Source organism: Meleagris gallopavo, chromosome 14 (genome assembly GCF_905368555.1).
Source record: "Meleagris gallopavo chromosome 14, MGAL_WU_HG_1.1, whole genome shotgun sequence".
NCBI classification, from domain to species: domain Eukaryota; kingdom Metazoa; phylum Chordata; class Aves; order Galliformes; family Phasianidae; genus Meleagris; species Meleagris gallopavo.
The window spans coordinates 15132907-15336370 of NC_139417.1; the positions used below are offsets into that span (position 1 = coordinate 15132907).

General features: G+C 44.2%; 6 protein-coding genes across 19 annotated transcripts; 1 reads left to right on the top strand and 5 right to left on the bottom strand.

Annotated features, from left to right (window-relative positions):
• Nucleotides 1-4453: 4453 nt before the first annotated feature.
• Nucleotides 4454-20799, bottom strand: EOGT (EGF domain specific O-linked N-acetylglucosamine transferase). Of its 2 annotated transcripts, none has more exons than XM_085236196.1 (16): nt 20372-20799; nt 19291-19515; nt 18347-18447; nt 17660-17768; nt 17476-17570; nt 16851-16955; nt 15607-15713; nt 14654-14757; nt 12895-12987; nt 12234-12305; nt 11650-11736; nt 10464-10532; nt 9121-9182; nt 7703-7822; nt 6665-6767; nt 4454-6274 (listed from the first exon to the last, which is right to left on the bottom strand). In XM_085236196.1, the coding sequence occupies exons 2-16, from the start codon at nt 19498-19500 to the stop codon at nt 6128-6130; spliced, it is 1584 nt and encodes a 527-aa protein (XP_085092322.1). In that variant the 5' UTR covers nt 19501-19515; nt 20372-20799; the 3' UTR covers nt 4454-6127. The 2 variants fall into 2 exon arrangements, with proteins under 2 accessions (XP_085092322.1, XP_085092321.1); XM_085236195.1 differs by lacking the exon at nt 20372-20799 and adding an exon at nt 20187-20343.
• A 125-nt stretch (nt 20800-20924) lies between these two features.
• Nucleotides 20925-36311, bottom strand: TMF1 (TATA element modulatory factor 1). Its single transcript, XM_010718708.3, has 17 exons — nt 35995-36311; nt 34250-35496; nt 32173-32276; nt 31218-31344; nt 30849-30954; nt 30545-30687; nt 29815-29981; nt 29515-29671; nt 29031-29123; nt 28049-28205; nt 27406-27598; nt 26755-26824; nt 26573-26665; nt 25452-25562; nt 24721-24867; nt 24172-24297; nt 20925-23401 (listed from the first exon to the last, which is right to left on the bottom strand). Exons 1-17 carry the CDS (start codon nt 36134-36136, stop codon nt 23258-23260), a joined length of 3327 nt encoding a protein of 1108 aa, XP_010717010.2. The 5' UTR covers nt 36137-36311; the 3' UTR covers nt 20925-23257.
• Nucleotides 36312-36841: 530 nt separating this feature from the next.
• On the bottom strand, nt 36842-51266 carry UBA3 (ubiquitin like modifier activating enzyme 3). Of its 6 annotated transcripts, none has more exons than XM_085236198.1 (18): nt 51248-51266; nt 50371-50412; nt 47599-47719; nt 46594-46674; nt 44390-44472; nt 43814-43894; nt 43131-43174; nt 42750-42814; nt 41811-41966; nt 41576-41678; nt 40975-41088; nt 39853-39906; nt 39343-39379; nt 39181-39262; nt 38369-38469; nt 38184-38247; nt 38044-38098; nt 36842-37633 (listed from the first exon to the last, which is right to left on the bottom strand). In XM_085236198.1, exons 3-18 carry the CDS (start codon nt 47716-47718, stop codon nt 37545-37547), a joined length of 1329 nt encoding a protein of 442 aa, XP_085092324.1. In that variant the 5' UTR covers nt 47719; nt 50371-50412; nt 51248-51266; the 3' UTR covers nt 36842-37544. The 6 variants fall into 6 exon arrangements, with proteins under 6 accessions (XP_085092324.1, XP_085092323.1, XP_003210225.1 ...); XM_085236197.1 differs by lacking the exon at nt 51248-51266 and adding an exon at nt 50550-50655 and having other exon boundaries at nt 40975-41085; XM_003210177.5 differs by lacking the exon at nt 51248-51266 and adding an exon at nt 50550-50655.
• A 136-nt stretch (nt 51267-51402) lies between these two features.
• ARL6IP5 (ARF like GTPase 6 interacting protein 5) lies at nt 51403-60927 on the top strand. The gene is made up of 3 exons (XM_003210178.5): nt 51403-51578; nt 58689-58906; nt 59185-60927. Exons 1-3 carry the CDS (start codon nt 51403-51405, stop codon nt 59355-59357), a joined length of 567 nt encoding a protein of 188 aa, XP_003210226.1. The 3' UTR covers nt 59358-60927.
• Nucleotides 60928-62008: 1081 nt separating this feature from the next.
• On the bottom strand, nt 62009-67260 carry LMOD3 (leiomodin 3). The gene is made up of 3 exons (XM_010718712.4): nt 66816-67260; nt 64531-65856; nt 62009-62530 (listed from the first exon to the last, which is right to left on the bottom strand). Exons 1-3 carry the CDS (start codon nt 67104-67106, stop codon nt 62504-62506), a joined length of 1644 nt encoding a protein of 547 aa, XP_010717014.1. The 5' UTR covers nt 67107-67260; the 3' UTR covers nt 62009-62503.
• A 5899-nt stretch (nt 67261-73159) lies between these two features.
• On the bottom strand, nt 73160-147788 carry FRMD4B (FERM domain containing 4B). Of its 8 annotated transcripts, none has more exons than XM_085235668.1 (24): nt 147628-147788; nt 125193-125258; nt 124592-124686; nt 123936-124028; nt 120207-120291; nt 110810-110866; nt 109834-109856; nt 98685-98768; nt 97466-97531; nt 96478-96535; nt 95460-95546; nt 86256-86332; nt 85803-85941; nt 85196-85337; nt 84251-84384; nt 84047-84166; nt 82632-82860; nt 80704-80760; nt 79266-79413; nt 78332-78457; nt 76794-77599; nt 76117-76249; nt 75474-75742; nt 73160-74829 (listed from the first exon to the last, which is right to left on the bottom strand). In XM_085235668.1, exons 2-23 carry the CDS (start codon nt 125256-125258, stop codon nt 75475-75477), a joined length of 3093 nt encoding a protein of 1030 aa, XP_085091794.1. In that variant the 5' UTR covers nt 147628-147788; the 3' UTR covers nt 73160-74829; nt 75474. The 8 variants fall into 8 exon arrangements, with proteins under 8 accessions (XP_085091794.1, XP_010717015.1, XP_085091793.1 ...); XM_010718713.3 differs by lacking the exon at nt 147628-147788 and adding an exon at nt 138175-138435; XM_085235667.1 differs by lacking the exon at nt 147628-147788 and adding an exon at nt 138175-138434 and having other exon boundaries at nt 75474-75567.
• Between the last annotated feature and the right edge of the window lie 55676 nt (nt 147789-203464).

Sequence of the window (203464 nt, forward strand, 5' to 3'; positions counted from 1 at the left end):
AATTACTCAGCTGAGGAGGGTGAGGTCATGGTGAGAGCAGAGACAGAGTCCCTGGAAGCCATCTCCAAAGGAAGAACAGTCAAACAGACAAACAGACAGCACCTGATGGATGTGGATGCATGTGGAGCATTGTGCTGTTGGCTTGGGCTATAGAGAGGAAGGTATTAAATTTAATATATACTTTTAAAATCAACAAAGGGTTAATAATGAAGCAGTTGTGGCTTTAATTACCTGCATGCAGCTGATTGCTGCCCTGCACAGTGACGAGCTGTCTCTTAGCAACTCGCAGCAGCTGTAGGCAGAGCTCGGCCCAGGGACAGAGGCTCTGCTCCCAAGGGACCAAAGTTCAGTGGTGAACTCTACCCAGACTGATGGGCTGAATGCATGGCAGTCAGGCAATTTACCTCCCTTAGGAAGGGACCACACCAAAAAAATATTGGCAATCACTGAATCATTAAGGTTGGAAAAGACAACTATGATCACCCGGGTCCAAACCCAGCCCATGCCCACCAACCACGTTCCTCAGTGCCACATCTCCACAGTTCTTGAACACCTCCAGGGGCAGTGACTCCCTCACCTTGCTGGGCAGGGTAAGGAATGAGGATAGGAATAACGAGATTTCTCAAAGTGGAAGCTTGAAAGCTTGGATTCAGCACTGGTGATGTACAGTTCTGGCAGAAGCCATGACTTCTTTCAGTGCAGAAGAAATTGATTACTACTAGGCATCACTGAAAGTTAATCATGCCGAGGTGAGCAATATGTTTCTGTAGAGGAAAGCTGCACTTCTCTGCAAGTTGCTCTGCAAAATAATAAGGAAAAGTCACCCATAAATTGTATCATCTTTGAACAGGTCTTTGAGAAGGTCTGAACCAACAGCACTGGCAAAGGTCTATGGATGACCTGAAGAACCTGTAGACATGAATAATTTAATTTACCAGAACTGCTTCACATAAGAGCTAATTGTGAAAAAGGATAACAGGAAATGGAGCTGCCTACAGGAGCCCTGCTAAAACTTTCCTCTGTGATGGGCTGGCTGGAAGAGCGGTGGGAAGAAACATCATTGCATAAAATGGTGCCATCCTTATCTGATGCTATCTGAGGTGAGTTGCAACCAGCACAGCCACGGCCAGCCCCATGTATCACCTCCATCCCCGGCCAAAGCCAAAGGGTAGCAGGAAAAATTTGCCCAGGTATGGTCAGCTCCAAGTGGAGATGAGTAACAGAACAGAGCAGAGATGCATAAACACCTGTCCTGAGCAGGAGAGAGCCAAGTCCTGCTGCTGAGATCGAGCTTCTGCTACGGGCACGGTTTGCATTTCCAGCTATTGCTCCCAAAGTGACAGCAGCATCCTCAATTGATGTCATTGCACGAAACTAATATTAAATGCTTTCAAATCTGATCAATAAAACAGTTTAACATTAAATGATCTGAAAGCTGTCAATTATTTTTCTTAAATCCTCATCTTACTCATGAGGTCCCGACTGGAAAGGCAAACATTATGGTTATTAAGCAATGATTGATTTATTACATACCATACAAAGTGTTTTCTTTGAAGCACGCATTAAGAGATCCAATACCCAAATTTTCCTTTAGGTTGAACGTTAAAAACACTGAACAGCTAATGTCTGGGAGAGCCTCGCAAGCAAGGGCATTAGAAGGAGGTCTGTGCTCCTCTTAATTTAATTAACTTTTTTTTTTTTTTTAATGAAATGTTTTAATAGTCTGCACTGAACTAACCACACAGCTCTCCTTCACTAGGGAAGGCAGCGCTGAGAACAAACAGCAAGTAGATTGCTTGTGAGAACTCAAACCCAAACACTGCCCAGCCTTCAAAGGCACAAACATTTTTCAGCTGCAATTCTCCCTGTTGACAGTTATCCAGATTTGGAATTAGTGGCAACGTAGAGAATTCTTGGTGCTCCACATACACCTCCACCAGAGCAGTCCTCTGCATTTCAGCCGGAGGGACTCGGGGTGCTGGGAGGAGGTTTTGTAAAGGAAAACCCAGGCTGCTTAAATTATGAATTAAGAGGCATCAAAGAATGCACAGGTAAGAGGACAGAAGCAGGAGGACTGATAGTTTAGACCACGTCAGACCACAATAAATAAATGATAAGAGATGCTGAATACTTTACTAAGTATAAAAGTGTCCAGCAAAATAAAATTTCCTATGCTTCTCATCCTCTGCTGGGTCCCCAAGGAAGAACTGAGGCCTCAGCTGCTCCATGAGGGCTTTTCCCCCTGCACATGTTCCCATCCAAACTGAGGTGCCCTTATCTAACAGCACCCATGCTGTCTCTGAGGCTCGCATCCATGGGAGACAAGCTTGCTTATTTTTCTGACACTGTTAAAGTTCGTGCAGTCATAACACACTAAGAGCAGTCAGTCAGTTTGACAAAGATGAAGTGATAGGTAGGAGGCATATTTCATTACACTATCAAGGCTTTGGCGTGGTAATTGGTGAAGAAACAATTGGGAGCTGTCAGCTCAGTGCACACGCCTGTTCACTGAGTGACGCACCGAGTCCTTGATGGGGTAATGAATGATGTCCAACCGCCCTCACCGCCGCGCTCACGCCCTCCTACCTGGCATCCTACAAAGCCAGAGCTGCACAGTGAGGGCAGGGCAGCTCCTGCACAAAGCCCTCAAACTAATTGTTTTTTAATAAATTAAAGCCCATTGGCATTTTATTTTACAGGTTTCTGAGTGTCACCCGTCTGCATTTCCACTGGTGCCAGGTGCGCGCACGCACACACACACACAGTGAGTGGGTGATGCCACTGCATACATGAAACCCAAGGCTGCATCAGAGCAGGAATTGTGTCAACTGCTAAAAAGCACTGTTTTGGGCACAAAACCTACTTTTAAGAGAAAATGAGATACATTACTTTGCCACAAAAGATCAACTGAAAATTATTCTTCTGACACCAAGTTGGCTTCTAGAAAATTTGAAGGAAAAACATTCTGCTACTATAGCATCTGAATAAACCAATGCTAAAAGCTAAAATCTCCCTGGATTATTTTCTCCAGGCATTCACTTCCACAAACAGGAGGGAAAAACAAAATCATCACCTGCAGGAGCAATTGCTTTATTGTGTTCCTCTGCGAGCTGACTGCATCTGAAATTCCATTCCCTTTGCAGAGCCAGAACTTTGAAAGGGCTCTGGTGCCACCTACTGCTGAAGTAGCTGGAAACACCTGGAAATCACACCCACAGCCTAAAAGTACAGAGTATAAGAACACAAACCATTAGATGTGCTCACAGGAATGGAAGTGAGAGCACAACTTCAATGCAAACATTGGAAATTGAAACAATTCTTCAGTATTGAAACCAAAGAAAAATGTCCCCTTGTATTTCACTGTTTTGCATAGATAAAAAGCTCTCAAGAACATTTCCTTTAATTTGCCTCTTTTTTTAAGCAGGAGAGATTTTAAACCCTGAGTGATCCCATTAATAGTAGAACCAGTTAGATTAACAGCAAAAACGAAACCATATTTATAAATGCATTCCTACCAGCCCTGATTTACCACCTCCCCATCACAAATCGCTCCTCACACTCAACTTCTGTAGAACTTAAAAAAATATATAACTAAATAAGCATATCTTGAAGACTTCTGAGGTAATACAAAGACACCAAACCACTTTCAGATTACACTGCAATGCTGGAAGTATTCAGGATTGGCAGCATTTACTGAGTGCCAAATCTGAATTCATCACACCGATGCAATTGTTGAGCACAATTTTAATTCTTCAGTAATCCTGAGACAAAAATCAAGAGTAGCAAAGAGCAAAACTCCTATAATCTGTTAGGAACATACAGCCCTAAACTGCACCCTGCCTAAAGAACAAATAGCCCAGAAAGTCCCAAAGATTCCCTCTGATTCCAATTTCTGGCAGACTGAGATGGCCCAGACCCTCTTTCAGACCCTCAATCCTCACAAATCTGAGGATTTATTGGCAGAATCCCATCAACCCACCAGAACTCCTTTCGACTGCCAAGATAATTTTAGGACTATTCATAAAGCTCATCAACCAGATTACTATTTTCATCCCCATAATATTAAACCATAAAGACTAAAGAATATGTTGGCTACTGTCAGTATCAACTATTGACACTGCACTCAAATGTGCAGAAGCCAGTGAATGCTGGCAGGACATTTTACCCTTGGATGAAGTCCCCGCAGCCTCTCACCACGCATTCAAGCATATGGTTGACCTCTTGATTTAGTGAGTCCTAACACAGCATGAAAGAGAAGCTCCTCATTAGCTGCTTCTGTAAAGATTCAAGAACATTTGCCCTCGCACAATTACTTGAACAGCTAAAGAAACAAGTACCAGCTTGGATCTCCAGACATCAGGTTATCACGGCAGGAGAAACCAAGAGACAACACTATGCAACGACTGGTAGCTCCAACGCTGGCTTCTAAGACCTGACAAACCATGACCAAAAGTTTGTTTTAATTTTTTATTAAAAGTCTCTTTATAAAAGTTATCAAATACATCTGTGCACAGCTCATAGTTAAATGTCTTTTATATTCTCAGTTATTTTGTCGGGTTGTTTTCCCCTCTTCACACTCACACATTTTACTGACTTAAGTTTGTACATTACTTTAAAAATCCTACAAGGTTTAAAAACAAACAAAACCAAACCCAACCCAAAACATAAACACAGGACATCATATTCTCAAAGTTTTTTTCCTTCTCCCTATATAAATAAGTGCAATTTTGCTTCCATGGTTCTTTAAAGTAAAACAGTTTTATCCATCAACACAACACGCCACACCAAAAATTGCACCAAATACCTTAATATACCTGATGGATCAGCTTTTTCTATGCACTGCTTAAGGTCACGAGAGATCTGTATGAAAATTATGCTTACTGTAAGTCATTTTTACCAGGATAGGCAGGTCAGTGAGTGTAGCTACTCTCTGTGAAATTGCCTACGACTGCTGGTGAATGGAAGTCAATAATATCTACAATTATACCAGTGGAGTGTTTACATTTACTGTAACCGCCTTGCTTCTGCATACAAATGTATGCTTTGCTTCAAGCCACTGAAACTGTTTGATTATACTGCAAATGTATTGTGGGAAGGGAATACATTCTCAGAAAATCCATAGTGTAAAAGGGAACTCTTCTTTTTTTTGCCTTTGAAATCTCACTGAGCTTGGTTCTTCCACACATCCTTCTGGATCCCCTTAAGACAATGCAACTACTCTGTCTGTTTGTTTCCTTCTTTCCCTCCTCTCCTCCTTAGCACCAAACTGTATCAGCCCATAAATCAGGGGGGATTTTATAAACTCAGTTTTGGCTTCAGTGAGAAGAGTCAGCGATGCTATTGGCTTTGGAAGGACTTTTGTAAGTTTCTGAAGTTGACTCTTCAACATTTCAAGAAAACAAAAACAGAAATAGATGAGGCTTTTAATGACTCCATGAACAAAGTTCCTCATGATTTCATTTCCTTCCAGCTGCAGCTGAAAGACACCCTTTATTCCTTATCATTTGTCATTAAAAAAAACAACCCTGAAGTCCAATCCCTTCAGCATCCTCAAAAAGATGAAGGTTTCTGTGTGTGCTTTTCTTCCAATTTGCATAGGTTTTCCTGCAGAAAACTTCTTTAACTGCAGAAGTGCAGTTAAGTGACAAAGTAGGAAACACCCAGATGACCTGAAGTTTGTAAGTATTCATTTAGGAAAAGATTTACTTGCATTGAGAAGGAGACTGACAAAACTTACTGAGCAGATCTGTTACATTTTAGCACCTAAAACTAGAGGGAGAAGAGTCAAAGTTAAATTTAAATGCAAAAACGTAAAGAATCTCTAATGTGAATGAAATGGATGGACATATCTTTTTACAAAGACAAGTATTTCAGAATCTGGAATGCAGAAACACAGGGGGAAAGGGAGGGAAAATTTCTATAAATATTTCTTATTTAAGGAAAACACCCAGAATTAAAGAGATGGATGACACAGATAAGGTGTGGTGCCCTGAAGTGTTCTGACAAACTAATTAAGAGTTATTTCCCTCGTAGAGGTTTACTTCTTTCACACCAGCATTTTGCTTCACGTTGTTGCAGTATTTTATGGAGTATTATTCAAAAATAATATTTCAGTCAGAAGTCTGATTTAGAATTCATCGTGCTTTACCCTAAATGGCCACTTGGAATGCTGTGAAACATGATTTGCAGCCAAAAGCACCAAGTACATAAATTCTTCCACATCAAAAGAGTAGTTTGTGAATTTTGGATGCTCTCCCAGCGTTGGGTGGTGTCCCTAAAAAAATGAAATAAGGTCTTTTAGACAGAAGAAGTTCCCATACGTCTTCCATTCAAAAGCAAGAAAAAAAATGGAGCATGTGCTATTAATACATTATTTCTGATCCACTGATCTGCTCTGAGGCAAAAGATTCAGCAAAGTAACCACATAACAGCAATGCAATGGATGGCTTAATGGATTAATTTCTCTTCTTCCCTCATCCATTAATACCAAACGATTTCTTAATCACAACGTGGAATTTAATTTATTTGGTCTCAAGAATGAAAATCGTATTTCAAATATGTGAACACAGACAAGTAAAACAAACTAGCCTTTAAATCCATTCGGTAGAGTATGAATACAGCAAAAAAAAAACATCCCCACCCTTCCACCAGTGGCCATCATTACCTGATCTTGAGGGAATACTTTATTTCTTTTTCGCCAAGTGATGTAGTGAATGCCTCTCAGCCGTGCCAAATCCAGGTAACAACGTTCATCCTCACAGTTGTACCTAGGAAAAGGCAGAAGGATCCACTCACCTACAGTTCGTGCTCAAATTAATCAGGATAGAACAGGAAAAAAGGGTCTAAGCCTACACCTTTGTTGTCCAATTCCAAGGTAACAAAACCACAGACAAATTCTGCTCCACTGCAGAGAAGAACGAGGGCTGCCCACCTGTTCTTAACATGTGCTCAAGGAGACAGATTGAGACACATCAGACACCTCCCAGCCCAACTGCAGCAGTTCTTGGGCATGTAAGAAAGACCCTAGGTGTCTGAATTCATTTCCTAATGTTCTTAAGCCAAGATTACACCACATCAGCAGCTCTACAGCCTTCCCTGCTGCAGAGGATTAGGTGGGGATTTCCCAAGATAGGAAATTCAGTGCTCTTCGGACAAGCATGCTGCATTTTTCTTTAGTTCCACAGAACTGGAATATCTATTAACAGCCAGCTTCATGACAAAACATATTTCAAATGGAACTAGTGGAGAACTTTGGATAAGATAGAACGACACTCAGCTGAGCTTGGCCAGCAAGCTGGTGCTTGTTTCCCAGGTATGGAAAGGAGAGCAGCAATATCCTCCAGAGGGACCTGTAACAGGCTGAACGTGCATTGTTATATAATCAGATCACCAAAACACCACTGTACCTCAGACCCATGGACAGAATCTGATCTGTGAAATCTGTTGTATAAAATGCTGCATCGTATTGATAACATAACATCTTAAGAAATCACTTGCTAAGTTTTTATGATAGCTACACCATCACTTGTTAATGAAAGCTTGCTCACTTTATGAGAGACTGTCAAAAATGAAGACTAGAAGACAACACAAGTGAAACATGTGTAGTCAAATACTAGAAGGGGAAAGTGCTTAATTAACATATATGAACAGATTTTAGCAGTTGTGTGCATAATAGAAAAGGAAAGAGAAGAGAAACACTTACAGTTCAAAAACAACAGCCCAGTCTGGTAGAAAGAGCAAATGGGTAAGTCCAGCTCCATGCATCCCAATGAATATATCAGAGTTATGTGTAATTCTCAATTGCTCTGAAAATTCAAGTTCCCTGCAGAAAACACAACAAAAATAGTGATGTGGCATGCCTACCCATCTCAGTAAGAATCAGTTACGTGTAGAAAGCACAAAATTAACTTAAGGGAATACTGAAGGAGAATTGATTTTTCAAGGAACAGTACTAAGAATCAGAAATGTGGCAGCAAGCAATAACTCAGCATGGAATTAGAAGAAATGCAGACAGGTTTCAAAGCTTCACATTAACAAGAGCCTATTCCAAAGGTGCAATTTCACTGGTAAGTTTAAACTTGTCACAGTTTGGAGACAAATTTTTCCTTTATTTTTCAGTTCCTGCTTCAAATTCTCACCTCTTTCCCATCCTTTGAATGTAACCTCCAAATACACTATTTTAAATAGCCAGGTGCTCCCTGAGCACACAAGCAAATAATGGGCTAAAGATTGTGAGAATTGTGAGAGAAGACTGACAAGTGGAAATCACAGCAGGCTTCATTCACGTGTTATCAGTACATACATTAAAAAGGAAGAAAGTTCTTTGATAATTTTGAAGAGAATAGAAAGAAGCTGGCTTAAACTGCAACGGAAAAATGCCAACTGCTTAAACTACTGTAAGTGCAGACATCAGGGAAGCCCCTTAATTGTGATGGGGATGATGCAGCAGGATAGCTGTAGAAATCTCTAATAGTGCATGGTACTACAGTATCAACAAGTACAGGAATTCTGGAAGCATCACTCAGTTATGCTTTCAAACAGAGGGACTGCCTAGAAGCCTACCCTCTTCTGTATTATTCACTCCTTCAAATGCTGTCATTGACAAAGGAAAAGGAATCAAATTTTGACTTCCTTGCTTTGCTTTTGCTTAGGCGAAGCTTCAGTTCCTCACTATTCCTGTGTGGTCCGTGAGAGCACCACTGATCACAAAGGAGCTGCTGCCATCTGGTGCAGAAATGCACCACTTGGGATCTTCTTTTTCAGGCCATTTCTTACTGGCCCAGTGCCTAGCATATCTAGGCACCACAAAATGATCTCAGTGGTGTCTTTGGGGGCCAACAGAGCAGCAAATAAGTCGAGTTATCATTCATTACTAAATTAAGAGTCATATAAAATAAGACACCAGCATACTGCAGGATAGTTTCATTCCTAGGCACTCCATCATAGGATGGGAATGCTTAACTAGCTCACCCACCACTCCCTCAGAAACATTCATCTCTTCCTACCAGTTCCTGGATTTTGCACAGCTTAGAAACTGGGACATGGATACTTTTGCCTGACAACAGCTTGCACCAGCCACAGAAAGCATGTAGCCATAGTTTCCTCTAGCAACATACATACTTGTATTTGTAGTCTACCACTTTGACCTCCAACGTTGACACTGTTTTCAAAGCATTCACCAGCTAAGAGGGGAGAGAAAAAAAAAACAGTGATTTGGTGTTCTGCTTGAATTAATTCCTCCCCTCCACTCCTCACCAGGGAATTATAACAAGGAAGACACAACATACTGTCACTGCCATAGAAAGGAGATGTTCTCCTACTTTTCTACATTCTCATCTAGGATACATATATCATTCCTAGTAAATGAGCCATTACAGAGGGGACTTGAATCAGAGACTACTGCTGACTTTTAGGTTACAGGGCCAAACGCCAAGCCACTCAAACTAGTATCAGTTTTGCTGAGGGTGGGAATTGATGAAGATGTGACAATTTAGATTGGATTTTCAAAAGATATTCCAATAACTAAAGAAGCAAATTGGCAACTAGAAGGGTTTTCAAAAATATATGACCACGTCAGACTCCTACTCACACAAGAAATAAAGCCAACAGATCCCAGGTTTCTAACTTAAGAGGGCTTTTTCCAAGTCTTCATTCAAAAGCTAGCAGGACAGGGAGAGAGATACAAGTATTTTTCTTAACAAAAGATCAGTAAAGAAAACATTAATTTCTCATTTTCCATTATATGCTCATTATTAGACATGACACAGCACAGCTGGTATAAGCAGGCACTGTGGTCAGTGCAGCAGACAGTGCACAAGTCTGGCAATCTGAGTCCTGCCTGCTCTGACACCAAGCTATTGCATGAAATAAGACTCAGTTTCTCCCTTACATTGGGAATAATAATGCCCATCCATTTTTGTCAGGCTCTAGTAGCTAAGAATGAAGAGAGCTATATAAAAAAGCGATGCTATCATTTTATCACAAGAAAAGCTTCACCATAAAGCCACTAAGCTGCATGATTCAAAACAGCAATTCAGTGTGAAAACTCAGAGTTTTAAATGCATGCACTCAGATACAACTGCTTACATATTTTGATCTGCAAGTGTAGCAGAGCTTTTGTTAGAGCCCTTACCACTGGGAACGTTAGAAACTAAAAAGAATTATCTGAAAACAAAATAATTTAATGTCATCAGAAGCTCTGCAGCATCTGTTTGTTAAGAGGAAATACTTTTAGTATTACATCTGTAGTCTTCCACTGGAATTTTAAAAAGGGCAATAAGGTTCAGCATCTGGTGTACAGAAGCAGAGACAGGATAAATGGCGTATTAGAAGAAATTAATATTAGCACTATGTGCATTTGCCCAAGATTTGTCAGCAGATGCCTTGGCTGTGCCTGAAAAATCAATCCAACGAGCAACATTTAACTTCCAATAAATTTGTTTTAAGAATAAAAAGGGCCACACCTCATTCTGGTTTAATATTTTCCGATAATCTGTACTGCGTGCGAGTATTGTGACTCGGATTTTCCCATCCTAAAAATAAAGGAGAAGCAGAGGATCAGCAGCGAGGCAGATCTCACAAACACAACCACAACTTCCATATTTAATTTTGGCAATTATTTGAGCAGTATGTTCCCTCCTCATGTAATAGATGAGGGAACCACCTTAAAGTTCACACTGTATTTTCCAACAGATTCAAAGTGTCAAAAACTTTGTGAAAGTCTGACTATTAACAAATAATAAAGTGTCTTCTGAGAGATTTATTTTATTCCGTACAAGAGAGTCTTTGTGTTATGCATTATACAGCAGTTTTTGAAAGCAGCTTTCAGGACAGTTTGTGCACAAGATTCATGGAAGAAAAAAAAAAAAGTATTTTTCTTCTGTAACAGTTCTCCATTTTACCTCTTTATAAATTAATTGGTCTCACGGGGGTGAACGTTCCAAGTGAAATAAAGAGATTTAACTGCATGACTCCCATCAGTGTCAGCAAGAGAAGCATAACTAAATGTCTGCACTGTGCTTTGAATGCGTGCCCCTCAATGATAATACATAGGCTATTCCCTAGCAAACACTTCAAGAAGCTCAGGACTGCTGTACCCACCAATGCAGCAACAATTTGCAACAACTACCAGCACGTACAACAGAGAAGCCCATGGCCAGACAGGCGGTACTGGGCAGGAATAGAAGGACCAGACTCAGTCATCTTCTCCTCTGATCTGAGCTCAGCAGTACCTATGAGGACGGATAAAGAGCATGCCTGCAGAGAACAAGCTGGCTGTATTGCTTTATGGGATCCTCCCTATTGGGCCCAAGGGCAAGTTCTTGTCAGCATGCTCCAGAAGAGATCATGTACCACATACTGCTTGGCAGGGAAGAACACAAAGACCTCAGGAACAGAGAACAGAAGTAGGGAGGAGACCATAGGGTTGAAAGGAAGATGTTCTAAAGACCTGGCCTATGGAAATACTGGGCAACTGTCCTTATATTTGCTGAAAGCCTTTACAGAACAAACTGACTGACTGGAAGCACCAGAAAGTGCACTGTGTGCTCCCATTCCACACTGAAATCACTCCACACCAGCTAGATGATGTTGTTTCTCTGCTAAGATCTGTCAGCTCAGTATTACAGTTTCAGCATTCAGTTATCATACCTTGGGTCCTTCTTGTGTGATATTTAATCTGTGTAACACATGCTGAGAAAATGCTCTGAACAGCCCTGTACCGTGGCAGCCAGATATCTGAAAGTAGAAAAGCAATCGTTACTATGAGAGGTTATTCCACACAGAAAAAAAATCTCTCTCTTGTATCAGTCCTGTGCCATTCATATGGAACAAGAGCCAAGTATCACACACTGCACTAAGCACGTCACTATTTGCTGCAATGCAAGCAGCACTTTCATTTAGAAGCAATGTGGCTCTCTCTGTAGTGTTATAGCCTAAAGACATGAGTTAATAACCCCAGGAAAGTCTGTCAGAGTAGAAGCTCTTGTGCTCTGCCAAAAGTTCATGGTGTCCCCTCAGTAAAGAGGTACAGCAAGAACAGTGGGATAGAAGATTGCATATAACCTGTTACTGTCGACTAGCTGAAGTAACTTGAAAATCATTTGAAGTTAAACAGAGCTTCAGTGCAGTATGCTTCATGACAACTCAGCTGGATACCTGAGAAATTCCTTAGCTCAGACTCCACAGTGTCATATATACACACGCAGTTACCACGAGGATGGAGGAGGACTCACCAATGGTGTGTTATAAAACAAGCCATAGCGCATTCGAGGCAGTAATGAGAAGACTGCTTCTTTAAAGCACACCTGCAAAAGGAGATCACAAAAAGTTACACGGTGCTGTTACCTTCCACTGGTTTGTCCCATGCTCATTCAGTGGGATCACTGCTTGCAGTGAGCCAGCAATTACACACTCCTGTCAGAACATCCTCACTTCCCTGACTGTGCAAAACAGAAGAACAAAGAGCATCCTGATGCTACAGATTCACATGTGGAAGACATCTAAAAAACAAACAAATGGGGAAAAACACCCCAAAAAACAAAACAAACCTGAATTAAATAGAAGAAAACCAGGTGAAGCGTAGAGTTTAGACTGAGTTTAAGGGATTGAAGAGACTGATAAGAGCTCTGAATGTGTTGCACAAGTGAAACGAGTACACAAATATCACTTCTCAGAGGCAGAAAAATTTGGTCCATCTGTGTAAATGCAGACATGCCACAGAATTGGGTTACAACTATATCTCCTGTTTGCAACACACTCCTATTACACTAATTAAACATGCATGTAAAGCATCAGTGCTCCCCTCTGAAAAATATATATCCAGAAGCAGCTTTAGAAGCAGTCATTCCTGCTACACAGTCGCTATGAATTAAGACAAAATATGAAATTCCATACCCTTTTAGAGTCAAAAGTTTTCAAGTGTATTATGTCATAGTCAGTAAATGCCTTCCACGTCTCGCTGAACAGGTCGCCATAGCCATAGGAGCTCTGTGTCAGAAAGGAAGGACAGAAAGGCACAATGATGACATAAATGCATATAAAAACTCCCTTTATGATTTAGAAGTTCTATACACAAGCTTAAACACAATCTTAACATGCACATCACCACCACAGAACTTAAGACATTCTAGCACAGAAGGCACACATTACTGAATACCTAGAACTGCATCTACAAAGGCACTTGAATTACCTGGCAGGTAGTTAATTTTTTATTAAAACAGTTCTGTAACTTAGCAATCTAGACAAGTTCTTCAGCAGCAGATTAGAATCTGAGTTAGGAGCAAAGTGTAAGGTGTTTCCCCAGAGACAACAGAACACAAGTGGAACAGAAGCAACAGAAATCGAAGGAGAGAAGAAGATATAAACTTGGACTCCTGAGACTAAAAACCACACAGGAACCCAAGTGCAGCAGTAGCATTTGAAGTAAAATGTCATAGCAAGTTTGTTCCATATTTGCCTCTGTTCTGGGACGCTCACTTGTGTGCTGCACATCTCAAACTTGTGTGCACGCATCTCAAACTGAAAGCAATGATCTGATTTGGTGGAAGGGGGAACTGGGAAACATGCTGAAAGGACTTCACTCTAACTCTATCTGCTCACCTTAAGAGGGCTTTAGAAACATTGCTTTCTTGCAGTTGCAAAGACAGTCTGCAGATCAACACCCAGTGGATTTCCTACTCATTTTCTGCTCTGTTTAACCTACATCAGAGGGCATTACTGTTTAATAAGAGTAGTGCACCAACTCTACAGTAGCTAGAAAGTATGCCCAGATCTAATTACATCAAGAAAAGAAAAAAAAAAGAGAATGAATAATAAGATCAAGTCCATCATTTGATAGGTATAAACAGCTCATCAGCAGTTAGTTGGTGCCATCATCTGGCTGTCCATGGCAATGAACTGAAGCAGACCAAGCAGTTAAGACTCATTTAAAATGGTGGTGCTGTTACAGTACATACTTTGAATGGTACTTTGAAAGACTTATTTGATTCAGCAATGCAATATAAGAAAAAAGAGTTTCTTTCCAAAGTAATTTACAGTTCTGACACAGCTGAACTTTTCAGAAAGCCACTGGAGCTGGATTAACAACGGCTTTCTCTATAAAGCAAGCTTGCTTATCTGGCAGGCACATTTATTTTAGCTTTCAAAATGTAAGAGAACTAAAAAAAGGAAAAAAAGAGCCAAGAAAGAGACTTGTCATTAAACAGCAAGCATGAAATATTTGCAGTTTTTTACTGAATATTTGTCATAGCAGTCAATGCAAAGGACGAAAACACAGTAGTACAGGAGAACAAGGTAACAGATGTGGGACAATGTTATATCATCAAAAGCTTTGTTCTTCTGAACCTGACATACATATTGTCTGGCATATTACAAGTTGTTTACTAGTAACACACTCCTGTACAAATTAAATACAGGTCAGTAAAACTACTGTTACACTTTAAAAGTCATGGCTTCCATCCAGCAGTACAAGCAGAAATATTTCCGCTTAAAAACATTTATTCTAAGGGGTGATGCATCTGTATTAAGATGATCCAAAAACTTACCAGTTCCATGTGACTCAGGAAAGCTAAACTGTAGCTATTAACAGTTGCAGAGTCTCTATTAGACAGAAATATAATGCACTACAAGTATATTAAAAGCACCGTGGACTTACAGTGTCCCACATGACTATGTTGACATCAGTACTGAAGGAATTATTAATATGCTGTGTAATATAAAGATTGACGAAGTCACAGAAGTGATGGTACATATTAACACCTGAGGAAAAGAAATAAATGTTAGCAAATGCTTCGCTACTCCACTTCTCGGTGGTTTATGCATTTCTCTCTACTAGTACCTCACATTTTATACTGGTTTTCTCTTAATTCTGACTGAATGCTTCTTATACACCCTAGAGAAGCAAACCTTTAAAGGGAAGGAATAGAGGCAAGAGATCTGAAGCAAAACACGTGCTAAGAAAGGCTCAACTGAATCAGAACAGCAGCAAAAAGATTGTGAAAGAAAAAGATAAGTTCCATGTACTACTTCTCTCTCTCTATAAACTGCAAATGCTTTCTGAAATACATGAAAGTAACTGCTGTTCTAATAAGAACTATTTAGATATACAGGAAACATGAGAAAACAGGCCTTTGGCACTGCTCTTAGTTCTTCTTTATTAAGGTTAACTGAAGCTCTGTCTGGAGGAATACAAGATAGAACTTGTACTTGCACAGGAGCCAAAGCCCAAGAAATTCCTCAGGTTCTTTCCCAGAGCATTCTTGTTCCCTTTTGGCTTCTTAAGCTAATACCTTAAGACCACAATGCATAAAAAGCTACCATGAAACAAAGAGTTAACGTAGACCAGACATCAGCTTTGGGACCATATACACACAGCTCCTGTTACAAAGCTTCTGCCCAAGAAGAGCTGCCATCAGAAGTCAAAAAGCAGTTCTCCTCTGCCCCCCATAAAACAGAGAAGCTAGACAGCATCAGTTTTTTAACGCAGATAGACAACCCTGCTCAAAGGTAAAGGCTGAAAGCACTGCAGTTCTTCCAGTTACAGTTCAGAGGAATACAATAACTTTGCTTAAAAGATAAGATACTTGTGTCCAGGGATTAGAGGCTCACCTGCATCCAATTTCATGAAGTATGTTGGCTTTTCAACAACAATATCACACTTGCCATCATCCAGGGGCCTGAAGTTTAATGAAGTAAACGTCTGGAGTTCTGCAAACCTACAAGATTCAATCACAGAGAACATGCTTTGTCATTAACATATTAGAACATGTGTATTTCATACACCTAAGATTCAGTAACTGTCCTTTCAGTCCATTTGATTTAACAGGGCAGCTGAAATCTGATAGAGTCTGACAATTAAAATTATTTTAAATCCTAATGGAAGGTTCTTCAGGTTATGATCTCCAAGAGGTTAAACACTGCCTTTGATCTCAGGAGCAAACAGCATCTTTGATGTACAAATCAAGGCAGGAGAGATGTAACAAAGAGCCTCAGAGCAAACATCTGTGGGTCTATCCAACTTGATCTGCATTGCCAGAGACATTTCAGCAAGATTTCATGCTTTGCTCAGAATAATGAATACAGATGCAATATTTATTACCCCTGGATCTAAACAAGGATGAGCAGCTGAAATGACAACAGCAGGTACAGAAGAAAAGCCTTTTCTTCCTCTACAGCTCTTCTTAACTGAAATTGACCATCAGTCCAAAAAGTGGAAAAAAATAATTGAAAACATGAAAAAAAAGCATAAAAACTTAATTCCTAAAGGCATTTTAGTAGTTCCCTTCCTTCATACTTTATCAGTTAGCTGTCAGCTCAGCTTTGAAGTGCTAACATGTAACCCATGGTAGCCACCTACTACCAAAGCATCCTTGCACTTCCTACTCAGCCTCTAGAGTGCTGTCCATTTCACATTCCAAATACAGGCTCCCTGGGAACAGTGTATGAATATATATCCAGACCAGGCCCAACGTCACCAGGACTTCCAGAACTAAAGCACAAATGCCAACTTTAAGGTATTTCTCAACAAGAGAATTGGCTCCTTCCATAGGCAAACCAGGCACAGGGCTAATATTGTTAGGAAACACTTAAGCATTAGAAATCTCATTACAAAATGCTTCCATGTCTGTTTCTGCTGTAAATTAGGCAGAAAAGGTATGACTGTAGAGTAACATAGCTCAGAACAGCACTCTGCATAGATGTAGTTATAGAGATATCTGATACGAACAACACAAACTGACCCTAGAAAGGAACGACCAATTCCAGAATGAAACACCTCACACACAGCTGCTAATGCCAAGGAAAAGATAAATTGAGAAGTGAACTTGGAATCAGCCCCAACAAGTGAATCTTACCAAGATTGCAGAGGGCTCTTGCGTTGACCTTCAGCTAAGAATGCTTTAACGTCAAGGGTGCAGTGACCTCCAATTTCTCCCTTCTGGAAAAAGTCTTCTTTGAATCTAATGCAAACGAATAAAAGTCTGTCAGCCTTTGTGCAACAGTGCCACAAGTGCTCTGCAATCAAGATTATATACTCAAGGCAATGTTGTTGAGTCTCAGGTCAGCAAAGCTTCGTACACATTTAAAACCTGAGTATTTTCTTCTCAGTGCCTCATACAGAAACAACTCTGCCTTGCACACCACCTGAACAAGAAAGGATGTGTCTGAATATGCAGAAAGAATGTCTCAAGATACAGAAACACTATCCTCTGCTCAGTCAGGAGGAGGAAGTGTCTTAATCACCCATCATCACTCAAAAAACACAACAAGTTTTATAATAATCCCTTCTGCCAGCAGCAGCAGCAGACAGCAGTCGAGCATTAGCAACACAGATCTCATGGCTTCAGCAATATGCCTTTGAGCACGGGCTCTGCAAAGCTCAACAAGCACACCAGCTACACGCACAGCTCCATTCAACAAACTCTTTGAGCCCCTCTCCCTGCCTCCTCTTAGTTTTACTCCAGCAGCACAGAATCAGACCTCTCGTGGTTTCTCTTTGCAGTTCTTAAATCGATGTACAAGTTTGTTGCTCTGCAATGCTGAAGGAACTGAGAACAGGTCAGAGATGAATCTCCCTGTTAAAAAAAAAATAATACATTTTATCGATAATAACGATTCTGTTTAAAACAAAGTGAAAAGCAAAACACCTATTGAAAACACCTACTGTTACTGCAGGCTTACAATGGGTTTTCATTTCATTCAGCCTCTCTCGAATGTAACCAAAGTCAGCTTGTTTCCAGAATATCTGCTGGGCCGTCTCGATGTCATTCGCCCTGATGAGAGGAAAATAAAATGCCATGGCTCAATTCTACTAATGTCTTTAACAGATAACTTCTTTTTTTTTATCCCCAGTGAAAGGGAACAAAAAAGCCAGCCAGGTACTATATGGACAGTCAAGATGCAAAGCAGGAAGCAACCTATCAGCTACACCTCAGTGAAAACATCCATGCCAATTTAAAGCAATTCTGCTGTTAAAGGCTCTAATTCTTTTAAACATTTTTTCATCTGTTTTTAAAGCTAAGGAAAGGAACTGCGGAGTTATTTTAGGAATCTGAATGCAAGGCTAAATCAGGATAATGAAAACATTGTGGCAGGAATTATTTCAAACAGGATTTTCTTCCTTAAAAAGCTGAAAATCACACTGAGAGATGTACATTACGTATACATACATGTGTATATGTGCATCTGTACAAAGATGGACAGCTCTCCATCTAATGGCTCTAACGACCACAGCATGACATGACTCTAATGACCACAGTAATGTTAACTTCACAGCTGATACAAAAGTGAGCAGTACATTTTTTTGTTCTTTTTCTTTTTGAACATACTGCACTTTTAAGGTGAAGCTTACCATCCAGATTCTACGTAATCACACACCGGGTAACTGAACCTGTGATCTGATTTGCAAGATTTCTCATAGCCCCAGCAGGATTTTAATTTCTTCAAGTATTTCTGTAACACAAAATAAATGAATACAGCAAACAATCAGAGCTGTCAGCTTATACACCATCTCTCATTAACAGATCTTGTTTTTCAAATCTTGCATAAAGAACTTTGCCTGAAAACAGACCTCTGTTTCAGAGGGAACACTTTGGTTCCTTACACGCAGCAGAGGGCCCACAGGAGACACATGCACAGCAGCGTTATTTGTGCCATTAACATCTCTTTTCAGGACAACCAATTTTCCTAAACCAGTGAGTAGGATCCCAAAGTTCTCAGGTTGCCAACAGCTATCAACAACAAAGCTGAGCTCACGTAAAGCACAGTGCTCCGGGCTGAGAGTACCACCAGGCAAACCCAGCAGAGCTGGTTCTGCAGTGCTGCAGAAAAGCAGAGAAGAAAGAGCACAGCTCCATCACAGGAGATGCTGGAATTGGCCTGAGCCACACACAGCCCCGATCCCCAGGTTCACCACTTCTGCAGTTCCTATTCATAGAATCATAGGATGCCCTGAGTTGAAAAGGCTCACAATGCTCATCCAGTTCCAACCCCCTGCTATGTGCAGGGTCGCCAACCAGCAGACCAGGCTGCCCAGAGCCACATCCAGCCTGGCCTTGAATGCCTCCAGGGATGGGGCATCCACAGCCTCCTTGGGCAACCTGTTCCAGTGCCTCACCACCCTCTGAGTGAAAAACTTCCGCCTAATATCCAACCTAAACCTCCCTTGTCTCAATTTAAAACCATTCCCCCTCATCCTATCGCTATTCCCAACGAAACCAACTCACCGGCAAGGAAACCACGATAACTCCACCAACAAACTGCTTCAAAACCACAACGACAACGAATCAAACCTACTTTATACGGGCAGTGAGAGTCCTGCTTGCAGATGCCAGCAATGTGCCGATTGTTGTGCAGGAAGTACGGAATGTGCTCATCTGGGAGGTTGACAGTCCTGTAGCTGTACATGGGCTCTTCCAGAACGCTTCTGAGCTCAGTGAGATTTTCATCTCGGGAATTAGCCAGGATTTCTCGCAGTAGCAATCCAAACATCAGCAAGATGAACATGGCAACTTACAGCTTCTGCATGAGGAAAAAAGACAACGTGACTGCAGCAGAGCACATTTCAAGCATACCGGGTAGCAGTGCCGCGTACTCCAAGTGTTTTCATTTGTGTGGTTGGGGCGGCCTTTTTGTCTGACAGAAAGTAAACTCTCACGGAGACGGCAGATTGTGCAGCCTCGGGATTATCTGGGGATCATTAATCACCGGCTAATTACGCACTGCCACAGACTAAAACGGGCGTGTTTACTTTAGCTGGAGCCCGAGGGATCCTCCGAGCGCGGCCGTGGGAGCCGAGAACAGAGCGGGCAGTGTGAAGGGAGGTGGGAGAACAGCGCCAGAGGAGAAAAGGAGGAACTAAAGTTTAAAAGTTAAAATTAGCACAGAATACAGTCTCCGGCTTGGAAGAAATTAAGCACGAGAGGAAGGGAAGCTGCGCAGCCACCACTAAGCGGTCCGACTTCAACAGAGCCCAGCAGCAGCAGCAGCTGCCGTCGTGTTACGAGGTGGGACGCGGAGGCTGCAGGGACCACGCGGGTCTGCGCTGCGTTACGGCACGTCACCTTGTGCCGACACATCCCCGAACCGAGCCGCTCGGAAAAAAAAAACGCCGCACCCACCCGTGTCTAAAAACCCTTTTCTGCCCTGTAATTTGCCGAAGAGCCAAAGCCCGGCAGCGCGGGCAGCGTTACCTGTCGGCTTTGGGGAGAAGCGCTCCAGACGCACGGACGTACGGGGACGGCGGGGGAGCGGAGCGCGGCCGCACATCCCGCGACCGACGCCGGTTGGGAGAGGAGGGACGGGGATCGCCCGCCCCGCAGCCCTCAGGACGCGCCCCGCCCCGCCCCGCACGGCCCATCCCCCGCCTCGCGCTCACCGCTCAGCGCCCCGCGGCCCATCAGAGCCGCCGCAGCTCCGTCCTCAGCCGCCGCAGCGCCGCCCCGGCGCCCCTCCTTCACACCCGCGGGCAGCGCCGCGGCTTCGGCCCGGCCCACCTGGAGGCGGCGGGCGGGGAGAAGGAGGAGGAGGAGGAGGGGGAGCGGGAGCGTGCGGAGGGAGCGGGCCTTTTCCTGCCGCCGCGCAGCAGGAAGCGCGGCCTCTTAGCGCCGCATTGTTCCATTTCCTCCCCGGGGAGATGCGGGGCACGGGAGGCGCTGCCCCTTCCTGCCGCCGGCAGAGGAAATTCGCCCCTATTTTCGCTGTCGTCCCTAATCCCATTACCGCCGTGCGGTTATAAATACACCAGGCCCTTGTAACCCAAATAGCCATGACTCGTTCACGTGGAGCTGAAGTGAAATTCCGAATACACGGAGCCATCGGGCAGCCCTATGCTCGGCATCTTCCCTTCAGAGCTGCCGGTCCATACCTACCGAAAAGAAAAACCCACAGCCCTGCTTTAAGTCTTTGACAGACAGAACCGGAGCCCGTGCTTAGCATAAAGTTTTATTTCACCCCGACCCATGCTCTGTACAGTCTGTACACATTTTACAATTAGAAACCAAAGTCCCGTTTTCACCGCGGGGTAACCCATGTTGTTCCTTATTTAGGATCTTCGTAGCCCTTAACAAAACGTGCATTGTAACAAACATGTTAACGGGACAAAAATGAACAGAACCAACCCTTTTTCCAATGGATGGATACGTGTGGTTTTTAAAGTTTGCTTCGTTGTTGTTGGAGGAGGCAACACCAACCCAACACCATGCCAGCCCCTTCTGTACTCATCCATACCCACCTCCCTTAGCAGAGGCCTTGTTTGCCAAAGGCATGAAATAAGACCCCTCTGAACAGCATACTTTGAGCCAGCCCTTAAATAACCTTCCTCCACACTTGCCTATACAGTGAGAATGAGCTGTAAATTAGTTGCTTCCAGGAGGGTTACTTAAAAATAACAAATTTAAATGGAAGAGGATGGCAGTATTGTGACCTAAATGCTTGCTTTTTGCATATGGTTTTTTTTCTCTTTCCGTAGCAACAAGCATCAAATGTCCTGGTATACATTAATGTTTCCTCAAAACAAGCCCACAGGTATGATATCAAAGTGAATCAAAACAGGTAGAAGTCTATATTACCTTCCAGCAGCTACTCTGGTTTCTAAGGCTTTGATGCTTAAGACACAGTAGGCCCCTGGATTGCCGTGTGATAATAAATGTTGCACTGAATGAGAATGAAAGAATCCAAAAAGAGTCAGTACAGCTATTTACATCTGCTTTTGTAAAATTTAAAAACCTAACACGCTCTCAAATGTTTTTACTAAAAACATCTAAAAAATGTTAATGCTGAGTGTGCGTGTCAATTTCTCATTTACCTCCTAGAAGCACAAGACAGTTTGAGGTGCTCAAACCTGCATGTGAAGGAGCATCCATGCACATGTTAGAAAGAAAATGTTACCTTCAAAAACACTGGCAGTACTAAGTCCAAATAAAAGCCATAAAGTGGTCTCTATATATCTTCAAAGTTCTCCATTTGTCTTCCAAGATTGTAAAAAGAGCAAACTACTCTGCAAAGAATAACAGCTGTTTCTCAACATTAATCTTCATGAAATAGGGTGTATGGGATTGTTTTGGGGTTGACTGGTTCTTTGTTTTGCTTTTCAAGAAATGGATGAGCTGATGGTTACACATCATAATTCTGGCTGACTTAACATGCTGCAAATCAGTAAGTTCTGACAAGTGCCTTCATTTTGGGTTGGTTGTTTTGTTGTGGGCTTTTTCCTTTTAACTTAAAGCCACTGAGAACATTTCACTATGATGGCAAAGTGATAAATTCTGAGAGGCTTTTCACCAAAAGCAGCTTCTCATCATTTGTACCCTTTGCCTCCTTCTTTCCACTGAATATAGAAGCAGAAACAGAGTTCTCCAACACAAATGCAAAAGAAACCCCTCACAGTGGAGATAACAGTATGACAGGCCAAGAATTTCAACTGTGGAGTATTTCACACGAGTGTCTATCACAGCTACAGCTCTGAGATAGAGAGAAATATTTGCTGGCTGGAATGCAAAGAGGAGGAGGCAAGCTTCTTCCCCTGATTCTCAGCATTCCCAAGGGTCCAGTTCCGAAGTTTCCTCTGACATGACCCAAAACATGGCTAAGGATCAAGCCACGTGGATGCTGTTCGACCAATACCTCACTCAAGGAATGGCATGAGAAATACTTTGCAGCCACTGGAGACTTGCTTGAAAACTATATTAAGCAGCAATCCAGTTCTGTAGAAGTCTAAACCTTGCTATTTATATACCAGGAATGACTACATGAGAGCAGCAGCAATTCTTTTATTTAAAAAAAAATATATATATATATATCCAATTATCCTTCAGACAGCAAACCACTGCTATTTCATTAGTAAAACTGAAAAAAACTCTTCTAAAGAACATTTTAAAAAGACTTCTGATTTGTCACTGCTATATGGGTATATGAAGGGCCACTTGTAAATCTCATGCCTTTCAGTGCTGTCTCATGAGGTAACAACCATCTTTCCTGCTAGTGTTTTTGTAAGTAAAATGGTCCTTTTTTAGTAAAAACAGAAATACAGAGATGACTTATCTTTTTTTTAAATATTGCACAAATAATTTAACTGCAGACAGTAGAAGACATTTAAAGCATTGATTTTTGTCAACATATGAACTCTATTGTATAGACACACTTTCTATCATACACTTAATTCTCTCTCTCTTTTTTTTTAAAACAAGACATTTTAATCCAGCATTTACATAAACAAATATCTATACAATCTGTTACCATATCACGTTAGGAGTTCCAGCAGGAGTTAGTTTTGTCTTTGTTTTAGAAGTTCATCTATCTGAGTCTTATACATGTTTTTCACATCCTCAAGATCTAAGCGGAGTTCTTCAGCTTCCTCTGCTTTTTCCCCATACATCTGAAGAATGGTATTGTACCTTTGATCCAAGTCCTGCAATAACATGTAGTTTGCTATCAGACTGTCACTCAACTTAAAGATTTGCTGCTAGAACAGGTTTGTGGTTTTTTTTGGTTTTTTTTTTACACTACTAGGGAAAATGAGCAGAGTGTCATTTTATCAAAGTGTAACTATTTTGCAGTGGTGCACAAAGCAAGCTCTTTATGCTTTGATTCTCTGAATACAAATGGATTTATCTAAATATGAGAAGAAGAAACTCCCAAGTTAAAAGTTCTTGACTACAAAGAGTTGGTGCTGATACAGAGCATCCTGAAGTTTAACTGCCACATGCAGTTAGCAGTTAGCAAATTACATTGAAATTTTACTATGGAAATGTTTTGACGTTCTGCATTTATAAAACAGTAATTTGCAAAATTCTTCCAAAATGATTTCTAATATTAAAGTTTTGAGGCGTTTAGAGGACTAAAATATTTGTCCTCTTAACTATATCACTGTCACACACAAATTCAGCCTCTAAATCAAAGGCTCATAAATCCATGATAAAACATCTCCCCTACTAAAAAGATTGCCTTTATGTGGCAGAAATGACCTCTCACTGAGGTCCTATGTACCTCCATACCATCCTATGTAAAGCACATGTTTTTAACAAGGACATTTTGAAAGTGACTATCAGCCATGAAGTAGGGATTATCAGACTTTCTAATAAGCAAAGAAATCATTTATGATTAGAGACATAGTTTAATATAAATTATAGAGATTTTAAAAAGCCTGCTGTATCAGATTTACAACACAAATACACTTACCTTTAACTGCGCACGCAATTTTGGTATTTCCTTCACTTTTTCTTCAAGTTCATCATTTTGATTTGTTAATTTAACCAGTTCTTCTGCCATTATCGATCTAGTCTTTTCAAGGTTTCCAATTTCCAGCTAAAGGAAATGTTTCACAATTAGGAGGAAGAGATAATTACCTTTTTCATATTAAACAGGATCTAAGTGTTTTGAAACACTAAAGATTTTTCATGAACTGGACTAAAAAATAGCATCTCAAGGAAGCACTCACTTTTTTCTCAGATCTGATCAGTGCTTTTTGCTTCATTTTGTTTTAGACAGGCAAGTTTTCTTGATAAGTCCTTGCCAAAGCGAAAAAAGGAAGCAACAGATATTTCTCTTACTCATCCCTATCTACTTGGCCACTCATGCAGTGGCTTTCTGAATTAACAGAACTGACAATCTGCAGTGAGGAGAGGAATCAAACTTTTTTGAGTATAAAACCAGTAAAACATAGCAGACTGCATTAACATTTAATCTTAAAAGTGCTGCATTTCATCTATGTAAGAGTAACTACAGTACCTGTAGATGTGAGATCTCTCCTTCTCTTAGTTTTAACTGTGATTGAAGGCTCTCAATTATACTTGAACCTGCTCCCATCCTTATAGCATCATAAAGATTGCTCCCACTGGTAGCTGTTGGTCCAAATGAGTGATCATGAGGATCATCCTACAAACAGAAAAGTTAGACAACCTTAAAATCTCACAAGTAACCGCTTTTAAATCCCCTTTCTCCTAAAGTATTACTTCATTTAAAAACTACAATTACACTGTTACTAAGCAAGCACTTCAATACTTAACCTTTTTTTTTTTTTTTAAACAAAAACTTAAGGTGAATATTCACAGTTTGAGCTCCTTACTGGCAAGTATTTATGTCATACATCTACCACTTAACTCGGATATTGACAACTGTATCCATATGGAAACAGCAGGCTTCACAAAGACCACAACAGTCATTGATGAAGCCTACGGAGTGGGCATGCACCCTACACCAAGATTACTTGTGTAAATAAGTAATAAATCAGTGGTTTGACTTCTACCAAACCTTCTAGCTGAAATTGGTCATGTGAACTCAGCACCAATACACGTGTCCATCTGCCTGCAGTAAAAACTATGGTCCTGCTGTCCTCCACAGATGTTATATAGTCATAGACATCTTATAAGCAAGTTCTCAAGAGTCATTTTCAACATTAATAAAGCTTCCTGAAGAGAAAAAAGTACATCAAGAAAGCCAATATTACAGCTATACAATACCTGTGACAGAAAAGAGGTCTGAAGACCTGCCATATCAACTCCACTTATAGAACTGGAGCGTGACATAGTTGGAGTGCTTGAAACGGTTTCAACTGTGAATGACTTCCGATCCTTAAATAAAAAAGAAAAAACCAACAAGGCAAACATCACCACTTAGTACAGAAAAAAGTTCACAAGATGGTGAAAGACAGATTCTGTAAAAACAGATTGCCCTTTCCTCCTCACCTCGTAAAAAACATATGCAAGTTCAGTGATGAAGAACTGTTGTGCTACTAACACTACTAGTCTTTGCTTAACTCTTTAGACTTTTCAAGCAAAATAGACACAAGTTGCAAACTACAACAAAATAATTTCTCTTTCAGTAGCCAAGGGGGATGCAGAAGCAGTTTTAGATGCCCAAATACTTCACAGGAAGAATAACATAACTCTAAAGTATGTCACTTTTTGGAGTGCACGTTAATTCTCTTTTTTTTTTTCTTTTTCTTTCCTTTTTTTTCTTTTTTTACGTTTCAAAAATTAACTGTGAGATTTCTTATATTACTGACATACCTTCCAAACAGACTGATCTCATTTACAGTCAGCATCTGAAAGTTTAGGACCCTCTCTGAGGGAAAAAGCTGTTACATTTTGGAACTAGAGGGAGGAAGTAACCAGCAACAGAAACAGTTTCACTTGAATATCAACTGCTAATCAGAAGTTACTGACACTACAAGACTATTTTGTGACTTAAAGTGGAAGGTATGCAGTACATTACATACAACTACGTGAAACTCAGAACAGGAACTCAGTGGAAGCAACGCTAGCAGCCTAAGCAAAGGAAACAAGTAGCTTCAGAAGAAGATTCAGAAGATTAGAATAACCAATATCTGGTTTTTATCTTTTTTCAGGTTAAATGAATTATTACTCAAGACTTCCTTCAGCAAGTTTTACAAAAGCACATACTTCAGTCGAAATAAAAGGCAAGCACAATAAAGAAAAAGCCAAATTTCTAATGTGTACACTCAGAATATACTGTACTGCCTTAAGGCTGCTTTGCTGCTTGCCACAGTTTTAGTTTCTAGATATCTAGGGGAATAATGATAGCCTCAATAAAACTGAACAGAAATGTTAGGCTTTGGTACCTTTTCCTTTGCTGCTTCTTGTGCAAAAATTGCCTTCTTTCTTTCCTGTTCAATCTTCATTTTCTCCATTTCTAACTGAGTAGTCAGCAGTGCCTACAAAAGTAAATGCAGGTTGTTAATCCCCTGTTGGCACAGGTGTCAATAACAGCTTAAAGCTGAAGTAGACTTGAGGTAGACAATACCTTTTCTTTCTTTGCATCTTCCAAAGTTTTTGCATACTCATCTTTGAGTTCTTCTAGTTCAACTTCATACCTACCATTGAAGAGGAACAAAAAGTCAAGAAATAAGTATTCTGTATTTACTTTTGTTCTGACATTGGCTAGGATAGAGTTAATTTCTTTCATACAGGCTTGCATGATACTGTGGTTTGGATTTTTGATTAAAATAGACATGATAACACAAGAATGTTTTTGTTAATGCTGAGCAGTGCTTGCACAATCAAAGACTTTTCAGCTTCTCATGCTTCCCTGCCAACAGGGAGGCTGGAGGAGCATAAAAAGCTGGGAAGGAACACAGCTAGGACAGCTGATTCAAACTGGCCAAAGTGATATTCCGTACCATCTGATGTCATGCTCAGCAATGTCTTTATCAGCACAGTTGCTTAATAAAAGCATGGCTTCAAGATGTTAAAACATTCTGAAGTGCCATATTTCAGACAATCTTTAGCCTCAAGAAGTTGGCTGCTTTCTTAAGAACTGGGTTTTTTGTTTATTTGTTTTTAAACAGTACTATCAACACTCCAGGGATCGAAATCAATACTCCAGGATCGAACCTGAAGTCAAAGAGCTGCAGCAGATGTTTCTACAATAGATGGTTTACTCCACTCTACTCACCTACTGTTTTCAACTTCCATTTTCTTCAATTTGTTTCTCTCCATTTCCACCTGAGCCTGGAGACGACTATTCTCCTGCCTTAAGCGACTGTTCTGAGACTCAGTAGAAGACAGCTGAACTTTATTAGACATAAGCTCTTCTGTAGCGGCCCGTTCTCTCTCAGCAGCTGCTGCTAGAAGAGTTTGAGACTCACCTAATGTTAAACAAAAACAAACAAACCAACACAGAATTTACCTTTTCTCCTCACACAGTTATAACACAGGTCAATTATTTATGCATCAAAGTGGAAGTTGAGGCACTTTTGTCAGTATTTTTGAACAACTATTTTTTTTTTCCCCTAAATGCCAGTCTACCTTCAGTGTCTCAGTGTTCATGCTTCTTTTAGATGCTGTAAGTACACGCATATTGTAACACCTCTATCTTACAGTCCCATTATCCTCTGTTTTAAAGAAAATCAGTGAGTTACGTACCTTGGCAATACAACCCATACATCCTTCCTCACAGGAATGCATTTTGTGCTCACCAATTCCAATTCACTCACTTGACCCTTTGGCAAACATGAAGCCCTTTTAAATTTACCTTCAGTTACTTTACATCTTCCAACAAGAGTCGTACAGTTCAGTATAAGCTACAAACTTCTTACCAAGTCTGTCAGAAAGATTCTTTTCCAATTTTTCCCACGCAGAGGTTTGTGCTCCCAGTGTGGCTTGCAAATTCTCTATCTGCCGGAGAAGAGGGCGTGTAGCAGAAGTAACACTTTGACTTAGTTCTTGGTTCCGGCTCTCTGCTTCCTGGAGTCTCTGAAATCACAAGTTCAATGTATTAAAGCATTAAAACCATACAGGGAATTTAAATGATATCACACAACTCATCTAAACACATCATGTTCTAAAATTCCTTTGATTAAACTAACAGTGAAGTCTGAAATCCCAGCAGAGAGGTGCACCATTTTTAGATGCATCACAAAGCAACAGCCCACACATTTCCATTTCAAGAGCAGAAAGCAATTTATCCACAATACCAGCATTCAGTTCTGATACCTGAAGCTTCCTGAATTAATCAACTTTGCAAATTATCAGTTCATACCTGGCAGCACACTAAACACTGCAGCAAAATACAAATAATGCCTGTAATTTAGGTCACCTCTCTCCTTCTTATCCTCCACTTACATAACATTTATGCATGATTCTGCTCAGTTTCAGCCCATACAAACAAATCCCTTTGTGCTCCAATATCATCTGTTATTAAGTTTACTTCCCTTTGGGACACCACTTGAAGAACTTCGACAATAAACTATCTGAACTTTAAGACCAAGAAAAACACTCTTAAGAAGCAGATAAGAGTCGTTCAAAACTTATTAGCTAGCAATCTTAGAAGATACTAAAATAATAGAATTACATTTAAAATGCTTTAAAATGCTTTAAAATCATGTATTTGTTTTCAATATTAAAGGCAACATCTTTTGATCACACATTTTTATTGTTCTACATGGGAAAAAAAACACCACAGGAAACAGGGAATACAAAACCCTCTTTCAGGATATTTATGACACGGAAACATTTTGTTTTGAATTTTTAGAAGCCTCCTTACAGATATGCATTGGCATTGCTTATTTGCTAGAATACCTGCTGTAGTTCACTGATTTCCTGACGTAAATAGTCTTCTTTTCTCGCTGCCTGCTGTTCTGCACGTTGCAGAGCTAGTCTCAGGTCTGCCACCTAGGTAAACAAGGTGTGGTCATTAACCTCTTACCAACATTGCCATCTACTAATTGCTACAGTCCTCCGCTGCTCTTAAACACAGTCAAAGAGGGTGTGTCTGCTTACAAGTTTAACGCTTAAGTTCTACATATGCACAAATAGACAAATTTTTTTATCCCCAAAAGTTGTGTCCAGTTAAATTTCTCGACCGTTGTATCGTGATATGAATACTACACACTTAGCAAATAGACTGTCAAAGTCACTTTATTTAGACAACTAGAATTAAAAGTCTTAGAAATTAGTTCCATCTTCTTTTGTGCCTGGTACCTTATGGAAGATGTACTTGGCACCATCCATACACACTTGTTTGTTCAATTAGGAAGTTTTACTCATCATGTTTAAGACACACCTGAATTGCCAAAGCTTCTTGCTGCTGCCGTGCCTCATCCTTGGCCTTCTCCAGTGCTAACCCAAGCTCTTCTTTGGCCTTCATTTCCCGACTCAGGGCAGCTTCTTGTGCCTCGCTGTCCTTGGTAGCATTAGCTTTATGAAGATCTGCAAGTTCTCTGTGGGAGAGAGAAAAGAAGTGAACAGTGACTTCACAAATAACTTCATTATATATCACTGCAGCATCTTGGAAACACTGCATAAGAAGTAGACACTGAAACAGATTGTACAGTGGAGTACAGACATACAAATATCTGCCTACTTGTATGCACTGTCAAGAGCTGCCTGGACACTTCTGTTTCGTTCTTCAAGGTCTTCCACTTCTGCCTGAAGCTTTGCAAGATCCTTTTCTTGTCGCTCCACAACAACATTCAGTTGTTTAATGCTCTCTCGATGCTGCTTCTCAAGGTCTTCCTTGCCATCAAGTACCTATTAGGGTGCCAACAAGAAGCATCAGACTAATTCCAGTACACAGCACTGGGTAGATCGTGTCATCTGAGTGAGGACAATGACAAATGTGGTAACAGATACAGAATTATTTACACAAAATGACTGAAGTGATCTAATATCTTGCCAAAATAGAAAGGGAAGAGAAAAGATCACCTCCCCAGAACACACTCCAACACCACAGTTTCACACACTTCCTCACGTTACATCTTCAGCTTTTAAGATCTTGATTTGAGTAACAAATCAAAGTTTAAAAAAAAAAAAAAAAAACAACAAACCAACAAAAACCAAAAACTGGCCATGTTTTTTCAACTCAAAATTTAATAAACTGAATTTGGTCAGCCTGAAAATCAGCAGTGCAAGTGCAAACAAACAGCAGGAAAGAGATGTGACTGCAATTTGAAAGGACTGAAATTGCATCTCAATGTTCCACTAATAAGAATAGAGAAAAGTTCATCAGCAAAACAAAACAAAAAAATAAGTCCACCTACAGCTTCCCCAAAAGGCTGAACTAAAAAGCTTTTGAGAAAAAAAGCAAATCTCACCTGTTTTAAATGCTGCAACTCTTCTTCCAGTTCCTTAATCTTTTTGTTCTGTTTTGTATTAATGTTTTCTCTTTCTTTCTCCTTTGCTCTTAATTTCTTAATAGTGTTGGAATTGTGAAGTTGTTGTTTGGAAAGTTTTTCTCCTGTGAAGAAAACACAAAATTTAGCATCTATTGCCTGCTATACTATGAATAGTCTTCAAATGATGCATTCTCTTTGCCAAGCAACAAAGGCTTTAATGTAAATACAGTACATTTCAAATTATTCTACAGATTTTACTTTTTTTTTTTTTTTTAATTCATACCTTCCTCCATCAATCCTTTGATTTGCTCTTCTTTCTCTTTCAGTAATTCTGCAGTTTCATTGGTATTAAGTCTAGTAGCCAACTCTTCTTTAACAGTCTTTACTTCCTAAATAACAGAACAAAACACTTGGGTCTTTTAGGAAGATGTATTTATGGATAAATTCATGGTTATGCTCATCACCTATTTTCCCCTTCCATCTCAAAATGCTCCTCAAGAACAACAAAGGCTGGAAGGGATCTCCAGAGGTTACCTGATCCAAAGTTGTATCTAAAGTAAAGCTAAACTCAAAGTAAAATGGGATTGCTCAGAGCTGTATTCCATCAATTTTCAACACCACCAAGGATTTGTTTCATTAAGAAGCTGATTACCTTTTTAGCTGCATCTCTTTCTTTGCATGCTAGCTGGAGCTTCTTTTCAGCATCTGCTATTCGCTGTGCAAACTCCTCCTTAAGAGATGAAATGCTGCTGGTCTCTTCTTTCATTCTAAACATTTCACTGCATTTAAAATTAACATTTCAGAACAGTTTCACAGATATGTGACATTGGAAACATTTTGCAGCAGTTTAAATGCTTTTATACAATATGTTTATGATTTTTACACGCATCCATAAGAAATACCAATCAAAGACCTTTATTAATCCACTAAGTTACCAGTGAAAGCAACAAGATGCTAAATAGACCTTACAACTTTTGCCCCTTAATCAAGTTATTCCCAAATAACCTCTTAATCTGTAACACATACAGGGGAAACGAATACATACATCTTTAAATTAAGATCAATTTAGTCATTAGATAATACCTTCACATTATCTGTAAATGTCTAGAATTCATATTTGATGAGTAAACTGGCAAATTCAACTTTCCATTTTGCATTTTAACCTGAGTTAAATAATGAATTCATATTTTAATTACAACCAGCCCTCCTACTATGCTTTCACTGCCTGTTTTAGTCAGCAAATGCCACAGTAAATCAAGTTTATCTCTTTGTACCAGAGCAGTCAGTTTCCCTTAATAGCAGATCCCAGTCTTATTACAAAGACCTTTATTAATATCAAAATCTGACCACACATCTGATTCCCATTCCTCACTGAAGCCTCTTTCATTAGCCCTCCCAAAAGAAGTTGCAGCCACAAGAAATAACAACTAGAAGAAATACCATCACAGCACATGCAAGCATTATTTCCACCTGCCCCAAATACTGCATATCCCTTGCAGCCTTTGTTCTAGTGATAGTGTTCTAGTTATGTTTTACCATTTCATCTACTGTGTGTATAACAATAAAGTTACAGCTAGACCAATGACCGTGTAAACTTCCATACTTACTCCTTTAAGTTATCATAAGCTTCTTCCAGCCGTGCCTTCTCTTTACTTGTACTCAGTAACTGTGTTTCCCTCTTCTCCAGTTTCTCAGTTAACGAATCAATCATCTGGACAATGTTTTTACAGATCAAGATTGGATTAATGGGACAATGAAAACACAAAAGTAGCAGGTTTCCCCTTTCCCCTCTCACCATTCCCTCCCCATTTTATTCACAGAATGGCCAGGGTTGGAAGGGACCTCAAGGATCATGAATCTCCAACCTCTCTGCTACATGCAGGGCCACCAACCTCCACATTTAATACTAGACCAGGCTGCCCAGGGCCCCATCCAATCTGGCCTTGAACACCTCTAGGGATGGGGCATCCACAGCCTCTCTGGGCAGCTGTTCCAGCACCTCACCACTTTCACAGTAAAAAACTTCCCCCTGACATCCAACCTAAATCTTCCCTCCCTCAGCTTAAAACCATTTCCCCTTGTCCTCCTGTTATCTACCCTTTCAAACTTCTCAAGGTTTTCAGGAACATGAAGTTACAAGATCACCATGTGTCTGCTATGTTTACTCAGAACTGAGTCATTTCTAAACACAAGATTTCTATCCTAGAGTTAAAACAAAAACCCATCTAAGCAAGCACATATGGCTCAGCTGAGCTCCATGACAAAATGAACAGCAGTTATATTTAATTACAAAGCTTTTAAACAGAGCTGATGACCTATAGAACTACAGCTGATGTTAAACACTCAGACTGACACTGTGCTCCTCATCCCACTCTTTACAAAGTCAAGGAATGATTCACATTTGAAGAGGTCTCTTCTGTGAAATGTCAGTATTGGATGAGGAAAACAAACTTTCAGACGGGGTGTGGAGCTGATAAAATATCATCTAATATCAGATTTTTGAAAGCTAAATAGAGGGAAATAACACAAACATATATAAAAATATAAAGAAATCAAACTGATTCTATTAATGAATGGCATTACATGGTCAGTGAAAGACAACATTTGCTGTGCTCCATTAACAACTATTCAGTACATTAGGAAAACTTATACAGACTTATGTAAACTTAAGGAGATTCCATGACTGTGAAGTCTGTAAGGAATTTACACTGATATTCTCTACAATTTAAAGAAACATAAAAAGCTTTCCTTAAAATGCAAATCACATTGTGGCTTTATGAGCCCCATATGCAATTGTTTCTCCCTTATTAGAGACAGCGTTGGTATGGCAAACATGCCAACAGGACACAGCCAAGAGCATGGCCTACCTATGTCACATACTGTGCAAAAACACTGAAACAAAACACAGAAAGAAAAATAGAGTAAAATGTGCCAAGGCATATCGGAATTTAAAGACAAGAACAGAAGGGCAGGAAGGTGACAAAGGAAATGGGACAAATAAAACAATACAGAAAGCTCAGGTTTAGCCTTCCACACAGGAACTAGTAAATATGAAGTAGGACACTCCATCCATTTAAACTAGTCATTGAAATTTCTCCTCTTCACTATCAATATGTATTCCTTTCTTCTCCATTTAATGCCTAGTATACCTTTGTTTTAAAGTAAAGATTATGTCTAACACATGAATTTATCTAGAACAAAGCACTTTTACACTGTTACTGCACTCGAAGATCACAAGTAATGCTACTGCAATGTAATCAGACTTTGACAGTTTGCAAACCTGGGGAAAAAATGCTTGCAAAAAATGACCCAGTTTACTGATGAAATACTAAAGACTTGCAGTTTCACACATCAAATTAAAATACCTCAAGAAATCTCTTCCACCTTCCACAGAAAAAAGGATTTGTATTAATTTAATTGGTTGATACATTTGACTTATCAGTACTCCCTGTTTGCCTGCACCAGCCACAACTCTCAACAGTGGTAATTGAACACAAGTGAAACCCAAAATGATCTGACCAGAAATTTCAGCAATATTTTTCCACTGCAGAATATTAAATAATTCTCTACAATTAAGTCAATTCAGTATTAATCAGTTCAGCTGAGGTAAGGCTAGTATCTCTAACATGAGATGATGGGAGTTCAGCTTGGAATCAGGTGTGTTTGCAAAACTTCTGTGCTTACCTTTTTAAGCTTTTCTATTTCAGAGTCCCCTTCCAGCACCTTTCCATCAACATCGGGCTGAGGCTCAGTCTCCTCTTTCCCAACCTGTTCCTCAGTTTGCACAGCAGACACCAAAACATCTGGCTGCTCAGAATTAACAGGTGTTGCACTTCTCCCACTCTCTTCCATCTCAGCTTCCTCAGTGTGTACCACAGGACTGTCACTCACATCTTCAGATTTACTTTTCAGGGTGTCAACCGTTTCTGTCTTTGGTGCAGAAGGACTGATAGCAACAGATGCTGAAGCACAAGCCTTGCCAGACAATTCATCATCTGAATTTATTTCACTTACACTTCTACTATCTAAAGACTGTACACTAAATGAATCTATTCTTTCAAAAGCATCAGAGGAGCAGCCGCTTTCGGTCATTTTTTGAAAGTCATCCAAACGATTATAGTCTGCACAAGCAGATGTAGATAAAAGCTGAAATGACGTTTGCATTAGATGAAGGCTGGATTTTGAATCTGCAGTTTCTTGTCTTGAACTTACTGAGCTCTCACTTATTACACTTTCATGGTCCAAAACTTCAATATCACTAGTTGTGGATGTTCCCGAGGAGAAAGTGCTTATTGGGGGTGATGGTGTATTGCTCTGCCTGTCCTCAGTTTTTTGTTCCTTAGTTTCCAAGCCCACATCCTTTGTACCTGTATTAAGAGGCTGGGAGTTGCTACCTAGTGCACCTCCAGTTCTATCTGTCCCCACACTGGACTTTTCATTAAGAGCATCCTCAGGTTCTTTCAAATTTAGAGCAGACGCCTTTTTGTCAGCAACTTCATTTGTGCTTTCTTCATGCTCAGCATTCGATTTAAGCACAGAATTCTCTTCCGGTTTCTCCTTTGAACTATGGAGGTTTTTCAAGTCCACTAGGCCATCTACAGAGGAATCTTTTACTTCTGCCTCTGTAGTCACCAGTACTTCCAGCTGACTGAAGTGCTGAGGCTCCTTTAAAGTGTTTTTCACCTCCTCCTTGGGTCGCTGTGATTTGGCCGGAGGTTTGGACACCACTGGATTTTTCTGTATATTCTGAACATCCGTTGGAGAGAGAAAGGCACTGAAGAAGTTTTCAGATTCATCTACTACTGTTCTCCTCACTGGTTTGGTGATTGCTGTTGGTGATACTGGCTGATTCTGTGGTTCTGTATTTGAACTTAAACCCCACGAAGAAGTATCCCATCCTCCACTTATAAGAGAATTGGTTCCTGAAACAACTGAAAAGCACAAAGATATAGACCAAGAAAAGTTTGAAATTATTAATTTTTCAATCTCTCTCTTATATGACTATGTAACAGCTGTAGTAGAAGTGAAAACAGAAGTTTTCAATATCACATAAAGCAAATATTAACATGATCACAAACAGCATCATTTTCGTTAACACTTCTTACCAAAGCTTGGAACTGACTTTTAGGCAAAATAAAAGAGGGAAGACAAAGTAATTCAAGGACTTAAGGTGGACTGAGACACCTCCAGCAAGTAAGAGCATCCGAGCAAAGCAAACACACTCTCTCTCCATCTTAAACAGTAACTCGAGCAAGGCCTGAAAGAAGCCATACAAAATTACAGCAATAACGCCGAGACAGGATTTCTGAGAGGAGAAGAGGAAGGGGAAAAGAGCCCATGAAGGGTTCAGAGGGTCCGGGAACAGGGGAGGCCCTGAGGGGAGCCGCCCCACGCACTGTAAGCCCAGGCCTCGCCGCCGCCCCGCTCACCGTCGCCGTAGTCGGGGATGACGGCGTCGGGCCAGGGGCTCTCCTCGGCCTGGATGTCCAGCACCCGGTCGATAGATTTCTGGGCCTGGGACAGCGCCTGCTTGGCGAAGCTGGACAGCTGTGAGGCGTTGAACCAGCTCATCCTCGGCGCCGCCCGCTCCCGCTCGGAGGCGGCAGCCCCGGGCCACAGGCGAGGCCGCGGCCGCGACCCCCGGCCCGCAGGGCCCTCTCCCTGGCAGCGGCGAAGCCGGCGACCCCGGGCTCGGCTCCGCGCCTGCGCGCCAGCACGCTCCACGTCGCAAACAGCCCTCGCGCAGCCGCCAGCCGGCCTTCTGACACGTCGCGCGAGGCGGAGCGAGGCCTTCCGCCTCGGTACCTGTCATGGCGGAGAGGGCACCACATCCACTTCCGCCTCGGTAACTGTCATGGCAGAAGGAACACCACGTTCACTTCCGCCTCGGTACCTGTCATGGCGGAGAGGGACCGCTTCCGCTTCAGCTCTCGTCACCAGGAGGGCTGTCCGTGATTCCCAGTAGTGTCGCGGCCTGTCCGGGCCATCGCTGCCTCCTCTCCCGTCCCCTCCATCTTCCAGACGATACAACGAACGCTCATATGCGCTTACCCCTCCTTAATGCCTCCTTCGGCTGCTGGTTGCAGCAGGAAGCATACCACAGAATAGTTTTATAAAGCTCGGTACCTGAACTGACTGCTCCCACCTACAATGCTCCTTTTAACATTCCTCAACACTGAACAACTGTGAAATAAGAAAGATGCGACTAAAGCTGACAAGAGATGCAGTTTTTCTAACTGTGGCTATACACACTATTAAATAAGTCACAAACTACAGTACCTTTATGGGTTTTTATTAATAAATATGTTAACAGCACTGATGATACTTGAACATAATTCTGCAGTACTGCATGCAGCAGCTGATGGGTGACTGCAAACAGACATGTCCCTAAATTCACGTAGTTTTCATTGCACCCTTCTATGTTTTACCTGCAAACAAAGTAATCTCTTCAATACTTCACACATTTCATACAATTGAGCAAATCTCAGTATCAAATAAAAGGAAATTGATCATTTTAGTTCTACTGCCCTCTCTTGGATTTACAGTGGCAGCAAGCATTCAGGAGTGCTGTGATTTGAATCCAGGCGCAGTGGTTCTTTCTTAAAGGTCTCACTCTGCATATACATGTATGCATACATGTTAAAAATTAAAAAAACAAGAAGACTTTTGGCCACTCTACAATTTCCACGTGTCTGAAAGCGTATCAGCATTAACATTTTGACACAAAAACTTGGGAAAAAGTGTATTCCTATACATCCGAGTTCTGTACATTAATAAGTATTTATACAAATATAATCCACCAAATATTGGCTTCTACTTAAAATTCTGAAATATGGTGATTCATTTGTATTACCTAACCTTCAGCAGTGCCAGTACTAACATGAACTTTTCAGGTTAATTTAAGATCCACAGAGTACATTTGTTTTACGAAGTGGGTACAGATTTCCCTCGCTGTATAACCAGTTTACTTATGCATAAATTAAGTGGTAAAGTGAAGTTTGAACAGCATCGTCTGTGGCGTAGTAACGTCAGCAACTGCAAGTTCCTGGCCATCAACAAGTCCCAGCTCTAAAACAGAAAGAGAAGTTTAAATATAGCAAATCCACATTTAAAAATAGATAAATATGAATGTCCTTCACACAAACCATACATATGATGAAATAAAGCTGCAAATTACTCACTAGCTAAACCAGTATTCATCCAATTCAACTAACAACTTATCAAAAACTAAACAAGCAACTACTAAAGCACCTTTAGTTTACATCAGTTATCAGCTTGCTTTGTTATAGTTTTTTGTGATACCCTTTGACAGGTGTCACCTGGTGAAGCAATTGAAAGTTCATCTCAAAACAGTCTAAAAAGAGCAGGCTGCACTTGATAATGAAGCAACACATGCCATACAGAGGGGCAAAGCCAAATGACTATCTTTCTATTTAGAAGTGTATCTTGGAAACCTACATGTGACAACTGTATGTTACCTTTTAGTGTTTTGGAAAGATTTGGCCTTGTTCGTTCTTCAATTGAAGCTACTGTCTGAAAAGTCAAAATATTTCATGTCAAATTCAGGCAAGTAAATTTAAATAAAATTATGTAACAAAATTAAGCAGGTTCTGTTTACCTGTAAATAAAGAGTTTTATTTCCCCCATACATGGTTGCTGTGATTGCAGGAGATTTCATTTGCCTATGTAAAAAACATTAAAAACAAAATAAAACAAAAAAAGAACAGACACAGACAACCAGGTAAAAATATAAGTAAAAATTACCTAAAATTATCAAATAAGTCAGAATAGTTGCATACTTACAATGAAGCATTATTTGTCAAGTAATCTAAGATCTCCTGCAATTTAGCTGATGGAGAAATTTCAATGTTCTGGGGAAGCTGGCTGCAAGCTGGACAGTTCTCCTACAACAAAGCACCATAGGAGCACAGGTTGTGTCTTTCAAAACAACTGCCATCATAACCTTTTGTGAGAAGATTTGCTTCTGACTGTTCTTAAGTTGTATTTTATTCCATAAGCTGTGCTTCGCATTGAACAGGTGAAATCTTCAAGGATTCGCTTTCAAAAAAGTCAAGGACTATTTTCCTCCACAGGTCACATCACAAACCTTTTAGACACCAACGTAGTACCAGCACTAACCACAGGGTAGCTGTCTGAAGAATATCCCTATACCAGAAACTACTTTTCAAAATATTAGGAAACTTTGGCTAAGCAGGCAAAAATTAAATATGTCATTACATATACTGTGCAACAGTTTTTGGTAAATTGATGAGTAGAAGAAAATCTTCTGTTATAAGGACATCAAACAGGGTATCTGTTGATCTGGGGATTAACACACTCCAACTTCCTTATGCTACACGGACAAAACACCACCCCAAAAGCATACAAGGTTTAGAACAATAAAAAATTCCACATCCTACATGCTGAAAACAATATCCTAGAAAAGAACTAGAGTAATAACATTATAATTTCTGCTTTTAAAATTTTGGAAATACTTGAGTATAGTGCCAGGGGCCAGAGAATTTCAATAGAGAGTGAGTTTCAAACACAAACAAACTGGAATAAGTTCAATAAAAATCAAAGAAATAATCCTGCAAGCCTTTAGTGGCACTGACCTTTCTTTCAGCTTCGAATGTGTACGTGTATAATCCATCCACGTCATTGAACACCAAGTAGTTGTTGAGAGGAATGTATGCACTGCAATGACAAATACATTTAATGTTAATACATGTCCTTACATTAGAAGCCATGTATGTAATTAGTAAGAAATGAAGTACCTTGTGGCTATTTTAAAAACTTCAGTGGCACAAACAGCTGGAATCAGGAAGAAAAAAAAAACAAAAAAACAATTTGTTTGTTTTCTACACCCATCTTAGAACATGCAGACATTAGTGCACAAACTTGTAACAAAGAACCGACCAAAAAAAAACTTCAGAAAGGGAAAAACAAGCACCTGAAAGCAGCTCCATGCACTACTTCCACAGAATTGGCACTAATCTGAGATTATGTTAAACATATATATTGTATTTCCAATTTTTATTTTTCTCATGTCTGAAATGCTTTTGCTCACTCCCCGTCATACATGAGCTTAAAATTCATACACAATAATTCAGTTTCTCCAAGTGGAAAACAACAGTAAGACTGTAAGTATAAATTACACCCATTTGAAAACTAGAGTTATTCCTCCCCAGGTTTCCTATTCCAAACTTTTACCTTACAAAAACTAAAAAGTTGATAAAGGATAGGTGAAATGAGTAAGAAATGACATTCTGGTTCTTCCAGCCTACCTGCAATTACTGCATTTGTAGAAGCTACTGCTGGAATAATTCGTTTTACAACCCCTGTAAAAACAAAACATATATAGCTTTGTCTTTTTCCAGAACTATATAGAAAGACTATTTTTAGCTAGAATAATTACAGAAGGGTGTATCCAAAGGCACTTTAAGCACTTTCCAGGAATTTCCATACTGATAAATTATAATGGCAGGCTGCTCAAGTACTTTGGCATATTATTTATTTTAGTGAATAAACTCTAAATGCAAGTATGCTGTATTTATTTAGCACCAGAAATTAATGTAAAACACAGTTCTATTGCTGGTTAACTGGAAAAATGCAAGAAGGAGAAAAACTTGTATTTGATATTCCCTGTGCAAGAACAAGCACAAGCTGTATCAACACTTTCATCCAATTCTGAGTCAGTCCACCCAGTCAAACAGCACAGTATGTAGACCAATATCAAGCAAGCTTTCCTATACATACAGGTTTGTACTAAAAAAGAAAAAGGTTCCCTTTTCATTTTTCAGGCCTTCCAAAAAAGACAGCAAATTCCTAAGAAGTCTGGCTTGCTGCTACTGACTAACTGAATTGCCTTCATACCCAAGAAAATATCCATAAAACTTGAAGCTTCAGCTCCTTTCTGCTGTGTATCTGAAAATGAAGCTATTTTCAAGTGCTTCAAAACTGTGCAGCCATTTGCACATATATAACTATATCTCAGAATTGGAGTTCACATTTATATGCCAAAAATCTACCCTGCTACAGTCTTACGCAGCATAAACTGGCATAAACTGCTGCTGTTGCTAAAAGAGCCAAATCACATTCTTTTGCTCTTGCTTTTTGATCCAGCAAAGGTGGTAGCAGTTGCTACAGGTTAAAAATAAAATGGCAAATAGAATGTTCAGTTTTGTCCCAGATGAAGTTCCTATAAATCATCACAAATATCTAAACGTCTGATTCATCATAAAATATTTGTGCTGGCACAGGAGATGAGTTGCTTGTTTCTGTTTTAAGATGTTAAGTGGAAAAGAGCACTATTTCTTTCCCAGCACAGCTGCCAGCTTAGCTTCAATAAATGCAAAGAATGCCAATCCAGGATAACTGCATTAACTAGCAAAGTGTCATACCCTTACCTTGGGTGAGTCTGTATGTAACACCTTTAATATTAAATTGTGATGCTCTTTCCAAAGACTTCTGGTAAATCCACTGTATATGTTCAGGATCATCTCCATCCAAAGCAACACCTTCTGCAGCCAAGTTAAACAGACAAGTTACGGTTATAAGACCTCTTCAGAAATACAGCATTATTTTTTGCCTAAAAACATCCTTTAATTTGTGTAAAAAATAGTAATTCATTTAAATACAAAAGCTTGACACTTTGACACTTCAAATCAGAACATAATTTCTACAAACATACTATGTTGTAACACATTTCATGTACAATCTGTCTTAATTTCACAGGTTTATAAAGAGGTTACGTGCTACATTGTGAGTCAGGAAAGATACTGTTCAGTAGGAGAAACAGATACCTATCAATACCTATGAACAAATAATGGACTGGAGAGTGAGTCTGAGAAGAGAAAGATTTATCACCAGCTCAGCGAAGGCCCAGTTTCCAAAGTACAGTGGATCACGTTGGTTAGAAGGATAGATTGTAGGTGTGTACACTGAACTCAAAACAAAACTGTTGACATTAGAAACATTACCTTAGTGTCAATGCAACATAATAATTACCTCCAAAAGGCTGCTCCTTTGGCCACAGCAATATCCTGACATACTCAATACAATGCTCTGGTAGTCTGGGCATAGATGCAATAGTACACATGGGAAAATTGACCTGAGTGGTCGGGGGTGGGGAGAAAAACAGGAAAAAAAAGGATTTAATCTACCGCATACAGTAGTTGGAAAAGAAACAACCAAACCAGAAAATGGAATACATATAAAAAAAGGAAACATCCATGTTAATTACCTGTGGTGGATAAAGTTCAAGTGTGCATTCAACACACGCTGTCATACCAGGAATAATCACACGAGCATTTCCTTTGAAACCTTCTGTCCCTCCATCTATTAAAGGTATGATGGAACTTGGATCCAGTACACCATCTTCATAACGTAAAAATGACATCTAACGAACAAAAGTGGACTTTGCTGTGCTTTTGTTTGTTTGATTTTACAACTTGCAGAAAAAAATCGGTAACAATTTTATTCTTAATGGTATGAAATAAGACTGAAGATGTAGTATATGGGCTATTTTGAGTCCATAAAACACCGCATATTTGTTGGTGCACAAGACTTTTATCTACCATGTTCACCCAACTCCACACACACACAGCAAGAGCTATTATTTTCTTATAGTAAACCAGAAGAATTGGTTGGTTTGTTTGAAGGATATGTTTTCCTTTTTTTTAATTCTTGTTAGGTTTAATATTGGTAAATAGTGACTCCTTTTTAAACAGATTTGCAGTGATGAAACTACTCAGTTTAATGCCTAGCATTCTATGGTGTAGCAGCGGGGCAACAGAAGACAACTTTTACAAGTTGGAGAAATGCAAGTACTTGGCTAATGAAAAACAAAAAATCACAATGGTAGCATCCAGAGAGGCTGTGGAACTTTCACACTTACAATTTTCAAAACCCAACTGAACAGTGTCCCAGTTAGGTATCCTAATTTTGAAACAACCCTTTCAAGGCACTGCACAAATGCTGACTAACACTTCTCAAGAAGAAAGCAGGTTAGAGCATGGACTTTATCCTTTTCACAACAATAGTAAGGTAGAAGAGGATATACACAGCTGTGAGTTTGAATAGCCCTTATTTCATTTTAATGATATAGTCTATGCAAAGCTCATCAATTTTAGTTGCATATACTCAAGCAGTAACCAGACTTTAAGAAAATTTAATACTTTACCAGCATGCCATTTATCCATCTTCTTGCAATTATAGAGTCCAGCCCACAAACAATAATATGAAACTCTAGGGGGGAAAAAGTGACATTCAAAGTCTATACTGGTGCATTCTTCTTAAAACAACCAATGTATTCTGCCTATAACTTTTCCAGAGAAACTGGCTGTAGTTTAACCACTTTTCCTCGGTCACCAAGACCTAGATAGATACATTTAAATTTTATCAGTGTAAATTTAAGTTTTATCTGTAACAGTCAGTCTACACTCAGCACACTGTAGAAGTCTAAAATAATTAACAATTTAGCAAGCATGAAAACAGCAAAAAACAACTGCAGTGTTCCCCTGAAGCACCAGTGGTGTTTGGCATGCAAACAAATGCCACTTACGTCGATAAAAGCTTTCATCCATGTCTTGAATCTTTTTAAAATATCTGAATGTAAGCACAATAAAGGAATATATTTATAATGCTTTTGATTTTATTGTTTTCTATTTGCCAGTCTAAAGCCAAAGCATGATATAATCTATCACTACGATTTTATATGAGGCTTCTTTTAAAACTAAGCGATCAGAATATTCGAAGTTCTTACAGCTGATGCTGTAGCACGTGGTAAAAGAAGTAAGGTACACAATGTCACATTCACACACAGGAGAAAGCTCGGAAGAGAACACTATTCAGGAAGCTCAAAACATGCTCTTACAAAGTCCTACATCAGCAGTGCTGCTCTATGTTTATAACTGAACGAGTCTTACCACCACACACTCAAAACCCTCTGGTGAATAAGCCTGTAATTCTAACATCCCAGTGAAAATAAGAATATCTAATCTGAATAAAAAGACTCCGTGGAAACATGCAAAACAGTTTCTTAAAGCTCAGGCTTGTTTCCCCTTGCATATTTACCGCATGTCAAAGCCACTCTGGGAAAGAATTCTCAACCATCAGCTGAATGAATCTGTTCTTTATTGTATAGAAAAAACAGGACTGCAGCAAAATACTTCAGATACTCTTACCACCTACAGAGTTTTCTAGGCTTTTTGAAGTCTTTAGGGCTACTTCACTCTAAAAGGATACGCTACAACAGCACAGTTGGGGATGCGACTGTTCAGGAATTCTGCTGCAACTTCTGCTTTCGGTCGCCCAACGTCTTTCGGTCTGGAAAAAAAAGGAATTACAAATGGATTAATTTGTAATATTCAGTCTTTTGAGAGTTTATTTATGAATACTGAATTAAGTGATTCGTTATTACTACAGGACAACATTGATATGGGTAATATTAAGACACTCCTGTAAAGTATTACATGTGAAAGCCCCAGAGTTATCAAAGTCTACCCCTGAAACAATTGTTATCAGCACACTCACACACACAAACACAAAATCTGACTAAAAAAAGGCACCAGAAAAAGTACAATCTCTATTTGGATGCTTTATACTTTGGTTTCTCTATCTTCATCAGTCATTAACAACACAGATTTCAGAAAAAAAGAAAAAAAAAAGAAAACACCTAACACTTAGTTAACTGCAAGTACTATTTTTCTATTGTGATGTGGAAGTTGAGAAACCTTTAGTGACATTTTGTCCATCAAAATAGTGATTGCATTCATACGTGTTGTTTAGATACAAAGAACTAATCATGAAAATAACACTTACCGAAACAGAAACTGTCGGTTAAGGTTAGACACATCTATGGTATCCATATCTATAACATGGATCTGCCTAAAACCGGACAGTGCCTGTGAAAAGAGATAGGCAACCTCATTCAATGGGCAATGAAAAGCTTACAGTGCTGCAAGATTCATTCTGAATGCCAAAAAGGCAACCTTTGGAGGAACAAATGTAGGTGTTCTTTGTTCCCTGTGCAGATCAGCATGTCAGCTCTCTTTGTTAAAATGCTGGGTTGCTAATGCTGGTATTTGGACAGATGGAATTAGCAACAATTCAGTTGTCAAAGCACTGGCTTTAGAGAAGGGAAATGCTTTGTGGTGTTCTGAAGTGACACAAAAAATTGAGTCCCATGCTCAATTTTTTTTTTTCTTTTCCATAAAGACTCAATCTTGTCACACATAAAAAAATTAAAACTTCTTATTTTATGCTTTTTCTACATCCCATGTGGAATAACTGCATTAAATGCTGCACTGTGAAACTGATTAAATGAAATGAACAAGTGGACTAAAGATTTTCAGAACAGAAATTAACCTCTGGAAGAAAAGCAGTAAGAATTTCTGTATGTCATATTGGGTACCTTTAGTGCTGAACACTCATTTTGTTTCACAGATCAGAGTTCAGCTTTTGCCCAGTATTATCAAAGCAGATCAGAAGAGCCTAATAAAGAGAAGAGTGGGCCTGAGACATGAGGAACATACATGTTGGAGCCCTTAAGATATTTTTACTGATGTGTCAAAGACACTGAATACATATGAACATCATCTAGATTTACTTATGAGCATTTCTTTCTGAAAATTATAAAAATAAATCATGGTAACTTAAAATCCCTTTGAAAGGTGGGGACTGAGCACACACGGCAGATTTATGAAAGCGCTTAACAAAAGTCTTTCCTCAAAATAAGTTAGCAACAGAGTGAATTTGTTATGCTCCAATAAGCCCACAATACAGTAGCTCTAGTCAGAAGTTAAATTCATCAGCACTACATTTTTGAAGAAAGAAAACTGCTGTGTAGTTTTCAGTCTCTTCAAGCAAAATCCTGCTTAAGTAGAACAGTAACAAAGCAGTACCAGAACAATATTGCTCACAAGAGACGGAACTCAAAACCCTAAGTTAACTGATCTGGGATGACTTCACATGAGGTGAATGATTTATCAAGCACCTCAAGCTTGGAGGTAATCTGTAGTGTAATGAAATAGCAGTAAATAAAAACCATACTAAACTGAATCAACTCGTAAGTGCTGATATAGAAACTGTATTTCGTAATAATTTACTATATCAATCCACACATTTTCCATGTAAACTGTAAGGACAGAAGTTTCTGCTGTTGAAGGAAGCATGTAAACTACAGTCACTACTACAGTGTTAGTCCAAGCTAAGTGCTGGTAAGTGATACATTACAACAAATAAAAAAGGCCATGAGGAAGAAAAACAGAGTAATTGAAAAATTAAACTCATACATATTTATTGGGTAAATGTCAGACAGCACACTGTCCCATGGCTGCATTTTTAAACACTTAAAAATTGCTTCTCAGAGCACACAGAGAATCCATTACAAGCTAATGCTGCTGTCAAGAAAACTACAGTAACTCCGTAGTGTATTTCCTTTGGTTTTAGACCTATTCCTCCTTAGCCACTTCCATACAGGATAGCACATGTTGGTCTGATGGAATAAAGAAGCTTTTTACACAGACTGGATTCAGCAATACAGATGCAATCCTGAAAGAGTGTTGAGTCTCTGGAGATAAGCTCATGTTTACTGAGAGTCACTACTCAGGAGAGCCAAATGGATTCCAGCAACGAGGAGGTCACCATAGGCACTGTAAGACTGGCTCTCCTACTTTCACTTTTAAATAACGTGGCTCCAGCATTTCCAGAATCTCTTTGCATTAATCCAAATGCATAAAAAACTAAGTTCAGCTTTGGCTGCTAATAATAAACTCTCCATTTTCTACTCATAGTATAGTTCATTTCCCAGGATCTCATAATTGGGGAAAATTCCCAACATTACGCCCTACCTGAGGCTGTAAATGAACATTTTCCTATACTTCATAAGCAGCAGCATGTTGCTCCTCAGGACAAGCTTTGAAAGAGTTACAAGTAAATAAGTACAACATCTTGCACTACTACCTTCAAGCTCATTTCAAGGAATAACTAAGATTATAAGAAAAAGATGAAAACTGAGTAATTACCAAGTTTTTTAGGAGTTCACATCCTAATCCTCCTGCTCCAATAACTAGTACTTTACATGTGCTTAGCAGAAATTCAAGCGCCTGTGGAAAATATAAAAGAAACAAACAAAAAATTAATACACTATATAGGAAAATGGATGATTTGTCCTTTGTTTCATACACCTAATTATTGCGTCATCATAAATTTTCAGTGCCCAATAAACTTCATATAAAACAAGTTAGATCAGTAAAACAGTTTAAGCTTGTAGGAGCAATTATACTTGGACTTTAATCACCTGTTGAGCTCATGTAATTCCTATATCTCTACTTAAAGGAAAGCAAGACTTTGTTTGGTATCAGTATTCTCTTTGTATTAATTTGTCTGTGAAAAAAAAGAAAAGCTCTTTTATTTTGTTTTTCCCCCAAGGTGCTTTTTTACATATAATACAAAATACACATAGATTGCTGGCCAGGTAATTTTTTTTTTCTGTTAACTATTTTACTAGAGTCTAAAGTCAAAATAGCAAATAATGGAAAGGTACATTCAACTATAAGCTTTGAAAAAAAAGATACCAAAGCAAGGAAAGTAGAAAAAAATTAAGAGAGCTCAAATTTTGCTTTTCCTTATGGAATATCTTTCCCAATTCTGTAAGTACCCCTATTAATTTCTTCAAGTACAAAAAATTCTTTACTGTGCCTAATTATTTAAAAATCAAAAGACAAACACTGCTATTTTTCATGTGAAACTCCAAGATGGAGAATAATTATTATTGTGTACCATAAAATACATTTCTATATGATGGCAAGCTTGCAGTTGACAGTTTACAATTTAGAAATACAAGCATATAAAAAGAATACAACACATTCTTCTAAAATAATAACATTCGCCAACTGAAATACAGTGTCTTCATGCAGGTTTACTATTCATATATTGCTGATGGTCAATTAATGAAACCACTTACATTACTTTCCAACACACACTACAGTTGTTTGTTTTTTTTTTAATTTAAAGTAAGTGTTTCTCACTTGAGTGCCTGGCTCGAAATCAGGATGTGTGAACGGTCCAGATCGCTCGAGGAACTTCTTTACATGGTTCCAGCGACCTTCCCAGTCTCCAGAGTCCCCATACCCACCATCAACAGCCATTCTGCACAGAACACAGTAAATTCAGCTGCAAAACCATAGAGAAATAGCCACATTTCTAAAACGTGCTTTTTTTTTCTTGTATAGGTTAGAAGTAAATTACTGATCAGCCATGCAAAAGTATCCACATATTTATGTTGATCATCTACGCGTGTAAGTAATGTGCATGAACATTTCCAGGAGTGGGCTTCATCAGTGGACCCAGTAAGCAGTAATACAAACATGCAGAAGATAAAAACTGGCATTTCAATAAATCCCGCTGATTTTGCTGTTACTAGTAAAAGTTGACCTGAAAAGAAAAAAAAGGGTCTACTCTTTTTGCTTTGATTTCCCTCACAATTTAAGAGAACACGTAAAAAAGAGGCTGCCCTTTAGATTTTGAAGGTCCTTTTTCCTCAACAAAGTTGAGCATTTATCTTTTTTTTAATAGACTTTTCAAGAAAGTTCACAAAACATACTTAGAATTATCACTGTGTAACTGCAATTGTGAGACACTAGAAGAGCAACACTATTGTGCCCCAACATTATCACATCTGAATCTCTATAGCAGCTTAAACAACTATGAAAAGGTATGAATTTTGAACGATCTTCACCTGCCATGAGTACTATGGTATTTATGACATCCTCATTTTCCAGCTGTCTCCTGAGCCTGTTGGTAGTTACTAACTGACTTGAAAAATAAACTTGCAGTTCTCTTCTTCTAAACTACAGAGGCAGAATTTTATATGAAATACTCCCACTACCCTTTCTCCCCTTTTGCAGGTCACTTTTAGTAGTACACAACTATAAAATTAAACTGTTAAGAGACTTACTGGAATAGCTCAAAATCAGCTCACTTAAATAATTTCCTAATGTAAGATCACCTACAAGGAACAAGCCTTTCCTTAACACAGCACACCTCCCTTTTTAAGTATGAGCTCCGCACATAAATACAAATGATTGTTTGCTCTATGTTAATACAAAACTAAGCTGGTTATAAATGAGCTTTGAAAGGCTGGATCATCATTGATAAGAAGCATCATTGATAAGAAGCATCATTTGCTTCCTCCTATGAAGAAATACGAAGAGAATTTACATGAGTAACTGTTGGTCGGTGTTTAGAATTTATTACTTCCTTGGGTCACATCTAGACTGTGAATCTCTCGATCCTCATTCAGAATTCAGAAGATGGACAAAACAGTAGGATGGCTTTAACTTCTAGGTCATAGTTTTGCAAAAGGTTTTCAGTAATGGGAGAAAAACCTAACTGAAAAACAACTATAAACATATTGGATTCTGCCTGTATTTTGATTGCTGACTCCTTCCTGGTCGACTGTTGGCTTTAGGTATGTTAACCTAGCAGTTGAATAAATTCTTTAAAAAGAGTTTAAGTTCATAGAGGATCTTCTGACCTCTGACTTGCTTTTCCCAGTTTGCATCAAAATAAGATTTCAGGAAGACAGGAAGACAATAAAACTCTTCCTCCACTGAATCCCAGTCTCAGCTGTTTTAAACCAGTTTTCAGGATGTGTAGGAAACAACTTCTGCAAACATAATATGGGTGAATATAAAACATAATAATTGCTTTTATGGATTTTATCTTGTTCTGGAAACAAGTACAGAAGTTAAGCCTGGTGACTGATTTATTACTCCTTCTTTACAGGCCATAAAAGCAGCCACTAAGCAGATGTACTTCTCTGTTTAGATGTGAATTTTTCTTTTTAGTGCTAAGATGGCAAGACCTAGTCTCACTTTTGCAAATATATTAGCTCGGTTTTTACAGAGCATTGTGGAGATCTGAAAAACACTAGCAACTCAACATGAGGTGTTATGTTTAGCTTCAGAGACAGGTTTATTCTTGTGTTGTTACAGCACAACCAAGCATTCACTTCATTAGACTTTAACTAAACTTGTGTGCGTTCCATTGCATTTTAGATTTTATTCAAAACATCAGAGCACCACAGTCCTTTCAGGCCCACACTTTTTCCTGCCACCTTCGCACACCCAACGCTCCATGCTTGTGCAGGACGTGGCATGCACCCCACAGCCCACATGCCTCGGGGTTTCTGTGACCCTCACCCCAGTACGGCTCTGGGAGCTTTGGGAAGAGAGCCACAAGGAGATGGAGGGGAACAGTCAAGGGATGGAAGCAGATGAGGTCAGAGACTTCTGCATGTTAGTTTTCAAGGCTGCGCAGAATTTAGAGCTTTAAGAAGCAGAAGCAGCTGTTCTGTAGACTGAAATATTCACTTTCGGCTAGTTTTGAGTCACCCACTCCTAGTCTAGCAGCCCTGCCAGGTCCCGGCCAGCAGCAGCTCTCCCACTCCTGCCACAAAGCTCTCAGCACACCAGCCTCCATCATGCCAAGCTTCAAGCCCACAACCTGCCCCGCGCTGCGGGTGAGCCCCTCGGTCCTCTCCCCAGGAGATTCCTCTTCCCCAGTCCTTGCTGCTCAAGCGCCCTTCCACCTTCCCCTTGCTCCTTCTCACCCCCTCAATCTTCTTGCTCCCACAGCCCCTCTCTGCGGCCCTCACAGCAGAGCCGCCCGCTGGCCCAACCTCTCTGCGGGGCTGCGACTCCCCTCGCTGCCAGCCGCCCTTCGACAAGCGCTGCCTGCCCCTGCCGCTCTCCCTGTCCCTGACCCTGCCCCGGGCCGGCCCGCAGCCCCGCACTAACCCATCCGCCAGCAGCTCCTCTAGCCTCCTTCTTTTCTTCTCCCTAAAAGAGAGAGAATAAAAGAAGGGTCAGTATCGCGCTACAGAGACCGGGGAGGAAGGAGAGGGGACCCCAGGGCCCACCCGTCCCCGGGAAGCGTGGGGAAGGGGCGGCCGAGCACGCACATACAGGGCACTTACGGTTCCTCACCATCCGCCATATTTTTTCCCTCTGCTTCCCACAATTCCCCGCGCGCCGCCGGGCTCCCGCCATGCGCGGCGCCATCATGGGCGGTGCGTCGCCACAGCGGGCGACTATGGCCGCCGAGGCGGGGTGGGGAAAGGGGGTTGGTTCATGAGGGTCCTTGAGAGTGCAGTACAGCTTACACTAAAAGCACTGTGGAGATGGAGCTCGCCTCCAGCAGTCAGCTCTATCATACCAGCTACGCTATGAAGTATTTTCTGTGCACAGAAACACGCTGCTCTCAGTCTATGCGCAGAGCTGGGAAGCAGCCGCGCAGCGCTCACGCAGACCGCGGTTATGGCCTCAGGCTCCTGAACGCACTTTGAGGAATGCAAATGCTTTGTAGATTTGAGAAGCTGCCACAAACCCCAGGCATCACAGCCACACCCGGCGTGCCGGGACACACCCGTGCCAGGCGTGTGCGTTCAAGCCGTGCGAAACAAAGCGTAAAGACCCTGAAAATGTTTTAATGTGAGCAGTTAGAATCACCGCAGCTGCTGTCCGGATTCAGAGTCCTCACCGCCAGCCCTCAGCGTGACCCCGGGCTGCAAAAGCCCCAGCAGCCTGCGTGCCACTCCGCTTTCAGGGCACAGCTACCCGGCTTCACACACACCAAACGCGTGACATTTGTGCAGAACAAACAAACAGGACGTACAGCCGGCCAGTGACGAAAGCATCTCTACGCCGTGCCGGCTGCGCGGATTGCTGCGTGCCCGGCTCTCTTTTCCCATTTCCCCGCGGCCCGGAGCCGCCCCGGGGCGGTACCACGAAGCCCGAGGCCTGCGCGGCGACTGGGCGGGGGCAGCAGCCATGGAGGTGCAGGTGGCTCCGCTGCGCTCCTGGGAGGACTTCTTCCCCGGTTCCGATCGTTTCGCCCGGCCCGACTTCAAGGACATCTCGAAATGGAACAACCGAGTGGTCAACAACCTGCTCTACTACCAGACCAACTATCTGATGGTGGCCGCCGTCGTCGTCGCCATCGTGGGGTCAGTGGGCTGGAGGCGGTGGGGCTGCGGGATGAGGGGCAGCACGGCAGCGATATTCCCAAGCGTACGGCCGCCCTTACTGTGTGTTGGGTGGGGGTTGGCTTGCTTAGGACGTGCTTTTTAATTCCTGGTTGGCAAATCTGGGAGCTGCCTTTTGTTTCTCACGGGCTGCCCGAGCTGAAGGAGCCCGGCTCTTTTCGGGGTGCCTGGCAGAAAGCAGCGGTGGGTGCAGGACGTCACTGGCTGCTCTGAGGCGATCACTGCTTCCTGCCTCGGTCTGCGCGGCGTGGCTGTCAAGCTGAGATTAACTTCACTCTGAATTCCAACAAATAAGGAGATAAATTCTGCTCTCTGTTACAGCTTTAAGCCTATGCCGAGGGGACAGAACAAGCCTTTCTTATTCCTGACCTAGCACAGATTGAAAAGCCTTTCATATAAAATAAGCACAGCACCCATCCATTTTTGTGAGACTGAGACCTTCATGTCTCGTGTCAGCTGTAGCTTCCCTAGGGAGAACTGGGAAATAACCTAATCATCATTAGAATTAAAGCCTGTGCGACTCCTTTTAGTATTGCTTTAAGATCTAGAAGCTCTTTGTCAGGAGTTGCAGCAGAGGCTGTGATGATTGAGCTTTTAAAATGGAAACTTGAAATACATTTCCTACACTCCTCAGCAAACAATGTGCAAATGCTTAAATTGGAGGATTGCCTGGCCACTAGACTAGATTGGTTTTGGCAGGATTTTATTTTATCATATACGTTGCAGAGGCTTACATTTTTTCTCCTATCCATTTTTTTTTTTTCCATGAAGCAATCTGTAACTTTTTAGGGCTGCTGATGCTATTGACCCAGCATCTGAGTCAGTGAAGAATCTCTGGGCTCGGGGAGTTTTGTCCCGTGCTTTGTGAAAGGAAAGGCTGAGAACCCCGCTTTTCTCTTCGTTTTGCTGCGTATCAGCTAAGGGTTTGGCAGGGGAGATTTTGTTCTTAATTTTGGTGGAGATCAGTACACTGTACTCAACTCAGTAGCAGATCATTAGACTAGTAAAGAGACTTCCAGACTTTTAGTCACTTTAGAGAGAATCTAGTCTTCTCTGTTTATCTACCTTTATTTAGCAGTGCAAAACCAGTTCTAAATAAGCAGATAAATTAAAGCAACTCTGGAAGGCAGGAGTATAGCTCGTCTGCCCCAAAAAGCTGGGGGGGAAAAAAAGTGAATAATTTTGTTATCCTCAACTGGAAAACTGGAATGGCAACAGCTTTTACTTCTAAATTCCTTCCCCTTTTATTCTCTGATCTCACATCAGATCAAGGATGGTGATACATCTCCGTTTATTTCCCACCATTTTGCTGAGGTGATGATAGGGAGCAGAGCCACACAAGACAGAGATTAATACCAGAATTGTAATTCTAGTATCTTTATAATAAACAATAACCTGCTACATTGAAAATTTACAAATGAGAAGAACCTGGAGTGAATTTGTTTTATTGCACATCTTAGAGCCTTTGATATGTGGCAGACCTGCTTCTTCCAACATTGAAGTAGACGAATGGGAGAAGAACTCTAAAGGAAACAGGATAGCACTTCAATAAATAAAAGCTATCCATTTCTTTTTAATAAAAGATTTTTCTGTTGAGTGGACTGTAGCTTTGGGAGAAAGGCCAAGAAAGCGTCCCAATTAAATTTACATTGATGACTAAGATGCAATCTTGCACTTCACCCTCTAGTGGGCTTGGTGATAAGTGATGAATCATGGATTTTTAGGAACTCCAGGACTGCGTGTAGGCCTATAGGCAGGATTACTGAAACCATTAGTGCGGTGGTCTCTGTGATCAAAACTAAACTTTGCCCATGACCCACTGTACCTGTTCTTAGGCCATCTTAATTATGCAGACAGGCATTCAATGCAGAGATGATATTTCGGCTACTGTAATAGAGTGGGTAGCTGTGGTAAATGCTGGGCTGAGATGGAAACTGTACTTGTGGTATCAAGAAATCTCTGGGCAGCGGTGCTTATTGCCATGGCATAATGTACTGCCTCCTGGACAACAAAGTTGACCTCTTCAACATATCACCATCTCCACATCTCTGTATGGTATGGAATACCTTACTGTGAGCACAGCATTCTTATAGTTGGGTCGTGGTTGGTCTCAATGATCTTTGAGGTCTTTTCCAACCTGAGTGATTCTATGACTGTGGGAGGCACTAAGTTTAAGAAATATCTGCACAGCACTCCCAACAGCCTGCAACTCTCTCCCAACCAATCAGTCTGCCTGGTAAGCAGAGTTTGTCTGTGCTTTCTCCTAGTCTGATAAGGCTCCTCTGTCTTGCAGTTCAAACTAACTACTTAAACTGATGTTTCTTTTAGGCTTGTGGTGCCTCGCATTTGCTAAAAATAGTATGTGCAGAAGTGATAGTATGAAAAAGTGTAATGGGTTTCAGAGTGCTGCATCCTTTGGCACAGTGTCTTCTCTGCAGCCTGAAGTTCAATGTTGCTTTCGTTTTGCACTCTTGTCATTTAAACATCAACTGGCCATCTGCACAACCCCTGCAATGAACAGTTGTGTGGGTGTCTTTTTCTTTCGTTTTTCTTTTAATTCTTTATTTTCTTTCCTCCCCAGACCACTGCCATAGCTGACTTGCTTGTAGTTAATTCCCTTAAGAGAACAAGGATTGCAGAGCAGCAAAATGCCCATTTATAGTTTCTGTATTACCTGATGAAATACTCAGAAGTGTGCAACACACTGCTCCAAAACCTCCTGCTGCAACGTAATGCTACGTAGCTTCATGAAGTGAATAAAAACTTCATTTTAAAGACAAACATACAAAAACCTTCATAAAGGTCCAGCAATTGTGCAGAAAGAACTCCAACTCCTGTTCTGAAAGCAGCCTAAGTGAGAAACAGTATGTAAAGGAGCCTTGCTAAACCTGTGGCTGCTGTGGTCTGTTGCCTGGCTGTGTCCAGATTTGTTAGTGACAAATCAGAGGACAACATACCCTTCATAGGTTTACATGCGAACTTCAGATGAGCTGTTTAACCTCACTGAAACCAGAAGTATGGGGAGTGGAGAAGCAGAACTTGGTCTCCACTGTAATGTTGTTTAAATTAAAACAGAGGAGGAAGGAAGCAGGAAACTGCTCTCGCCTGCCCACCGCTTCCAATGTGTGCTGACTTCTGGGCTTGTGCTGCTGGAGGTTTTCTGCCTTGAGCAAAAGATGAGTCTTGCCTAGCTCTTTTTCCCTACGCTGTAGCTGTGAATTCTCCGAGTTAGTGGTTATCTCTGCTGCTAGGAGGCTGAAGCTGGGAAACTAAAAATAAATAAGTAAATAAATCTGGTTTTGCTGTCAGAGTAGCTACATAGTTACCAGTACTCCTCCCACACCAGTAAGTAGCCCCTCTGCTATCTTCTGGTACAGCTTACAACTGATACAGTGTCCCAAAGCCCTGGTAGACACAGCACAGTGTTTGTGTCCCTGGAGCCTACAGACAGAAAGAATGTTTCTTCTATTTATTCTTTTTTTTCACCCCTCTTTTTACTCTATATCAAAGAAATTACAGTAGCAGAGGAGTAACTGCAGGTACTTACTGTTGCCCTGAGACACCAGTAGCACTAAATCCAGGTGAAGGTTTTCCTTGCCAGTTTGTTCCCGCTGTTTTGGAGGCTGTAGCATCCTACCAGGGGTGCATCTTGTCTGCCTGAGGGAGCAATAAAGTAGAGCATCTCGTTAGGAGGCTCTGAGCTCAAGGTTGTTTGCACACCAAATGTCGCTCAGTCCTGCCATACTGACTAGTTTCAGTGTAGTGAGAAAGACCACTTTTCTTCCTTAGCTCCCAAAGAGTATTTCTTCCCTTTAGATATTTGAGCAGCCCAAAATCAAGTTACCACAACACTGTCATGCTAATGGTTCCATGCATTACATTTTTAAGTATTTGGGAGTCTTACAAATCCCTCCTAAAGAGAATTATTTTTAGAAAGTATCTTATAACATGCTTAATGGCTGGCCACTTACCTTGTCTCAGCAGCTTTGAAAGACTCCCAGCCTATTTGCCTGACCATGAATGTTTTAGACTGTGTCTCGCTCTGCATATAAATGTGGTCAATATCAGTGCTGATGGTTCGACTGTAAGAGGACTTCTAGGGTTGCTATACAGCTCTCATTTCCCCTCAGATATGTGTTCTAAAAAAATGTGCCTGTGTTTTTTTTGTCTTTATCTGTTGTGCTAGTGAGAGGTGTGCCAGCAGATCTGAACGAAACTGCATAATGGAGATCTGACCTCCCGAAAAAATGCCACTGCTGGAGAAGAGATATCTATATATAAATATCTAGGAGAATTTTAGGTAGCGCTGTGAATTTTGCCCTTTTGGTGATTCAAACAGTGGAGGGGAGCTTGGCATGTGACACCCTATCCAGTACTATAATCAACAATATTGAAGCCTGTGGACACATGGCTGATAATTTGAATACCAGTTTTTAGTGGCAACTGCTATCCCCCATCTGTTTTTGTGTGCCCCTGAATGACTTCATTTGATACTTAAGTTCACTGTTTCCTTGTAAGCATTGGAATGCAGCCCACTTGAGAAAACATGTAATTCAATTAACTCTCCCCAAGAAAATGGGATCTTTTGAATGTATTTTTTTTTTCTTTACATCCCTGACAGCAAGTCAGTAACACAGAACCCATGTAGTACCAGAAAGAGCATAGAGCAGAAGAGTCTTTGGTCTTTTCCGTATAAACACAGGGGGATTGCTTTTCACCAGCAGTTTCTGAAGCTGTAATGAGAATGAGAGGAAGGATGGGGAAGATAAAGCCTTGAGAGTATTTACCCGACACCTGGAGAATGTAGCACGGAGCTCTGCCTGGCCCTTTGTTCCTTCCAGAATTATTTTTTCAGTAACTTTTTAGGAACAATCCAAGTAAGCTTGGCCATTTCTACTCCAAGCTAGCAGTGATGCCCAGATGATTTCTGCTTTAAGAATCCCATATGTCCAGTTGCATGTATATAAACAGGACACTAGTGTGGTGCAGTCACGAGTCACCCTCCTTTTGCTACAATGGAATACAGATGAAGCTAATTTCTTTCCAGAGCAGTACTGTTCACTTTTTCCAGCCTGGAAATTTAGGATTGACAATTCAGAGCTAAATATAATCTGGCTGGCTGCAGGGAGTGACTCAGACGCAACAAGCGAGTCTGCCCTATCGCCATTTCCAAATAGCCATGCTGGCTCTTCAGCATGAGTAGCAGAAGCAGGTGGGGAGCTAGTTTGGATTCTAATCTCTTTCTATCCAGTTCTCCTGTCTCCTGTTGGCACAAATGACTTACAGAGTCTGAGCCAGGCTCTGAAATCATTCTGGGGGTTCTTTGTTCTCTAGGGAAATGCTCTCTGGCACTGCAGGTACAGTGTTGACATGCCAGTCCAGAAAGAGATTTCTTTAGCTTGTGCCGGATATGAAGCACAGACCACAAACCATAGCATCCTCCTCAGCATTGGGGTAGAGTGGTGAGTCATTGTGCCTATGACTTTAGAACAGTAAGTCTGACTGCAAGGTCTATGGCAGAAAATCTTTACTGCTTTACAGGAATAGTGTTATGCTTGCTGTCATTGTGGTAGCTGCTCAGAGCGCTCAGCTGCTGTGTAATTAGGGCTGTGCAAATACAAGCAAGTAAATCAGAATGCACAGGATATCACACAGCTTATTTCAGTAGAAGTAAAATATAGTTGAGCCTGGCTTTTGTACAAGTACAGAAACAAGCTAAGCAGAGTCATCAGTGAAAACTGAGGACAAAGCAACCTCTTAAATACTTGGGAGCAGGTGATGTTCTCATCCTGGTCCCAAAAAGGGACTTGCTGTTTATAGTCCAGAGCTGATCCACTCGGTGGCTTGGTTTGCTTGGTAACTCCAATAACAATAATAGAACACAAACCTCAGCAGTCGCCCCTTTGCCAGGCCTGGCTCTTCTTCCTGCAAGACCTTTACCCCACGTGTCCAGTTCCATCTGACTCTCAGACACATTTGCTTGGGACTGGGCTTTCGTGTGTCGTGCTGATGGTGGTAAGTTCCTGCAGGTTCATAAAATAACCTTAGTCAGGTATAAACTGTTAAAAGGGATAATTCAGAGATAAAGCACTCCACAGAACAGCAAAATAGAAATACATTTAAAAGAAGAAATCATGGGCTGAAAGTCTAGGCCCTAGCAGTTGTTTCAATTCTGTATTCTCAGGAGTAATACCTGCTGGGGAAAAACCTTCCTCTCCTGTCACCTACCCACACAATGTATCTTCAGTTTAAGTTAAAGTTACCTCAGAAACTAATGTTTGTTTGGCAGGGAAATTAGTGAAACAGTTTGTATCAGTATTATGCTATTTTCTAAGATCCGCTGCAGTTTTTCTATAACTGTAAGCAACTTGGTAGCTAGGCATAATGAACATTGCCTTCTTACCATAGCAAATTGCCAGTAAGTTACTTCCATGTGCTTGTTTTGACATAAACACCATATGCCAAATTTGGTAAGTATTGAAGGCATAAACAATAACAGTAAAGTAACTTTCTATACTCAACATTTCCCATACATTTTGCCCTTTGTAAATCCAGACAAGATGATAAAAGCTAGTTGACCTGAACATGTAGGCTGATCCTGGTTTTGTAATGTGCAGGGGGAAGATCAGCCCGTTGGGTAACTGATCACTGGACCTGTGAGCTGTTGGGATTCGCTGACTTGGAGTGTGATGTCAAGCAAAAGCATTGATAGCCTGGGTGGGAGGCAGGCTGGTGCTAACTGCATCTATTAATGTGATGCAGAAATTCTCATTATCCTCAGCTATGTTCAAGAAGGGAATATGAAGAAGATTATCTAAATATGCTAATTCATGGCTAAAGGTTGCTTGTTCAGTTGCTTTGGGGTAAAGATCAGAAGTCAGTAAAGACTTTTGCAACAGCAACTGACTTCTTAATGACTTAGATAGCTATTTACCTACCTAGCAGCAAAGATACCATAAAACTGGATGTTTGCTGCATGAACACAATTCACAAAAGCTCTGAAACAAACTTCCTGGTCTCTATTGTTGGATTGTTTTTTTTTTTTTCTTTTCTCTCACCTCTTTTCTCCAGATTTCTGAGTCCCCTGAATATGCTCATTGGTGGTACCGTGGTGGTCCTGGTGTTCCTGGGGTTCGTGTGGGTGTCACACAACAAGGATATACTCCGCAGGATGAAGAAGCAGTACCCAACCACGTTTGTGATAGTCATCATGCTGTCTAGCTACTTCTTGATTTCCTACTTGGGGGATGTCATGGTGTTCATGTTCGGGATCACTCTTCCTCTCCTCTGTAAGTATTTTTGCTATTCTCTGAGGACTGAACTGAGCTTTCTCAAATAAGTCTTGAGAGACTAAATCAGCTAATGGCTGTACTTTCTCTTTATTTAAATTCTCCCAAAGCAAAATCAAGACTGGGGGAAGAGGACACGTAAAACACCACAAGTCATCTTGAGTGTTATTATTATTAAATAGTTACTTGCAGTTACTGAAGCAGTCATTCAGAGATCTTCTTCCAGCTGATGCATTCATTGGGCATTACTGATTAATAAATGTGTTTTTGTTGTGCAGTGATGTTTATCCACGCTTCTCTGAGGCTCCGGAACATAAAGAACAAGCTGGAGAACAAAAAGGAAGAAATAGGTTTGAAGAAGACCCCAATGGGTATCATACTGGATGCTCTAGAACAGCAGGAAGATAATATCAACAAACTGGCTGACTACATATCTAAAGTAAAGGAGTAAGCAACTGCAGTGTGGTGTTTTTACCTGTTGCAAGAGTGTAATTGCTATTTACTATTGTTCAAGCTTGCTTTCAGTTTGTGTACAAAACAAGAAATGCACGTGTGGTACAGATTAATAATTGCAGGATACAGTATTCCAAGGAATTCAGGGCTCCTCTAAGAATATTAAAAGAGTAACTTTTTTTGTTGTATAATTAAATGTTCTGGTGTTTACACAAGTACCAACTTAAACATATTTGCTCGTCTCTTCTTCTTGGGGGGTAAAGGGAGAAGAGATGGAAACCTATGGAATGCAGTCTCTTAAATGTCTTGCAACAAATTTGTCTGTTAGTAAGAGTAACACTCCTTTCATCTCAGTTCTCCAGAATGGCAGTTTAGCCAGTTTGTTATGCTGTGTAGCACCCTCATGCTGGCAGTGTTCAAGGTGAGCTGGAATGTATTGAAAGTATGTATCTCTTGCATCCTCTAAACCCCTAACTCCAGAGGTCTTGTATTGAGACCACATTGCTAGCTTAACTGGCAAGTGGTAAAACTGTGCAATACCTGTAACCAACTTGGGTTCTGTCCTCACCTCACATTCCTCCTTTGGTAGCTGGGGAACAGTCTAAATAGATCTAAGCATGAAGAGTATATATGGCACCGTGCCTCTCAGTTCCAATCAAACATACCTTTGCGTCCCCTGAAATCTTCATTCTGTTGATCTCTAGAAGTTGCTCTTCTCTTCAAGAGAGGCAGAACTTCCTCATGTAACTAAACCCAAGCATGGGAGGAAAAAAAGTGTTTGGATAAGCTAGATGAGTTACGTTTCTACCCTGTTGATGTTTTTAAACACTGTTACTTTAGGACTTACCTTGTTCTGCTTTATTCTGTATCAGCTGTTTTGTAGATGAAGGTGTATGTGTGTTTTCATGTTTGCTTTGTTTGGGTTTTTTTCTTAAGCAGAATGCAAACATAGAAGTAAAACTCGCACTTCCCTGACTTTAGTGCTGACAGTCTTCAAAAGAATAAACTGGGTTTCAGGTTTATGAGTAAAAGCAATAAATGTCAAGATACAGTTATTGAACACCCATTCCAAATTCATATAGACACTTGCCTGTAACAACTCCTGTCAGTGATGTGTGGGATTCTTTTATATATATTTTAACTTAATTACCAGCTCTGATGGAATTGTCTTGCTAATAGCAGCTTGCAAAATATAATGGGAAAAATGTTGTCCAGGTGACACTCCATTGAAATATTCTTGCATTTCTCTTTTTCTAACAAAGTGATTAATATAACAATAAAGCAAACATCCTTACGGTTGAAGCTTTTATGTAATTTACCATGCTGTTTTCATAGTGAGTTGTGTAGAAATCTGAACACGTCATTCCATTTAAGTGTTAAAGTGATCAGTATTTATTGAAAATAATTCCAGCTGGAGAGTCAATGGCCTGTTCCTCACATGTAGCGCATGGTCTTTGTTTCTGAAAACTGTTTCCACACTTAAAAGTAGTAGCCTACGACTTCATCATTACTGTAGAATTTTAAAAAACTGCACAGTTATGAAGAAAAATAAACTCTAATGGTGATTACTGAGTGTATTTCTTTCAGGTTGGGAAATGTGACTCCAACCTCAGCTCATGGATGAGGTCACAGCTGGTGACCTCAGCAGAGTGGTGGTGGGACAGCTGTGGTCACCCTACCACTCCTGCCATGAGGCAGTGCTTGTGATGAATTCTGGTTTTGATTGCTGTCTCTATTCATGCTGCTGAATCATGAGAGAGCTGCTTGTGAGCTGCAGGAATGGTGCAGCCTCTCTCTTGCATCCTTGCAAAAGCCTGTCTGCAGAAGTGCAATATATAATCACTTGTTCACGTTGTTACAGTCTCTTACATAACTCTGCTTAACCGCGATTTTACATTTCTTCTAATTACCTGGGAGGGATTTTTGTCTGCTTCTAAGGTTACTGGGAGCCATGCCCTGGGCAGCACTAGGATTTAGCTGCCAGAGAACCATTGCAAACAGTCGTAGGCAGCAAGGAGAGACTGACCTGCAGGAAGGCCTGCCACAAGCTGCAAAGTAGGCGTACTGAGTGAGTGGATGAGCCACAGGAAGGCAGAGGAGGTGAATGTTAGCAAAGGGGAAGGCTTGGCTGAGAGGAGAAGAGTGGATCAAAGGTGATCTTACAGGAATAAGCTTTGTAACTTCCAGCAACTCAGGGGGGAAAAAAAAAGAAAAAGCTGATCTCATATGGCTGTATTCCACAGAAAAGTGACTTGTAATTGCTGTAGAAAAGTCTTGCAGCAAAACCATCTGATGCGATTAAAAAAGGGGAGGAGAAAAAAATGTTACAACAATATTAAAGTAAAAATAAGCTTTTCGAGTTACAGAGAGAGGGTTAGGGCTCATCCTCCAGATGCTTGAGAGCAGTGTGAGAGAGGTTGGCAGCGGTGTTTTGGTGCATCCCAAGATGGGGGTGGTGTGGAGCCTGATCCAGGGGTGAATTACGTGGAATTAAGATTACAGCTCTCTAAACAGCATGGCATCATCTTTTACATGCTGGTCAGGTATGAGACCAACTGGACTGTTAGGAAATACACTGGCTTGAAATATGGATGCACCAGAGTGCATTCTGTTCTGCAAACTTCTTACAAGCCATGGATGTGCTGCACATTTCTTATGGAGAGAGCTTTTATTTCATTCATTTCCTTAGCCTAAAAAATAAAGCTGTTTACATAGAAACCAAATGCTTTTCCTATGGACAAGAGAATAATCAAGGAGCATGTGTGTGAAAAGAAAGATAAGCTAAAGCACAGTGTGTTCCTGCAGAATTGGACAGCAGAAGGACAACATGGAAGCAAAATAGTTTACTGACAAACTAGAAAGACTTAAGGTTATTGATGTCTCTGAGGAAATCCTCCCACAACAAACTGGAGCCTTGAATCCATTTGGCAGACAGATGGCACTGGGATTTTGATACCTGATGGAAACTCTTAGTGCTGATTTTTCCCATGCCAGCCTTTTTCATCACACTGAGAGAAGTGCATATTGCAAGCTTTGTTCCCAAAGAGTCACATACACCACCTGGATTCTGCAGAAAACTTCTGCTGAAACAACTGTAAGCAAAACTTGAACAGTCTTTGCTCCGAGTTGTTTTCTTTGGGTCTCTCACTCCAACTGCTTTGGTAATGGCACCTGGACAAGGATAAAGAAACACTGTAAGGAAAGGCAATTTCTTAAAGCAGTTTAGTTCAATACAAACATACAAACCTTCAGAAACTGTGAAAGGATCAGAAACATAATGGCAAGGAGCATCAAGGAGTTCAATCAGGAATTTGGGTCTGTCTGCAGTTCCCCACTTGCAGTCTGTGATGCTTAATGCCCAGTAGATCACTTTGCAAGCAATGAGCCACCCCCCCAAAGAGAGCAAGGACACCCAGGTTGGCTCAGGCAGTAAAACATAGCAGAGCTGAGGATATCAAGGCAGAAAAGCAGTTACCAAAATCACATGAACAGATAAGAATAAAACCCTAATGCTCTAAATCCAAGCCATTTGGCCTGATACTAGGTGGATCAACAAAAATCAGCACAAGTGTCCTTTGTTTCATCTTTCCAGGTCACCCAAGCATCCGGACATGGCTCCCAAGCTCAGCCAACGAGCAGCTCTGGGAGAGCAAACAGCAACAAATCCCACAGCCCTTGGCTGTTAAGATCTGCCTGGGATTTTGGGTGGGGGGAGGTTGTGGATTAGGGCTGTGCCAGTGGAAAGCCACAGGGTTCAAGGTCACTGCAGTGCTGATCCCTTCTGATATTTCAGGACAAGATACTGCCTGAAATTACTGAGGGAATAGTTACTTCTGTGCAGACAAATGAAAGCAAAGTGTCACTGTACAAAAGGGTCAATATTAAGCGACATATTAATTACAAAATACTATTAACTATTCCTATTTGCAAAGGATTTTCTGTCCTCTTCCTCAGACCTTAGCAACACAAACAGAGGCATCAACATCAATAGCTACACACATTTTGAATTGCTTTCAATTTTCCTTGAATAAAGGTATAATGCAAAGTAATGTAATGTTACAGGGAAGCAAAGAATGAGTATCAGAAGCTTCCTGGGGCAATGGTTCCCGTCATCAGGTCACCAGGCTCTGGTGCACCAGCACAGACTCCTCCAGGTGCCTTGGGTGAATTTGGCCCCTGACTCTCCTTCTAGCTCCTTAGCAACTTCTTAAAACAGAATAAGAATGAGCAACAAAACCCAAATCCATAATTTGTACATTTTTTTAGAAAATCAGTAGAGCACAGGACCAATTTTAACTGAGATGCTTTTATGTAGCTCTAAAATTGTATGTAGGCAACCAAGAAAAGTCATCTTTTACCCATCCTGTTGTTATAATTCAAAACATAAGGTGCAGGCTCAGACCCATGGAAAATAGATTTTAAGGGGGGTCTTTGCACCATCACTGCTATAGAAAGTAATAACAGGGCTACAGCATGTTTATTTAATGGGGATCTAAGGACAGATTAAATGAATTCTGTGGAAAAAAACCTGTTGTATCCTCGATCTTAAAAGAGCATTTGCATATTATAATAACTATAATAATAGTTATATTATTACCAGCACATTAGCATTGAGTTCCTCTGAGTCTGTTTGCCCCCAGCAGAATTTCCTTTTATTTACCTTTATTACTGTGGAACAAGAGGTTAAAATCCCACACCTATCATTGGGATTTCACTAATTACTTTTGCCCTACGATGGTGCAAAATAAAAGCCAAGAAGGCAGTGGGGCTCTGGAGATGCTGGGGCATCCCCCCAGTGGATGCCATAGAATAACTGCACACAGCTTGGGATGTGCTTGGAAGTCTCACTGTTGTGCTGATGGGTAAAGCCTAGGATGAGAGGTAATGGCTTTAAGATGGAGCAAGGGAGGTTCAGGTTTGATATTAGCAAAAATCTCTTCTCAGAATGAGCAGTGATGCAGTGGCACAGGTTGCCCAGGGAGGTGGGGGTGGGTCACCATCTCTGGAGTTGTTCAAGAACAGTGAAGATTTGGCACTGAGGGATGTGATCAGTGGGCACAGTGGGGGTGGGTTGGGGTTGGACTTGGTGATCTTAGAGGTCTTTTTCAACCTTAATATTCTATGAAAATAGCAGCTCTAGAGCACGATCCCCTCCACTGCTAAACACTCACCGGTTTGAGGTACGCGACGTTGCTCTGACGAATGTCATTCAGCAGCTGATCTCGTGGTGTTATCTCGACGAGAGGAGGGGGCCTTCTCCTGGGGATCGGCTTCAGGGTCTTGATCACATCCTTGAGGTTGGTTTTCTCAGTGGGTTCCACATACTTGGGCACGGCGGGTTTGCGTTGGATCTTCTTCAGCTTGATCACCCTGAAGCTGGGCTCAGCCCCACGCGGCTGCTCAGAAGCTGTGGGTCGTGTGCTTTCCTTCCCCCGTCCCTGAGGTGCTGAGGTGGGGATGGGAGGTTTGGGTGCTGGGGGAGCTTCCTGCGGCCTGGACTGGGGCACCGGCCCCCCCAACATCTCCCACATCCCAGGAGGCAAGCCCAGTCCATTCTCCAGCATGGTGATCAGCTCTCTCTGCTCTTTCATTTGCTGCTGCCTTTGCCCCTCCTGCCTCTTCTGCCTCTGCTTATCCAGGTTCCTGCTCAGCAGGTTGGTCACCACCATCCTGGGCCCCGGCAGCTCGAAGTGGTAGCCCATTTTCAGCAGGGTGTTGTTGGCCTTCAGCAGCCTGGCGATCTCCATCTCGGCCTGGTGGCCCAGCATGCTCCTCTGGTTGTGGAAGCGGAACTCCGTCAGCACCTCGTTGTACTGCAGGCACCTCATGATGGCCACAACGCCCTTCCCAGAGATGAAGTTGGAGTCGATGTTGAGTGTGGTGATACTCCTGTTCTCACGCAACATATTGGCCAGTGCAAATGCAACACTGTCATCGGCTCCCACGTTGGCCAAGCTGAACGTTTTTATGTTCTTATTCTTCTTCATCGCATTGACAAAGTCTATCAGCATTTCTTTGGGGATGTTCTCTATGTTGTTCAGGTTGAGCTCCTTCATCTCTGGATTGTTTTTTCGGACTTTCTCCAAGCTGTCTTCTAAGTTGGTTTGATTTCCTGATGGCCTGGCACTGAGCTTCATGAAGCTGGTATCCAACGCTAACTTTTTGGGGATGTTCAATTTTGAGATTTTCTTTTCATTTTCATCTGACTTTTCTGTAGTTTCCCCTGATTCCGTACCTGCTTGCTTGCTTGTTTGATCACTGTGATGGTTTTCACTAACACAAGTTTCCTTTGTTTCTGACTCACTCTCATCTTCCTCCTCTTCACCTTCCTCCTCTTCCTCCTCCTCCTCTCTCTCCTCATTGCTTCCATCTCTGTTCATCTCCTCAGGCTGTGCTACTGCATGTGACACACTCTCATTTTTGTAGTGCCGCTCTTTCCCATCAGCCTCTGGCCCCCTCCTGCCACCACTGTCTCCCATCTCCTCTGCAGTCATTCTCTACAGAAAACAGAAACAGGCAAAATAACATTAGCCTTGTGCTAAAACAGTGGAATGGCAGTATTTTCATACCTCTATGTCCACTATAGAATAATAACACTTAAACGTGCCGTTGCCTGAAAGTCACAGTGTGCTGGATTGGTATGGAATGAAAGGACAACTGCTCTGAAAGTGGCTGTAGACAAATTTCTCATCTTTGCCCTTTAAGAACATTGACCAATAAGTCCTGGATGGATTTAATGCTACATTAAGGTGGTCCTGAAACCGTTCTGGGGATTAAGAAACTCTGATCCTAATCTACTTCTGGATTTGGTGTTATTTTTTATCATTTCCTTGTCAAGTGCCACAAAACGCTGACAAATATCCAAGTGTGACCTTAACCTCTATTCAAATCATATGGATAGTACAACAAATTTAAGGACTGCATTGAAAAGGATGGGACTAGTTGACGGAGTTTGTATGCCTGCTCATTTTTGTATGTTCACATTGAAAAAATGGTCTGTAGGATTTTTCCCCCAACGTGACATTAAATTCTGCATCTGATTACATTAAACATACTCATTAAACTAAGTGCTCCATGGAAAAGCAATACGACGTCAGTCAATATGCAAAACCAAACCGATGTCTTATATCCTCCAGATTGATTTTCTGAGAGTTTCTCAGTGGTTTGCTTTATTGAAACAGCATTAGGATATTCTTCTGCTGAAAACCACAAATAAAGATTCAGGAAAACATCTAAATATAAACTTTTATACCAGTCCAAGCTGGATCCTGACATTACTGAGGCTTTTAAGCCATTTAAACTCATGGCTTGTACTGACCATTCTAACAAAGAATGGAAGCAGGGGTAGATTAAGGTAGTACAACTACAAAACAGATCCCATAGCAGACATACAGTATTGCAACTGCAAAACAGATCCCAGACACACAAAAGATAGGCGTGATTTTTTGCTGGTTACCTCGGAGGGCAGGAGGGTGACGGGAACTCTCTCATCCTCAAGCATGCGTCGGGACGCCTTTTGCCAGTACAGGTAATCCACCAGGGAGCGGTGGTCAAAGCTGCCCGTTGGGGGCTTCTCTGTCTGATCCCTCTGTATCATTCCTATGGGGAGCTCAGGGTCAGGGGCCATCACTTCCATTTCACTCTGCAGCTCCTTCAGCTCCTCAGGGGAGAGGTTGGCCAGTATTTCGTCTTCATTTATGTCCTCGGGGGACACGTCTTCGTCAGACGTTTGGCCGACTTCAGACATGTTTGCTCGTTCCTTCCTTCCCCTGTAACTTTATAAAACTGAAGATAAATTTGGTATTTCTTCCCCCTAGCAGTAGCTCATTTGGTTAAATCGACGACTGTGTTTTGGTCATGAGCGGAGGCAGCTCTCGGTCACAGTGCAGCAGACGGGCAGCACCTCTAAGTCTATATTAAGCTGCACTTGGCTGGATAAAGAGAATTTATGGAGATGCTGCCATGCTCCATTTTCAGCCATGTGTCAGCTGTGCAAACCCTTCTGACATTTCAGTGCAGCTGGTGCGTCCCCCATTGAGATCCAGAGGAGATGGTCATTTTCTAGGGGAATTTAGTGCTACTTTCTGTGCATGGATTGCCCCCAGTCCATGGGTGGCGTTGATGCTGCCTGCAAGGTGCCTGGGGGAGCTCTGTGTTGAAATTTTTTTTCTTTATAATTTCATGAGGTGTCTGTATCCATTACATCTCAGATGTCTCAAAAACGGGACTGAGGGCAGCAGGGGGATTTCACCACCTTTAGTGAGGTCCTAAAACCTGAATATTGCAGGAGGCAAGGGGGGGGCAATATTGCAAGGTCACCTGCTACATGACCTACAAGCTCTCCCAAGTGCTAAATCCCTGTAAGACAAAGCCCCTGAGATGGGAAGCGGCAGCCAGTGGTCAACAGAAAACACATCACATCCAGTTGGGTCTGGGTCCATTCCCTCTCCTAATAGTGAGTGTTCCCCAGCACATCACATCCTGCCCAGGAGCGATGCAGTGCCCCACTACATACATCCCCACCGGCCTCTCTCTGTCACGGATGTTACTCATACTGTCACCAGATATTGGCTGAAAAATGCAACTCAGGTTCATCCTTTTCCTACTTTGAACTATCATTTCAGGGGCCATCAAGTCAAGTCCTCAGCTTATGACTGTGAAAGCATCTTTCGTAGGAAAGAAGCCACAGGTGAGAAGTTGTGAAACACAAGTCCCAGTGGGTCGGAGCCCAGTCCTGATTATGTTCTACTGGAATCTGCCATCAGAAAAACCATGTCTGCAAGATAGGGCCTCGTGCTGCTGAGTTCTGTAATAAGAACTATGGTGTCCAATTAAAAAGCCATAAACCACAGGTTGGTACACCACTGCAAAGAATTCAAAAATTTAAGAATCAAATAAATGGCAAATGTAAAAGTAAAAATAAACCAAACCAAGTATATAACGCTTCTGTTTGCCCCTTCGGTATTTCAGGGGCTATCCTTATTTTATATTATGCAGTAGCAAGCACAACAGCAGACCCACACATCAATCTATCTGCTCTGCAGCTCTAACCCCCAGCAAGTGCTATCCATAATAGAGTCCATAAATGGTTTCCTGATGTTATCAAATAAATCAATGCGCTCTAGTAGCCGGTATGTTATTCACCCAAACGATGCTGTTTGGGTCACAGAAGCTGTCTATTCGGTGGTTACAAATCTCTTGCTAATTTCTTGACTGTAAATAAAGCCCCTGGCCACCTTCTTGAATTTCCACTATCTGCAGCCAGGCCCATCTTGGGCCCTGGTCTTGCCAGATCTGCTGAGTTAAGTAGGGTCAGCCCATGAAGGCCTCTTGAGATGGAAAACAGCGATACTGAGAACACTGATAGGGATTTAAAAAGCAAGCTTTCTTCTAAGTAGAAATATATCATTTGTCAATACTGCCGCTAGGAAACACTACACCTCTGAGAGCAGTGCCTTCTCCATCGGGCACAGGGCAAGGGCTGCCCAGTGACACCTCTCCCAGTGGCACGGGTGCTAATCCCACAGATTTCCAAAGTGGGTATCACATTTTGCCTACTTTAGGTCTCCTCCATAAATTACATTGAGTACGGGATCCACTTCCTTTTCTAACACATTGCTTTGGTGAACTGGAAACAGCATGTTAAGGCAATAGAAGACACCCTTCGGGCTGAAACCATTCTTAAGGCCAAATCTAGAAGTTCTTTCCAAGGCAAAACCCAACTCCTCTTCCCAGTAACATTTTGCAGACATTTCCATAAGAGCTGTCCAAAATCCTCCCTAATGCCATCACAGTGAATGAAAGAGGAAAGTCACTTCCAACAGTGGCACTCATCATTTCATGCCAATTTGACACTTGCTTGGGATTCCCAGCACTAATGAGCTACTGCACGAGATGTAGGGATGTAAGAGATGTTAAATAAAAGGAATGAACTCTTACTGTGCTGATAGGAAAAAAAAAAAAAAAAAAAAAAAGAGTGCACTTTTAATGAACATAGTTCTTGCTTACTGTTCCTAAGACAAACAGTTATATGTGGATGGATTCTTGCATGAATCTTAGACTCCAGTGTAGGGTGGTTCTACATAAATGGCTTTTCTCTTTTGTGCACATTCTTCGAGGCTTCCAGCCTATCTGTCTCAAAAGAAAAAGAGTTGACAAGTTTTTAACTATTGAGAGGAGTTGACTCCTGTGTCATAACTTGACACTAAGCAGGCCATCAAGCCATGCTTCAAGTGCCTTAAATTTGTTCTGTATTTAAGGCACACACGCTGATGCCAAATACTTGAGAGGAATTTCTATAATGCTGGCTGTCATTTTTTTGCTAATAAAACCCACATATTTATTTCCCTTTGCTACTGATGCATGCCATTTCCCAGTGCCAAGGCATTAAGTGGAAAACAGTCAGAGAATGTGCCTGTGTAACATAACCATGCATTGCTTTTAAGAAACTCGTAAGCTCGATGGGGCAGTCTAAAATTGACCAACAGAGGCATACACCAAGAATGTGCAGCAATCCCTGTAATGCAATATGGGGATTATAACGGGTCAGATGATGGGGACCTGAACAATAACAACCGCTGAGTAACGAGAGCAATCGTGGAGAGAAACCCTGTGGGAAAGTCACCAGGGAGAAAAAAACACCCTGCACACCTCCAAACGGTTACAGCTGTATGATCAGATTGAGTTTGCTGCTTAAATACAGCAGTGATGTCTGGCTTTTGAGGCATATGCCCTAAGTGCTTGAGGGGGAGCTGTGAAGTGGAGCTCTGGGGCAAAGCAGAGGGACAGGGACCTGATGTGGAGAGGTTTGGTTGCCACAATCTGTCCCAAGACAGAACCAGAAAGATTTCTTATGCATTTATTTTGCACTTTCCACTTTCAGATAAGGCTGAGAGCAGCTGAACCAAGTCCTCGTTGTGCCATAAGACAGCACCAGTGCCATCATCCATGATCCTTATTGCAGGGAAACAAAAATGAGATTGTGAGCAGAGGGAAAGAGGACTGCAGGGGGAGCTGCGCCATGCCAGGAAATAAAAACGGCAAATTTCAGCGCCAAGCAGGGCCCCAACACCCCACAGTGACATCCAAGGAATTGCCATCACGTCCAACACCAGCTCGCACTGGGGATGATGAAATCATCAGTTGCTGCTTCCTGATCCATTTCAGCTGTTTGAAACCATTTGACAATAACCTACCCAATCTCCTTGGGCAGCAAGCACAGGTCCATGCCAGCTGTTGGTCCCGAGCAGGTGATGTGCTCTGCACCACTGGCAATGCTATCACATCTCACATCCTGTCCACCTTTGTGTGGCAGATCCTCAAGAACGACAAAAGCCCCACCCTACAACAAGCAGATAAAATTAAGTTTTACAATATCTTCTGCCTTCTTTGCCAAATGTATAATCTACCTCCAATCAGTCAGTGCTGTCTGATCAAAATTGTGATAACAAAGCACAAAGGGCTCTTGGAAGAGTAACACCATCATCATAACCTTCCAAATGAGTGATCTCTACAAGCTGAACTGCTGAATTCAACACAAACCAGACAATGAAAAGAATCAATGAGCCAGCAGATCAGATATCAGAACCTGTAGTCCTTCTGGCTAGCAATGTCACCCTTTGCTTCAAACACAGGGGTGTATCTGCATTTCATGGCAAACAAACCTATTGCAGCCTCGCGCTCTGTATCACCCTGCCACCAAAACGTGCCCAGGGGAAGTGCTGCTGGGGCTACGTGATGGGTTCTGCACATGTCCTGCCCTAACCTCTGGCCAGGAACAGGTGGGAGGCTGCTTCTTGAGTTACTCCAGCTGAGCCCCTGCTGGCTGCAAACCCTTCTCTGCCTGCGGCTCGTTGATGGCACCCTAACCATGAACTAGAAACTGAGACTTAAGCATGCTGCTGAGCCCTGGGAGACATCACTCAGAAGTCAAGGGCTTGCTAAGGGACACGGATGATGAAGCTTGATGGAGGACGAGGAGTTTCTCCTTGGCTAAGGTTTCACCACTCTGACAAGGACCCTACTGTCTCCATGTCCCCCTGCGCTACCAGCACCAACCACTGCTTACACCATCCCTTCTTCCAAGCAGGGAATGTCACATCAGCTTTACTTTCAGCATTGGGGCTTGGAGATAATGGCTTCCAATGGGAAGTCCTGGGACATGACCCAGGTGGTCCCAAATCCACATCCAACAGCTGAAAAGTGAAGGTTTGGCTGGAGCAGTGCACTGGGATGTCACCACTTGCATCCACTGGTGTCACAGTAAAGCTGGAGATATGGAGAGTGGTTTTGGAAAGCTCAGCTGGGCTTGTGCCTGAAAATGCAGATGGAAGCCAGGCACAGCCCCATCCACACCCTGGCTGCATTTACTGTGCCAGGATGAAGCCCATCATCCCACCACTTGGTGAAACTGGCAGCATCCCCATCTGCACTTACCCTACTTACACTGAAGCAAACGTTAAATTGTTTCCAATGAAAGCTGCATGAAATGGGACAAGTTGGGCTGCATCCAGGTTACAGCCTCTGCCTTATGCCAGCACCAGAGCACCGTGAACGAGCACATGGAACTGTTTATGCCTTTGTACATTTACAGAATAAAGCAAGACTCTTTTTTTCCCCATTGTTCTTACCTCAAATAGCTGCAAAGAGTGCCCAAAACAATCTGAAAGCCACTCCAGGAAATTTCTGTTTGCAGCTAGATAAGGACATCCCTTAGGACGTGGAGTTTCCCCCCCAGCACAGAACGAGCCCGAGACCATCACGGTGTCCGCGAGCCTTTCACCTCGGTGCGTCACGCTGTTCGTGTCCTGGCTTTGCTCTGGATGGCAGCAAACACCAATTCCTAAGGACCTCGGGGGTGGGAAGGCTCCTCTCCTCAGCGGCACTGGTTGGTCGCTAGGTGTCCCTGCTCACCCTGCGGAAAACCAGCTGAGGCAGCACGTCAAACAAAGCCCGGGTCGTTTGAGTTCCGCATTTGAACAAATACGGTAACAGTTATAAACCGCATCATCGTTACCTTTTCAGGTGTGCTATGCGGACCTGGTGCCACAACGGCCGTGCACCTAGGCAGCATGGCAGAGCTCAGCAGGCTGGGAAGTCTGGGAAGCCCAAAGGGGTGCAGGCAGCAAAACCCGGCTGCCTGCTGGTCAGAAAGCCCTGTGCCCTCTGGCTTGTCCCCTCACGAGGGGTTCAGTTGTTGAAATCCAGCCCCGGAGGTTTCATGCTCCATGGACGGTGGATGGACTCCACTTGAAGCCACCTGCATTTCCCATGTTCTCAACACATCACCCCAAGTCACCCCAAACCACCCTGATCTCAGCCAAACAACGGCAGCAGCTGGGTGCCAGCCCTGTGCCAACATGGGCACGTCAGGCTAGGAACAGGAAGGGGAAAGGGAAGGGCACAGGAAGGGAAAAGCCCACACAAAATGTAATGGCTACAGCATTGAAATAAAGGAACGTAAACAATGCTTGAAATGGGGAGATCTTGTCCTTTTTTTAAATGAAAACCCTTTATGAGTACTGATGAACTGCCAGAGTGCAGGGACAGCATTTGTTATGCATGGGGCAATGGACCCCAAGCCACGCAGCTGCCTGCTGCAAGCACGCCCTTAGTGAGCCAAGTTTGCCAACAGAAAAGGTTCCAGAACTACCAGGAGAAATGCAACAATAGGATAACATGGGGTATCAGAGCAGGCTGACTCACTTTTGTACTCCTAAACCTGGATATACCACATACTGCACTCTCCCAAGCACTCAAGCAGAGACACCTCAAAGAGAAACAGGAGAAATATCAAAGAGGTTTTGGTAGCACACTTTGCAGTTTATTGACCTATACAAAATAATAGGTCTAAAAATCCGTGAGTAGTAAAAGAATAAGCAAAAAAGAGCTTTCGTATTTCTAGAAGGCTATACAAATATGTAAAACCAAGGAAATAAGTTATTTTTTATTTTGTTGGGTTTTTTTTTTTGTTCGTTTAATTCCCAATTGCGACTCTAATACAAACGACTAAGTACCAGCTTAACAAGTGTGTCTTTCTGTATATATTACATGCTCTGGAATATTGGTAAAAAACGTCAAAAAAGTGTATCAGAAACCTTTCTATTCACAATATGAACAGGGAGTTACTAATCCTTTGTATAAAAGAAAGAAGAGCACCATCGTATGGGATCCTGAAGCACACACAGCTGAGACACGAGAGAGATTTTACAGTATGCAGATGAGTCATCAATCACGCAAGTGAACCCATGCTAACTTGTTCCTACAGGTGGATGATATGAGGTAGGTTTATCCCTCTCTCAGACCAAGACTGCAGTCCCACTCTTTCCTAGACACGTGGTTTTGTGAAAATGCTGTTCTGTCACTTGGTGACTCCGCAGCACAGCAGGCAGTGCAGGTGAGCGCGGTGCAATGCTAATGCCCCTCGTTGTAAGGCACCCACTGCGCTGGCTGTGTTGGCATCCACCCTACAATACTGGCCGTTACGTCACGTCACGTTGCTCCTGTGCCAGGCAGAGCTCCCCATTTCCATCCTTGATTTGCTATGGCAGAGCAATGCGGAGCTGCCACCCAGCAATGATGGGGTCTGCCTGCCTCCAGACGGCGAGGTTGTACCACAGAGAGGTCAGACAGTGAGGTTGTTTGTGACGCTTCATCACGGGGAGGAACAGACTCCTCTGCTTCCCAAACCCACAACCCGGAGTTTTAGGTGACATATTGTGACAGCTCATTCTTTTCTTCCCAGAACTCCTTTGCGGTGCTAACAATCACTCTTAACAACACCCCAAAAACAGATAAATTCATTCAAACCTCTGTAACAACAACAAAAAAATCCAGCCTTCCTTCAAGTAATGTTCCAATACTGATCAAATCACCCTTTGTCTCATTCACACACACAGAATCAATCCTTCATCAGCTTATGAAAGTCCTTCCAGGTTCTCACAAGCCACGGCGGAAGAAATTCCCATTTGTTCTTCTTCTGGACATCAGAACTGTGCTCCTAGAATTCCTGCTTTTTCCATGTTTCCTTTTCACATTTATTTTTTCTGAGGTTTGCTTTCAACACCTTCCAACCTTTCCACAAAAGTGCTCGCTGAACATAAATACTCCAACCAAGTGCTGCATCTTGTCATAGATTCAGTTGTGGCTTGCCCTTGCTCTTGGAGGCGATGTGGATTCAGAAAGAAACGCCGTTCTTGGTAAGACTTTGTCATTTTGCTACAATCCCTCTGAATGCTGAGTTTCATCATTCCCGGCGACATCGGTCTGGAAGGTGCACCCGAGATCTCCTTCGGAGTAACAGCATTTTGTGCAAGGCACGCAAGGGTACGAATGCAGGGCTGTGGGCGGCCTACACGAGTGTCCCAGGCTTGGAATCCTCATGCCAGAACAACCTCTGCTCGCTGTTGTGCAAGTCTTCCTCCAACTGGTTCTCCTCATCACCACCCAGTTGGCTTGGCTCTGGGTACACTCTGTAAGAGATAAAACACCAGGGATAAGCAGGAGCTCCCATCCTCCCCAGAGCCCCAAACGCCCACTGCCTCGGTGCCATGGGCACGAGCACACGATAGCCCCATAGGCTGGAAGGAGCTGTGGATGCTGTGAGTGCACTCTGGCAACATTTGGATCCAAATGCAAACCCCAGGCTTTGTGCTAGCTGTGTGTGCAACAGGATCACTGCTGCTCAAAGTTGTCAGGAGTACGGAACGTATTGATTGCTCGTTTGCCATAATCACATTGAAATAAAAAAAAAAACCAAACCCACGGATTAATGATTGGCCAAATGATTGAGAATGTGAAAAATTAATAGGAAAAAAAAAACACTCAGAAAAAGCTGCCAAAACACACAGATTTCAAAGCTCAATTATGGAAAGTTAAGTAATTAGTACCAACAGCACTCTTAAACACTACTGTTATAGATCTCTTAAATCACTGCAATAAAAACAACAAGGCATTCAGCTTAGCAAACAGGACCCAGCAAAAGCCTCTGCACCTTTCCTTACTCTTTAGCTTCTTCCTAAACAGATGAACAAGGCGGACCTTGCCTGCGAGGCAGCCTGGCACAAGCACAAAGCACAACCCCCTGGTGCAGGGCACACACATGCGCAGTACTTACACTACAGCTGGCTGTGCTTAGCACGGGGGCACCGAGACATGGCAGCACGTGTGCCACTTCTGGGACAGGCAGCTGCTGTTCTCCCCGGTGACGGCTGGCGTTCAAGCACCGGGGCAGAGCAAAACCACAAAGCAGGAGAAGCAAGAGTACTGCATGCATTTCTGCAACGCCCCAGTGGGTTCCTGGGCTCCTTGCAGTCCTCGGGAAAGCCCCTGCACCCAGGGAGGCTGCAAGCAGCAGCAAGTCGTGCCGAGGTCGGCGGCTGAGCTCTGCCAAGCAAGAGGCGCTTGGTTTATTAATGGGCTGAGCGACGGCGGTGTTGCCTTGCAGCAGCAGCACGCAGGTGTGTGGATGAAGGGAGGTGAGAAGGGTGCTGTGCCCAGCTCCACTGCTGCACTGCAGGGAGTGCGAGGCTTTGGCTGCATCAGCTGGGAAGCTCATCCTTCCCCATGCCTGGATGATCCCCGTTCCCTTAAGGGTGCTGGAACAGTTAGGCTGTCTATACCAACAAGAAGGTACCTTCTTAAAAGGCAATTCTATAACCACTCCTCATCCCAGCCCTCTGAAACCAAGCTGCTTGCTTCAGATGTTTTGGTAGCCTATAAAGTGCAGGAGGGGCAGAAAATCTCAACTTTTTACTCACCTGCTCTGCAAAGGGAGGTTGCCATAAGTGTTTCCATAACAGCTGGCAAAAGAGGAATGAGATAACGTATCATAATCTGAAAGTCCCAGTGCAAGTGGGTTCCGCCAGTTCCCAGAAGTGTTTGCAGAAGATGCTGGAATTAAGAATAAAAAATGGTACAGCTAATTAGATCTTTCTGCAGCCCAGGGAGATGAGAGAAATTATACAGTTCTCATTACTGATCTCTACGGGTTTTTGTGGGACACAAACAAAATACTGTCTATATACAAGCACCACGGGGAGCAAAACTGCGTGGGCAATATTCCAAGTGAGGGAATCTCTCTTTATTAAAGACTGTTCAGTGGTGCTGACTGCACTGTATTTTGGACAGTGACACAGCAGCTGCATGTGTACGGCACACAGGTGGGTGCACTGCTTCTACTTGGTTTCAGGCAGGAATGTCTACATGTGGCTCTCTGTGCTTTTTTAGGTTATTGTGCTTACAAAGAGTAAAAGTTCCACCCAGAGAAGGCAACAAGCAAGTAATATTCTTCCCAAGCACAGAACAAAAGGGACAAAAATCCTGTTGAGTTCCTTATCTACCTTTCGGCCCTGCTTATATCATTCATTACAAGGGATGAATGTGATGAACAGAAGGGATGTGAAGAACACTTAGCATCAAACCAACGAGACATTACCCGATGAGAAAGACGACACCCGACTGCTGGGAGAGCACGGCACCTGCAGACCAGCAAAGCCCAAACTCCTTTGAGACCCTCTGTCAGACTCAAAGCCTGCCTGCAGGCAATGACCCTGTTCCTTTTGACTGGAGGCACGCTGGTACCAACCACGGAGATGCTCTGCTACTAAGGCCTTGTGAATGTTTTTGGTTATATGCTCCGTTTTAGCAACTTGCTTCCTCGGAAGCCGTAGAGTTGCGTATGGGTTGTGCGGTACTCTGTCCACTTCATCCTCATTGTAAGACCTGAATTCCCTGTAACGGTCGTATCCGTAATGTGCCGATGAGCGATACGAAGGATTGACACTGTACTGCCCCTCTGTATCGCTCTCATAAACGTATCCACCATTGTAATAAACATCAGATTCGGTGTATGGGGAATATCCAGAAATATAGTAGCTGGAGGAAGGCTGCTCCTGGCTTTTGTGGTAGACACCATTCCGGACATCCTTTTGGGCAAGATTTGGCATGCTTCCTGAACCTGCAGCAGAGATGTGCTGTTTCTTTGACCGTCTTCGACCCCTGGTCCTGTTGTCAAGTGTCTGAGTAGTGTAATACGGTTTGGGTGTAGGTGTCACGCAATAATATTCGGTGCTCGACTGGCTGGTGTAGGATGATCCATCATCGAGGATCTCAGTGCTGCTGCTCCTCTGGGACTTTGTGAGGGAGAAGGCCGTCTTCTCAGTGGGAACCTCAGCCAGGAGGTGGGTCTGGGACTCCAGGCTGCCACTGCGCTGCCTGCAGTGGTGTGGGGAAACATCTGGCCTGCAACAATACAGACGTAGGTTGGTTAAATGCAGGCACGCAGGCAGAGAGCTGGAGAGAGCACATGTGGACAAATCAGGCATGCTTCCTCCCCAACCAAAGCACAAAATCAAACCAGTATTTCCTTTTTACATAGAATTTGGCTTGGTTGAATTTTCCATTTGCTGCAGCAGCAGCAGATCTTTCAGATAAAAGTTATGGTGAGCAAGGTAACCTACGAGAGTGACAGAGGCAGCAAAGCTCACAACCTCTCGTTTTGCAGTGACTTACAGGAGGGAGCTCACAGTCAAAGTATGCAACATCTAGAGTATGTAACATCTAGCCAAGCAGCTGAGCAAAGATGGGAGCATAGGAAGGTGGGTTTCCTGCAGCTGTGTTACCTCAGCTAAATAAACCATGAGCTTTACCAGCTTTTAATATTTATAGCATCTCTCCTTCTCACAGTAAGGGCAGTAATTTGGATCTCTCTTCTCCACTGGGTCTCTTATTTTTCAGGAGGCCCAGAGGACGTGAGTCCACAGATGATATCTATAAGCACATAGCTTCCATCTCACCCCTATTTGCAGACAGACTCCCACTTGTGCAGCAGTGCACGCTGCTATCTGTGCTGCTGCAAATGCTCTCACATGCATGTCACAAAGCTGGTGCAGCGCTGTGCCAGCAGATGGTGGCTGATAGCAACCCAGTGCCCCAAATATCCAGATGAGGCATTCAGACAGTCTGGCCCCTTACTGTAAGTGGCTGCTACTGTAGGCATTGCGTGTGAGCACAGGTGTTGTAGGCATGCTTCTTCCTCCATGGGACGGGGCTGCTCGTTCCAGGGTGCGGTAAGGACTGCTGTGAGTGGAAAGTGGGTCCCTGCAGCAAAGAATACAGAGTTCCAATTAGGTTAAACACAATGCAAGTCACACAGACCGAGACTGTGTGCACCCTGGCTTAAAGGGAAGGGAGAAAAATCATCTGAATGCTTCATAAAAGACGCAGTCCAAAAAACATTGAGATCAGTGGGAATCCTTATACTAAGAACAACCAGCATCAGATCAGACTCACGCAGAATAATCCCACAACTCAGCTACTGCTTCTGTGTGCTCCATGCTGTTCCCCCTGCACACAAGTGCCCAAATCCTATAAATCCATATTGGAACCTGAGCCACCTGCTGCAGCTGGCACTGATGCTGGCAGCATGTGGCTTACATCCCAGCAATTCTCCTATTTTTAGACAAACTGCTTCTCAAGTCTCAGGTGAATTCTTTGTGTTGTAACAATGTACCTGCTGAAATACTGATAGGATCAGGAGAGATGGTATGGTTTGGTGTTATCTGAAGCAATTACAGTCACCAGAAAAAAACAAGTTGTTTAACACTGAAAACAAACCACAAAAATAGAGACAGAGAGTGAAAGTAATAGTGGGCAATTCCTTAAGCACAACCCTTCCCACTGCATTTGTCACCTGACTCACAAAAACAACACTCCCCTGCAGTTTCACAGACCCTGATGACTACCTGTATACACGTGTATTACTAAGCAGCAAATTTAATGCTTATCACCAAACTCTTAAACCACAAGGGAAGCGTGGAAGCAGCAGCAGCTCTGAGAGTCCATAATAACAAATCTGACACAGACAGGACTGAGCTCTCCTGCCTAGAAGAGCTGAGATGTGCAGTACCTGGAATGTCGTGATTCCAAGAGCTGCTCGTTCATGGATGACTTTCTGAGATGAACTCTCTCCAGCCCGAGAGACTTCGGTGGAAGCAGCCTTGGGGAAAGCTGTGCAGAGCTGGTTCGTTGTGCTGGCACACTGAGGGATTCACTGCCTGTTGGAAAGAAATATGTGTTTAGTTAAGCAAAATCCATGCTATTTTTGCCCTTTGTGGAAATCTGCAGCCACTGAGCAGAAGCTTTGTGCCATGGAGACGAGGACAGGAGCTGTGACTCCAGGAGGCTGCAGCACAGCTGCCTGCGCCATGCTTTCCTGGCAGGACATTGTGGAGGTTCATGCAGGTTTCACAGCCCTGACTGCTGCTGAGGTTCCTGCTCAGCACTGTGCAGGACCACCAAGTGGGAGCTCTTTGGGCAAGTGCCTGTTCTGCATCTCTCTCCCTCCCAGAGCAGAGCTGGCACGCTCAGCTGCACCAAAGCCAGTTACTCTCCCTCACCATTCAGCACTTCACTTGAAAATGACATTTTAAGGATTAGTTTAACTACAACCTGAAAGGAACTGACTTCAAAAGCGACTGAATGAGCACTGACAGACAAATTTGGCTGAAGGCAGTTGTGAAGATGTTGGCTAGATCCTTGTTCTCACTTTGCTTACGGCAAAATCCGGCAAAATCCCATTAGAACCAAAAGGAAACTACAGCTAACACAGGTAAATGTAGGACAAGTATCACAGAGAACATGTTCCCAAACCGAAACCTCAGCTCTACTTCTGCAAGCAGGAACCAGGTGTAACTCCTTTTTATAGTGTCAGATGGCTTGTACGAGTCTAAAACTGGGACAAGCAAGATCAGAATCAGGCCCGAACTGAAAAGTGAGTAATAATTTAGATAATGTTTGTCCCGAGATGATGATTATCCAGCAAAGGGAGAGGCAAGCCAAGTCCTTTCCACCTTGTGGAACAGGGTGTGAATGTGTGTCTGTGGGTGTGTGCGTGAAATGAGTAAGCTGAGCAAACACCAAACCCATGCAAGATGCAGCTCACTAGGTAACGCTGAAACGTAAACAGATCACTGCTGCCTCTGACTCTTCCACTTTTAGTGAGTTTTAGTAGCTGTGAGGACAGAAGGGCTGGGCAATTCCTCCCAGCTCCCACCTCCTCCAGCTACTCATCTGCCTCTGGTCAGGTCCCAGGGACAAAGCATCTGCTGGAAATTCACAGCAGCTGATCACCGTACAACCAGATTCCTTCCCTGAAGATGACTCAAATCAGCCCACGGAGCAGAACCTTTCAATAAGTTACTCATTATGATCACCGACTCCTGACTAAGCTCTTTTTTCCTCTGCTGCAATTTGTCATTGGAAGACAATAAAATAGCAGCCTAAAGGGAGTTAAGTCAGTGAGTATCTCCGAACAGGCAGAAGGAAGAAAAGGATAATCAACGTACCGTCATCATAGGTTGTTGTATCAGAGAGAGAGCTGCTCTCAGATGGGATTATGTCATCTGTGAATGAAAACAAGCACTTTAAGAACACTCAACATTAATTTCAGAATATCACATGGAGTTTATTTTCTAAAGCTCGAGAGTCTGTTCATACCTATAAAGCTGCAACCAAAACATTTCAGACTTCAGCAGCCCAAAGACAGTCCTGCTCTGCTTTCCTCTCAGGACCTACTTGTTTCCACTGCAGTTCTGCAAGCTACCTACATCATTATCAAAGCAGATTTTTTCAGCTGTGGTGGGAATCAGGCCAAGATTCAGAAAGGTGTTTTCCATTCAACTCTTAAGAGATCTCACATGGTGTTCTGGTGCTTCTATAGGAGGCAGGAGCCTACACAGACAAGTAGATCTTGGCTGCTAACATCTAATCTCCTCAGGTACATCCGAAATCCTACTTGGTAGGTCCTAAACACCTTTTGAAATTTGGCATTATGTTGATTTGTGTGCAAATTCTGCTTCAATTCAATTCGTAAGAACTCAGGAGGAAATTTTTGCTGATTTCAATCACACGCAGGAGCTCTGAATTCAAATCCCAAACCTGTGCAATTCCCTACAAAGGGGAAGAAACTCTCTGAGGGGACAAAGAAAGCAAAGAAAAGGGAGAGGAGAACGTGGAGAGCAGGAGATAGCCCCGTGTGTCCTTCACCTCCCATCCCTGGAGGCCTGGGATGGAAACAGCTATGGTGTGATTCAATAAATCAGTGTTGCCATTCAATGCGTCATTTCCAAGCCAGTCCCAAACTTTATAGCTACAAGAGACATCACTGCTGAGCTTCACACATCCCTGCACCTTGAGCCCAGAATACCATCAGTGACAGCAAAAAGCTTGCACATAAAATCAGGTATTGAAATTGAAGCAAGAGAGAGCTGCTTCTGGTGGAGTAAACGTGCCGTGCTGCAGGAGTTGGGAGCTGGAAAGGAATACAGCTAAGCTACTGCTGGAGCAATGCCTGCTGCTCCCACCCGCAAAAAGGCAGACCCTCAGAGGAATCCAGTCCTTTCTGTCTGTGCTCCTCTTCTCAGATGGCAAACAAGGATGCCATGCATCAGATACTGCAAAACAATGGGCTAAATGGTGTTTGTTTAAGGACCAAGGAGTTGCATGTCCAACTCTGAAGTTCCTTGTTTGCACGATGGCAGAGAAAGCTCCATGCAACAAACAGCAGCAGGTATGCATGGATGGTGTCTTTCAGCAGCTTACTCTGCTGGCACTGCACGTCATGAGCACCAGGTAATGCGGGACCTCCCACGCTTAGTGCCCAGATCAGTGAGCAATAGCTGGAAAAACAGATGTTTTCTTCACCTCCGTCAATCAGGAACGAGATGGGCCACATTTAAAGAGCACTCATCATCCCCTCTCAGGATTATCGCCTTGTGATGATGGACAGCCCAGCACTGCTGCATTGCGTGCTGGCTGAGGACCCACACCAAGCTCTCAGTGAGAGCGAGGCACAGCGAGGGCAGGAAAACTCACACAGTCTGGTTATGCCAGAACTGCAGCATTGCAAAAAACAGAGGGAGAGAGACCTCATGTGTGGCAGCTCAGCAATACACCTGTATCCAGTGCACTACAAACTGGGACACCACACCAGTTTCAGCAGCGATGCTCCTGCCAGCCTTCCATCTATAGCACTGCTGGCCTGCACCTGGCACTGCTACGTGTCTGCACTTGCGGCCAGAACAGGAGCTAATCTGCTCTCAGCCCCTGAGCTGTGTGCTTATTGTAGCAGATGCAGCAATTGCATCTCGCTTTCTTACTTAACTGCCTCACAGAAGATAAAAATCATATAGAGATGTAAACAAAACACATAAGTGAGCCAAATATGACTTCTTTGTTTTCTGTCTTCATCAAAACACGGAGAATTCTCGTTTACCTGGCAGAGTAAGAGTTGATTTTTGGGTTGGCTTTTTGCCACACTTGATCCTGTATTCATTTATGGAATTTTCTATCTCTTGAAGCTTTTTTACAGCATCGGCATACTCCTGTTTTCTTTTCTTCTTCACATTTTTGCAGAGGTCCGGCTCGCTGGCAAGTTTCTTTGCAGCTTCCACCAGCTTCTGCTGTATGATAAAATTGCTTTCCAATTCCTGCAAAGCGGGATCCTGCAAATTTAAGAGATGAGTTATTCAGATGAGATTACACAAAAGACAATCTGGTTTTGTGGTAACGAAGTGAGATCTTGAGCACAAACCACAGAAACACCAAAGCTTATACACGAGAATCTCAGCACAGGAAAACTTCGGATGCTCTGTCTGTGACTTAAGATCATGAGATCTCTCAAGAAAGATCCGAGGTTCTCAAGGCTGGGTGGCTGAAATTGCACACCTGAGTTCAAGGTTAGCCCCACCTGTTACATGGCCAGCTCACAGACCTCCTGTTCCAAGGCAAAGCCTGAAAACATCTCTTTGAATTCTCTACATTAGAGAAAATAACAATTTCCATCACCATACCTACATAACAAGGAGACTGGAGATTTAATGAGTTGTTTGTAAACAATTGTGAGAGGTTCATATGAAAGAAGCAGAGAAGTGCGAAGTGGCACATTATTAAATCTGGACAGCAGGACTTTGTTTCAGTTGCATTTAAGCAGTTTGCTACAGCAGACAGAGGTTACGCCAGTACTATAGAAGCCAGGGCAGAGAGTTTGGGGGTGAAAGATGGATGCAAAATGCTCAACATCTTCTGCTACTTGGATGATACAGCCAGATAACAAATCTCTCAAGGAATGAGGGGGAATGATGCATGTCCAGAAACAACATACACCTGAATTAGCACAGCTCCTGAGTCAGGCTCTGCCAGCAAAATTCACATTAGCTTCTTGAGCAATATAGAGAGAGCTTCTGCTTAGGTGGAACTTGCATTAAGCCAGAAATAAATCTCCTCCTGCTGTCATCTCTCACCCAACTATGCTCACAGACAGGTGATTTTGCAAAGGGAACAACACATCTCTGTCATGCTCTGGGTTCAAACACAAGCTCAGCACGAAACAAATCAGTACTCATGAGGAGGAAAACTCACAGTCACACATTGCCAAATGGCACCATCTATCTGTTCTTTTCCAATTAGCAGCAACATTCACATTAAGATATAAGTAATGCAGCCAAACCAGGGTTCAGGTTAGAGAGCTTTAAGGCTGAAATAAGGGCAGCACATGTCAAAATCCCCTCAGCACAGGCATGCAACTGTCTCATCTTAAATCACCAGGGAAGAGCAGGATTGTTTAGAAGTAGCTTTGGCCACCGGTCTGACCACCCCACCTCTGCTGTGCAAACAAGCCACAGCACTCACCTCCTCAGTAGGGAGCAGGTTGTCATCCAGCTTGAAGGCTGTGCCGACACGTCTTCTGACCTGGGGAGGTTCCTCTCCAGCACTCAGAGGATACTCCTTTGGCATCTTGCCCGTCAGCTCCTGAGGAACAGAGATGGCTCTACGTGAAGGTCCAATGGGCAAGAAGGCCTCTCACCCACCTCCACCCCCATGCGCAGCTCTCACCGCCTCACGCAGGCAGATTTTCTTCAGCTCCTCAACTTTCTGGAGTAGTTTTTCCTGAAGGAGTTTCTCTTTCTTCTTTAGCTCCATAATTTTCTCCTTCTTTTGTTCTTCGCTGACCTCTGAATCCTGAGAGCCTGAAAAATACATTCGTTTTATTAGAGAATTTGCAGGTAAAAGTCATTTCATTCTGTCCTACGACAGGCAGGTGAACTGAGATCTCCTCAAAGCTGGCTGTCCTAGTTACACTGCATCACCTTTGAGACAAAACATCCAGCCCCTGTGCCATACAGGATGCAGGCTCTAAGGAAATCCACACTCCTTCAAACACCCAACAACTGCAAGTAAGCCCCAAGCATACAACCTGAAAAACCCACTATCCAGAACATTAGGATTAGCATTATGGATATCTATGATCCTTGATACAGACACTGATGATCCTTGCTTGGGTTTCAGCTCCAGGCACTCTGGTGGGACATGGCAGGTTTCCATCTGCCCAGACCTATAGAGTATAGGTGGCAGAGACATCCAGAGTCCACTTCAGAGCCGAATTTTATTTGAGAAAACCTCTTTTCTGCTGATTTTTGAGGAAGCTCAAGTCCATTCAACACTTAGGGCAGGTGCTTGAAACCTGCTTGGATTAAACTGCCCTCAAACTTAGATGAGACGTGCAGTCATCCAAGGACAGACTAACTGGTAAACTGATGGCAAGTTACTTATGGATCAAGATTACACGGGTGCTTATCTGCCTTCAGCATATTTTTATTTCTTTGTTAGTTATAGCAGGAGAGGAAACAGCATATGATAACAACAGATGTTACCATCTCATATGTAAACTAATGCATGCTGTCACAGTTTTGTTGTATTTATGGTCAGCTGGACTCAATGTCCCTTCCTATATACACAAGCTCTGCTGTATACAAGGCTTTGGTTTACACAGAGTGTTACCTGATGAGATTAAGCTGCCATTGCTGGCCATAATAAGCTGATTTTTTGCCTCCAGTGTCACTAGTTTTGAAACCTTTGGCGTTCCCATCTCTGTCAAATCCATGGCGATATCATCCAAACTTCTGGCTGAAGGAATTTTTGCCTGAAGGAGTTAGAAAATAAAATCAAGTTACTTCTAATTAATTTCAGAACACAAGGTCACGGAAGATGCCATTTCACTCCTCATCCCCCAAAAACCCTCGCACAAGAGCGGACTGCCCCAGCACTCCTCCAACCTGGCCCCAAAGCCTGAACTGCCTCCAAATCCCTTCTCTATTTGCACCCTTCTCAAAATGAACATGAGAAGAGACAAAAGAAAAAAAGGCAGATTAAACACTGAGACGTGGGAATTCCCTTTGCTGTGATTACATTTCCATAGCTCTTAATTGGAGGCAGGCTCAAATAGATCCTATAACAATACCTTAGCTGATAGTCTGCTCAAAAAGCAGATGAAAACTATTTGTATTTTTTCTCCGGAGAGCAGTTTATCCATGGAACAACATACACTGAAGGACGTGCGGGAGAGGTGTTGAAGCTTATGCCTACAGCAAAATGCTGTGTAACTTACTTTGCTTTGTTTTCTGTCCAAGTAGAACTGGTGTTGACTGATTGCCATTACCCAGATGGATTTGATCAGGGAAGTGTTTGCATACCAGGTTTGCACTACCAGCCCGCTCTGACCAAAGGTCCTTCTCGACACTGAAATCCTGAAGAGGTGAAAAGAAATGCAACTTGAGGACAGCCCTGCTGGGTTTAAAGCCCCCAAAGCCTGTTTCCTCATCAGTCAAGGCTTCATGCTAGAGACCTGAGAACTTGGATTTCCTTCTCGCCCCCCACCTGCGGCTCCCTTTCCTCCCCTCTAACTCCCAGGAGTTGGCTCCATAGCACAAAGCCAAAATTAAACACAGTTCTGCATTGACATCAGCACAAGAGCCCTTTCCACCCATCAGTTCGCAGGGACAACGAATGCCCACACTGGGAGAGATTCCTCCCACGGCTCTGGGTGCCCCTCCAGCCTCACCTGCGTGGATCGTGCACTTCCACAGCAAACTTCTTCTCACGGAAATAGAGGTTTTCCAGCTGTTTCCATTGGAATAGCTATAGGAGAATTGGGAAAGAGTGGCACAGCACCGTCACTCCAAGTGGCACTGATCTCTCCCCCAGGTTATGCAACTCCAGCAAACTACAAATTCTGTGCATCTTCAGCTATGGCATAGACTCAGCAATAACATTCATAACATCAGTTAAAACAAGCACACAAATACAGATGTTCAGGATGCCCTTCAAGTAAATGCACACTTTTACAAGCAATGCATTGCAACTTTTGGATTTTGCCTGCGATGAATCTGCTTGCACAAATAGCACATTTAATGTCACCCCTCGATGTTTGTAAGGACCTCAGGAAGGTGGACAAAGTCCTTTTCTTTCTGTTTAAATGCAAAAGAACCATAAAGTAATCACATTAACACTGACGGTCTCTTCCCATAGAGGGAGCAGCTGGGGGAAGCCCCAGACCTCTGTTTTCTGAAGAAACAAGGCGTGAGGCTCAATGAGACACTTTGGAGAAGGGCTAAGACACACAGCAAAACCACAGGGAGCAGAAGGAGCCACCCCGCAGCACAGACATGCTGCAAGGAAACCACTGCCTTCCTGCTGAACGCCAGCAGGGAGAACAGCATACCTGTGCAGCAGGGCTCGGGGATTCCCAGGTATTAGAAACACAAGGTGTGAGGGCACATGGTGTCCACACCATGAAGGCAGCCAGGCAGCAGTGTCCCCTCCATCCCATCCCATTGGTGCCACCAGCCCCACCAGTGCGATGTTCCAGCAGGATGTGGCTGAAACCAATGCACTGTGCCACAGCTACAGAAGAACTTCGCGTTTGATCAAGTTGCAATTTGTGCCGTGCTCCACCTGAAGCATTTTCGCCGCGGGTTGGAACAGAGACCTCGTTCACACCTTTTGTGGGAAAACCCCAGCGCTGCTCTTTCAGCGAACTTTCATCTGCTTCAATAAAACTTTCCTTTCTATAGCACTACGACTTGTTATTCTAATCATAAATCTCTGCTCGATGAAAAACGCGTCGGGGGGAAATGTCACTGACAGAAACTCATAAGTCATTCCCAAAAACACCATACGAGTTTGCCGCTTCAGTCTATTTATCTTTGAATCCAACCCACCCAACGCTACGAGCGCACTGCCCGCTCTCCCTTTGTCGCCGAACTTCCCAAACAAACATTTTCCCACGCAGCCGCTGCCTTACGGCCCGCATCAAACCCCCCCCACCCCCCCCAACACCACCACCACCCCCCACTCACCTCCTCACGCAGCCGCACCGCATCCCCCCAGCAGCGCCTCGCCCCGCGCTGCCCGCCCCGTTGGGAGGCGGCTCCTGACCCCCCCCCTTTCCCCGGCAGCGAGCGGGGGGAGCCCGGCCGGGATCGCTGCGGCTCCGGGGGGGGGGGAGGACGACACACGATGCGGATCGGCTCCGCGCTCACGCTTGTAAAAGCGCTGGGTGTGCTCGGTGCCGGGCACGGAGGCAGGTGGTGACACCCCCGGGCTCTTTGTCACTTCCTTTGGGTTGGGCCCCTACGGACGCGCTCGGCGTTCCCGAGGGTTGCGGGAAAGCCGCGGAGAGATGGCTTGGGTTTGAAGGGGGGATGCAAATAGGATGGTGATTCCCTAACCCACACCCAACCAGGCCCCCCCCCCCCCCCGCCCTTCCTGAGCAGGGACGCAGCACGCGGCAGCGCTTGGAGGGGGTGCGAACTGAGCGAGTTTGAAAAATTGGGAGATGGGATATAAGGGGGGAGAAAATAAAAAGGGAGGGGGTGGGGGGGGAGATAAACTGCATGGGAAGGAAAAAAAGAAGGGAAAGGAAAAGGGAGGGCGGTTGAAAGAGGAGAGAAAGGGGAGATGAAAGAGGTGAAAAAGGGGGGAAATGGGGAGAGGGAGCAAAGGAAAAAGGGGGTGAAGGAAAGGAGAGAAAGAAGAAGAGGGAAAAAGAGGGAAAGGGAGAAAGGAAAACGAGGGAAAAAAGGGAAATGAAAAAAAAACAAAAGAAAAAATAAAAGAAATTGAAAAAGGAGGGAAAAAAGGAGGGGGGGGTGGGAGAGAAGGAGGAAGGGAAGAGAAAAAGAGGAAAAAAATAATAGTAAAAAAATCTTTCACGTTTTAAGATTGCTTGGAAGTGGCTGAGACCCAACACTGTGCTCCCAAGGGCCAAGAAGTGCAGGGCTCACCCAGTGACAGTGCCTGGCATGGGGGGCTGCCCACAGCCAGCAGCAGTGCTACCCCAAATGCATTTAGAGCACCAGTACTGTACTTGGGAAACTGTTACTACAGGTTTCCTGCTCTCATCAAATGCTACCTAATTCTACAAAGACATGTTTCAAAATCATTCCTCATTTCAGTTGTACCTGAACTACCCACACATGCAAAGACTAAACAGTTGTTAACAAAAAAAAAAAAAAAGGAAATTTGAAACTGGTTTTTGAGGGCTGGAAATACAATTAGGAATAATTATCATGTTGGTTTTTTTTTGTGTGTGTGTGTGTGGAAGTTTTGCAATGTATGTTCCCTTTAACCAGATGATTAGGTCCACCTGAGTTAATGAATGTTTTCTCAATAGCCTTCCCATTCTACTGACTGCCAGATCCTTACTGCTCATGGAAAACTCCCCCTGAGCATGCTATGGGCCTCCCATGTGACCCTACAAGCAGGATGTGGCTGCTTAAGGTTTGTTCAGGTCTCTTTGGACAAGGCAGAGTTGCCAGGTGACCAGATTGCACCTCGTTAGCCCTCCATGCCCAAGCCAGGCTTCCACAACCCAACTGCAGCTCCTGAAAGTACCAGGAGCTTTAGATTTCTACATAGCAGAATCATCAAATAGCTTGGGTTGGAAGAGACCTTAAAGACCATCCCCAATGCTGCTGGCTAAATCAGGCTGCCCAAGGCCCCATCCAGCCTGGCCTTGAACACCTCCACGGATGAACAGACTGCTGGGGGACACCACTGGTCACTGCCTCCATCTGAACCATTGTCAAGAACCCTCTGGCTGTGACCATCCAATTCTTTATCCACCAATTAGCCCACTCTTCAAACCCATATCCCTCCAATTCAGAAATAAGGATGTGGTGTAGGACCATCGTCAGAGGCCTTGCACAAGTCCAGGTGGATGACATCAGTTGCCCATCCTTTGTCCACTGATGTCGTCACTGCATTGTAGAAGGCCACCAGATTGGTGAGGCACTATCTGCCCTCGGGGAAGCCGTGCTGGCTGTCTTGGGTCACCTCCTCATCTCTCATGATCCTGTTCTCAATAGTGCAGAGCACAGACCGAAATGAGCACCCTCCTCACCCTCTTTCCCATACAAAAAGAGCTGGATTGTAGTCTAACAAGACACAAAACAGACACTGACAGCGTAAGCAGGGAGACACATTAATAATAGAAGCAGCTGGTTTACAACCTGGCTGATCTCACACCTGGTTTTGAATAAAATGCAGGTTTGTCTGGGCACCACAGCACAGCCCCTGCCTTAAGAAATGGGCAAGGGGCGATGCGCTTAGTGCACCCCTCAGCCTGGTGCATTTAGTTTAATGTTTTTAAAATAGCATTTTTTTCAAGGGGGGTGGAATCCTAAAGAGTGCAGCCAAGTGCTGCTGCCCAGCCCCAGAAGCTGCCCAGCCCCACACCAGAGCCATTTCCCAGACCGAGGGTGATGGCACATTCTCAACAAGACCTGAGTTACCCCAGTGTTGGGTTTTCCACCCGAGGGATCGCTGGGTAATGCAGCAAGGATGTGCAAGCTTTGCTGCTGCACTGGTGGCAGTGCTCCCTCAGGAAGAGAGAATTATCCCTTACACAGGGCCCAACAGTGGGACGTGTGGTGCCTGCGATGCCACCAGCATCCCCACAGCTCACTGGGAACAGCAATCTCCAGACAAATCTAGCGATTCAGACCAAGGAAACATAAAAGATTTGTGCCCACAGGAATGCACCCCACCCCAATGAAGGAAATTACCACCCTGCATTTCAGCCCTTCAGCTGCAGTGTGCTGGTTGGCAAAGTGCCTCCAGCTGAACTCTTTTTTTTCTTTTTTCTTTTTTAAGTTGCTCTGCTTGGCTGCAAGGGGAGGCACCTGAGGAGATGGAAGGAGAGCCAGGCTGCCCCACCTGCAGCACCTTCTGGCAGGAGGAGGCAGACAGCCCTCACCTGTGCCAGCATAAATTGACAGCGCTCACACCTGCAGGCATCCATCTCTCACATACTAAGCCAGCTACCTGAAAACCTCCTCAATAGCATTCTTTTCGAATGCACTGCGATCCAACCTTGCCAGGTTCTCACTGGCATTGGCACTAGTAAGAATCAGAGATGTCTCTGCAGCAAGCAACCCAAGCAACCCAACTGCCACAGAAGGCAGTGTGTCCTTTGGGGCACAGCCTTGAGCAGCTTTCTGCACATCTGGAAGGAACACAATTTCAGAGCAGTCTTGTAACAGCTCCCTGTTTATTTTAAATAATTATGCGAGCTTAGTATCTGATGTCTAAATCAATGGCTTCTACTCGGTGAGAAATAAACACAGTGAAAGAAATCTCTGCATGATTAGATCCACCTGCTGAGAAGCCTGTACAAACACCATTGTGTTCTGAGCAGCTCAGCAAAGCAGGACAGAAAATTTACGTTAAGCAAATCTTCTGCAAGGGAAAACTTTCAGCATCAGCATTTAGAAAGTGTACGCTGAATTAAGAGAGAGATATCATAAATATGACCCTTTTCAAAATCAGTATACTCTAACAAAAACACTCCTGAGAACGTAATGCATTCAAGACGACGATTGAAATTCTAGCAGATTTGAAACAATACCACAGTGAGATTACTTTTTCTCCTCAGACACTATAGTTCATTTATCACCAGGGAGTCGCCCACAGAAACACAATGAAGTGAGGGAAAAAGTCGAAAAGCAAGCAAGCAAGCAGCTTTCTCACATTCCCATCCCCCAGAGTATCCCCAGGTCTTGGCTGAACGCAGAGTAAACCCAGCTCGCTCCACAGTGCACTCTCCATATAGGAGACAGCACATTGTTTATCTCACCAGTGAGAAGAATACGGGTAGAGATGAAAGACAGAACTATCTTGTTTTGAAACAGCATATGAAGCTCTGGGCCCTGGGCCTTGTTTCATGCATTTCCTAATCAACCCAGAAGATATTTGGGATGGGATCTTGGCGTGCCACCCAGACACCCTCCATAGTGAGCAGGAGGCACTGCTCCAAGCAGCAGATATCTGTATTAAGTGCAGCTGAAGGCAGAATGCATTTGCAAAGCAGCAGGACTGCAGAGCTAATCCCAGGTCTGAGCTGAAATCTGAACGCAGGTTGCAAACTCAGTCTTTTTATGCCCTATAAGACTTCAAGTTTATAATCAACTGAGCCATAGCATAACCTCCAGCCAGTGTGGAGCCACATCTTTTATCCACAAAGAAGACGATTTTCCTAAATGACATAAAAATTGCTCTCTGTTTCCAGCCTGTTACAGTACTGGAGCAAATCTTCTCCCTTGGCTCCCATCACTCACAGTCCATGCAAAGCTGTACAATGTGGGTCTGCTTAGCTAGAAACCACTTCCAAATAAACACAAAGTTCCACGAGCAACTTACAGTGACAGAAATCCTCTCTTCAAACAATCGCAGATCAACCAGCAAACTACCAGTGGCTGGGACCCAACCTTCCCAGCCAACCTGACATGCGCAGGCAGACCTGGCAGGTTTGCCAGGTCCAGCCCCATGTTACTGACCATCCCTTCCAACAGCACCCAGGCAGATGGGCTGCGGTGCTGAGGGTGACTGATGTGACGTGTACAAGCTCTGGCAAAGGCCAGGAGATACGTATCTGAAGATTGCTTCACCCAATTGCCTTGCAAGTTGTTTCCTGTGGAGAGCATTTGACACTATTCAAGCAGCAGTGTTGATCCAACAACAAAATCCTGGGATAACCACAGTGCTCCAAGGCTCATATTTAGGCTTCTTTGCCTAAAGACCTACTTGGATAAAGCCAAAAGATTTCACCCTTTGAGGAGGATGGTTGGGAATCAATTGATGCTACATTAGTAGAAGCAGTTGATTACTTATACACACACATACACACACACACATACACTATATATATATTTCTGAATGTGGATTTATCTCTGAACATATGCCCACTATCAAACAAATGCAGCCATATCTGAGAGCAGCTTTTGCTGTTACACAAACGACACAAGGAGCACAGCAAAACCAGGTGGGAATTTAAGAGAAGCACAGGCACCAGCTCCACATCTCCTGCCTGAATCTCAGCGGCTTTCCCATTTCAACAGATCTCAGAAGGGTTTGCACATCCAAAGATCGCTTGCATCTTTAAAAATGGGGAAGGCCAGCCGAGTTTCAATCCATTAGGATTGGACTCAACCTTCCCCTGTTACTGAATTAATCAGACCTATGTATATTTAAACATCACTAGCTGGAGAAGTGGAACACAATCAGGACGCTCTCTCCCAGATGGCTGGGGATAAACACAACGGCACTTCTGATCCACAGTATAAACAGCAGGATAACACCAGCACATGGCAGTTGTGAGTTTGGCTCCTTCTCAGAGAGGAGAGCAAGAAAATTCTGCTAAATCCAGCAGAACTAGCACTTCTGCTCAGACAGGCAGACATAATTTACATGCCTACTTCCCTCTTGCTGCTTTGGAAAGAATGGTAGTGCCTGCTCCCTGGAGATTTTGACAAGCTATACAGGCTATTCTCTCTCTAAAAATTTATTTTGATATATTTTTGAATACCAACAAATAACAATACTGGTTAAAGGCAAACTTCTCCCTGCCATAGCACAGACAGTGAGATTGTGTTGGAACAAACAGCAGTGTTTCAGTATCTTAACTCCAAAACCAAGTCCGGACTGGATGGGCACCTCTACACCCAGTGTGCTCTCACTCCCTGAACAGTGATCTCATTCCAACTATTTCCATAGTTCACACTAGAAGTGCACTGTGTATTTCAAATATCCTTCGTATAAATAAGCTGCATTTTTAGTCACATGTTAATTATAGAATCATAGAATGGCCTGGGTTGAAAAGGATCTCAAAGATCTAGTTTCAACCCCCTGCTATGTGCAGGATCACCAACACCAGGCTGCCCAGAGCCACATCCAGACTGGCCTTGAATGCCTCCGGGGATGGGGCATCCACAACCTCCTTGGGCAACCTGTTTTGGTGTTAAACGTAGGCAGGACTCAGCACAAACAGAGGTTCTGCCATTCTTATCCTCTCCCATCAGCACCAGACACAAATCCATGAGCCCATTGCGATACTATAGCTGTACCCATCCACGCTTTTTCCATGAGCTTACTGGCATTAAACTTTCCCTCTGCATTTAAGCCTCTCTTCCCCACCTTCCCTTTTGATCTCCATTCTCCCTTGTATAATTATAATGATAATTACAGTACAGCATAGAACTGTTACAATTTCCATTGCAACACCTCTACAGAAAAGGTGACTTCTGAATGCTGTTTGGTTGGGGATATTTTTGGCTTATTTATTTTTTAAAGTTCTTCCTCTAAATGTAACTCCTGCTGCGTTCAAAGGCAACACCCCATAAGAAACTGTAGCAGGGTGTGACTTGGTATCTGGGCCCTGCTGGCCTCAAAAAATTTCCTTCATCTGTCTGGTTGATGTTGTAAACCGAAATCCTCAAGCATATGAAGTGCTTGGCGAAGCAATGCTTCTAGCCAGGCAAGGCCATATTTTCTTGGAGAGAGCTGATGGTCCCAGCTGGACATCTTGGCTGGAGAACGGTCTGTATTGGGTCTGATAGGAAAAATCTCATAGATGTCCAAATACAGGAAAGCACTGAAAGAGCAAGAGGAGCTGCTTGGTGCTCTCTGATGATCAATGCTATATTAACGTTGGCTTGATTTTCTAGGGCTCCTCTTGTGTCAGTGTCATCTTTTAACACACATGGTAAAAGACACCTGGGGCTAATTCAAGCGTTCTACTGCACAAAGCACAGACTTGGAGTTCAGTCTTGGACACACAGATGAATAAATATAGCACCAAAGAGACCAAGTCATAGCCTGTCTTGCAAAAAGATCAAGTTGGGAACTTGAAAGGGAATTGCTCTTCACGAGGAAGTTCTGTTAAGCAGTGTTTTTTTGGCACAAATGCACTAAACAATATCATTTTGCAGATGTGAAATTCCCTGGCAGGAAGCACACACTTCATGTGAACTCCTGCCCAGACAATTCCAGGGAAAAGAGAACAGCAAAACCCCATGTCTGCACCTCCTCATGGCTTCAGCATTCCAACAAAGACACGACCAGAAAGAAACCATTCACATCCAGCCCAACAGCACGGTTCCCTCACATGCACCCTTGGCTCCTACCCACTGCCAACGGTGTTAACCAGCTCCTCAAAGATTGCAGGCCTCAGTCTCATGTCAGTGAGAATTATGCATCTACAGGGCTGGACGAGTTCCCAACGCAGCGTGTGCTTGGGCTGCAGGATGGATTTCCAGGGCCGCCAGCAGAGCCTGTCAGGGCTGACTGATGGGTGGCTGAGGGGAGCCAGCAGTGGAATATGGGACCCTCTGCCCCATTTAAGCAACAACTGAAATTGCTGGCAGAGTTCACCTGGAGAAGATATGCTGGGGAGAAGGGAAGTGGAAAAGGAGAACGACTTCCATGATTTGGCATTTACTCTCAGTTCCCTCTTATAATTCATTGTGTCACAAAAGCATACAGTTGCCCACGCAAGCCTGCAGCTCCATCCAGTTCATCTTGTATTTCACAGACATCTGTTCATCATTTCACACACAAAGCACATCTCTGAAAGCCAAAGGAAATGCTGCCTGTGAAGAAGGTCTTTACACTGGGATGTGCGGAAGCCCAGTTGCTTCATGCTTCTGCAGATATCATTGGAGTCTGCCAAGATTCCCATGGAGACTGCCCTAAGACCACCAAATTCAAGAAGACAAAGCACCCAAAGGCAGCTGCTCACCGTGGCACATTAATTTCCAGTATTACGTGAGAGGGCAGAATTTTACTGAATTTAACAGAATTCTTCTGCCTCCAGACCTTTGTATTTTGCTCACTAGATCGATAAACAATAGCTTAAACAAGTATATCCCAGCATGCAACACCTCCCCATCCCCACCCCAAATAGAAAATTCAGATGCAGAAAACTTACTTTTCTGGGTTTAACTTTGTCTTGTAAGTCGTACTGGCCTATTCCTTTATAACTTATTCCAAGCCACCAAGGGATTCCTTGTTTATCCTGAAAAAAGAAGCCTGCATGAACCAAGAGCTACTTAAGAAGCAAGCAATTCCAAGATTACAGCTTGTTTCATTCTGAGACAAGTACAGGTAGGTAAGGAACAAGGACAATTTTTGCAAACAAATTGATGTGAAGTGGATTGCTAAAGTGAATATTGAAACTTTTTTCCATTGCCTTCTCAGGCAGAGGTAAGAAACTATGCGGTGGTTGTGCAAAGTGGACAAAAAAAGCAGCAAGCACTGCTGAAACAAATGGGTGTCACTCCTTGCAAGAGGTGGCTGTGGTAGGGATATGGGACAGAAAAAAACCGTGGCCAGTGACTGCATCCATGAAACTCAGGCGTGACACAGCTGCAGAAGAACAGTGCAAACCATCAGCTTCTCAGGTACCACTGTCAAAGCCATAACTGAAAGTATGGAGACGTCACCCCTGCTGAGCTCTTCTGCAAGAAAACACTTTTGTCCAGTCTCTGCTCTAAAAATGGGAATAAATGTTGCATTTTCATCACTCTCCAAAAATACCACTCTACTATACAGCGTTACTCCTCTTTACATATGCACCCACTGATCACCTGTCACTTAGAAGCTGTCTTTTCTACTTTTTTTTTTTAATTAGAAATGCTCTGCAGCAAACATTAATTACTTCAAATCTAGAAGTGATATCCAGTTTAGTTAAGCTGATACAAATTTAGCTCCTGATGGAACCACAGAAGGTTTTGAATGGAGGTTCCTCTCTGTCTTCTTTAGCACAATGTTTTGCTGCTTTCTGAAACCACTCTAAAAATAATACTGAAGAGGCAAAAAGTAAAAAGGTTGAAAAATGTGAGGCTTAATTCTTGATAGGAGGGTACTGAATCATCAAATTGCTCCTTTAGGAATGTAATCACGTGTAATAAGCTAAACAATCACATTATCTATGGACATTTACTAACCTTTACTCCATAGTAATGGACACCATATGTTGGCAAAGCTTCTACCACTCTCATGTACCTGTAGACAGATTTATAGCCTATCAGATTAATTTTTCTAGAGGAAATGATATCTATTAACATATTTTTTTCACACATACATTCAGGACATGTCATTTATCATTTGCATATTTTGAAAGCTGTAATGATTTAATGCCTATGTCTTCAAGAAAAAAAACCTATCAGCCAGGCTCAAGAAAGATGTGGTATTTTGGCCCAGATAAAATGGATGGGAGATTTCTCATACAACAAAGCATTCAATCTCTTATCAGAAATTCAGAGAACAGAAAGCAAAGCTTCCAGTTCTGCACTAAACTTAAGCCTTTGGGAAATATCTGCCTCTAATTATTTCATGATGTTGCTTTGGTAAAAATGGATAGACTCCAAATGAAATTGTTTAGGCAGTTGTACAATTGTTTCACGATGCAATGCAGAAAATCACTGAACAGATAATTTTTTTCTCTGTTCCTGTTGAAAGAAGCCCCTGAACTACTGAGACAGAGCTGCAGGCACTGAGCTACGCGACAAAGCCTGCAAGTTGTCTGCAGCACGTGGCTATGGAAGTCATCTCAACCTTCTTGGTCATCCTGCAAGACCTCGTTTTTTGAGAACTAAATGCTGAGTATTTGAACAAAGATGTGTTTGTCTTCCTTACAGAACATAAGATATGGTTTTCCCTTAGAGTTTGGTGTGAAAATTAAGTGACAGCAAACAGGGTACGGAGAAAGTGCTATGAATGGAATCCAAGTTGGTTCTTCTACATGAGAGGTATTTGGTAGAGGAAATTTATCACGGGTTTCCTCGCCTGGAAAATATCACTCCATAAAAGATAATTCCGATAAGACACAAAAAATGAAGTTTGCAAGCGACAAGGACCAAAAGAGTCTTCTCAGGAGAAGAGAAACAATAAGCATTGACTTATAAAGGTGATGTTTTTAAGTGTCATACTCACTGAACAATGGCTTGTCCTCTGGTCAGACCTTTTATTTGTGTATAGTGTTCAATGACTCTATCCTCACTGCAAAACAGGCACAAAAACCAACTTAGAGGCTCACCGACTTTTCCACATATGACAGCACATGCTGACATTTAGGTGCCCGCATGCAGAGAAGTGCCCCTCTGTGCATTTCTCACTCTAGCTTACATTCTGTTTCTTACCCATTTCTTTCCCACTCTTCATTAAGCAGCATGGAGCTGCATCTTAATCCCCGCCATCGCATGCTGCGTTCTGGGCTAATTAACAAATCGTTTCAAATCTGCTGCAGATGCTGTTGCAGAAGAATGGTACTAATTGTACGAATTCATTTCATGTTCTAAAGAACCAGAGCTTCAGGGGCCAGTTAGTGTTCCATATGCAAGGCAGAAGTTTTTCACTCTAGTGCACTTTTTCACCTGGCATTTCATAGATGAAGAACTACAGATTTGTCAGCAATGGCATTTTCACTTTTTTTCTCTGCTATATACTTAAACGTCTTGTTTTAAGCAGAACATGAAATATGCACTTAGTAAGTGTCAGACACCCAAATGCAAAGAAAAACTCAACAGTATTCATTCTGAAAAATAAATCATAACAGAGGGCCAGCACACGTGAAAATACATCAAGTATACATCAAGTCTGAAAAATGAAATAAATGAGAGAGTCAAACCCAAATAAAGGGCATGAATTACAAGGAAACAATATTGTCGATTCATCCCAAGTGTTGTTTCTTTCATGGCACATTCATGCCACAGAACTGATCTTCCTTTTCTGCTTCCAGCTATTCTACTTCATCTTCTCCCCTTGACCCATTGAGGAGCATGAGAGTGGCTGGGTGGGCACCTGGCACCAGCCAAGGTCAGCACATCACAGAGGCTCTGCTGCTTGTTGGTTGAAAAGGTGTTCTTTCCAAACACAGACTTGGCTGGGGTTCAGATTAGCTCTTTCTAATGTGTGGTACCCCGCTTACTCCGATTCATTAACATGATTGAACTTTCAGTGAGGGATTTGCATCGGCTCTTGTGTAATTCATAACCTTCTAAAACTGGAAACGCTTGAACACAAGTGATTAACTTGAAGTCCTTTATAACACAGGCTGAGAACTGTAAAAACAGTTTGCAAGACTGTCTAAGAGCAGTCCTGTCATTGCCATCCACAGCAAAGATTTACATTTAAATTGAATTAAACAGCTCACCAGTAAGCAAGTGATGGATGTTCCTGCAGTGTCTTGGTGGGAAAGACAGGCAGCGTCTTCAAGTCTTTCCGAGTGTTTTCATCACTAAAAGCAAAAAAGGCACAGAGTCACTGCTGGTGAATCACAGATACAAATCATCAGTTTCAGCAACAGGAAAAGGCACTGTTCTTGGGGTGCACATGCAGCATTGCCCCATATCAGGCCATCATAGCAACGTAACTCTATCTGCCCTCTCACATGACAGTGATGTATGTGGTGTCGTGCAAGCTCCTGTTGTAACTCATTATACAGACACGTGATTATGGAGTCAGCCAGGCCACTGTGGCAGGAGTATGGTATCAATATTTATTTTGCACACACTTGGCTTTGTTTGCTGAGTAGGGAATGAGCACTCAACAGCTGCAGGAGGAAAGCTTTCGCCCAAAGGCAACGCTTGCGGTGCTATTTTTGCTCTATCTTTAGCTAAAATCCTCCCCAAGAGACAACAGATTCCAGCATGGTATTTGTCAGATCTGAGAGTTTAACACTGATCTGATTAACAACAAAGGATTTCAGTTCATACGCTATGAAATATTTGTAATTAAAGGAGTTTTTCTGGGCTTCATATTGAGGAGAAAGTTCAAATATATTGGACTTTTGGTCCAGCCTGGAACAAAATAAAGCTTTTGAAGTATGCAAATGCCATTTGTCACAAAAGCAACAACAAGAAGAACCAGCAAAATATTTTAAAACCTATTAGTAGGCACCAGCAAAATGGTTAATATTCTCTCTTTTCATGCTCCGCTAATTAATCAGCTGAAAGTTGCACGCCTCATTTCTGCAGGATTTCTGCATGCCTTTGCAGCAGCATGAACAAGCACGAACACGACTGCTCTGAGAAAAGAATGCAGTCAAGTTCATCAGCATCTGCCTCGGCTTCAGCAGCCAGGTTTTCCTTGAAGGTGGTTCCCCACTCGTGAGCTGTTTCCATCAGACTACAGCATTACAGATTTTCTCTGAGCTGCATCACCCACTCTCCCCTCCTTGCGAGCACCTGTAGGGCAGCTGCAGCATGGAAGCTGCTCTGTGGGATGGAGGAGGTGATGGAGGTGCAGGAAACCACTCACATCTCCAGTCTCGTGGCAGATATCAGAAGGAAGGCGAAGTAAGTGACAGCTTTCTGGCTAATCGCCTTCCAAGGTTCTCCCCCAGCCCTGACAATGCGCCTCAACCCTAAGAGGGACCACCTCTGGGGATGAAGAAACAGTTCAATCAGCGGCCTCCTTATTCTGCAGCGTCTTTGATGAAGTTGCCAAAAAGAGGTCAATTAGCATGCAGGAGCTGTTGTTACTGAGCTTTTCAGCCAGCAAAGCCAGGAATATGCACTTTTTTTTTTTTCCCCAAACTGGCAAGCACCCAACTGCCATGAACAGCGACATCTGGGCGGAAAATCAGGATCTCTTCTCTCAGCACTTATACAGCCAGTGCTCACACAAGCAGAGTAGTTTTGTTTGCCCCTTAAAAGCCTACTGATGGGATCAAGATGCTATATGATGTCCCAGCTCGTAGATTACCAGGGCTTTGTAGGGACATGTGAATCCTCCTGAGGCCTCAGGAACCAGAGTCAAAACAAAAACGTACCCCAAAATGAGGGAAAAAAATCCCACAAAGTCCTGAGCAACCTATTCTGATCTCATAGCTGACCTTCTCAGAGCAGGAGGCTGGGCTACATGACCTCCTGAGCCCCCTTCCAACTTTAATCATAGACTCAGGGTAATTAATTATTAAAAATAAAGATTTCCTGCTTTTTTAAAGCCTGATTTATAATTGCAATGGCTGCATTAAGAGTCAGGGCTGGCAGGGAAATAGTGAAGGAGGAGAGGGTTTCACAAGGAAGCGATAACAAAACAGCTCATTTTTACCAAACAAAAGGACTGTTCCTCTAAATACAGATTCTCAACCCCTACTATTCATATGCAGAGCTTTAATAGCAGGTCTTTAAGTTCTCTGTTCAGAAATCTCATTGCCAGCCAAAACAAGGGCTGAAGTACTGGAAGTACTGATGAAAACAATGCTGGGGGTCAGCAGCACCCTCATCATATACTGCAGAAATGTCACCAGATCTGGCAGCTGTGTACAGAAATGCCACATCATGTTCCATATGTTGGGACACACTGTGACTAAAGTGCTGCCAATCACTTATGTGATGCAAGATGGGGTCCACCCCTCCACCATCAAGCCAGAACCATGGACCCTGGGGCAGCTCAGTAGCAAGCAGTCCAGGAAGCTGTGACAACTTTTAGAAGGGCTGGAACTCTTCTGTTCTTCTGCCAATCTATGAATGAAATCCAGTTTCTTGAAATAGCAGAGAATACACCTCTTTTAAGAGGCAAAGTTGGTCCTTATGACTTTTCTTGCTAAAGGGATGCAGTCTCCTGTCTGGTCGATCTTGTAGATCTGTGCTCTGTTCCCTGTCAAAATGGATTTATGAGGCCCAATAGTCTATGAGAAGCATAACTGTAAGATTAAACGTGAAACGATCCTAGAAAAAAAGTGAAAGATCTGGAGAACAGGGCACAGATCTTTGTGTGCTGAATGCCTCCAAAGCACGCTGGCACTGTGCAGCACAGATCTGCTGACTGCACACTCAAGGATTAATATCTGGGATGATTCACAGCTTCACAGATAATAAAAGCCTCAAACAGACATCTTCCTTCCTTCAAGAGAGTTCATTATCACTCCATCTGCAGAGAGGAGACCAAGCACGTCTCCCCTTGACCCTTAGGATCACTTTCCCAAGCCCTCTTGGACCCAGCTGTTCCTCAGAGGTGACAACTGCAGATAGGAGCGACAGGTTGAATTATTACCTGTTCCTGTTTAGTTTCAGCAGAACCACCAGATGACCCAGACATTGCAGAGCAGACACTCCAGGCCCCAGATGTCCTACCCAACCCACTGTCCAACCAGACAGATGGTGCTCCTGCTGTGGCCATGGGCAAAGGTAGTGGTTCTCCTCAGAGCAGCAGGCCTGGCTGTTGGGACCACAAAGCCTACTTGTGTTCCATCTGACCTCTGCCACGAAGGGGCTTCTTGGCTGGCAGGTTGTGGCATGAGTCCAATGCATAAAGAGCCCAAAGTCAACAGGACTGAACATTTTTGGCAAAAGGTTTGTTTATTTCCCAGGAGGGGAATCTAGGAGAACACTTATCTGAAGTATTTTTTCCACCATGGAGAAGAATTAAAGAAAACAAGCCAACTGACCCTTTCCTTCCCATGCTGTACAGGGGAGATTTCTCCCCAGCTGGTATTGAGCAGAACTTGGACTGATCATGAACATCTACATCAGAACCTCCTCACACTGATCCTTGTCTCTCATTCTTGGTATTCAGTTTAATTTTCCACTCATCAGCGTCAGCTCTACAGAGACTGAAGGGCAGCTTGCCTCCAGAATAACCAGTCACAGTATTTAACCACATGCCATACTATGAATAGAAGTTCCTGTGTCCAACTGATCTCTAGCAGCAAACCAGTACCAATGCTATGTCCTTCCTACAGTCTATTAGCCTTCCCATGATATTTTAGACATCCTTCTAAAAGCTCACCAGAAACCTAAGGGACCACGTCACGTTACTGGGGCATCCTCTGCTGAAAGCACATAACTGAAAATTGAAAAAGACATTTATGCTCCCTGAAAGTGCATCTTCACAGCTTGTAATCACATGATACAACACTCCCTGACAAGCAAAGATTTACAGATCTATACTAATTAGTTAATGGCTGCACACACTTTTCCTCATTCCCACTGTCACAAACAGCTTATGCCTGCTGCTAATGCAGTAATTCAAGGTAATAGACGTAGATGTAACAAGATGTGGTTAATGAGATTAGCATAAAATGTGAAGAGAAGTAGCCACACCCACAGCAACAAAAGCAATATCGTTGGACTACAGCATGAACTTAATCAACCCACATCTACTTTGTAAATATTGATACCTTGATAAGGACAGGACTTCAGACAACTTTTTCACTGACTAAAATGATAGCAGGTGTGTGTCTCTGCTGAACTGTGTTGACGACACTTTTCAAGGTAGGGATTTATTACTGGGGAAAGTTCATTGTATGATGATTTCCCTTTGTTCTTGAAGCCTTTTATCCTTGCGTAAACACTTGTTCTTATTCTTCAGCATGATCATTAGCAAGTTATTCCTGGATCTTTATTTCACATTTGGCTTATTCTAGTAGTGGATTTTGGCTATACTGTTGGTGGAATTTAGAATGGCCTTGTTCATAGAAAAACACTGACCAGCTTCACAAATTAACCTGAAAAGCACATCAAAAATCAGCAGCTACTTTTCAAAAATCACATGCAAGATAAAGAGTTTCCTTCTTACTCTGTTCAAGATGCTTAGAGCTAGTGATAAAACTCAATGAATGCTCTACATGTACAAAAACAGCCCATGCTACTGATTCTAGAGCTGCCAATGTCCAATCCAACACCTACCTGGCATCACCAAGGTCTCCAAGTTGTTCCCCTCCATATGACTTGAGATGAAAGGCAGCAACATGGGCCGCCATCACCATGTGGCAGTGGGACTGCTTTAGCAGCAGGTGCATTTTTTGTAGGTTTTCGTTATGTTTTAAAGCAAACAGAAAGGAAGAGTGGGATGCCTTGCATGCTCCAGTGGAGGTGGATCAGCCTCCCAAGGTACTACAAGGAACAGGTGTGAGAAGGAAGCAGCAAAGCAAGAGGGGAAAAAAAATGATAATAATGAGCAGGGTTAAAAGTGCAAGAGAAAAAAAAGGGGGAAGACAGAGCAGAGAAGGTAAGGGGAGAGACCATTGATTTAGCAGCTTTTGAGTATGTCAGAGCAGCAGGATCTTGGCAGCAGGATTTTGAAAAGCACTCCCTGACAAATCCTCCTTTGTGACAAATGCCAGACGTTTCCCATCATTTCCCAGCCTTTCAGTTCATGGTCTGCTGGCACACTCAAGAAAGTTATTTTTCCATTGAAGGACAACTGGGATCCAGAATGCCTGTGCACACAGGGCTCCCATCTGCAGGGGCAGCCAGAGCCCAGTGTCCCCTGGCCAGCGGGGAGCTCTACCATGCAGGGCTGCAGTTTGCCACTTGAATACCAGATAAGAACTGCCTGCTCAGAAAGGTATTTGAAGAAGCATTTATAAGAGCTTTCCAAGCCTCATACATGAAAAGGAACACGATAAAGAGTGCAGATGGCTTTTTCAATGCCAGGCAAATGCTTGAGGCTTGCTGCGCATCTCTGCTGCAGCCACGCTGCTGGCTCAGGGATTTCCATGTTGTGCTGCAACACCAGCTTCACCTTTAGTGTCCGACCTCCAGTTCCAGCCTTCAGGCTAGTTTCTCAGCTTCCTGAGCCCTGCCTGACCCTCTGAAAAAGCAGCACCTGTTCATCGCTAGGAGTTTGGTGACCTACCCACTGACCTCTAAAGATGGAACAGGAACGTTATAGAAAAACAATCTTTTGCATCAGCTATACACATGTACATCTCTCTCCGAGGACATAAGAGACCAGGCAAGTGAGTGAGATGCTCCCAGATTTTCATTGTCCAACGAGGCACCATTTAGATTCCCCTTTTGCAGGGACCATTTCCCTGGTTTTGAAGATAAAGCCCTTTGGTGTTTGAATCCTCTGGTGCTGATTGCCACTGGTCAGTCCCATATCCACACATACAAAGCTGCTCAGCTGCATCAGCAGTGCATGTCTCTAGGTTTTCTCTGTCAGATTAGACAAAGCAGGATGGCTCTGCTTTAGCTGGGATTCACTGCAAAGCAAAATACGACCGTTCACTGCTGCTACAACGCTTGAAGGATCCCCAGCTCTGCCTCACAACGACCGGCTGTTATTTCTAACGCTCACGCTCTCTCTTCCTGTTCGCACAACAGTCAGATTAGCCACATTAATTGTGGCTTTTTAGCATGTCTGAGTGCAGCAGCAAAGTTTACAGCCTGTTATCACAGCTCTGCCTGCTGATACAGAGATACAGGCAACCACAAGAAAAATAAAGTATCCATGTAACAATGAAGGCCTGACAAGTCTGCAAAAGCAAGAGGCTGTAGCTGAAAAGCTGTCGTCTCATTTCCTCTAGGCACAGAGCACGCACCACTGAGTAGATCCCAGCCATCACAAGGGAGGAAAAAACAAATGAGGATATTCTCTCTGTCTTTTTGTCCAGAGTCAGCACAGAGCCCGGATTAGGGCTAGAACAGCCTTACATGAAAAGGAGGAATAAGGAAAGGGCTGTCGAGGGAGACTCACGTATGAATAAAAAGACAATGATCTCTTTGCTGCCCCTCCCAAAAGTATACTGATATCATGTACACAAAGATACTTTATTTACTATTTCTGAAACTATTAGAACTACATTGCCATGTGCAAGCAGCAAACCCCAAGAGACCAGATTGTTGAATTACTTGCAGTATGCTCTTTTTTCCTATATCCAGTTTTTTACTCAGCATTTCTGCACCTAATTCATGCCAACTCATCTGCTGCATAAGCATACTGTACTAATTCCTCAGAAGCCCTTCATTTCTTCTTCTTTTTTTTTTTTTTTCCAAGTGTCCTATTAAAAATAAAAAAAATAATAAAACTAAACTGACATCATTGCAGAGATAGCATAAACTTTGGTCTGCCCTGAACTTTATGAATCTACAAGCACTACCAGTAGAAAAAACCTGTTGCTGAAATAACCAAAATAGAGTTAATGGTTCACAAGCAAGCACCCAGAGAGGTATTTAAAGGAGAAGTGCACAGAGAGTGGAGTCACAGCCAAAAGGCAAAATACACAGTGACTCACTCAGCAAACAAGAAGCCATGGAGCAAAGTGAGTGCACGCACAAGAGCAGAATGCTCAGCACTGATTTCTCAGCTGCATGGACATGACCAACTGGGAACAGTGGGCTGTGCTGGAGAAAGTCTCTGTAAATACCATTGCAGAGGCATTTAAAATACGCAATTAAGAAAATCCCAACTAAATTGAATGGGTGTCTATGACAGGCACCAGATCACCTTGAGAGTGAATCCTGCTGGCTGTGTATTCACCCACCAGTACAGCCCATACCCTGCTGGAAAGGACACACTGGGGCTGACAGAGGCATAAGGACTGCGCTCAGCTTTCTGTCACTGTGCTGACACCAACATCAGGGTCCCTTTCTGGGCCAAGCACCGTGTGGATCCACTACGAGACCTCTCAGACCTCTCCAGGATGCAAACAGGCAAGTAGGGACAACTTGGGGATGTGCTGCAAACCTGTGCTTTGCTTTGACCCAAGCTCAGACCACACCTGGAGCTTTGGCCATTTGAACATGGTGAGGTTTCTGAAAATAGGCTGAGCAAGCTGGAACCAGCAGCCCTCAGTGTGTCCTCTCCTGGAGCTGGGCTGCTCTGCAGGCCAGCATTGCAGCTAGCAGGTGCCACACAATCACAGAGCTGGTAGCTTTGTCCAGGCAGCTCCTTCCTAGCACTGTCCTCGCCATTATTTCCATGCTCTTGTGCACCAACATTCCTCTGTTTATCTGGCAGAATAACCATCCTCCCAAGCAAACACTACCCAAAATTTAAGAGGGAGCACTCACTCTTAATTAAGATTGTTGATACCAGTTTTCTGCCCGTAGACTAAGCACTTATTCTGTTCTTTAATGAAGTTTGTCACTGTGGGAGCTCCTGAGCCAGTTCCCCTGTAGCTGCAGCGTGGGAGCCTATCTTGCACACAAACCTCTTCCTGTTGCAGGCTGCATTTATCACTCACGTACCGATAAACCCCAGTGTCTCACACATGTCAGCTATCAGGAATTCATTATTTAGTCTGTGTTATGTTACACCAGGCAGGAGTTATCTTTGCAGCCCACAGGCCAGAATCAAAACCGAATGTGTCAGCTATTTAAAGAAAATGGAAGCCCTCCTCCAGCAACTTCGTTAACCTCCAGGGAGCAGGGCTGGGTTTTAGGCCTGGAAGTGTTACTGTGGAAAACACGGTTCAAAATTATCAGAAAAACATTGTTTAAAAGCTACTTTCTCAATTCACTTTGATTTGATGTTAATAGACTTTTTTTCCTCCCCCCTCTAAGACTGAAATAACAGTACAGCATTTTTAGGATTGTCAATAACATTGATTATAAACTCTATTATCAAGCTACAAAGAAATACTGTATTCTGTTACTATTTCTAAGGGCAAACAGTCTGTAAACTAAGCACGAGTGAATCATTTGTTTCTCAAAGAGACAAGACTTTATATTATAGAGCATTAACATGGTGAATAATCACCAGCCCGATCTGGTAACTGCTTTGGCTAGGTCTCTTGCAATCTAAAAATTCCTAAAATAAATAACAAACAGCTTTTTATTTTCCCTCTCCAAAATTCAACCATGTCAGAAGCTGCAACTTGAATTTCATTCTCTTAAAAATCCTCACACAAAGTTCAAAATTTCAAGATTTTTTTTTTTTTTTTTTTTGCAGTTTTTTCATAAAAATCAGAGAATCATTTGAGTTGGAAGGGACTGTTGAAGGCCATCTAGTCCAACTCTCCAACAAGGAACAGGCACTCTGAAGCTTGATCTGGCCACCTTGGAGAAACTGGAGCGATCCCAGAAGATGTGCACTGGGCATGCCACAGATGGCATTCTGAAGGCTGTACTTAACAGGCCATAAAGCTTTTTTTTTTTTTTTTTTTTAATCAATATGTCTTTAAAGCTAACATCTTTTCCAAGTCTTTTCCACTTGGGCTGGTGCGTCTTGTATCATTCAATGACAAAGCACATGTTCCTGTCCCAGGAAGACCCACTGCATGTCACCTGCAAGGGCTGAGCCTGAGATCCTCACACTGTCAGTGCCACTTGGCTGTGGGGTGACTTCCACAGAAGTCAGCAGCTGTTACTGTCTCCAAGTACCCACGTCAGGTTTGCTCGCTGAAAATGAACAGATTTCCAAGGAATGTGCTCACTCACTGAGCACGAAAAGAGGGCAGGCAGCTTGTGGGAGATTACTGTGCTCTTCCTGCAAGGCCTTATCTGAGGAAGGGGTTACTGCAGAGCTGTGGGAGTTTATGGTGCCCTGGTACTGGCCTGCATATTCCCACCTGGAGCCAGCAAGAGAGATGTGCCCCCAACAAAAGCTCCTCATGAGGCAGGCAGAGATCACCAACGCTGTCCAGACTGGCCCATCTTTAACTGACAGGTAATCTCCAGGACTTGAGGCAATTCTGCACTAATCCTATATTAAAAAAATTAATCATGGCATTCTCACGTAAGCAGAAATGGTGCAAGAGCCACATTCCAGAAAGTGATTCAAAATGGAATTGCCAAACGATAGGCAACACTGAGCACATCTACCCCAGCACCACAGCAGGAAGCAGCCTGTGTGCAGAGAGCAGAAAGGCTGCAGGACGGTGCTGGTGGGTTTGCTGGGCCATCAGTCACACAGCATCTTCGTAACACACACTGGTAATGAAGCCAGCACTTTAACATCGGTGGTCCAAATGACACTTGTGCTATGTAAAATCAAATTCCTTCACTCTGATGTGTGGGACAGCTGGCCATGCTCATTTGATATGGAGGCGTAACTTTTTTTTTTTTTTAATACAGTGAAAGCAATTGCTGCAGCTTACGATCTTTTGCAAAAGGCAACTGTTTGGAGAAGGAAATCAATCTTGTAGCACACCTCTTGCCTCCCATGTTCTTTAAATACTTTGGAAGGTAACAGCAGGCGGTCCACGCCTTCCAACCTGTCTGATGAGGCATGCGAAATAACCACGTACACAGTTCTTGTGCTTGTGAAGCAACACTTACAAACCTATTTATTGCAAACGATAAGGAGTCAGAACTAAGTTCAAACTACACAAGGGAGGTTTTAACTACAAATGCAGTTTTAAACCTTAAAACTCTTTTCCTGAGGGCTTGTACCAGGCTAAGAGAGCCTATGCCACCAGGGCTGCAACTTAGCAAGTTGCTTCTAGTCAAGCGAGCTGTGGTGACATGAGTTCCCTGGTTATCTGTCCTTACATTGAGGGATGCTGCAGGAAATCAGGGTAGATGAGCAGTCTTTCTGGGGTGAAGGGCAGCACATTGTGGCTATAAGCAATATCCTGTGGGTCACAAAGGAGGTCTGCAGTGTGAATAGGAACAGAAGTATCTGTACCGGCAGCCCATCCAGCTGATCTTAGTCACAAGGGCATCCCTTCCTCTTTGCAGGCGTGACAGCACACCAACAAAAAGCAAAGAGGTCTGTGATGGGCTTTACAAAGCATGCTCTTCCACACAAGGGGGACTGACACCAGGGCCAGAACAGAGCTGGCACTGACGCTGTGCACTGAAAGAAGAGCAGAGAATACCTCTGCTGGGGGTTTTGGCATCAGGCACAACTCATATCCTGCATTTAGCAGGTAGCCCCTCACTGGACATCTTCCAAACGTGTCTTTTGCAGCAGGAAAGCTGCTGCAGCAAGAGCATAACATCCTACTGTATGGAAACTCAGCAAATGGTAAAACATTAACGCGACCAATGCTGACCTTTTGAATTTTTGTTTGCTCAGCAGGCCGTTCCTAATTGAAGGTCTTTTCCCTGGGCTCCAACAGCTCTGAGCACAGCCTCAGCTCCCCACACAGCTCCCAGCGCTGCTATCCAAACCCATGCACGGAGGTGACCAGGCAGAAAGCAATTTCCAAGGGCAAACACTCTCTGCGTGTGCAGCCCCAGTGCAGCATACAGCTCAGCACAAGTGTTGGGTCAGGTGTGGGCTGAGGGAGGCCTGGGGGCAGCTGCAGAAGAAAGAGGCTCATTGACCTCAGGCAGGCAGCTGGCAGCTCCATGTCCCCCACACGTGCTGTGGGTGGGCACGGTCTGCAGCACCAAGCACGGGCTGGCTGGGAGCAAAGGGCAGCAGCTCCCCGTCCCACTCAGGCATGCACACGATGGGAGGGGAGCAAAGAAGGATGGCCTGGAAAGTTGTTTTGATTCTGAGCCTTGATTCTGTTCACCCTGCAGTTAGATTTTATCCAGTCTAGCGGTGCATTTTGCTTTCTTCGGCCGCTGCTCTCAGTTGGACTTTACCCCTCATTTCTGATTGTTTGAAATACAATGCAAACCAGCCAAAACACATCCATCAAGCCCGTTAGTATTAGAAAGGAAAAATGTTATTACCTGGAATAGTCCCCTTTGGCTTCCTACAATTGAAAAACAGTGCAGAATTAAAACATTATCTCTTCAAAAGTCCTCGATTTTCCCAGCATTGTTTGCTTCCCCACTCCCACAGCTTTTTGGCTGGATCCCGACCTCAGCCACATTCACACAGAGGCTGCCTGCATGCACTCAGGAACAGAGCTTGGCCCTTCATGCTTCCAGCTGTAGATTATCCACCTACACCATAAATAAATGTGCTTCTAGAAGGGGGACGAATTTCACGATCCACATCCAATGTCATTTTTGCTGCCCAAGAAGTGAAATACAGTTCTCTCTCTGGTTGTCCAAGCTGAAAGTCAGCTCTAGGAGCAGGTCAGACTTTTGGGAGAAATTGTGCTCTTGGAAGCAGCTCAAGCAGATCAGCTTTGCTGAGCATTTCATATGGGGGTGGGGGTTGAGCAGGGAGAACAAACATTTTAAAGGTAGATATTTATTTCACAGAAAGTGGTAAATAACCAAACTTGAAGTCTGAGGACAGCACAGTGAAGAGAAAAAAAAATAATATCAAGTAACAAAGGTATAAAACATATGCTCTGAAAGCTTCAAACATAGCACAGCAAACTTCAGCTGCAGTACTATGTTGTTCTCTTCTCAGATATCCAGCATATATTTAAATTAGAAGATTAAGTGATAAATTGGACGTAAATCTGCCCAAATAAATTACTTCCCTTGATGAGCTTTTCCTTTTCCATTCTCTCCACCAAGTTAAAATTGCTCAAATACCTATTTCTTCCACTAGCCTACGAGGAAAATAACTCCAGAGACTGCAAACAACAAACACTGCATGATTTTGTCCTCGTGGAGTGGAGAAAAATACAGGAAAATAAACCCAGCAAGGCAGCACACAGCTGAACTAACAGGTCAGGGGGCTGCCACATGCCAAAGCAGCACCGACACCAGAAAGTCACCGTCCACCAACACACAAAGAGCAACTTACCTGCAGGACCAGGGCTGCCAACTTGAAGACCGTCTCACTTTCAACTTCGATTTGCCCCTGTGCAGGAAAAGAGCAGAAGGTGAGTGCCGGGAGCCGTCCTGTCCCCACAGAGCACAGCGGAGCACCGCGTCCTGCCTGGCTGCCAGCACAGCTGGGTGGGAGCCCGACTCTGTCCCAGCCCTCCACCCGCCACTCCCGCCTGGGAAGCGTTTCTCCTCCTTTCGTGAGCACTCAGTGTGTGTACACAGACACACGCAGTCTGTTTCCACCTCCCCCCGGCTCCTCTCCCACCCCCTTTTTTCTTGACATCGCATGTTGTCTTTCTGAAGCTTTGTCATATTGCACACACCCAGGCAGGTACCTGATCCCGCACACTTCGAAACACACTACAAACTTGCCATGAACCAGGGAAAGGAGGGTGAACCAGAGGAATTTATGGCTTTAAGCATGCCATTTCCCTGGGGCAGAGACCTCAGCTCTTTGCTTTGATGGTGGTACGCACACCCATGATGCTAGATAAACGATAGTTATTAATCGCGAGATGAGTATAACTAATTTTCTTTTACCACACACAGCCTGGAGATCTTACAGTTCCTGCAAGTACACGTGCATCTTATTGCAATGCTCAAAGAGATCCCATGGACTTCTACTCTCCAAATCTCCATTCTTGACTCCCCTCCAATACCAGCAGAGTCCTGTCCTGAAAGTCGGTGACTTCAAAGCTACAGTTGACAATAAATGCTAAAAAATCAAAACCACACCAAGATATATATATTTTTTTCCCCGTTTTCCTAGCTTGCAATCTTCAGTACAGTCTTCCCAAGACAGTGTTTTACAAGGAGAAATCATTTTGGTTCCATAGTGGGACCAGCAGCAAAACTGGAAGAGTCTTACTGCACCTGCACGTCAGTTCTCAGATCGTCAAAGCCATTCTTGATACCTACTGCAAACTACATGTAAAGGACAAAACTTCCCCCAGGAACCAAGTTTTTGTGCAAATATTTGTTCTTGTTAACCATCTGCAAGAGGAGACAGTGGACACAATGTCCCCTTCCATTGAGACCCCAGCACATTCTCCTGTCCCCAGAACTCAAAGACTGAATGAGGGACAAAGCTGAAATAGTGCCCAAACCACTGCAGCAGGAGGATCTATGGACTTAAACAGATACAGGGAAATGATGTCTCTAAATATACGGGGCACATCTGGAATAGGGCTAATTTATCACAGCTGCAGGTCTGGCCCACAGAGACTAAGTTCAGAAGTGAACAAACAAATAATTCAATTTTCATGGAAAGGAAGCTTTTTGCCAGCTTTGTCAATAAAACATTCCAGCAGCAGCGCTCCCCCGGGCGGCTCCACCAGGGCAGACTGGGAGGAATTTCCCCTTTCCAACAGGTGTGGCAACAGCTATGCAGAAGTGGCCTCCAAAGCATTCCCAGACATTTCATTAGAAGAGGAGGGGCACATCACAAAGTAGAAGGGAAAAAAAGCTTCAGATTCTTCCTTCCTTCCCTCAGATCTCTTTAATGTTGATGCTTGAGAGAAAAGGCAAGGTTTGCAGCCCCATCTTCATGTAGGTGCCATTTTAAGGCACTTCGTTACTTCCAGGTCTGCGTCAGGTTAGTCTTTGTCATGCACATCTGTGCTGCCTTCTTTAGCTTAAATTGCATCTGCTCCAACAGCCTCTGAATAACTCCATGGCAGAAGGAGGGGACATCAGGTCATCCCAGCACCAGCACATGGGGAACTCAGACATGAGGAAAGCCATCGCCCAGAAAGCTCTGCTGAGCAGGAAAGACGAGCTCTATTTCAGCAAAGCTGTTTCTGGACCACAAAATCAGGGAAAACAGGGCCAGAAGGGACCTTAAAAGCTCATCAAGGTCACCTCCCTACCCTGGGGCAGAATCAGCTACACGGGGCTCATCACCTTCATGCTACAAATTCATGGGGAGACTTAACTATCCAAACGCAATTCTCACATCAAAGGCCCTCTCTCTTTGTTGCAGGCTCCAAGGAAAACTCTGCAGCATTTGGGTGAGTCACTTCAGCATTAAGTCCCTGCTGACCCATAGCAATAGGTGCTGCTGGCATCACAGCACTGTTTGGGACTTAATAACCCAACACCCCTTCACTTTTTATCTTCAAAGCACATCCAAACATCAACTAATTAGCAATAGTAATTATGGGACTGCTCTTACGTGTTGATTTACTCAGTCCTAAATACAAGCTTTAGGAAACTCTGGTCACTTTAGCAGGCTGCTATGGCATTTTGATGAACGCTGAAAGTGAATTCATAAACCACCTCATTTAGGGATTTAATGGGCTGAACGGGACTGCCTTCTTCAGGAGTTTCAGTCTTCGCTTTCCTGGTGAGACTTTTGCAGTAATGATGCCCTTGCTTACAGGTGCATTGGCAGCTGTGTTCAGGTGTGAGCAGGTAAGAAGATGCTCCTTGGCCTGATTTTCACAGGGACTAAAATCAAAGAAAAGGTGGACACAGAGGTGAAGGCACCACCTGAGGTCAGGCTGTAGTTAAGCAACAGAGAGGGGATTTTAAGCAAAGGATTCCAAAGCCCAGCACAGTCTTTATCTAACAGAGTAATGCTGTACAATGACAGTCTCTTGGACAATTCTCTTTGAGCCTGAAATTATTTTCCATCATAACGTAACATTATTTGCCATCTGGTTCAACAATTGACCATTGCTATAATATTATCCAGCCCTGGGCTGTCAAGGTGTTGGGACAGCCTTTGACTGGATGCAAATCCATACAGCAATACATATCACTCAAACAGGAGCGTAAGACCAGGGCTCTCTCCACTCTCAGACAATACTTCAATTTAGTAACAATTCTTCTGCCCCAAGGCTGGCGAACAGGGGTCTGTTTTAGCACTGCTTTAACAGCAAGGTCGAATTTCAAAAATAGAAGGGGAAGAATGGCTGTAAGAAGGCTTCATTTGCAAAACCTGCAATTGGCAGGGTAATTCCAGCACAGGTTTCAGTGAGTAGGCGGGGGCCCTGGGAGCCAGGTCAGCAAAGGCTCTCATGGCCATGTGTTTCAGATGAAGATGGAAGGCTTTCCTCGATGTATCCCAAGTGGGAACAAGGTCACTAGCACGAGGTTAAGCAGATGCATGTAATTCAGATAATGGAATCTGAGTCTTATACTTTTTAGATGTAAATAAGTCTAAACAGAATAAAGGTTGCAGCTCCACGGAAGGGATGAAATTGATATTTTTCCATTTGAGTTTGCATAGGGAACAATCATTTTAACCAAGGAGACAATTTCATCCCCCTGTGTGTCTCACCGAAAGCCGCTGGCTTATCTAAACACTGCATTTGGTCCAGAGGATTCAGGTAGCTTTTGTCATTCTGACAAATATCAAAATAAAATGTTGCAGCAGATGTCCAGAAGGAGCAGCAGTGACAATACTGCAGGAACACAGAAGCATTGCAGCAACTAGCAAAGATCTGCTCCTGCCTTCGGTGTCCAGGTGCAGAACTGAGCCCCTGTTTCAGGCAGGAGCTCAAGCCTTTTCCTGCACAGAAACAGACCTATAAATGTGATAAAAATCATAAGTCTTAGCTGTAAATAGAGCAGTGCACCATCATTAAATACAGCATCAACAAGAGTTGACAGTCAGAGATGCAAGCCTGAAGAAAACACAGAATAAGAATGACAATAGCCAGATGAGCATTAACTGTGTTAAGCAAGCCTTTAGATCGCTTAAAGCAGTTTTCAAAAAAAAAAAAAAAAAAAGCAACACAGGAACTGCCATCTCTAACTCTTCAGAACCAGAGCAATGAAAACAGTTTCTTCAGAGCACACGCAACCTCCAGAGTTTAAAGACTGACAGCAGAAATATTTCACGTGAAAATGTGAAGATTAAGATATTAAAGCACTCCTTCAGTCAAACCAACCTCTTTAAAAATTCATATCAACCAAATGCGGCCCCCAAAAAATCCACATTAGGATCAAATAGCCTCAAGACAGTTACAGTATTGAATGTAATTACCTGTGATTTCTGACAGGTGATTAAAAAAGGAGAGAAAGAAGGGGGCAATTAGAAGGAAATGAGGGAACCAAACATCTGCAGGAGCGTGTTGAGATTGAGGACAGCAATTAGCTGGGTGTGGGCCCAGCACAAGTGAATAAAGCCACGCCAACTCTGTGCTCTCACCCAGCACCACCACAAATTCCCCCAGCCCCCAGCACCCCCAAACGTGCCCCAGAGTCCCATGGTGCAAGGCCAGGTCCCTGCAGAGGATAAAAACTCAAGGCTTTCTAGCACTTAAGGCTTATTTAGGAGCACAGGCAGCAGCAAGGATGCCTGCACTGCCGGATGGGGCCATCGCCCACAGCCTGTTGCACCACGCCATCAGCAGCTCTGCAGTAAGTAGGTCAGTGAGCTCAACAATGTGCTCTTTCAGAGTGGTGCTCTCTGGAGACACAGTGGCAGCAAGAGAATGCTCCTCCAACTTGAAAACCTGAAAGTGATACCTCCAAGGGCCTGTTCTGATCTCAGCACTTGCACCCATGCCCCCATTCCAACTGCACTGCCTGTGGTTCACGATGCCCCACAGAACACCCCATCCCCATCCCATCCCCTCTAGCTCCAAACCTTGCTGGTCTCCTCAATGTGTTCTTGGCAGGAGCTGTGAGGCTCAGAGGCTGTGGCCAATGCAGCCAAACAAAAGCTACGTCACCGCTGCCCTGTATCACCTCACAGCGAGCCAGAGCTTCAGGTTTCTCTGTTACACCCTTTATTTTGCTGCTTTTGCCAGCCATCCTCATCTCCTTTTTCTGTGTTTTGTGCCACAGCCAAAGCTCAGATGAAGCTCAAGAGATATCAGCAGCTGCTTTGAGACTTATCTGCATACCTCAGCACAAGGACCCCATCATATAATGCTGCTTCTCCCCCCCCACCCCAACATGAACACAGTGTAGAAGTTAAAAGCAAAGAACAGGGGAAGGACACAAATACTTCTCTGTAAGCCAGGATACATGGCGAGCATCATTAGGCTTAGCATATAAGCAGATTCTTTCACTTTCCTACCACACTGCCATAGCAAGGTACCCAACACATAGACACCAGAACAGGCTGAGCTGTCAAAACAGCTTCATCCCATGGCCAGAAGATCTAAAATGCAGAACTCTCCGTCACAATTAATGCTGGTAGTTAGGCTCAGAGAGGATGACTGACAAGAGATACAAGGTATGAAGCTCTGGCTGCAGCTCAACCCTCATATGCAGTGGGCTGACCCAGCTACAGCTTGGACAGGAGCTACACCTCCCCACCAAAAGCCTCAACAACTTTCCAGGGCATCACTGCCATTTGCAGCAGGCAGCTTTGGACTGACCTCCACCACCATGCAGGCCCTTGACTACAACCATCCCATGGCCAGCATCTCCCCAGGCCACCAGTGAGGCTCAGCAGGAGTCGTGTGGTACCACTGAGTGGGGAGCTCCCATGGAGATCTGCCAGTCGACGTGGGCGTCCCAAGAGGCAAGGACAGTCAGTCACACTGCATTCACTGACATGACTGTGCTCCACCTTCATCTGCTGATGCACCACTGGGGACTCAGGCCACGGAGGTGACCACCAGCACCCACAAGAGCAGAGCACAGCCTGGAAGGCAGAGGAGCGAAGGCCAGCTGGTTCTGCTGGTCCTCACCCTGCGCCTCACACCTGCCATCCTCAGGAGCAGAATGACAAACAGACAGTGTGTTTTAATAGACTTGGCTCAAATCAGACTATATAGTGTTACAAGGTTGCATGGGAACGCTCCCCTCTCCCTGGGGATAGGGTAGAATTAAGAAATATCCGTTATAAAACTTTCAAGGGCTATCTAATATACAGCCACTTTGCTCTCTCTGAGCTGGAAGCCAGCCAGACGTCATGCTCACACCAGGGGTCTGCTTCAACAGCTCTTCTCTCTAAGCTCTGGGCTTCAGGCTGCCAAGTGCTAACAAGCATCGTTGTTCATGAATCCAGCATGGTTACAGACTCCACCAAAAACTTTCATTTCCTTTAACTTTATGTTATTATTTTAAAGGCAATTCTTGTAAGTTCTTAAAACAAAAGCAAAATTAAATAAATAAATCCCCCAACACTTAAATATAGATGGGAAAAGGGGAACACAGCCAACCTGACCAAGATCTTTGTTTACAGAACGTATTTTAAGGACTGGCACAGAATCAACTATATGGCTGCAGAGCTATATGGAGGTTAGCTGTAACGCACAATAAACTTGACAGTGCTTTGCTAGCCAAGCAGAGTGTAATTTTTCCAAACATGGCTGTTTTGAACAAAGAGACTAATTTATCTTTCCAAATTTATCATCATCATGTGTGTCATCAGCTCCTACCCTCCTTGAAAGCATCCCAGCTATGGTCAGGAGTCTGTGCAATAGCATAATGAACGTGTTAGAAAGCTCTCCTATCCTGTGTGCAAACACATCAGTTCTGAGATAACCATTTCACCTGAAAGTGCAGGCTAAACTTTCACGTGTAAGCCTCAACTGTGCAGAAGATTTCACAGATCACCATAAATCTAGACCAGCTTCTTAAATTCATTGACAGGAAAGAAAGAATGTAAACTGAAGTTGTCACTGCTGAAGGCTTTCGGGCATAAGTTCTCAAAGCCTTGAAAACAAGCGGCATGTGTGAAAACAGTGTCACAATGAACACAAAGTATGCTTATAGCCATTGCAGAACACGGTTAACCACATTTATAATTAAGTCACTGAGAGGCCCTTCCATAAAGCTGGAGATCTAAGCTCCAGCAGTTCCCAGCTCCTGGGAGTGTGGGCTCACACTGCTCTTGGCAGCACACAGTTTCTGCGAGCTCCAACCCAAAGAGCATGGATGTTGGAGAGCAGAGCCAGCCAGCCATACTGACCACATAGGACCCAGACAGCCATAGGATTGCAGCAGAGCAGTGAGACAACGGGCAGCTTGACATGAAAAAAGGGTAGGGCCAGAGAGCTGTCAGCATTTGTTGTCCAGGCTGGAGTCCAAGCTGGATGCACCCACTAGCAATGAGGAAACACCAAGTGCTCTTACAAGCAGAACAGCAAATGTTGCATTCAGTTCATGCGCAATGAGAAGCAGGGAGAGCATGGCCAGCAAACCCTAAGCGTGTTGGCACATCTAACAGAGGAAGTTTATTTTCCAGGTGTGTAAAGCTGTTTTGCATTACACTGCACAACGTGTACCAGAAGGAAAATGTTGTTGTTGCAGGGGTGGATTAAGATAGGAGCAGTGGAAAGGAGCAGCTCAGTGCAGCAGCAATTCTGGGTGTAGACCTCCAGCATTGGTAGAACACAACTCACAGAAGCAAGAGTAAAACCTCAGTTCTCATTGCCTGGGGACAAGGGGGTCTCCCCTGGCTGCTCAGCTGCTTGCAGGGGGATGAACACAAGGTAAACAGGACATGTAGAGAAAGATACAGGTCATGCAGGACGCACCACCCTGGCACATGGCAAAGGGCAGAGGCACAAGGGAGCTTTGACAGAAAAGCATGGAGGTGGTGAGTGGGTGAGGAGTAGAAAGAAATACATTTTTGGCATCAGAAATCTTATTGTCTGTCTTGATTTTCCCTTGCCAAAATGACTATGGAATTTGCAAAATAGGCAAACCTCTCATTCTTCAAACCCTTGTTAGGGCAACCTGGCATCCAATTTGCAGAAAGAGGCAAAAAGGATTGCAGGAATTTGGAGCTGAGAGGCAAAGAAGGACAAGAGAGCAGCTATTATACCCCAATGAGAACCAACAGAAGTTTCAAGAAAAGAACCAGGTTAGGAAGCTAAGCCTGAAGTTTACCATATGGGGTAAAAAGTTTTTTGAAAAAAAACTAATGTGAAGGTTAAAAGCTACTGAACCAAACAAACATTGAAAGTAAATGAACTTTAAATAAACAGCTTCAGTCCTGCCTATGTTTCCACCCACTCAGCTGAGTTCCCATTGCCACATATCGCTCCCTTTGCATAACCATCACGGGCCATTTTGGTTCAATGCATTCCACGTAAGTAAGGTGTCAGTCAGAGCACTGCCAGCACTCAGAGAACATGGTGGCATGAATTGATTGACTCTCCATTGGCTTGATGACACATCTATGATCAGTGGTGGTGTTTTTCACACCTCCCTTGCTCTCATGCTTTAGGCACCTACATAAACGCACATACTGGCACCAAAATACACAACCAGTATTTACTTCAACAGCAGACCGCTTCTGGAGGCAGTGGCACCCTCCCCATTGCAGGAAGAAAATCAGTCCCACTTCCCAATTCCAAGTTTTTTGCTTTGTCTGAACTGCTCCAGTATTCCCTGAAAGGATCACTGCAAGTTGCCAAGAGCTTTCATTGAACATGGCAAATAAGCCAAAGGGAGATTTGCTTTTTATTAAACTTCACCAGAGAGGCCCCAAGTTCTTCAAACATTTTTTTTTCATTTGAAGGTTTTGTGAAAAGGTGCAAGTTTCTTCCACTCTTCCAGAAAGCAATTCTTGTGCAACCCACAGCCACAACTTTGACATTAATTGCTTTTCAAGTAAGCTTTCTGATCCCACCAGTAAAATAACGAATATTGGATACAGTGAGACTCTTCCAAAATATGAAATGTATTAGAGGTGAAAAATCTGGCTTGCTATTTGAGCTTCAACACCAGCTAACAATAAACACTTGTTTTCCAAGAAGAACCAAGTGACCCTCTCAGGCAGATTAAACCGTGAGTATAAAACTTCTGATACTCAAGTTTGATATTAACTAGGCTTTGCTGGTGTAAAGTTCATTGAACCTTGGCTGCTGCTGCTCCTCTGGTTATTAGGGTCACAATTAGGCTGCCATACTGCCCTTTTTTTTTTTCTTTTCTTTTTTTCTCCAGAACAAGATGAACCTGCAGCAGAAAAATTTTACTTTTATGATACAATATGTATATATACATTAATGTACCATATGTATTGCAGATATATGGTATGAATAACCAATTTAAACATTTAACTAAAACAGTGGAAGATTTGTAACCAGATTAAACACAAAAAGCACTGTAATAACTGGCTTTGATTGTGAATTTACGGGATTTGTGACTTTATGAGGTGAACTAAGGCATGAAATCAGGGAGCTAAGAACCACGTTCACAGCATAAGACTTTCATCACCTTCCTCAAATGCGCACACAAAGATATGCCACTCTGAGACAGAGTCTACCCACAAAGCTACAGCCCAGATTTCAAATGACTTAAAGGCTTTTTGGTATTTAAGATGTTTCACACAAAAAGGCTGTGAAATCATGACCAGGAAGCCATCATCATCCTGACCCAGAGGGTCTGCAGAAGGGCCGTAGGGAGGAGTAATGAGGAATGGACAACACTGAGCTCCAAAGGACGCTGAGCCTTACCTTGTGTACACAGGACTTGGCATTCAGGAAGAACAGCTCTACTGTTGTTTTATCCTTGAGGAAGGAGATGCTTTCAATGTAGAACCTGATAATTAAAAAAAAAAAAAAAAAAAAAAAAGAACAAGGTTAGTTTCCTGTATAGGCTTCATCTTTCTCTCAAATCATACCTTGGCATTTTGTTCTCCAGCAATAAAGTGGTACAGAGGAACTACAACCACTGAGCTTCGTTTCCTGCCTTGTAGGAGGGAACAAGCAGAAAGTCACGGACCAAGAGCATGCAGGGCACAATTCCTTTCATTCAGTAGACCATAGACATCTGATGACTTCTCACCTCAAGGTTTAAAGGAGCAAACCTCACTACCAAAGAAGGCAAGTCCATGGCTGGTCATACTAGCCCAGCCAAGGTTAGCAGATGTGTCCTTACACAATATTATGTATGCAGCTGGCACTCTACGAAATCACACACAACTTGTCTGTGTGCTTCTCTGACTCATGGGCATCAAAGTAGGCAGTGCTGAGATGCACTGAAACGTGCGGAGAAAACACATCTCTAATTTAAAGAGCACAGAACTGCCAAGTCAGTTCAAAGAGACGAGTTTGTGTGAAGGTGGTCCTGTCAATCTTCCTTTAGCTGGATACCTGTGCTTCAGTATCAGAAGCCAGCTCCTTACAGATTGGATCCAGGCTCTCCCACTTGATGCTAGACAGAGGGCACACTTTCTTCAGCCAAACAAAGGGCTGGGGCAACCACCACTACCACCCTGGCAGTGCAGATCCCACCAGTGCCTTTGGCAGCAGGAGGGCTGGGTGGCTCATACAGCCTGCTCTGTGTAGCCCTGAGGCTGCCCATAGCCTCCTGCTCTGCCCACTGATCTCTTTGCATGGAATACCTCTGTAGGATGAGGAGATAATATGCTCATTTCACACTCATGCAGCTTTGGGACAGACCCAGAAGCCTACCCCAGACATCTCCAAGGGGCTTTTCTGTGATTCACCTTTCACTGAGAAGAGCCATGGGTATTGCTATATCCTTTCATGATCACACCCAGTATCATTTTAGGAGCTCTGCTAAACTTCACTTCAGATACAGTCATGTTTCTCTCCAGAAATGCAGAACATTAGCATGCAAGAACCTCTGCTGGTCCTTGCCCAGCATGCTGCCAGACCAACATTAGAGGCTAAGGCCTTATCCCAATAAAGCTTCCCTCCAGCCTGCTGAAAAGGGAATTTTATTCAGTTAATGGCCTCGCTTGCACTTGCAGTTTCTTTCAACTAGGAACACCAGACACGGCTTCTAGTTACCCTGTAGCAGGAGACTGGAGGAGCCATTGGTCTGAGGAGGGCACTCCTGGACAGGCAATACCCCTACTCTGAGCAGACCTGGGCACTTCATCCCTTTTGTGGCACAAGCTGTATACTCTTATCACTGCAGTACAGATGGGGAACACCAGGCCACAGAGATAAGGATGTCTGAGGGATGGCAGTCATGTTTGGAAATGCAATAAGGTGTTCTCCTTTTATTTCTGATGCTGTCAGCATCCTTGAAACTGGAAAGATGCTTTTCTAAGTCCTAAATCTGCATTATACAGCCCTTTGGCAGCTGTGTGTATCACAAGAAAATTTACATGACTGGCTTGAGTTTATTTTACTGATGAAAAATAATTAAAACCTGAAATAATTTACCATGCATTTCATTAGTCAATGGCAAAAGCTTAGGGCGCAGGAGCTGTGAAGCAAAGGAGAGGTATAACCAGGCATCTGGAGATGCCTCACATTCCCAGTCCTGCTGCTGGAAACTGCCTAGTGCTACACATTAACGAAGGACAGCTCAGAAGGGCTCTGGGTACCTTTCTTCATCTCCAACAGAAAATGGGCATCAGTTCCCCCACTTAAGCATATGCCACACACCCAGCTCTGCTGTGCTTCCCATGCCAGCCTCCAACTGTGCAGTTCAGCTGCTCTCAGGAGAGTTTAATTAAAGAACAGACTATGGCAAGGCAAATGTGTTTGCATGTGATGTGTCTGAACCAACCACCCAAGGCATATGCCATCCAACAAATGCCTAGAGTCATTCACTTATCCAAAAGGTTGTGACAAAATAGTGCTGTACATTTTGAAGTGACATTTCAGATGGAATATATATATATATTTACCACGTGATAGTTTTTATATTGCTAATTATCCTTCTGCTCCTCACAGACTTCTCATCCACTGCCCACTTCCATAGGCTTAATTTCTTCTCTTAGATCTCATGACTCCCGAGCAGCCAAAGCTTAAGATAAGCCTCTAGAAGTTGATCTTCCCAAAGCCCACTCTTCATCCATCAACTCTTGCTCTGCATATCCTGTCTTACAGAAGACCACCTTGCAGTGGGGTGGGTAAAAATGAATATCTCAAGCCAACAGCATCAACTCCGGCCACAGAATTGCTCAAGTTATGTGACTGTCTTTATGGCTTTCTTGTGCTCCCCGCTCCTGAGAGTCTGGCAGACAGTTTAAGCCCTGGCAACAGTCACAGAAGTCAAGACCATTGCTACCTTCTGAGAAGATCCTCAGACCAACCCAAGTCCTTCAATCTCCCTGTGTATTATCACATGTAAAGAGTCACAGATTTTAGTCCTCTAGGTCCTCAGTGAGCATTTAAGAGCTCATTATACATAAATATTCATTACTATTAGAAGTAGGACTCAGTGACCCTTACAGGTCTCTTCCAACTTAGGTGGTCCTGTGTGGAGCCAAGAGCTGGACTCAATGATCTTCATGGTCCCTTCCAACTCAGGTGACTCTATGATTCTATAATTCCTTCTTAAGTGTTTGGTGTTTTTTTGCTTTTTTTTTTTTTCCCTCTTTTTTTATTTTTTTGTTAAGAGAGAAAGAAGAAAACTCCATCACAAATCAGCACATATTCAGCAAAAACAAAGTGCCATTTGTTTGAACCATCCCCACAGTATCTGGGGTGCAGAGGACCTGGCGGGGTGACAATGCCAACTTACCCAACTGCACAACAGGCTCTGCTTTGGAAATGCTGCAGATAATTAAGCACACAAAGGCCAAAATCTTGATATGAAAAGTGAATGAGGTCAGTCTGCCCTCATTTTCCTCACAGACTGTAAGGAAGACAAAAATAAGAACTCCAACAATATTAAGAATACGATGCTTGGTCTTTTCTGCCAGCACAGCTCTGTCTATTATGGGCCTGAAAAAACTGCATCCTAATCAGTAGAGCTTTGCTAGCAAAAACCCTGAAGTAATGCAATTACTTTGGCCAAAATCATCACTTTGCTAGGATTTTAGTCTCTCCTGGGGACTGGTTTAAACTGTGTGAGCAAAGGAGCCAGCAGCAATCCCTTTCAAGTACTGACAAACCTTAAGTAAACATGAGAACAACTATAGTTGTTTAAATAAACTATCAAAATATAGCACTATTAAAGACAAGTTGGGAAAAAAAAAAAGATTTAAAATTGAGAGATTTAAAGATTTAAAATTATTCTTAAATAAGAAAAGGAAGAATGTGCTGATAACTGCTTAAAAAGTAGCAGGTTCCAAACTACCTTATTTTGCAGGTAAACAGAAAAGAAAGCAGCACTCAGCCAGGACTTAGCCACCTTCTAAAAATAACATATCACTTTGACATTTACATCTTTATCAAATCAGTAATTCTTTTAAACAAAAATCATGGTGATAAATGAGCCAAATGGGCACTGTTATCTTCACAGAAGGAATTACTCACCTAACAGCAAAATACAGCGTTGCTGGGCCTGGTTTCTTGGGCAAGTCATGATCCAGGACTCTGTGGTCCAGCTGCAGCCAGACACTCTGACCTCTGCAGGAACAGATTGGGGAGATGGTTAAAACTGGGAAGAAACATGGGTTTGTAACTTCCCCCAGGATCTGGGGGTCAGGGCAGCCCAGGAGTCATCTGCAGCCCCACAGCACTGGGACTGGCCAGCCATGGAGCATGGGTGCCCTCCAGAGGCCACAGTGAGCACCCAGGCTCAGTTTGGAGCACCCAAGGGAGCCTCTGGGGCCCCGCAGGTGGTTTTGGGGCTTTTAGGTAATCCCCTGGCAGCACTTTACCAGCAACTATAATACTCCAGAACTTCATGGCAAATCATCCTGGGGAAAAAACCAAGTGTCAACAGTGCTCTTGAGGGATTTTATAGGTGAGCTGGGAGAAGGCACCTTCCAACAGTCAGGATCGTAGCAAAAAGATTCAAGATGAGAGCAACTTAAAAATAATACAACGGTGCTGTAAGGGTTCCACAGGCAAGCAGCTCCTACCGGCTCCTGTGAGGCCCAGCAGCCAGCCCTGCACCTGTGATGAGAAACCACCACGTGGGAAATTTCATAATCCATTTTTTCTTTAACACAAATTACTATACTTACGTATCATCTATAAATGTTATCCCAAAGTACTCCTTTTCTTTCAGGTTGAAGTGTGAGGCCACCAGATCCAGCAACTCTCGAGACAGAAGCTTGGGCTGTTGAAAGAACCAACACCACTCAGTTCATTTCAGTTCAGACTTCTCATTAATAATGAAAATTTCCTCTGGAAACACCATGCCCAAGTGGGAAAAACAGGTCTGAGGAGGGGCTTGCATGCCTGAAAGCATGTCCATTAATTCCACCTCTATTGGTAGCTATAGTAAGAGATATAACTTCTTCAAACATCTCTTACAGTCTTCAGCCCCAAATTGCACTCCTTAAACTACCAAGCAGGGAAATCTGGCTGCAAGTACAAAACCAGCATTTATTTTTAATCAACTAAGGGACAAATCAGAACCACACAGGGGAAGGTAACAAAGTACTTTGGAGCTTTAACACCACTTTTTTAGTGGGTTTGTTGCATGGTTTAAGACTTTGCAATGGTCAGTTCTTTGGTGCCATTCCCAGCACAGGTACAAGGGCATTACTGGAGCAGAATGAAAATGGATCAGCACTGGGCCCAGCCATACTATACCAGTGCCCAAACCAGAAGGATCTTTACCTGAACCAGCAGCTCCAAGTTCCTGTCATCGAGGAGATGCACCTGACAGTGCCGGCCCTCTGTCATCTGCAAAGACACCAACACAGCACAGTCAGAACAAGAGGATCCTGGTTCATAGTACAGCCATAGTACATTGCAGGTGGCAATGTCCTCCTGCACTTCTGATGAGTGGTGGGAATGACCAGGGACCAAAACACCTCTATCTATGCAAAACTGCAGCCAAAACTTGGCCTGCTGCCCAGGACCCTGGATGGGTTCCCACTGGACAGCGTGTGTGTGTGTGTGCGCGCATATATACCAAAAGTTGTTCAAACTGCACAATTAAGAATGGGATCAGACTGCCTCAGTTCCTACTCTGCATCACATTTATTTATTGCAAGCAATCTCTCCTCTTTGCAGAAGACTTCAGAAATAGCTGCACGTTATTATGCCCTTTTAATATCTGCCCTTTGGAATCCAATACATTTCCATAGGGCTTTTACATTATTTAAACTCTGCTTTAATTCTGGGCTCCTGGCAGTGCAGGCAGAGGGCTGGCAGCACAGCTCTGGGGCAAAAGATGGTGGAGAGAACCTGGATTTGGACATCTCACCACCTCAGAACAAATCATGAACCTGACAGCACTGGTTTCTCTCCAATTCTATTTTGAGCTCTGAGCAGAAAGTTGCTCACAGGGGCTCCCAGAGAGACCGAGAGCAGCATACACTCCCCTGCATGGGGACAAGGATGGAAGATATGCTGCAACACACCCAAAGATTCAAAAATGAATAAAAGTGGATCCTTCCTTCAGCCAATTCCAGTACAAGTGAACAAATCCCATCTCTTCCCACTGCTGCCCTGTTTCAGGGCTGCAGCACTGCCTCTGTCAGGAGCAGTCAGCCCCTCTCGGCCAAATTAACAAAGGTTTACTGTTTGAACTAATTGAGTTCGTTTGGAGCAAAACCCACGAGGGAGCTCCTTTCTGAGCAGCTTGGCAAGAAGACTGGGGATGAACAATCACAGACACAGCTCTGTCATATGTGGAAAACCAGAGATAGAGCACCTGCAGCACCAGCATTCTAAGATTACTGAAAATACAGATTTGTGTAATGACATGTATCACATTTCTCACCAAAAGAGCAATAGTGGTGGGAGGAGCAAGTCTAGCTCAAGAAACAAAACAGTCAGAAAACAGTTCCCATTTCTTGTATTGGAGTGAACGTGAACTTGCAGACAAGCACCAAGTGAAGAGGGGCCTCGTTCCCATGGGAACATCGATGACCATCTCTATGCAAACCACAGCCACATCCCTGCAAGGGCCTCCAGCCTCCTCCCCCCAGGTTTTGGAACAAGGCTGCAGCATCCCAGTGCTGGCTCCCAGCATCTGATCCATCTGCTGAGCATTGTGTTCTGCCTTCAATCCATTACAATCCCATCACAGGTCCATATGTGTTACCTGGAGCTGAGGGCCCGTCTCTGTGCGTGCATAAACAAGCCACACACTCCCACCAATTAAGCACTTCATCAGTGCACCCTTCAAGGTGGTGCATTTCTGGCTCCTGCACAGTTTCCAATCTGCCCCTGGTGTGAGGTGTCAGATCCAATGCTGTTTCTAAATCATTCCCCATCTGTTGCTCTGAGATAGCAAAAGGGTTGCCATTATTTAATTGCTAGCTGCTTTAGCTTTCACCCAGTGCAGTCGCATTAATCACTTCTGACTGTTTTAATTGTCCCAGTTATCTATTGTCGAGTAAAAAAGGTTTCTGCTGTAGCAAACACATACACAAAGCCTTGTGCTGAGCAGAGAGGACGGTTGTTGGTGAGAATAAAACATCAAAGATGCACCAACCATAACCTGAGTTCTATTTGGCTACCCAAGGTGATCACAATACACCTTAAAAGTAACTTCATGGCATCATTAAAGATAAGTGAGATATAATTATCCCCAGTTTTATTGATGAGGCAACATAAGGACATGGTTGAGGAGTGATTTTCAGAAGGCTGAGTACCCACAGCCATAGTGTGGTTAGGAGGAGCAGCTGCAGATGTCCCAAGGATGCTGGACTCAGCAGGAGCAGGAGTCAGGAGCCAGAGCCAGCCCTGCCTGCAGCACAGCTTCTGCTGCACGAGTGCAGCTGGGCAAAGTCTGCTGGAAGGGCATCCCTGCTCCCCAGTTCCTCAGCAGGGCTCACCAAGAAAGACTAAACGTCAGCCCCCAGCTCCAATCACAGACCCACTGCTCCAGCAGCTCCCTGCTCAGCAGGTGCTGGGTTTCCCCTTGCCCAATTTCCAGCTCCTTATGAGCTCCTCGTGGTCACACTTTCATCTTTAATTCAGTGTGCCCGGCTAATCTGAACAATATAATTGATTTTCTATTTAGCTGGACCGATCAGTCATGAGATGAGCACAGCTGTCTGGCTCAGCTAAGAGGCAGCGTATGCACTCTTGAGATATTTATAGACTCACATCTGTGTTTTCAGCTCATTCCCATTGATTTTACATTGTCTGTGCAAATGAACAATTTCGTTATTTTTGCAACATGCACCCAAGTTGGCCTTTTCAGCAGTTATTTTTAAAAAGAATGCTAATATTTAAGCTATTATCCAGTGAAGAAAGAAGCAGCGTAACATTCATTAAGAATCCCCATCCCATTCCCAATACGAAATCAGCAGAACAATGGAACACAAACATCTCACCATTACATTAGCAAAACTGTATCAAGATGCTGGATTCTTATTCTTTCCCAATGTCACCCCTATGCTTTGTGCACAAGCAACAGAAAAATAAAAAAAAAAAAATGGAGAGGAATTGAAAGGAGAGGAAAAAAACCCCATTGAGTGCAGTACTTTTGTATCACTGCAGCTCTGCAGCCCTCCAAACTCACAAGTGACATTTGGCTCTCAGCAAGAGCTTCATAGAACCACCAAGGTTGGAAAAGACCTTTAAGATCATCCAGTCCAACTGTCCACCTCATCTATGCACATCTCCAATGAAGGAGAAGGAACAACTCTCAGAATGTGCATGGAAATTAAGCACGGAGTAAAAACAGTTCTCTGCAGTGGGTTGAAACATTGAGAAAGGTTTAATACAGCTGGTTCTTCACACAGCTGGGAGTTTTGGTCTGAAGAAGTCCTGAAATCAGACAGTAATCTTATTTGGGTTTATATTCCTTTAATACTGCTTGCTGAGCAGAATTATGTGAAAAGAGAAGAAAAATACATTTTCTCCCCTGCCTCACTTTTGAGGAAAATTAAGGCAAATTCTCCATGGAAAGCCATGGAAGCAAGACTTTCCAAAACCTCAGTCCTCTAACAAGGAAAAAAAAAAAAAAAAAACCTGTATAAAATAAGGCAGAGAGAAAAAACTTATTTCTTGGTTATTTAAACCAATACCATGTAATATCCTGAGTCCAAATGTTTATTTGGGAAAGAAAACCTGCGGGATATTTATGCTGCTTCTCTTCAGCGCTAACTTCCTCCTTGTCTGAAGCCAGTGGTTACTTGCAGTATTTTTAGACACTCACGTGTGTCACTGAGTTTAGAAAAAATAAAAACAAAATGGGAAAAAGTAGTAATTAGGGCACAAACAGGAAATCTCCAAAAAACAAAACACATAGGCCAAAAAAAATTACTCCTCCCCTGAAGAGCAGCCCAACAAAGCTCCTCCCTTCCTCATGAGAAATCCCTGGTACCGGGGTTGCAGGGCCAAGGGGCCCTCCAAGATCTCAATGCCTGTCTCTTTGAGCAGAGCCTCAGAGGCACTGCACAGGTGTGAGCCCAGGGCAGAGCAAGGATTGCACTCAAAAGAGGATTTCAACCCCAAATCCCCACCGGAGCTGCAGTTAACCAGCTATAAAGCTACACCAGTAATTTCCTGTAAGGGTGTTTTTTCCCAAATCTCTCTTCTGTAACTCATAAGGCTGTAACAGATTTCAAAGCCTGCTATTGAAGCCCCTACACTGACCTCGAGTTTTCATCAGCATTTAGGGCTTGTTTTTTCCTTCAGTCATGAAGGCATTTCAGATCCAATCCTCAGCTGCCTTAAATCAGCGCTGCTTCATTGCCTCCATCCCAGCAGCCAGCTTATGCCTGCAAACGTGCTCTGCCTGGGAAAATAGGGAGTATGGCACGAGAACGTTTTGCAATAAGGAGCTGCCCCAACCAGGTGCATGTCAGAGAAATAAAAGCAAAAGGCTGTCCCTCTGGAAGGAATGGACTATGTGCTGGTGAGAGGAGAAAAGTGATAATTCCAGGTTTTGGTTGGTACATCTTTGATGTTTTAGTCTCACTAGCAACCTTCCTCTCTGCTCAGAGCTTCTTAGGGTGTCCGCTGGGAGAGCAAACCTTGCCATGGTCCAGCACTTGGGGTCATGCAAAGCTTGAAGGAAAAAGAGAAATAAGAAACAAAAGTTGGGTTTGATTCCAATATTTCTACAAAAGCCTGTTAAAAGATCCACAAAGGTCTCAAGAAAAAATGCTTGGCACAGCTCTTTGCAAACCATGGGTCCCCCAAGCCCATAGTGCCCACCAGCAGGAGATGGGCACAGATGGGCTAAGAAGCAACACGTGCCATCACACTGCTGCCCTGCTCACTCATGGGCCAAGATTTTGCCTTAAGTTATTTCTAATCTTGCTGTTAACCTTAAAAGAAACCAGGGTCTGCCTCATTTTAAATAGCCATCAGTGCATTGGGAGCAGCTGGCTGCATCCTGCATCCTCCACCCTCTGTGCTGTAAGACAGACCCCTCAGAACCAGTCCATTCTGCCAGCAGGACTCAAGTGCTGTCCCCTCTCTCCTTAGGGCTGAGGACCTCCTTGTGCCTCTTGTCCCAGCAGACAGAGACCTGAAGGAGACTTGTCCTTGAGTATAGCATGCCCTGAAGCCATGCTTAGTCTGGGACAGGCTTAGATTACCCACTTCAGTGCACACTGGTATTGATGCCCCTTGGATGATGTTCTCCAAGGAAATCTTGGCTCTGCTGGAAGTTTGGCAAAGGGTTCAAGGTAAAACACACTGCTTGGAACCAGAGCATAAAGGATTTTTGGATTGCATGGCACCTTCCTAAAATAGTCTCATGAACTGGAGATGGGAATGAAACTTGGCTGCTGCAAACTGATGGCAGCGGCTCAGCCAGGGATTGATGGAGCCTGGCTGCTGGCAGCCCCACTGCTTTGCCCTACTGCACTGAACACTGCTTTCATGGCCAAGCGTTGATGAACTTTCCTCAAGTCTCCTTTTCCCCATTTATTCTGCTGTCTCTCACCACAAGGGACGGCACATCTAAGACAATCTTTCAGTTCTCTATATTTCATTGATCATTTGCCAGTTCCTGCAGGATGACAGGCAAAGCTTCACACAGTCACTGAAATGATGAAGCTTCCTGCAGAGCGCCAAAGGGCTTCTGAGCACCTTCCTCTACCAGAGGGCTCAGATGTGAGTAACCAGCAACAGTTCTGTGATCAGGGTACACTGAACCCCTTTGGCTGAAGGGAGAGAGGTCAGCAGCTTTCTGAAGGGACAGCCCACTTGCTGCAGAAGTACCTTCCTTAAACTAAATCAAGATCTTATTCAATATCAAAATGCTTCTCAGGCTGTGTCATTCTGCAGGCACCACTGTTCCCATTCCTACCACTTTGCAACATATTTCAAACAAAAACAAGGGAAGAATGGACAATCAGCTTATACACAGGCCTGAGAACTCTATGGCAAGTCCTAAAACTCAGGAAAATTAATAGGAAGGAATCAGCACAGCCCTGCTATAAATATGAAGTCAATGAAAGACTCCATCCAACATCTGCTTTCCTCAGCAGAGCGCAGCAGGCATGTTTATCACACAGCACTGGGACACTGCCACCAGCTCATTGCTGTGCACGAGGCCCTGGGGGGGGGGGGTTGTTCCTGTGCAGCCTCCTGGGGACAGCAGGGAAAAAAGATCCTGTGTCCTGTGCAGTCCCACAGGTTTCCTGCCGGTACATAAGGGATACTCACGGAGCACACAGAGCAGTGCAGCTCTGCAACCCTTTCCTACCACGGTCCTTGCATGTCACTCATCCATCCTCCCACCTCTCCCCACCCACCATCCCAGCCCCTTCCTCCCCATCCTGCCCTGGGCTTTTCCAGCTGCTCAGTGCTTGGCAGGAGCCCCTCAGGAAACCCGGACGCCAGCCCTGACCAGACATGAGGTAAGCAGGAGGCGGGGAAGAAAAAAAAAAAAAAAAACAACAACCAGCAATATCACAAGTCCATCTGAAACACCTGTAATTTAAAAAAAAAAAAATGCAAAGAGCAAGCAAATAAAGCAAGAAATGCCCCAAACCCTCAGCTCTCTGCAGTCTGTGCATGGGCTGCACTCAGCACTGAGCGGCATTGCTGGGGCAGTGCTGGTGGAGAGGAGCCAGCACCCAGTGCCAGGCAACCACACCGCTACGCTTCAAAGCACAACTGCTCCTCTGATCTCAGCTCTTCCTCAGCAGCCGTTGACGAGCTCCATGTGCATTTGGCAGCCCTGTGCCAGCCTCTCCAGGAGGGCTTTTCAGTGTGAGGGGTAGAGACCTCACTGATGAGACATTTAATAGTTAGATGCTGAAAGGAGCCACTGTACCAGGCACTGGCTGCCCCGCCCGGTGACTTATGAATTTGGGCTTTGTTCAGCTTAAATCATATTGCAAGCAGCCTATAAGGGTAACATTTGAAAACGTTTTCTCTGTACTCTGAAGTGACATACCTGCTTTCCAGCTGCAAAGTTAGCAGGACCAGGCTTGGTTTAGCACTTTGCTAATGCAGCTGAGAGAGCACAGACAACAGAAGCAGGAACAGCAGCTCTAAGTGCTGAGGGTAAACACACAGCCCTTATCTGTACAACGGAGTGCAAAAGATGCACAGAAGTTCTTACAGACCATCTGTCAGAAGAGCAAGCACAAAGGGTTCAGCCAGCACTACCAAAGCACCCAAAGCAAACTCGCACTACTCTGCATGCTTTCTGGCTGTACTCCCTGCTGCAAGCACAGATTGTAAACTCTGCATTACTTTCATGCAATGATAGTTAAAAAAAAAAAAATAAGATCACCATTGTCTGCTACTACTAAGGATCAGGAATTAAAATATAGGCTCTTACCTCCAAGCCACAATCTTACTGGTTTAAAAGGACTGGAAAAACCAAAGAAGCACACAGCAAGAAACATGCACTCAGCCTTTCTATTTTCTGTACATTCGAGCTGGGGAAGAAGGGAGACACAATCCCAGGCTTCTTCCGTTGCCATAATCTCAAGGAAGTGACCTTAGCGTTTGTTGCTTTGATTACAGATTCAGAAACAAAAGCCCTTCCAGCGTGAGTCAGGGGATGCAAGATGTTGAAATGCGATTGTTACAAACGAGTGGGGTGAGCAGGGAAAGTACTGCAATTGTTGTTTCTTCTCAGTGTTAACCCCTCTATTATGAAACAAAGCCAAGTCCAAAAGCAGCAGCTGACCAAAGGTACTCTGTGCAAGGTGCCCACCTTGGGGCAGAGGATCTCAGACCTTTCACTCAAAATTTGTAACAGAAATGGAGCTACAGTTTCAGAAGCATTTTCCCAGCTTTCAGCAGATGACATTCCCGGGCCCAGCTAATGGGAAACATGACCAAGGCAGCAAGCACCATGCACTCAGTTCTTCATTGCCCCTCACTGCAAGAGGCACCCCAGGCACTGCATTCCTCTGCATTTCTCATGTTCCCTTCCAAGGCACATGGCTGCAGCCTTGGATTGGACCCACCAAAGAAACTAGTGGGCAGCTGGTGTGTGCAATACCAGCAGGAACACAAGCCTTTAGATCACAGCAGATTCACATCCTCAGGTGGTAAAGATGACAGAGGGAGCGATGCCAAAGGAACACCACAGCTCTGCACTGCAGTACCCAACACGGACTGGGAGCAATGGCCCCAGAGCAGGCTAATATTCTCGTACTGCCTCATGACTCCAAGAGTTTTGAGCAGTACTCAATATCACTAGTTCCATGGAAAAAAACATGAGCTGCAAGGATTGAGGATGCCAGTTCTGGTCCAGCTCGCTCCTCCAGATCAGCAAACTGAAGGCTGGCAGCTAAGGCAGTTTTGGAAAAGTATTTCAGAGTCACAAATTTGTGTTCATCTCCAAATACAGGATCTAAAGCCTCAAATTAGTTGGAAAATGAGTGAGTCATTTTTCCTTAGAGACATGACGTGAAGGTTACCTGGGTGGTGCCAGGCTCTGCCCCACTGGAATGACAGGGACAGGAGGAGGGGAAGAGCACAGCTCCTTGGGAACTTACAAATACAGATGGAAGTGCACAACTCAGCTGTGCTCCGAGCCACAGGCAGTTTTTCTAGATGGGAAAAGTTGGTTTAGAGGAAAGGCAGTGTACTAGGAAAAGGTTCCAGCAGCTGGAGACACTAAGTTAGTGATCTGATTGAGACAGCACATCCCAATCTCTCTGCACCGACTCCTTTGGAAGCGAGCAGATGCAACTTGCTTGCCATTAGAGAGGAATTACCCGCTTTCACTAAGGCTTAATGAACACACTGACTTAGATGCTGAGTACACTTGCCCAACAGGACTCCAGTGGGCTTCTTTCCCATTAACACACTTAACCCTCCCAGATCTGCTGCAGCCAGCCCAGCACTCACCAAACAACTCCATACCCAACACCTGTGTTACACCCAACACCTGTCCCCAGGGCAGCCACCTCCCCAAAGTGATTCCAGCTCTTGTTTTGCTGCCCACCTACAACTTGCTCACCCAATGCCACTCCTCCTGCCTTCCTCTCTCACACAAGCCAGCTACCTGCACAAAGGACCAGCACGATGTTCTCATGGACCACCTGCCCATCAGCCCATGTTCTACACGAGGAAGACACAGAGCCTGAAATTTTGTGTTGCTTTCATTGCCAGTGATGGCTTTGCACAGCTAAAGAACTGCACACATTTGGGTTATCCTCAGCATTTCAATGACCCTCATGCAGCTTACCTTTCCAACCCCAAAACATAGAACTGATGCACATTTAGATGGAAGGCAGAGCATTAGCAGGGAAAAGTGTACGTGTGTATGTGTGGGAGGGCATTTAAGCTAATATTTTCCAGTGCTGATAACTTTATCCTCTTTGCAGCTTCTGAGAACGAACTGGTCTCCATCTGCACAGAAGATTAGAAGAATTACTAACCACTAATTATGACTCAGAGGTTTTGAGAGCAATGCAGACTGCATGAGGATGGCCTGATTTTCTGAAAATTAGGAGGCAGAGATAGCACAGCATTATTTTAAGCACATGGACAGTTCATACGAGCTTGCCAAGAAGTGCAGTGGCAATGCTAGCAGGAGTGACAGAAAGCTAACCGCTCAGAAATGAAGTGTGGAAAAAGCAGCATGAGCCTGACATACTTTTAAGTTGCCTTTTCGTAAGCTTCTTGCTCAGCCAGCGCAAGCTGCCAGCCTTTGCACAAGGCTATAAGGGTGATTTATACCAGAACATTCACGTGGTGATACGTCTGCAAGAGATGGGTTTTGAAAAGTGGCGCCGGCGACATTTGAAATCCAACGCACTGGGTGAGCTACGTCACACTGAATACAAATACATACGTGTGGGCCAGGGTAGGCAGTGAATAGAAGGCACTGTTTGAACCTGGCACCGGGACACCCTGGAGGAAATGAGGTGAAGTTCAGTCTGGCTATGGAGTTTGTCTGCTGAGGAAGAGGGAGGAGCAGTACAAAAATCATATTTTTGTTTCAACGAACTCCAAGAGAAAACCCTGTACCATGAGCTCAAGTGGAAATATGCCTGGCAGTAATGTTTGGAAAGTGGATTTTGGAAGACTGAACGCTTAAACTCCCAGGCGGAGGCTCCCTGTGAGCCACAGCCATGGGGAAATCACAGTGGGACTGCACCAGTGGGGTACAAGAGGCATCAGAGCACTGGGTCAGATCACGAAAGCAAAGCAAAGCTCTTCTAGAGCAGAGGTTAATTCCCATTTCCATACAGTGTTCGAAGAGGCACATTCAGCATCCTTGAATAAGGCCTGTGAGCTCCCTCAGAAAGCCCTGAGCTGGTGGGAAGGCTGAGATGGTGCTTCTGGGCGCTGCCCAGTACAGAGCCAAGGGAGTCATGCCCCTCACCGGCCCATAACCATTGACTTATAATTGTGATAAAGAAAAAAGGAGCCTCCAAGTTTGTCGTCAGCAGTTTTATAAAGAAAAGTGAAGGTGTGGCAGCAGAGGAAGCTCACTCCTTGCTGTCCAAACCACCCCCATTAGCACCATAGGAAACAGCAGCCAGCTGCTTCCTCACTGCTCCACCCAGGCAGGTACAGGGCAGACATGGACAAAGCTGATTTTCTGTGCTGCATCTGCATTTTTTTTCCCCTCCTCCCAGAGGAAGTGACCTTTCAGAGGTTAAAAAGTACGCCATCCCAAAAGCCACGACTTCAATTTACAATTCTGCAGCCAAAAGTGTCTGCCAAATTACCAGCATAACCGAATAGCCTGAGCTCAGAGATGCCTCCATCCTCCTTCCCAGCTTCCCATCCAGCAGGCATTCATCACGTCTCCTTATATTCTGCACAGTTTGAGAATGCTTTGCTTGGTTTCTCTTCCACACCCTGTAAGGAGCACACTGATGGGTGCACCTACCACTAAAAAACTCAACCAACTTGTAATTTATAGAAGTGAGTTGGGCTGTTTTTAGCTTTGCCATCATCTAACAACCTCACAGATATGAAACCATTTCAGTTGGTTTCAGTGCTCTGTTCTCTAGATTCAGGACAGGCAGCCTAAAAACTTGCAAGGGGGGAACCCAGCCGAGTGCTTCATTCTGGAGGAGGCAGCTGGACACTACAGCACTGAATATATCTGCTACACACAACACAAGGGGCCTGGGGAAGAGTCCCCTCATGCCACACTATCAGGTCAGAGCCACACGTGAGCTTTGCACAACAAAATAATACAGCTCCAAGCTCCATCTCTTTCCCTCTTCTCATAGGATATACGTACTGTTGCATGAAGACCTCTATGCTGGACTCTCACCTGAGAATTTTCCCCTAACAGCATTGCTCACACTGACTCACTGCAGTCACAAAGATGATCTTTGTGCCAGCTCTTCCACCTCCTCTCTGCAAGTCTGCTTTCTCCATGCTTTCAGATATTCTCTGCTGTGGACAACATTCCCTGGCATGCAACCAAAGCATTCAGAGAGGCCAAGTTCCCTCTTGCACAGGTTCACAGGTTATTTTAGAGAGAAACAGGACAGCTGCTCACTGTGGCTCCAGGGCAATAGTTAAACAAGACATCCCACCTCTGGGCTGGTCTCTGTGCGTGAGACAGGAGATGGTATCAACTTGGTCCTCCCTACACTGTGCTCAAAGGGAAGATGATGGACAGAAGCTGCTCTGTCCTTGGGTTTTGGACTTTGAGTCACTAAGGCAGGTAAGGGCTTTATGCTGGCAGAGAGGATTGCAGTGGGGCCAGAAGGGTCTCCCACGTGATAGCCCTGGCACCTAGCAGCTTCAAAAGATGAAGGTGAGCTGATGTGGAAATGAGAAAGGAAAAGTGTTTTTAGCACAGTTTGGGTCTCCCATCAGGTCAGCAAGCACTTTATCAAAGGACAATTTAATATTTAAGGAAAACTTCCCAGCCCAGTGAGAAGAAACCCTGCTGGCTTTCCTTCCGTCACAATGGTGGCGATTAAAACAGGGAAGAGATCTGTTCAGTGCCACCTCACCTGAGAACAGCCCCTGACCCTCAAAGCAATGTGACCCCCCAGCACAGATGAAAGGGAGCTGCAGCCCTCAGGGTTGCACAGCAGCACAAGAACCTGTCACATCACCCCACCTGCACTCCCTTTGCACAGCCTGGGCACAAATAATCCACACACATCCCTAGAAAATGAAATCATAACCAGAAATAATTTACTCAGCCTCTTGTAGGGTTATGACATCCACCCAGGCTGTGACACCAACTGCTGTGTACTCGCTCTGTTCCCACCAGCATCAGAAGGGATCCCACCAGTGTTTTTAAACAGCAAAAAGCCAAGAGTTGAGCACAAAAAGCAATGTGTTGCACAACCCAAGGAAGAGCCACAGGGCATTCTTTCAGCCATCTCTGTTTAACTCACCCCAAAATGACCATTAGGAAATTCCTGACATTAAGATGTGAGAGCAGCTTTGTCCCTGCCTGGTTCCATCATGGGGAGGACCTGGCACAGCCCAGTGGGATGGGTAGCATCCAGATCCCCACCCAGCACAGGCACTGTCTAGCATCACTCATCTCCTCATTTTGCCCATTTTCACATCCCCATAGCAGCAAGGGAGTGATGCTACTTGAGAGCAAGGACAAATTAATCCCTACCCCGAGCCACAAGAACACAGTAACATCAGACAGAGGTACAGTCCCACTTTGTTTCAAGAAAACGTTACTCTTTGAGGGAGCCACTTTCAAGCAGCAGCAGCAGAGTTGAGTCCATCTGCTGTCAGTGGGTTCTTGGCCAGCCCAGCAGTGCTGGTGAGGCAGGACAGGTCAGCAGCCAGGCTGTGCATTCCCAAACTATCCACATACTCAGATGATATTCATCTGTATGCAGTGCCAAAGTAATTTCGAGCACAATAAGAGCCATCAGTTGTATAGCTGCTCTCCCACTGCTGGGCACACCTGAACCTGGGCATGCCTTACAGCTAAACAGCAACAGGTCCCTTAGGGATTGCACAGGTACAGATGTCCCTTTAGCACTGCTTCCACGTGCAAGAGATGCTTTAATGGTTACGGAGGGAGGGCAGTTTTGCTGGGAGCTCTGTAGCTCCCCACACTACAGAACAGCAGAGAGAAAGAGAGAGAAGGAGCAGCTTGGAAATACCCAAGATAAACAAACAGCCCAGCGACACTTACACCAAGATTTATCACAGACAGAACCATGCTGCAACGCAAACTGCGATCTCCAATATCCAGCTGTGACAAACAGAGCCCCACACCCACATCCCCGCTGGCAGCTCCGCAGGTGTCCCCTACCTGGTAGACATCCCCGAGGCCGCACCATGCCCGCAGCGCTTGCCGGCACGCCCGCAGCCGCCCTGCGTACCACCGCCGGAGCGCCGTCACCGTCAGCGTCCAGACGCATCGGCTGCCCCCGAGCAGCAGATCCTCCACCCCGCACATCAGTACCGAAGCCATGGTCCCAGCGAACCTCCGCGTCCCGCCCGGCTGGCTGGTTAGCACGCTGGCATGCCGGCCTGCTGGCTTTATAGGGCGTGCAGAGAGCCGAGTCCAACCTCCCAACAAACTCCTCTTTCACGGCGCTTCCTGGGCAGGCTCCAGGCGTGCCCCCAGAGCCAGTGGCTGCAGTAGCCCGGCTCCGCCAGCAGCTCACACAGCAGCCTTGTCCTTCCGAGCGGCTTACACAAATCTCCGTTAAGCTCCTGGAGCTGCCACCAGGTTTTCTAATTAAATTTTAACCCTTTTGCCACGTGTCCTGACAACAACCCCATTTATACGCCACCGCCGTTAAGGGATTAATGGAGCTGCCGCCCTACTCCGAGCAACGCCGTGCGTTCGTTCGCATCGCTCAGCTCCGAGGAAAGGACCCAGCGGGAGGATCACACCGACACCTCGTTATCTGCCACGCGGGGAGCCGAGCTGTCAGCGCTTTCTCCTTGGGAATCCTATTTTAAAAAGCACCTTTGGGAAAAGCAACTGGAGGAGGAAAAACAGATCAGCGCAGTTCCTGCAGAATGGAGGCACCGATTTCCTCAGCTTGGGTGGCAGAAGATGCCAAATGTACAAAGCTTCAGACTTGCTGTCTGCATTCGTACCGGCTGAAAGCTCAACACCTGCCAAAGAGACAGTGCTGCTCTCCTGCACAGCTCACACAGCTCCATTGACACAGCATTTGCTGCGTGAGAAAAACGAAGCTCCTCGTGCACACTTCATAAACAGAGCACGGAGAATAAACACAGAGCTAACAGCCCACGAGGGAACACAGCCTTGATGCTTAATCTTATACCAACTCCCAGGCAATCCACCCTTCTGGGTCAGAAGCTGTTAATGTCAGCATGCTGCACCCCTCATTTGTGAGCTCTTTCCTAGCAAAAGCCAAGGGGAGCAGCTCTGGGTGGAAGTCAAAAGGTAATTAACCTTTTTAAGGCCCCTCGTGGGACTTGAGGTTTCCTAAAGCTTTCTGGGGCCAGAGCTGCAAGGGGCCCAACCTGTGCAACTGTCAGCACCTCACTGATGGAACTGCACAAAGAGGAGACATGGTAAAAGCACCAGCCAGACCAACTCCACTGCCTTGTGCAATGAAATGTAAATCTTCATATTGCAAGAACCCACAGTTGCACAGTCAGCTCGTATCCTAGTTGAGAGTCAGACAGTAGAGCAGTTCTGCAGATTGCTGACAGCCTGTTTCAGACAGGCTTTGGACCTGTGTGTCACCGAGCATCACAGTTCTTCCTCGTGCATTCAACGAGCTAAGAATGGCTCTGCCCATGATGGTGCTGGTCTCAGTTTTCCGTGCAGCTCCAGGGAGTTTAAACATCTCAGATGTGCTCTCAATGCAGAAGAGACTATGACAACTATTTCAAACATCTGAAGCTGTTATGAAGCAACATCTCTCCTCAGTTTTTCCACACCAGGGTGAGAAAAGGAGCTCAGAAACCTCCAAGATGCCTTGTGTTGGGGTCTATACTGCAAAGTGGACCTAATCTGCCTCACACCAAGCCAAGCCAGGAGGTGCTCCCCCAGCCTGGCCCAGGGCACAATGGCTTGGAGCCTGTAGCAGCTTTCCACTGATCCAGGACAGAGACAGAACTTGTTATAACAGAACTCAGGCTCTACATTTAAAATCCAGCACCTGTACACCCACCTCAAGAGTTTCATCACTCCTTTCAATGTTCTCTTAGCCCGTGGCCACAAGGAAAGCTTCCTGCATCTGGGGTGTTACTCATCACTGCTCTATATTCTATGTTTAGGGCACTTGAATATCAGTGTGGATGTACAAAATGAGAAGTTTTGGTTTTCCACTGGGAGAGGCCACTGCCACCATCTGCAGTTAGCCCAGGCAGCTGAGGGTAATTGCAGCTGGACAGCACTGCTCAAAGAGCTGTTGGGAGCACCTCCCATGGCATCTGCACATTGTGGTCAAGCCATTGCCAAAGTTAAACACAGATTAAAAAAGAAAATCCAAGTTTCTGTCATTTTTGGGTTCCATTTCTAGACAAAAAGAAAAGCAGCTTCATAGTTTAGGAAACAGCATAGGGAATGGCCTTACCCTAAGCCAGGAAAATCAAACCATGCCACTCTGAAAAGTTATAATGCTTGCTCTACTCTGTTGTCTTTTGTGCCTTTTCCCCCTAAATAAGGAAAAAGATAAAGATGGGCATTTTCTCCTTTGATATAACACAAGGTATTTTTTAGATGTGGCACGATCCATGGTATTTTTAAATGGTGCTTGCATATGGGGCAGTTACCCTTTGTGCCTCCCATCCTTCTGTGCTGCTGGGACAGCTCCAGCCAGCTCCATCTCAGCCACACTGCTCTCCCCAACACACAAAGGAGCAGAGTTGATAATATAAAGAAGAGCTGAGTGTAATTCAGAACATTGGTGATTTGATTTGGGACTGATGAAGCATCCATTCAGATTGGCTTTGCCTTCTGTGGACTTCTTTCAGAACGTGATTCCAGGTGTTTTAATTTGAAGTACGTAACTGATATTCATGTTCCTTGGAGAATAAAGGTCACAGGAAATTCACTATGGGAAAGCTAATAGGATGTCCAAATGGCTTTCAAAAGTCACAGTAACCAAACCTTCATGGGGAAAAAATAGCTATATCAGAAAAAGATTTTGTAGACGTATGCACCGCTCTCAAGATAGAGAGATACTACAAATCTATTTGATCTGCAGCTATACGAACAACAGGACATTCATTTCTGGTAAGGAATAAGCCCACAGAACAGGAATCTAAGGAGCACACTGCTAACAGGATAGAAAATGTGATGTGCAGCAGATTCATGCTTCTCTTCGTATTATTGATTGTATTCCTGGAATAATAAATGCTAAAAGGGAACAAAGGTTCACCGACATAATAGGAAAAGATCTCAGAGGGATCCTCAACCCTCCTTGCATGTTACATTCTGTGCTACAATGAATGGAATGAGGGTAGCTGAATCACTGCTTTTCTTTTCAAGGTACCTCATACAAAGTTCACACAGATACATAATTCATCTACCTGAGAGACCACAGGACAAAAGCATCAGTTTCCTCTGACATCTACAAAGCTGCATTCCCACTAGATACAGACCATTGATTAGAAATACAGAACAGGACGCATAGCCAGACCCAGGCGGCAGGTAATGACATTAAGGCTTTGATCCTTTTTGGTCTCTGCACCTTCAGCAGTAAAAGGTGAATTATTGTGCAGATGTACCAAATAATTATAAGGGCTAGCAGATGTCTGCCCTAGCCATTGCTTTGAGTCCTGAGCATGGTTTGTCCGTAGCCTGTATTCACTTACTGTGAATGAAGACTGCAACCAATACTCAATCCTCTATAAAGAGAAAGGCAAGGTGCAGAAAAGACCAAGAAACCATTGAGACAGCCCTTGCAGAGTCCTGAGAACCACTTCTGCTTCAGGCATGTCACTACACGGATATCTGCTTCTACTTCCAACTCAACAAGTTCAAATCCCCAAGTCCTGGCATCCTGGGGTGGTCTCAGGGCAGGCCAAGCCCCACCATGCTCACTGCTTACTTGTGCAGCTTCAGCACTGAGGAAGTTCTAACTCACATCTCCTTCACCCTTTCTTTAAATTCTTGTCTTGTAAGAAGCCTGTCAAGCTGTGAGTATTAATGCAATTAACCCCAAATAAAGATGAAGTGACTTTTCAAAAATCATTTCTGCTACACTCTGGCCCTTAATTACCAACTTAATAAAGATAAAGTGAAGTAGTCATCAGCCATCCTCTCTTTGATGTTGTAACCTCTAAGTATGTAAGATGCTTAAAAAGCAGCAGTGGCATATGGGATAAGTCTGTAATCCAGCCTTCCCTGACTGAGAGTTTCTGAAAAGAGAATCAACTTCTGGCAAAAGGTGTTTGCAAAGCAATTTCATTCCTTGAGATAAAAAGAAAAAAATCCAGAGATCTTTGTAATGTACTTCATCCTTTATTCTAGCATGAATTTTGGGCACCTCTCAGATCAATTGTTCCAGAGATTTGCCTTTCACATTATCAAGCCTGAATTTAGAAAGCAAACAAAATCTACATGGCAGGATGTCCTACTCTTAGCTAGGAAGAGGAGATGATGGGTCTATCTGGAGCAGACAGATGGGAGATGCTGAAGAAAGGCTCTCTCCACGAGCAACTCCAGGCATTACACGGGTTCCCAGCTCTTCCCACCAGTGTGCTCCAAGCCAAGGGGCTGCCAAACCCAACAGCAAACTGCATCCTGAAGCACTCTGCAGGACAGAGCCTCTCCCCTCTGCTGCCAGCTTAAGGTACTGGTTTAACAGCAGTTTTCCAAGCCATGGATGAGGTGCTGTCTTTTTGCCTCCTCTCTGTATGCATATTTTTCTACAATAACAATAAAGCAGTGACACACACATTTTTGAAGTCAGCACTGTGCCAGAAACAAATTTCTCAGCTTCTACTCCACAGTAAGCTAATTATCGTTTCTTGTCAGAAATGAAGTGCCACTGCCTTTTAACTCTGCAAGTGATTAAAGCACTTACAGCCTGACTTCTCCAACAGCAACCCTTACCTACGTACCTGGCACTACAGATTCAGGTCAGGTTCAGCACAAGCAGCGAGTGCTCCAGTTCCACAAACTTGGAATTGCCTTCGTGTGCCACTGCCCTACCACCACGAGGCTGTGTCACCCAGTTTCCATAGCACAGCTCTCTGGGGGCTGACATGGACAAAGCCACATTGGCCCTCTACCCTTGCAGGCTGTAGCCTCATACCTCCACCTTTCCAAAACCAACAGAGAACAAGAGCATGAAAATGCTTTCATCATCCTACTTTCTTCACCCATCTCACCAAGAGGTCACCATGATGGGCATCACTGTTCCCAACCTGCTTTGCTTGCCTTCCCTCATGCCTGATGATGTTATTCCACAGTGGGTGTCAGGATCACCCAGCTCCTGGTGCTGTCCAAAGCAAGCTGGTACCTCCAGCTCTTAAAGTCAGCAAGGAATATTAAAGGGAGCCCAGAGAAATCAGGTAATGATGTTAGATGAAGGACTTTGTGATAGATACAAATACGTGAGGAGTGTGAAAATCCAGGGCTGCCCCAGCTTTACGATTATTTTATAGCCTCGTTAATCCATGGCAAATGGGGTAGAATTACTACCTAACCTAAGTACTCGGCAGAGATCTACAATGCTGTAAGAGGAAGCATAAATGGGATAGTAAAGTTTCAGCATTTTGCATGATATACATAGCCAGGATGACAAAAATAACAACCCAAACCTATTAGTCACCTGACAAGAATCTTTAAAATAGTGAGAATAAATGATGTCTAACTACGATAATTATACCCTCAGTGCATTCATTCTCTCAGGATGAGTAACCCGGGATGCTGCAGCCTCCAGGAAAAAAAAAAATTATGACTCAGAGCAATGCTCTGCCCTTGATCAGACTTCACAGGTCATGCCAACCCCAGGAGAGCCACACACCCAGTAGAGGATTTGTCCTTCCTTTTGTGTTTGAATGTCACAGTTGAGATCACTGCACCTAAAGGAATATGAACAAAGAGACCACCTTGGCCACCTTTTGTGCCTCTCCTCCCCACCTGCAGTTTCAGACCATAAACCCAGAATCCATTCAAGTGTCATTGCTACACTTGGCACAGTACCAACACTGATACAAACTTTCATTAAAGTCACTATTTGAAGCCACCCAGCCCTGTCTCCTCCACTGCCAATGATAGAGATCAGAGCATGGCATGGGCAGCCCATGCCTCTCCCAGCACCACAGTGCTCCTCTCCCCCAGACCAAAGCACCCAGATCCAACTACATGGCTCCAGCGTGCTGCAGAAACTGCCCTTGTGCCATCTTTAGTTGAGGCTTGATCCAACACAATGTGACATGGGCAGGTTTTGCCCATGAGTTCAGTTTGGACCTCTCTAAGAGACAGCTGCTCATCTTCGTGGCCAATTTTTGCCAGAGAACCACAAATGGTTGGGAAGAGCACCAGCAAATAGAAGAAAAATTGGTAAATCATAAATCTATATAACACATTGCCAGCATTGCTATTGAGCAATGCTTCCTGAGAACACAGGTCTGCTGTAATTCTGCTTCGAGGCAGAAAGCAAAGAAATTTCAAAATGTATCATCTGCTGCTCCAGCAATTAGTGCCTCATTTTAGTAACAAAATAGCCATGCAGTGTACATTTGTCAGTTCCGGACATATTAAAAAAAAAAAGGGAATAATTATCCAGAATTTGAAAGGAGGCAAATCAGTGCTTTTTGTTGTTGGAGTGAGGCAGCTCTGGTGTAAGCAACAATTTTCTCGATGGTGAGCCTTGGTGCTATCCCACCATTTGACCATGGAAAAGGAATTGAGCGCACAGCATCACCCCACAGAGGGGTCGCATCGCTTGTGCTGGGCACTAAACACTGTTGGAAGACCAAAGCAAGCCTTCCAGAATACACAAGCTGCTTCCCATTCAGAGAACAGGGACACATCCAAAAGCACCCGGCCACGAGGCGCAGAGAGCAACTGAGCCAAAGAAAAAGAACAGCCATTGAAAAGCTGCTTTTATCCTCAGAAGACCTCCAAAACAAACAGCCAGCACACCATGGGCTCAATCCAAAGCCCATTGAAAGCAATGGAAAGCCTCCAATGGGCTGGCAGCAAGGTTGGCCACGCGACAGCCCCACCGCCTCGCAGCACTCCCCTGCCCTTCCTCAGGCTTTTGGGGCTTTTTGCAAACACTCAAGCCAGCCAAGAAGTAATTATTGTAAAATTAAAACTTATATTTTAAAAGTATCGTAATTTCCTATCCAGCCCCTGGGAGTACGGAACGATGGGTCAGGACCCACACAGTGGTGCCCCCAGGACTCACGTGGGCACACAATACATAAACCACAGCTCAGCTTCCTTCCAGAGGTGTCCCCTGGATCTGAGCCCCTCCAAGCATGAGGAAGAGCACTACCACCTCACTGCCTTCTTAAAAGAAAAAAAAGAAAGGAGAAAGGAGTGACGCCAGCAGCGGGTTGTGGTGGGAGTGGTGACATCGGAAGCACCAAGCCACGCACAATGCAGGAGGAAGCCAAGAGGGGAAATGTGGAGGGGCTGCTGAGCTGAGTCAGCCCCTCAGATGAGGGACCTCACCCCTACAGTGCAGGATTTGTGCTGGTGCAGGTGCTGGACACAGAGCCCTGCCCTGCAAGCAGGGTGGGAGCTTCCCAAATCTCAGCTGGTGCTGAGCACAGGGTGAGAATGTGGGTGCAGGGGGTCAGCCCAGCCCACATGGTGCAAAGCAACTGCAGAGCTAAAACAAAGCAGAGTGGCTTCTTTCATAGAGCAACGAGTGGAGAAAAACAAGAAGAAAGGGCAGAGAGGGGGAGAGAGAGGGAGCAGCAGTTCTCCCCAATGGGGGTCAACCTGTGACCACTCCTACACCCAGAAATGCTATTTCTGTTCTAATGGGCACGAGTGCGAGTTCAGCATTTGTTAACAATTAGCACAGGCAATAACTTCAGTCCCCCTCTCACGCTTGAAATGGAAACACTGCCATAACTGAGCAGTACCTGTTGGCAGCGAAACTTCTAAATGGAAGGCTAGGAGGGGCTGAAAGCTTGCTCAAAGAAATTCTCATTTCTATTTTCCCCCTTTGGGATATAAAGCAGGCTTGCAAACTGTCCTTGCCATTATCAAAGCTGTGATTCAATCAGCATTTCATGGCCATAATTAATGGGTATTTGTTTTCATGGGCGTGATTCCTCATTTGCCAAGAGTGAAAAATTAAAATGTGTTTTTCCCATGCTCCTTGGAGAGGACATGATGTGAGCTTCAGCTAGGGAAAGGAAGCCATTTGGAGCAGGAAGAGGATGCTTGGAAATGGAGTTACAGAGTTCATATTAGATCCTTTCTGCAGCCATAAGATCAAATAGGCATTGGAAAAAAAAAAAAAAAACACCACACTGCTACTCTCACTCAGGTTAATGGGTGAAGTGGTGGCACAAATCTCTTCCCCTGCCCATTTCAAGAGGTCACTCAGCACCACATGGCTGCCCTCAGGAGCCCCGCTCCCATCCTGCACACATGGTTGGAAGGGAAAGGGACAGCCACACCAAGACCAGGACACCAGTGCACCTGGCCCTCCACGTGGAGGAGGAAGAAGGATGGCCAGCCATAGAAAACAGGTTGTTTCATCATCCTCTGCTGTATACAGCTGCTTCTCAAACCTTGAAAAACCACTCCAGCATTAACTGAGCTTGGGGGGACACCAGACACCTGCTCCTCCAGGGGCTGTGAGCTCCTTTAGCACATCATGGCACACACTCATTGGTATGACTTGCACAGAAACAGCAAAGGGAGAATAAATTCAGGGATTCCATCACAAATCTCATTGATGTTATATTTCCAAACCCTCTGGGAGAAAAAAAAAAAGTTGTGTATAATATCCTTTAGCAATCAGCAGAAGGAAGGGATAAATCAAATGCAAACCCCCCACCAGAATGTAGCAGCCACTGGAATACAATGCCTGTTTCTGTATCGCTGAGTTGTGCATTAGACTTATAGCAGGTAAAGTTGTAGCACAGCACCATCTGTTCCTCAATATGCTTGCTGCCACAACAGGGATTTACTCACATATCCCTTTGAGGAGCACTGAGCTGATGGGCAGGATGCCTGTCACCAGAGAAAGGGATCTGTCACCTGCTTCTATGGCAGGGGGGTGATATTCCCTATCCCAGATTATCTTATATGGCTTGGGGTGGGCTCAGAATGCCAGCTCTAGTGAATAGAGCTTGACAACCCCACATATCCTCACAGTACTGCAGGAGAAAGCACATTTTCCAGCTGTTCATGCCTTATGTCACAGCACATACCTAAATATCCACAAAGAAAAAGAGAGCAGCCTGCTTTTCCCTATCTTTACACCAGGGCGTAAGGGACTTGTGCCAAAGAGCACCTGAGTCCCAGCCATTAGGCAGGGAGATCCCAACATGGATTTGCAGCAGATCTCAGAGCAACCAAAGCACTTGGTAGCTCGGTGCAGTGCTGGCCCTGTCTGTAGGTCCTGGTGCCCAGCAGCAGGGTGCAGAACCGCAGGGCTGAGACAGCCTGCAGAACCCTCTGCTCCCTCTGCCACAGTACTCAATCCAAGTACACTCAGAAGAAGCTTCCTGATACCCTTTGTGCTAAGGCACTCCGAGTGCCTGGGAACACCTCCAGCCACGGGAACAGAACTGAATACACAACAGAAGTCTCTCACGCTCACTGTAAATAATCTCAGTTTCTCACCTGAGAGCTGATGGCAGGTACCTTCTGGAGCCAAAAGCTGCTCGCACGCCTCACTCCGTGCCACGCTCCATAAACTTCTCCTCAGCACTGTATCAGACCCTGCTTGGTGCCCCGAGCCCAGCTGCAGCCTCTGCAAAGCCCTCCTGGAGCAGGTACCTCCCCAACAGCACCCAGAGATGGGCAAACTGGTTCAGCCTGCTGCCTGTAAGGGCCCACAGGGCAGGAGGTGTGCGAGCTGTTTGCTCCTGCCCTCCCTTGGAAGGAAGGGGGGGGGAAGAAAAAAAAAATAAAGTGGTTTTGCAGGATTTCAGACTCTTCCCCCAGCCATGTTCAAAGGGGATGTTCAGTGACTGAAGGAAAACAAACCAAGAGTTAGAGATCTCATGCTAAAGGCAAGCTCTTCCCTTTGCTCTCAGATTTTTATATGTGACTTTGCTTTGCTGCACTTCAGCCACCACTGCCTTACCATTAAAGCACTGTTGCTGTTCTGGAGACATTCACCCACTTCCCACAGTACGCCAAGGATGTGCTCACACCCAAAGGAGCACACTGCTTGGCCACAGAGTCCAGAACATGTCACTTAGAGAATGTAACATGCAGAACTCAAACCATCTGAAAACACCTCCGTGCAGTCCCACCTCTGGCACAATACCAGAGGAGCAGCCACTGATTGGCATCAGCACCAGGACTGCAGTCTTCTGCCTCTGCTTACTCCCTCACTTTTCACTACCAGGTAAGAGCTGCATTCTATCACCATTTGAATTTAGTCTAAATCTTTCACGGGATTCCACAGCAAAGAAAGCGTTAACTTGCTCTCATGAAACCTCATGCATTCTTAGAGAGATACATTTTCCCAATTTTTACCTGCATTGCCCTCCCTGTCCAAGCCTTTAACTGTAAACTGCCTACAGATTCAGGCTGGTTTGTACAGACACTGGTGCATAGCTGGAACCATGGCATAACTCATTCATGTTGCTGGCGCTCTCCTTTCCAACAACTACAGCTGCTGCATGCCTTGCTTCATTCCAGATGCAAACCCAGCCTTCCCTTACATCTTTAAGTTCATCTCTGCATAATTCTCCTCACCATTAGATTAATGAATGAAGTGTTTCCAAGGTACAGATATATACATGCTCCTTAATTACAGGAGTCAGGCTGAAGCAGATCCCTTAAACACACACCTCCTGACTAAGCTCTAACCCTGTACACCCAGCCCTCTCCACACACCCCTGGGTATCCCTGACACAGCCTGGAGCAACAGTACTTCTCAGCAACAAGTCTTCCAATATTCTTGATCGAAATCATGCCTGCACTCTTCTCCAGCACCATACAGGCATTCTTCAGGTTAACCAATTTTCTAGGAGCTGGATTCATTCCTTGTGGTCCCCATGGGATTGCTGTGCTGCCAGCCACAGCTCAGTAATTGCAGCTGTCAGACAGGACTCGCACTGCTCTCAGCCCTACGAGCACTATGACACTCTAGCAGCCATAGAAATAAGGATGCAAAAAAAACAAAACAAAACAAAAAAAAACACAAACAAACAAAAAACAAAACCCAACCCAACAACCTGCAGCATCTCACCTACAGAAATGAAGCCAAACCTTTCCTTGCACAGGCCCATCAGCACTGATTCACGCCAGTAGGTGTCAAAAGTCACCCTGCAATGATCCCACACTGAGAAATCCTGCACAGGAACTTGCCCTACACCTGCTGCAACCCTTCATTCCCCAGATCAGTGCATCAGTGCTGCAGATCACACCAAAGTGTATGGGGGCAGGAGCAGGAATAGCAGCATGCCAACACAAAGGGCCGGGTCTAACAGCACAGACCCCATAACTCCCCAACCTCACAATGCTCTCTGGTGTGAGATGTAAATCACCTCCTGCTTATCATGCACTAATCCCTCAGCACTCAGATTCCTACCAGGTAAACAGGGCATCAATTTAAACTGAGATTTAGAGGATTAGGCTGCTCCCAAGTTTTAAAAGGCCACCAATGGCAAGCATCCTCCCTGCTCCTGCAGTGCCTTGCTGTGGGCAGCAGCACGCTAGAGGGCAGCCAGTGCCAGGCTCCTGCTGCCTCCCAGCATCCACCAGAGACCCTCTTTCTGGTGCCAGAAAGCAGCAGGCTGCTGGCTCTGCTCCCCATGGCCATCAACTGAACAGCCAACAGACAGATAACACCAAACACAACCATCTCTCATGAGAATGCCCACTCCATCACACATGCCAGACAGACAACTGAAGATCCGGCCCTAACACTGGGGGATTTGTTCCATTTCATGTATTTATTTTCTTGGTAAAATCTTACTGGGTTGTCATTGACTTTGTATACAGCAATTTATTATTAAAGGTTCATTAAGGTTGGGAAAGACCTCTAAGATCATCCAACCATCACCACCATGCCCACTAAACTGTATCCCAATGCTATTAGGAAATACACTCCCTTAAATCACTATTCCCATGGATACTTCTCCCCCCAAGGTTTCAACAACCTTGAGTAGGACTGGTTTACCTCTATAATCACTGAATCAGATCCAGTACTTCAGACAGGTTCCTTTCTGATGGCATTACATGAGGGACCACAGCCCTGCCCCACACCTCCCTGCACTCACCTGGAGCCTCTCCCCATCCATCCATCTCTGAAAGGGCAGCAGAGCCCTCCAGAGCCCAGCCCCCCACACAGCCCAAACCCTGCAGCCAGTGCTGCTCCAACCATTGCCTTTTGATGGACCAAATTCAGATCTGCTATAGACCAAGATGGAATGAACTGGTATCTAACAGAAGAAAATTGCTCTCAAAGAAAGGAACATAATTTAAAAAACAGCACAAAAAGAACCTTAACAGGATCATTTTCCTCTGTATTTTACAAGCCGCTCTCCACTCTTCAAGGCCACCATGGTCCCAATTGCACACCTGAACAAGCCAGATCAAAGGTGTCTTTGCATCTAAAGAATGAAGTAATTCTCTGAGCAATTCCCTGTGAGAATTGGTCCTCTCCACAGTCACTACACAATTAGTGTACTCCTGCTTTGTGCATTTTAAGAGCCCGCCCTGTCCGTCTGCTTCTGCGTCAGCAGATTTTCAGTGTGGGGAAGCCATGGTTTGTTTTATAAGCATTTTGCCCATCTGTCCCTTAATTCTCCTGAAATCACAGCAAGAAACAGAGGTCATGCGCTGCTCTGTTACTAGAAAGTCAGCCCAGAGCTACAACACTGTGGGAAAGCACTCGCTGGGCACAGCAGCACATGAAGTCATCGCTAGAGGCACCTGCAGGAGCTTCAGTACTTGGGCAGAATGAAATCCAACCCCTTCCAGAGCTATTTTAGCTCTGCTTGGACAGGGATTTCCACTCAGACGCTTGTGTATAGATTAGAAATGGAAAAAAAACAACAACAACAAAACAACACACCAAGCTCATTTGTTGAGTTAAATAGCATCCCATCCATTTTCAAACAATGCTCTCATGCCAAAACCCTCTGCTGGGATTTTTATTTTATTTTCCAATTCCAGTAATGCAGCAGTGCATATCGATTTAGAAAGGCTGGACAAGGCTAAGTAAGCAGGATGCAGGGGCAGCCAGGAAGAGCTGCGGAGAGAAGGGACTGCGCAAAAACACCGCTTCATTACTGGAAGATCAGAGAGTGCCCATCTCCTGCCTTGCTAGAATGGCAAGCTTCCCACCAGTTTAAAGAGAGCCTGAACCATTTCTGCCATAAGGAAGTCTAGACAAGTCTAAATACAAAAGAAAAACTAGCCCATGTTATCTAGAGGATAATTTTTATTCCAAAGAATGTTATACAGCATACACTTTATCTCACTGAAAAACGTGGCTGCATTCCAGGTACATTGAATCTGCTCAAGTTCCACACATTCTGGGTGGGTTTCCTGAAAGTTCCTCCAGCACCCTCCACAGGGCAATGTAGAACATCCCCGGCCCTGGGGTACACAGCAACCAAGCCTAATTTCTGTAATGGTACAAATCACCAATCCTTTCTTTGAAACGGGACTATTTTATTATCTACAAGCCAGAAGGATAAAAAAGAAAGAAAAGAGTACAGGGAAGGGATTAGTGTTAGAAATTAATTAAAACATAATGCCCAAACAAATGAGTTACATCCCAGTTTATTCACTGCATCCCAGAGGGAGAACATCCTTCTTATCAGAGCAGCTGAGAAAGTGAGGACAAGTCTAATAAAAAGGCAAGCTAGGCTTCCGAGAGTTGTTATTTTTAACTAATTCTCCCTTTTTGTTCCATGTTGTTTTAATTAAAGGGTTGAGATTGCATTAAGAGCCCAAGCTTGCACTAGCATTAATCTGCAGCGCCCTGCAAAGCAGTGAGGGTTTGGCTGAAGTCACCAAGCATGATTTCTAAAGAGGTTGCTCTGGTGCACGGAGCAAAGCACGTTAGGCCAGGAGAGAAAAGGATCTCCTCAAAGCCAATATCTCTCACGCGGATCAAGTCATCTCCTTAGCTGACAGTCGCCCCATTACCAACACATATTATGCACATTTTGCATTTTATGAAGTGCAAAGCATTCGTTTCAAGATGAAGGCAAGATTTCAGTTTCAAAGGTCCTTGTAAGAAATGCAGCACTTTCCACAAATGACAAAAGAGAATCTCAGAAAACACGCAGCTGAAATGAAAAGGGGAAAGAGGGAAGAGGAAGGAAGCCACAGGCAGAAGCAACACTAACCACAGTGCTAACAAAGTCAGAGCTCGTCCCCTTGGCAGCTCACTGATGCTGCAAGAATCTGCCCCCAAAACTCCCCAATATCTTTGTTGGAGATCATGCAGCCATCTAGCAGATCAAATTAACACTATCCCCCAAAAAACCTTGCTTTGATTAAGTTGCTCAAGAGGAATGATAATTATGGGATAAAAGACAAAGCTTTGTCTGGCATAAGAACGCAAAGAAGTGAAAGATACATGATAAACTGTCACTTGAGTTTCTTTCCATTTGCCTTTGGAGGTTCACAAGCCCAAGATTTCCTCAGCTACCCCGAACGCCACAAACCTACCAAACAAGAGAGCATCTGCTGCAGTATCAGAACTCCCAGAGGTTAGAATTCCAGATGCACGAAGAGAAAATGAAGCCAGAGAGGTCTGCTGCTTGGTAAAACAGCAAATGCTGAAGGTCACCATTCCCCAACATTATCAGGAAGGGCGGGAGTTTGAGCCTCCTGAACAGACAGCAAGGGCGTATAAATTTATTTTTAGGGCACTAAATGATGGGGTCAGGACAACAACTTCCTCCAAGAACCGTCCAGCCCACAGTTGATCTGTATCAAGACAACTGTTAGCTGACTTCCAAGCTGTAAAATTACTTCCATCTGCCTTCGCCCAGACTGACAGCCAAGCTCCTGGCCCAAGCACAGCCCCCACCCACAGGCAGCCCTCCCTTCCTTCCACAGCCCACCAGGCATTCCCTGTTGGGGGTGCACATTCCAGTGCTGCCCTGCAGCCAGATTCAAACAGCCCTGCCTCTGTGCAGCACGGAGGAACATGGGGCCAATGGGATCTTTCTTCCCTCCCTAAGCATCACTGGGAGACCAAGGGCTACGCAACCTTGTGGCAGAGCTGATCAGCAACCAGCAAGAGCCCAGGTGTTTCCCACTCAGGAGCTGCTCCCCATCCCTTGATGGAGCACAGCTCTGTCCTTGAGAGCTCCTTCCCAGCTGCACACCCAGTGCTCACCAAAGACTCCTGCTGCATGTTCTGAAGCACTCAGTATCCAGAGCAGAACGAGAACAGGGGCTGTTCTGCACTGGGATGGCAGTCCTGGAGAGCAGGACATGATGTGAACAGGGATGAATTACATGCTGATGTTCAACCTCACTGCTTTATAATGCTTCTCTAATCTGATTTTTCTGAGTTAACATTTCATGACTGAATTGTCACCAAAAAATAAAAAATAAAAAAAATAATAGTAAGAACCACATTCTACAGCTACTCCTTTTAATAATAAGGTATTCACAACAAGGCTGCTTTCCTATTCCATTTCTCAGACACATCACAGGCACAAAACAGTGGCGTAGCAGAGGGACATCACCACCTGCAGCAAATGCAGCTGCACGCGGTAGTGGTCAGGAAGCAAGTCCTTTAGCTGGTTTGTACATCATCCCTCTGCTGCTCCTCCCACAGCTGGTTCAGCAGTATTTGATCTACAGCAATCCCTGAAGGCAGTTATAACCCTTTCAGCAAAGACAAATATGCTTAGCTTCAGCATGTGAAAGTGGAAGTGCTTCTTCAAACCTATGTACCGAGCCAAAACAGAAAACACTTGTCTCAAAGCTAGGCTGTAAGTGCTCTTCCATCACTTGGAAGACCTTCTCCTGGCCCTGCCTTCTTCCCCTCTTGGAGGAGCTGAGGCACAGAGCAGCCCAGCCCTACGCACAACATGGAGCTGGGAACACAGCCACATTTGAGCCCACTGCCCTATCCCATGAGCAACAAACACCTCCAAGCTCTGCTGCAGCAGGGCTGAAAGAGCACACACAACACAAAGCCTGCAGTAATCCTGCTTTTGCAGCTAGTTTTGTTATTCTGTGAGCCAAACGCTGTTGGAAAGAGCTCTGACGTAGGCTCTAGGTCCATTTAACAATCCAACTAATCACTGTATTTCATTTCTCAGATTATTAGAATGTAATGGAGCTGTGGCTCCCTGAGTTCCTGGTGCCTGGCAAGAGCTGATTTGTGCCAGTGCAGCAAGCCCACCACCTCCACCAACCAGGCCCCAAACCCAGCGTATGTCTCAGGAATGGGATCCCTGCTCTGCCCCCAGCACTTGGAAGGGACAGTTGCCCAGTTTTTCATATTCCCATTTCTCCCAGATAACAGAAAAACACTTAGATGAAACGTGTGCATGCATAAAATGAGCTAATTAATGGCCTCAGCCTGGATCAGTGAAATCAGCACGCCTCAAGCAGCGATGCAGCAGCTCCACATGCTGTGCTGCCAGACTCGCTTCTTCCAAGCAATCCATAACCCCCCACCAGCAGTTAGCTCCCTGCTGAGGAGACGCTTCCAAAACCCAAGCTCTGGGAGGACTTGGTTCAAGCCAGAAGCATCCAGAGCACCTGCAGCAGGGCAGGAACCAGCACTGCACCCAGCAGCAAGATGAGCATCTGCCCCAATGGACAGAAGGATGGGCACAACATTACAGAGGAGATGAGTTCCCCGCTCCCTCTCAGTGCCCATCCAACTCTGCAGGCACAGAGCAAAGGCTCACCAGCCATCCGTCCACATGTTCTTCATACAGACATCTAGTCCCAGAGGTCATCATCTTTAAATTCAATTACAAGTCTTCCAGCTGCGTGGAATATTTCTTCCAGACAAGATAAAACAATTGAGTTTTAAGTACTCATTTTTTTTGTTTGGATATGGGAGCAGCACTTCGCTGTTTCTCCATCTCCTGCCATATAGCCCATCTCTGCAGGGTCACAAAGCACTGGGTCAGCAAAACCAAATGATGTGACAGTGTTTTGGAGCTGCTGGGCTCAAGAAAGACACATGCTTCATTATCTATGGATGCACAGACCCAGTTTTTATCTGGTTATGGATTTTTTTTTCCTTCTCCAAAAGGTTTAAAGCAACAAAGAGAGCATAAAGGGAGAGAGGTGGGAGGACTGCAGCAGCAAAAGGGAGATGAGGAACCTAGGCTCCTGCTTTTGATGCTTTGATGATCACGTCATTGCAATTACTATGTTGAGGGCTCTGCTGTGTCACTGGTAAATAAATCATCTAAGGGAATTAACTGTGCGGGGAGCTCGCACCACAAGTCACTGCAGGTAAAAATGATAAGAGAAGTCACAGCACTTCAGAGAGAAAAATTCTAACATACCAGGAAAATGGAGTAATGTATACTTGGAATCATTGCTCTAATAAACACAGAGCCTGGGTAGGTGCCTGAGCAGGGAGGATAATGGAGACTGCTCCAGCCATGCAGCTTTGGGGAAATGAAGCCATCAATTAATCATGTGTACTCGACTGCAGACACAAAGAAGATGAAGAACCAGAGAGAATTTGTCTTCTATAGGGAAATGTCTGGCACTCAGCCTTCTGAAAAAGCCCCTTCTGATACTGAAAACACAATACAGTAATTATCTTCATTAAAAAAATAAATAAATCTACATCCTATATTGCCTCTTCTTCCCGTTCTCCTATCACAAGAAATGAACTGACCTGTAAACACAATGATTACACAGACCTGACTGTGTCAAAGAGTGACCCAAAGTAAAACACCATCCTGAAATACCTGAGAACGATCAGTTGATTCAAGTCCCCTGCCATGACTGATGCCTGTTTTATATGTGAGCAAGCAAACCCACAATGGTTAAGCAACTTACCCACGACCCCACAAGAAAGCCAGCACTGGCAGCAGGGTTCAGGTGCTCCATGGACCTTTGGCCATTCTGGGCTCTACAGCTTTACCTTCTCCTCTCCCCCACACTTCTGCTGTCCCCCAGCCTCAGCCAGGTCTGATTTACCCCAAGCTGCTGCCCTCAGAACCTCCATCCATCCCTTCTTCCACACACTTCCCGCCCACAGGCTCCAGAAATGCTTTCTGCACGCCTACTTTGCAATTCAGAACATCCTTGAACTCCTCCATCAGCTCCGTATTTGCCCATAATCCCCTCTGGATCTAAAGTGTTTATACAGTATTACTTGCAAGATTTAACCCAAAGATGATTAATTGGGTTCTGTGATTTTTGGCTTCGTTTTGATTTCAAGGCAGTAACAGAAAGCCTGGATTTCAATATCTTATGGACCCTTGCCTTGAATCAAAGCACTTATGAGACTGATTAACTGATTTATAGCCCTGAAGGAGACTCAAGGTTTTGTTCCACTTCTATCTACCCCCTCACTTAAGCCCACTAGCATCAGTGAGAGCACATTCTATAACCACGTTCATAATAACTATATAATGTTTATTTCAGAGCATAACCCAACCCATCCCACTTGCAACTACTTGAATCTCAGTCCTACAGCAGAAGAATGAGCTGTAACAGCGCCAGCCAAAGTGACAGCACCCAGCAAGCGTGAGCAGCACAGCTCCTGGCTCTGCACCCACCTGCCCCAGAGCGCAGTTAGCAAAGGGTTTGCTAAATGCACACAGCTCACAGCTGATGCAGTTTCCCCTCAGTCCTCTCAGGGAAGGTGGTTTCATATCTCAAAACCTGGCTCCTGCTGCACGTGAAACCTTATACCTGGATGGAACCCAATCCACTTGAAGACCCCTCTGGGCAAGAGCCACTGGCTAATGTCATCATCTTCCCTGCGAGAGCTGTGTTTAATATCACTGCACCTTTGATCACCTTTAATTCCTCAAAACAATGTAGCAGCAGAGAAGCAAGTCGTTCCGCTCCTATAACCGTGTATAACAAAATGTTCCTAAAGAGTAATTTGTCGGAACAGTCAGGAAAACCTTCCCTGCAAGAAGCCTTACTGCATTCAAAGTCAACACACTGGTGAGCTGTACCCACCATGGCAATCTGAGGGCATTTCCCATATCACAGTACACTTTCCCACCCCACTAAAAGCAACATGAGAAGCTGCCCACCAACTCCTCCAACACAAAGCCTCAGATACAACCCAAACCAATTCCACGACAGCTTTGCAAGCTGCCTGCATTGCACTGGGTCCACGCAGCACCTCTGCATAGCTCAGCACTGCACAGCCCCCAGACACAGCTCAAGGACCAGCAAAGCAGGCACAGAACAGCCCAGCTGCAAGATGCATTAGCAGTTCCCAGACCCTAGGAATGGCCTTGATCAGTATTCCCTGCAGGGACCATTTTTGCTGCAGAAAATGAGTTTATTATTTATAGAAGGAAATAAAGTGGCTCTCTGCAGCTGAGAAAGCCACTTTCAATTTGGGAGATGTCTTGATACAGTGCGTTATGCAAATGCCTTCTACACACACTCACACACACACAGGATTGCCACCATTCTAAGCAAACTTCCCAGTGTTTAGCCATAATGACAAACTTTTTTCATTAACTTCAACAGCATCAGGTCTGAATTCTAAGTCCTCTACATGCTTACAATGGGTTTGCTGTTTCTGCTCCAAGTTTTCAAAGCTCCCTGGGCCACACTCTACCTGCCCACATTCTGGTCAATCAGCATGATTTGATCTGCAACCATTAATTCTTCCCACAAACAGAGTCACTGGATGGCTAACGTCCTTAGATTTGCACTGCTGTATTATATACAAGCAAGAGGCACGGCTAGCTACAAGTGACTGCACTTGTGTAGCATTCTGTGAAATAGTTTAGAAAACTGAGCACCTATTAAGCTCCCTGGGACTTGACGTGAGGGTTTAAACTGTTCTTACATTTGAGAATGAGTCAAATAAGCAGGACAAGTAGACACCAAGCCATGGCACCTTGCCAAGGCTGTACCATCTGTTGCCATTAGCTGTCAGTGAGATCTTAGGTCTCTCCACCAACTTATGAAGCATTTTGCTCCTTCATCACTCGAGGCACAGCTTTCTTTAAGCATATCAACTCTCCTAAAGACTGCTTGGCTCCTCTAGAAGTTAGCTTATGTACCACCCCTCCCCTTCAGAAGTATCTGGGAACCCAGGACAGTGCGTTGGTTATGGGAACACACCGATGGCCTCAGTTACTTAGAAATAAGTGATAGAGTGACTGTGTGGATTTCTAGGCTGGACAGAAGGATATTTTGTAGGAGAAGGAAAATTTCCCAAAGTATTGTTCCCTGGGGAAAAAAAAAACCTTAAAAATATCAGACAGACTATAATAATGCTACTGTTGAAAAGAAATCAGGCGACGCAAAGAAGCACAGATACAGCCAAGTGAGCCCCAGACAAGGATCAAGTCAGGAATGTAAAAATCCAACCCCTCTTTAATGAAAACACTAATCACAGCAGGGCTATAAAGACTTACAAACTGTAATCCAGGATCCTCACCTTAGTGTTGGGTAGCACAGAGCCTTAAGGCTCAGCAGCTCTCGGGGGCTCTATTTCAAACCAACCTTACTACAGGGAATTGTTACACAACATTTAAAAATAAATACTGCTGTGAAAAAAGTCAGATGACTTCATGACTCCCAGGTCATGTAAATGCAATGAGCAGCAAGTGCAAATTGGGCCAATGTCCCCAGTTCTGACCCAGAGAAAGGGTCCATATACTCTAACGTATATGGAAGCAGAATACCAACTGAAAAGGCAGAAAAAAATACAGTTAAAAATCCACAGCTGGTAAAAGAATAGGAGGGAAAAGGACAGGATGGCTGCGGTAGAGTAAAAAGAGAAAATACTTCATTTTATTTTAAATGAAGAACATTAAAATACATACGAAATTACACACAATATTCTCCTTTGGGAAACTGAAGTTTATGCCTGGTCTGCACATGAGGATAACACAGCTGTGACAGAGCAGGCCTGTAATTAGGTCTCTGTTGTGCCATCAACAAACAGAGCCTTTATGAACATGCATCCCCAGAGATGCGAATCCCACGCATCCACAGCTGAGAGCTCATCCATCTCCCATTTACAGCCGTACCATCCTCTGCATTTCATTTTGGGTTTGATTAGGAGATGCTCACAAGAATCTATTAAGTAGAATGAAGAATGAGCAGCAGAGAAAACCAGCAGCAAGGGTTGTGCTCATCTTCGTCAACAGCACTGCAATGCTCTGCTTCCCAGTGGGGCACCAGGTGTCCCATCACTGCTTTGGAGGTCTTATACTGTAATTTTGCATTGCTCTCACTGCAAGTCCAACGAGGGGAATGATGCCACTGCTGAGGGTGCATATGCTGCAGCTGTAGCATACAGCTTGTTTTCTACCAGCAACCCACTGACCTGCCAGGGATGCAGAGGTTTCCCTGGGAGCACATCGTGCCTACATGCAGCGTGTTCTTGCTGCTATAAACTTCCCCCTCCATGTAAACGCACAGCTAGGCATAGAAACAACTTTTTTGTGTGTCTACGTATGTTTTGGCTCTTTCCTCTGCAGGGAGAGCCTAAAATGAGGAGAGAAAAGATGACTTGAGAGTGAAGATAAGAAAGCAACAGAAAAAACAAAGACACCAAGGGAGCAGGGCTGTGGATAAGCTGCCTTCCAGCAGCAGAAATCTCCATACCCAGCAGCATCCAGAGGAGCAGCGTGCATGCACCGGAGTAACGTGGCCATAGCTCACAGAAACATCACCAGACAACAATTTTCCTGCCTGCTGCAAATAGCTCCTTGTGTAACTCAAAGACACAGAACGGTCTATCATATTCCTCCTACAGAGCAGCAACATCGTTTTATTCAATGGTTGTTCATTGTTAAGTTGGAGCTGACTTAGATTTTCTGTAATAGAGCTCACAGGAGCACGGTGCTTGGCCAGATAACTCCAAATCGTTTCAGATTTCACAAAGCATCTCTGATGATAGCACCTCAGCAGCATCCCCTGTAACAGCACCGACGCGCCCGGAAAGCCTCAAGAATTCATATTCCATTTAACACCACAAGGCATTAAACGATCAGCTTTCAGAAACACAAGGACACCAGAAGGCAGCCTCCTTACAACGCTGCTGTGTCATCACAGCTGCCTGCCCCAGTGGCTAGATAGATGAAAAAAACCCCACAGGCAGCCTGCAGATATTCCCGCACGTTGGGCAGCTCTGGCATTGCCTAGTTTGGATGTTTCCAGTATTTGAATCAATGAAGAACTGTTTGCCAAGAGAATATTTACATGATACCGATTGAAGCCATTCAATCACACCTATAGAAAGACTGGCAGTGTTTATTTCATGCACGAGTCTGCTTTCTCCCCTTTATGCAGGGATTAAGGCTTCTTCCAGCACATGATACAATTCTTACCCCTCCGAAACAAAGACGTGAGAATATCGGGTCTTTATCCAAGAAAGCTTTAAGTAACTCAGTACCTGAGCTCTCAGTCACTCAGATACTTTTGGACATGAACTCATTTCTACTTCAAATGTGAGCTGAGAAAAACTTTCTCGGGAAAAAAAATACCCAATTGAACACACACGGCTTTGGTAATAGCAGCTCCTGAAGCAGCCAGAGCTGCACACTGTTGGAGACAGAGCGTTGCTGCAGCTTTCAATGGGGAAATAATTTTGTACGAAGTTTTCATCACCTTCACAGTAGCAAACGGAAAGGGTATTTAAGACGAGAAGCACAAATTTCACGGTGCACCAACACAGCAGCACGGGGCTCACTGCAGCCTAAGCGTGACAAATCTCTTAAGCCTCTGGGCATTTGCACAAAGGTAAGAGCGCTCGTTGCCTCTCATTTAAATGACCCCCTAATGGTAATGATAATGGTTCATTACCTAAGGAACAGAGCGCTTTGCTTTGGTACAGCGTCCGACATTCTCAGCCCGTAGGAAAAGTCACCAGACCTATTTGCAGGGCACATACAGAGCCATTCATGTTTGGATTCCAATCCTTCCTAGCTTCACTTACCCCAGCTTGCCTTCACACCACGCCACTCCTCCTCCCAGAGCCCACTGCAGGTGAGGAGCTAATTCACGACAATTCATTAGGCTGCTGTAACCCAGGCAGCAGCAATTCCAGCTGTAACCTTCCTAAATTAATTCTTCAGAGACAGCACCCCACCCTTGCAAAAAAGGTAATTAAGGATTCTTTAGCCTGCTCCCAGAAGATCATAAGGCAGATGCTGTCAGACAGGTTTGCTTTCTGTTATTACCAATTTTAGTAGCAATTTTTTTCCCCTCCTAATCCCATTTTGAATATCAGGTGCTCACCCAGATTCGTACTGAAATGAAATAAAGAGGATTATGGTAACCACCCAGGCAGCAGTGCTGCTTGAGAGGGAGCTTAGAGGACGAGACAATTAACTACACCATGATTAATTGTTCTCCCCAAAATCTGGAGGACATATTCCTCCAAAGTCTCTCATCAGCCTTCCAAATATTTGCTCAAGTTCTACATTATATTCAGTTCATTTCCTAAGGGAGTGATGAGCATGCAGAATGCATCCCACTGCTAAATGTAGTCTTTAAAATCTGGGTAAATACTAGCACATTCCTACCCAGCTCCATCAGTGTGGGTTCTGCTCTCACAAGCAGAGCTCAAGGAACAGCTGGCTCTCACCTTGCTGCCCTGCTTTCACTAAAACCAGAGACACAGCACGACTGATTTTATCCTTTGCTTGCCAACGTTGTTAAACCCTCACAGGGGACACAGTTATCCCACTCAGTGATTATCCTAAAATGTTATTTAGAGAAAAAGGATGGCTGTGACAATGCCAAGAGCTTCCAGCACTTAAAAAAATAATAATAATAAAAAAAATAAAAAACCTTAACACGAAAGGGCTAACCTTTATATTAATGAAGCTATGTGCATGTTCTGTTACTCCATTCCAAGTCCATTTATATCCACAGCAGATTTAACCACTTTGCAAGAGATCCTATACCGAGCAGCACAAATGGTTAGAGGTACCTGAGAGCACAGAGCTTGCAGTTCAGTTACAGGCCAAAAAGCAAGGTACAACACAGAATTCTCTGCAGAATTCTCTAACACGGAGCAAATCCAGATCAGGCTTGTACCCATTTTCTCAGCTTTCTGCACTATCACTGGTGTGCACAGGGCCTCCATAGAGCATGGCTGCTCGTGCCCAGACCCTGCAGGGCACAGCTCTGTGACTCCATTCAAACCCAGCTACAGACTATTTTTAAACAATTTTTGCATGTCTATTTTGTATGAAAACAAATGCAATTCAATTTAACATGCACCTGTTAGGAACGCTGGGAGCGCAGTGGTTAGGAGCATCACCACCTCATTTTCAGAGGAGGTATCTCAATAACAGTGATATTGCTCACCTGTAATAACAACAGTGAGAACTTACTGCACAGTGGTTGGCTTGAACGTAATTTTTGCTCCCATCTTGTCCCACTCTCCTCCTCAGGTACACATCACAGCTTCAGAGAAATTGCTTGCTTGGAATAATTGCATGCTGAAGGGACAAACAAAACTTTCAAATCCTTTTGTGCATAAAGAAGGGCACCAAAAAATACCTCTGAACCTCCCTCCAGTTGAGTCACATACCACACCTTATGCATAACAAAGATGTGGGATAATAAATTGGGATGCAGCAAAATAAAAAAACCAAGCAAATAACTCGCAAGAAAACAACTGATAGGCATGTATGTACTCAATTACATGGACAAACATATGGCTCAAACCCCAGGCCAGTCCCTAGGAGTGAGACACTAACACTGAGAAACCCCTTGAGGTCACAGAATTCCACCCACGTGGATCCCACATCTGGTCCCAAGCACCATCTGCTCCAAAGTCTTGGACATTCTCGTGCTTGCTTTCAGCTAATGTCCTGGTGCCTGGCAGGGACTCCTCTGCAGAATTCCCTAACATGGAGCAAATCCAGATCAGGCAAACACCCGTTTTCTCAGCTTTCTACACTATCACTCCTTCTTATGTTGCACTGATCAGCTCTCCCACTCTGTTTGCACCCGCCAAGTATTGCCATTATGTTTCTTTGCAGTGCCCTTCTGATGCCTTTCCTACAGGGAGCGAATGCCATAGATGGCCTGAAAAGGCCCACCAGCCTGAGGCGATGGGCACTGCTGCTAAAACTGCTCTTACATCTGTCTTGCCCCAGAGGCAGAGCGCAAGCTACAGCCAGGTGTTGATTCATCTGTTCCAGACTTCTTTGCCAAACAACCTCCCCTCCTGTAAAGCCTTTCATTCTTTTCCAGAAGCATTAGATATCAGTGCTATGGGAAGAGCAGCACCCGGCACCTTATCAGCCATCTCTTCCTGCACTGCGGGAGTTTCCACTCCCACCTCCCCCAGGAGGCACCGCTGCCCCACAGCCTCCCCCCGGAGCTGGGAGAGGCCCAGGGGGGCGAAGCTGCAGCACCCAGGCCAGGAGCTGGGAGAGGTGCCTGGGGACAGCACAGATCTGCACTCCTCTCCACTCCTCACTCACAGGTTCTTATATCTCCTCTCCCTCCTCCCGATCTCAAAGAAGCAAATATCTTCTGTGAGAAAGGAACCAGCGACTTTATTTTTGTCAATGCTTCATTTGCTGTTACGCACGTTGCATCTGACAGCTCTGCAGAGCACTGTTTTGCAGCCTGATGTCACAGACCCACATGGATAAAATGAAGTTCTTATCCCCAGTACTGCTGGAGAGGTGAGGAGGAGCACACAGCCAGGCACATGGAGCTCTCCTGTCGTCCTCTCCACATGTGCTTATCTTAACACCAAGCAGTGGAGACGCTCAGCAGCTCCAGCAGTGAGCAAAGCATGCCGCTGTTGTTTCAGATTAGCTGGCACAGGCCAGAACATCAAGGCACCAGGCAGGGACTCCAAGCTGCAACATTTAAGAGGATGGATTGCAACAATAGAAGTTACCAAGCACGTTAAAAACAAAGAAAACATTAAATGTGATTTCTTGTGTGTCCAAGCGTAGGGTTGAGCCTGCAACTACTGCTCTCCACATCCCTGGCACACCTCCATTCAGCTTTCACAGTTCAAGTCTCAACTGAGAAAACACATCACATCTCCGAGGCCTGTTTTCATGCTTCTGAGCAGGTTGCAAAGCAAAGGAGCAGCACAACGCCTTTGTTTGCTGAGCCAAACTGCCACAACCTGCTCCCACACTGCCTTCAGCAGGACCACACAGCACAGCGATGGGCTGGGAGCACAGACTGATCCCACTTACCTGGAATCACCAGGCACAGCTTCCTAACGACAAATGGTCGCTCAGTCTGTTCTCTGCAGCATTTCCATGCTTGCTACTTGCTGTGTTCATTTTGTACTTGGTTTTTTTCTGGCTGCTGCTCCCAGCAGTGCCCCACCCCATTGCTTTTCTTGACCTTTTTCCCCTAAGTTTCATTTTAGCAGGACAAGACTTCAGAACAACACCAGCATGCAAAAACAACAATTATCACTTTGTGGAGGAAGCACCAGACAGACTGTCTACCACAAAGCACAACCAGAAGAGATGGAGCTGGAGACAACCACTTAGCAAACTGGGAACCTTATTCCTGGTGCCACTAAAATCCCATGCAGCCACTTTTTAGTCAAAAGCAAAGATGACACTCTGATGTATTTGAATAAACATACCGTATCTCAGCTGCTGCCTGCTCCAGACTTCATCCAAGCAATGTGAGAGAGATTGGGAAGCAACAACAAAAAGAACAACAACAAAAAAAAAAAAACCAAAAAAACAAAAAAAAACCCAAAAAAACAAATAAAACAAACAAACAAAAAACAAAAAAAAAACAGGGAGGGATTCCTCTGGCAGGAAGGAGAGAAGAGGTGCAGCTTGCCCTAACAAGCATATGACGCTGTGGCAGGGCGTAACTTTTGAAAGAAATGATGTTAATGCACTTCTGAACACTACTTCTACCAGGAATCAAAGCAGTACTGGGTTAAAAAAAAAAAAAAATCAACCAAAAAAACAGCAACACACAAAAACACCACAACAGATTCAGGCTGAAAATGACAGGGTTAAAATTACATCAGCTTCCCAGTGTTGAACTGAAGGCACCACGTTAGCAGCCAAGCTCCATCAAGTCAGAAAGCTCAGTAAAATCAAACAGGGTTAACTCACTTCAGCTGAATAGTTTTTACTACAGATTTCTTCAAATACCTTTGTTATGAGAGCTGCTTATTTAACAATAAATCAAGACATATCTTATATGGCAGACAGCACAGCAGGACCTGCTGGTTTCCTTCCCTACAGTTTATTTTTTGTACTTCTCAACCTACCACAGACCCACCTCCCTCTCGGACTGGGAAAGGACAATGAAGAAATTCCCATCCCTAAAGGTGATCCAAACAAACAAACAGCTTCATACATTGCACAGCTTCCTATACAACAGTAGTAACAGACCAGTAGATACTACGATTTACAAGTTAAACAACATTTACAAGGGAGAAGTAGGGTCTTCGATCACACAGTGATGCCAGCCCATACAAACACATTCCTCTTTCCTCCCCTCATCTGCCATTAGGTAGAGTTGAGAAAGCCTTTTTCTTCTGCTTGTGCCAATAATAATCAATTCAAGTGACAAAGTAGGATGCTCTGACATCAGCCTGCTTCTTATGAGGTTCTTGCTACTGCCCATAGAACAGCTGCACGCACTGAGCTTGCTGGTGTCCCCAGAACGTCTCAAGTTCACCAAGACTCATTTGCTTATTAGGTTTCAACTTCCATTCACCTTCTGTTTCACAGAAAGCTGTTATTAGATGATTCCCCTGTTGTTTAGCAGAGACTCAAATCCAACCCTTATGGCGATTTACTTGTAAGTGCAATGATGGCTAAAACGTGGAAAGTGAGTTATGCTTTTGCCAAGAGAGGCAGACTCACATGGACACCATTAGGAAACACTGACAGATAAGTACATAAACATTGCTCAGTGCCAGACAATGCATCAGCCTCAAGGCTGCCAAACAGACACCTCTGGAGCTTCCTACTTCTAACTCCCATGCAGGCAAAGTCAGGTTGTGCTGTAGAAGTGATTAGGAAAGGTCTCTCCCCCAAGCTTTTCCCCCCTGCACAAGATCAGAGACATCTAAATCAAGAGCTGCAACTGGATTTCTTAAACTCCTGTTGTCTCCACGCTGAAAAGTTCTGTTCATTACCTAAATCAGAAGTTTTTGTTTTGGAAGACCAAAGGAAAAAAACAGTCCAGAAGGTCCTACAAACATGTACGCATCTCTTCTCCATCCCATTAACAAGCACGTTCACAATAGAGGCCAGTTGTATTCTAATTGCTAAAGTATTAGATTCTATCAACTGTAAGATTTTTGATGTTGGGGGAAGGAAGAAACATTTACAAACCACTGTTCTTCTTATGGTAAAGTTACACAGCTAACGGTAAAAGTTTGAAGGACTTCTGCTGCAGCACATCCTTTGAGTTGCTATGTTTCACCCTGCTTCTCCATACATGGCTTTCCTATGTGGTGCAGACACTTTATTGAAAGAGTATTAGCAAAACATTGGTCATTTTAAGTTTGCTTTCAACCAGGCTCAGGCATCATTCCCGCAAATAAAGATATTTCCTTTGTATTAGGCACAAGAGGAAAATCAGTGTCAGAGTTAAATATGTTCAAATTGCTGAATCCACAATCTGGAGGGGTTATTAGTTTGCTTTCTAAACTAGGAACACAAGTCTAGATTTAAATAGAAAGAGCAAGGAGAGATTTGTCTTACAACCAAAGGAACGCAAGGAGGAAACAGCCAAACATTCATGCAATCATAGCCATCTCCATACATTAGGGACTCACTTTTGGAGATGTTTTTCCAGCTCCAGACACATTTTCCTCCACTATTGCCTTTGGGGACAGACAACATGACAGATCATGTCATAGCCTGTAATCTTATCCTCTTTTTAAATCTTTTGAGATTTCAGATGTTTTACCTTTAGGAACTGCTTTCTTTATAGCTTTGATTCAGACCAAGCTTTCTTGCACAACAGCTACTGAACATGTACATCTGCTTTCCATAACAGCCAAGAGGGATTCTTGAAACTGATGCAGCAACTGCGCTCCTATAACCTATGCATTTAGCACAGCATTGCCTCGAGAGGCATTATGTCACATAAAATCCATCAATATGCTATGATCTCAGCCTGAACCTACATTATGGATGGCAACTGCCTTTTGCACAGTGCCCAGCCAGGACCAGAGCAGTGACCCTGGCAAGTTGCTCTTCTCCTCCTCCTCCTGGCTTTCTAGGCTCCTACCCCCAAGCTGAGTCTGCTTCCAGCTCTAAGCATCCCCATGTCCTTCTACCACATTATCACCCTCCACCTCTCTGTTACCTGAGCCTTCAGCTGACAAAGAGATGAGTAAATCAAGCACTGCCATATGAAAGCACTCAAACTCTTACCTCAATAGTAGACCCTGCTGTGTTCTCTGGGCCAAGGCAGGCTGAGTCAAATGAACGCACTTTCCAAAATGTTCAGTAATTATTATTACTTACAGACTCTTCCTTTTAAAGAAGAGAAAACAGTCTCTGCACCAAGAAAACTTGTCATATGTCTCCCTCTAATTCTCTTAGGGCTTCTTGAGAAAGATGGAAAAAGGATGCACAAGTTCTTTGCTGATGCCCATTTAATCCACCCATTTAAAAGCAATCAAAATACACCAAGAGATTGTTTGCTAATCACGCTGGGCTTTGTTTCAAGGGGAAAAAAGAAAACCAACTGGATGATCATTTACGAATAAAGCTGGAACATGTGGGAACTGGTATTTCAGCACAACTGTGCAACTCTACAGCTCTGAAGTACACCAGTACAGTATCTCAAGGAAATTTTTAAGTAAAACTCCAGGCAAAACCCCAGCCTGAAGATTCCAATTACTTTCAAGAGGGTTAAGATTTCATTATGGACCTTGTCTCATCATTGGATTTTCTTACAGGATTTTTCAAGATTGAAACGCCATGAAAGTTCTCTCTTGGAATGCTTGTGATGATACAGTAATTCCCATGCTCTACAGAACATGCAGAAAAGTGTCTTATTTTTTGCTTTCTTTCTGCTTTAAAGAACAGGGGAGTTGTTTGTAGTGCAGTGCAAGGTAAGCATACTTGTTTCTAAAGTCATTTCTCCTACATCCTGGACCTGAAAAAAATAAAGGATTAATTATACGAAAGACATTCATCTATGGGGAGATCAACCAGCCCATGGAACTCTCTTTCAAAGCAATTAAGCACGGCTCAAACATCAGCATGAGAAAAGCTACAGGGCTTCATGTTTTGCACACATCAGAAAGGGTTTGGAGTACCCACATACCTCTGTAAAACAGAGCATGGGCAGGTTGTGACAGTTTGAACTGACGACTGCCAATCAATACCAGCTTACCGAGCACATGCACACTCTTCAGACCAACCAAGCCATGGCTGAAAGGATTCTCCTGGCACAGCACCCAGACCACATCTCCAACCACACCCCACCCAGCACTTATGGGATGCTGAGAATCCAGCTGCGAACTGGAGGCAGTAAGAGGCACCAACAGAGGAACAGAAGGACCTCAGTGCCACAGTTTTGTGTATTTGAAGTTCTGGAGGAACCTTGCCATCTCTTGGGCAACCACTTCTGTAATGGTTTGGTAAACTGACCAACAACTCACAAGATCTCTGCCATACAACTGTTTCTTCTTCAGCATCTCTCTTCGAGCTGAAGTCCCCTTCCTTGGCACTGAAGTTTTGACAGCTGCTGTAAACCTGAAACTCTCATCTGCTCTAATTTCAGATGACCTATGAAGAGTTTATTCTCTAAACAAAGAAGCCATCACAACAGCAAATCCTTCCCCAACCTTGCAGAAGATATCTCTGTAGGCAGCCTACACAAAACCAAAGGGCTAACTGAAATTACAGCCTGCACGTCTTCTATGTGCAGTCTATGTTCTCGGCAATTCTGAAGAACCCACGTTTTGGTGGTTTGTTGCGTTGCTTTAAAAAGCAAAAGAAAACAAAACCCTCTGCTTTCTGTAACAGTCCTGTGGTTCAGTGCTATAGGTTAACAGTTGCTGAAAGCATTGAGGCATTGTGACTGGGTGCAAGAGGAAGGCTTGATGCTTTCAATTGGCTGCAACCAAACAATAGCAGATTTGCCAATGGCTTTTCATTGTTTTATTGGATGCAAACTGCTTAGCTGCTTAAAAAAGAAACACACATGCTCTAAGCCAACCAAGGAATTGTTCCTACAACTAATCACTGTCATACAACACCAATGGTGAGGTCTATGCAGTAAGGTTATAGATCATTTACTAAAGATGCCCAGCGACCTACTTACTGTACTAAGCTCTAGACTTAATATTCTCAGCAAATAGTTTTAAATATGGACCAGTCTTGCAGCATATGGCACATTGCTGGTTTATCTGATGCCTGATTGCAAATGCAGAGGTGCCAGGCCTCTGCCTCCCTTCAAGCAGTCCTTCCTGCCAGGACACAGTGAGCTAAAGCTTGGTATTCCTCTGTCTGACATCTAATAGGCTGCATAATGCTACACCTAAAGAAGAGGTTGCTATTAAAGCTGGGCACAAACTGCTCCACTTGACAGTTAGAACATGCAGCTCTCTGCATATATCCTGCCCATGGCAAGGGGTCAGAACTAGATGATTCCTATGGTTCTATGACTCCAGGATTCTATGATACTCAGCTGGTCATGGTATCAAGACCCAGACCCAGGTACAGAAGGTCCTAAGCCAGAGCTGCCTTACTCTGCCCCAAATTGTGTGGCAGCACACCCAGGGTTAAGAACAAGTTTTCCCAAACACATTTCCCAGCTAACCACAACTCCCCATCCCTTTTGCTGCTCATTACATTCACGTAGCTGCTGCAACACAGCACCCAAGAGAAAGGCAGAAAGCAAACAAAACACACTGCAGCCAATTTGTATGGAAAATCAATTTAGTTCAGACATCTCATTAACCTCCTAACCTGTTCATCTCCCAGATTTAGTTTATACCACCACTTGCTTGCAAATAAATCTGACACATTGGCCCACTATCCCCATTGGAAGATGCAAGAGTCATGAACAGAGCCCCTAAATTACAGAGGACTGCATTCACCCACTTCCTCGCACTCCCTTCCCTCCTCCCCACTCTTCAGGATATGCTAAGGAACACAGGGAGAAAATATGATAGTGGACATGAGATCCTTGAAAATTATACAAGCCCTGCAGTGGGCCTCTCTTCATCCCTCTCTGCTGCTTTAATTACCAGAAACTAAGGGCAAACTTGCAGGTGTGGATAGGCATCAGGAAAATAAGTTATAGAATGTGTCACAGCACAAATCTACAAAGAGCAGTTTCTAGAGATGAGATGAGATGCATTCACCACCCTTACTCCAGGGAACAAGGCAGCAATTTCACTTCACCAGCCAGAAAATACCCCAGCTGCAGTGAGCACAATGCCAGCATCCCCAGCAAATCACAGAAAAGCGCTCACCTGCATGTTAGACCTCAGGAATTCATTTATCCTGCCGTGTTTTCAAATTTATGGCATTCCAGGGCTTAATGGATTGAAAGGTTTCTGTACAATTGCTGCCTTTTGACTACGATGACATTATAAATATCTAATGGACTGAAGTGCACTTTCTTAGTTTTTTTTTTTTTTTTTTGTGTTCCATACATCAGAAGCTAACTAAAGAGATCAAGTCTGGCACAAGTGCACCCATGAAAGTCCAAGGAAATCAGTAAGACAAGTTTTGGCATAAAACAGACCAACCGCTGAAGCTTACTCAGTTGCAGGGAATATAAATCTTGAAGGCAAGCATTGCTAACTCCTGCAGGATAAGCTTTTTTTTTTTTTTTTTTTTTTTTTTTTAAGTAAAGAGCAGCATAACTCAAGAAAGGGATGAAGAGAGAACACAGATGAGAACAGGTAAAATCTGGATGCATTTGTTCCATCTCTGCATGAACCAGGCACAAGCACAGCACTGCAGTCCTCCCCAGGACGCAGAGCAGCTCTCTAGCTGCTCCAAGCTCTTACCTGTTACAGCTCCATGAAAACTCATTAAAGGTTGGACTACATCACTGTTGGGAATTCTGCAAAAGTTACAGCAGCTCAGCTGCTCTTTGCTTATAGGATGCGCCCTGGGAAAAGTCAAGTAGTCCTGCAGATGGAAGCTGCCTGTGGGTCAGCACAGACACACAAACCCATCCAAATGGGCACGAGACCCAACCAGCATAATGCAGGAGCTGTGGATGGAACACTTTCAGGCACGAGCTCCTTACCTGGCTTCTCTCTACATCTCCTCCAGTCCCAATAGGGGCACTGACTTTTCCCCCTCCAAGAATAAGGCATTTGATCTAAGTTTCCAGCTACATTTAACACAGCTGCAGAGCACCTCATCCCACATACAAAGAAAAGTGAGCAGTGTGGTCAAAATTAAAGCCTTAAATTATTACACATCGTTAACAGTGGAGTTAGGAAGCCCGGTTTACAAGCACATTGTGTTACATAAACTGACCCAAGGCACTGCAGAGGCCACCAGTAATCTCCTCCTGACCACATGGAAGCTTCTAAACGAAGTTGATTTCAACACAGTTTAAACCTCTTCATAGGCAATTGGAGTCAAATTGAATCAAGGCTGCTGCACTTTCCACAGAGGAAGGAGGAGGATTTACTCAAGTAGGAAGCTCTAGACTTTAAAACTCTCCAGGGGGGATGGAGACTGATGGGAAAGGTGACAACACATGCCAGCAGGGCTTCTGTGCTGAGAACCTGCAGCGAGGGCTAGAGGAAGAGCGAGGCAAGAGGAAGCGCACCAAGAACAATACAGGGAAAGAGGCTATTCTAGGAGAGGGGAGGAAGCAGGGGAAGCCAGGAAGGCAGCCACGGATAACACAAGCAGAGGAAGCCAACGGCAGGAACGTATTTCTGTCCAAATGTGCCCTTACTCAGGCTGACGAGCCATGTGCCGGCATAAACACAAGGCTGCGACTCCTTTCTCTTAAAAGGAAGGGCGGGCACGGGGCAATGCAGAATGACAGCGCAACGTGTCCCATCCCGCTCCGCAGTAAGTTAGCGTGGGAATATTTCTCAGACCACAAGACAACAAACGGCACTCATTGTCTGGCAGCGAGTAAATATTTGCTAGCAGCTAAGCCGAGAGTGAAATTACAGCAGCGACAGTAGATTTTTCATCATTCACGGTGAGGAACCCAATTCTCCCGAGCCCTTCCAGATGTGCATCCCGCGACCCATCACCGCCGGGATCCATCACTCCACCGGGATCCAGCGCTCCACGCAACGCCGAACTCCGGCTGCGGGAGGGACCGCCGGGTAGCGATGCCTTCCCGCATCTTTTGCCCCGCTCCGACCGGGCGTGGCCGTGGGGCAGCCCCACGCACGGGGATCCGCAGCCCCGCGGTGGCATCGCTCCACACCGCGCCCCGTGCAGCCGCCGCCTCAGCTCCGCTCCGATGGTCTCCGCTGGACACCCACCGCCCCGCTCTCCGCCCGCCCTTACCTTGGCTCCGGCGGGGCTCAGCGCACGGGGGCGGCCGGAGGAGCCCAGCCCGGCTCCGCCGCTCCCCTCGCATCCACGGCCGGGCCGCCCTCCCTCCTTGCGGCGACTGCTACCGGGGGCCGGGCTTAGCGCCGAGCCCTCCGCCCCCGCCGCGGGGTGGGTGGGTGCCGGAGGGGGCCGGATCCGGCCCAGAGCCGCAGCCGATGCTCAGGGCATGGTTACGGCCCCGCCCGCACAAAGCCCCGCCGCCCCCAGGCACGGCCCCGCTCTCAGCCCCTAGGGGTCACCCCTCGCCCCGCCGCCGTACCCCTTTTCCAGCAGCCGTGCCACCTCTTGGCTGCACGGCTTTCTGAAGGACAATGGGATTTGTTTAAATCCAGCCGTATCGGTTCAGTAGGGCCCTTTGTCATCCTGGCGGTGCGAGACAATGAGACGTGCCACACTGTGCTGGTGATACAGCTTCTCATCACCCAATGGAAATTTGCTACCCAAAGTGCAGTAATAAATAGCAGCCTGGATGCTGTTTGGGGGTGTTGGATAACCTGTAGGGCTGACTAATAGACCAGGAAGCAGGCTTTGCCTTGGAAAGGAGCAGCACTGCAGCATGATTCTAAGTCCCATCTATTCCACAAAAGAAACCATTGCAGCTAAAGAGTAACATTTTTGGTGAAAAATTAACACCAATATTTGATCACAAAGGAGCACGCAACTGTTTTGCCGGAAACATCACGAATCACTGCGAGTTCATTGAGACAAAATGAAAAGGACCTCAAGATGCTCCCAGGGAAATCTGGCCAATTTCACCTAAGAATTCACCTCTAGTACAAAACAACAGTGATTAGTCCCAGCTTTCCACTGGTCGCACTCACAGACTGCAGTACCCAACTACTTGGTGCCTCACTACAGTGGAGGAACAAAACACAGCTTGTGTGGCTTACAGCTTTTGCATGTATTCCCATCTATACTCACACAGAGTACTCCCCAGCTCTACTGCATCCATTCCAGGTCTGTAGTGACCTGCTTGTGCTCTCCTGGTACATGCTGCACCAGTCATGCTGGTGCTGCTCACCCAACTCATTCTCTTCTCAGTTTTCCATATACCCGAAGGTTTCCTTGTCTGGCTCTTACCACCATCTGCTTTCCCTGGCTTTTAATTCCTTCTCTTCCTCCAGGGTCCTGCTTTGAGGACCCAGGAGTGCTCCAAGATGTGTTTCCTGTTGCCATGAACGTGGCAACACCCAACTTTCCCTTTCCAAGTAGCCATGAGCTGAGATGATACACAAACAACTCAGGGTCATCAGTTTTTACACATCACCACCCAAAACTTTCCTCTTCCTTATACCCTGCACCTCCACATTTACCACTATATCAGCAATCTCACCCCAACCCAATTCCCAGACAACCACCAGTCCCAGTGGGCTCCATACTGGGGAACATGCACGACCACTGCTTGCCTGACTAGGCAAAAAGATTATTCACAAGGAATTCTAACACTATTTATTTCAGCCACTGGAGTTCAGCACACCCACCTTTCCACATGCAGTGCTTCATCAGGGGAAATTACACTGATATTTTGATGTGATGTATGCATCCATTTGCCTTCCACAGATAATCCTAAATCAACATCTGGGGACAGTAGTGAGCACCCTTTGAAGAAAGAAGGTCTGCCAGTACTTACAGTAGGTGGAATAAATGCTATTTATCTGCTTTATAGCTGTATTATAATGAAATCAGAGGCTTGCAGGAGACAAACAAGTGTAAGCAGAAAGCAAGTAATAGCAATGCATAACAGCAGAGAAGACCTGGTGTGATGAAGGCTGGCAGGGAGAAGTTCTTCAGCCATGCAGCCCCACCTGGCTTTGCACTTGATCCCTAGAGGTTGGGCAGTCTGTAATAAAACCCTGAATTCCTACCACCAGAACATTATATTTTGGGTATCAGTATCTAAGTATCTAAAGTCTATGAGTATCTAAAGTCTGTGAGTTAAATATCTAAAGCAGATTGGGTTAAAGGTCTCAGGAAAAAAAATTACTCAATTTGTGCTCCTTTCCTCATTTGGAGGGCAGACTGTGGCACTGACCACAGCTTTTTGCAGCATCCTTTTATAGCAAAGAGGAATATTAATGTTTTAAAATGTACTTTGCCTCTCTTCTGAGATCTGTCAGGGATGTTCATCTGTACAAACTGCCAGAGCGAGTAACATTTATTATTCAGGATGAAGAGCACTATGCCAGGCTAAATGGACTTCTAGTCTAACTTACTGCAGCATTATTTTGGGAGACGCCACTAAAAACACAGGGCTGTTTGTGGAATCTGGCACTGACATTCTACACTGATCCTAACATGGGCATCCCTGGAGCGATGGCAGGGCTGTATTTCATGCCCTCTGCACAGCTGCTTTTCATCCAGCTGTGCCACCTGCACCTGCCCAGGCTTTGAGTAAAAGCTGAAGTTCAGGCTGAGGCCAAAACCCCTTTTCCAGGTTCTTCAAGAGGATGAAAGAGATGATCTCCCCAGCAATAAGCCACTTGACATGGCTGGAGGTTCCTTCCCTGCAGTTCAGCTGGCAGAACAGAGCAAAGTCAGCCAGCTTAGCTCAAAAAGCTTTTGTTGCTGCATCCAGCTAAGCTGGCTGATTTGGTGCTGGAGCAGGACACTCCAGAAAAGAATGATGGTAAACAACTTGAAGGTGATTCAGAGTCATTTTGCAAGCAGGTGGTGGAGGTTCAGAGACGTGCCTAAACCTTTGCAGTGTGGGCACTCAGTATGTCAGAAACAATCCAAGATGGACCACAGTCAATGCCAAACCCCTACAGTCGGCTCACATCAGCTCTAGAGGTGCCACAAGTCAGCTGCTGGGTGTCAAACATGAACCAAAATGTACCAGGCAGTCTTATACATAAATGTGCTTGGTTCTGAGAAAAAATTGGGATGCTCCTGTGTGAAATGGTTCCTCAGCTATAAGTTCTCCCCTTTCAGAACACCTCAGCTGAGTTGAACAGAAATACCTTGACAACAAGCATTCCTCCCGTGTCCATGCAAAGCAGCTTCCCATGTGGTTATGCTGATTTTGCTGCATGAAGTCTGACATAGCCCACAGCCTGTAGGGCTCTGTAGGGTAATCTCATGAGCAGAGCCTTTCTCCAGGAGAAAAGGAAGCTGTAGTCCCTCCTCTCTTTCCTGCTTTCTCTCTTCCTTCCTTTGCTTCCCAAAGCAGCCTGGGGTCTGTGCCTCATCACAGCCTTTCACAAGGCATCATCTCTTTGTACAACTTGGAGCGTGTGTTTTTAATGAAGGGGAGGACAAGGACTTCTGGCTTTCCTGTATCTGATTTCAGACTCATCTCAAGTGTGCCTTATATGTTGAATAGTCATCTTTGGTGTATTTTTAGAATAGGAAATGAGGTAAATAAAAATGTGAGTCAAATGATGTAATTTACCTTAACTGCCAAAACACACAAACCATTGTTATAAAAATACAACAGCAGACCTGTGTCCTGAGAAACTTCTAAAAAAGCAACTTCTAGATGCCAGGATTGAAGTCCAAGGTTCACATTCAGCAGATACATTCATACATGCTTAACTTCAGCTTCTAGTGGGGCTCCTGGGGTATCACTGGGGCACCAGCAAGCTCCAGATGTGAGCAGCTTGCTTGTGTCAGCCAATGTTATAAAGCCTGGCTGCGTTGAAATGCCTCCTTCCACCTCTATATCACTACACAACCTTGAAATAATACAGTTTTACTTAAATAGGTAAAAAATAAGGTCCCTAATTAAGTCCCACGGTAAATCTCTTAAATACTGCTGCACAATCTTCAGCTTTCCTTCAACCACATTTCAAACATTTGTGAGCTGGTATCCTTCTAAAATACTATAAAGGCAATTCAAAATGGTAATGATTGTAAAATCCATTTTGTTAATTTGCTCTTTTCTGCATTTAGGAGTCTGAAGCTTATACATGCCAGTTTCAGGCAGCTCTCAGCCACAGAACAGAGCCAAGCAAGCAATCACCTTAGAAGCTGCATAAAACAGGATGGTTAGACTGTAGTTTCAGTAAAGACATTCCTCATCTTCAAAGACATTTAACTGGAGTCTGATGTCCATCTTTTCTCTCTCCCAGAGGCCAAATTTTATTAATTTTAGGGCCAGAATTGCATTCTTCACCCATTAGGTGAGATTTGGTGATAGAACTCCACTCTTCTGTTCTTCGTCTAGGTTAACTTCACTGCCAAACTTAAGGCCCTGAAATTAGATGAGTGAAACTGAGCTTTACTCAGGTTATCTCCCTTCACCTCTGCTTCAAGCTGACTCTTATCGATTCCACCTCCCCATATGGTTCACTTTGATGAGATGCTGTCTCCTACACACAGACTGACACAACAAATGAGCTCAGATTGTGGATGAAGCATGCAGCAGGAGTTGAAAGAGGTTTCAAATAGTTTCTCTTTCTAATTTTCCCCAGTCTTCTTGGACATGAGGCAGCTCCACAGGCTAACAGCAGGGCAAGAAATAAACATCCAGGTGCTGTATGTCCTCTCAAAGGCTTATTCATGCTCAGTAACAAGAGAAAACAAGCTGAAGGCACACGTTTTTCCTTATCACTAAAAGTGAATTCTCTCAGAACTGATGGCAATTTCCTTGGCTGATAGCACAGTCTGCTGGGCTTTTATTGCATTTCATGTCCTGATTCATTGTGAACTGCATCTATAGTTTCTGTAGAATTAGAGGTGCTACAGACTCCAGAGTAACTCATCACAGTCATTCAGTTCAACTGCCTTGCACTCCACAGGCAGTGGAGCCAACACCAGGGATTGCTGCAACTCAGTCTCCTAACAACTGCTGGTCAAGAACATATCTTCTTTTCAGAAGAAACACACTCATCTAGGTCTGTAGCATCATTAATGATGGAAGTGACCTTGCTCACCACATTTTTTTGTATCTCTCTATACTCATCCAATAATTTTTCTCCCTGGGCAAGGGCCATCAAACTTTGATGCACCAGAAGGACTACTTGTACTTATTTCTCTCCTCCTATATCAGGAGGAGAGCTGGAAGCTACTTTCCTTGTAACTCCAAGCACATTTGACAGCCATGAACCAGAAGTACAGCTTCTCTGCTAGCTGCCATTTATATCTCAATGTCTATATGTGAGTTTGATGTGAGGGCTTTTTGTTTTGCTTTCTGACCAGCCAAGTCCTGTGACACACATTAAGATGGAAAATAGCATAACACTGGAGGCATTTAACCAGCTAAAAATACCACAGGAGGGTCAATGGACATAATTCTGACAAACAGGGTCCCATTTGTTGGATTCTGTTTATTTGATCATAAGAGGTGAAACTGCTCCAAAGGCTACATTCCAATTTTGCTATGCTGATGTCAAGGAGAAGTAATGACATTCAACCCACAAGATTTGCTGCGCTTCCTCACCAATGCAGCCAAGATCAGACACCGAGCCATCCAAAATGAAGTTACTGACCTCCCATTAATGCTCTCAGCCTCCAGAGTGCCCTTCACGAGTACAATGAAACATGGTGAAAGGGCAAATTATGCAATTATACTCATTGAGAGCCTTGGCCTCTCCCTGTATCAGGAGACAGAGCCTACAAACATGAGGCTCATCTGTGTTTCAAAGGTCATGTAGTTCCATAAAGTTAAAACCTTGGGTTAAATGTTCTAAAACAACAACAACAAAAAAACACAGCAGGAATGAGCATCATCAAGGATAATAGAAACGATTATGGCAAAACTCATCATCAAAGCCATATTTTGATAGCATATTTACCTTGCCAAATCACCGATATGGCAACTACATCCCAGTGAAGATACATCAGTATCAGTTTCACTAAAGATACTGCTGGTCACAAGCTTGGCTGAACTCCATTACATCTCTAATCTTCCTCAGTAGCCACAAATGCATCCTCAAAACCTCATTTCTACAGTGTGATAATAGCAAGACTACTGCATAGGGTGTAAAGAACAGGTGAGAAAAACATTTGCTGTGGAGAAACAGGATATAATTGATCTTACCTTTAGCAGAGCAACCACATAAGAGATGGGGCCAGCTGCACCCAAAAGGTCAGGGACTCAGCAGGCAGGGCTTGCCTTTCTGTACCTGAGCTGAAAAGACCCAGAGGTGGTGGTCAGCTTCAGCCAGAGTCTGTGCTACCAGGATGATCCGTGGAGAACATGCCCATGGTCAGGCAGATAGCCCAGCCTATAGGTCAGTGAGGCTCACAGCCAGGCTTGTGCTCCTCCAACCCAGCTCAAAAAAGGGCTGAAGGCCTTCACTTGAGCTTAAATGGGTTCCATGGGAGTGGGAGGAGACCCAGGTGAGGGCAGTCAGGGCCATATTAGGATTTAGCAGGACCTCAGGACCCTACCAGCAAGCCCTTCAGATCTGCCCCTGATAGTGTTATGTAGTTCTTTTAAGAACTGTTCCACACTCAGAATAAAGCCTGCACTTTCTGCAAATGTTCATATCCACAGCACGATAGCTTTCGTGTTTAAGGTGGTCAGAAAAGGCAGGGAGGGTTTAGATGATACCAAAGGTGTCTGTGTGAGGGATGGAGGGGGACAAGAGGCCACATCAAGAAAAATGCCCTAAAGCCACTGATGGCTTTCAAACATTTGGCTTCATGCAGTGTAACTGCCTCACTGAGCAAAGGCTTTACAACGAGACTGCTTGGCAAGCAGTATGCCTGGTTTTCTTCTTGTATTTAAGTTTAAAACCAGAGGAAAGGGGATTTTGCAGCCTGCGGAGAGTAGCACAGAAGGCTGAGTTCATTTGATTTTTATGACTAGAAGGGCCCCAGCCTTGACATCTGTTTGTACTGTGCAAACAAACAAACAAAATCTCTCATTAGGCCGCAGTAAGCAGGGGCTTCCAGAAGCTATCCGCAAGCAGCTGCCTCATGGAAACCCAAGCAAGCCGGGCTTCTGCACAAGTTGCTGCAAATCCCACCCGGATCATTAGGAAAAGACAAAGCACCATCAGTAGAAAAACTGGTCTGCAAAGGCATGTCACATCTCACAGCTGATTAGCATCACCAGATGCTAATCAACACAGCAAACGAATTGTCACTGGGGCCTTGACAGTTCCCTCCGCTCTTCTCTACCTGCACCAAAGTAGATCAAAGGAAGAAAAGTGAAGTGGCAACAGGCTGCTCTTTGTTTTGGGTGTACAGCTGTACAAAAAGGTATTAAATCAGCTTTATTTCTTAGGTATACTTAACATGTTTTAGCTTAGATGACGATTTCATGGGAGAAGATTAGAGCAGTTTGAGTCACATTTAATGACAGCCATCTAAGATCTACATTTTCTGCCTTCTTAAAGTGTAGAAGATTCCCAATTCCAATGTTCTTCACTATTCAAATTGCTGACTAAACACTGCAACCCGTATGCCACCTTAATACCATTTTTCCCCATTAATGACTGTATGCTTTCCAGATCTGGAAATCATTGTATCTTAATTTGAACTGCAAGATGATTTGTATTCACTGAAACAAGCAGATAATCCACAAGAGCCTATGCTTAAAAATTACTATTAGAGTCAGCACAGCCAATGCAGATGGCTGTATGTGAAGGATAATCCCTGCATGGGTTTCATCCATGGTGACTACAGCACAGTTACACAGCATCCTCTCCCACAGGAACCCGCAGGTCATGTGGTCTTAAGAGTCATAAATAAACAAATGCACACGTAAACACACTGAATTGGATACCCAGCCTGGCAGCAGATTAAGTCAAGAAGGAATATTAAGTTGTTTGGGTTCCTATTTAAAAATAAATAAATTGAATCTCCCCATCAATCTGCTTAATGTCAGTCAGATTGACATTAAGCAGTTAAGTAGTGACTTAACCTTACAGCATAGATTTCTTCCTATGGCACAGAGGTCACGTCATGCTTGGAAGATGACAAGTGAATTTTTTAATTTCCTCTCCTGCCATGGATCAGCGATGTGTTCGGTAGGAAGTGGAGGTGCTCCTTGTTCTTCTATTTCAGATGCTCTGGGGCCATTCAGAGTAAAAACAATGCTGTCACATAGCACACGATGCTGTAAATATTTCCACACAGGGAGAAATTCACCTCAAAGGCAGTAGGGGTATAATGGAGGCTACATCCAGCTGGTCACTTGGCAGTTATCATGCTTGGGAAACCGTTCCTACCAGGTCCTCAAACTGCACACCCTCGCTAGCCCTATGAGTGCCTGCAGAACCCAATATGCAAAATGACTGTGTGCTATCACAGCCAGTTTCACTGCATCATATTTTACTGTGTTGGTTTCGCTCTCCATTTCTTATACAGAGCTTAAATTGGTTCGCACAGCTGAGCTTCCCTGCAAGAGGTGATTTTTCACTTTGCGTTCAGATGTCACACAAACATTGCCTGCACCTGCGCCTGCCTGGACTTAACTCTTTGGGCCCCCAACTCGCCTCCCTTTGCTATTTGCTTGCCATTCCATGCAAGATGAACACATGCAGTGGGTACTTCATGCGCTTCCTCATTACTTTCACTCTCCTTCACCTTTACTCCCACCTGAAATCAATAAACACTGAGCCCAAAGTAGAAGTTTGGTAATGGTTATTATGGTCTTTAAACAATTTGTTTCCTGGGGCACAATTTTCTAATTCTGTGACAGGAGTATTTTTTTCATTGCTGTTGACACCTCTGTCCACAAAATCAAACCACCTCAAGTATGTTGTACAGTTACATTTTCTTTTGTTGATGACAGCTGATGGTCCAAAACAAAAACAAAAACAAAAACAAAAACAAAACAAAAAACCACCATTAAAAATTAAGAGATCATCACAACCAACAGAATCCATTAACATACTTAACGTATGGTACTGGCATTAGGCTGGCTGGATGCCCTCAGTGCCTGCCAGGACAAGTGCCAAGACAATTGTGCCATCCAAATTGTCTTCTCAGCTGTGCTAATATTTTCTGGCAATGAACCTGGTTTGGACATATCTGCCCCAAGGGGATGTGAGCTCCATCTGACAGTGGGCTCATTCAGAGAGTGATAGGAACCCGCTGTCCTGCAAGTTCTGCCAACCCACTGCACTTCACCAGCATTGGACACTGACAGCACAGCTGCAGTGAAGGTGTTGCAGATGTGCTCACATAGAGGGTTTTCCAGTGTGTTTTCCACTGCTCCAAACGTTAAGAGTTTGAATCAGCGAGCCTCTAAATTGCTCTGGTCTGCAGGGAACATCATAGGGAATATACTGCATAGTATTAGATGACAGAGCAGAGAACAGTGGGGAGAGGTCAGAAGACAAGTTGGTGGGAAAGGGGGCATTTTAGGCCCAGCAGAAACAGAAGTCTTACTCATAAGAAAAAGAAAAATTTATGACCAGAACTGACTAAATTGGAGAAGTGTACAGAACTGCAGCGTCACACTGATTTCCTTCCTAAGAACCCTAAACATGATACCCACTGTGGTGTTTCTTGGGGCTTTTTTCAGTTAGTGCTCAAACCTTTGTTGCGTTCGTACAAAACTCTTATTTTTGCATCTTTGAAAATCTTTTGCATATTTCATTTGAGTTTTTCCTCTCTGAAGTGCAATGGCCCATCTGTAAATACTTCAGAAGTGCACCAAACTGGAGAGTGCAATGGGAAACAGAGGTGTGGGAGCTGTGCTGGCAGTGTACAGCCCCGCACTGCTCATCCATCACTGAGCATCTGCTGGTGGTCCTGCAACGAGTGCTCCTGCTCCCGGTACTGTTTCTGTGCCAATGACTGGGGAAGGGGCTGAGAAACTCAAAAATCCCACTGGTATGAATATTCATGTGAATCCTTAAGCATTCTTGGTGTGTTTGTGTGCACTTGGTGTTTGTTTCTTGCTGAACGCGCTGGCAAATGACTGGAGAAAATACTCTGATGTTATTGCATTGTACCAATGAGTAGGAGTTAGATCCAGAAGGAGCACAACCTCTGCCCCAAGAAACTCATATGCTAATGCAGGAATCAAGAATCAGATGAGAAAGCTCAGGCAAAAAAGAAGCTTTAGTGCTGATGGTGATGGCAGCATGACCAGTGGGATCACATCACATGCAGACCTGGTCACTCTGAGCGGTGTTGTTGGGCAGCTGGCTGTGCAGCTGGGAGAAGGCTCAGGGATGTTGGCTGGAGAAGTGGGTGGCAAAGGCTGCAGAGGCAGCTTGGGGGAGCTGAGTGAGACAGCACAGCTGTGGCATCACAGCAACAGAAGTCAGAGTTCCGCCCGGCCAGCAGGTCTGTTCCTGCAATCTGTGCAGCCGGTCAGAAAAGGCTGAAATTTGAATTTCAAATGTCAGACATGCACAGCGACTCGGTCACCAGGAAATTACAGAGCGAGAAGCATTTGTGAAAATCATTTGGTAGTGTTTGAACAATTGCTGTGCAACATTTGGGTAAGAGCTCAACCTGTCCTTAGGCAATTTGCAGGTGGAAAGGAATGAATTAATTATTCTCCAGGATTTCGTTTTTTACTGTTTCGCTGCAATTCCAAAGCACTTCTTTTTGTTTCTCGTCTTAACAAAAGAAATATGGTTCTGAGCTAATGCAGCTAGGAAATGTGTTCAGTGATAAATCTCTTCTGTTGAGAACTATGTGATGTGTCTTCTATTATTATATAATGCGAGGTGGAAATTTCCATCAGCAAGGTTCCCTCGGACAGCCGGGACGTGATGTGTGGCTGGCTGAATAAATACAGTGAAAGCTCTCGACTTGCATGCTTGAGGAGCCGGATTGCCCCCTTCTCCCCCTCCCCTCTCTCCCCACTGTACTTGATACGTGTTTAATTTCAAAGGTCCTCCAGGGCCTGGCCTCTGGCACCGTGACTGAAATGAAATGTTCTGGTCGGAATGGAGCAGAGGGGATGGGGATAAAGCCCGCGGGCTGTGCCCGGCTCCCAGGCTGTCACTGCTCCACCGTGACGGACGCAGACAGCTAATTAACAGTAGACGCAAATAATTAACGTCTGTGAAGCCAGACAGCTTTGCCTCAGGACCTCAAGGAGCGGAGCAGCCTGCGGCTGCGTGACAAATGCTGCTTTCCAGCAGCCAGAGCACTGTAGAGGGCAGTTATTGCCACTGTGCTCATGACAGGCGTGGGGATTTCACCCACTGCAAATGCCAGCACGATATTTTAGTTTTGTAGATGCTGATGCTGTTTTAACGGCAGAAACCAGTGCTGCCCTCTTTATTTCTTTCTATTATTAACTGTGACAAAAGACGCCCGGTTGAAAGGCTCTGGCGATGCAAGGCCTGCCCCAACCCCTCCTTCCCATGAAGGCAATTCAAGACCTGACCAACGTGTTTGCATCAAAATGAATGGCTCACCATCCCTAAACAGGGATACCGACACAAAGCCGGGTAGTGTTAAGGTCACATGATGGTTCTGTGGGGCAGAAATTCCTTCCCACCACCACTTTGCTGTGGGGAACCCATGCTTGCTCCCCAAAAGCCAAGTATGGGCCCTCAATGGCTTCCATGGCACGCTGCTGACCTCTGCGTTCTGCACACCCCACTGCCTCTGCAGATGGGCCTTCAGCCTTTGCGGCTTTTATGGTGCCATACTTCACCGAGAAATTTAAATAAATTACAGCCCTGTAAGGCAGAGAATGTTTAGGTTTGATGTTAGATAAAGGTGATGTTATGTCCTTAAAGCTTTATTAATCAATATGGATACACGAGCTGTCACTGGGAGGGCACACGGCAGGCACCAGAGGTCGGAGATGTGGGTTCAGCACTCCATTAAGCTATTTATCCTCAAACTGGCTGGGATCCGTACATGGTGGGGAGGGAGGATGTTTTCCCCCTCACTTCAGTAGGCAGAATAGGACTGTGATGAAGCTGACTTTGCTGCTCGATTGCCTTCCTCAGTGCAAAGCAACAGGGCTTTCAGCTGGGCTGGTAAATGACACCCCTAAATCTTAACTGCACGGCGGTTCTGTTGGAGTACAAATTGCTCTTTGCGTGTTCCATGGCGATATAATGCAGAAACGTGAATTTTCATTAGTTTGCAAATAGCTTGTAAGACCAGAGAAATAAATATGCTTTTCTCACGCACTGAATACTTGGAATATTTGCATATTTTGGTAATGACGATATTTTTATGTGCTGTATCTTTACTTGTGGTTATAAATCCATAACACAGCTCGAGGTTTAATTTCCCCCAAAATGAGAAGTGCTACAGTTTTTCCGAGTTATGATTGCACACCTGCAATTCATTAAGCAACCCAACCGACTCATTTTGCATTTTGTAGCCACTGTCTTTGCATGACCTTCTTGGTCTGATGGCTCAAACATGTTTAATAAATTATCAGAGGAGATTACATGATTGAGAGAGGAGCTTGGTAATTAGTTCAAAGAGAGCTTAGAATTGGGCTGTTCGGAGTCTGCTGAAATCAAGGGGGGAAAGTTTTCAGTGAAACTCCATCAGAAGAAGGGTAAGCACAGATGAAGTGAAGACCCAGAATATATTCAGGTTTAAAAATGAGTCTGGAATGGCTGCAGTTCATAACTCTTTCTGTGGGTTTCTGTTGTCAGATGCTCCAAAGACCTGTACTTTCAAGATTTAGGAAAGAACCAGGACCTTTCCAGTCCCTGTGCTGCAGCAGGGAGCATGGCAGCACAAGGCAGAATGGAGCTGTGTTTTAAATTGTAATGCTTTGGGCTGTTGTTCTAAACCCAACCAACGAGCTGTAAGTCTTAAGGAAATAAACACTATTAGTGAGCTAATAAATGATAGCAGCGTAGCAGAAAAAGCCATCCGTTCTCATTCATGGAACGTCTCAGCTTCAAACATATTTCATTATTTTTGGAGTGTTCAATCTTCATCTCAAATCCTTTGGTGGCGGTTTAATCAATACATCAAAACTGTGCACGATTCCTTCTACTTAGGGAGCAGCTTGCATCAGAAGTGCTTTCTGGGTAGTAGTACAGAATTGGGCAAATAATTAAATCTAAGACCTAGTGATGGAAATACTTATGAAAGAACCTCATTATTTTCCTTACAATTTATCTACATTGCCTGGCTGCAGCGTGTTGAATATTTTAATCAGTGGACTGTCTGGAAAAAAGAGGGACGTAAAAATAAGTCTAATCCCAACTCCAAGGTGCAGATGGCTCTGCATTCCAGAAGCATTTTTTCTTTTGTGTCCAATAAATCTGATCCTTCCTCTTCTCCCAGCACTATTTGGGAATGTTTCTCAACTTCTGTTTTCCTCACTTTGGAGATAAAACTCAAAAATTTAGTTCCTCGTCCTATTTTTTTTTCCTCCCCTCCTATCTCTTCATTTCCATCTCCTGCTGCCTCACTGCAGATTAGGAGCCCTGTTGTAGGGATCAAAACAAACATAATCAACCATGGGACAGTTATTTGTGAGAAAGAGCTTTTTTTTTTTTTAATTTCTTCTCTCTTTGGATGTAAGAGTGAGCCATCCTGGTATGGTCTCCTGAAGGAAGAAGCCCCAGTTACAGACTGCAGCACTCAGATGGCAGCACACCTTGGTGCAATTACATGAGGTCTGCAGCCCCATGTCTTTCTTCCAGGTGCAAATATGATGGGATATTCATGCACTTACAGTATTTGGGAGCATTAATCACGTGTGAACTGGACAGGACGTGTAATACACTAGATAAATCATCGAATCATAGAGTCATGGAATGGCCTGGGTTGAAAAGAATCATGATAGTTTAGTTTCAACCCCCTTGCTACAGGCAGTGTCATCAACCAGCAGACCAGGCTGCCCAGAACTACATCCAGCATGGCCTTGAATGCCTCCAGGGATGGGGCATCTACAACCTCCTTGGGCAACCTGTTCCAGTGTGACATCGCCCTCTGTGTGAAAAACTTCCTCCTAAGAAAAAATATATATTTTTAGTGAATTTAAAACATCTCTCCATGCTGGATAAGCAGGGTTTCCCCCAGCACTCCTGACTCATCTGGCAGAGAGATCCCTCCTCTTCTCAGAGACAGCAATGGGATAATGGCTCATTTAGGTTATTTATACTGGTATGAACCATGTGCTGATAGAGGGATTTGATAGTGAAAAAAGCCAAAGTAGCACCTCATCAGGGAAGGTGTATGTCAGCATGAGTTATACATTGCTCCGTACCTGTCTGCAGCAACACATCCTTTGGCACGCTGTGAATCACTTCCACAACTGTGATCTATCCTTCCTTTTAAACAGGGGCAAAGATTATTAGCCTTTCACTAGGACTCCATGAAACTGTCACTGACTTAATGAAATTGCCATCTTCCCATTGACTTCAAAGAGAGATGGGCTGGGGCCAGCTGTCAAGCAGCCATCAAATTACAATAATCCCATTCCTCTTATTATCAGGTTTCTTCTCATGTTTTTAAAGGTGATGGAGAACATAAGTATCTGAATTCTCCTGTGATCAGGTCACTTGCTTGAAGCAATTTTCTTCTGCACTTAGAGCATTTTTCCTTCCAGCCCCAAGGAAGGAGCCAGCAGAAAGCAGTGACAATTTTTTTTTCCCCATTATGTCTCATTTTTTAACATCAGATGATGCATGGTAAGAAAGCTTAGCAATAGCCCTAGCACGTGATGCACAGGCAATCTCCAGCTGTGATGGCATGTGCTGTGTTATAATTGTTTTCTGCCCTGACGTATTACATGCTGCAAGATGCTGCTCATAGCAGAAGGTACTGATACTGCTGTAATGTGTCTAAATTATTTTGCAAGCATGACAAGGCTCCTGGGGTGGGAGGAGTGCTATTGGTTTATTTGGTGCTCTGCTTTTGGTAGGAAATTACTCCCATCCCCTTTTTGTACCTGCTGCTCATCCAGCACTGTGAGCACAGTGAGAACAAGGCATGTGTCAGCCTGTTGCCTTGGGCTCCTCCATCCCTCACACAGAATCAGGTGGTGCAGATGCTGTGCTGGTGGCAATGGGAGGCTTTGGCAGCTGCATGCTGGGAGAGGAACAGCTTTTCCTTCCCCAAACGATCTGTTACAGGAGCTGGAATTAATCTGGTAAATGTGTTCCATCAGAATGGGATGCTTTACCCCCAAAATAGGTTCCTAGGATTTTGTTATTTGGCAGAAAATTAAGGGCTTTTAAAATACAAAACAGACTCTCCCTCCTCCCTTGATTCTTATGCCAAAATCAAAGTCTTTGATTACAAAACAGTACTAGGGCTTGCTGCAGCCTGAGCTCCCCAGGGCTCCCCTCTCCCATGAAGCAGGTCTGCTCCCTGCAGCTGCATTTCCACATTAGCCTCATCTTGTTTTAGTTAGAACTGTTCCACTTTTCATTGCAGTGCTTCAAAACACCATTTTGCCGTGACCTCCACTTTCTCCAAGGAAAGCCTGTGGACCCCTTTCCCATGCTTGTTCTTTTTTGACAGTGGGATAGCATTAATCCAGATATCCAGACATCACATCGCTACCCGCTTTGGCCTCCATAGGATGCTTTTAGCAAGATATTTTGTTCTCTGGCTTGTAAAGTCCATCCTGAGATCAAACCATGAGCTGTGGATGCATGGCAGAGTTGGACTCGGAGCAGGCTGGATGCAAGAGCTGATGAATGAGAGCATCCTGATTGCGCATCCCTTCACCCTGCACGGCTGAATCCGAGTTGTCAGCTTTCTGCATTCCCATGAGAAACTGAGTAGCTGTGCTCACGGACTCAGCAAACCTCACTCCATAACTGGAAGTATCTGCTGAGAGCAGAGGAGCAGCGGTTGGGAGTGAAATGCCATTTTGGAGTTGTGAGATTATTTCCAGCCTTGTCAGATGAAACCAACAAAATAGAAGGGATTATAAAGAAGAGCTATAAAGCTGAGATTCATAACCCAACAGATTATGTACAATCCATTTTGGCTATGTATTATTCATCACTATTACATTATTCTGGCGCTCGGTGAGTTCTACATATAAAACCCTGGCACAGAAGACTGTTGTTTTTTTTTTTTTTCACTGGGCTTTGTGGTGTGTAGAGAAAATGTTATCATTTGAAGGGATTCTGCATAACTAGGTAACACAGATGAAAAATAAGCAAGCTTGTCCTGCTGGAGTTCGTGAATTGTTTTGTATCTGAAAATCAAGCGAATAATTAATTTTAAAGCAAATTGCCCTTGTTCCACACAGTAAGGCATTTTGACATTTGTGTTGACAGTTTCCCAATGAAATGCGAATATATGGGTGACATTTGAGGGTAAATCAAGTCAGGTGCTCCCAGGGCCATACAGATCTAATTTCTATGAATGTGTATGGTCCCCTTCCCTCTGGGCATCAAAGCAGAGGAAATCCATTCTATTTTTTAAGAGTAAGCCTCCATTACAAGCGGCAGCTCCCAACGTTGCCAGAGGGGGTATGTAATGCACATCACACGTACCAAGTAAAAAGGTTATCTGCTTTGACTGTAATCTTTTTACATCACGAAAGCAGATCTTTAAGCACTTGTGGGGATTTCCAGCCCAGCGCACGGAGGGTGGTGAAAGCCTTCCTGTGGCTGGACAGAGCTGGGGAAGGCACTGCTGCCTTTGGCAGCAACACACAGCACTGGGGAACCAGGGCAGGTTGGAGCAGTGCAGCGTGTAACAAATGTTCAGGTGAGTTTAGGTTGGTAGCTGTTATCTCCTCTGCAGAATAAAGCTGAATTTCACCCCAAACTCTGGCAAGTGTGCACTCAGGGGAACCAGCCATTTCCCAGCTGCAAAATGTTCATTTCAATGTGCAGATTGCGTAGAAGCAATGTAAACTCTGTGCTTTGCATCACTAATACAATGGCTCAAAATCTCATCCTGTGGAGCTGCCAAGCTTCGAGGGCCCTTTTAGTGGGAACAACTTTGCTTTTTTTGTTTTACTGTGAGACATAAAAACAACTGAAATATTAAGTACATTCACTGAAGATGCCAGGAAATATCTGTCCAACTTTTTATTTCTGCGTAAGCCAACAAGATTCCTTGCAAATGCATCACAAATATGTACAAGTAATAATTTTTGCTCACATGGGGCTGAGGCCTGGGGAAGTGGGGCAGGACTGTGGAATTTCTGTGAGCTCCCAGGCAAGAGCAGAGTGGGCAAAGATGCAAGGAATCATAGAATCATAGAATGGCCTGGGTTGAAAAGGACCTCAAAGATCATCTAGTTTCAATCTCCCTGCTGTGGGTAAGGTTGCCAACCATTAGAGCAGACTGCCCAGAGCCACATCCAGCCTGGAATCAAGGAATCACTGTGGTTGGAAAAGACCACTAAGATAACCTAGTCCAACCATAAACCCATCACCACCATGCCCACTATACTATTGACAAAGAGTTTATGGGAGCAGGAAATGACACAAATAATTCCTCTGTTTAGAGATAGGAAACATGCACAAAGGCATCAACTCCACGATATTGTCTGTCCCTGGCCAAATGAAGGCTTGAGCCCTTCAGGGTGGAAAACTCAAATCCTGTGCACAATCAACCTCAGTTTCTCTCTGTCATGGAATCGTTCAGAAAGTTAACATCACTTTACAGCAGATTATTTGCTGTCACAGCTACTGGCCGATTATTATAGATTTCAGTGCATTTCTCTTTGCTGGGGGATCTGTAGCATTTTCCATCTGCTTGAGGGATGTATAAAGGATTTGACTTTCCAGACAGTTTTGTGCTTAAAATATCTCCTTGCACAGATTAAAGTATTTACTCCTGATTTAGCAAAGACCCCTTGAAATGCTGGATGGAACACAACACAGTTTTCATTCAGCTTCATCTGTCAGCTTAATTGGGGAGGAATTAGAGGTTGGTCTGATGGGAATTGGTGTTAACTTCAGGGCTCTATTTCCTTCTTGCATTGATGGATGGTGGATGCTCAGAGCCTGTCCTGCTCAGTTAGGATACAAACACGAAGCCTGGGAAATTCTGGAGGAGAGAACAGCATCAAACACAGCTGTGCAGTTGGACATTTCCGACTTTGCTGTGCTGAGGGGCAGCAGCTCCCATCTATTAGGGCTCAATTTTCTCACTTCCCATGTAATGTTGGAGTTTTACATTTCACATGACATGCAAGCCAGATCTCAGCCTGCCTGGATCCACATGGGCTGAGGGAAAGGAAATACATTATTTATATACATTATATATATATGTATAATAGGATGAGTACTTTTGACTTGAAATCTCTTTGAAACATACTTTTACAATCAAGAGATATTCCCAGCTATGCCAGGAGCTCCCTCTCTCTTATCAGAGCACTGAAAACCACTCTCAGAAATGTACAGGAAGGAGGAACAAATGATTTATAAAAACTCTTTCAAGTTTAGCTTCTTTCTGGTATGTGAAATCTGTCAGTTCTTTTCAAGGACTTTATCAGTTCTCCAGACTGAGAAATATTTTGTGCAAGAAATGAAGACATGAATCTTGCAGGCATGTTTTACATCCTAAGAAAGAAATGCAAAGATTATAACATTTAAGGGCAAATAAGCAATTTAGTTGCCCATCCATTTTTTCACTCAGAGGGTGGTGAGGCACTGGAACAGGTTGCCAAGGAGGCTGTGGATGCCCCATCCCTGGAGGCATTCAAGGCCAGGCTGGATGTGGCTCTGGGCAGCCTGGTCTGGTGGTTGGTGACCCTGAACATAGCAGGGGGTTGAAACCAGATGATCATTGTGGTCCTTTTCAGCCCAGGCCATTCTAGGATGCTATGATCCTGGACAACACAACGACTCATTTGCCATCACATTGCTGTTTTACTGGCAGTGAGCTGATCTGGCCAAAGGCTGAAGTGCTGCTGAGGAAGGTGAAGGTGCACTTTCAATGCTGAAGTGCAGGAAGCACTTTCAGTGCTGGAAGAAGCATTGCTGCAGTGTAACAGATACGGTCAGATCTAACCTCACCTCTCATGCTGCTCTTTAGCAGCATAAACCAGATGCGTTCAGCCACTGGGAAATCTTAAAGGAGCTAGTTTTTATTAATAGAGTGGAGAAGAGAGACACAGATAGAGAAGATGGTAAGAATAAACTATTAAAAAAATAAATAAATAAAAGGAACAGAGCAGCACATGTTGCTGCTTATAGGTAATTTATAGCTTTAAATGGTATTGTCATTTGATAAAATTCCCATCTGATTTATTTCACTGGCTCCAATCTGGGTTGTTTTTTTTTTTTTCAAGCAACTCTATTTTATCAATAGTGCACGAAGTATTACAAATACTTTTGGCAGGAATATAGAGATAGCAAACTCTGCATTACTAACCGCAATAATGGAGGAAAAACCTCTTTCTATTGTGCAAGCAGACAGCAATATAACACAGCATTTCCCCTTAGGAATGGATCGCACTCTTACAACAAAAGTGCCGTGGAAGTCTTTGTTCTGTTCCCTAAGGAGTCTATGAATTGTCACACAGTCTATGCAGATCAGCCATTCTCTCTGATAAGCAGACTGCATTTCTGTGAAAGCCAGCTGATGCTTGAATAGCACAATAATAATAATAGCAATAATAACAAATAAGAGGTGGTTTTGATCATTCTGAAAACTGCATCTATTTTTCTAAGAAGCTATAAATCTCCATAACACCCAGGAAGCCCAACTGAATTCAGTGAACCCCTCTAACTTCAGCTGGACCCAAGGAGATGTAACATTGAGGGAAGCCTCTAAAATCTTTTGAAAGTAGATCCAGAAAGTAGATTTTTATTGCTTTCCAGATGTGCTTTCTTGAATTTGAATTTGGAAGCTTTTGCTGTAGTAACACTTAGCACATATTTAATGCTCACCATTGGATTAAGACACCTTCTCTCTTTCTAGATAGAGAACAGCAGGGATGGCACTGGTGCTGTCTGCAATTCCTTCAGAGAATGAAGCATGTGTGTAACACTGATCCCAAGCCAAGTGCCTGCTTGTGACCACTGCCACAATTCCAGACCCACGGTGATGAAACACCCAGGGTGGCTTCTGACAAGTGCTTCCCAAAGGCATTTCTATACAAATGGATAAACAGGATCCCGGTGGTCATAGAACAAAGCATCAATTCATTGTAATAACTCAAAGCAGGTAATCATCAGAGAAGTGATCTGTGGTCGTATTTGTTCGCAATAGATAAAAAATGTAATTTCCTTCCTAGGTTTCTTGCAACAACGGGCTGCGTGTTGGAAATGTTTGAATACATTAAATTTGCTTGTGTGTGTTTTAATCCAACCAACAACCCCCCATTTGGGGTGAAACATTAGAAGAGAAATGGGAGAACCAAAAAGGCAAGATCTGTACTTGCACTACAGCTATGCCCTGTGCCTTCAGGCTGGGGAATTTGCCTTTTGTGTGAGCACAGGGCTGCAGATTGCATCTGCTGCTCCTTGCCCATCATTAGCATTCCCCTCCTGCTCCAGCACCAAAGGGGAGCTGTAATTAAAATTCAATGTGACAGAGCATGTCAAATGCAAAGGGTCCCCTCTGCACAAATCTTTGCTAAGCTCCTGTTCATTTTGTAGTTGTATCTGTTACGTGTGCTGCTTTCTAAGAACACGTTAATGGGAACAGGTTGGGTTTTCATGATATCCTCTGGCAATTTTGTTTAGCTCATTTTCTCGGCCATTAAACACTGTAGATTTATTGGTTGTCTCTTCCTCATAGAAACGAAGCAATACTCCATTAATTATTTTTGTTCAGAGGCAGGATCTACTCAGCATAACAGAATGTTGCCCCTGGAATAGGGGCAGCTCTCCCAAGGCCACCCCTCTGCAGAAGGGAGGGTACTGCCAATAGAAACCTTCCTAGAAGGAGCTTCCCAGGGTGGAAACCTCTCCTGTTTTAACCTACATGACCACAGATTCAAGAAATACAGGGCAATGCTTCAGCACAGGGGCCCTGAGATGATGCTTGTGTTACATGGAGGGCTTGCTGGAGCGCTGCCCAGGGGAGACACCAGACACCTGAGCTGCACGTGCTCCTGCAGCATGCTTGATAACGTGAAATGGAAAAGCAAAGTAAAGGGATTACAGCAAGATAGAGACATGCAGGGCAGGGGGGAGGATGGAGCAGGTACCAAGGGGGATTCTAAAGCAATAACAATCTCATACTGTGAGCTAAACCACCAGAGAGGTGAGAGGGATGTTGGGGTGTAGCAGATCCATCCCTACAGCTGGAGATATTCTTCCTGGGCTCATTGTGGCAGACCAATACTGCTTGGGCGCAGGCAAGGTACTCAAGGCCATAACATCCCTGGAAAGCAGGAGAGATGTCAAATCTGATGGAGTGATTATATAGTTAAGGAGAACAAGCTGTGCCTTGTTGGCTGGTGCTGAGGGCAGGCACTAGCAGGTACTTTAGCTGGCAGGCTGCCTTAGAGAGGTGTTTCACCAGCTCTGTAGAATAGCAGTTTTCTGTAGTATTGTATAAAGGCATTATATGTTGGGTCAGGAGTTGAAGATCCAGCTGGGATCTTCCCTTCTACTTTTAAGGAGACACCAAGCTGTAAGCCAGCCCATGGTGTAGCTGAATTACTATGTGAGATTTTGCTTAACTGTAAAAAAAGGATTATGAATGGTTGTGCCTCCAGGTCTTCTGTTCCTGAATTTAGTCATTGCCTGGACTTAGGAAGCTTTATAGAATGCAGGCTTCTTATTGTATATTCATAAAAAGAGATATTGTCTTCTTTTTTAGATGTGTGATTTCATTGGTACCTGACATTCCCGAACACAGGATTAATCCTGATTTGGATTTCTTGATGCCTTTTCCACTTGGGTCTGGATCTATGAAATCTAGGAGCCTAAGGATTTAAAAAGGCTTTAAAGTATCCCTGAGGCTGTTGCCTTCTCTGAGCAGCAACTACTGTTGTGTCAGAATGACACTTCCCTGCTTGGCCTAGGAGGGGAAATGGTCAGCACCCTCCAAAGCAGATGTCTGTTCTGCATTTTCTCAGCTGGGCTCTCCTCTGGCTCTTCCCAAGCATTCCTGTGGCCTTTCCAAAGAGCAACAGCATGCTTTGTATGCCACAACTGTTGTCACCCTCTTCATGTCAGCCTCACACCCCAAGATAATTCCTGCTGTCTGTTTGCATTGTGACTTACTCTGCCTCTGTTAAGACTGGAGTACTTAATGCTGTTCAAAATTAATGGCAGGGAGGTTAGGGTTTTGGAAGTCCTGGCCATGATGTTTTAATTACAGATCCCATATTAGCACTTGGGCTCTGAGGGTCTGACAGCACAGAGTATGCTGAGATCCCACAGCTGCTGGAGAAAGCTTCCACCCACCGATGGGGCTCATCCTCTGAGCACAGCTTCCTTCCTCCATGCACACATCAGCCTCAGACAGCAAGGAGCATTTATTCCCTACCTTGTAGCAAAGCATTTCACTGCGTTTATACACATGAAGCATGGAAATGTCTGAAAAATGGGTAGCATTACAAGTTGGGTGTATATGCTTATTTATCTATGAGAAGAAGTGGCTGCTCACCCCCTCCCAAATCCTTTCCCTTTGCATTTCATGACAAAAGCTGCTGGAGCAAAGTACATTTCACCACTTGCCTGCTTGGCTCCAAGTGGGTTGGTTCAAACCTCTCCCTGCCAGGTTCTGACAGCAATCCAGGGCTGCTATGGGAGTGTGGCAGCATGCAAGGTATTTGCAAGGCTTCTTTGTTAAACTAGAGAAATTGTTAACTCTCTCCTTACTGTGTCTCAAAATGAGATGAAGCATCATTCTACACGCAGTAAAACCTAGTGTCAGCAGCACCAAAGTCATTTATTTTATACACCCAGGCTAGCAAATCAGTCCATACACACCCTCATACTTGAGATGGAATAATACATACCAGCTGTATTTTAAAATCTGGCTGGATTTGGACATTATTAAGATATAAGCCAAATTCAGGAAATTACCTTGCTAACAGCTCATTGAAGATTTCCATATATGGTGCTTATTGCTGTTATTACAAATGAATTCATAGGAAATTTAATTAAAGTTCTTAAAAAAAAAAAAAAAAAAAAAAAAGGCTTTTTTATCTATCAAGCACACTGGCCAAATTGACTTTTGGCATATTTCCTGTCACATAAAGGTTTTCAGTACATTATTTTACTCTGAGTAATCTTGTTACTAAATTAAGCCTTAGGGTCAACATCAGCTTGCTGTATCCCATATAAAAGGTTGGTAACTTCACTGTGCAGCGCCCGTAGGCAACAGTAATTTAAACATAAAAGTTGCCATTCTCAAATAGGACTTTGAATAAAGATTGGAGCCACAGACAGGGAAATAAATGTATTTCAGAAGTGAAATACCAGCTAGCATCTCTTCCAGATAGTCAAAGCCTCCCCTGATGTGCTGGCAGAGCCCATGAGCACCTCTACACCTCACCAAGTATGGATGTGGGGCCAGGGAGACAAAACCAGCCTGGTTCAAGGTTTGAACTCTGTCCCTGGAAAGTACCTCCCTTCGTCTGGCATCACCTGCCTGCTTCCAGGATAGAGATTATGCTAAAGGGAAATGAATAATGACATGTATCAGTGACAGACAGGGCCAATCATTTATCCTCTGGAGCTTCAAGCCATGAGGAATGATGCAGGAGAGAATGGGCAGAGTTGGTACACAGAGTTGGTAAAAAACCCTTGCTTGTTTAGGGAAGGAGAGAGCGTGGCCGTAAATCTGGAGTCAACGCTTATCTGCAAAAGGAATGTTACAAACAAGTGCCACGTCTTCTGCTCTGTGCTCCCTGGTATCGTGTTGGAGCTTGTAATCTTTTCAAAGGAGGAGAGGGGAATGAGATTTAGTAATGTAGATAAAAATGACACTGGGCATGAGAAACGTTCTCCCTAAATCCTGTTATGAGCCAGCAGCTACCTTTTCATGAATCTAAGCTGACTCCTTGCATTTCTGCAAAGTCTTTCTTTGGTGCATGAATCAGATCACACAAATCTGATTGCTGGGCTGGAAGGGAATTTAACAAATATTCACTCAAAATGAGCATTTTAATTTCATTTTCTGCCATTGTTCTGCAAGCGTAGGCTGGTCTATCTTAGAGTCCATGCTAGAGAAAGAGGCTTGTGCTAAGACAAAATATCCTTGCCATTGCATTTGACAGCTTTAAAGCCATACAGAAACCAGTGCAGAAACGTTTGCTAGGTAAACAGCAACTTGAAATAGGTGTTTGATCAGTACATTTCCTCCTTGGGAGCTTTAAACTGAATGTCAGAAGCTGTCTGCTCCTTGGAAATGAGGATGACTTAGGAACCTTATTCCTAAAATCCTGTTTCTCTGCTTGTACCCTTTCACCCCAAGCAGGCTGTAGAGGCTGTGTACCACTCACTGCACTCCAGCTGGCCCTCTAGCCACAAGAGGACTTTGCCTAAAACCACCCTTATCTGCTCCTTTTCTCTAGGGCTGGGAAATGCTGTGGGGTGGGGGCAGCACCCCTATCAGACTGTTACATCACTGGCGATGCCATAAATGACAGCAGGTGTATATAGATACTATCCCTGTGGTCAGAGGCAGGTGGGCAGCATGGCAGCAGCCTTGCTGTACTTAAGGCACCACTCCCAGGTCCTGTTCAGTCCTCCTGGGATCTGGTTGCTGCAGTACTGGTTGATTTAAAGGAGCTCAGGTGTGCATGTGTTAAGTGGTTACCAGTCTCTAAGCTGTTTCTGAAAGTCTCTCCCAGAATCTGAGACAACTGTTCTGAGTTTGGAGTTATGCTACAGAACAGCAGAATTTGCCTGCTATCCGTCAGGTAAGGCTTTTAGGAATTCAGCCACAGCCGGTTATTTCAAGCCGGTGTTGTAACGCTTTCACCGCCCAGGTGGTGGGATGCAGAAAACGAGCTTTTCTGTTTCTGAAAGGCCTGCGTGCCTGCTTTCCCGAGGAAAGAAGCCGGTGCCCTATCCATGCCAGCCCGGCCCTGCAGCAGCGGCGCTGAGGGCTGCGAGCAGCGATGCAGCAGCGCCCCCTGCTGTCCAGAGGGGGAAGCAGGCAGAGAGGAGCGCAGAAACCCTCGTTGGAGGGGAAGTTTCCTCGCTGCTTAAGTGATAATCACGTTCCGAAAAGTTGAGTTTAGAACAGTGCTCTCAGCTTCTGCTAGGATTTGGGGTTAAACGTGGGTATCGGAGCTTAAGTGCTCCTCTCAGACCATGGAACATGCAGATATCTGGACAAGCAGCTCCACGGAACGGTTTGCAGGCACCTCAGTGCACAGCAATGGGCTGAGCTGGTGCTGAGCGTTAAATGTTAACTTGATCATCTGTTGCCTTGCTAAAATAGGAACTGTCAAGTTTCCACAGAGCCTCTGTGGCATTTGTAGTGCCACAGAGGGGTAAAGGGAAATACCCTGGGGAAATGCCCTTGCTGCCTAGTTGGTCGAAAGCTCCCATTTGATCCTATGAAAGCAGGATGTTCAGGTGGCATCTGAAAGCTATAAGACAGATGGATTTGTGGGTGGTGGCTGTAATGTGAGTTAGGAGGTCTCTAACTGAGAGGATGGCCTCTGCTGCACTGTGCTGAGAGCTGTTTGGAAAACTCTGCTGCCCTTTTCCTCCCTGTAACTGGTAAACTGTTTTCATGCAGAATGGAAAATTGAGCAATGTGCTGAAGGCTTGATCCAAAGCATATTGGCTTCTTCAAAGCCCATCCCAGAAATTTGGCTTCAGACGAATTTGGAATTAAATAATCTTATCCAAATAATCTTCACTTTAAACAATAGTAGAAAATAAATTTGTTTCTCAGTAAACATAAAGGATGGTGCCAGACAGGTCTACTGACCACCTGAAAACTTGGATAGAGTCTTGGGCTAATCTTGCCATTTGAAAATACCATGGCAGTGGTGTTGCTGATAGGACAGGAACACTTCATATCAGTGAGACCTACAGATGTGAATATCTGAAAGATTTCTAGTAAGTGTATGTTATCTCCTTCAAACTTTCACTCTGGGAAGAGCAGAGGCGTTGACTGTGTCTGTGGAGAAGACGAAGCGCTGTTGGTGTCCTCCCTTGCACACTCAGATGTCTCTGAAGCTGGCTGTGCTTGGAGGGCTTTGGCTGTGCTCCATCTTGCACAACGCCTGCAAGTAGAGAGCAGACCTGTGTAAGGAGACACCCAGAGTAGCCTGCTTGTCGCAACTGTCTTTCAACAAGGCTGCTCTGCACCCAGCAAGGGCAGCCCAGGGCTGTTTGGCCTATTCAAGAATGTGTGTTTCCAGTAAACTCTGCTCATGAGAGGAAGGCGTGTTTAGAAAACCAGAGAAATTCTATTTCCTCATTTCCACACACACAGATGCACAAAAATAGTAATAATGAAAGACCTTTTAGTTTGTCACAAACTCTCAGTGGGACAAAACATCTGGTGGGTGGAGGATACTGGGAAGGAGAATACCTGACACTTGGCTTTGAGAGGGCCCAAGCCATCAGGCAAGGGCTTGCTGGACCAGGAAAACTCCCAAGTGCCAATGCCAGGGCAGTGTTTGACTGTGTGCCCCAATATCACGCTGTTAGCTGAGCTAGTGAGTGCAGCAAACCTTCTGCTGGGACTTTGGGAAGGAGTCTCCAAAGCTGTTGGGGCAAGAACTTAATGAATTGTTTTTTAACTCTTAAGGGCTATGACAGAAATAAGGCGTTGATGCAAAACCCTGCACTTTGCAAAGCTCTATCAATGACAGGTAGAAATGTCACTTGTCTCCTTCCCATCTGCAGTACCCTGAGGTCTGGTGGCTGTGCTGGAAGTAGGACTCCGTCTTCTCCCCCAAGAGCAAAGTGCATTGGGCTCTTAGAGGAGAGCTTGAGTTCATCTTCTGTATATTTACTTGGGGGTGGGGGGGGGCAGGCTAAGGAAGGAGCTGAGATTCTGACCTACAGTTACATCAGCTTATTCAGCTTCAGCAGCCAGAGCACGTGGCTATTAGTAATCTAGTGAAAAATGTAACAACGCTTGCTTAAAAATAAACAGCCCACTCAAAAAAGGAAGTTACAATAAATGAACTGCATGAGAGGCAGCAGTAAAAAGTTTATGGTTGGAGCCATAATTTGCTTTAGAAATAAATGTCTCTAAAATGGGTGATATTGGATATTTCCCTCCTTACATCTTGCCATTGAAATTTCCCCAGCTGGAGTAAAGCAAGTGCCCCTTGGCCAGCATGCTGTGGAAGGAGACGCTGCTGCACTTAAAGTTACCCCAGTGCTTCTGCCCACACAACTTCCTTTCTTGAAGTCACGCTATTGAGAGAAATTTTTTTCCCTTCCACTTGCTCAGCAGAGCATGGTGAGCTCATAAGGAGGAGACTTCAACTTTCAAACGTTGAACTCTGCTGAGATCTGATTTCACCTCTTTACTTATGCTTTCTTCAGTAGCTTCCATGAACTGAAGTACACTGTTAAACTAATCTTTGCCAGCTTTCACCCCTGATCTGGAAAACTTGCCACAAACAGCTCTGATTGGCCTATGAGTAGTCCCACAGAATTACAACAATCTCTAATTATTGTAATTCTGCTAATTGGGACTGGCCAAATGAGACCAGGGAAGCTGAAAGCAGTCCCAATGGCCAAAAACCCCAATCCAAGGAGAGCACTGAACAAAATGACCTGTTGTGGGTCCTGCGTGGGAATGGTCAGAGCCTGTGCAGAGGGAACCCATGTGCACAAGCATGGCAAGTCAGGACAAAGCTCCTGCAGATCACTTCTAGAGATGCTCTTCGCTGCCGCATCCCACCACATCTTGCAGAGATGCTGCCCTCCCACACATGTTGATATTGTTCTCCAGAAGGCGTGTGTTTTTTATTGTGCTGGTACAGTTGGATGAAACTAATGAGTCAATGGCCTCACATTTTTAAACAGATGGCTGAGATATCACTTTCAATTTCAGTCAGCTGCTGCGTGTAGTTGGCTCTGAGTTTTGGATGGAGTGTTTGGAGCTACACCTGTAGGGAAGAGAGACTTAAAATTATTTTGGATCCAGGCTGAAGAGTCGTGGCATCTTGGTGCAGGAAGCCTTCCACTAGCTTTCATTGGCTGTTTTCTGGTAAGAGAGAGCTCTCTTTATGAGGAAGATGAAAGGGAGGTGTCTGACAACAGTCTTTAAAGAGACTTCTTGGAAAAAGAAAATTGTGCCCTGAGAATGACTGGGCATCCTAACCAGCCCCGCATCCAGAGAGAGCTGCTGACAGTGACCTCACCAGATTCAAGAGCGTTGGGTAGGCAACAATATGCCCTTTTAGAGAGGTACTGACGTTAGGTTTCATTGCACGACTTCACTCTCTGCAATGTTCTTACTCACATTAAGTAGTTCCTCTCTGTAGAAATAGTCCCACTGCTTTCAGTAGGGTTACTCATGATAGACACTAAAACTGAACATGAGTAAACAGCTACCCGTGTGTGATGGAGCATACCTAGTTGTTCAAAGTCCTGTGGTGTGCAGGTCCATGGGTTGTGCTAGGGATATCTGCATACTTGTGCAAAATTCCAGCCAAATGTCCTCCAGGTCGTGTTGAAATTTCTGCAGAGCTGAGAATGAAGATGTTTCAGTAAATCAATTTGGAAAGTTGTCTTTTCCTTTGTTCTAAACAAATCTCCTTCCCGTTGTTGTTTTCTGGGTCCTGCTGGCTGAGCTTAAAAAGTCAGAAGTGGAAGTAACTACATGTGCAAAAAGATAGATCTCGTGGTATCTGTGTTCATGCCCGGGAATATTGATAGTAGCAAGTGGGCTCTGGGCATGGCAAGCAGCATTTTGGTAGCACAGAGTTACCATTATGTTGGTCTGATGTCACAGATCTGATGTAAAGTTTGCAGTGATGCTTCGGTGGTGTAAGGTAAAGCTCATCTCAGGGTTGGCTGCTCTGCAAACTTGTGATAAGGTGGGTTCTGTAGGCTCTTAGCATTGTAGCTGGTGATGCTGACTGGAGCTGCTGCTCCATGACAGTGTTGGGCAGCTAACTTTGAGATAGGCAAGGAAAAGTCCCATTGAGAGTGTCTGTTATACAGACATCTTCAAAGTAACAGAGAGAGGAAAACAAGTAGATATTTATTTAGATGATCCCAAAAGACAGCGTATTAGATGGGAGAAAAGAAAGCTAAAGTGGTACTGAGCCAAAGAACCCTAGGGGTTCCAGGGCAGAAAGGCTTGGCTGCCAAATGGGGCGCATCCAATGGCAGGCACACATCCACACCACAGATTTTGGGCTTCTGCAGCACTCCCTTCATGGGTATTTCAACAAATCTCTCTTTGAGGTGCTCTGAAAAAACTGGGAATGGGCAAAGAAAGAATGGAAAAATCTCATTGCCTCAGAGGAGCCTGGAAGTGGGAGAGTGCTTTGAGTGGCATTCGTGGAGGCTGCCAGTCCCACATAATTTGTGTAGGAAGTTTGTCACCATTACAGTGTGCAGGGATGCTTCTTCTCCCTTAGTGACCTAATTTTGGTGAGTGAGGACTTTCCTGCCTAACTTTCCAAGTGGCAGTTGGAGCCAGCAGGAGCTGGAGCCCATGTTCAGCATTTCCCTGGCTTGCTGGCTGAAGGAGAGAACATGTTTGGTGGTCTTGTGACTCCTCTCTGGGAGCCCTGCTGGTGAATACAGACAAGGTGATGCTTAATGGACAGAATATGACAGCACTGCTAGAATAAATAGGATCTCATGATACAGAGCAGCCCAATGCAAGCTTCAGATCCCACTGTGAATGTGTTGTGGATTGGATTTTAATAGAGTTTTGCCAAAAGAAAACAACTTTTTTTTTTTAACACAAAGCACATGATTTTCCAGTGAAAGAATGTTTACAGACTAGAGCTCATTGCCTCATCACTCAATGTATCCTTGATATTTTCATTTATGTGGTTTCTTGTTCAACACATGTTTGAATCAGATGACTTCCACTCGTTTATCAGCATTAATCTACTGGGATTTTAAGAGTGAAATGTCAGTCAGATGCATGCCAGACATGCAATAAGCACTTTTTATTTCCTCTGCTTCCCAGCTCAGTTCCCTGGAATTCCCCCTCTGCTGCTTTCTCATTCTTAATATCCCCTTTCCAGCAAAGGAAAACAGGTCTGGAGCTTTCTCTGACCGGTCATTGAGTCATTACATTTGGAAAAGACCTCTATGATCATCTAATCCAACAATGTTGCCCACTGAGCAGTGTTCCTTAATACCACACCTACATGTCTCTTGTATACCTTGTATGTAAGGAATATATTCAGGGAGGCCCTAGGACTGGCTCCCTGCTTAGCATCTTTCGTCCATTTAGAGCATGCCAGTGTGCCCTTCTGTTTCCCTGATGAGAGTCTTTCAAAACTCTTTGTATTTCTTCAGCTGATCTGCTCTAGTTCTGCACTGGAGGGATCCCTCAAGTCTTTGGTGAGTCTAAAACATGAGATCAGACAGAAGCCTCAGGGCTGGTTTGTTGGAGTGATTTTCAGGGAGGATTTTCATTCACCGTTAATTAAAAGGCAAAGTATGGGAAAATCAAATAGATGAGGAGTGGTTAGGGGACAGACTGAGTGGTAGCTGTGGGATGGCAGATTTCACAGCACCTCCCATGTGGTGAAGGCTCCTTGTGACTTTCCATACCTTTGGGTATCTGATCTTTCTGACTTCTTGTGATGCAGCTTTATGGGGATCTGAGGAAGAGGACAACACTGGAATAGGAATGGGATATAGTTATTTGTGGCGAATTATTTGTTAGTGCTGAGTGTGGGCCATAAATATACCCAGAATCTGGATAAAAGAAATAGCTGTTTTTTCCCCCATGCTTATAACAGTATACCTAAGTATCAAACATAGCATGATGGATGTGCAAGAATGATGACAAATAATAAGCAGGGGGGTGGTGTGATGCTGAGCAGGAACATCTTGATGTTTGGTGGTGTAAGACATGCAACTTGGTGTTCAGAGATCCCACCAAAATACTGCATCTATACTATATGTTTAACATATCTAAACCACACGTTGCATATTTGCTCTGGTTAGGTATATGTAGAACACTTGCCCAGCTGTTCTGTG

Excerpts from the sequence above, each read along its gene's own strand:
- EOGT (XM_085236196.1), bottom strand. The coding sequence starts at position 19,500 with ATGTTCATCTTGCTGATGTTTGGATTGCTACTGCGAGAAATCCTGGCT. Across the intron at positions 18,448-19,290 it reads ACTCTCACTGCCCGTATAAA|AAATACTTGAAGAAATTAAA; the intron begins GTAGGTTTGATT and ends TTTGTGTTACAG. Across the intron at positions 10,533-11,649 it reads TCACACAAGAAGGACCCAAG|GATGGGAAAATCCGAGTCAC; the intron begins GTATGATAACTG and ends CTTTATTTTTAG.
- TMF1 (XM_010718708.3), bottom strand. The coding sequence starts at position 36,136 with ATGAGCTGGTTCAACGCCTCACAGCTGTCCAGCTTCGCCAAGCAGGCG. Across the intron at positions 29,672-29,814 it reads GCTCTTGACAGTGCATACAA|AGAACTTGCAGATCTTCATA; the intron begins GTAGGCAGATAT and ends TCTCTCCCACAG. Across the intron at positions 24,298-24,720 it reads GAGAGATCTCACATCTACAG|CTGGAAATTGGAAACCTTGA; the intron begins GTACTGTAGTTA and ends CATTTCCTTTAG.
- UBA3 (XM_003210177.5), bottom strand. The coding sequence starts at position 50,569 with ATGGCGGATGGTGAGGAACC. Across the intron at positions 41,679-41,810 it reads TTGAACTTTATCCACCACAG|GTCAATTTTCCCATGTGTAC; the intron begins GTAATTAACATG and ends CCGACCACTCAG. Across the intron at positions 38,099-38,183 it reads ATAAAACTCTTTATTTACAG|ACAGTAGCTTCAATTGAAGA; the intron begins GTAAACAGAACC and ends TTGACTTTTCAG.
- ARL6IP5 (XM_003210178.5), top strand. The coding sequence starts at position 51,403 with ATGGAGGTGCAGGTGGCTCCGCTGCGCTCCTGGGAGGACTTCTTCCCC. Across the intron at positions 51,579-58,688 it reads GTCGTCGTCGCCATCGTGGG|ATTTCTGAGTCCCCTGAATA; the intron begins GTCAGTGGGCTG and ends TCTTTTCTCCAG. Across the intron at positions 58,907-59,184 it reads GATCACTCTTCCTCTCCTCT|TGATGTTTATCCACGCTTCT; the intron begins GTAAGTATTTTT and ends TTTGTTGTGCAG.
- LMOD3 (XM_010718712.4), bottom strand. The coding sequence starts at position 67,106 with ATGTCTGAAGTCGGCCAAACGTCTGACGAAGACGTGTCCCCCGAGGAC. Across the intron at positions 65,857-66,815 it reads TCACCCTCCTGCCCTCCGAG|AGAATGACTGCAGAGGAGAT; the intron begins GTAACCAGCAAA and ends TGTTTTCTGTAG. Across the intron at positions 62,531-64,530 it reads ACGTCGCGTACCTCAAACCG|GTGCCATTACCAAAGCAGTT; the intron begins GTGAGTGTTTAG and ends ATCCTTGTCCAG.
- FRMD4B (XM_010718713.3), bottom strand. The coding sequence starts at position 138,336 with ATGGCTTCGGTACTGATGTGCGGGGTGGAGGATCTGCTGCTCGGGGGC. Across the intron at positions 125,259-138,174 it reads GCCTCGGGGATGTCTACCAG|ATGACAGAGGGCCGGCACTG; the intron begins GTAGGGGACACC and ends GTGTCTTTGCAG. Across the intron at positions 84,167-84,250 it reads AAATCTGCCTGCGTGAGGCG|GAGCTGACGGGCAAGATGCC; the intron begins GTGAGAGCTGCG and ends TCTGTTCCTCAG.